The 288,358-nt window shown below is 43.4% G+C and overlaps 12 protein-coding genes across 24 annotated transcripts; 4 read left to right on the top strand and 8 right to left on the bottom strand.

Moving 5' to 3' along the window:
• Nucleotides 1–5,060: 5,060 nt before the first annotated feature.
• Nucleotides 5,061–15,714, bottom strand: tap2t (transporter associated with antigen processing, subunit type t, teleost specific). The gene is made up of 12 exons (XM_055924990.1): nucleotides 15,382–15,714; nucleotides 14,024–14,577; nucleotides 13,723–13,837; nucleotides 13,427–13,557; nucleotides 12,967–13,172; nucleotides 11,586–11,783; nucleotides 11,254–11,382; nucleotides 10,961–11,149; nucleotides 7,607–7,780; nucleotides 7,171–7,330; nucleotides 6,755–6,891; nucleotides 5,061–6,482 (listed from the first exon to the last, which is right to left on the bottom strand). The coding sequence occupies exons 2-12, from the start codon at nucleotides 14,532–14,534 to the stop codon at nucleotides 6,291–6,293; spliced, it is 2,142 nt and encodes a 713-aa protein (XP_055780965.1). The 5' UTR covers nucleotides 14,535–14,577; nucleotides 15,382–15,714; the 3' UTR covers nucleotides 5,061–6,290.
• A 2,822-nt stretch (nucleotides 15,715–18,536) lies between these two features.
• Nucleotides 18,537–23,062, bottom strand: LOC129858401 (monocarboxylate transporter 6-like). Its single transcript, XM_055927632.1, has 3 exons — nucleotides 23,030–23,062; nucleotides 20,510–20,720; nucleotides 18,537–19,234 (listed from the first exon to the last, which is right to left on the bottom strand). Exons 1-3 carry the CDS (start codon nucleotides 23,060–23,062, stop codon nucleotides 18,978–18,980), a joined length of 501 nt encoding a protein of 166 aa, XP_055783607.1. The 3' UTR covers nucleotides 18,537–18,977.
• Nucleotides 21,295–27,918, bottom strand: LOC129858323 (monocarboxylate transporter 6-like). Its single transcript, XM_055927514.1, has 3 exons — nucleotides 27,886–27,918; nucleotides 25,362–25,572; nucleotides 21,295–24,086 (listed from the first exon to the last, which is right to left on the bottom strand). Exons 1-3 carry the CDS (start codon nucleotides 27,916–27,918, stop codon nucleotides 23,830–23,832), a joined length of 501 nt encoding a protein of 166 aa, XP_055783489.1. The 3' UTR covers nucleotides 21,295–23,829.
• Nucleotides 27,919–28,202: 284 nt separating this feature from the next.
• Nucleotides 28,203–42,829, bottom strand: LOC129857060 (monocarboxylate transporter 6-like). 2 transcript variants are annotated; one of them, XM_055924977.1, is made up of 5 exons: nucleotides 42,282–42,829; nucleotides 39,465–39,936; nucleotides 30,964–31,107; nucleotides 29,945–30,745; nucleotides 28,203–28,942 (listed from the first exon to the last, which is right to left on the bottom strand). In XM_055924977.1, the coding sequence occupies exons 2-5, from the start codon at nucleotides 39,823–39,825 to the stop codon at nucleotides 28,686–28,688; spliced, it is 1,563 nt and encodes a 520-aa protein (XP_055780952.1). In that variant the 5' UTR covers nucleotides 39,826–39,936; nucleotides 42,282–42,829; the 3' UTR covers nucleotides 28,203–28,685. The 2 variants fall into 2 exon arrangements, with proteins under 2 accessions (XP_055780952.1, XP_055780943.1); XM_055924968.1 differs by having other exon boundaries at nucleotides 39,465–40,705; nucleotides 42,282–42,822.
• Nucleotides 42,830–48,473: 5,644 nt separating this feature from the next.
• Nucleotides 48,474–61,965, bottom strand: kctd2 (potassium channel tetramerization domain containing 2). The gene is made up of 6 exons (XM_055924957.1): nucleotides 61,304–61,965; nucleotides 60,908–61,016; nucleotides 60,661–60,752; nucleotides 60,282–60,377; nucleotides 59,960–60,085; nucleotides 48,474–52,642 (listed from the first exon to the last, which is right to left on the bottom strand). The coding sequence occupies exons 1-6, from the start codon at nucleotides 61,652–61,654 to the stop codon at nucleotides 52,613–52,615; spliced, it is 804 nt and encodes a 267-aa protein (XP_055780932.1). The 5' UTR covers nucleotides 61,655–61,965; the 3' UTR covers nucleotides 48,474–52,612.
• A 36-nt stretch (nucleotides 61,966–62,001) lies between these two features.
• On the top strand, nucleotides 62,002–78,419 carry LOC129857043 (gamma-tubulin complex component 2-like). 2 transcript variants are annotated; one of them, XM_055924944.1, is made up of 18 exons: nucleotides 62,002–62,206; nucleotides 62,789–62,946; nucleotides 63,035–63,163; nucleotides 63,272–63,448; nucleotides 63,671–63,833; nucleotides 65,398–65,605; nucleotides 66,211–66,410; nucleotides 67,534–67,723; nucleotides 67,885–68,030; nucleotides 68,208–68,388; nucleotides 69,292–69,472; nucleotides 71,191–71,363; nucleotides 71,600–71,728; nucleotides 71,836–71,956; nucleotides 72,282–72,425; nucleotides 72,647–72,775; nucleotides 77,546–77,678; nucleotides 78,007–78,419. In XM_055924944.1, exons 2-18 carry the CDS (start codon nucleotides 62,797–62,799, stop codon nucleotides 78,054–78,056), a joined length of 2,604 nt encoding a protein of 867 aa, XP_055780919.1. In that variant the 5' UTR covers nucleotides 62,002–62,206; nucleotides 62,789–62,796; the 3' UTR covers nucleotides 78,057–78,419. The 2 variants fall into 2 exon arrangements, with proteins under 2 accessions (XP_055780919.1, XP_055780915.1); XM_055924940.1 differs by having other exon boundaries at nucleotides 62,005–62,206; nucleotides 77,546–77,709.
• A 1,847-nt stretch (nucleotides 78,420–80,266) lies between these two features.
• LOC129857030 (zinc metalloproteinase-disintegrin-like 4a) lies at nucleotides 80,267–89,165 on the top strand. 4 transcript variants are annotated; one of them, XM_055924912.1, is made up of 23 exons: nucleotides 80,267–80,394; nucleotides 80,708–80,814; nucleotides 80,962–81,035; nucleotides 81,134–81,212; nucleotides 81,349–81,425; nucleotides 81,794–81,992; nucleotides 82,132–82,197; nucleotides 82,297–82,359; nucleotides 82,604–82,773; nucleotides 83,017–83,241; nucleotides 83,361–83,538; nucleotides 83,802–83,891; nucleotides 85,546–85,741; nucleotides 85,995–86,097; nucleotides 86,301–86,472; nucleotides 86,592–86,672; nucleotides 86,767–86,851; nucleotides 86,936–87,056; nucleotides 87,170–87,344; nucleotides 87,623–87,670; nucleotides 87,782–87,832; nucleotides 87,964–88,215; nucleotides 88,441–89,165. In XM_055924912.1, the coding sequence occupies exons 1-23, from the start codon at nucleotides 80,349–80,351 to the stop codon at nucleotides 88,498–88,500; spliced, it is 2,718 nt and encodes a 905-aa protein (XP_055780887.1). In that variant the 5' UTR covers nucleotides 80,267–80,348; the 3' UTR covers nucleotides 88,501–89,165. The 4 variants fall into 4 exon arrangements, with proteins under 4 accessions (XP_055780887.1, XP_055780877.1, XP_055780906.1 ...); XM_055924902.1 differs by having other exon boundaries at nucleotides 88,438–89,165; XM_055924931.1 differs by having other exon boundaries at nucleotides 80,268–80,394; nucleotides 87,964–88,194.
• A 4,243-nt stretch (nucleotides 89,166–93,408) lies between these two features.
• On the bottom strand, nucleotides 93,409–124,870 carry LOC129857014 (inhibitor of nuclear factor kappa-B kinase subunit alpha-like). 3 transcript variants are annotated; one of them, XM_055924873.1, is made up of 23 exons: nucleotides 124,781–124,870; nucleotides 107,913–108,455; nucleotides 105,657–105,763; nucleotides 105,105–105,199; nucleotides 104,834–104,951; nucleotides 104,478–104,547; nucleotides 104,312–104,400; nucleotides 104,043–104,132; nucleotides 103,792–103,916; nucleotides 103,530–103,637; nucleotides 101,431–101,566; nucleotides 100,968–101,162; nucleotides 100,306–100,408; nucleotides 99,973–100,096; nucleotides 99,163–99,314; nucleotides 98,864–98,925; nucleotides 98,169–98,278; nucleotides 97,517–97,566; nucleotides 97,253–97,358; nucleotides 96,844–96,991; nucleotides 96,536–96,672; nucleotides 96,319–96,418; nucleotides 93,409–94,830 (listed from the first exon to the last, which is right to left on the bottom strand). In XM_055924873.1, the coding sequence occupies exons 2-23, from the start codon at nucleotides 108,433–108,435 to the stop codon at nucleotides 94,765–94,767; spliced, it is 2,814 nt and encodes a 937-aa protein (XP_055780848.1). In that variant the 5' UTR covers nucleotides 108,436–108,455; nucleotides 124,781–124,870; the 3' UTR covers nucleotides 93,409–94,764. The 3 variants fall into 3 exon arrangements, with proteins under 3 accessions (XP_055780848.1, XP_055780862.1, XP_055780854.1); XM_055924887.1 differs by lacking the exons at nucleotides 107,913–108,455; nucleotides 124,781–124,870 and adding an exon at nucleotides 106,825–106,843 and having other exon boundaries at nucleotides 96,829–96,991; XM_055924879.1 differs by lacking the exons at nucleotides 107,913–108,455; nucleotides 124,781–124,870 and adding an exon at nucleotides 105,966–106,680 and having other exon boundaries at nucleotides 96,829–96,991.
• LOC129856999 (uncharacterized) lies at nucleotides 108,366–185,224 on the bottom strand. Of its 3 annotated transcripts, XM_055924854.1 has the most exons (18): nucleotides 184,881–185,223; nucleotides 175,839–178,362; nucleotides 175,340–175,457; nucleotides 174,561–175,068; nucleotides 171,660–172,184; nucleotides 165,520–165,708; nucleotides 164,580–164,660; nucleotides 164,138–164,250; nucleotides 163,989–164,047; nucleotides 162,101–162,190; nucleotides 141,904–141,947; nucleotides 129,481–129,674; nucleotides 128,887–128,957; nucleotides 127,343–127,500; nucleotides 125,702–125,846; nucleotides 125,274–125,417; nucleotides 124,781–125,043; nucleotides 108,366–108,455 (listed from the first exon to the last, which is right to left on the bottom strand). In XM_055924854.1, the coding sequence occupies exons 2-18, from the start codon at nucleotides 178,140–178,142 to the stop codon at nucleotides 108,452–108,454; spliced, it is 5,010 nt and encodes a 1,669-aa protein (XP_055780829.1). In that variant the 5' UTR covers nucleotides 178,143–178,362; nucleotides 184,881–185,223; the 3' UTR covers nucleotides 108,366–108,451. The 3 variants fall into 3 exon arrangements, with proteins under 3 accessions (XP_055780829.1, XP_055780820.1, XP_055780837.1); XM_055924845.1 differs by lacking the exon at nucleotides 108,366–108,455 and having other exon boundaries at nucleotides 119,166–125,043; XM_055924862.1 differs by lacking the exons at nucleotides 108,366–108,455; nucleotides 124,781–125,043; nucleotides 125,274–125,417; nucleotides 125,702–125,846 and having other exon boundaries at nucleotides 127,365–127,500; nucleotides 128,879–128,957; nucleotides 184,881–185,224.
• Nucleotides 185,225–210,818: 25,594 nt separating this feature from the next.
• LOC129856991 (elongation of very long chain fatty acids protein 6-like) lies at nucleotides 210,819–234,100 on the top strand. The gene is made up of 4 exons (XM_055924832.1): nucleotides 210,819–211,192; nucleotides 216,946–217,077; nucleotides 229,941–230,092; nucleotides 230,997–234,100. The coding sequence occupies exons 1-4, from the start codon at nucleotides 211,101–211,103 to the stop codon at nucleotides 231,431–231,433; spliced, it is 813 nt and encodes a 270-aa protein (XP_055780807.1). The 5' UTR covers nucleotides 210,819–211,100; the 3' UTR covers nucleotides 231,434–234,100.
• Nucleotides 234,101–239,047: 4,947 nt separating this feature from the next.
• On the top strand, nucleotides 239,048–268,000 carry LOC129856974 (transmembrane protein 150A-like). 4 transcript variants are annotated; one of them, XM_055924798.1, is made up of 8 exons: nucleotides 239,048–239,318; nucleotides 239,439–239,667; nucleotides 244,090–244,137; nucleotides 252,181–252,267; nucleotides 256,200–256,267; nucleotides 258,222–258,349; nucleotides 265,879–266,056; nucleotides 266,362–268,000. In XM_055924798.1, the coding sequence occupies exons 2-8, from the start codon at nucleotides 239,603–239,605 to the stop codon at nucleotides 266,607–266,609; spliced, it is 822 nt and encodes a 273-aa protein (XP_055780773.1). In that variant the 5' UTR covers nucleotides 239,048–239,318; nucleotides 239,439–239,602; the 3' UTR covers nucleotides 266,610–268,000. The 4 variants fall into 4 exon arrangements, with proteins under 4 accessions (XP_055780773.1, XP_055780779.1, XP_055780796.1 ...); XM_055924804.1 differs by having other exon boundaries at nucleotides 239,048–239,326; XM_055924821.1 differs by lacking the exons at nucleotides 239,048–239,318; nucleotides 239,439–239,667 and adding an exon at nucleotides 243,512–243,814.
• A 22-nt stretch (nucleotides 268,001–268,022) lies between these two features.
• LOC129856968 (S-adenosylmethionine synthase-like) lies at nucleotides 268,023–288,146 on the bottom strand. Its single transcript, XM_055924784.1, has 9 exons — nucleotides 287,842–288,146; nucleotides 276,613–276,690; nucleotides 275,268–275,390; nucleotides 274,950–275,062; nucleotides 274,726–274,869; nucleotides 270,833–271,051; nucleotides 270,095–270,277; nucleotides 269,839–269,972; nucleotides 268,023–269,578 (listed from the first exon to the last, which is right to left on the bottom strand). The coding sequence occupies exons 1-9, from the start codon at nucleotides 287,927–287,929 to the stop codon at nucleotides 269,476–269,478; spliced, it is 1,185 nt and encodes a 394-aa protein (XP_055780759.1). The 5' UTR covers nucleotides 287,930–288,146; the 3' UTR covers nucleotides 268,023–269,475.
• Nucleotides 288,147–288,358: the final 212 nt, after the last annotated feature.

Genomic DNA, 288,358 nt, shown 5'->3' with positions numbered 1-288,358 from the left:
TTTTAACATGTCAATCTTGGTTGGGCAAAAAAAAAAAAAAGTGGAATGCATGCTAGCAAAGCTACTACACAACACAACACTAAACAATACATTAATTGCACTATACCACTGCTCCACCTGGCTATCAGCGGAGCCTTGTCTGGCAGCGAAACAGTTCGTTCAGCCTCATTTACTGCCTTTAAAAAAACATAGCTTATATGGCCGACTTGCTTAAACAAATGTGGTTTCTAATGACAATTGAGATGTACAAACTATGCTATAAGGGGACAACAATTCAGAACATGTGCTGTTCTTACAGTGTTCTCCTGTGGTGGCTTATTTCTGCTTTACCAAATGAGGAGAGTTACAAACTTCACACACCAGTCAAGAGTTTTACTTAAACTACATCTTTAATAATAAGAGCTTTGCAATAGCATTTGACTTTCAATGATGCGCCATCTCTAATGAACCATTGAAAGTGACAACAGAAAAGTACAAAGATCTTTTATAGCCACGATACACCCCTCTCAACTTACATGACGAACCACAGATCTTAGGAACAGTTCACAAAGGGACTTTATAATTGAGAAAGGAGTATCCCTTAGCCAGATATCATTCCCTGTTAATTATCCTTCAGTTTGGTCCCTAAGACGACGTTCTAATCCCGTTCCTGGTACTTCATAGCACAAAAACACCATCTCATCCAATGGAATAAATCAATTGTCAACTCGATACTCCCATCTCAAGTAAACCCCTTCTTGCCCCCTCTCCTGGACAAATTCACTGAGGGGAGTGAGCCTCTAGGTCACATATGTCAGAGTCAAGGCCCGCGGGCCACATCCGGCCCGCGAGAAGGTTTTTTACGGCCCCTGGGATGATCTTGATTTATTATTAGAACCGGCCCGCAGACCGCAGCAAGCCGGCAGCCCGCAGATCTTTTACACGCACCAATACTACATTTCCCACAATGCAACGGTGACGCACCGAGCAGTAGGCTGCTTCATTTCAATATTTATTGGCACAGCAGTCGTCAGCATCACAGTAAAATTAACTTTCAGATACCCATCAAAAATGGCAAAACGGAAGGTGGACACTGAGAACCGGGGGTTTCAAACAAGGTGGGAGTCGGAGTATATGTTCACGGAGGTAGCTGGAAAACCTGTGTGTCTTCTGTGTGGAGAAAGTGTGGCGGTACTGAAAGAGTATAATCTGAGACGACATTATGAAACGAAACACGCGGACAAAAACAAGAATATGGACATGGAACAAAGGCTACAAAAGGCAGAGGAATTAAAACGAGGCCTCAAATCTCGACAGGCTCTGTTCAAAAAAGCCAAATCACAAGGCCAGGCTGCTGTCAAGGCCAGTTTTATTTTGGCAGAAGAGATCGCTAAATCAGCCCGGCCATTTACGGAGGGGGATTTCATCAAAAACTGCATGATTAAAGTTTGTGACGAAGTTTGCCCAGAAAAAAGGCAACTCTTTTTAAATGTGAGTCTGAGCAGAAACACCATTGCCGAGAGAGTAGACCAGTTGTCCATCAATCTAAAAGAGCAGCTTGTGAAAAAGGGAAAAGATTTCATTGCATATTCCTTGGCTGTGGATGAGAGCACCGACATTTCTGACATTGCCCAGTTGTCAATTTTCATCCGCGGAGTGGACTCCAGCCTAAGCGTGACAGAGGAGTTTTTGGCTTTACGTCCTATGCATGGCACAACTACGGGGCATGATTTGTATGAAGAGGTGTCAAGATGTGTAAATGAGATGGAGCTGCCTTGGGAAAAACTCGTGGGTTTGACAACCGACGGAGCACCTGCGATGTGTGGACACAGGAGCGGACTGGTGGCGAAGATACGGGAAAAGATGCAAGAGGAAAACGCGACAGGTGAGCTGACAGCTTATCATTGTATCATACACCAGGAAGCGTTGTGCGGTAAAGCCTTGAAAATGGAGCATGTAATGAGCATCATCACGCGCACAGTTAACTTTATCAGAGCCAAAGGTTTGAATCACCGCCAGTTCAAGGCATTTCTGACGGAGTTAGAAACGGAGCATGGTGATTTGCCTTATCACACAGAGGTGCGATGGCTAAGCCAGGGAAAGGTGCTTCAAAGATGTTTCGAGCTTCGTGAGGAGATTTGTCTGTTCTTGGACAGCAAAGGGAAAGACACAACACAACTCCGAGACGAAATGTTTCTGTGTGAAATGGCTTTTCTGTGTGACATTACGAGTCATCTGAATGCAATGAACTTGCAGCTGCAGGGTCGGGATCATGTCATCTCTGATATGTACAGTACAGTGAAGGCATTTAAAACCAAACTGACTCTGTGGGAGACGCAGATGCGGAAAGAAAATTTGAGCCACTTTCCCAGCTGCCAGACCATGAAAGAGAAGCTCTCTACCAGTGCGTTCCCGAGCGCACAGTTGGCTGATAAAATAGGTATGCTTGCCGCTGACTTTCGACGCCGATTTGCTGACTTTGAAGCACAAAAAAGCAGGTTGGAACTGCTCGGTAACCCATTTGCTGTTGACGTGGAAAGCTCACCACCAAACCTCCAAATGGAGTTGATTGACCTCCAATGCAATGATGCACTGAGGGCAAAATATGCGGCAGTGGGTGCTGCGGAGTTCGCCCGTTTCCTCCCCGACACAATGCCCCAGCTGCGCATCCAGGCTGCTCAAACGTTGTCTATGTTTGGCAGCACATACCTGTGTGAACAACTGTTTTCTTTGATGAACCTGAACAAAACATCACACAGAAGTCGACTTACTGCTGAACACCTCCACTCAATTCTGAGGATTTCCTCAGCTCAGAGCCTTACCCCGAACATTGATGAACTTGTGGAAAAGATGGGACACCACCAAGTATCACCCTCAACCTCAAACAAGTGAACATTACTGTGCAATCACATATTTAGAGTTTTTACTCAGTTCAAGTTTAAAAGTTAAAGTTTAATATTTGTTTTCACTGCATGTTACTTCTCCTTAAACAAAGTGTTGTTTTTGATTAATAGATTTTTGCACTTTATTTTATTGTATTTCAATCCAATTATATTTTAAAAATATTTCAGTTGAGTGGATGATAGAAAATTGCTATTATTGTTTTTTTCTTTGAAGTAAATTTAGCCCACTTTTGCTAAAATAGAAAATATAGGCTACTTACTGATGGTGCCTTGAATACCGGTTTCTTTCATTTAATGTTCATGTTATGGGGATTTTTATATAAAGGAAATTTGTCTTTTGTGTCTGTTGAAAATTAAAGATTACTGACAGAGCCATAAGAAAATATTGCTTTATTTATCTGATCATATTGGAATATATTTGTTAGGTTTTCAGTAGGTTCAATTAGGTTCACTAGACTATATGCGTCATTTAAAAATTTTTCAATGAACATTCGAACAGTCCGGCCCTCGGCTTGTAGCTACATTTTTTATTTGGCCCTCCGTCCATTTGACTTTGACACCCCTGCTCTAGGTCATACACTATCCCAGCATAAGTGCAACATCAGAGAGGGCATACAATGGTTCCAGACACTGCCCTACACCTCCCCCCAATGCGAAAGGAGGGAGTGACTTGCGCACAGACATTGTGGAGACAAGTAATTGGTTCCCCCTTAATCACGCCATCCCTTCACATGGTTTAACAGATACATTCACATATGAAGACAATGTTCCATCCTGTCCTCTTCCCTTTCTGATATTCTGCATAGCACCAGAGACATGTAAAAGACAAGCCTGACCTCTCCCCTCTCTGGGCCCTAAGTGACTGAGCCCCAGCTGAGGGAAGAAATGCAACTGCCAACACTAGAGTCTATTAGAAATACATTCTAATAAAAAGTATATCACATAATAATATTATACAGATATGACATCTTAATTACTTATGTTACCCAACTAATTCTGATTCATCCATCACACTCCCTGTACACCAAGTCAGAACCATAGAATAAATAAAGGGAGCATTTAAGCAGACAATGAAAGCTCTTACAATATTTGATGATATTAGGGTGAGGCACATGGGCTACTAACAGCTTACTACACATACACGTAGTAATACTTTCTTAGCTACAGTATACATATCTCCCTGGCATATTACATAATTTATGCAGCAGCATACAATACATGTTTGGACTCACCTTGTTGCCCTTTGTGGGCAAATGTTGTCGTCAAACTTTATCAAAGTCTGGCATTCTCTGGATTTATGGTGCTTTCAAGACAACTGGGAAACTCAAAAAAAAAAAACGATGACGTCATTGATCTTCAGGTCATAGCTCTAGAAAGGGGGCCGAGTTCGAGATTTACAATTCCAAGTTGGATGAAAGTTCAAAACATATTTTCCCAGTCGTAGCTCGTTTTTCCCGAGTTCCCAGTTGTCTTGAACGCACTCTGTCAGATTCTGCAGTTCCAAGTTAACAGTTGCTTTGAGAGCGGCACAAATCATGCTTAATTGACAGCATGGCCAATGTTGAATGTTTATCATTTTCAAATAGGAAAAGAGACCCTTAATCTTAGACTTGGGACCCCACAGCCACTCCACTGAATAGCAGGCTAATGATTGTTTTGCAATGCTTGCAGTTAGCCACTGATTCCTTCCAAACCACTCATTGTTGAATTTGCGATTTCCAACTTGGTGTAATGTCCAATGGCCGATGAGAACAGATACGTTTTATCTATAATTTCTCTTCATATTTCTCTTCCTATGACAAGGATTAAAAAGGATTTGCCAGTAGATTGTCGACTTGATTCATGATGATGACTGCTAGCTAAGATTTTTCAGTCCAATCAAAGCTACTGTTGATGTAATGTGATTTGATGTCATTTTATATGTGGCCAATAACCTTGAGCCTTCTTGGATGGGCACTTCTAATGTAACTCTATGGCAGCACCCAGGGGGCTAGAATTTTAGAGCTCTACCCTTGGACTTGGCGGTGACGTAGTGTCCCCATGAGTGACAGAACACTGAATAATCACGGCGCAGCACTCTATATTTTCTGCTGGCTTGCCCCACCACAGAAAGCATTGAGCTAGGCTGAAACACCTGCATTTTGGAGCTGCCTTTACTCAAGAAAACAAAAAAGCGACCATGTTTGTATGCAGCTTTATTAACTCAATGATATATATATATTTTTTTTTTACATTGTTTGCAAACTGATATGTGACACGTATTAATGCCAAAATAACATGCAAAACAGGCAGGCCCCAGAAAATTCTAAATAATCTATATATGTGAATGATGGGTGAATGATGGGTCGCCACTGTTGCTAGCTAGATTTAGCCTTTTAATATAAGCTCCTTCTCTTGTCTGCCAGTAAAGCTAACAAGCATTGAAGGCACCTAACTTACATTACTTGCCAGTGGCCCTTATTTATAACTAACTTGGCAAAAGCTAGCTAGCTGGAGCGATGGCCAGGTAACATCAGATAGTCACATACTGTACCTTTACTCTGAAAACAGCTAGCACACATATCCAGTTGCAGTTCCTCTATCGCTGTGCATTATTTCAATATTATGGATGACATAAGAAAAATTAATTTATGCAATCGAAATGGTTATCCTTGTTAGTTGTTTATGTTCAGATATTGATTGAATGAACCGAACACGGACCACCTTTGCACTCATTTTCAAAGATGTTTGTTACATATATACTTTTTTTTTTTAAACAAATTTTGAGTGTTCACAAACTTGTTCTTTAATTTTAACATTTCAGTGCCACTGTAAAAAACATCACATTTCTATTTGATTGTGAATCAAATCAAGGAAAAATAGATTTATGCAGATTTCTCGCAGTAAAAACTATTAACATGCGTCATATTCAGGTCTGATCATTGAGTATCATTAGCTATGTTCCTATTAACTTGCCCAGTGATTTTTTTTGTCGACATTTAGAAAGTATGAATAGAGAATAGATGTGACAATTGCCTGCTTAGGGCACGTTTCCATTTAGCTATAGATACGCACGGCGAGGCGTGGCTTAACGTGCCCACGCCCCCGAGTAGGGTACCGATTTAGGGTAATCCCTTTACTCAGAACCCGACGACAACTGTATTCTTTTTTTAAAAATCGATAAACATTTTGGATATACTTAGTTGGTCGTTTTTGAACAAACATGTAGTTGTGTCGATTAAAAAAAGCTGGACGTAATGACGTCACACCAACAAAGATTTTTTTCTTTGCGGCATTGCTTTTGTCGAATAAACCTGGATCAATGGAAACATGCCTCATGATAGAGTGTGCAGTTCAATCAACATTTTCACTTTTCATAAATGGAAGTATTCTGCGTGGGTCTCTCTCTGACAGCTGTGTGATTCCTAATCAGTCCTCAAAGAGTTCCTCTTTGAGTCGACGGTAGCGACCCTTGCTAGCCATGAGCTCCTGGTGTGTGCCCTGCTCAACCACCTCCCCGCCCTCCATGAAGATGATCTGGTCAGCCTTCTCCACAGTCCGCAGCCGGTGGGCCACCACCAACACTGTCTGGCCCACTGAGCCTGCCAGGACGCCCTGCACCTGGGAGAGAGCATTAAGAACCCTATTGACAACATGTTACTGAAGCTATTAGATTTAGTTTCTATGACAATATTGGGTCCTGGTTATAGGCTATACCTAAGACCCAGAGTTGTTCCTGCATAAGTCCAATTCTGACTCCTAAAAAAGATTTAGAGTCTGTAGTCTGTTGTAGTTAGTCATGTTCATTCTGCAGTTGGTTTAGTTCTATATTTTACGTTAGACATGAAAATCATGTAATAGTGTTGTGCTATAGAGAGGTCTTGAATGTGTACCACATGCTGTGTGTTGATGTCCATGCCGCTGGTTGCCTCGTCCAGAATTAGGACCTGTGGCTCTCGAACCAGAGCTCTGGCGATGGCGATGCACTGCTTCTGTCCAGAAGACAGCTGCCCTCCACACTCACCTACATCTGAGAGATACACAGGACATTAGTGCTAGGCCAGCTGGTAGCTACACAGACAGATAGGCCTGTAACTCACAATACGACCCACAGCAGATACCTCCCTCAAGCATTGTACAACCGGTTGTTCCAGTCTTACACCTTACATGCTAACTGTGTTAGAGTCTTTTTGGCAGGCTTTTATGAAGGCAGAACAGCCACTCTACAGAAAATACCATGCTTGGCAATGAATAAATGTGATGAATATGTGTCAATACAATGGCCACAAGATGACCCATCACTACCTACCTGTGTCGTAGCCCTGTTCCAGCGTACAAATAAAGTCGTGGACATTAGCGCTCTTCGCGGCCTCTTTCACCTTCTCCAGGGTGCATCCCACGAGGCCGTACTCTATGTTGTGTCTGATAGATCCAGAGAAGAGCACTGGCTCCTGGGACACCAGGGCCATCTTACCTCAGAGAGATAATCATTGGGGATGTTTGGTTTAAAAACATATTAAAAACAATTGAACAAGTCATATGGTATGCCTGTATGACACAGAAGGTCTGCAGGCTAATGTGCAGCTCTTTGACAGTAACATTGCTAAGAGATGGAGTGAGCTGAACGGTCCTAGTTTGCATAACAGTTGTTAACACACGTATAAAGGATTATGGAAAGCAGAGCCCTATGAACGAGCTAAAGTATTACAGCACATTATTGGACATGGCGGGTTTCCTGACTGTACCTTCTGATGTAGGTACTGGTGCTGGTAGCAGTGCAGGGGCTGTCCATCCAGCAGCACCTGTCCCTCCTTGGGCTCATACAACCTCGCCAGCAGGCTGACGCAGGAGCTCTTCCCGCCACCAGAGGGCCCCACCAGCGCTGTCATCTTCCCCGGATGCAGTTCCAAACTCACAGCCTGGCAGATAGATGGTTAGAGACATTTAACCAACGATATACTGGAAATTATTGCAGGTACAGGCAAGCATGGCAGGGAGATAATAGAGTGCCTTCAGAACGTAATGACAACCCTTGACGTTTTCCACATTTTGTTGTGTTACAGTGTGATTAAAATGTATTTAATTGTGTCATTTTTTGCTAACGTTCTACACAAAATACTAAAAGGTGGAAGAAAAATCCAAACATTTGTAAAAAAAGAAAAAAAAGAAAACATTAATATATCTTGATTATATAAGTATTCAACCCCCTGAGTCAATACATGTTAGAATCACCTTTGGCAGCGATTAAAGCTTTCTGGGTAAGTCTCTAAGAGCTTTGCACATTTGGATTGTGCAATATTTGCACATTATTCTTTTTTTGAATTATTCAAACAAAAGTTGATTGTTGATCACTGATAGACAGCCATTTTCAAGCCTTGCCATAGATTTACAAGCCGATTTAAGTCAGAAGTGTAACTAGGCCACGCAGGAATGTTAAATGTTGTCTTGGAAAGCAACTCCAGTGTATATTTGGCCTTGTGTTTTAGGTTTTTGTCCTGCTAAAAGGTGAATTTGTCTCACAGTGTCTGTTGGAAAGCAGACTGAACCAGTTTTTCCTCTAGGATTTTGACTGTGCTCAGCTCTATTCCGTTTATTTTTAACATAAAAAACTCCCTTCTCTTAGCCGATGACAAGAATACCCATAGCATGATGCAGCCACCACCATGCTAGAAAATATGAAGAGTAGTGATGTTTTGTTTTGGACATAAAGTTAATTTCTTTGTTACATTTTATGCAGTTTTACTTTAGTGTCTTTTTGAAAAGAGAATGCATGTTTTGGAATATTTGTACTCTATACAGGCTTCCTTCTTTTCACTCTGTTAATTAGGTTAGTATTGTGGAGTAACAACAATGTTGTTGACCCATTCTCAGTTTTCTCCTATCACAGCCATTAAACTCTGTAACTGTTCTAAAGTAACCATTGGCCTCATGGTATCTCTGAGCGGTTTTCTACCTCCTTCCTTACCCATCTACCAATAGGTGCCCTTCTTTGCGAGGCATTGGAAAACTCCCTTATCTTTGTGGTTGAATCTGTGTTTGAAATTCACTGCTCGACTGAGGGCCCTTACAGATGATTGTATGGGTGGGGTACAGAGACGAGGTAGTCATTCAAAAATCAAAAAACACTATTATTGCACACACAGTGAGTCCATGCAACTTGTTATGTTCCTTATTAAGCCCACGTTTTAGGCTTGCCATAACAAAGGGTTTGAATACTTAGTCAAGACATTAAAGCTTTTCAAAAATGTCTAAAAACATAATTACACTTTCACATTATGGGGTATTGTGTGTAGGCCAGTGATAGACAATCTCAATTTAATCCATTATAAATGCAGGCTGTAACACAACAAAATGTGGAAAAGTTCAAGGGGTCTGAATACTTTCTGACGGCACTGTAACTGCTTGGCCGACAGACATAAGGTACAGTGCATTCGGAAAGTATTCAGACCCCTTCACCTTTTCAACATTTTGTTACTTTACAGCTGTATTCTAAAATTGATTAAATCAAGCTACAAACAATACCTCATAATGAGAAATAAAAAGCAGGTAATAACTTTTTGCAAATGTATAAAAAGTAAAAAACAGAAATACCTTATTCATATAAGTATTCAGACCCTTTGCTATGAGACTCGAAATTGAGCTCAGGTACATCCTGTTCCCATTGATCATCCTTGAGACGTTTCTACAACTTCATTGGAGTCCACCAGTGGTAAATTCAATTGATTGGACATGATTTGGAAAGGCACACACCTGTTTATATAAGCAGTTGACAGTGCATGTCAGAGCAAAAACCAAGCCATGAGGTCAAAGGAATTGTCCGTAGAGCTCAGAGACAGGATTGTGCCGAGGTAATGATCTGGGGAAGGGTACCAAAACATTTCTGCAGCATTGAAGGTCCCTAAGGAACACAGTGGCCACCATCATTCTTAAATGGAAGAAGTTTGGAACCACCAAGACTCTTCCTAGAGCTGGACACCCGGCCAAACTGAGCATTTGGGGGAGAAGGGCTTTGATCAGGGAGGTGACCAAGAACCCGATAACCATCTCTGCTGGCACTCCACCAATCAGGACTTTATGGTACAGTGGCCATAAGCCACTCCTCAGTAAAAGGTACATGACAGCCTGCTTGGAGTTTGCCAAAAGACACCTAAAGGACTCTCAGACCATGAGAAACAAGATTCTCTAGTCTGGTGAAACCAAGATTGAGCTATTTGGCCTGAATGCCAAGCATCACATCTGGAGGAAACCTGGCACCATCCCTACGGTAAAGCATGGTTGTGGCAGCATCATACTGTGGGGATGTTTTTCAGCGGCAGGGACTGGGAGACTAGTCAGGATAGAGGAAAAGATGAACAGAGCAAAGGACAGAGAGATCCTTGATGAAAACCTGCTCCAAGGCGCTCAGGACCTCAGACTGGGGCGAAGGTTCATCTTCCAACAGGACAAGGCAGGAGTGGCTTCGGGACAAGTCTCAATGTCCTTGAATGGCCCAGCCAGAGCCCGGACCTGAACCCATTCGAACATCCCTGGAGAGACCTGAAAATAGCTGTGCAGTGACTCTTCCCATTCAACCTGACAGAGCTTGAGAGGATCGGCAGAGAAGAATGGGAGAAACTCCCAAAATACAGGCGTACCAAGCTTGTAACGTCATACCCAAGAGGACTCGAGGCTGTAATCGCTGCCAAAGGTGCTTCAACAAAGTACTGAGTAAATGATCTGAATACTTATGTAAATGTAATATATTTTTTTGTGGGGGGGGGGGGGGGGGGGTTATATACATTTGCAAACATTTCTAAAAACCTGTTTTTGCTTTGTCATTATGTGATATTGTGTGTAGATTGATGAGGGGATAAAAATATTTAATCCATTTTAGAATAAGGCTGTAACGTAACAAAATGTGGGAAAAGTCTGAATATTTTCAGAATGCACTGTATATTTCAATAGTTAGATTTAAAAAAAGGTGCTGGTTCAAAGACAAGTCTCCCTATTAAAAGATGTGATGGTATCGATAAATCCATGAAAATAGCAGGGCTATTACGCTTTTTTGAATATTGATACAATCTTTCATAACAGCTCATATCCTATGAATGGATGCTTACCTTCAGTGCGGGTGTATTTGGGCGTGAGGGATAGTAGAAGCTGACATGGTGGAAAGCAAGTTTCCCCTGAAGCATTGCAGGAGCCAGCTCTCCTGCTTCTTTCTGAACTGGCTTTCTGTCCAGAAACGTGAACACCTTGGCTGCCGCCCCGACAGTGCTCAGCATGTCTCCAAAGACATACACAAGGTGCTGACAACAACAAAGAAAACATTTCAGTCAGTTTCACATCAGGTATTCCCGAAAAATGACCTGAGAATTCAAAACGCCTGCTGGTGGTTCATTTGCTTACTTACCTTCATATTGGTCACCATGTCTTTCTGGAAGAGGACGAAAGCCAGCACACTGCCAATGCTCAGCTGGCCAGCCAAGATGAGCCTCCGACACAGGAACAGCATGGCCACCTTTAGGCCCACTGTCACCATCTGGCCAAACAGAGAAAAGACAGAGGGCTGTTGGATACAGGAGCACGTCACGTATATAGAGTACTGTATACGAGTTAAAGGTGTTCAGTGAGTAGGGATGTAGGCAAGGACAGACACATCATGTGGGATAGACTACATCTCCATGTTATTTACAGCACCCAGGGGTCTCAAACATCCTAGAGTTATCATTAGTTTAATTTTACCCTTCTCAGTAAAAGGTAGATGGCACTGATGATGCCTTTGTGCTCCTGGACCTTGTACATCCTCTCCAGTGCTTGGTTGTACCTATCTAGCTCCTTCTCCTCAGCTCTGAAGCTGCGAACCGTTCTCACCGCCCCAATGGCCTGGGATGCCAGCTCCTTGATCTGGGCCTGGCAGTCCTGCAGCTGCTTAATGAACTCCTGTTGGGTGGTAGCAGTCAGTCAATTAATCAATCAATCATAATTATACAAGCATCTATCACTAACTAGTCAATAATCCCATTACTTTTCTATACTTGGTCTTTATTTTGTCTACATTGCTGTCAGAGTTATAGCTGCATGGGTGTTTGGGTGTTGTTCTAGCTGTAGGTAGGGTAGAGTGGGGTAAGTTGAGCCAGTATCACTCCGTCAAGGGAAATATTGTATTCTTTCTAAAAGGATATCTACATATATTTCAGGGTGTTGTGTGTCCCTGGAAATAATCAGAACTCATGTAAACATTACAGGTTTGAAAACATAGTGGTCTCTTGGCACAACTTACGCCGGGTTTGGGGTAAGTTGAGTCGCGGGACAGGGTAAGTTAAGCCACCTACAAATTTCTGTACTGATTGAAATATTACCTCTACCTTCTTAAAACCATGTCTATCTTTATTTCCCCAAACACAATCGCTTTTTTGTCTTTTAATAATTTTAAGCGCCTTTTAACACTGGCTTAACACCTAACAAACACTTTGTACTTTTTAAAAACTATTAACATAGGCCAGGCCCTGTTGTTACCTCATATCCCAACAACAATGCCTTGCATTATGCCATGGAAGAAAACGCTTCAATTTGCTTAACTTGCCCTTGGCTCAACCATTGTCTCAATTTCCCCATGGCCATTGGCTCAACATACCACAAGGCAAACTATATTTTGACTATATTGGCCCACACAGATACAAGAATGCACTTTCATGCTAGATTTAGGACTTCATATTGAAGCTTATGAAGACCCCAACTGATGTATAGTACAATCTTAAAATGATCTACTTTGGTTTAGATACAAGTGTCATATAACCTTTAACACAATAAATTAATGTGGTGAAAATCCTTTTTTTTTTGGGACCTAACTTGCTTACCACTTGTTCCATCTGGTTTCTTCTTCACAGACTCCATGAAATGATGACCTCTTCCTAAATATTTGGTCAAATTATTACAGTTGTGTATGGTTTCCAAGAAACAAGGGTGGCTCAACTTACCTCTTCGGCTCAACTTACCCCCACACTCCCCTATTCAATTTGAGGTGTTTGGGTGTTGTTGTGTCTATCTGGCAGCAGGTGTTTGGATGTTGTTGTGTCTATCTGGATGTATAATGGTGTAGGTGTTTGGGTGTTGTTGCGTCTACCTGGTTGTATGTGTTATATTTGGTCTGCAGCAGGGTGAGGAGGGGCATCTCCACCATGGTGAGCAGGGTGAGCTGCCAGGACAGGCCCAGCATCAGGACCAGCATACCAGCCGTCTTCACCAGGCTGCGCACCAGCACGTTACTGTTCATAGCCACAGAGCGTCCCATCTTGTCCACATCATAGCCGAGGCGTGAGACAAGGCTTCCTGTGGGAGGAAGGACATCATTCATAAATCAATTGGATTATAATGGTGGATGAGCTGTAATAGTTATACCAGAATCATCTGTGACTAAGGATAGAGATCACATCACATGCCACCAAAACAAGTGAATAGGACATGGCATAACAATATGTGCTATTATCCTATTACCTCTATGATATAATACCCATCCCACTGGGCACAGACATCAATTCCACGTTGGTTCAACCAGTGGGATGTTCCTGTGTACATCATCTCACCTGGTTTGTTCTCCTCAAAGAAGGGTATGTCCTGTTGTACCAGGTTGTGGAACAGCATGTGTCTCATCCTCTTGTTGAGTCTGGACAGGCTACACATGAACAAGCCCCCTCGCAGGCCTGAGCACAGAGCACTGAGCGGAAAAACCACAGAACGGTCACAGACAGGTCAATCAACAATCACAGAAGGGTCTATCATTTTTCTCTCTGTCTATTCACAGATAAACCAAAACACAAAGGAGAGAAAACAACCAAAGGAAAAACTAGAGAATGTAAAAGAGGAAGTGAAACCTGTGTACCTTCCTAGTGAGACGAGTCCCATGCCTCCAATGGCGTACATGAAGCTGTTGTGCTGGTACTGACCACTCAGCATATCAATGACCTTCCCCTGGTAGTAAGGGATAAATGTCTCACCTGCAACAACAAGATTGGCTCGATCAAAAACGGTTCACTGGAACAGTTCACTGTAAGTAAGAATAATTATAGCTCAAAAATAACTAGTTCAACAAATTCCTTGAAAACAATTGATAACAGAATACAAACGAACGCATGTGCTTGGTATGCACATTTGAAATTACTTTTACACAACGCTATACTCACAGATGACAGCCAGGCTGAGGAAGAGGAAGGCTGCAGCCAGGTAGAGGGCGTCTGGTTTGCAGTATCGCACCACCCTCATCAACTGTGCCATGGCCTCCTGTTTCTTCTTCTTTTCCTTCCCTTGGTTCCCTCCATCATCAGGGAAGCCTAGCTCACATGCCAGGCAGGCCACAGTGGAGGATACCAGGGCCAAGACCACCATGCTTGGGACAGGCACCAGACCCAGGTCGTCGGCGGTCGATGCCGGCACCATGACCATACGTCCACTTTCAAACACAGGAGGCAAGAGGCAGAGCACTGCCACCCATCTCCTCAGCACTGGCTGTGGCTTTCTATCAGAAAGCACCAGGGTGATTGAGTGGTGCAATGCCCACCTTAGGGCTCCAAAGGCCCATAACCCCACCAGTCCTCCACTACTGGAGAACTCAAGTAGAACTAACCCAGTCCACAGTGCCCCCCACAGCACTAGGTCATAGAGAAGGACCAGCCCATATGTTTCTAAACAAGCCATGGCCAATAGATAGAGTTACAGCAGTATCTCAATTGTGCTTATCCTGGAAAGAAAAAAAAGAAACAGGTAAGTCGATATGGTGCCCATTATTACCGTAAACAATAGTAATGCCTTTACATGCTGTCACGCCCTGACCTTAGAGAGCCTTTTTATTTCTCTATTTGGTTAGGTCATGGTGTGATTTGGGTGGGCATTCTAGTTTTCTATTTCTTTGTTGGCCGGGTATGGTTCCCAATCAGAGGCAGCTGTCTATCGTTATCTCTGATTGGGAATCATACTTAGGCAGCCTGTTTTTCCACCCTAGTTTGTGGGATGTTGTTTTGGCACAGTAGCTGTATAGCCCTTCAGAACTTTACGTTCGTTTTATCTTTTGGTGTTCATTCTAATAAAGTACGATGAACACTTTCCACGCTGCGCTTTGGTCTCATTCCGACGACGGACGTAACACATGCATGATATGAATATCCATAATGAGCGCACAAGACACATGGGCGGTATATATTTCTGAATGTATCGTATACAATTAGTATAGTAATACACTTAAGCAATAAGGCTCGAGGGAGTGTGGCCAATATAACACGGCTAAGGGCTGTTCTTAAGCACAACGCAATGTAAACCTCTAACCACCCAGTTTATAATATAGTATAATGCATAAATGGAAGACCGGGAGTTTCAGAAAAAGATAGGGCCCATGGCATGCCCATCATAACATCGATGGAGACTGTAGTGCAATAGACAGCTAGCTTAATCATATGAAGTCAGAAAACTTCATTTGGTAGTCTATCATCCACACTGACAATCGACATGCATAACTCTACTTTCTTAGAAAAGCTAACAATATTCTTACCATCGTCTTTGCTGGCTGATGTAAAAGGGGCTTTATAAATACATTTCATTGATTGTTTTCGTGCAGCAGGTTAACGTTACACCCTTACAGTAATACATGGATACTTTTGCTTTCACTTTCTACTGACCACTGGAACAACAAGGTCTCTGTGAGCGAGCGTTTGAAGTGTCTAGCCTACTCCAGTCCTAGCCTATATGTCAACAACATTTTACTATAGCTTTGTAAATGACAACTTGACAACTACATTTAAAATAATGTAAATATAAATATTTTGTTTTGGGAAAATATCATTCGCTTTTCCTTGGAACGAATCTCAAATCATCTCCTCGCGTCCTCTCTCGACTCCTTCTCAAAATCCATTGGAAGACAATGTCAGGGGGGCGGGTCCTCTGACTTTCTCATCCAATGGGTTTTGAGAAGAAGCGAGGAAAAGACGCGAGGAATCAAGGAATCCAATTGAGATTCTCCCCTTGAGTACAGCTGAAAAACTATTCCACCTTATTTTCAGCTTGAACTGGCAGGCAACACTACACTGTCGCCACATCATGTCATACTTTGCCCTCATTTATCAAATTGGAACACTCCGTTCTCAGAATATTAAGGGATAGCCTACCTTTCCGACCTCGAACGACAGCTTATTTGCTCTTTTTTTTTTAAGTATGTTTTTTAAGGTGACATTTATCATTTCCACAATTATTTTATATAAATAATGATTTGTATAAAATGAAATAAATAATAATTTGGCCCCAGCGCAAGACACAATAGCCGTTTCTATAAAATGACCTATGAATCGTTCCATGACAAGGGAGCTATAGCCAGGGGCGGACTGGCCATCTGGTATTTCTGGAAAATAGCATATGGGTTGGTCCAATTTTTGCCTAGTGGGCCATCTAAGTTGTATTTTTTTACGCAAAATTATTATTATTTGGCCAATAATGGGGGCCTCAAGTTAATAAATGGGCCAGTGTGTTAGAAATGCCATAGCCTAAAAAGTATGTTGCCACATACAGTACCAATCAATAGTTTGGACACACCTACTCATTCGAAGGTTTTTCTTTATTTTTACAATTTTCTACATTGTAGAATAATAGTGAAGACATCAAAACTATGAAATAACACCAAAAAAGTATTAAACAAATCAAAATCTATTTTATATTTGAGATTCTTCAAAGTAGCCACCCTTTGCCTTGATGACAGCTTTGCACAAACTTGGCATTCTCTCAACCAGCTTCACCTGGAATGCTTTTCCAACAGTCTTGAAGGAGTTCCCACATATGCTGAGCACTGAACTCATCCCAAACCATCTCAATTGGGTTGAGGTCAGGTGATTGTGAAAGCCAGGTCATCTGATACAGCACTCCATCACGCTCCTTCTTGGTCAAATAGCCCTTAAACAGCCTGGAGGTGTGTTGGGTCATTGTCCTGTTGAAAAACAAATGATGGTCCCACTAAGCGCAAAACAGATGGGATGGCGTATCGCTGCAGAATGCTGTGGTAACCATGCTGGTTAAGTGTGCCTTGAATTCTAAATAAATCACTGGCAGTATCATCAGCAAAGCACCATCACACCTCCTCCTCCGTGCTTCACGGTGGGAACCACACATGCAGAGATCATCTGTTCCCCTACTCTGCATCTCACAAAGACACAGCGGTTGGAACCAAAAATTTTATATTTGGACTCATCACACCAAAGGACAAATTTCCACTGGTCTAATGCCCATTGCTTGTGTTTCTTCGCCCAAGCAAGTCTCTTCTTATTGGTGTCCTTTAGTAGTGGTTTCGTTGCAGAAATTCGACCATGAAGCCCTGATTCACGCAGTCTCCTCTGAACAGTTGATGTTGAGATGTGTCTGTTAATTGTAAATAACAATTTGTTCTTAAACTGACTTGCCTACTGTAGTTAAATAAAGGTTAAATAAAAAATGTAAAATTGAACTCAGTGAAGCATTTACTTGGGCTGCAATTTCTGAGGCTGGTAACTCTAATGAATTTATCCTCTGCAGCAGAGGTAATTCTGGGTCTTCCTTTCCTGTGACGGTACTCAGGAGAGACAGTTTCATCATAGCGCTTGATGGTTTTTGCGACTGCGCTTGAAGAAACTTTAAAAGTTCTTGAAATGTTTCGTACTGACTAACCTTCATGTCTTAAAGTAACGATGGACTGTCATTTGTTTTTGCTTATTTGAGGTGTTCTTGTCATAATATGGACTTGGTCTTTGACCAAATAGGGCTATGTTCTCTATACCACCCCTACCTTGTCACAACACAACTGATTGGCTCAAACACATTAAGAAGGTAAGACATTCCACAAATTACCTTTTAACAAGGCACACCTGTTAATTGAAATGCATTCCAGGTGACTACCTCATGAAGCTGGTTGAGAGAATGCCAAGCTGTCATTATTCTCAAATATATTTTGATTTGTTTAACACTTTTTTGGTTACTTTAAACCTTTATTTAACTAGGCAGTTAATTACAAATTCTTATTTACAATGACGACCTACCGGGGAACAGTGGGTTAACTGCCTTGTTCAGGGGCAGAACAACAGATTTTTACCTTTTCAGCGCAGGGATTCGATCGAGCAACCTTTCAGTTACTGGCCCACCGCTCTAAACTCTAGGCTACCTGCCATCCCCCCAAAAATGGCACGTGTTATTTCATAGTTTTGATGTCTTCACCATTATTCTACAATGTATAAAATTGTTCAATTAAAGAAAACCCTGGAATGAGTAGGTGTGGCCAAACTTTTGACTGGTACTGTATGTGACTATGTTCCTTAGAGTAATCTTTTCTTGACGATACCTGAAAAACGAGTAGGTTGAGAAGTAACAAATCTCCAACACCTACAGTACTTGCTTCAGTCTTTGACAATGAACAGCACCCATGTCCTAGTAACTCCTGCACTTTTTCACAAGACATTCTCAGTCATACCAGTAAGCTACTGATCGTTCTGTAACTCTGTTACACAACAAACATAACAAGACATGAACAGTATCATAAACAAATGTTAAGGCCCCAAAAAATCGAAGACTTCTTAGGATAAAGAACTTGACGTTGATATGCTCAGTCAATAATATCCATCTTAATAAACTGGTACTCATAATACAGTTGAGGTTTCTTCTGGTGTAGTATATATATAGGACATTTAATAGGCCTACAGATATTAAATGTTTATTTTGATTGATTGCATGTACAAGGCACATTCCTAAGGTATGTCTTCATGAACAACATGACATGATGAATGTGTAACAGGGTATGAGGGGGAAAGGCACAGGTTTATGGAATGTGTGAAAAAGTACTGTGTTCGATCAACAATAACAGTATTAGTCTGCATAAATAGTGCCGACTGTAATAGCAATGAATAATCCACTCCTAGCATGAACCCATTGGATGAAATACTCAACCCATTTGCACTTACCAATACTCTTAACAGTCAAGAGGCAAGAGTGTGTATACTATGATTGGAGTGTCAGATCCTAACAGATTGGGATATCATATCAATTATCATACGCTTGTACTGTAAGATCAGCAGCACAGGGTATACAATCACAAAACCATAGGAAATATACATCTGTGAGTTTGGACAATGACGCTTTTCACAGGCAGTTGACATCCCCAGTCTCAGAGTCTGAGGCCTTGTCTTTGTCCCCCTTGGTGGGCACACTGCTGTACTGGCACTGGGGGACCACATTGTTAACACTGGCAGGCTTTGGTGGGGAGACCTGCTGCCCCTTTAGCACCTTTCTGTCCAGCCAGTAGAAAGACACCATGAGGAATACAGCTGATGAGGCAACAGTCCCACTGCAGGCGAAGAAGACGTAAAAATACTCCCCAGTTCTGTCCACCAGGATTCCTGTAACAACAACATAAACAACAATATCAGGAGCCAATCAGCATTAGTAAAGCCCCAGCTGTGCATGACAGACAGTTCATGATGACATAAGGGCATAACTACAACAATAACAGAGTATTACCACAGAACTTCCTAAACCCGGAAACGCTTGTAAAGCAGACCAGGCCGGGGTTTGAAAACTCATTGAGAGAAGTGAAACATTCTTCCTTAGTTGTTCATTTTCTTAAAATGTAAAAGGCACAACCTAGACTAGAGCCTATGTCTTAAGCAGTTGAACATGTTATTACTCCAACCTGATGAAAGTGACACGTTTCCATTTTCGTCATAAACAACCATATCGAAGGTGAGCCTTTGATTTTGACGGCCTGCATATGCACAGTTCGGCGCAAGATGACCGTTAGACCCAATGACGTGTTTCTGCGCATGAGCTTAGCTAGCCAACGTCGCCATGACATCGCTTGCAAGTGTGATCGGGAAATTCTATTGGAAAAGCAGTTCCATACTATGCGGTCTTTGATTCTACCATTGCACAGTGAAACTCAACCAACTACATAAGCAGTCATACAGAAGTAGGTTGCATACGTGACATTTGAGCTGGAATGCCCCCTCCCCAGGAAAGAGGGAGCTGAACATTTCATTCTTATTCAAGTTTGTCTTCAAGACCCCCGCAACATGCACAAACAGGCACGAGCACAAAGGGACACACATATTCATGTACACACACACACGGACACACACACACACACGGACACGCAAACACACACAGCCTGGTTTCCCTTGGACACACATGATTGGTTGGATGTCCGTGGAATCCAAGCAACAGGATATGCTCCTTGCCTCTGAAAACAGCCTGTGTTATGCCTAGCACTCCTTCAAGTTACACTACAACACTTACTTGATGAATGTGTTCATCATTGAATAGGACATCTCCTCGCCTGGTTTTCAGGGAGGGGAGGCACACACACACACAAACAGGCACGAGCACACAGGGACACACATATTCATGTACACACACACATATACAAGGACACGCAAACACACACAGCCTGGTTTCCCTTGGACACACATGATTGGTTGGATGTCTGTGGAATCCAAGCAGCAGGATATGCTCCTTGCCTCTGACCACAGCCTGTGTTATGCCTAGCACTCCTTCAAGTTACTCTACAACAGTTACTTAAAGAATGTGTTCATCATTGAATAGGACATCTCCTCGCCTGGTTTTCATGGAGGGGAGGCACACACACACACGCACACACGCCTCAGGGAGTTCGGTACCTGCGAGCGGGGGCCCGATCAGTAGCGTGACACTCTCCATGATGGCGAGCAGGCCCAGGGCAGCGGGGAAGTGACTCATATCCAACGTATCCATGAGGACGGTGAACATCAGCGAGCCCACCACGCTCATGGACAGGCCGTAGGTCACCACGTACACCAGCAGCACGGGGAAGCTGGCATCGATACAGCAGATACTATTACTCAGCCCGTTCTGTCGTCACATCATGTCATACTTTGACCTCATTTATCAAATTGGAACACTCCGTTCTCAGAACATTAAGGGATAGCCTACCTTTCCGACCTCGAACGACAGGTTATTTGCTCTTTTTTTTAAAGTATGTTTTTTAAGGTGACATTTATCATTTCCACAATTATTTTATATAAATAATGATTTGTATAAAATGAAATAATAAACGACACAATAGCCGTTTCTATAAAATTACCTATGAATCGTTCCATGACAAGGGAGCTATAGCCAGGGGCGGACTGGCCATCTGGTATTTCTGGAAAATAGCATATGGGTTGGTCCAATTTTTGCCTAGTGGGCCATCTAAGTTGTATTTTTTTGCGCAAAATTATTATTATTTGGACAATAATGGGGGCCTCAAGTTAATAAATGGGCCAGTGTGTTAGAAATGCCATAGCCTAAAAAGTATGTTGCCACATACAGTACCAATCAAAAGTTTGGACACACCTACTCATTCAAAGGTTTTTCTTTATTTTTACAATTTTCTACATTGTAGAATAATAGTGAAGACATCAAAACTATGAAATAACACCAAAAAAGTATTAAACAAATCAAAATCTATTTTATATTTGAGATTCTTCAAAGTAGCCACCCTTTGCCTTGATGACAGCTTTGCACAAACTTGGCATTCTCTCAACCAGCTTCACCTGGAATGCTTTTCCAACAGTCTTGAAGGAGTTCCCACATATGCTGAGCACTGAACTCATCCCAAACCATCTCAATTGGGTTGAGGTCAGGTGATTGTGAAAGCCAGGTCATCTGATACAGCACTCCATCACGCTCCTTCTTGGTCAAATAGCCCTTAAACAGCCTGGAAGTGTGTTGGGTCATTGTCCTGTTGAACAAATGATGGTCGCACTAAGCGCAAACCAGATGGGATGGCGTATCGCTGCAGAATGCTGTGGTAACCATGCTGGTTAAGTGTGCCTTGAATTCTAAATAAATCACTGGCAGTATCATCAGCAAAGCACCATCACACCTCCTCCTCCGTGCTTCACGGTGGGAACCACACATGCAGAGATCATCTGTTCCCCTACTCTGCATCTCACAAAGACACAGCGGTTGGAACCAAAAATCGTAAATTTGGACTCATCACACCAAAGGACAGATTTCCACTGGTCTAATGCTCATTGCTTGTGTTTCTTGGCCCAAGCAAGTCTCTTCTTATTGGTGTCCTTTAGTAGTGGTTTCGTTGCAGAAATTCGACCATGAAGCCCTGATTCACGCAGTCTCCTCTGAACAGTTGATGTTGAGATGTGTCTGTTAATAGGCCGTCATTGTAAATAACAATTTGTTCTTAAACTGACTTGCCTACTGTAGTTAAATAAAGGTTAAATAAAAAATGTAAAATTGAACTCAGTGAAGCATTTACTTGGGCTGCAATTTCTGAGGCTGGTAACTCTAATGAATTTATCCTCTGCAGCAGAGGTAATTCTGGGTCTTCCTTTCCTGTGACGGTACTCAGGAGAGCCAGTTTCATCATAGCGCTTGATGGTTTTTGCGACTGCGCTTGAAGAAACTTTAAAAGTTCTTGAAATGTTTCGTATTGACTAACCTTCATGTCTTAAAGTAACGATGGACTGTCATTTGTTTTTGCTTATTTGAGGTGTTCTTGTCATAATATGGACTTGGTCTTTGACCAAATAGGGCTATGTTCTGTATACCACCCCTACCTTGTCACAACACAACTGATTGGCTCAAACGCATTAAGAAGGTAAGACATTCCACAAATTACCTTTTAACAAGGCACACCTGTTAATTGAAATGCATTCCAGGTGACTACCTCATGAAGCTGGTTGAGAGAATGCCAAGCTGTCATTATTCTCAAATATATTTTGATTTGTTTAACACTTTTTTGGTTACTTTAAACCTTTATTTAACTAGGCAGTTAATTACAAATTCTTATTTACAATGACGGCCTACCGGGGAACAGTGGGTTAACTGCCTTGTTCAGGGGCAGAACAACAGATTTTTACCTTGTCAGCTCAGGGATTCGATCGAGCAACCTTTCAGTTACTGGCCCAACGCTCTAAACTCTAGGCTACCTGCCATCCCCCCAGGAATGGCACGTGTTATTTCATAGTTTTGATGTCTTCGCCATTATTCTACAATGTATAAAATTGTTCAAATAAAGAAAAACCCTGGAATGAGTAGGTGTGGCCAAACTTTTGACTGGTACTGTATGTGACTATGTTCCTTAGAGTAATCTTTTCTTGACGATACCTGAAAAACGAGTAGGTTGAGAAGTAACAAATCTCCAACACCTACAGTACTTGCTTCAGTCTTTGACAATGAATAGCACCCATGTCCTAGTAACTCCTGCACTTTTTCACAAGACATTCTCAGTCATACCAGTAAGCTACTGATCGTTCTGTAACTCTGTTACACAACGAACATAACAAGACATGAACAGTATCATAAACAAACGTTTAGGCCCCAAAAAATCAAAGACTTATTGGGATAAAGAACTTGACGTTGATATGCTCAGTCAATAATATCCATCTTAATAAACTGGTAGGCCTACAGTACTCATAATTCAGTTGAGGTTTCTTCTGGTGTAGAATATATATAGGACATTTAATAGGCCTACAGATATTAAATGTTTATTTTGATTGATTGCATGTACAAGGCACATCTGTTTTTTTGCACAATCTTGCTTGTTGAAGGGTGGCGAAGGATTCCTAAGGTATGTCTTCTTGAACAACATGACATTGATGAATGTGTAACAGGGTATGAGTGGGAAAGGCACAGGTTTATGGAATGTGTGAAAAAGTACTGTGTTCGATCAACAATAACAGTATTAGTCTGCATAAATAGTGCCGACTGTAATAGCAATGAATAATCCACTCCTAGCATGAACACATTGGATGAAATACTCAACCCATTTGCACTTACCAATACTCTTAACAGTCAAGAGGCAAGAGTGTGTATACTATGATTGGAGTGTCAGATCCTAACAGATTGGGATATCATATCAATTATCATACGCTTGTACTGTAAGATCAGCAGCACAGGGTGTACAATCACAAAACCATAGGAAATATACATCTGTGAGTTTGGACAATGACGCTTTTCACAGGCAGTTGACATCCCCAGTCTCAGAGTCTGAGGCCTTGTCTTTGTCCCCCTTGGTGGGCACACTGCTGTACTGGCACTGGGGGACCACATTGTTAACACTGGCAGGCTTTGGTGGGGAGACCTGCTGCCCCTTTAGCACCTTTCTGTCCAGCCAGTAGAAAGACACCATGAGGAATACAGCTGATGAGGCAACAGTCCCACTGCAGGCGAAGAAGACGTAAAAATACTCCCCAGTTCTGTCCACCAGGATTCCTGTAACAACAACATAAACAACAATATCAGGAGCCAATCAGCATTAGTAAAGCCCCAGCAGTGCATGACAGACAGTTCATGATGACATAAGGGCATAACTACAACAATAACAGAGTATTACCACAGAACTTCCTAAACCCGGAAACGCTTGTAAAGCAGACCAGGCCGGGGTTTGAAAACTCATTGAGAGAAGTGAAACATTCTTCCTTAGTTGTTCATTTTCTTAAAATGTAAAAGGCACAACCTAGACTAGAGCCTATGTCTTAAGCAGTTGAACATGTTATTACTCCAACCTGATGAAAGTGACACGTTTCCATTTTCGTCATAAACAACCATATCGAAGGTGAGCCTTTGATTTTGACGGCCTGCATATGCACAGTTCGGCGCAAGATGACCGTTAGACCCAATGACGTGTTTCTGCGCATGAGCTTAGCTAGCCAACGTCGCCATGACATCGCTTGCAAGTGTGATCGGGAAATTCTATTGGAAAAGCAGTTCCATACTATGCGGTCTTTGATTCTACCATTGCACAGTGAAACTCAACCAACTACATAAGCAGTCATACAGAAGTAGGTTGCATACCTGACATTTGAGCTGGAATGCCCCCTCCCCAGGAAAGAGGGAGCTGAACATTTCATTCTTATTCAAGTTTGTCTTCAAGACCCCCGCAACATGCACAAACAGGCACGAGCACAAAGGGACACACATATTCATGTACACACACACACGGACACACACACACACACGGACAAGCAAACACACACAGCCTGGTTTCCCTTGGACACACATGATTGGTTGGATGTCCGTGGAATCCAAGCAACAGGATATGCTCCTTGCCTCTGACCACAGCCTGTGTTATGCCTAGCACTCCTTCAAGTTACACTACAACACTTACTTGATGAATGTGTTCATCATTGAATAGGACATCTCCTCGCCTGGTTTTCAGGGAGGGGAGGCACACACACACACAAACAGGCACGAGCACACAGGGACACACATATTCATGTACACACACACATATACAAGGACACGCAAACACACACAGCCTGGTTTCCCTTGGACACACATGATTGGTTGGATGTCTGTGGAATCCAAGCAGCAGGATATGCTCCTTGCCTCTGACCACAGCCTGTGTTATGCCTAGCACTCCTTCAAGTTACTCTACAACAGTTACTTAAAGAATGTGTTCATCATTGAATAGGACATCTCCTCGCCAGGTTTTCATGGAGGGGAGGCACACACACACACGCACACACGCCTCAGGGAGTTCGGTACCTGCGAGCGGGGGCCCGATCAGTAGCGTGACACTCTCCATGATGGCGAGCAGGCCCAGGGCAGCGGGGAAGTGACTCATATCCAACGTATCCATGAGGACGGTGAACATCAGCGAGCCCACCACGCTCATGGACAGGCCGTAGGTCACCACGATCACCAGCAGCACGGGGAAGCTGGCATCGATACAGCAGATACTATTACTCAGCCCGTTCTGTCGTCACATCATGTCATACTTTGACCTCATTTATCAAATTGGAACACTCCGTTCTCAGAACATTAAGGGATAGCCTACCTTTCCGACCTCGAACGACAGGTTATTTGCTCTTTTTTTTAAAGTATGTTTTTTAAGGTGACATTTATCATTTCCACAATTATTTTATATAAATAATGATTTGTATAAAATGAAATAATAAACGACACAATAGCCGTTTCTATATAATTACCTATGAATCGTTCCATGACAAGGGAGCTATAGCCAGGGGCGGACTGGCCATCTGGTATTTCTGGAAAATAGCATATGGGTTGGTCCAATTTTTGCCTAGTGGGCCATCTAAGTTGTATTTTTTTGCGCAAAATTATTATTATTTGGACAATAATGGGGGCCTCAAGTTAATAAATGGGCCAGTGTGTTAGAAATGCCATAGCCTAAAAAGTATGTTGCCACATACAGTACCAATCAAAAGTTTGGACACACCTACTCATTCAAAGGTTTTTCTTTATTTTTACAATTTTCTACATTGTAGAATAATAGTGAAGACATCAAAACTATGAAATAACACCAAAAAAGTATTAAACAAATCAAAATCTATTTTATATTTGAGATTCTTCAAAGTAGCCACCCTTTGCCTTGATGACAGCTTTGCACAAACTTGGCATTCTCTCAACCAGCTTCACCTGGAATGCTTTTCCAACAGTCTTGAAGGAGTTCCCACATATGCTGAGCACTGAACTCATCCCAAACCATCTCAATTGGGTTGAGGTCAGGTGATTGTGAAAGCCAGGTCATCTGATACAGCACTCCATCACGCTCCTTCTTGGTCAAATAGCCCTTAAACAGCCTGGAAGTGTGTTGGGTCATTGTCCTGTTGAACAAATGATGGTCGCACTAAGCGCAAACCAGATGGGATGGCGTATCGCTGCAGAATGCTGTGGTAACCATGCTGGTTAAGTGTGCCTTGAATTCTAAATAAATCACTGGCAGTATCATCAGCAAAGCACCATCACACCTCCTCCTCCGTGCTTCACGGTGGGAACCACACATGCAGAGATCATCTGTTCCCCTACTCTGCATCTCACAAAGACACAGCGGTTGGAACCAAAAATCGTAAATTTGGACTCATCACACCAAAGGACAGATTTCCACTGGTCTAATGCACATTGCTTGTGTTTCTTTCTTGGCCCAAGCAAGTCTCTTCTTATTGGTGTCCTTTAGTAGTGGTTTCGTTGCAGAAATTCGACCATGAAGCCCTGATTCACGCAGTCTCCTCTGAACAGTTGATGTTGAGATGTGTCTGTTAATAGGCCGTCATTGTAAATAACAATTTGTTCTTAAACTGACTTGCCTACTGTAGTTAAATAAAGGTTAAATAAAAAATGTAAAATTGAACTCAGTGAAGCATTTACTTGGGCTGCAATTTCTGAGGCTGGTAACTCTAATGAATTTATCCTCTGCAGCAGAGGTAATTCTGGGTCTTCCTTTCCTGTGACGGTACTCAGGAGAGCCAGTTTCATCATAGCGCTTGATGGTTTTTGCGACTGCGCTTGAAGAAACTTTAAAAGTTCTTGAAATGTTTCGTATTGACTAACCTTCATGTCTTAAAGTAACGATGGACTGTCATTTGTTTTTGCTTATTTGAGGTGTTCTTGTCATAATATGGACTTGGTCTTTGACCAAATAGGGCTATGTTCTGTATACCACCCCTACCTTGTCACAACACAACTGATTGGCTCAAACGCATTAAGAAGGTAAGACATTCCACAAATTACCTTTTAACAAGGCACACCTGTTAATTGAAATGCATTCCAGGTGACTACCTCATGAAGCTGGTTGAGAGAATGCCAAGCTGTCATTATTCTCAAATATATTTTGATTTGTTTAACACTTTTTTGGTTACTTTAAACCTTTATTTAACTAGGCAGTTAATTACAAATTCTTATTTACAATGACGGCCTACCGGGGAACAGTGGGTTAACTGCCTTGTTCAGGGGCAGAACAACAGATTTTTACCTTGTCAGCTCAGGGATTCGATCGAGCAACCTTTCAGTTACTGGCCCAACGCTCTAAACTCTAGGCTACCTGCCATCCCCCCAGGAATGGCACGTGTTATTTCATAGTTTTGATGTCTTCGCCATTATTCTACAATGTATATAATTGTTCAAATAAAGAAAAACCCTGGAATGAGTAGGTGTGGCCAAACTTTTGACTGGTACTGTATGTGACTATGTTCCTTAGAGTAATCTTTTCTTGACGATACCTGAAAAACGAGTAGGTTGAGAAGTAACAAATCTCCAACACCTACAGTACTTGCTTCAGTCTTTGACAATGAATAGCACCCATGTCCTAGTAACTCCTGCACTTTTTCACAAGACATTCTCAGTCATACCAGTAAGCTACTGATCGTTCTGTAACTCTGTTACACAACGAACATAACAAGACATGAACAGTATCATAAACAAACGTTTAGGCCCCAAAAAATCAAAGACTTATTGGGATAAAGAACTTGACGTTGATATGCTCAGTCAATAATATCCATCTTAATAAACTGGTAGGCCTACAGTACTCATAATTCAGTTGAGGTTTCTTCTGGTGTAGAATATATATAGGACATTTAATAGGCCTACAGATATTAAATGTTTATTTTGATTGATTGCATGTACAAGGCACATCTGTTTTTTTGCACAATCTTGCTTGTTGAAGGGTGGCGAAGGATTCCTAAGGTATGTCTTCTTGAACAACATGACATTGATGAATGTGTAACAGGGTATGAGGGGGAAAGGCACAGGTTTATGGAATGTGTGAAAAAGTACTGTGTTCGATCAACAATAACAGTATTAGTCTGCATAAATAGTGCCGACTGTAATAGCAATGAATAATCCACTCCTAGCATGAACACATTGGATGAAATACTCAACCCATTTGCACTTACCAATACTCTTAACAGTCAAGAGGCAAGAGTGTGTATACTATGATTGGAGTGTCAGATCCTAACAGATTGGGATATCATATCAATTATCATACGCTTGTACTGTAAGATCAGCAGCACAGGGTGTACAATCACAAAACCATAGGAAATATACATCTGTGAGTTTGGACAATGACGCTTTTCACAGGCAGTTGACATCCCCAGTCTCAGAGTCTGAGGCCTTGTCTTTGTCCCCCTTGGTGGGCACACTGCTGTACTGGCACTGGGGGACCACATTGTTAACACTGGCAGGCTTTGGTGGGGAGACCTGCTGCCCCTTTAGCACCTTTCTGTCCAGCCAGTAGAAAGACACCATGAGGAATACAGCTGATGAGGCAACAGTCCCACTGCAGGCGAAGAAGACGTAAAAATACTCCCCAGTTCTGTCCACCAGGATTCCTGTAACAACAACATAAACAACAATATCAGGAGCCAATCAGCATTAGTAAAGCCCCAGCAGTGCATGACAGACAGTTCATGATGACATAAGGGCATAACTACAACAATAACAGAGTATTACCACAGAACTTCCTAAACCCGGAAACGCTTGTAAAGCAGACCAGGCCGGGGTTTGAAAACTCATTGAGAGAAGTGAAACATTCTTCCTTAGTTGTTCATTTTCTTAAAATGTAAAAGGCACAACCTAGACTAGAGCCTATGTCTTAAGCAGTTGAACATGTTATTACTCCAACCTGATGAAAGTGACACGTTTCCATTTTCGTCATAAACAACCATATCGAAGGTGAGCCTTTGATTTTGATGGCTTGCATATGCACAGTTCGGCGCAAGATGACCGTTAGACCCAATGACGTGTTTCTGCGCATGAGCTTAGCTAGCCAACGTCGCCATGACATCGCTTGCAAGTGTGATCGGGAAATTCTATTGGAAAAGCAGTTCCATACTATGCGGTCTTTGATTCTACCATTGCACAGTGAAACTCAACCAACTACATAAGCAGTCATACAGAAGTAGGTTGCATACCTGACATTTGAGCTGGAATGCCTCCTCCCCAGGAAAGAGGGAGCTGAACATTTCATTCTTATTCAAGTTTGTCTTCAAGACCCCCGCAACATGCACAAACAGGCACGAGCACAAAGGGACACACATATTCATGTACACACACACACGGACACACACACACACACGGACAAGCAAACACACACAGCCTGGTTTCCCTTGGACACACATGATTGGTTGGATGTCCGTGGAATCCAAGCAACAGGATATGCTCCTTGCCTCTGACCACAGCCTGTGTTATGCCTAGCACTCCTTCAAGTTACACTACAACACTTACTTGATGAATGTGTTCATCATTGAATAGGACATCTCCTCGCCTGGTTTTCATGGAGGGGAGGCACACACACACACGCACACGCACACACGCCTCAGGGAGTTCGGTACCTGCGAGCGGGGGCCCGATCAGTAGCGTGACACTCTCCATGATGGCGAGCAGGCCCAGGGCAGCGGGGAAGTGACTCATATCCAACGTATCCATGAGGACGGTGAACATCAGCGAGCCCACCACGCTCATGGACAGGCCGTAGGTCACCACGTACACCAGCAGCACGGGGAAGCTGGCATCGATACAGCAGATACTATTACTCAGCCCGTTCATCAGCAGAGCAGCAGAGAACACGTAGATGTGGCGCCCCTTGAACCAGGGCAGACTGAAGAGCAGGCCAATGGGCGGCCGCACCACGATGTTGACGATACCCAGGATGGAGAGGAGGAGGGCGGCCCGGCTCTGCTCCATGTCGTGGGCCGTGGCGTAGGGCACAAGGTAGATCAGAGGCACCATGAAGCCAAGCATCATCCAAGTTATGCCCACAGCGTACATGCGGTAACGCAGGTTGTTACATAAGAGGTCAAAGGCCATGTGATGGTGAAAGGCGGCCTTCAGAACGGCCCACAAGGCCCTCATCCTCCCCTTTGGCTTCTCCTCCTCCGGCTGAAGAGGCCCGTGGTTCATCAGGGGCCTCATCACAGCTCCACACACACAGCAGTTGAGCAGGACGGCCCCCAGAACCAGAAAGCTCCCCCGCCAGCCCAGCTCAGTGTGGAGGTAGTTTCCCAGGAGGGGCAGGGTGCACAGGCCCAGGGCAGTGCCCGTGGACGACATTGCGTTGGCAAAAGCCCGCCGCCGCACAAAATAGTGCCCGAGAATAGTCACTGCGGGCTGGAAGCTGAAGCAGAATCCAAGTCCTGTCAAAGGAGAAGACAATGAATAAGGCACATGGCTGAATGCATGGGAGAAGGTAGAGGTTGCCCCTAACCACTAATACAGGGTGTGATTTTTTTTTACCTTCCCTAAAAATAAAGATTTTAAAGATTGGGATGTAGCATTATCTGATTCTAGATCTGTTGTTAGGGGTTAACTGCTTTGTGGAGTGATACATTTTTTTTTTTAGGAGGTTAGTGACCTGTAATAACCCCAGCTGTGACGTAGAGCTCAGTGATGGTGTGGGTAAATGAGCTGGCCGCCATTCCAAGACCACTCAGGACCCCACCCACCATCACCGTCGTCCGGCAACCAAACCTCTCCACCATTACACTGCAGAATGGACCTAAAGGAGGAGACATGCTATTGGTTAAACACACAAAGACCTCAAAGAAAGTACAGTAAAACTTAGAGCCTTAGGTACAAGGGAATTTCCCTAATCCAACAATCTTAGCATAACTGCCCTCTATGGCTATATTTATCTTAAACAAAGTGGTGGTTTGTGCAGGGCCTTTTGCACCAGATGGGACCCCAAGCACAACCCTAAAGAGATACAATCTTATAGTAAACTGAACAACGTTTGGGTTGTGTTTCACTGCTAGGATCATATAACTGCGGTTGAGTGAAAACAGAAGGGTCAATGCTCTGCGAGAACCCGCCCCACACCCACACACACCCCCTTCTTATTTTAGCCTCTCCTATTGTCATGCTTACTAGAAGGACATCTGTGGAAGCAATCATTGCAGTGGGTGCACCAGACTCAACATTAAAGACAACCATGTCTCATTGGCTCCTTGTCTATATTCAGTTTTTTATTGCATTGGAGTCAATCAAGCTTTGGCACAAACATGGAGTTCCTGGTAAGATGCCAGTAAGCAGTGGTGTAGTGGTACATGGAAAAGTGTGTATACTCTAATTTGTTCCAAAATTTCCCAAATGGCCCACCCGGTGAAGGAAAAGCACCCTTGTGTGAAAAATGCTATGAGAAACAGTGACATACACACTGAATGACCTAAAATTATAAATCCCATATTGGTCTTTCACAGTCAGGCCAACCTGTACTGTGGAAGGTAGACTAATAGTAGGCTTACTATTGAAACATAAATGAGATAAATGAGACAGTCAACTGAGTCAGACATATTTTGTGTGAAGTTTTCGCTCTGTCACACTTTTTTAAATTAGAAGTTAAGTCCACAACCATGCTTAAACCACATCAGGAGACCACTTGAGGTCTGGGGACAATCTAATAAATTATGATTTGAGTGTAGTTACCTTTCAATTCAACTGTGCCGGCACATAGCACTGTTGTTTGGTTAGTGTGTGTCTTGAGCACACATGGAGGTTGGAAAACAAATGGCCACTGGATTGATGCAAATAATTATGATATCATTCTGCCAGGTAGGCATACACTCTTAGAAGAAAGGGTTCTGGATAGAACCAAAAGGGGTTCTATGCTTGCTTCATATATGGCACTCCTTAAGGTTCTATATACAGTAGAACATAAATTGGTTCCATATAGAACCTCAAAGAACCCTACAAAAGGTTTCTATATAGAAATTGTAGAAGTGCCAAATACAGTGCCTTCAGAAAGTATTCAGACCCCTTGACTTTTTCCACATTTTGTTACATTACAGCCTTATTCTAAAATTGATTAAATACATTTAAATCCTCAGCAAACTACACACCTCATGACAAAGCGAAAACATTTTTTTCTAGAATGTTTGCAAATAAACAGAAACACCTTATTTACATAAGTATTCAGATCCTTTGCTATGAGACTCGAAATTGAGCTCAGGTGCATCCTGTTTCCATTGATCATCCTTGAGATGTTTCTACAACCACAAGTCCACTTGTAGTAAATTAAATTGATTGGACATGATTTGGAAAGGCACACAGCTGTCTATATAAGGTCCCACAGTTGACAATGCATGTCAGTTCAAAAACCAAGTCATGAGGTCGAAGGAATTGTCCATAAAGCTCCAAGACAGGATTGTGTCGAGGCACAGATCTGGGGAAGGATACCAAAACATTTCCGCAGCATTGAAGGTTCCCAAGAAGACAGTGGCCTCCATCATTCTTAAATGGAAGAAGTTTGGAACCACCCAGACTCTTCCTTGAGCTGGCTGCCTGGCCAAACTGAGCAATAGAGGGAGAAGGGCCTTGGTCAGGGAGGTAACCAAGAACCCGATGGTCACCCTGACAGAGCTCCAGAGTTCATCTGTGGAGATGGGAGAACCTTCCCGAAGGACAACCATCTCTGCAGCACTCCACCTTTATGGTAGAGTGGCCTTTATGGTAGAGTGGCCAGACTGATGCCAATCCTCAGTAAAGGGCACATGACAGCCCGCTTGGAGTTTGCAAAAAGGCACCTAAAGACTCTCAGACCATGAGAAACAAGGTTGTCTGGTCTGATGAAACCAAGATTGAATTCTTTGGTCTGAATGCAAAGCATCATGTCTGGAGGAAACCTGGCACTATCCCTACGGTGAAGCATGGTGGTGGCAGCATCATGCTGTGGGGATGTTTTTCAGCGGCAGGGACTTGGAGACTAGTCAGGATAGAGGGAAAGATGAACGGAGCAAAGTACAGAGAGATCCTTTATGAAAACCTGCTCCAGAGCTCTCAGGAGCTCAGACTGGGAAGGTTCACCTTCCAACAGGACAATGACCCTTAGCACCCAGCCAAGACAACACAGGAGTGGCTTCCCGACAAGTCTCTGTATGTTCTTTATTGGTCAAGCCAGATCTCTGACTTAAACCTGATCGAACATCTTTGGAGAGACCTGAAAATAGCTGTGCAGCAACGCTCCCCATCCAACCTGACAGAGCTTGAGAGGATCTGCAGAGGAGAATAGGAGAAACCACCCAAATACAGGTGTGCCAAACTTGTAGCGTCATACCCAAGAAGGCTCGAGGCTGTAATTGCTGCCAAAGGCACTTCAACAAAGTACTGAGTAAAGGGTCTGAAGACTTATGTAAATGTAATGTGTAATGTGTTATATTTTTTATAAAATCTGCAAAAAATTTAAAAAACTTTTTGCTTTGTCATTATGTTTTTTTTATTTAACTAAACAAGTAAGTCAGTTAAGAACAAATTCTTATTTACAATGACGGCCTAGGAATAGTGAGTTAACTGCCTTATTCAGGAGCAGAACAACAGATTTTTACCTTGTCAGCTCGGGGATTCGATCTAGCAACCTTTCGGTGACTGGCCCAACGCTCTAACTACTAGCCTACCTGCCGCCCCGTGTGTAGATTGATGAGCTAGTTAACATTTAATTGAGTACGTTTTAGGGAAAGCGTTTCCATCTACCAGAAGACAGTTATATTTTTCCTGTTCCTTAATGGTTTGAAACCTGGACATTTTACTTCATTTATAAGGCATGTGTTACCTTGCTTTAAAAGTAGCCTATAGCCAAAATCCCACCATAGAAACGTGGAGGCAATTATTTTATAAAGACTTCCACATACAGTGGGGCAAAAAAGTATTTAGTCAGCCACTAATTGTGCAAGTTCTCCCACTTAAAAAGATGAGAGAGGCCTGTAATTTTCATCATAGGTATACTTCAACTATGACAGACAAAATGAGAAAAAAAAATCCAGAAAATGACATTGTAGGATTTTTTATGAATTTATTTGCAAATTATGGTGGAAAATAAGTATTTGGTCACCTACAAACAAGCAAGATTTCTGGCTCTCACAGACCTGTAACTTGTTCTTTAAGAGGCTCCTCTGTCCTCCACTCGTTACCTGTATTAATGGCACCTGTTTGAACTTGTTATCAGTATAAAAGACACCTGTCCACAACCTCAAACAGTCACACTCCAAACTCCACTATGGCCAAGACCAAAGAGCTGTCAAAGGACACCAGAAACAAAATTGTAGACCTGCACCAGGCTGGGAAGACTGAATCTGCAATAGGTAAGCAGCTTGGTTTGAAGAAATCAACTGTGGGAGCAATTATTAGGAAATGGAAGACATACAAGACCACTGATAATCTCCCTCGATCTGGGGATCCACGCAAGATTTCACCCCGTGGGGTCAAAATTATCACAAGAACGGTGAGCAAAAATCCCAGAACCACACGGGGGGACCAAGTGAATGACCTGCAGAGAGCTGGGGCCAAAGTAACAAAGCCTACCATCACTAACACACTACGCCGCCAGGGACTCAAATCCTGCAGTGCCAGACGTGTCCCCCTGCTTAAGCCAGTACATGTCCAGGCCCGTCTGAAGTTTGCTAGAGAGCATTTGGATGATCCAGAAGAAGATTGGGAGAATGTCATATGGTCAGATGAAACCAAAATATAACTTTTTGGTAAAAACTCAACTTGTCGTGTTTGGAGGACAAAGAATGCTGAGTTGCATCCAAAGAACACCATACCTACTGTGAAGCATGGGGGTGGAAACATCATGCTTTGGGGCTGTTTTTCTGCAAAGGGACCAGGACGACTGATCAGTGTAAAGGAAAGAATGAATGGGGCCATGTACCGTGAGATTTTGAGTGAAAACCTCCTTCCATCAGCAAGGGCATTGAAGATGAAACGTGGCTGGGTCTTTCAGCATGACAATGATCCCAAACACACCGCTCGGGCAACGAAGGAGTGGCTTCGTAAGAAGCATTTTCAAGGTCCTGGAGTGGCCTAGCCAGTCTCCAGATCTCAACCCCATAGAAAATCTTTGGAGGGAGTTGAAAGTCCGTGTTGCCCAGCAACAGCCCCAAAACATCACTGCTCTAGAGGAGATCTGCATGGAGGAATGGGCCAAAATACCAGCAACAGTGTGTGAAAACCTTGTGAAGACTTACAGAAAACGTTTGACCTCTGTCATTGCCAACAAAGGGTACATAACAAAGTATTGAGATAAACTTTTGTTATTGACCAAATACTTATTTTCCACCATAATTTGCAAATAAATTCATAAAAAATCCTACAATGTCATTTTCTGGATTTTTTTTCTTATTGTGTCTGTCATAGTTGAAGTGTACCTATGATGAAAATTACAGGCCTCTCTCATCTTTTTAAGTGGGAGAACTTGCACAATTGGTGGCTGACTAAACACTTTTTTGCCCCACTGTATGCGCTCTCCTGTGCTATTGGTTTTCAACTCAACTTTCTTTCATTGTTTAGCAGCCAAAGCCATCATCCTAGTCATATTAGCAACCCATGATAGTTATTGCATCTTTAGATCTCACCTTCAAAATGTCTAAGATATATTTTAATTTCTGTCCATGAAACCGCTTGCATGTGAGGTGATTATTTTAAAACTGTGTTTTCCCGCAAATTGCAATTTGGAACATTTGCGCGTATGCCTACCGCCATGTGCACATTGCTGCGCTTAAAAATGTGAAAAATTGTTTATAAACATTTTAAGATAAACATTCTAAAATATATATATTTTGATACACCATATACCTCAAAACTATTTTGATACGCATTGCGGGGATTAAGAAGTGAGTATACGCAATGCTCACCAAAAAAGTGGTTATACGGAAAAGTACAAAATTGTCATACTTGAGTAAAAAGCAAAAAGACACCTTAATAGAAAATGACTCAAGTAAAAGTGAAAGTCACCCAGTAAAATACTACTTGAATAAAAGTCTTAAATGTACTTAAGTACAGTGGTTGAAAATGCACTCAATATCATACTTAGTGGAGCCAAGTGCTGCACCAAAGGGAACTGAAGGCAACAAGTAGAAAAAACTGTAAGGTCGATGGAAAGTTCACCCTGACACTGCAAGGTCATTGAAATAAGTAATGTACCAGCTTACTGATTTGCTCCACACATTGCTCAGTTTATCTTTTGACTCATCTTAATTCAGTTCGGGTGATTTCTTTGTTGTTGTTGCGTTAAGGCAATGGACATGCACGCACACGACTTTCCCAGATGTTTAGGGCTTGAAGCCCAAACAGAAATAGAACCCCTGTGAGTGGCTGACCAAAGGCAGCTCATGTGGCACTACACAGCGTTAGTGTGTGTATAAGGGTGAGAGACCATCCCCTGAAATCTCACTATCAAATAAACAAACAGGGGATGTGTTGATTCTCATAATGGAGGCCTTTTCCATGGGTTTAGTGTCTGTCTGCCTGATCTGACCAGTCACTATTAGACTGCAAACCTCAGCACTGTAAATCAAATGTGTACACTAGAGGTCGACCGATCATACCGATACCGATTATTGGAGGACCAAAAAAAGCCGATACCGATTAATCGGCCGATTTGAATATTTATTTGTAATAATGACAATTACAACAATACTGAATGAACACTTATTTTAACTTAATATAATATATTAATAAAATCAATTTAGCCTCAAATAAATAATGAAACATGTTCAATTTGGTTTAAATAATGCAAAAACAAAGTGTTGGAGAAGAAAGTAAAAGTGCAATATGTGCCATGTAAGAAAGCTAACGTTTAAGTTCCTTGCTCAGAACATGAGAACATATGAAAGTTGGTGGTTCCTTTTAACATGAGTCTTCAATATTCCCAGGTAAGAATTTTTGGGTTGTAGTTATAGGAATTATAGGACTATTTCTCTCTATACGATTTGTATTTCATATACCTTTGACTATTGGATGTTCTTATAGGCACTTTAGTATTGCCAGTGTAACAGTATAGCTTCCATCCCTCTCCTCGCCGCTACCTGGGCTCGAACCAGGAACACATCGACAACAGCCACCCTCGAAGCTGCGTTACCCATGCAGAGCAAGGGGAACAACTACTCCAAGTGTCAGAGCGAGTGACGTTTGAAACGCTATTAGCGCGCACCCCGCTAACTAGCTAGCCATTTCACATCGGTTACACCAGCCTAATCTTGGGAGTTGATAGGCTTGAATTCATAAACAGCAGAGCTGCTGGCAAAACGCACGAAAGTGCTGTTTGAATGAATGCTTACGAGACTGCTGGTGGTGCCCACCATCGCTCAGTCAGACTGCTCTATCAAATCATAGACTTAATTATAACATAATAACACACAGAAATACGAGACTTAGGTCATTAATATGGTCGAATCCGGAAACTATCATCATCTCGAAAACAAAACATTTATTCTTTCAGTGAAATACAGAACGGTTACGTATTTTATTTAACGGGTGGCATCAATCAGTCTAAATATTCCTGTTACATTGCACAACCTTCAATGTTATGTCATAATTACGTAAAATTCTGGCAAATTAGTTCGCAATGAGCCAGGCGGCCCAAACTGTTGCATATACCCTGACTCTGCGTGCAATGAACGCAAGAGAAGTGACACAATTTCACCTGGTTAATATTGCCTGCTAACCTGGATTTCTTTTAGCTAAATATGCATTTTTAAAAATATATACTTCTGTGTATTGATTTTAAGAAAGGCATTGATGTTTATGGTTAGGTACACGTTGGAGCAACGACAGTCCTTTTTTGCGAATGCGCATTGTATAGATTATATGCAATTTAGGACACGCTAGATAAACTAGTAATATCATCAACCATGTGTAGTTATAACTAGTGATTATGATTGATTGATTGTTTTTTATAAGATAAGTTTAATGCTAGCTAGCAACTTATCTTGCCTTCTTACTGCATTCGCGTAACAGGCGGGCTCCTCGTGAGGCAGGTGGTTAGAGCGTTGGACTAGTTAACCGTAAGGTTGCAAGATTGAATCGCTGAGCTGACAAGGTAAAAATCTGTCGTTCTGCCCCTGAACAAGGCAGTTAACCCACCATTCCTAGGCCGTCATTGAAAATAAGAATGTGTTCTTAACTGACTTGCCTAGTCTTAAAGGAATTTAATTCCTATATGTTCATCAACCAATTCAATTAAAACACTCTGCCCATTCATAAGAATTTGTAAGATACTTATTTGCATAAAATGGACAGAAACCAGTCTCAAAATCAATCAATCAATAGCGTTTATTCTCGAGAGTACTGACCATAGTACAATTTACATCAGGTTATATAATAAAAATGACGTTATAGGTTTTAAAATGTCCTTCCTCCTCTCAGATACAATGGCAGTACAGTATACAAGCCTTCTTATATTGTCTGCCACCTGTTAAACAAAGTACAACCAGCCTAAGGTCTCTCCCCTCCCTGGATAGAGACAGAGTGTCCTGTAATGAACACATCATTCCAGCCAGTCTGATGATAACTCCATTCGTTTCTAACAAGGAACAGAAAGTCCTTGTTCTAATTCTTGACTAAAACTACACACATTATATTCAGTATTATGATTGTAATAATATTCATACATCCATACAGTAACATAGTAGTACTCTGTTTAGTTATAGTTCTAAGTTACATGTATACATAATTTAGTCATTATTCATAAAAATCCCATAACACCTAGTTAAATAAAGGTGTAAAAAAAATATATATATTTTTTTAAATCGGCGTCCAAAATTACCGACTTCCGATTGTTATGAAAACTTGAAATCGGCCCTAATTAATCAGCCACTCCGATTAATCGGTCGACCTCTAGTGTACACAGTGAATGATCACGACAGGCTGAGTGGGTTAGACAATCTGCTTTAAGAGTTTTAAAAAGTAAGGAATTCTTCAACTGTAATAGACTGTCAGTGATTACTGAGCTTACTTTGAGCACATTTCCCTGCAAGCATATATGAATGTGTCACTGCAAAAAGAACCCTGAAAAAACCCTACTTAAAATCAGAAGGTGAATCTATGGAAATCTATGCAAACTAGGATGTGACTCTACTACCATACCTCCAGCATGAAGCACTGATGTCATTATAGAAGGCACCCAGGAAGTCTCTTGGTTGCTGGCCTGGAACTCTGTCTGTAGGTCCGTGTAGAAAATGCCTATGCAGGAGGGGAAGGCCAGAGTCAGGGCTAGCACCAGGATGGTGGACACCAACACCACCCAGCCCCAACCCCCATCAGGTGCAGTGATGGGCCCATCCATGGCCACAGGGACTATGGGTTCAGGCTTGCCATTCTCCACCTCTTCAGATTCCATGATCTCTCCATTCTTCTGCCCCATGTTATGTGTCTGCTCAGGTGCCTTGCTCTCCATCTGGAGGCTGTCACAGTCCCCTGCCACCTTGCTGCCTTTCCTCAGGTTCATCCTCTGCTCAGCTGCTGAGGAAATGCCCTAGTAGTACAGTAGCTTGCCATGGTGAATGACACTCACTAATATATTCCATCTCACAGTGTATCTCCTCAGCAATGAACATGCCTGTTAATAGGTGGGGAAAAACATGAGCAACCCGATTTGTCCTCTGGCTACGTTGTGTAGTCTTGTTGTATCAAAGCATTAGACACACAATTTGCATAGCTTGTGGTAAAAACTATCCAGCTGTCACTTCATAAATAGGAAAATACTAACTTTTCCAAGGTCTAGTGTAATTCTGTATGCATGAAAATAAGGGCTGATTTCCACTATTGTTAAAGATTGATGATATTTACTAGAAGAGAGAGACCAAGTTGAGACGCTAGACCAGGTGGATAAGGTATGATATTTAAGGCAGTTTAATAAGTTGCAAAGATATCTGACAACACGTGCACGGGCTCGTCCATTTAGCTCAGAGGGAGCTAGCAGGAGGAGCCCCGACTCATATTGTGCAATACATTTTATACAGTGAAATGACGTAGGTAGATTCTAGTAGTTCTGCTCTCCTGACTGGTCGCTGTGAGTGGAGGGCGGTCCCCTTCAGGCTAATATCAATGTTCCATTGGTTCTCAGTAGTGTTCTTTGTCCTTGGAACTCCCGCCTGAAACAGGGGTTTGTGTGTGTGTGTGTGTATGCATGCGCATGCTCGTTGAGTGCCATGCCGGTCTGGGTTGTCTCTTGTATTGACAAGATGTTGAAGCAGACACCAGCAACTGGCGCCTGAGGTCAGAGCGCCCCCCTGAGGTCAGAGCTCATAAATGGTTTGTGTCAGCCATCTCTCTGTGTGTGTGTGTGGGAGTAAGGTTAGTATCTGGCACAGGCAGAACTGGTTCATCTGTGGGGTGCAGCAAAGTGTTACAACCACGTCTGCTTTAATAATGAAGGCATTATAACAATATTATAGCTAACACTATCGGTGTCTGTTAATGAAGGGGGTAGGGAATAGGATATAGATATATGGCACTGGCACATATCTGCATGTGCTTGAGGAAGTAAAAAAATTCAAATGAATGGCCTACTGTGAAAAACATTTTTCAGTTATGATTTATGTCTGTAATCTGTTAGTTTAGTGGTATTCCTTACCAAAAAAAGATTGCCGTTTTGAAACTGCAGTAAAAATGCATTAACTGCAGTCAACTGTGTTATTCTGGACGCAGTGACTGCTGGTATACTGCCCCCTGACTGCCGGTGTACTGCACTCTGACTGCCGGTGTACTGCACTCTGACTGCCGGTGTACTGCACTCTGACTGCCGGTGTACTGCACTCTGACTGCCGGTGTACTGCACTCTGACTGCCGGTGTACTGCACTCTGACTGCCGGTGTACTGCACTCTGACTGCCGGTGTACTGCACTCTGACTGCCGGTGTACTGCACTCTGACTGCCGGTGTACTGCACTCTGACTGCCGGTGTACTGCACTCTGACTGCCGGTGTACTGCACTCTGACTGCCGGTGTACTGCACTCAGACTGCCGGTGTACTGCACTCTGACTGCTATCTTTTTTCGTAGAATTATTTTATTTTACTTTTTTCGAATTATGAGTGCAACTGTGCGTAATTAGGCTTTAAGATGTCCAAACATAGCCTCTAATTCGCATTTAGGCACACATTGACGACATAATGAGATGCACGTAATTTAGCTGTCCTTTATCCAATTTGAACGCCTCAATGTGTGATCCCACTCTTCAAAGACGGTACACTACAGTGTATGCAATTTGGGCCAGAGCGGTGAAATCCAATTCAATGTTAAGTAACATTTAGTTATTGTCAGACGTTGTAGTCGCTTTGGCACTCTAGTAGCCTACCCACGTGGAATGTCAATTTATTTGATATTAGGAATCTTAACTGTTGGAGATATCCGGGCCAAGAAAGACAGGAGTTCGGATGGATCGACGTCTAATTACTAGAGCGACTACTTTGAATCTATGTACAGCAACAGCACAACAATAATAGGCTAGGATTGTGAGAAAACAGTTTGCCTGCCCTATAGTTTACTCTCTTATTATTGTTGAAGATTATCTTCATGGCTCAAATACTTGACGTCAAAATACATAGGTTACATTTAATTTAAGTCCAGTCTCAAAATAAAAACACTGACATAACAGGCAAGATCACTTGTTTTCAGTAGACTATCACATTGCTCACCAAATTGATGTCGGCTAAAAAACCTTGTTTACACTAACACGTTAGCGCAATTTTCTTACCCTTTGCGGCTACTCATTATACCTGACGACCATTAGCCTTCTCCGTTTCGATTATTTTTACCCTCTCTACCACATCATAAACAAGCCAGCTGTAAATCCTAGTCCCTGCCATTGAGCAACAATAACGTGTTATGGGTGGGAGGAGACAGGATGTACGAGCGTTGATGGATGTTTATGGATGTTCACAAATTAAATTACGGACACTCACATTTTTGGCCGTTGGTAGGCTACTGTTAATCCAGACCAATCTGTCGTGTAGCCTAATGTGGTCGAAGAAATTGCAATGCGAGGCGCTTCCTTATGTTTTCACAGGAGGTTGGTGGCACCTTAATTGGGGAGGACAGGCTCTTGGTAATGGCAGGAGCAGAATATGTGTAATGGTATCTCTGTGTTTTATGCCATTCATTTCATTCCAGGCATTATTATATGCTGTCCTCTCAGCAGCCTCCACTGGATGGTTTATTTTCTCTGCTGTGTAGGCTACAGTGTTGCCAACTCCTCAGTAAGGAAAGTAGCTATTGGCTGTCCTAAAAGTCGCTAAATGACGTCATCACCTAATTGGCCATGTGCATGTAATTGTGATGGACGCTGTAGGAGAGAAATAAAATCGCGGGAGAGACAAAAAGTGAGTTAACACCCTAAATATGTTTAGAACTACAAATGAACTTTCTTCTGTCAATTATTATTTATTTGTTTATGTCACAATTCCAACCCTCCTCCTTTATCCGGGCTTGGGACCGGCAAAAGTGACCCAAAAGAGACACACTGGCGGAGTTACTTAGTTTTTTATTTTTATTTATTTTAGTTTCGTTTTTTACATTTACATTCCGCTCTGAATGTAAGCCAGGGCGGGATCAGCCAGCGGCGGGTTCCCGCAAGCGCGATTCATTTGCAGTCTGGACGCAGAGGGGTGAACATCTCCTGCTCTGACTGCAGCTGGGAAGGACTGCTGTGCGAGGACTGGGCCGCCTGTGAGTGCTTTGGGACGGGGGTGGGGCCCACGGCAGCACCCGCTGCTCGTTGAGAAGATATGTGCTTTCACCCCATTCTACAAAAGTCTCCAATAACACCAGAAAAAGTTGCTAGATTTGTCGCTAGTCGCTTTTTTGAAAATTTGTCGCTAGAGGAGTCTGAATACTCGCTAAATATAGCGACAAAGTCGCAAGGTTGGCAACACTGGCGCTACTCTGAGCGCAGAAGGAGTCAAATTAACCAGTATGTATTTCATGCTCAGGAGTAAGGAATAGCCTTGTAGCCTGGTCTCATAGACTAGACGTAACATACATAGTACATGTAAATCCGTGACACTTAAATTAGTATGATATGTTATGGTTACGTAAGACAGATGGTTACGTAAAAGGGAATTTCACCCTGGCACTGCCACGGCATATAGTAATTACTATATTAACAACTTTACGTTTTTATCGTAAACATCACAATTATCCAAACCACAAGCTAGAACTAGCACATTTTAATTTCACTGGTAGAATTGGAAAGTTTTGACTCCCTGTGTAATCGTCTGCTCACAGTGAACCACAAAGCCTGGCATTCATAGCGAATGCTGATACCGCCCGCTATGTAGAGGGGGTGTGCACATAAACTTGAATAATGAAAAGGAATATCAGAATTTCTGTAGGCACATTTTTAAAAACGTTTCTTTTTCACTGTTTGTCATCATGCCCGTGTGGTGTTCTGTGCTAGGCTGTGCTAATTGAAAACAAGTGCGAAAATGAGTTCTCACCATTTTACCGACCAGAAATTCAGCCCGATTCTGTAAGCAAATGATGTGGTGACCAAAGGGTATGAGGGATTTTCAGGCTGAACTGATGGGGAATCCATTTCGACAAAAGCTGAAAAGTGATGCGATACCATCTATTTTCTCCCCCTTTCATAACAAAACAGAAGATTCTAAATTGGAGGTAACCTAACGTTAGTTAGCTTGCTAGCCTAGATGGGTATGTTAGCTAGCTAGAGATGGTCGCCTCGCTTCTAGTCCTTAAGAAACTATGCAGTATTTTTTTATGTATTATTTCTTACATTTTTACCCCAGAAAATCTTAAGTCTTATTACATACAGCCGGGAAGAACTATTGGATATAAGAGCGACGTCAACTTACCAACATTACGACCAGGAATACGACTTTCCCGAAGCAGATCTTCTGTTTGGACCACCACCCAGGACAATGGACCTAATCCCAGAAGCCGACCCAAAACAACGGCGCCGCAGAATGGGCAGACAGAGTTGCCTCCTGGTCAGGCTCCGTAGACGTGCACATCGCCCACCGCTCCCGAGTATACTACTTGCCAATGTCCAGTCTCTTGACAACAAGGTAGATTAAATTTGAGAAAGGGTTGCCTTCCAGAGAGACAGAGATTGTAACATCCTCTGTTTCAAGGAAACATGGCTCTCTCGGGATATGTTGTCGGAATCGGTTCAGGCACCGGGCTTCTCCATGCATCGTGCCGACAAAGAAACTCCTCTCTGGGAAGAGGAAGGGCGGGGGTGTATGCTTCATGATTAATGACTCATGGTGTAATCATAAGAACATACAGGAACTCAAGTCCTTCTGCTCACCCAACCTAGAACTCCTTACAATCAAATGCCGGCCATATTATCTCCCAAGAGAATTCTCGTAAGTTATCATCACAGCGGTGTACATTCCCCCTCAAGCAGACACCAAGACGGCCCTCAAGGGAATTCACTGGACTATGTAAACTGGAAACCATATATCCCGAGGCTGCATTTATTGTAACTAGGGATTTTAACAAAGCAAATTTGAGAACAAGGCTACCTAAATTCTATCAGCACCTAAATTCTATCAGCACTATGCGTGGGTGTAACACTCGATCACTGCTACTCTAACTACCCGTGATGCATACAAAGCCCTCCCCCGCCCTCCCTTCGCCAAATCCGACCACGACGCCATCTTTCTCCTACCATCTCATAGGCAGAAACTCAAACAGGATGTACCAGTGACTAGAACCATTCAACCCTTGTCTGACCGCTGGTCTGACCAATCGGAATTCACGCTTCAAGATTGTTTTGATCACGCGGACTGTGATATGTTCCGGTCAGCCTCCGATAACATCGATCTATTTATAAAGAAGTGCATTGGAGATGTTTTACCTTTAAAATCCATTGTCAGATGTTCCAAGCTAGCCCTCATGATGTCGTTTGACCACACATGGACTATGACGGCGCCAGCTCCCGGCATCTGGCGTAGAACAGTCGGAAGCAGCCTTGTGATGTCCTGTACTCGTGCTCCTGGGTAGCGCAGGGTTTTTGCATTGGGAACCGAGATGTTTCTCACCATAGAGCTGCTGATGATGACAGCTGGTGAATGGGCCGGTCTCTCGGGCAGCCTCACGGTCTGGTGGGAGTGCTGAGGATCTGAACCCGAGGTAGAAGTCACCGGAGGGAGACAGAACAGAGGACGAAGATGCAGGTATCTTTGGATCCAATCTCGAATGGGAAACCCCTAAGGAAGAGTGAGTGAAGACCTACAGGATGGTAGCTCTCCAGGAACAGGGTTGGAGAGCCCTAATATTTTCTATCAATCTTCAAAATTTGTCTGCACTTATGGATTCACAGAATATATTTATATAAGCTGTACGGGGCTCTGTAGCATCAATCATGCTAGACATTCAGATATGACAAGTATACAAACCCTCCCCTAACCCGGACGACACTGGGCCAATTGTGCGCCGCCCTATGGGACTCCTAAACCCGGTCGGTTTTGACACAGCCTGGAATCGACCCTGGGTCTGTGGTTATGCCTCAAGCACTGCAATACAGTGCCTTAGACTGCTGCGCCACTCGGGAGGCCCCAATACAACCTTATTCTAAAATGGATTAAATACATTTTTTCCCTCATCAATCTACAAAGTTTGCACATTTATAAAAAACATACCTTATTTACATAAGTATTCAGACCCTTTGCTATGAGACTCGAAATTGAGCTCAGGTGCATCCTGTTTTTACAACTTGATTGGAGTCCACCTGTGGTAAATCTAATTGATTGGACATGATTTGGAAAGGCACACACCTGTCTATACAAGGTCCCACAGTTGACAGTGCATGTCAGAGCAAAAACCAAGCCATGAGGTTGAAGGAATTGTCCATAGAGCTCCGAGACAGGATTGTGTTGAAGGAACAGCTCTGGGGAAGGGTACCAAAAAAGAGAATGCCAAGAGTGTGCAAAGCTGTCATCAAGGCAAGGGGTGGCTACTTTGAATAATCTCAAATATAAACTTTTTATTTAACACATTTTTGATTACGACATGATTCCATATGTGTTATTTCATAGTTTTGATGTCTTCACTATTATTCTACAATGTAGAAAATAGTACACTTTTTTTTTTAAACAATGTGTAGGTGTGTCCAAACTTTTGACTGGTACAGTACATGTAGGCCTAATAAAAAATTATATAGTAACTCTTATTTAAATGTAGCAATTATTTTACAGCATGTCATTGCTCAAGTGGTTTGCAAGTGATTTCCATTTTCCCAATTCCTTTGGGTCTCCTTTTTCACTTTGCTCATCTCTCTGTATGTCCTGCAACAATGTTATCATAACTGGCCAAAAGGGATCACACCAATGCACCTTCTTTTCTCAACTTTCCTCGACATGCATTTTCTATGCTGTAGGCCTGTTTTACAATCAGCAATTAGCAAGAACAAGCCTGCTTCTTTCCCTGAATAGGCTATTAGGCCTAGTATACAAAAATGATCAAAATGACTGTTCTATAGCCTATAGGAATGGTCTATTGCAGAGAGGCTTGTGTAGCCTATAGCCTGTCGTGCACAGGAACAGCTAGAATAGAAGTGATGTGTAGCTAAAAGTAAGAACTAATTATTAGCTAGATATTAGGCCATTCCTTAGCTAAATATTAGGGATTTAGGATAAATATTTACCTGTCAAAGTGCAGTGCAAAAAAATTATAATTAACAGATGATGTAATGGTAGATCTGTAGTGCATTCTGCTGCGCTCTGTGGTCCCCAGGCTCACAAAGCGCCACTATTGATTTGGCCTCTAGGCCTAAGTTTTTAGACAATTATTATACCTGGGCTAACAACATAGTGCAATTGTGAGTCCACAATTATTTGGCCATATGGCTGTAAACTGCAGTGATGTAGGTGAAGTTCTGTTTTGTTTCATGCTGAAGTAACTGCAGAGGCCTACAACCTAGGCCTGATTATGCAACCATTCGGATCAGTTTGGGTCTATTCTCGACTGTTTAGAATGTCCAGAAAGGTACATTAGCTGGCCACTTTGTCAGGATGTAGCCCGGTATTAAGATAGGACTGCTATAGGAAAATATGGGTTTCTCCTTTCCAACTCCCTGCCCGTTCCTATTGCTGTAGCCTATTTTACATTTAGCATGCATCTATCCTCCAATAGGCTATTAGTAGGCTAAAGAAAATGAATAATGTTTTCCAACCAGTTTTTGTAGTATGGCTTTTCTTGAGACTCTTGAGATTTAAGAGGAAAAGTCCTGGTTGCGGAGGCCAGGTGCACAATTGTGCAACAGAATAAAGTCAGACAGGCTCGAGATGTAGACTATAACCTAAATTAGAAGCGTATGCATATTAGCCCATAATTCATAAACTCAATGTTAGGCTTAATAATGTAGTGAATATATCCAGTCAATTTACACAGCGAAAGAAAAAAAAGTGACCAGATAATGAAATCGTAGCCTACACTATGTGCTCTCCTAAAGGCTGAGCGCGCTCCCTCCCAGTCCCTAGGTATGCTGCTCGAAAAGCTACCCTTTTGTTTCAGTTTTTTAGGGACAAGAAATGTATCCTACATAGGCTACAACAACACAATGTAATGAAACATTTTGTTTTCAAGTGAGTACACAACTCTAGTCTAATTTAGGATAACGCGCGAGCATAGAGTAAGTTGTACCCATAGTTTCCGCGTTTGGCTTCCATGTTTTAAATGTGTTCGAAAATGAGGTGGATTTGACAAATTTGTAACATATCTTACGAAATGGGTGATGGACATCCACAAATTAATACATACCATACGAAATGTGACATTATACTAAAAATGGAGTGTCTCTGATTTACGTACATAATAATACGAAATGCTCTGACACCAGGTTGCAGCAGCCTTAGGCTACTGTAAAGGTAATCTTGGTTTATGTGTGAAGTTTGATACTGAAACATGTAGTTATTTGGGACGGGGGCCCAATAATAGGCTAAATCAGAAAGTGTATGAATTTCTTGTGGATTTGTTCACTTTTCTAAAATTATTAAAAATAATATTTGAGGTGGTATAAGACCTTTAAATCCACTATTATTCTCTCTCTCTCTCTCACACACACACACACACACACACACACACACACACACACTAGTTAAACAGCTGTACAAAAACAAGTTACACACACATTTTGAAACACAGAGACACATTTTATAATTAAAAACCAGACTGGATTTTGTTAAAATTATTCAATTTAAAGAAACTGCATTGGTAGACAAAATTCCAAAATATAAAATAAATAAAAGGAAAATCAGATAAAATGTTGTTTCAACTTCAAAATAGTTCTCCACAGTCTCCATTGACAATAGTCACATGACATGAATATTGTTGATAAATTAATACACTTAAAATAATTTAAGTTTTCAGTACATCTAAATGGGTGTACAAGCATGTATGTGTATAAACACATGCAGATGTTACAGATTAATAACTATGGTAGAATGAGCCCGGATTAAAATGATCCTCTCTTCATTTTGCATGTGGACTTCTAGTTTGAGTCATTACTAAATCCAAGGTTGGGGTCTGCAGACTTGTTCAGTGTTCAATAGACAAAGAGTCTTAATTTAGCGAGGTTAACTTTAAAACTAGTTATTATTATTTTTTAGCAACTGTTAAATTGACATGACACAAAAACAACAGAAACAAAACATGATTAGAGAATACTTCTAGTTGCAGACTCACTGTTCAACACAAGAAATCTACACCTACTACAGCCATGCCTCCCTCTGCTCTCCAACCATGCACCATATACAGTTTGCACTAACACAGATGTCAGACAAATTCCAGTACACAACATCGTATTCTCTAGTACACTGCATGTGTTTTTGCAGATTTGTTAAAATTGCTCATATCTGAATAGTGCAGTGATAGGGGAAACACTTTATTTTTTTTGCAATGATCGTTTGTATCTAAGTACAAAGTTCAATTTCAAAATTGAATGAACCAATCTTCAAGTATAAAAGGAAACAAAGAAATGTCAAAAGGAGAAATTTGGGTTCACTGGAGTGAAAAATAAGTGCTTCAAAGTGAATGCATACATCAACAACAAAACAGTTCTGTCAGTGTAATTGTCATGGGATCAAAACAGACAACATAAGCTGCCTTAAACATGCAATTCAAGAAAGAAAGCCAAATAAACATGTCTTGCCATTTTCCCAAAAGAAAAGTACACTGCTGGCTTTTGGTTCGTTCCACGAAATGAGTGCCTTTTGAGTCCCTTTGATATTTTAAGTGAAATTGTGCACCAACCAACATTGAATTGTAAATGCCGGTTATAAAAATGAAAAAAAAATGAGGTGAAATCAAATGTTATTGTTTCACCAAGTTACACATCTCAAGAGGCACCGACTTGGTGGAAGGAACCTTTTACTGAGATAAAATCACAACTACAACCACGGTCTCCTGTTCTCTGCCTCTCAGCTGGTTGTGGGGTAAACTTACGAGGCCAACTGCACCTACAGTCCACACATTTATGACAGGAAAGAAAACAAAGGAATGCAGCGACAAACTAACAGGCAAAAGGTTCAAGAGCTAAGGTACAGGGATCAATAAGGGGGGGGGGGCTTGGTTAAAAAGTATTGGCACAAAAGAAAAGGAGTTAAGCCTGATAATCTGCACTGTACGTAAACAAACGGGACCTAGTCATGACGGCAGAATAGACTCGGTCATGGTCTATTCCAGGAGTTTTCCTCTCGCTGACTAATAACGGGAGATCGAACCAACAGAGGAACCACGCCACGCGGGTGCCTCGTAGCTTTTCATTTCCAATGCGAGAGGAGCAACAACTGTGCACGAAAGACGTCTAAGGCACAACACTGGACACAGACAGACAAAGGGAAAGAGATCAACCCCCAGGGGCTTTGAAAAAGGCCCAAAGAGGAGAAAAAGAGCCTCTATCAGACAGTCAGTCATTCTTCCAGCAGCACAGTCTGTGCGCTACTGCAGTTTTCTCCCAGTTTAGTAGTAGAATTGCACAACATACACTCCAAGAGTAAAAACAAAAAGTCACACAAGAAAAAAAGTCAGGGAGCATAACAACAGCACAGGTAATTATTTTGGGGTGTGGTTTTTAAGTTGAACGCATTCTTACACATGCCACTATAACATAATTGCACCAAATATTCATTATACACAGGAAAAGGTGTACAGATTATGTGACGCCCGTGAAATAAAAAGGATGTGATATTGGTCACCTATGGGGTACTTATTTTAAGTACACAGTCAAATTGACAGAATGTAGTACAAATGGGGTAATACCAGGATTTACTCCTGGGACAATGATATGCGTATAAGAGAAGTATACTCCAGACAAGCTTGTACCCATCACTGTTGGTTGGCACAGAGAGATGTAACACTTTTCCTTATTTTCCCCCAACATTACAACTCAAGAAGCTGAAATGTCCCATCCATGAGGCAATTTCAATACCCAATGTTCCTGTGGGTATACATACTCTATAACAATTCCAGAGTATGTATGTCAAATATTCATTTCAGCATACTCTAGAATTACTAAACAGTGCATACTGCAAAATGTAAAGCAAAGCTGTTACCTGAACATACGCCAAGGTGTGTAGCAGGCAAATGCACAGTGAGTGATAATTGGCATGAAAATGTAACAAGGCTAGGCAGATTACAGATGATCACAGGTCCAACAGGCACACTGTACTGGACACATGCCATCTCTTCATTTCAAATAAAAGCTTTTCAGTAACCCGTCTCTTATCTCTGATTACAATTTTAGGATATGCAAAGAGAACATAATAGAGCTGCGAGAAATAAGGATCGTTTGAAAGGGTTATAAGGAACAGAAAATCTACTTAGAATTTGTGTCATTGAAAAACTCTGGGTCGCTGATCATATCTTCAATCATTGACGTATAGCAGAGAGGCACTGCATACACAAACTTACACTTTTGTCATTGGGGGAAACACCAAGAGGAGTGATATGTCCTCCCCGAATGGAATAAAACTCACCATACTACACAAATATATGACAAAAATTAATAATTTGCATTCATTTTTTCCATATAATTTCATTATATATAGATTTATATTCCTCACATGCCTGACAATTGTGTACATGTGTGTGGTTTAGTCTTTTAAGTTGTGTGTTTTCCTTTGCACTGAAACATCCCTAGCGCGGCTGCAAAAAAAAGATGTGCCCTCCTGGTGACAAAGGACTTTGACCAAAAAGAAAATGGATGCTCAGGGTGATGGATGCTCAGCACTCAGCAGTGAAAGTCACTGATGAACCACAGTGGGGTGGACCCTCAGACAAGGGTCTGTTCCTCCCCATTATCCTCTAGTTTTGTTATGCAAGCGTTTCTGTGAGAGCAGGACTGACTGCACAAGATGACCAAAAGAGATACTGTAGAACAGGGGTATTCAAATCTTACACTACAAGGTCCATACTACTGCTGGTTTTCTGTCCTACCTGATAATTAAAAATCGCACCCACCTCGTGTCCCAAATTTAAATCTGTCCCTGATTAGAGGGGAAGAATGGGGGGGGGAGCAGAGGAACTGGCTTTGAGGTCCAGATTTGAATTTGAGGGCTATAGAAGATTCTGATGGCTTCACTGTCCTTAGCCCAACCTCTCCGCCTTCAGCCTCCCAAGCGACTATGAACTGTCTTGGAGCTCCAGCTGTGGAGATGGAAGGACTAGGATTGGAGGTCAGAGGGTGGGCCATGTTGCTAACAGTATCATCTCTCCCCATAGGTGGATATTCAGGGTTGTAGGTGGGGCAGGTCACAGTCAGTAGATTTTTAGTTTTCCTTTTTTTGTCCTTTGAAAGTCCTGAGGAGATTATCACAGATTTCCGCCAAGTCGACATAGCCGGACAGACAAGGAAAGGGCTCCCCACTAACTGTGTGATCACCTGAATGAGGAAGGTGACAATGATTTAGCTCTGTGTGGAGGTACTATGGACAAGATGGGGATTATGATCAGGGGCAAAACCTGAATCTTCAAAAGCCAACTTATGACAACAGGTATTGCATTTAATAATACTCTGTTGTCATCTCTTCAGAATCTCTCAAAATGTTCATGAATATAACTGAGAATAAGAAATGACAATGGGGTTATGTTGCAGCACTGTCCCCCCCCCCACCCACACTGTGGAAAGGCACACCCAGAGGAGGGGGAGGTGAAAGGGGCGTGGGGTTGGAGGTGGAACAGGTGAAGGTTTGGACCATAGCTGAGATGGTGCAGGAGACATCAGAAAATGTCACATGAGCTGAGCAGGGTGAGCTCAGGCTTGGGAGTCTCATCACATCCGTGAACCTCTCTCCTGGAGGATCTGTAAGGAGAGAAAATGTGTCTGTCTAGATCAGGGATCATCAACTAGATTCATCCGCGGGCTAATTCTTTCTTGAGAGGATGGTCAGGGGGCCAGGTCATGAATACAAATAAGTTGTTGACTGCAAATTGATCGCAAGAAGTCCAAACATATATAATATTTAAATAAAACAATAATTTCAAACCTTGCTTACATTTGTATATGATCATAAATCTCTCTCTTGTGCTTGGGAATACTTTGGAACAGCTTTCCCAAATGATAATCACTTGGAGCTGAGTTGCTGGTGTTTTTACAGTATTTTATGTTCAACCATTCAACAACAACGCATTTGATCTCTGAGAAATTAAGCTAATTGATTGCACCCAAATTGGCCATTTAAATTTTTAGGATTCATATATAATTAAAGATACTACTTAACATTCGATTTAAACCAACCTTTTTCCTACATTGAGATAGACATGAGGAATCCAAAGAAACGGTGTAAAGCCACCCACGGACCCCCCACACCTCACGCCAATCTGACCCCAACAATGAGTATACAGTATCAGTTTGACAAGTAGTATGGAGCTGCAGCCCTGAGTATTGTTTGTTCATCTTGTGTAATGTATTCTTAGTGAATATGTTGATATTTTTGTACCATGTTCTAAGAAATTAGTCATTGAAGTTGTTGGGTTTATGCCCAATCCTACATCCTGATATGACCAGGTTCTGACCACTAGATGGTGTTGTTCCTCCTATTAGGTGATTCAAAAAAGAATCCCTCCCTCCCCATTGTTAAAGAGAGAGTTCACCCAAATTACATATTGGTTTTTACCCTGTAACAGTCTATGAACCAGGTATGAAAGCAACTCATGTTTTGGTTTTGTTTACCTAGAAAAAAAAGTTAGCATTTCAAACAGGGTAAAGGTAAACAAAAATCTAAATCAAACCAAAATGTATTGGTTGAGTACACAGTTTAGCAGGTGTTGTAGTGGGTGAAGCGAAATGCTTATATTACTATCTACTAACAATGCAGTAAAATGTCAAACAAGTACAAATAATAATAATAAATATATATACAAGTTTGGACACACCTACTCATTCTTTATTTTTACTATTTTCTACATTGTAGAGTAAAACTATGAAATAACAGATATGGAATCATGTAGTAACCAAAAAAAGTATTAAACAAACCCAAAGATATTTGAGATTTGAGATTCTTCAAAGTAGCCACCCTTTGCCTTGATGACAGCTTTGCACACTCTTGTCATTCTCTCAACCAGCTTCATGAGGTAGTCACATGGAATGCTTTTCAATTAACAGGTGTGCCTTGGTAAAAGATAATTTGTGGAATATCTTTCCTTCTTAATGCGTTTGAGACAATCAGTTGTGTTGTGACAAGGTAGGTGTGGTATACAGAAGATACAGTGCCTTGCAAAAGTATTCATCCCCTTGGCGTTTTTCTTATTTTGTTGCATTACAACCTGTAATTTAAATAGATTTTTATTCAGACTTCATGTAATGGACATACACAAAATAGGCCAAATTGGTGAAGTGAAATGAAAAAAATTACTTGTTTTGAAACTGGCTCTCATGAGGACCGCCACAGCAAAGGAAGACCTAGAGTTACCTCTGCTGCAGAGGATAAGTTAATTCATCCTGTACTCCCTGTTCACCCACGACTGCGTGGCCATGCACCCCTCCAACTCAATCATCAAGTTTGCAGACGACACAACAGTAGTGGGCTTGATTACCAACAACGACGAGACAGCCTACAGGGAGAAGGTGAGGGCACTCGGAATGTGGTGTCAGGAAAACAACCTCTCACTCAACGTCATCAAAACAAAGGAGATGATCATGGACTTCAGGAAACAGCAGAGGGAGCACCCCCTATCCACTTCGAAGGGACAGCAGTGGAGAAGGTGGACAGCTTTAAGTTCCTCGGTGTACACATCACAGACAAAGTGAAATGGTCCACCCACACAGACAGCGTGGTGAAGAAGGCGCAACAGCGCCTCTTCAACCTCAGGAGGCTGAAGAAATTTGGCTTGTCACACAAAACCCTGACAAACTTTTACAGATGCACAATCGAGAGCATCCTGTCAGGCTGTATCACCGCCTGGTACGGCAACTGCACAGCCCACAACCGCAAGGCTCTCCAGAGGGTGGTGCGGTCTGCACAACGCACCTCCGGGGGAAAACTACCTGCCCTCCATGACACCCACAACACCCGATGTCACAGGAAGGCCAAAAAGATCATCAAGGACATCAACCACCTGAGCCACTGCCTGTTCACATCACTACCATCCAGAAGGCAAGGTCAGTACAGGTGCATCAAAGCTGGGACCGAGAGACTGAAAAACATCTTCTATCTCAAGGCCATCAGACTGCTAAACAGCATTCACTAACTCAGGGAGGCTGCAGCCTACATTGAAACCCAATCACTGGCCACTTTAATAAATGGGTCACTAGTCACTTTATACAATGCACTCTAAATAATGCCACTTTAATAATGTTTACATATGAGTAATGTAAGATATCACATGTATATACTGTATTTTATACCATCTATTGCACCATATACTTACATATACTTACATATTCTCATTCACCCCTTTAGATTTGTGTGTATTGGGTAGTTGTTGGGGAATTGTTAGATTACTTGTTAGATATTACTGTTAGCTATTATTGTTAGATATTACTGCACTGTCGGAACTAGAAGCACAAGCATTTCGCTACACTGGCATTAACGTCTGCATGTGACAAATACAATTTGATTTGATTTTCAGAGTTACCAGCCTCAGAAATTTCAGCCCAAATAAATGCTTCAAGTAACAGACACATCTCAGCATCAACTGTTCAGGGGAGACTGCGTGAATCAGGCCTTCATGGTCGAATTGCTGCAAAGAAACCACTACTAAAGGACACCAATAAGAAGAGACTTGCTTGGGCCAAGAAACACAAGCAATGGACATTAGACCAGTGGAAATCTGTCCTTTGGTCTGATGAGTCCAAATTTGAGATTTTTGGTTCCAACCAGTAGGTGAACGGATTATCTCCGCATGTGTTCCAACCGTGAAGCATGGATAAGGTGGTGTGATGGTGTGGGGGTGCTTTGCTGGTGACACTGTCAGTGATTTATTTAGAATTCAAGGCACACTTAACCAGCATGGCTACCACAACAGGACAATGACCCAACACACCTCCAGGCTGTTTAAGGGCTATTTGACCAAGAAGGAGAGTGATGGAGTGGTGCATCAAATGACCTAGCCTCCACAAATCACCTGACCTCAACACAATTGAGATAGTTTGGGATGAGTTGGACCACAGAGTGAAGGAAAAGCAGCCAACAAGTGCTCAACATATATGGGAACTCCTTCAAGACTCTTGGAAAAGCATTCCTTTTGAAGCTGGTGGAGAGACTGCCAAGAGTGTGCAAAGCTGTCATCAAGGCAAAAGGTGGCTACTTTGAAGAATCTCAAATATAAAATATATTTTGATTTGTTTAACACTTGTTTGGTTACTACAGGATTCCAAATGTGTTATTTCATAGTTGTGATGTCTTCACTATTATTCTACAATGTAGAAAATAGTAAAAATAAAGAAAAACCCTTGAATGACTAGGTGTGTCCAAATGTTTGACTGGTACTGTACATTGAAGTATTATCTGCAGTTGTGTCACTATGACCGTGAACACACCCTGAAAGAATCTGTGTGTTTAAATACCTCATGAATGCTCGTATTACCGAATGGAAACTACAAGTGTAATGGCTGTGCTCAATGCAATGGCACTTACAAATGTAGATCCTTCAAATAGCTTCAAACAGGGAAACAAATCCTAATCAAAAGATGTTATCAGGTGCTCCACTAGTGAAGACATAGTTTTGATGTCTTCATTATTATTCTACACTGTAGAAAAAAGTAAAAATTAAGAAAAGTCTTGAATGAGTAGGTGTGTTGAAACTTGACTGGTTCTGTATATATACACAAAGGTATGTGGACATCCCTTCAAATTAGTGGATTCGGCTATTTCATCCACACCCGTTGCTGACAGGTGTATAAAATCGAGCACACAACCATGCAATCTCGATAGACAAACATTGGCAGTAGAATGGCCTTACTGAAGAGCTCAGTGACGTTCAATGTGGCACCGTCATAGGATGCCACCTTTCCAATACATCAGTTCATGAAATTTCTGCCCGGCTAGAGTTGCCCCGGTCAATTGTAAGTGCTGTTATTGTGAAGTGGAAATGTCTAGGAGCAACAACGGCTCAGCCGTGAAGTGGTAGGCCAACAAGCTCACAGAATGGGACCGCCGAGTGCTGAAGCAAGTGGCGCGTAAAAATCATCTGTCCTCGATTGCAACACTCACTACCGAGTTCCAAACTGCAACGTCTGCACAATAACTGTTCGTCTGGAGCTTCATGAAATGGGTTTCCATGGCCGAGCAGCCGCACACAATCCTAAGATCACCATGCGCAATGCCAAGCGACAGCTGGAGTGGTGTAAAAACTCGGCGCCATTAGACTCTGGAGCAGTGGAAATTAATTATCTGGAGTGATGAATCACGCTTCACCATCTGGCAGTCTGACAGACGAATCTGGGTTTGGCGGATGCCAGGAGAACGCTACCTGCCTGAATGCATAGTGCCAACTGTAAAGTTTGGTGGAGGAGGAATAATGGTCTGGGGTTGTTTTTCATGGTTTGGGCTAGGCTTCTTGATTCCAGTGAAGGGAAATCTTAATTCTACACATACAATGACATTCTAGACGATTGTTTATTTAAAAAAAACTTTTACCCCCTTTTCTCCCCAATTTTGTGGTATCCAATTGGTAGTTACAGTCTTGTCTCGTCGCTGCAACTCCCGTACAGACTTGGGAGATGCGAAGGTCGAGAGCCGTGTGCCCTCTGAAACACAACCCAGCCAAGCCGCACTGCTTCTTGACACAATGCCCGCTTAACCCAGAAGCCAGCCGCACCAGTGTGTCAGAGGAAACACCATACACCTGGCGACTGTGTCAGCATGCACTGCGCTCGGCCCGCCACAGGAGTCTCTGGAGCGCGATGGGACAAGAACATCCCTGCTGGCCAAACCCTCCCCTAATCCGGACGACGCTGGGCCAATTGTGCAATTGTGCAGCCAGCTGCGACAGAGCCTGGACTTGAACCAGGATCTCTAGTGGCACAGCTAGCACTGCGATGCAGTGCCTTAGACCACTGCGTCACTCGGGAGCCCCATGCTAGACGATTCTGTGCTTCCAACTTTGTGGCAATAGTTTCCTGTTTCAGCATGACAATGCCCCCGTGCACAAAGCAAGGTCCATACAGAAATGGATTGTCGAGATCGGTGTGTTAGAACTTGACTGGGCTGCAGAGCCCTGACCTCAACCCCATCGAACACCTTTGGGATGAATTTGAACACAGACAGGCCTAGTGTAAATATAAAATAAATAACAAATCAAGAACGGCGGGACAAATTCAATTAACAACCCAAATAGCATTGTAATAGTAATCAAAATGCAATCTATACATATGTATACCGGGAGAATTTACACAAGATATACTAAGAATGATATGCATTGCAGTAGATATAATAGAGTGAGCTATCTCATGAATCCAGTATATAAACATGCGGGTGTATAAACAGTGTAAATAAAATACAATTTACAGTAGTAGAAATATTAGAATGAGCTATATTGGGGATACAGTATTTAAATACACAGTGTTGTTGGGTTCTGAGAATATGAAATATACTTATTCATGTCACTGAAGGAGAGAGGGTAATGTATAACATTTACATTATGTCAGGATATGTTATTGTTAGCCATCAGGCATCCTATGGGAAGGATCCTCTGAGAGGAGAAGAGATACAGTCTGGTACAAGTCACCATAACAGCCGTGAATTGGGGAGGAGTGAGCACTTTGGGGCAGAGGTCAGGTCAGATGAAGTGAGGAAGAACAGATATCACTAAGGTTCTGTCTAGCAACTAACTAAGGTTCTGTCTAGCTGATGCAGCTGTATTGATCCTCTGGGAAGAATAAACTTGGGTTGAGCTTTCATAGTGTCCGGTGAGTTTTTACTCTGTAAATTAGAACCTAACAGTGTGAAACAGGAAGAGTGCAGTGGTTCAATTTCTCTATAACATGTGACAGCAGCATTGGCTCTCTGTGTGTCTGTGTGTCTATGTGTGATAGCTTATGTGTGTCTATTGTGTGAGTGTGAATCACCTGCAAACCAAAGCATAGGTTGCTGTCATACCTGATCCATAGACTGCTTACAGGGTAAGAAAACCAATTAGTAATTTTGTCATTTGGGTGAACTATCCCTTTAACAATAACTTAATAGCAGGAACAGCACCATCTAGTGTTCAGAAACTCCTAATATCATGATGTAGGATGGGACATAAACAACTTAAATTACACATTGCTCTGAACAGGGGAAAGAAACACCAACAAATTCACTGAAAATACATTATATAGGATGAAGAAACAATACTCCGAGCCGCAGCTTCATACTACTTGTCAAACAGAGAACTGATACTGTAGTATATACTTGTTGGGGTGGGATTGGCGTGGGATGTGGGTGGTCTGTGGATGGCTTATGACAACTTGTTGGATTCCTCTAGTCTTACTCGTTGTTAGAAAAAGTTTGGTCCGAATTAGATATTAGGTACTATCATTAATTGAATATTATATCAATCTTATCAATTAAAAATTGACAATTTGGGTGCAATTCCTCCGATATCAAATTATATTTCAACAAAATAATGTTTCTGCAATGCTCATCTTATCTGTTTCTAATTACAGAAACGATTTCAGAACAATCTCTGAGATGATGGGTGTCGTGGCTTGCTGAAATTACATTGAACGACCCTACACAGATTTTTCCGTCACTGATCATTCGGAAAAATCCAGATTTCGTAGGTGTTTGCATTTTTCGAATTTTAGGAAGGGGAGGGGACATTTGGCCCATAGACTTGCCCACAACTTGCAGAGAGAGGGGGATGCAGCTACTGCTCTGCTCCTCTTTCTAGTATCTTTTTCAAACTCGATTGAGCATCTGATGTAATTACGCAATATTTTAGCTCTGGGTTTCCAAGATTAGGCACCGGCTGATTTCATGACCTTATTCAGTGCCTATCATTCCCATTCATTTAGGGTTGAATAAAACAGTGAAGCCTAATCTATACAACCGATGACGTGGGATGAGGCCTCATCTATACATTACACAATTTTTGAAGTCTGAAAATGCCTGACAAACTTTGATGTTACACGTGAGACTTTTCTGACTTTATGCCTAACACATGACTCACAGACACTCTCAGATGCTGATCTCACCTTGGCCTTCTCAGTGGGCTCGATGACAATGCCGTTAGTGGAGTTGTTGAGCTCCCGGGAAACGACACACAAGAATTCAGCCTGGTCCTCGTTGCCATAGTTATAGGACGAGCCGATGCTTATGAGCTGTGAGGGGAGATGGGAAAGGGTGAGCGAGATTGTAAATTACCTTAAAAGTCAACTTCACATGAAATTTTAGGCATATTTTGAAATTTCACAAGAACATTTTAAGGCACTGGAAAAAGGTATGGGCATGACCACATTTACCACCAATGACCTATGGATTTAAAGACAAGTGTGACATGAGGACTACTAGGCCCACCTGCTCAAACTTCCAGCCATCTGACATGGTGGACACCATCTGGGTGAGCTCCTCCTCCTGGCACTGCAGCACTCGGTACACATGTTTCACTGGGCCCTGAGAGAAAAACAGATACTACAATAAAAGCCCCATGTTTCCACACAGTGACATGTGTCTACCAGAGCACATTAGGGTTAATTGGCGGGTAGGTGTTTTGCTTTGGAACAGTGAGTGGTGTGTGTGCGTGTGCCAGTATACACACAAACACAGACTTGTAAACACATTCATCCTCTGAATGTTAGTGTTTGGTTTAGCATGTGTTATTTCACAGCCTCAATGCCATCATCCATCCCAGACTAAGGCCTTTTCCATTCATCCTCTCTGCGTTTCCCTGGCATACCTGAGATGTCCTGTTCTCGTTGTCCCGTATCCTCTCTTTTATCAGCCTCACCAATGACGCAATATTATAGAATTCCGCCTCTTCAAGGACACCTGAGACAGCCAACCAATAGTTTAGTCACATGACACTAATAAGGAAAGGGCCTGTATCACACATCTGCAGAATCCCATTGCTTCTAAATAAAAGCATGGTGTGTGATAGGGATTGTATTTGACAATTTGGGGAACTATTATTTGGACAGTCTTACCTTCTTCTGCTAGGTTCTTGTCCATGATCAGTTTCCCATGCCGCAGGTAATTCAGAATGGGGCCAAAGTATGTGGGATCTCTGTCAATCAGGTAAGCACCTGTCTCATCCTAAAATATTTATAAAAGTTAGAAAAAAAGCCCATTGCATGCCTGCCATTTTAGTGTCAGAAATGTTTTTCTGGTGCTTCTTCACATGCAGATCAAATCCTGCATTACTGTCAAATAGCTGAGCAGTAGACTTTGATGTGCGTTACAACTTTTGAATTTTTTTAGCTGAAGGTGTTTGGGTGTAATCTCATGCATGATCATCAGTGGCAATGCATTATGAATGCTACATTGATGCACCTTGATTAATGATAGAACGGTTTGCCACACATTATGGTTGATTATGTTACCTTATCAGAGTCCAAATCCGGATCTTCTTGACACAATCGGTACAGGAACGATTTGGGATCCCTGCACAATGTCTGTTTGGTTGTGACAAAGTAGGTTCCACCAACATTGAGGCGAACCCAGCGGGATCCGGGTTTCTCTGCTGGCTCTGACGGGGAACTGGGGTTGCTTTTCATTGAGAACCCAAACACTACTCTGCTAGTACTCGATACCCCGGGACTGGTGGGCAAGCTACTCCGCGGCGGAACCATGAGACTGGACGAAGCCAGCCGAACAGAGCCTCGGACATCACGGTGCTCGGTTTGACCTATAGTGCTAGTACCACTCTGCTCCACAACATGCAATTCAGCCATATTTCCTTCGACAAAACAATCACACTGCAGGGTAACAATAATTCCTACCGATTTGTAAACACAACGGGGCTCTTTTTCTCCAACAAGGTGGCTGACATTAGGGCGTTGCTACACACATTCGTTCATGTCCACGCCTTACAAGACCTCTAAACAAGACATCTATATTTCTTAGTTTAAATATACGATATTTTTAAGCAACATCGCTTGCAATGTTTTCCTAAAACAAATTGGCCATTCTTGTTTATTCAAACGTTAATCAGAAGAGGGCAATTCTTCCGGGTTGGAACGTCATTACTGTATACTTCCGCTGTGTCGTTTCCCCCTCCAAAATAAGAGTTAATTGATTAAATATAAGTGTTATTTTCAGTCATACTATAGTTAGTATTTAAAATAAAAAATGTGTTCTCTGTTGATGTTGTAAATCTCCTTATATTAAGCACTTTTAAATTTTATTTTAATCTAAAACATTTATTATGAAAATCTGAAACAGTACATGTTGTGTTGCCGGTTGACAGTTGGCGGTAACTGCTTGTTAGTCAACAGAAGCTTCAGGTAATGTGCTATCAATTTTTCATGTTTTTTAAAAATCATCCTTTACTTGCTAAGTGTTTCCAGATAATCAATTTCAAGATTCCGTTTATATAGGTAACCAGGTAGATACAATTTTCGCTAGCAAGCTCTATTTTCAGACCCTACTCTAGTAGTTTAGGTAGTGTGCTTGCTTGCTAAAAATGTAGCTCGACCAAATTGTGTCAATTTGAAGACCATCGAGCTAGCTTCATAACTAGCTAGTTAAGAAAATAACAGTTAGTTTAATAATGTTCTCGTAGAAAAGGCTAACTAGCTAGCAAGCTATGTGGTCTAGCCAACTCAATTCGTTATACAAAAGCCAGAAAGGGCAGCCACTAGAATCTAAAGCATCATCAGTTGTGTCCTTATGTGGCCAGAGAAGCTGCAACATCAATACGAGGGTGGAGGGCAGGGACATATTGATAGATAGCAATCAGCCACATTCAGTTATACATTTGCATGCTTTAACTTTTAACTGACATTATTAAACTAATAAGCTAACTGTTAGAGTTGAACTTGACAGAGGATTGATTATTTAGTTATTGCCCTTTCTTATTTCAACAGCCTTAGCCATGAGTGAGTTTCGAATACATCATGACGTCAACGAGCTGCTCAGTCTGCTTCATGTGCGAGGAGGTGATGGAGCAGAAGTGTATATTGATTTACTGCAGAAGAACAGGACACCATATGTCACCACAACAGTGTCTGCACACAGTGCAAAGGTGATTGATGGGGAAATTATTGGCAAATTTTGTAAAGGTTTATTCTCTTTCTACCTATATCCTTGACTAATTCAACTTTCATTCTCAGGTCAAAATAGTAGAGTATTCAAAGACGCCAGAGGACTTCCTACGGAAATATGATGAGCTCAAGTCAAAAAATGTCCGCAACCTGGACCCACTGGTCTACCTCCTATCAAAGCTTAGCGAGGACAAAGAGGTAATCATTTTGCATATGTTACTCAGATGCTGACAATTCCTACACTGTTTAATTTACAGTACAGTATTATGTCCCAATAACAATGTGTTGTGTGTTAATATTTTCCAGACGCTCCAATGTCTGCAACAGAATGCCAAAGAAAGGTCTGAAGCATCTGGTAATGTGACATCAAGTACAAGCACAACCTTTGCTATCCCTCCAACCAGCACCAAGATGTCAATGCAGGAACTGGAAGAGCTGCGCAAGAAGCTGGGAAACGTCACTGCCTGCTCCAACGTGCCCCAGGTGTGTACTCACATAATTTTAAAGGATACTTATAATTAGGGACAGGATATTTTCTGGCCCTTTTTATAGTCTGTTACATAGTTGTAAACTAAGGTCTGGAGTTTTTCCTGGTGAAGTCATGTAGTCAGAAAAGACTCCTCAAGTGGGCCGGACCAAATAGTTTTGAAAAGGCTAGAGTTGAATACATCTGTAAGTTCTACTACTTGTCCTCCATCTTTACAGTCGGCTGAAGTCACACGAAAGATGCTGAGGGACAGACACAACAAAAAGAACCCCACTCAGCCCAACCCAGTGTTTCCAAACTGGGTGTATGACCGGCCTGCTCTGATTGGGGACTTCATCACCGGTGCCACACCAGCAGGAGGAGACCCAGCAGTGGCCGTTGGTATGAATGTTCTTCATATGTCTCACTTTGACACATTTTGATAGATTTCATGAAGTTTGTGCATACAGTGTTTTCAGAAAGTATTCATACCCCTTGATCTATTCCACATTGTTTTTAGCATACAGTGTTTTCAGAAAGTATTCATACCCCTTGATCTATTCCACATTGTTTTTACAGCCTGAATTCTAAATTTATTATTTTTCTCACCTATCTACACACAATACCCCATAATGACAAAGTGAAACATGTTTTTAGAAATGTTTGCTAATTTATTGAAAATTAAATACAGAAATATAAAATTTACATAAGTATTCACACCCCTGAGTCAATACATGTTAGAATCACCTTTGGCAGCGATTAGTTGTGAGTTTTTCTGGGTAAGTCTCTAAGAGCTTTGCACACTTGGATTGTACAATATTTGCACATTTATTATTTTATAAATTACTCAAGCTCTGCCAAATTGGTTATTGATCATTGCTAGACAACCATTCATGTCTTGCCATATATTTTAAAGCAGATTTAAGTCAGGCCAATCAGGAACATTCACGGTCTTCTTGGTAAGCAAATCCAGTGTATAATTGGTCTGGTGTTTTTGGTCATTGTCCTGCTGAAAGGTGAATTCATCTCCCAGTGTCTGATGGAAAGCAGACTGAACCAGGCTTTCCTTAGCTCCATTACGTTTCTTTTTTATCCAGAAAAACTGACTCAGTCCTTAACAATTAGAAGCATACCCATAACATAAGCAACTACTCTGCTTGAAAATATGGAGAGTGGTACTCAGTAACGTGTTGGATTTTCTCCAAACATAACACTTATATTCAGGACATAAAGTGAATTGCTCTGCTACATTTTTTACAATGTTGTTGATCCATCCTCAGTAATCTCCTATCACAGCCATAAACTCTATCGGTTCTAAAGTCACCATTGGTCTCATGGTGAAATCCCTGAGCGGTTTCCTTCCTCAACGGCAGCTGAGTTAGGAAGGACGACGCCTGTATCTTTGTAGTGACTGGGTGTATTGATACACCATCCAAAGTGTAATTAATAACTTCACCATGCTCAAAGGGATTTTCAATGTCGTTTTTTTCCCCTCACTCGCCTGTGGAACTTACAGATAATTGTATGGTGTATTGTAGGGTACAGAGATGAGGTAGTCATTCAAAAATCATGTTAAACACTATTATTGCACACAGAGTGAGCCAATGCAACTTATTATAGGACTTGTTTTAAGTCATTTTTACTCCTAAACGTATTTAGGCTTGCCATAACAAAGGGGTTGAATACTTATTCACTCAAGACATTTCAGCTATTTGTTTTTAATACATTTGTAACAATTTCTAAAAACAACATTCCACTTTGACATTATGGGGAATTGTGTGTAGGCCAGTGACACAACATCTCTATTTAATCCATTTTAAATTCAGGCTGCAAGATGACAAAATGTGGAAAAAGTCAAGGGGTGTGAATTCTTTCTGAGGGCAGTGACTGCTCATTTTTATGTACAGTATGCAATAACAAAATGTGTGAAAATGTACCTCAAATCTCTTTGGTGTTTTATGATCAGGTACAATGTCCCTGCCAGCTCAGGAGCAGGCTTTGGTTGATGATCTGTTGTTTGTGCTGATCGGTGTGGATGGCAGAGACATCACAGCCCAGCCTGTCCTCGGGAGGCAGAACCGCTCCTTCATTGTTGACCCCAGCCTTGACATGTCCATCAAGGAGCTGGTCAATAGGATACTACCAGTCGCCTCATACTACTCTACTATAACACGGTGAGTGAACTTTAACAAGGAAATATACACGGAGTGTACAAAACATTAAGGCCTTTCCTAATATTGAATTACACCCCTCTTTTGCCCTCGGAACAGCCTCAATTAGTCAGGTCATGGGCTCTACAAGGTGTCGAAAGCATTCCACAAGGATACGGGCCCATGTTGACTAATGCTTCCCACGGTTGGGTGGTGAACCATTCTTGATACACACAGGAAACTGTTGAGTGTGAAAAACCCAGCAGTGTTGCAGTTCTTGACACAAACTGGTGCGCCTGGCACCTACTACCACCCTCTCATGGCTTAAAAATCCTTCTTTAACCTGTCTCCTCCCCTTCATCTACACTGATTTTGAAGTGGATTTAACAAGGGACATCAGTAAGGGATCATAGCTTTCACCTGGATTCACCTGGTCAGTCTGTCATGGAAAGAGCCGGTGTTCCTAATCATTTGTACACTCAGTCTAGATACTTAACTTTGTTTTGTTTCTGCGGGACTCAAGTTGTGATCCTTACACCATCTGGAGATGTATCATGTGGCTTGCGTTGTCAAACAATTTGTTTGTGTTTTGTCTGGTATAACAGTTTGGCTGTGTTTATGTCTGGCAGCTTCACTGAGGAGAAGTCGTCCTTTGAGTACGGCCAGGTGAACCACGCCCTGACGGCGGCCATGAGGACCCTGATGAAGGAGTACCTGATCCTGGTGACCCAGCTGGAGCACCTCCACAGGCAGGGCATGCTCTCCCTGCAGAAGCTCTGGTTCTACATCCAGCCTACCATGAGGACCATGGAGATCCTAGCCTCCATTGGTAAAGCTGTCATGATCATACAATACAATAAATCGTATATATAAACAGAGTATACCAAACATTAGGAACACCTTTCTAATATTGAGTTGCACATGCCCCCTTTGCCCTCAGAACAGACTCAATTTGTCAGGGCATGAAAAGCGTTCCACAGGGATGCTGGTCTGTGTTGACTCCAATGCTTCCTACAGTTGTGTCAAGTTGGCAGAATGTCCTTTGGGTGGTGGACCATTCTTGATACACAGGGGAAACTGTTGAGCATGAAAAAACCAGCAGCATTGCAGTTCTTGACAAACCGGTGCACCTGGCACATACAACCATACCCCATTCAAAGGCATTCTGAATGGCACACATACACAATCCATGTCTCAAGACTTAAAAATCCTTCTTTCAGTTGTCTCCTCACCTTCATCTACACTGATTTTGAAGTGGATTTAACAAGTGACATCAACACGGGATCATAGCTTTCACCTGGATTCACCTGATCAGTCTGTGTCATGGAAAGAGCAGGTGTTCTTAATGTTTTATACACCCAGTGTATGATCCTTATGCATCATATATATATACATTACCAGTCAAAAGTTTGGACACACCTACAAGGTTTTTTTTATTATTTTTTTTATTTTTAACATAATAGTGAAGACATCAAAACTGTGAAATAACACATGGAATCATGTAGTAACCAAAAAAGTGTTAAACAAATCAAAATATACTTTAGATTTTAGTTTCTTCAATGTAGCCACCCTTTGCCTTGACAGCTTTGCACACGCTTGGCATTCTCTCAACCAGCTTCATGAGGTAGTCACCTGGAATGCATTTCAATTAACAGGTGTGCCTTGTTAAAAGTTAATATGTGGAATTTGTTGATTCCATATACATACATACACACAATCATATATATATTCTGGTTGGTTAGTAGCTATATTTGCATTGCACTTTTGGACATTCAATTGTATTATTGCTTTTTAGATAGATCTGTCAGAGGTGTTATGCCGATTATTGTCTTGTCCTGTGGTCTATGAGGATGTGACGGTCATGTGTGGTATGTTGTTGCAGACTGCCCAAAGTAAAAAGTGCTCCTAGTAAAAAAGATAAATCAGTGGGTTGCATGTTCTGTTTCTCAAAGCCTCCTCGGTGGACAAAGGAGACTGCATGGGTGGGTCGACGTTGAGCCTCCTTCACGATCGTACCTTCAACTACACTGGAGACAGTCAAGCCCAGGAACTGTGCCTCTACCTCACGAAAGCAGCTAGTGTGCCTTACTTTGAGATACTGGAGAAATGGATCTATAGAGGCATCATCAAGGACCCTTACAGGTATTGTTTTTTTTTGTTGTCGCGCAACTAATTTCCCACATTTTAATCAAATAGGTACTTCTCTATTATGTCACAGACTTGGACATGAGTTATGGCAATTTAGATTTTCACACATTTAGTTAGTTTTGTTCATGTTTTGGTGATTTATTTTGTCTTCATAGTGAATTCATGGTTGAAGAGCACGAGCTACAGAAAGAGAAGATCCAGGAGGACTACAACGACAAGTATTGGGATCAGCGGTACACAATCGTGCAGCACAGAATTCCATCCTTTCTTCAGAAAATGGCAGACAAAATTTTAAGTACAGGTAAGACGCATCATACTGTTCACATCAGATTTGTTCAGATCACCCTTTTAGTGCATCCTGACCATGGCCAGTGCAATTCACAGTGTTTCTTATAGTGTAGAAAACAAGGAGTATCAAGGTCCTGATCATTTGTAGTGGAGTTTTTTTATTTTTTTATGTTCTTATCCTGTTCTATAGGGAAGTACCTCAACGTGGTGAGAGAGTGTGGCCGGGACGTGACTTGTCCCGATGCTAAGGAGATCCTCTACACTCTCAAGGAGAGAGCATACGTGGAGCAGATAGAAAAATCATACTACTATGCCAGTAAGGTCCTCCTAGACTTCCTGATGGAGGAGAAGGAGCTGGTCGCACGCCTTAGGTAAACAACAACAACAATAAATAGATCATTCAAGTTTGATAGGTTATTTCTGATTTGGTATGCTCAAATTAAATTGTTTTTGTCACATGCAACAATGCAGTTCAAGAAATAGAGTTAAGAAAATATTTACTAAATAAACTAAAGTAAAAAAAATTAAATCAAAAAGTAACACAAGTAGATTACATAACAATAACAAGGCTATATACAGGGGGTACCGGTACCGAGTCAATGTGCAGGGGTACAGGGTAGTCAAGGTCATTTGTAAAGTGACCATGCATAGCTAATAGACAGCGAGTAGCAGCAGTATAAAAACAAAGGGGAGCGTCAATGTAAATAGTCTGGGTGGCCATTTGAATAATTGTTCAGCAATCTTATGGCTTGGAGGTATAAGCTGTTAGGGAGCCTTTTGGTCCTAGACTTGGCGCTCCGGTACAGCTTCCCGTGCGGTAGCAGAGAGGACAGTCTATGAATGTCAGGTAGCTTGGCCCCAGTGAAGTACTGGGCCGTACGCACTACCCTCTGTAGTGCCTTACGGTCAGATCCCGAGCAGTCGCCATACCGGGCGGTGATGCAACTGGTCAGGATGCTCTTCGATGGTGCATCTGTATAACTTTTTGAGGATCTGGGGACCCATGCCAAATCTTTTCAGTCTCCTGAAGGGGAAAAGGTGTTGTCATACCCTCTTCATGACTGTCTTGGTGTGTTCGGACCATGATAGTTCGTTGGTGATGTGGACATCAAGGAACTTGAAACTCTCGACCCGCTCCACTTCAGCCCCGTCGATGTTAATGGGGGCCTGTTCAGCCCTCCTTTTCCTATAGTCCACGATCATCTCCTTTGTCTTGCTCACATTGAGGGAGAAGCTGTTGTTCAGTTGTATGCTAAAATATGTATTCTTCCTAGGTCAATCAAGCACTACTTCTTAATGGACAAGGGAGATTTCTTTGTCCATTTCATGGATCTGACAGAAGAGGAGCTGAAAAAGCCAGTGGATGACATTGTCCCTCCCAGACTGGAGGCCTTGCTAGAGCTGGCTCTGAGGATGAGTACTGCTAACACAGACCCATTTAAAGATGACCTGAAGGTAATTATAAACCGGGTTTTTATTTATTTTTAATGTAACTTTTATTTAACTAGGCAAGTCAGTTAAGAAGACGTTCTTATTTACAATGACGGCCTACACCGGCCAAACCCGGACGATGCTGGGCCAATTGTGTGCCGTCCTATGGGACTCCCAATCACGGCCGGTTGTGAAACAGCCTGGATTCAAACCAGGGTGTCTGTAATGGCGCCTCACTGAGATGCAGTGCCTTAGACTGCTGTATCCAGGCACTCCACATTGCGTCGTGACTAAGAACAGCTCTTAGCTGTGGTATGTTGGCCATATATCAAACCCCTCTGACCTTATTGATTAAATATCCTAGATGAGTACCAGTCTGGAATTTATGCTATCTTGATAACAGCAGCACCATCTAGTGGTTACCTTATTCATTCAGTTTCAGTTCTATAAATGGGTTTAGTTCAAGCATCATGACCTAAATACATACTACACGGTATGATTTTAAATATCCTTTCATGCATGCATTATGATGAATAGGCTCGCGTAACCTTCCCAAAATAAGTCTGAGAATATTAATGTTTGCTTACAGCAGCTGGGGGCACTATTGACTACTTTGAGGTGAATCTGAAGTCATTTATTATCTTGTTATTCAAATGGTGCGACCATTGCTGTTTACTGCATTAGACCATTTCTTATAGCTGCACTCTAGCACAGTAATAGAAAATTGCTGAGGGGCAGAATCACAATTGTATAGCAGGGATGGGCAACTTTGATGGAGGTGGGGGTCACCAAAGATCTGAACTCATCATGAGGGGCCGCCGTGGTTCACGGGTCTGCGTACCCACATCCATAACCACACATGCAGTCAGAGCCGGCCCTAGCCTTTTGGGTGCCGTAAGCAGCTTTAGAGTACATTTTCTGCAATTCTACACATTTTGCCATAGAGTGGAGAGAAATGTTTTTAATATGATATCTGAGCAAAGTGGGAGACAACTACACCTCCGCCACGTTGATCTTCAACAGGGGCCCCACAGGGGTGCGTGCTCATCCCCCTCCTGTACTCCCTGTTCACCCATGACTGCCCGGCCACGCACATCTCCAACTCAACCATCAAGTTCGCTGACGACAACAGTGGTAAGCCTGATTACCAACAACGATGAGACCGCCTACAGTGAGGAGGTGGGAGCCCTGGCAGAGTGGTGCCAGGATCCACATCGACGGGCCGCAGTGGAGAGGGTCATTCAAGTTCCTCAGCGTGCACAACCTTTCACATCACTGAAATTCGGCTTGGCCCCCGAAGACCCTCACAAACTTCTACAGATGCACCATTGAGAGCATCCTGTCAGGCTGTATCACTGCCTGGTACCGCAATTGGACTGTCCACAACCACAGGGCTCTCCGGAGGGTGGTGCCGTCAGCCCAACGCATCACCGGGGGCACACTGCCTGCCCTCCAGGACATCTACAGCCCCCAGTGTCACAGGAAGGCCAAGAAGATCATCAAGGACCTCAGCCACCCGAGCCACGGCCTGTTCACCTCGCAAATTGTTCACCCTGTTCACTGCCTTAATTTTGCTGGACTCCAGGATAGGGATCCATAATATATTTTTGGGAGAGGGGAAATTGTGATCTATAGGGTATACATATAAAAGACTTAAGTTAAACAACTGGTATGTAATGTGACTCTTTTGGGAGGGGTGTCACTCTGAACTCTTCCACTCACCCTCTGGTCCTGTTTCCCAGATTGACCTGATGCCACATGATGTGATCACCCAACTGCTGCGGGTACTGGCCATCGAGACCAAGCAGGAGAAGGCCATCATCAATGCCGACCCCACCGAGGTGGCCCTCAGCGGCCTGGAGGCCTTCTCCTTCGACTACATCGTCAAGTGGCCACTGTCACTTATCATCAACAGGTCGGTACACTGGGGCTATATTCAGGGCCAGGTCTTCTGACCTCGGTATGACTTCCTGGTTAAATGAAGGCTAAAAAAAGCTCACTTGAAGATGAGATTAAAATAAAAAATGTGTACTTTTCTACCCTAATGTAGCTTTTCTCAATCTATTGACAACCCCCCCGCCGGTGACCCAGGGCATGCAAAATGCCAATACTATAACCATGTGTTCTGATTCAGAGTTTGTATTTTTCTAGGAAAGCGCTTACGAGATACCAGATGCTATTCCGTCACATTTTTTACTGCAAACATGTCGAGAGGCTGTTGTGCAACGTGTGGATCAGCAACAAAACAGCCAAGCAGTACGCCTTGCACAGGGCCAAGTGGTGAGTTGACGAAACTTCTTCACTTGACTTCCTCGTTTGTTCCTCTTAGTGCCAACTTCCTAAGCTCATATTAGAACCTGCTATATCTGGTTTCCTCCTCCCTGAAGGTTTGCAGCAGCGTTTGCCCTGAGACAGCGCATGCTGAACTTTGTCCAGAACATCCAGTACTACATGATGTTTGAAGTCATGGAGCCCACCTGGCATATCATGGAGAACAACCTGAAATCTGTGAGTGGAAAGGAACCAAGGCTGCTCCTCACCTTGATAGCATTCAGTGCTATCATGTATCAGCCTATAGCTACTTGTGGCGTAATTGTTCTGTGCCTGGTGTCGTAGATTGGCATCCATTACAAATGTCAGCCACAAGCCTTTACTTTGCTTTGACCTAAGATTGTTGCGGTCAAACGTTTTTTCCAGTCCCCATTTTCAATATTACATTAATTTAAAATGCTCCTAATAACTGCATGCTGCAGTTTAGTGCACACTGTCATAACCATGCCACGCCCTGCATTGACCAGAAATGCCCTAATATAGTCCATCTTGTCTCTCTCAGGCCTCCAACATAGATGACGTGCTGTGTCATCACACCAGCTTCCTGGACAACTGCCTGAAGGACTGCATGCTGACCAACCCAGAGCTGCTCAAGATCTTCTCCAAGCTCATGTCCGTGTGTGTCATGTTCACCAACTGCATGCAGGTTAGTGGATGTGGAACGCAAACTACAAAAACTGGGAATGTCAAGGCAGCTTGTTGTAGCTTACACGTAATGGTATTGTATTTAAATTAAATACAAATACATGCAACTCATGCACATTAGAAGTATTGTGATATGTAGCCCAATACCCCCCCCCCCCCAGTGTGACTATACAGTGTCTCACTGCTGATCCTTATTAAATGTGTGTCTATTTCCTGGTGTAGCGCTTCACCCAGAGCATGAAGCTGGACCGGGAGATGAACCGCCTGTCTCTGGAGCACGGCACCATGGAGGGTCCTCCCACCCAGAGCGAACGCACCGTGGAGCAAGAGAAGAAGAGGCTCACCTCCAAGGTAACTACACATATACTCACTCAACTGCAGCAGATACTCACTACTATAAACAACTTGAAGCATGGCTTTCAAAGGTAAAACGTCAAAGTATGACATGGGTTTTGCCTGGGTATGTTACATAGAACAACAACCAAATACAATAGTATCGTAATGATGTCAATGGACATTTTGTATTCTGTCTCAAGTACGATCTATCAAATATAACATTACTGTATCCCAATCAGAAAAATGTCTTTACCTACAGTTGAAGTCGGAAGTTTACATACACTTAGGTTGGAGTCATTAAAACTAGTTTTTCAACCACTCCACAAATTTCTTGTTAACAAACTATAGTTTAGGCAAGTCAGTTAGGACATCTACTTTGTGCATGACACAAGTAATTTTTGCAACAATTGTTTACAGACATATTATTTCACTTATAATTCACTATCACAATTCCAGTAAGTCACTGAGTTGACTGTGCCTTTAAACAGCTGGGAAAATTCCAGAAAATGTCATGGCTTTAGAAGCTTCTGATAGGCTAATTGACATCATTTGAGTCAATTGGAGGTGTACCCTTGGATGTATTTCAAGGCCTACCTTCAAACTCAGTGCCTCTTTGCTTGACATCATGGGAAAATCAAATGAAATAAGCCAAGACCTCAGAAAAAAAACTTGTAGACCTCCACAAGTTTGGTTCATCTTTGGGAGCAATTTCCAAATGCCTGAAGGTACCACGTTCATCTGTACAAACAATAGTAACCAAGTATAAACACCATGGGACCACGCAGCCGTTATACCGCTCAGGAAGGAGACACGTTCTGTCTCCTAGAGCAAATCAATCCCAGAACAACAGCAAAGGACCTTGTGAAGATGCTGGAGGAAACGGGTACAAAAGTATCTATATCCACAGTAAAACGAGTCCTATATCGACATAACCTGAAAGGCCACTCAGCAAGGAAGTGCTGCTCCAAAAACCGCCATTAAAAAAGCCAGACTACGGTTTGCAACTGCACATGGGGACAAGGGTCGTACTTTTTGGAGAAGTGTCCTCTGGTCTGATGAAACAAAAATATAACTGTTTGGCCGTAATGACCATTGTTATGTTTGGAGGAAAAAGGGGGAGGCGAACAAATTTTGCAAATTTTATTGGTTATTACACATGGTTAGCAGATGTTAATTTAAGTGTAGCGAAATGCTTGTGCTTCTAGTTCCAACTGTGCAGTAATATTTTTATTTTTTATTTATTTAACCTTTATTTAACCAGGTAGGCAAATTGAGAACACGTTCTCATTTACAATTGCGACCTGGCCAAGATAAAGCAAAGCAGTTCGACACATACAACAACACATAGTTACACATGGAGTAAAAACAAACATATAGTCAATAATACAGTGAAAAAAATAAGTCTACAGTATATACAATGTGAGCAAGTGAGGTGAGATAAGGGGGGTGAAGGCAAACAGATATATGTATAAATAAATAAAAATATAAAAAGGCCATGGAGGCGAAGTGAGTACAACACAGCAAGTAAAATAAAAACTAAAAAAAACACTGGAATGGTTGGTTTGCATTGGAAGAAAGTGCAAAGTAGAGACAGAAATAATGGGGTGCGAAGGAGCAAAATAAATTAATAAATAAATACAGTAGGTAAAGAGGTAGTTGTTTGGGCTAAATTGTAGATGGGTTATGTACAGGTGCAGTAATCTATGAGCTGCTCTGACAGCTGGTGCTTAAAGCTAGTGAGGGAGATAGGTGTTTCCAGTTTCAGAGATTTTTGTAGTTCGTTCCAGTCATTGGCAGCAGAGAACTGGAAGGAGAGGCGTCCAAAGGAAGAATTGGTTTTGGGGGTGACTAGAGAGATATACCTGCTGGAGCGCGTGCTACGGGTAGGTGCTGCTATGGTGACCAGCGAGCTGAGATAAGGGGGGACTTTACCTAGCAGGGTCTTGTAGATGACCTGGAACCAATGGGTTTGGCGACGAGTATGAAGCGAGGGCCAGCCAACGAGAGTGTACAGGTCGCAGTGGTGGGTAGTATATGGGGCTTTGGTGACAAAACGGATGGCACTGTGATAGACTGCATCCAATTTATTGAGTAGGGTTTTGGAGGCTATTTTGTAAATGACATCACCGAAGTCGAGGATTGGTAGGATGGTCAGTTTTACAAGGGTATGTTTGGCAGCATGAGTAAAGGATGCTTTGTTGCGGAATAGGAAGCCAATTCTAGATTTGACTTTGGATTGGAGATGTTTGATGTGGGTCTGGAAGGAGAGTTTACAGTCTAACCAGACACCTAGGTATTTGTAGTTGTCCACATATTCTAAGTCAGAGCCGTCCAAAGTAGTGATGTTGGACAGGCGGGCCGGAGCAGGCAGCGATCGGTTGAAGAGCATGCATTTGGTTTTACTTGTATTTAAGAGCAGTTGGAGGCCACGGAAGGAGAGTTGTATGGCATTGAAGCTCGCCTGGAGGGTTGTTAACACAGTGTCAAAAGAAGGGCCAGAAGTATACAGAATAGTGTCGTCTGCGTAGAGGTGGATCAGAGAATCACCAGCAGCAAGAGCGACATCATTGATGTAAACAGAGAAGAGAGTCGGTCCAAGAATTGAACCCTGTGGCACCCCCATAGAGACTGCCAGAGGCCCGGACAACAGACCCTCCGATTTGACACACTGAACTCTATCAGAGAAGTAGTTGGTGAACCAGGCGAGGCAATCATTAGAGAAACCAAGGCTGTCGAGTCTGCCAATGAGGATGTGGTGATTGACAGAGTCAAAAGCCTTGGCCAGGTCAATGAATACGGCTGCACAGTATTGTTTCCTATCGATGGCGGTTACGATATCGTTTATGACCTTGAGCGTGGCTGAGGTGCACCCATGACCAGCTCTGAAACCAGATTGCATAGCGGAGAAGGTGTGGTGTGATTCGAAATGGTCGGTAATCTGTTTGTTGACTTGGCTTTCGAAGACCTTAGAAAGGCAGGGTAGGATAGATATAGGTCTGTAGCAGTTAGGGTCAAGGGTGTCCCCCCCTTTGAAGAGGGGGATAACCGCAGCTGCTTTCCAATCTTTGGGTATCTCAGACGACACGAAAGAGAGGTTGAAGAGGCTAGTAATAGGGGTGGCAACAATTTCAGCAGATAGTTTTAGAAAGAAAGGGTCCAGATTATCTAGCCCGGCTGATTTGTAAGGGTCCAGATTTTGCAGCTCATTAAGAACATCAGCTGACTGTATTTGGGAGAAAGAGAAATGGGGAAGGCTTGGGCGAGTAGCAGAGGGGAGGGCAGTGCTGTTGTCCCGGGTAGGGGTAGCCAGGTGGAAAGCATGGCCAGCCGTAGAAAAATGCTTATTGAAATTCTCAATTATAGTGGATTTGTCGGTGGTGACAGTGTTTCCTATCTTCAGGGCGGTTGGAAGCTGGGAGGAGGTGTTCTTATTCTCCATGGACTTTACGGTGTCCCAGAACTTTTTTGAATTTGTGTTGCAGGAAGCAAATTTCTGCTTGAAAAAGCTAGCCTTGGCTGTTCTAACTGCCTGTGTATATTGGTTTCTGGCTTCCCTGAAAAGTTGCATATCACGGGGGCTGTTCGATGCTAATGCAGAACGCCATAGGATGTTTTTCTGTTGTTTTTCTGTTGGTTAATATCTAACAAGTAACAATTTCACAACATGTACAATATGTACATATAAATATATGGATGAGCGGTGGCCGAACGGCATAGGCTAGATGGTATAGAGTACAGTATATACATATGAGATGAGTAATGTAGGGTATGTAAACATTATTTAAAGTGACTAGTGATACATTTATTACATCCAATTTTTAATTATTAAAGTGGCTAGAGATTTGAGTCAGTATGTTCGCAGCAGCCACTCTGCTGTTAGTGATGGCTGTTTAACATTCTGATGGTCTTGAGATAGAAGCTGTTTTTCAGTCTCTTGGTCCCAGCTTTGATGCACCTGTAATGACCTTGCCTTCTGAATGATAGCGGAGAGAACAGGCAGTGGCTCGGGTGGTTGTTGACCTTGATGATCTTTTTGGCCTTCCTGTGACATCGGGTGTTGTAGGTGTCCAACCGTGAAGCACGGGGGTGTCAGCATCATGTTGTGGGGTGCTTTGCTGCAGGAGGGACTGGTGCACTTCACAAAATAAATGGCATCATGAGGAGGAAAATTATGTGGATATATTGAAGCAACATCTCAAGACCTCGGTCAGGAAGTTAAGGCTTGGTCACAAATGGGTTTTCCAAATGGACAATGATCCCAAGCATAATTCCAAAGTTGTGGCAAAATGGCTTAAGGACAACGAAGGTATTGGAGTGGCCATCACAAAGCCCTGACCTCAATCCTATAGAAAATTTGTGCTGAACTGAAAAAGTGTGTGCGAGCAAGGAGGCCTACAAACCTGACTCAGTTACACCATCTCTGTCAGGAAGAATCGGTCAAAATTCACCCAACTTATTGTGGGAAGCTTGTGGAAGTCTACCCGAACCGTTTGACCCAAGTTAAGCAATTGAAAGGCAATGCTACCAAATACTAATTGAGTGTATGTAAACTTCTGTCCCACTGGGAATGCGATGAAAGAAATAAAAGCTGAAATAAATCATTCTCTCTACTATTATTGACATTTCACATTCTTAAAATACAGTGGTGATCCTAACTGACCTAAGACAGGGAATTTTTACTCTGATTAAATGTCAGGAATTGTGAAAAACTGAGTTTAAATGTATTTGGCAAAGGTGTATGTAAACTTCCGACTTTAACTGTATGTCGTTGTTCCCCGTCGTCAGTTCCTAGCGGAGCACATGGACGCCCTGCAGTCAGACTCGTGCTTTGAAGCCACCATCAGCAAGTTTGACAGCAACTTCAGCACACTGCTCCTGGACCTGCTGGACAAGCTCAGCGTCTACAGCACCAACGACTGTGAGCACAGCATGATTAACATCATCTACCGGTGGGTCTACTACTGCACAGGGCTATCTCTGGTACTGGAGAGATACTGGCTATGCACGCTTTTGTTTCTGGCCAGCACCCACACACCTGATTCAACTGATCATGGTCCAGACTGAACACTGTGAGAAGTTGGTTAAGGGAAATGGGTGTGTTAGTGCAGGGCTGGAACGAAAACCTGCATACCCCGCAGCTCTCCAGGACCGGAGTGGAAAACTCCTGGTCTATAGATAGTTGCTTGAATGGATATGCTAAGATGGTTACAATCCTAGTAAAAACTGCTTTGAATTTGATTCCATAGGTTGGATTTCAACGGGTTCTACACAGAGCGCCTTGAGAGGATGGCTATAGAGAGAAGACAGAAGGCTGCAGCATAGCATTGTCAAAGTGTGCTTGATGGTAACCCAAGCAATGCGTATTTATTTCTCCTACTCCTGCTCATATAAAACCTTCAAAGATGACATTTCTCCCCATATCAAACATAAAATGGTTTAGTGTTTGATTCAAGAAACTATCACCATAGATATTGATGTGTTTTGAAACCGTCTCTATGGTGTTTCCCCCTTTTTTAAGAGGGGCATAGGATTAAATAACCATGAACTGTATGCATTTCTCTCAGAAGTAAAAGAACCTGGACCTCTATAGGGGTAACTTATTTTTTACCTCATGTTTTTTTTTTTTTTTTTCTGTGTACAATAAAAAATATTAAATGTCCCCAAGCATTCTCTTTGTCATCTTTGCTTACATAATTAAAAAACACCTAGGACAGTAAACAGTAGGGGTGAATGGGTGCCAAAGGGTTAGTTGAGCCACCCCTTGTTTCTAGGAAACCATACACAAAATGAATAATGTGACCAAATTATTTAGGAAGAGGTCATAATTTCATGGAGTCTGAAGAAGAAACCACTTGGGAAAATTGGTAATGAAGTTAGGTCCCCCCCCCAAAAAATCACAAAGTTATATACATTTATTGTGGTTTAGGTTTCATGATGTTTGTATCTAAACCAAAGTAGATTGTTTTTAAGACTGTTTTATACAATAGTCGGGGTCTCTATAAGCTACAATATGAGGTCATATACCTAGCATGAGAGTGCATCCTTGTAGCTGTGTGGGCTAACATAGTCAAGGCAACAACTACTCTTCCTGGGGTCCAAACACATTAAGGCACTTACATTACAAATAAAACAAAATATAAAACGGTACATTTTTTACTGAAAGCCAGTGGCATGTCGTTAGTTGCCAGCAGCATACCACTCTGCATACCACTACTGGCTTGCTTCTGAAGCTAAGCAGGGTTGGTCCTGGTCAGTCCCTGGATGGGAGACCAGATGCTGCTGGAAGTGGTGTTGGAGGGCCAGTAGGAGGCACTCTTTCCTCTGGTCTAAAAAATATCCCAATGCCCCAGGGCAGTGATTGGGGACACTGCCCTGTGTAGGGTGCCGTCTTTCGGATGGGACGTTAAACGGGTGTCCTGACTCTCTGAGGTCATTAAAGATCCCATGGCACTTATCGTAAGAGTAGGGGTGTTAACCCCGGTGTCCTGGCTAAATTCCCAATCTGGCCCTCAAACCATCATGGTCACCTAATAATCCCCAGTTTACAATTGGCTCATTCATCCCCCTCCTCTCCCCTGTAACTATTCCCCAGGTCGTTGCTGCCAATGAGAACGTGTTCTCAGTCAACTTACCTGGTAAAATAACGGTAAAATAAATAAAAATAAAAAAGTAAAGATTGAAAAAAGTAACATCATCATGCCCCGTGTAAACAAACGGTAAACAAGCAGGGGTCTAGCCCCCTTTGAGGTTCTTGAAAGTGAAGGGAAGAAGTCCATTTGAGCAGCAGCAAGGGATGAAAAAAAAATAGACTGAATGATACTGAAGAGGTACATTGACAAAAAATCAATTAACATGTACCTGTGCGAAAGAGAGGATACGATAGAGTAGCAGAGAAGGTCTTGCCTGATGACATGGAGTCTGAGCTTGCTAAACATATCAAGAATCTCACTGACCAGTTTCATGGGTTTAGTTGCCTCAAATGCAGAGAACTTGCCCACGAATGTGAAGGAGGCTGAATTTACCCTGTCCTTATACTAATTTTGCCCCATACCTGGTAAATTGTGCCAAGAGGTCACTTTTATTTGGACATGCTATGTTTTCAGAACTGTTATGTTTACATTAATTTGGATTACTGACATGGATACTCCACATCCTGAAATATATGTTAGAAAGAATACTATATTTCCCTTGACCTAGTGATGCTGACTGTAAAAATGGCTAATTTTACCCCACTCACCCCTATTAATAAGGAAGAGGCTATAAGGACACAGCTGAAGCTTAAACCGACTAGCAAAAACGTAAAACTGATCCTTACCTTAACTCTAACCTTCAACTAATTTTAATAAATTGTGAAATATCGCTTTGGGCGTCAGGCGTGGCCTTATAGACTTCTTAATAATCTCGACCGGTTTTCCGGTAATATGTGAGTGATGTCATGATTGCTACGAGAAACGGCTGCCCCTTGGCGATAACGTACGTCACGGAGAGGCGGCACTGGAACAGAGCTGCTTAATTTCTATGTTCACTATCAAATTAGTATCGGTGCGTACAGCACATTTGAGAAACTCTGGGATATTACGCTCCAGCCATGCGATACACTATATATACTTTCCTGTTATGCATCACGTATTGGGGTAAATTGAAAATATATCATTATGGTTTAATATTTGCTATCTCAAGGTCTTTATGTCACATATAATCATATATAATTACAATGAACAACTACAAAAATAAGGTGTATTTTATTGTACAGTATTTTTAAGGACAGCGACCTAATTAGCGCAAATGTTAATAGCACATGTAGTACTTATTTATAACATTGCAAAGTTGATCACTTGTATGATGCTCGTAGTATAATCAATGTCTACAGTCTAGACTTTAAATCAATGACAATTACTATAAGAAAATGATGACTGTTAAAGTAGGTCTGGATGTCTGTTCTTTCAGTTGTACTGGTCAAGGGCGCAAGGAAATTGGATCATGTGGAGCGCTACGATGTCGTCCGACCTCAGAGACTGACTGGTCGGGTCAAAAGAAACATTTTCTCAAACCAGGTGCTTACATCCCCTTATATTTTCTCTATAATTAGGTAATAGTGGTTCCCTGCAAATTAGGGAAATATTTCAAATCCCAATGATGAGGGGTGTTATAAAGAACAGGATAGCTTTTCATTGTCGACAACTAAACAAGATCTTTGCTAGGTTTATCCTGACGAGTTACAATATGCATTAACCATTGATGGCGAGAACCACACTATTCATCTGGAGAAAAATAGGTAAATAATTTTTAACTGTCCACCAATTACTAGACGAGTTTTGGTAACATATTTGGTAGCAGTTAAATTAATTGTTCTACTACTTACTCTTTTCATAGGCAACTTATTGGGAGGAATTACGCCGAAACACACTATTCAGAAGATGGAAGGCGGGTGACAACATTTCCAAATTATGAGGTATTTAAGCCATTTAAATTAATAGCTTACATTTTGTGTCACATTTTTTGATTCATTGCATGTTATGCAGATTTAATGTGTACAGTATTTTAAGATATGCTCTCAACCAATACTTGTATTCATTTCAACATTTTAGGACCACTGCTATTATCATGGTCATATTCAAGGTATTGAGGATTCATCCATTAGTGTTGGAATCTGTTCTGGCATTAGGTAAGTGAGATATCTCCATATTTCCTGTTTTCTATCAGCAGTTTCTGAACTTTTTGAATGCCTTTGAATGACTTGACATTTCACTGGAAGTCAAAGTTCTCTTTTGAGAAATTCAACATTTCCACAGATGTGTAATAGGAATGACAAACATTTGGGGTTGAAATCATTTTGAAAGAGGTCTTACACATTTAGAAATGTCCCCTTCTTTTATGACGTTGCTGTTGACGTTCTTTTATGACGCTGATGTTGATTATTCATACTATATCATATCGTTTGAAGGAACAACGCTATGTTCATTGGGGAGAAACTGATTGTCCATGCTTTTCAATGCAACACTTAGAAAACCGCCCTCTGATGTGTCTTTCCAGTGGCTTTGTGAGGGCTGAGCAGAAAGTCTACCTGGTTGAACCTTTAGGAGACTCTGCCGATGGGGAGCATGCTCTGTACAGACAGGAGCACCTCAGAGCCAACAGGGCCAGCTGTGGTCACTCCAACGACAGCACGGTCTATGACCATGACCAGGGACCGGCCCCCAGACTCTCAGGCCTCTTCAAGTCCAAAGGCTGGGTATGCAGTTACTTACTAATGCTTCCTTCTGGTTACTTACACAATACACATCCAACGTGTTCAGAGGTTATGTATGTTGTATTTATCTTGTAAGATGAGTCCAATGTTTTCTTATCTCTCTCTCTCTCTCTTTTTTCAGAAAAGTAAACCCATCACTGGGCCTCAAAGATTTGTGGAGATGTATCTGGTGGCTGACTATACAGAGGTATGCTATGTTATGTATCAATATAGATGAATGTTTTCTTTCTTGTTTCCTGACAGCCTTTGTTGGTGGCTAACCTATGTGTGTTTGTTGTTTTTTCAGTACAAACGATTTGGAAGCAAAACCCAAGGTCGAATGCTGGAAATTGCCAATCATGTTGATAAGGTACCTTTTCAAGGAAGTCATTTTGTGTGTTTGTTTGTGAATGGCTGCATGAGCATAGTTAGGTCAATGAGTTTTTCTGAGCTGGTCCAGGTTCTAGTTATAGGTACTTAGGATGCTATATTGAATTAGCCTACTGTAATAACAAGGGCCTAGGGCCTGGAGTCCCCCACCCCACCTGTCTCTAGTACATATATCTTATATTAATGAAGGAGTTATTGAAAAGACCTCTGTCTTTACATCCTAGTTGTATCGGCCATTGAACATCCGGGTCATGCTGGTGGGGTTGGAGATATGGACTACTAGGGATCACATTGACGTCACGATCAGTCCTGAGAACACCCTGAATAGGTTTCTCCAGTGGCGCCAAGACGACCTTCTGAAGAGGGAACAGCATGACAATGCCCAGTTTGTCACGTGAGTAGTTAGCCTTATCTTCTTTGTGTGTGTGTTGTGTGGAAGGAAATGGATTGCAATTAATCACAATCCTTTTACCATTATTTAATTGTTTTGTATTATATGCTGTAAAAAATATCAATATAAAATGTTGTTTTTAATGCATAGCATTGAAACGATGGCCAAATGTCTTGTTTCGGGGTTTTGCAAAGCTAATGACAGTTCTAAAGCTTTCCTCCAACATTTGGGTGTTGTTTTCAACAGTGGTAAAGATTTCTTGGGCGATACTGTCGGACTGGCAAATAAACTTGCCATGTGCACTGGAAGTTCAGGTGCAGTCAACCAGGACCACAACATGAACCCTATTGGCGTTGCCTCAACCATCGCTCATGAGATGGGCCACAACCTGGGCATGTCCCATGATACCTCAGGCTGCACCTGTGGGACATCGCTGTCCAACGACAACTGTGTCATGGCAGATCGGGTCAGGTAAATACAAAAACACTCACACGTTACACATTCACTAACACATTGACACAGTGAGGACTGTCCTATGTTAGTTATTATGTTAGTCATTCTAAAGGGAGCCATCATTCCCACGCCTTTAGGTCAGAGTACCCAGGGCTGTTTAGTGGCTGCAGTCAGGAGCAGCTGAGTGACTTCCTGGAGAGAGCCAATCCCAGATGTCTGCTGGACACGCCTGGCTCTGATAGGCTGTATGTGGGGCCTGCCTGTGGCAATGCCTTCCTGGACCCGGGAGAAGAGTGTGACTGTGGAACTGTGGAGGTAAGTCAGGCTCACAAGGTGCACTGGTGCACAAGGTGCACTGGCATTGATTATATCGTCTTACACTATTCCACTGACTCAATCCAAGATGATAAAACTTTGTAAAAGCTTATAAAAGGGCGAGAAAAAAATACACACGCATGACTGCTTTGTTTGCACTGTAAATTAGACATTTTGGAAAACTGACTAAACGATACATTTGGTTAGATTAAATTGTTATTTTGTCTTTTGTAACTGATTGGTGTGATTTTTGTCCCTCCTAGGAGTGTAAGAATACCTGCTGTGACCCCACTACCTGTCGCCTCACTGAGGGATCCAGCTGTGCTCATGGAGCATGCTGTGAAAACTGCCAGGTAAGTGCATTTTCGGTCATATGTCAAGTCCTGGGAAATCTGGGTGCTTTATTAAACGTATGATTGAATGAGTCAGACCAGCTGGTTTCATCTTTCTTTAATCTCTCTTTGCTCATCACCGTATGATTGAATGAGTCAGACCAGCTGGTAACGTCCACCTCTGATCTCTCTCTGCTCATCACTTAATGATTGAATGAGTCAGACCAGCTGGTAACGTCCACCTCTGATCTCTCTCTGCTCATCACCGTATGATTGAATGAGTCAGTCCAGCTGGTAACGTCCACCTCTGATCACTCTCTGCTCATCACCGTATGATTGAATGAGTCAGACCAGCTGGTAACGTCCACCTCTGATCTCTCTCTGCTCATCACTTAATGATTGAATGAGTCAGACCAGCTGGTAACGTCCACCTCTGATCTCTCTCTGCTCATCACCGTATGATTGAATGAGTCAGTCCAGCTGGTAACGTCCACCTCTGATCACTCTCTGCTCATCACCGTATGATTGAATGAGTCAGACCAGCTGGTAACGTCCACCTCTGATCTCTCTCTGCTCATCACCGTATGATTGAATGAGTCAGACCAGCTGGTAACGTCCACCTCTGATCTCTCTCTGCTCATCACCGTATGATTGAATGAGTCAGTCCAGCTGGTAACGTCCACCTCTGATCTCTCTCTGCTCATCACCGTATGATTTTATTTAATAAAAAAATGTTACACCCCCTTTTCTCCCCAATTTCGTGGTATCCAATTGTTAGTAGTTACTATCTTGTCTCATCGCTACAACTCCCGTACGGGCTCGGGAGAGACACAGGTCGAAAGCCATGCGTCCTCCGAAACACAACTCAACCAAGCCGACACTGCTTCTTAACACAGCGCGCCTCCAACCCAGAAGCCAGCCGCACCAATGTGTCGGAGGAAACACTGTGCACCTGGCGACCTGGTTAGCGCGCACTGCGCCCGGCCCGCCACAGGAGTCGCTAGTGCGCAACGAGACAAGGATATCCCTACCGGCCAAACCCTCCCTAACCCGGACGACGCTAGGCCAATCGTGCATCGCCCCACAGACTTCCCGGTCGCGGCCGGCTGCGACAGAGCCTGGGCGTGAACACAGAGTCTCTGGTGGCACACAGTGCCCTAGACCACAGCGCCACCCGGGAGGCCTCATCACCGTATGATTGAATGAGTCAGACCAGCTGGTAACGTCCACCTCTGATCTCTCTCTGCTCATCACCACTCAGAGAGACACACCCAACCAACTGCAACTAATAACCACCAGCAAAAAAAAAGAACATAGCCACAAGAGAAGGAGTGTTCGGAGAAACCAGGGTTGAAATAGCAGCAATAATACCAGGAAACAGACTGATGCACTTGTGTTTCCCTGTACTGTACTACACATATCCTTCCTTAATATGACAGTCAGGGGACTGTAAGACAGACGTGTACACAGACATTTCAGCAGGCATAGTCAGTCATCAAAAACTATTTTTACTGTATGAACCAAACTTGGCGTCTAACCAAGAACCATACACTTTGCTGTAGTAGTAGAGTCCAATTTTCGTTTTTGAAGTTAGCGCTTTGAGCGTAATGTTTGAAAAGCACTGCACAAATCAAGTCATTCCTCAACCGCTAAACTATTTGTTCTCACTCTTCAGCTGAAACAAGCAGCCAGTTTGTGTAGAAGAGCTTCCAGTGACTGTGACTTGGCAGAGTACTGCACTGGAACTTCAGCGCATTGCCCAGAAGACACCTTTCAGATGAATGGGAAACCTTGTAGCTATGGTCAGGGCTACTGCTACAATGGGCAATGTCCGACCCTTCAGCAACACTGCAAGAGACTGTGGGGACCAGGTACTTCTGTCTTTATTGTTTGAAGTACATAGCCATTTACACTACACGAGTTGTGACACGGCGTAACCATCCAAAACCCTATGACGTTATTTCATTAGCACAAAGCAGAACCCTTCCAGAAAAAAAAACTAGGCCTAGATATAATCTCATTCGGTCAGTGCAGGTTGAACGTCATATTGTGAATTGTGCAACGATGATCATCTACAGTAAGGATTCATGTCGTAACTGTCGCACGTTTCCTCTTGTTCTCTAGCGGCACAAGTAGGCACGGACTCCTGCTTTAATCTAAACCTGGGTGGCAATGAAGGAGCCCACTGCGGAAGGACCAAAAATGGCTTTGTTCGCTGCACACCACAGTACGTTCCCGCCCATCTGACTTCCTGTGTTCTGACATTTCCTGTTTCCCATCGAATGTGACCACACAATGCCAATTGTAAAGAAGGCAATTTACAAATAGAAGAAAACAGATATTACAAGACTTCCATACGTTTGCGCTGTTAAGAAACATGTTGCCATATTTTGACGTCAAATACTAAGTCAATTTGTTTTCTTCTCCTAGGAATATGAAATGTGGAACACTATTTTGCTTTGGAGGAGATGAGTATCCCATCACTGGGCAGAAGGCCTTCTACAATATGCAGGGAGGGGGGACATGCAACATAGCAGTGGACCAGGATAAAATAAGATCTCTGGACATGGTCCCAACAGGAACTAAATGTGGCGTGAACGAGGTAAGACTGTTTATGAATTCCAAATCACCCCTCGGGAGGGCCTATATGAATTCATGGACATGAATCCATGGTGTTCATATGAGAGGGCAAATTAAGTGAACAATTCTTTGTTTCCACAGGTTTGCTATGATCACAAATGCCAAGATGTCAAAATCTATGGTCAAACGGCGGACTGTTCATCCAAATGTCACAACAATGGGGTGAGTGCATTGGCTGTCGATTTCGAGTCGTTAGTACAACTTAGCTAGAATTGTTATGGACCCAATCTTCACACTCTGTGCGCTCTTTTGTTAGGTGTGCAACAACAAGGGACAGTGCCACTGTGACCCAGACTGGGCTCCACCCTACTGTGACGTCAAGTATTCAGACTTGCCTCAAGGTACGCCTCATTCACTTTGTTGTGACATGCATTGTTGTTCATGAAAATGAACATCTTAATGATTGGTTATGTTTTGCTTTGCAGACCAGTTTGGGGTGGTAGCTGGCATCTCAGCAGCGATAGCTGTGTTGTTGCTGCTCACTTTCCTGGTTGCAGGACTGATGTGCTGCAAGAAAAACAAGAGAGAAAATTACACCTCCAAAAGGTGAGTTTTTTCACTAACATACACGTTTTAAAAAATGAATTGTTAATGCCACTTCGCAGTTGTCATTTCAAATGATTTGGTACGTAATCAACATATTGATGTGTGATGCGCAGGAAAGTCCACTCTACCTCCGGCCAGTTGAACCCAATGTTCCGGGAGAGGGGTGCGAAGAGCAAACCTCTGAGCAAGCCCCCCCAAATTAGCCAACCCACCTTCATGGAGTCATCTGCAACACAAGCCTGTACCGCTCTGTTTGTCACTGTGGTCCCTTCCAGGCCCCCTCCACAGGTGAGCTACATTACCACAAGTTAACTATCTCAAAATGACCACTCCTCCAGGCTGACTGATGAAGAGCTGTTATGTAGAGTTACTAGTATTATCATACATGTTGTATGTAGTTCCTATGTGAAATATATTGATAGCAACAAGAAGTGAAAGCTGCTGAACTCGTAAAGATAGCCTGCCCAAAGTTAAGGTTGGTATGTTTTGAATAGACTAGGGATATTTGGAAAGAAAAATGCCAATTAAATGGAGAGGAATATTTATGAGAAAATGTTGTCTTGCAGCCACCAAAGAGCTTGCCTGCAGTGCAGCCACAGTCTCGCATTGAAGCGGTGAGCTATGCCAATTGAAATACCGAAATGTATCATATTAATAAACACTGGAATCTTAGAAATGTATTCTGCAGTGCCAAACTCATACAAGCATTTTTATTTGATCATCAGACTAAACCTCTACCTCCGTCAAAGCCTTTGCCGACTCTGAGTAGCAAACCGGTGAGTTATTCCAGCCATTACGATGACTAACATGTTAACAACATGGTATAACTGTTAAAACAAGTAACTACATGGTCTCCACACAGTCTAATCATGAACTGATTATCAATTGTTTTATATTGTTCTATTAGAAAATCAAGCCTGTCGTCCCAGTGCCACCAGTGAAGTCCAGTCCTTACCCAGTGTGTCCAGTGAAGTCCAGTCCTTACCCAGTACCTCCAGTCAAGTCCAGTCCTTACCCAGTACCTCCAGTCAAGTCCAGTCCTTACCCAGTACCTCCAATCAAGTCCAGTCCTTACCCAGTACCTCCAGTCAAGTCCAGTCCTTACCCAGTGCCTCCAGTCAAGCCCTCAGCACCAAAGGTACCCAGCAAATACCCACAAGTAATTGTTTATCTAACACATTTTTCGTAGTCATGTCTTGCAAATTCTTCATAGCAGTTAGATAAAAAAAAAAAAAAAGTATCTTCTGAAACCATTGCATCGCAGGAAAGTAAAAGTTAAAAAAGTTAAAAAATAATACATTTTGTGTTCGTAATTCTTTGCGTAACCAGAATTGAAGGGCACGTTTCAAGATGGCCGTCTAATTGATCCCTGTGTGTTCAGCAGACCTCAGGAGGAGCAAGCCACAAGATTGCATTGAAGCCTCCCCCCATGCCACGTCGATGATGACTGCTGCATGGAGCAGTATGGTGACTCATAGGAAGACAAGGCTTTGAGGAGGAGCCTAGTCCTTGTTTCAGGCTCTAGGAGGTCCTGGAGGACCGAGGCTAAAGTCAACTGTGGAGAATATCTTTGAAGACTCAACATCAACATGGTGGTGTCTCAAAATGTTCTCCTCAACCACTGTGGAAAAGTGGTTTGGAAAATGCTGGAACAGAATTGCTGGTGCATTTCCCACGCAGTGTTTTTTTTATTCAATTTTTTTTTCTTTACAATAATTGTATATAATTTTTTTGTTGTTACAGTAGACCACTCCCTTTTAAATAAACCTAGCAGTTGTACTTGTTTTTATAGGCTGCTTCAAAAAAAAATATGAGGGGGAGAGCCTCATGGAATTGTACAAATGAATGTTCATTTTAAGCTTGTCATGTGCTCAAGCCATTGTCTTTTTTTTATAAACGAAAATGTATTTATTACATTGATATTAGTTATTTTTTCAAAGATATTACTAATATTACAAGTGAGAGATAGGCTTACTGAAATGAAATACTGTACGTATTATATCTGCTTATTGTGATATGTGCAATAATCCAGTCCAATGCATCCTTGGTCTTCAAATGGCCTAGGAAACTGTTGATTGTAATACAAATAAAAATGTGCCTAAACAAATACATAGTGGTTGTCTTAGTTTTATCAGACACTACTCATCTCAGCCCAGAAGTAGGACAGAGAAAAAGGGGAGAACACTGTTTATATTCAAGAAAAGCTAAAAGAAATGTTTACATATTCATTGCATTCCTTCCTCTGATAGTACAATCATTCATTTTTTATGATAAGCTAATGCTCGAGTGGAACTGAATAGTTTTACTCAGACAGAATTCACCAAGGAGTCATCTAGTTAATTACACGATAAGCCAAAAGCAGAAAAGTCTCACTAGCTAAGAGCATTAGTTCCACAGTACTTCATGGTTTCATAATATCTCTTGCCGTAAGGCACTTGTTTTTGTTAACATGCTGCAGCACCGCTCTGTGTCAAGCACGGCAGTCATGGGGTGCACGAGTCTGTGGGAAACAAGCTGAGGAGCACACAGGATTTCATACATGCTCAATGAATAGTGAATCCTTGTCAACCGCCAGTCAGTGGCCTGGAGGTTGACAATATAGTATGTATCTCACTAGAACAATACAGTATTCACTAACAGGTTGTGTTGGTTGCAAACAACAGAACAGGAAATGCCCTCAGTTGCTCCAGGAGGAAGCTAGACCCATCTATATATTGCGCAATTGCTACATCTAGGAGAACAAAAACAGCTCAGTGACAAATTCAGTTTGGATTCTGTCAATATCTAATTTGATGGCAAATGTGCCAAAGGGAAACGTTGCATTAAAGCCCCAATCAGTAAGATTTCTAGTCTTACAGTGTGTCTTAAGCTCCGTTTATACCTGGCGCTAACATGCATCCTTGGCCCTGATCTTGTCCACGTTCCGATTGTACCCACATTTTCAGATAGGCGTTTACACGTAGTATTCAAAGGTGTCTCTTATCTGTCCACTGTGTCTGCATTGGTCCCTTCCTTTATGCAACGGCAGTCTTCAATTACTCATTTTATCTCCCTTGATATCTCTGGTGTTAATAGCCTGAAACCATTCCTAAAATATCCCTCATTCATTCTGGTGGGGGGTGGGGTCATGATGGGAACACTCATCCAATGAAAGAACAATCATTGATGGACCATAATTTCAAGTGTAATATGTCATATGATATACTTTCCCAGACGCTTTCATCCAAAGCCAACCAAAGTTAGATCTGTGTAGCCTCTGGATTCAAACTCGCTGTGTTGTTGCTAGGACCATGCCCTAACCAGCTGAGCCATATACAGTAGACCATACTGTGTACTGTATATTAAGTGTTGACACAGACTGACTTTGAGAATAGTTCCCAGATTGATGGATTTCCTGTGCAGTCTCATGAGTGACTATCCAAAATGACCAAACGTTCTAGCAAGAAATGCTAGAAAGAGGAGCGGAACCGAAAGGAGGAGCTCCGCCCTCTCTCTTTGCAAGTTACGGGCCGAATGTACCCTCTCCTTCCGAAATTCAAAAGATGCTAACACCTGCGAAATCTTGATTTGTCCAAATAACCAGAGACGAAAAACCCAACCACAGGAACTACTGCAACTCTTATCCTAGGCATCCAATTCAGTTCTGACAGATTCTCTCAGTTCACACACAAAATCTTTCCACAAAAGAAGATGGTGTTGCCAGCCAGGAGCCACAGGCCTATTGGCCACATAGCCTATTGCTTACAAACTGACTCAGAACAGCTCCCAGATATACGGGCAGTCTCCTGGGCAGTCTCGTGAGTGACTAAGGAAATGGTTTGGGAAGCATGGAGTGACTCCCCCGTGAGGCCCTGATCTGGGTCAGCGCGGACGGAGGAGTAGAGCAGACAGGAATCCTGATCTAGGATCAGTTTGGCCTTTTAGACCCAAATGAACACGATAACGTGGACAGGGAGGACCTGGTCCTAGATCAGCACTCAGATGCTTTATGCTCAGGAATGTAGCATTAAGTAGGGGTTGGTCTCAGGCATGCTGAGGCCTCCGATGATTCAGTCTGATTCACTCAGTATCAACGTATTAAAACACTGCTGGTTGTTATTAGAATGGGGGATGGGATGTCTGTGTCTGTGCTTGTTTGAGTTGTTTAGTACTTGGTTCACTAACATTGAAACAAGGATGTCTTGTTTTCTATTTAGGAGTTAACAACGAAACAATGAATTTTGTGTTTCTGCGCTTGTTGTTCACTCAGATTTCAACAGTGGTTACTGGGTTGGAGGGATTACAAAGAATAAATTGTATTATTAGAAAAGAGTACATTAACAACACTTGGAACATGGAACAAAACGTACAGCAGTTATTGTGGTCTTGTATTAAGGAATGTTCGTATTGTAAAATGCTAAATGAAAAACACCAGACAAAACCACTTTGCCTCGTGAAACCTAGAGTCCTAGACTTGGCTTCAGGGCAGTCAGACCACACGTTTATTTTTATACACTTCTACAGTGGCAGTTGTTACTTACAAGCAGTTGCTATTTTAGTGCAGTTTGCCAGGCCACAGCAAACGCTGAATAGCTTAATTCTTTTTCCCTCATCCATCACGGCAAAATGAATGCAAAGCAGAAACTAACTCAGGTTCTTAAGACGTGATGACACCCACAGAGTAGGATTGACTAATAGCCTATATTTAAATGATGCCGGGTGAGCAAAGAAATATGAGAAGTTCCACAGAACCATGGATGATGAAGATATCTTCCTCTTTTCTTTGGAGAAAAAAAGAAGCACAAACAAGCAACTAAAGCTCAAATACTAGGCGGAGAGAACCAACTGCCTCTTGAAGAAGGGAATGCAAACATATTCATCTGACAAATGCTACGGTCACATGTCTGAAGAGAGGACAAAAAGACCCATTACATTTAATAAAATTATCCAAGAAGGGGAGTAGGTTTCATTTCCCTGCCGGACATGACCTGCCCAGCTCCACAGGCACTCACCCCCCGCTCTTAAATCATTTCCTGACATCTGCAGTAAAAACTAATATGTCACATGGCCAGCTGAGAGTGACTCTTTTCAACGGAAACAAAGAAACATTGGTGATAATGACAGGGTGGGGAAAGTGCAAGGCCAGTATATCCTGCACATCCTTCAGTGGTCAGTGACTCACGTATTGAATCACTGACTGACTCTTAGGCTGCGTTTACAAAGGCAGCCCAATTCGGAATATTTCTCCACTAATTGGTCTTTTGACCAATCACATCAGATCTTTTCACATCAGATCTTTTTCAGAGCTGATGTGATTGGTCAAGACCAATTAGTGAAAAAAAGACAAGAATTGGGCTGCCCGTGTAAACGCAGCTTTAGTGTGCAGGAACAGAACTTGGCCCATATCTACAAAGCATATTAGAAAAGGGCTTAGGAATCCTGTTAAAACCTGTTTTAAAGACAAAAAAACCCTTACAGCTCAGAGTAGGTTTTGGGATGATGTTAAGATAGTACCCAGACAAACTGCGAGCCAGGAGTCAAATTAACTCATACAAGTTTATCAGGACAGTTTGAGGTACCGCAAAGGAAAGATAGTGATGACTCTCATTGACGTTGTTGCAAATTGGGGAATAACCGAAGAACTCTACAGCACACGTTGCTTCAGACAACCACAGTGAATGTGACTGCATCAAATGTTGCAACGGTAAAACATTTGATATATATTTTCACCTGACATGATCACTTTGCCTACTCTTAATTATTGCCTAATTCTGATGGTTGTTAAAAAGTGGAATTTTGACAATAATTACAATTATATCAACACACTCCTCACTCCCGTTTAACAACTAAATCACTTTGGCACAGTAGTCAGTCAACGTTTGAAAGGTCTACCATTTTCATCGAACACAATCAAAGTTAACATAAGCCCTAGATTCCTTCAATTCAATCATTTATAGGCATGCCCAATTTAGACATCCTTTTTAACAACGTGATGTTGCGCTCCAAATGGATAACTTAAAATAACATGTAGGTAATGAAATAATGCAAAGAAAAACGTGTATATTTATAAGCCTGGTGGTTATAAGTATTTAGGCATAGCATGTAAAATAGGCCTCGTGTGAAATCATTGCCAAAAGCACAAGAGACAGCGTTGCCTGTAGCTCTAGATTATTCTACACGATCAATCCATTAAATCTTCAAAACATCCTTTAAACAACTTCTTCACACAGACACCTCCGTCTTCAGGAAGGCTCAGTTAAAAATCCACCATTGGAATTTGGTAGAACAGAAAATATAGACAGTGGCCACCACTCGCAGAAACAGGGAACACCACAAACATTAGCTTCTTAGAACTAATATAAAGCAATACAAATTCATGCCAAGTCCATTTTTATTGTAATACCAAGTCAATGTTTGATATCTATACAATACAATTACTAAAAAGTAAACATTCAGACATGGGTTTTAACATCAGATGGTGACAAACCTTGAAGAGGGAAACTGACATAGCATGTCACTTAAATACTACAAAATAAACATTATCCATTGCACTTAAAACTACATAAATACAACTTATAGATTTAATGTACATGTCTTTCTGGAGCAAAGTGTGCACTTTCTTTGTTACACCTCTCGGGTTGTACATTCAATCATTTATCATGGCCCGCCATATGTTTCTATTCATTGAGCATCCAGTGAAAAGAAAGTACACAAGAATGACAGTGCACCTGACAAACTGAATTTAACTTGTTGTATTCTATTTACAGGTTTAAACATTTTCAACATATGGGGAAAAAAACATACCAGCATTCTTGGTGACACAAACGTCACAAAGTAACTATAGGATTTCCATCTTCCCCCCCTTCCATGTAAAGTGTGTTTAGTCGTGATAGAATACTTTTAGTCAATCAAAAAACAATTTATATATGGTCAAAACCCTTTCCCCTTGATCGATGCATGACTTGATTTCAAATACAGTTGATACAATCATCCAACGAGACAGGAAATGTAACAAGAGGTGTGTCACAAGGGCCCAGACTGATAAATAGGGTTCTAGAGGGCATGTAGGACCCCGGATGTCTGACTACTACTTCCTCGGCACAAACAGGATGGAGGATGCTTGGGAATGTCAAAGTGCTGTTGGTTGATTGTAATTTCCTTCCCCCTCTCTTTTCCTTGTGCTGTGTCACATCACGAGACATGATGGGGCTCAACATTCATAGAAAGCTTTCTCATCAGTCCCATTTCCTTAGCCCAAACACTTTCTAGCTACACTCTGTCATTCCAAAACTTTGACTCACAATCAAATGCAGTTTACTCTGATACTTTGAGAAGATAATAGTAAAATACGGATTTTGATAAATAGTGGTACTTAGATTTGCACAATGATCTGTGAGGTAAAACAAAAAGGTGACATTTGCTTGAAGAGTAATGGACAACTGACATGTCGTGTTCATATAAAAACAAAATGATACATCATCCACCCTTCTCACCAAACAGATGAGAAAACGGAGAAGAAAAACCATTGAGCATTTGTATTTTTTGATCTGCCTTTTTAAGAAGCTCAGGTTAGCCGTTAAAGTGAGTTACCAAATCCACACATCAAAATGTACTATTACATAAACTGCCGTGACTCCATTTTGTTAACAGCATTCTGTCCTTAGTGTTACTTGGTTGGAGGGCAGGCAGGGGTGAGCTGGACAGTGCTTCGTTTGCTGTTGACATGTATTCACACATTTCGGTTGAGCAGTTTCGTAGACAACGTTTCGTATTTAGTCCAGCTCCAATCTTGCTCCTACAAAGAGATGACATAACACTTGACCTCAATGTAGCTTTAAGGTTGTCGCTGTAACAAACAAAGGGTTAACTGTGGAGTGGCCACAAGGTCAAAATTGTCTATATCGTGAAAAACCATGAACAAAAATGTGGTTTTTGGTTTTTAATTTAAGGCTAGGGTTAGGCATAAGGTTAGCAGTGTGATTGTGGTTAAGGTTTAAAATCACATTTTAAGAAGACAAATTGTAGAACTAGGTGGGGTTTGACTTCGTGGCTGCGGTAACTAGTGACGCCCCATGGTGTTTGGGTTGTGGTTTAGACACAGTATCAATCTCAGTGCCCTCCAGGAAAGGCAGCCAACCTCCCCAGACATGTTTTGAATGGATCAGATTAGCCAGTTAGCCTTAAGGACATGTCTGAGCCCACTTAATACAACAAAAGGCTGGATAAAAGACAGAGGGAACCTTATCACCCTCCTGACCTGGGACCCCTAATCCCACCCTGATAGGGAGTGGACATACAGAAGAGTGTGACTGGTAAATGACGCACACCAGTGGTGCCAACTTAACAAGTACCTACATGTTTCAATCCCACGTTATAAATAGACTGAACAAAAATATAAACGCAACATGTAAAGTGTTGGTCCCATGTTTCATCAGCTGAAATAAAAGATCCCAGAAATGTTCCAGAAGCACAAAAAGCTTATTGCTCTCAAATTTTGTTTGCATCCCTGTTAGTGAGCATTTCTCCTTTGCCAAGATAATCCATCCACCTGACAGGTGTGGCATATCAAGAAGCTGATTAAACAGCATAATCATTACACAGGTGCACCTTGTGAAAGGGACAATACAAAAATAACACTAACATGTGCAGTTTTGTCACAACACAATGCCACAGATGTCTCAAGTTTTAAAGGAGCGTGTAATTGGCATGCTGACTGCAGGAATGACCACCAGAGCTTTTGCCAGAGAACATAATGTTAATTTTTCTACCATAAGCTGCCTCCAACGTCATTTTAGAGAATTTGGCAGTACATCCAACCAGCCTCACAACCACAGACCACGTGTAACCACGCCAGCCTAGGACCTCCACATCCGGCTTCTTCACCTGCGGGATCGTCTGACACCAGCCAGACAGCTGATGAAACTGAGGGTATTTCTGTCTGTAATAAAGCCCTTAGGTGGGGAAAAGTCATTCTGATTGGCTGGGCCTGGCTCCCCAGTGGGTGGGCCTGTACCCTCCCAGGCTCCCTATGGCTGCACGCCGTAGGGGTGTCATGCGAAATCCATAGTTTAGGGCCTAATGAACTTATTTCAATTGTCTGATTTCCTTATATGAACTATAACTCAGTAAAATTATTTTTGTTCAGTACAGATGTGCGTGTGACTTAACACACTGCAGAAAACGTGGTGACGTGCAACACTGAAATATAAGACACTGCATTGACAGAATACCAGGCTTCCATTACGTTAAGTCTTGCCAGCTGAGAGAAAACGGCTCAACTCACCACTATGCTTTTGGACTGCTCGTCAGCAGCTTCCTGCATCAGGCTGGTCAGCTGACTGAGGTACTTCTGGTTCTCCTGAAGCAGACGCGGGGCAGCAGCACTGGAGGGAAGGAGAAAGAGAGAGAACTAGTCACCTACTGTCCTAAGGGCATTCCTTTTCATTCTGCTACATATAACACGTCAACCCCTTCCATCTGTCTACTGTATAGCCCCGTACCTATCGTTGGGTCCAGGTAAGGAGGTGAGGGGGTGAGGGTTGCTGATGGGCTGGGCAGACTGGGCCCACTGGGACACCTGCAGGGGGTTGGACAACTCTGGGCTGGCTGCTATCGAGTTCCTTGCAGAGTTCTGAGCCTGGGAGAAGACAAATTACTTACACTGAACACGTGTTCACTTATTATGACCTAGCTAGCTAAGTGAGTTCTATAGAAAATTGCACGATTTAAAATAACCCACTGCCATCTTACAGTAGATCTCATGACCTTATGACTAACTTAACTCTGGTTCTACCTCTCCGTCACTCACACAGGCAATCTTCAGTAGGTGCCAGAACTCTCTCTGTCTCTTGACCTGCATCTGCATCACAGTGTTGTCGGCATCCTTGATGTCCTCCAGCGTCTTCTCAATGCGTGGGAATAGGTCAATTATCTTCTGCTTGCTCAGTAAGATCTTACTGCATGGGGGGGGGGGGGGGTCAGACGGTAGAACCTCAGGAATAGCAAAGAGAGCAAAATCCAACTAGGCAGCCATATCACCACATTTCTGCGGAACGTTCAGAATTCCGAGAGAACTATATTGCATAGAACAGACACATGCCTCTGACATGTAGAGTATAGAATCATGTCAGCTCTATTCATGCTATTTCTATCTGCAACGCTCAGTTGGTGACCCGGGTGAGGTGACAGTCCACTGAACAGTGCCGGACCCTGTCTACCTGAGATGTGTGTAGAGGTCTCGGAGGACCTTGTCCTGGTTCTGAACAGTCTGGATGATGGCTTTAACCATCTCGGCGCTGTCGCTGCTCACATCAGGGTCAGGCGCTGAGGGAAGAACAGCACACTGGTGTCAGGTGGTGGTAGCGTTTAGAATTACAGTTGTACCATTACAGATTCTATTCAATATCCAAAAGTACTACTGTCTTATGGACATTTACGACAGCTGCAATGCACTGACTGTTTATTGGTCCAAAGTGGCTTACTTCTGCATTTCATCTTCAGTTGTTTGTAGAGTTCAATGGCCTTTTCCTCTCTGAAAACAACGAATACACAAGTCATTATTTTAGAATATTCATTTTATACAGAAGAGTTGACCTTTCCTTCTTAAAAAGTGTGCATTTGAGTACTCTAAAATCAGTGTTTCCAAACCCTGGTCCTCGAGTACCCCCAACAGCACACATTTTGATTGTAACCCTGGACAAGCACACCTGATTTAACTTGTCAACTACTCATCAAGCCCTCAACTAATCAAGCCCTTAAACGAGGTGCATTTGTCAAGGGCTACAATGAAACTGTGTACTGTTGGGGGTACTGGAGGACCAGGGTTGGGAAACAGTTCTCTAAAATGTATATGACTGGCAATGCAAATGAAAGAACATTAGGTTAGCTGTCAGGTCAGCTACTAGCTTTAGCTGGACACAGAAGTCAGGCATCTCAATAAGGTTCCATCCACTTCTACTTAAAAAGGAAAGATTCACCCGGTTTGAATGTTTGAACAACGTATAGTGCAGATACACAGGAAAACATGAAATGACCCCAGGAATCTATAGAACATCACTCAGACAGATAGACCCTTGATGCGTTTCTTGGAGGAGAGACAGAGCGTGTCATTCATGCCTAGTATAGAACACTCACAGCTGCTCCATGACGTCTCCTTGGCGACGGGCGTAGGGACTCCGCTGCAGCTCCACAATCTCCGAGTGTAACGACATGATTTCCTCATCCAGGTGGCTCACCTCTGCCACCTGGTGGACCAGACACATTACACCTGGTCTTTCAATGGTAATAGGTATAGTTGTCCCTAAGCACTGACAGAGGGTCATACTTTTATTAACCTGATGTTAACAGTTGGTGGGGTAATCTGATTCTAGACCTGTGGTTAAATGGGCAATCTGCAGTTGCCACATCCATTTTTTTTGGACATATAAATTAATTATATGTACCCATTGATTCCTGAAGAATATAATGTCTTACGTCATGAGTTTAGTTCAACTGTCGTACCCCATCAGAACCCCCAAAATATGCTTGTTTTAGTCCAATGTTTGTAAACAATGTCATTCTAAAACAGTTTATAACCTCAAAACTATACATTTTGATATCATGGATGGACAGTCCTTGCATCCAGAGCTCTGTCTGAATTTGAGTGGTTACATTTCTCCAGCCCCATCCCTCAGCCTTTTACCAAAACAAGGGCAGATGTGTTCTATACCAACAATCAATTTGGAATGAAGAAAATACATTGTACATGAGAATATATATTCCGGGTGTATTTTTTACACCCGGAATGCACACAGTAAGGTTCCTAAGTTTGTCCCCATCCCTGCTGGTACCTGTGCATAAGCAGCAGCTTTCCCCTCGTTCTCCTGCCACGCTTTCAGCATCTTCTCTGACGCTGAGGGGTAAAAAGAACCAAATCTCATGAAAACAACTCCATCTTTTCACAACACAAAACCATCGTTGCTTCTGAACTGGTACCCTATTCCCTAAGTTGGGAAATGGCACCCTATTCTCTACTATGGGCCCGAATGAAAAGCAGTGCACTATATAAGGAATAGGGCACCATTTCAGACACAGGGCCATGTGGTTGACTATTCTTGGCACTACCAATCATTAGCCGGCAGACACTCACAGATCCCATAATGCATCTGGTCGCTGTACTTCTCCAGGTCGTATTGAATGCTGCTCTTGAAGAAGTCCAGCTTGGCCTTCAGCTGCTGGGAGAAGGCAAACATGCCGTTCTTGCACCGGGTCAGGTTGGTGTTGTAGCGTAGGAGGCTCAGCCTGGACACACACACAGAATAGAATAACTGTCTGTTCAAAGACAGAGATGTACATCAAGATAACACGGGATCACACCAATTTCCCTCCAAAGAACATCAGCCTCGAGCTAATTTCAGCGCTCGTGAACGGAAAGGTGAACATCGTGAGCCTTCTGTGCGATTTCTGGAACGCTTTAACTGAACACTGAGGCTGTACCAGTTAAGAGCATCTACTCACACCCGCGGGTAATTGAAAGAGCACTCGTATCTGTCAAAATGCACTAATTCTACTGCAACCTTTTTCGCTTACAATAAAATCGCTGACTCAATCTTGCAAAGCTAGGTTTGCTGCATTTAAAGAGGGTGATATTATGTTAATTCCCACATCAGAAAAGTTGATCTGAAAGCTAGTGTAAACTAATGGGGCAACACTAGTGCAGTTCAATCTCATGCGTCTCAGCGCGGGCTGGCATTGCTTCTGCACGGCTGCGCGTGCAAAGCTCATTGGGGACATTGAATCACACGCCACAGATGAAAAAGCAACTGGCCGATTCTTCGAAAGCAAGTCTGGGAACTTCTTTTAGCAATTTCAGATTGGGAATATGGTAATGTCTCAACGTAAAGAACCTCACTTCCTTTCAGATTTGTTTCATTCCAGTACAGCAGGCTGGCTTACTCACATGGCAGCCCTCTGGCCCTGGAACAATCTGCTGTAGTCGTCCTTCAGTCCACAGATGTAACTAACCGCCTCGCCCCACACCTTCTTCAGCATCACCAAGGGAAGCTGGGACTTAGCTTCCCGTACTGGGGAAACAAGACGACAAGCTTCTACATAAGGCTTGGTACATATGAAGGAAGAACAAACTGAAGACATTTTTGAACCAAAACGATGGAAGGAGGACAATTTTGTTTTTGCCCAAAAAACTACCTCTAATTGCATGAGCTTGTAATCCGATCCAAATCGGCATAACATCTCAAAATATTTATCAGCGGGCAGAGAAGACGGTACTCACCAATAGCGTTGACTTTATCAGGCAGTTGTCTAGCACTGAAGGGACCAGAGTACTTGGTGAGGCTCTTGTCAAACAAATAGATGATGTAACTGTCCCAGCCTCGCTGCACAACACACAAAGCACACACAATCACTTTACATGGGGGTCAAATGCTAAACATGTTAATGCTGAAGAGGTAAGTAAGATGTACAATGTGTTGCATCGAAACCTGCCCGACGACTCAAAATGAATTCTTCCGCTGCTCTATCGTTTGCTACATACTTCAGTCCGAGACAGCCGTCATTTAAGTTGTTTGTGGTGACGTCAAAATGAGGGGTGTTGTACAAAACAAAGTTATAAGCGATTGGATCATCCCGAACCAAACAGTATCAATCCCAATGACACATTTTTCAAAACGTCGCTTTTACCCACGTGTGTTTTGGCTCTGGCCCAACATATCGGTTTCTGCGACCAATCAGACGGTCTAGAACGGATTTCCATTCTAGAAATTGTCAGGGAGGTACTCCGATCCAGACTCACTGCGGAGAACAAACTAACGTCCGTGGGCGTGGTGTAGCGTTTGGCCGGAGCAAGGAGTTTGGGAAGCCAGGCAATCAAAACTACATTCTAACAAATAACATTACACCAACGAAGTAGCAGAGTGGAACCAAAAGGAGTCTTACCACCCCGTCAAGGACACACTGGGCTGCAGCCTTCCTGGGGTCCAGCGACACCCCCGTCTCCTGCAAAAGCTCCTGGTTGACCAGCTCAATCTTGGTCTCCGTCTCGATGCGGCGCTGCAGGCTATGGAGGCTCTCCTCTGGGACCAGTTGGAAGGAGTGGACCTGGGCTGTGGTCATGTTTAGGATGTGGACAACCTGCAAATGAGAGAGAATATATGGGTAAAATAAAGGAAGCCGACTGGCTAGCAGATTGAGTCAATCCAAAATATCAAGCACTGACAGTCAAACTTAACATTTTGCTGAAAAAGTATATTAATTGCACATTCACTTACAGAGGAAAAATAAAGAGTTCATTGAATTTTGCCTATGAGACCAAACCAAATAAATGAGGCCAGCCTTGACAGAGAATCTCAAACACTATGGTCAGCTCAAGAAATACAGTATGATACATTACAGAACTAACCTTCATGCATAATATTTGTTCCAGCACTTCAAAGCACTGGGGTTTCTTGCTGTCAGCGTTGGTCTTGCCTCCTCTCTGGATAGGATCCCATTTCAGCATCAGCTGAAGCAGCATCTCCATGCGCTCCAGCAGTGTCCTGAATGAGCACAGCGCAAATTAACATTGCCCCCGGTGGAGGGGAAATAAATAGGTTCACTCTATACAGGTCATGGGTCGTTTCTCTCGAGTTAAGAGTCCCGGTTTTCAAATTTCAAGTTATGCTACTCAATGAGGTGAAACGTTTAGAATGTTGTCATAAATTGAGCTGACACGATTCACTGTTCTACATGACAGAAAATCAAAAGTTTGGACACACCGACTCATTCAAGGGTTTTTCTTTATTTTTTTACATTGTAGAATAATAGTGAAGACATCAAAACTATGAAATAACACATGGAATCATTTAGTAACCAAAACACTGTTATATGAAAATATATTTGAGATTTTTCAATGTAGCCACCCTTTGCCTTGATGACAGCTTTGCACACTCTTTGCATTCTCTCAACCGGCTTCATGAGGTAGTCACCTGGAATGCATTTCAATTAACAGGTGTGCCTTGTTAAAAGTTAATTTGTGGAATTTCTTTCCTTCCTAATGCGTTTGAGCCAATCAGATGTGTTGTGACAAGGTAGGGGTGACATACAGAAGATAGCCCTATTTGGTAAAAGACCAAGTCCATATTATGGCAAGAACAGCTCAAATATCCAAAGAGAAACAGTCTATCATCACTTTAAGACATGAAGCTCAGTCAATACGGAAGATTAAGAACTTTGAAACTTTCTTCAAGTTCAGTCGCAAAAACCATCAAGCGCTATGATGAAACTGGCTCTCAGAGGACCGCCACAGCAAAGACCAGAGTTACCTCTGCTGCAGTGGATAAGATCAATAGAGTTACCAGCCTCAGAAATCGGCAAATTAACTGCAACTCAGATTGCAGCCCAAATAAATGCTTCAAAGTTCAAGTAACAGACACATCTCAACATGATCTGTTCAGAGGAGACTGCGTGAATCAGGCCTTCATGGTCGAACTGCTGCAAAGAAACCACACCAATAAGAGACTCGCTTGGGCCAAAAAACATGAGCATTGGACATTAGACTGGTGGAAATCTGTCCTTTGGTCTGATGAGTCCAAATTTTAGATTTTTGGTTCCAACCGTCGTGTCTTTGTGAGGCGCAGAGTAGGCGAACGGATGATCTCCCCATGTGTGGTTCCCACCGCGAAGCATGGAGGAGGTGGTGTGATGCTACTTTGCTGGTGACACTGTCAGTGCTTTATTTAGAATTCAAGGCACACTTAACCAGCATGGCTACCACAGCATTCTGCAGCGATATGCAATCCCATCTGGTTTGCGCTTAGTGGGACTATCATTTGTTTTTCAACAGGACAATGACTCAAAACACCCCTTCAGGCTGTTTAAGGGCTATTTGACCAAGAATGAGAGTGATGCAGTACTGCATCAGATGGCCTGGCCTCCACAATCATCTGACCTCAACCGAATTGAGATGGTTTGGGATGAGTTGGACGCAGAGTGAAGGAAAAGCAGCCAACAAGTGCTCAGCATATGTGGGAACTGCTTCAAGACTGTTGGAAAAGCATTCGAGGTGACTTCATGAAGCTGGTTCAGAGAATGCCAAGAGTGTGCAAAGCTGTCATCAACACAATGGGTGGCTACTTTAAAGAATCTCAAATATAAAATATATTTTGATTTGTTCAACACTTCTTTTAGTTACTACATGATTCCATATGTGTTATTTCATAGTTTGTGTCTTCCTTATTATTCTACAATGTAGAAAAAAGTACAAATAACGAAAAACCCTTAAATGAGTAGGTGTGTCCAAACTTTTGACTGGTACTGTGTGTGTGTCTATATATCTCAATGCTCTGTTACATGACACCCTACTGAACAGGCCCCTGGTTTCCCAGGTAGAAATATGTCTGTGGCTAAAGGTTATGATGAAAACCAGCATACACATCCTTCGAGGACCCTGCTATACATAAAGATGTTAGGCGACAAGTAGTTAATAACGCCATCAGAATGAAGTGTGTGATGGCGTCGGACCTGCTTAGATTGTTGGGGTATGGTAGATGTGTGGAGAATCTGACTTCCCCATTCAATTCCTCCACAGCCATGATGTCTTTGGGACCTTTGCTCCGCACTTTGCTGGCCCTGAGGAATAACAACATTGAAATGGCTATTTAGGATGGTTACCTAGTGCCCCTTGGAGGATCATTTAGAATTAAAACTAGCACTTGAAAACTGTGTTAATGTATTAATTTCCTTCGGGGTTGGGGGACACAATCAAATACAGAGGGACAACTACCATTGGACCGGCTGAAGATTGTGCAGAAACGGCCGGAATCCACAGCTGCATTCAAATATCATTGTGCCAAAACTCCAGTAGTCCACTGTGACAGTGTAAGGCTTATTCTCAAATAGCTCAGGTGCCTGGGGAAAGGATATGCAACGTATCAATATGTATGTCCGGTTTTAACAAACAAACAAAGACAGTGGTGTAGCGTTGAATCAATAGGAATCCAGGAGTGCTTGCGGGGGGATGGATATGATGCTCACCAAGTACTGCAGTGTTCCCACAAAAGAGGTGCACAGACTCCCCTGGTCCAAGTCTTTGGCATAGCCCAAGTCTATGATTTTGTGAACCAACTGAACAAGGAAAAACATGAGAAATAGTAACATTGAAAGATGAACAGTAATCTTTCAAAATAACAATGTCACCATAGTCGATTTCACACTTTACAACACCAATAGCACAAAAATGTAGACTGTTTTAAAACGGAGCATGGCGATACATTCTGTGTGCTGGTCCATAAATATTGGGTTACCTTTCCGTTGACATCCTGCAGCACTACATTTTCTGGTTTAAGGTCTCTGTGTATGATCTTGTTTTCATGTAAATACTGGATGCCTGAACCTGTTAAGACCATTCAGAAAATCAGCTCTATGCAGAGCAACGATTGACACAATACAACGGTGTGGTACAGTACATACCGACGTCATTAAGCAGGGAAAGCACTTCACTTTCTTTCAGTCCACAGCAATTTTCTGGCTTGCTCAGCATCTGTCAAATTCAACCATTAACACATTGTTAGACAAATGCCTGCTAATATGAAGAAAAAAATGTATACTTCAGACCTCATGACAGAGCAAGCCCCCAATTTTGTTGTCGTGCCCTTCCGCGAGGCATTTAGCACTTAACTACTCCAGGGGCACTGCGACGTGGCTAACCGTGTGTTTCTAACCCCCCAGGAGAGTATGTAGGTGCCACGGGGTTTCAAATCAGAATTACATATTTACGTGGACTTTAAGGAAAATTGACAAGTAAGTATTAATCCTCTACAGTCCACCTTTCTGAGGTCTCCCTTGGAGCAGTACTCCATGGCCAGCAGTGGAAGGTCGTTTAAGGCAATGTGCTTCATCTCCTCTGGCACGTCTCGCGCTGTCACTACGTTGAGATTATTCAACCTGAATATGAAAGAGATAAGAAAAACATTGTACTTGATACTAACAAGAAGCAAATGCCGATATGTCAATGTATCAGTGAAAAGGTAGAAGTCACACTGTTCAAATGTGTGTGGCGTTCAATGGTGTACAAAGGATAATACGATGAAGACAAACTTTTTCATGATCTGGATCTCTCTGCTCCATCTGTCTTTGTTTCTTGGTATTAACTCCAGACGACACATTTTCACTGCTATTTTTTCCGATGTGTCCTTGGAAACAAGGGGGGGGGAAAGTATCATCTATTATCTTGATTGAACCTGTAACAGCTGGTTAATTCAACAGATGTGTACTTATGAATTCACAGAGGGAAAAATACAAAACAGTACAGTATTCCAAAAGTTATTTTTAGGCTACGAAGTGTTTCTCTCAACTGGTGGCCATTGGACCTATGATACATTATCTTATTATTATTTATTTTTTCAAATACAGATCAACAATTTACATTCTTACATCATACTAAACAGAACGTTATGATACATTATCTGCCACCCAGTCAGGCCTACTGTTTACATCTAGGAAGTGGTTGACAACCTTTCACCTACTTGTAAACATATCTCCAGATCTGATTTGGCAGCAGGATGTGTAGCTACCTTTATTCTAATCCAGAATAACTAGGGTTAACTATAGAAATGTTGCTAACATTCGCTAGCTAGTTGGAATACTTACATGATTTTGATACAGGTAGACATGGGCAAAACTGCCCATGCCCAATCTCTCTTTGAATTCCCAGTCTCCACAGTTTTGGTTTTGTCTGAAAGGAGGCTTATCCATTGCTGTAACGTTAATAACATGAACGATTAATGTTACATTTGGCTATGCAAATTGGCAACATGTATAGTTAGCCAGCTATGCTGTAAATCAAGCATTTACTAGCTAACTGTTAGCTTGATAGCTAAGCTACTTATAACAGCTAACGTTAGTGGTGGTAGCTAACGTTAGCTAGCTAAACAACTTTCAAGTTTGCCTTACTAGTACCTTCAACTTAGCTCCACCGTCAGATGATGTCCGTAAAGAAAACGTATTAATAGCCAATATAGACGTTTAAACTTTACAATCGCCCATATTTTCCTCGCAGGGTTGCACCCATGACTGTTCAACGAAGCTCGTAGACGAAGTAAACATAGCTACCGTTAGCTAGCTAGCTCGTTGGACAGACAGCTAGCTGACGCTGCTGGCTATCAAAACTGGGGAACTATTGGAGTAATACTATAATCTAAGATAAGTATTACGTTACTTTGCTATTTCATACGAGAGTCATTGGCTGTTTTTTCCAGAAAAATAAAGATAATCTTATTGTGTCTGACCAATGCACCTAGACATGAATGTGCGCTTTCCCAGATGTGACGTCACCAACAAACCCGGCAGCTTTTCTGAATTTAAAAAATGAAACGGGGGCCAGGGGCCTCATTTATTTACGCTGACTGTGATGGTTTAATATTCGCGAAATAGTTAGGATAGTCTACCATTCACTCCATCTCTTATTTAATTGGAACCACTTCACAGTAGCAAATAGATTAAGCCATGTCAAGTATTTTGCTCTATTTGACCCGAACTGAAGCGCAGTTTACAGTTTCTCAGTCGCTTTGGTGCATTTCTTAGATCAAAAGTGCAATTCTTGATACTACTTGCACAAATTCCAAATCATCTAGTCACTTGTGCACATCATTAAAGCAATTTCTTATTCCTTTGAACAAATTGCAATTGATAATGTACAAGTGTCAGCTTTTTTCCACATTATCAATTGCTCATGTCATGTTGATCAAAATTTACATTTACATTTAAGTCATTTAGCAGACGCTCTTATCCAGAGCGACTTACAAATTGGTGCATTCACCTTATGACATCCAGTGGAACAGCCACTTTACAATAGTGCATCAAGATCTTTTAAGGGGGGGGGGGTCAGAAGGATTGCTTTATCCTATCCTAGGTATTCCTTAAAGAGGTGGGGTTTCAGGTGTCTCCGGAAGGTGGTGATTGACTCCGCTGTCCTGGCGTCGTGAGGGAGTTTGTTCCACCATTGGGGGGCCAGAGCAGCGAACAGTTTTGACTGGGCTGAGCGGGAACTGTACTTCCTCAGTGGTAGGGAGGCGAGCAGGCCAGAGGTGGATGAACGCAGTGCCCTTGTTTGGGTGTAGGGCCTGATCAGAGCCTGGAGGTACTGAGGTGCCGTTCTCCTCACAGCTCCGTAGGCAAGCACCATGGTCTTGTAGCGGATGCGAGCTTCGAATGGAAGCCAGTGGAGAGAGCGGAGGAGCGGGGTGACGTGAGAGAACTTGGGAAGGTTGAACACCAGACGGGCTGCGGCGTTCTGGATGAGTTGTAGGGGTTTAATGGCACAGGCAGGGAGCCCAGCCAACAGCGAGTTGCAGTAATCCAGACGGGAGATGACAAGTGCCTGGATTAGGACCTGCGCCGCTTCCTGTGTGAGGCAGGGTCGTACTCTGCGGATGTTGTAGAGCATGAACCTACAGGAACGGGCCACCGCCTTGATGTTAGTTGAGAACGACAGGGTGTTGTCCAGGATCACGCCAAGGTTCTTAGCGCTCTGGGAGGAGGACACAATGGAGTTGTCAACCGTGATGGCGAGATCATGGAACGGGCAGTCCTTCCCCGGGAGGAAGAGCAGCTCCGTCTTGCCGAGGTTCAGCTTGAGGTGGTGATCCGTCATCCACACTGATATGTCTGCCAGACATGCAGAGATGCGATTCGCCACCTGGTCATCAGAAGGGGGAAAGGAGAAGATTAATTGTGTGTCGTCTGCATAGCAATGATAGGAGAGACCACGTGAGGTTATGACAGAGCCAAGTGACTTGGTGTATAGCGAGAATAGGAGAGGGCCTAGAACAGAGCCCTGGGGGACACCAGTGGTGAGAGCGCGTGGTGAGGAGACAGATTCTCGCCACGCTACCTGGTAGGACCGACCTGTCAGGTAGGACGCAATCCAAGCGTGGGCCGCGCCGGAGATGCCCAACTCGGAGAGGGTGGAGAGGAGGATCTGATGGTTCACAGTGTCGAAGGCAGCCGATAGGTCTAGAAGGATGAGAGCAGAGGAGAGAGAGTTAGCTTTAGCAGTGCGGAGCGCCTCCGTGAAACAGAGAAGAGCAGTCTCAGTTGAATGACTAGTCTTGAAACCTGACTGATTTGGATCAAGAAGGTCATTCTGAGAGAGATAGCAGGAGAGCTGGCCAAGGACGGCACGTTCAAGAGTTTTGGAGAGAAAAGAAAGAAGGGATACTGGTCTGTAGTTGTTGACATCGGAGGGATCGAGTGTAGGTTTTTTCAGAAGGGGTGCAACTCTCGCTCTCTTGAAGACGGAAGGGACGTAGCCAGCGGTCAGGGATGAGTTGATGAGCGAGGTGAGGTAAGGGAGAAGGTCTCCGGAAATGGTCTGGAGAAGAGAGGAGGGGATAGGGTCAAGCGGGCAGGTTGTTGGGCGGCCGGCCATCACAAGACGCGAGATTTCATCTGGAGAGAGAGGGGAGAAAGAGGTCAGAGCACAGGGTAGGGCAGTGTGAGCAGAACCAGCGATGTCGTTTGACTTAGCAAACGAGGATCGGATGTCGTCGACCTTCTTTTCAAAATGGTTGACGAAGTCATCTGCAGAGAGGGAGGAGGGGGGGGGAGGGGGAGGAGGATTCAGGAGGGAGGAGAAGGTGGCAAAGAGCTTCCTAGGGTTAGAGGCAGATGCTTGGAATTTAGAGTGGTAGAAAGTGGCTTTAGCAGCAGAGACAGAAGAGGAAAATGTAGAGAGGAGGGAGTGAAAGGATGCCAGGTCCGCAGGGAGGCGAGTTTTCCTCCATTTCCGCTCGGCTGCCCGGAGCCCTGTTCTGTGAGCTCGCAATGAGTCGTCGAGCCACGGAGCGGGAGGGGAGGACCGAGCCGGCCTGGAGGATAGGGGACATAGAGAGTCAAAGGATGCAGAAAGGGAGGAGAGGAGGGTTGAGGAGGCAGAATCAGGAGATAGGTTGGAGAAGGTTTGAGCAGAGGGGAGAGATGATAGGATGGAAGAGGAGAGAGTAGCGGGGGAGAGAGAGCGAAGGTTGGGACGGCGCGATACCATCCGAGTAGGGGCAGTGTGGGAAGTGTTGGATGAGAGCGAGAGGGAAAAGGATACAAGGTAGTGGTCGGAGACTTGGAGGGGAGTTGCAATGTGGTTAGTGGAAGAACAGCATCTAGTAAAGATGAGGTCAAGCGTATTGCCTGCCTTGTGAGTAGGGGGGGAAGGTGAGAGGGTGAGGTCAAAAGAGGAGAGGAGTGGAAAGAAGGAGGCAGAGAGGAATGAGTCAAAGGTAGACGTGGGGAGGTTAAAGTCGCCCAGAACTGTGAGAGGTGAGCCGTCCTCAGGAAAGGAGCTTATCAAGGCATCAAGCTCATTGATGAACTCTCCGAGGGAACCTGGAGGGCGATAAATGAAAAAAATAGTAGATGGTTCTCTGTTGAATAGTCTTACCCCTCAAAACATCTAGGCATTAGTTCCTTGCATAAGCCATTACATGCAAAATTGCTGAACTATTTGTCATAAACTGTCAAGCATAGTTTTACACATTTCTATTAGACCTTTTGTACAAAAACGTGAATTGATGAATCGTGCAGGTGAAATTGACCCTCACTCATGAAGGAATGTAAAGTGTTAGTTCAACCAACAATCAACCAGTTGTCTAAATTGCTCAAAGGTGCATCTCATGAAGAATCAATTGGCAAGCATGTATAGACAGACCACAACACAGAGTTGCAATTTTCCAATAATGGATGGACCAGGAAACGAACAGGGTCAACAGCCAAGAGGAGGAAGAAGAGGAGCAAGGATGCGTGGTGGAAGGCAAAACAGAGGAAGAGGCAGAAGAGGACATAGGCGCATATCTGATGACATAAGGGCCACTATTGTAGACCATGTTGTCAATCATGGCCTGACACTGACTGAGGCGGGTCGAAGGGTACAGCCGAATATTGGGAGATCAACCGTGTCCTCAATAGTTCAAAAGTTTCGAAGAGAGAACAGGTATGTCCACCAATGTACAGTGCACTGTTACTGTATATAAGCAGTATACTGTATACTTCCTACAATGCTTCATATTACAGTAGTCCACTTGTATTTCACAGCATACAGAAATATACTCTATACATACTGCACCTTACATGCACCCACCTGTATGTTTTACAGTAAAATGTGTGTTCGCATAGTTTTTGTCTATGTGAAAGTGTGCGATGCTTCACTGCATTTTTCCCCACATAGGACTGCAAGATTACCTCAAACCGGTGGCAGAGGACGCCTTTTCACACCTCAGGAGGAGGCTATTTGCACCATGGTCCGAGCAAACAATGCCATGAAACTCAGGGAAATACAAAGGACCTGTCACGCCCTGGCCTTAGTATTCTTTGTTTTCGTTATGTTTTTTAGTTAGGTCAGGGTGTGACATGGGGAATATATGTGTTTTGTATTGTATAGGGGTGTTGTATGTGTATGGGGCAGAGTAGAGTGTAGTTGTCTAGTTATGTCTATGGCTGCCTAGATTGGTTCTCAGAGACAGCTGTCATTCATTGTCTCTGATTGGGAAACATATTTAAGGCAGCCATAGGCAGTAGGCTTTTGTGTGTAGTTGTCTATGTTGAACGTTTGTTGCTTGTCTGTGCACTTAAGTTATTTAGCTTCACGGTTGTTTTGTTTAGTTTGTATTCAGTGTTCGTTTCGTGGTTTTCCTTTCTCAATAAAGGAGAAATGTATTTTGCACACGCTGCGCCTTGGTCCTCTCTCTCACACATAGACGATCGTGACAGGACCATTATAGAAGACAACGATGTCTTTGAAAACATCCATACGGTTAGCATCTCAACCATCGACAGGGTGCTGCATAGAAACCAGATGAGTATGAAACAGCTGTAACGTGTACCATTCCAAAGGAATGAGGACAGAGTTAAGGAGCTACGGTACCAGTATGTACAGGTAAAACATATATCTATGTAACTACTTTACAGCAACATTTTATAGTGATACATAGTACAGTAAGCATAAACTGCACACATTTCCATTGCTGTGGAAGGAACATGCAATATATGTACATTTTATGTCACTCTTCCTTACCAAAACAAATTCAACTGTGTGTTCTGGGATATAGCGTATAATGGAGTTGGAATCAAGTGAACCCTCTCACAACTTTGTATATGTGGATGAGGCTGGCTTCAACCTGACCAAATGCAGAAGGCGGGGTCGGAATATCATCGGTCACAGAGCTACTGTGGATTTGCCAGGCCAACAGGGAGGAAATATCAGCATGTGTGCTGCTATTTCAGAGCATGGTGTCCTAACCCATATCCCCCTTATAGGGCCATACAACACCCAGCATCTACTCAACTTTTTAGAGACTCTCTACAGGTGTCACGCCCTGGCCTTAGTATTCTTTGTTTTCTTTATTATTTTAGTTAGGTCAGGGTGTGACATGGGGAATGTTTGTGTTTTGTTGGTTTTGGGTGATTCTATGGTAAAGGGGTTGTTGGGTGTAGGATATGGGTTTGTGTTGAGTTCATGTGTCTAGCGTTGTCTATGTATGTTTAGTTATCTAGGAGAGTCTATGGTTACCTGAATGAGTTCCCAATTAGAGACAGCTGATTTCGGTTGTCTCTGATTGGGAGCCTTATTTAGGGTAGCCATAGGCTTTCATTTGTTGTGAGTAGTTGTCTATGTGATACGTTTGTAGCCAGTGTGTGCACATCGTTGTTTAGCTTCACGATCGTTTTCTTGTTTTGTTTAGTGTGTAAGTGTTTTTGTTTCGTTTTGCCTTCTTCGTCAATAAAAGGAGATGGCTTATTTTCCTAAAGCTGCGTTTTGGTCCGTCAATCCTCCACACGATCGTGACAGAACTACTCACCAATACAGGACCAAGCGGCATGGAAAGCGGAAACAGGACCCACCTACACAGGATTCGTGGACATGGGAGGAGATACTGGATGGTAAGGGGCCGTGGGCACAACCGGGAGAATATCGCCTTCCTCGTGAAGAGCTGGAGGCAGCTAAAGCCGAGAGGAGGCGATATGAGGAGGCAGCACGGAGACAAGGCTGGAAGCCCGTGAGTACAACCCAAAAATTTCTTGGGGGGGGCCTTAAAGGGAGTGTGGCGAAGTCAGGTAGGAAACCTGCGCCTACTCCCTGTACTTACCGTGGAGAGCGAGAGTACGGGCAGACACCGTGTTACGCAGTAGAGCGCACGGTGTCTCCTGTACGCGTGCATAGCCCGGTTCGGTACATTCCAGCTCCACGTATCGGCCGGGCTAGACTGAGCGTTGAGCCATATGTCATGAAGCCGGCCCAACGCATCTGGTCACCAGTGCGTCTCCTCGGGCCGGCGTACATGGCACCAGCCTTACGCATGGTGTCCCCGGTTCGCCTACATAGGCCGGTGCGGGTTATTCCACCTCCCCGCACTGGTCAGGCGACGGGGAGCATACAACCAGGTAAGGTTGGGCAGGCTCGGCGTTCAAGGGAGCCAGTACGCCTGCACGGTCCGGTATTTCCGGCGCCACCTCCCCGCCCCAACCCAGTACCACCAGTGCCTCCTCCACGCACTAGCCATATGGTGCGTGTCTCCAGCCCTTTACCACCAGTGCCTAAACCACGCACCAAGCCTCCTGTGTGTCCCCAGAGTCCTGTGCGTCCTGTTGCTGCTCCCCGCACTAGCCCTGAGATGCGTGTCCCCAGCCCGGTGCCACCAGTCCCGGCACCACGCACCAGGCCTACAGTGCGCCTCAGCCGGCAGGAGTCTGCCATCTGCACAGCGATGCCTGAACTGCCCGTCTGCCAAGCGCCATCTGAGCCATCCGTCTCCCCAGCGCCATCTGAGCCATCCGTCTCCCCAGCGCCATCTGAGCCATCCGTCTCCCCAGCGCCGTCTGAGCCATCCGTCTGCCATGAGCCTGCAAAGCCGCCCGTCTGCCATGAGCCTGCAAAGCCGCCCGTCTGCCATGAGCCTACAGAGCCGTCCGCCAGACAGGAGCCGCTAGAGCCGCCCGCCAGACAGGAGCCGCTAGAGCCGCCCGCCAGACAGGAGCCGCTAGAGCCGCCCGCCAGACAGGAGCCGCTAGAGCCGCCCGCCAGACAGGAGCCGCTAGAGCCGCCCGCCAGACAGGAGCCGCTAGAGCCGCCCGCCAGACAGGAGCCGCTAGAGCCGCCCGCCAGACAGGAGCCGCTAGAGCCGCCCGCCAGACAGGAGCCGCTAGAGCCGCCCGCCAGACAGGAGCCGCTAGAGCCGCCCGCCAGACAGGAGCCGCTAGAGCCGCCCGCCAGACAGGAGCCGCCAGAGCCGCCCGCCAGACAGGAGCCGCCAGAGCCGCCCGCCAGACAGGATCTGCCAGAGCCGCCCGCCAGACAGGATCTGCCAGAGCCGCCAACCAGACAGGATCTGCCAGAGCCGCCAACCAGACAGGATCTGCCAGAGCCGCCAACCAGACAGGATCTGCCAGAGCCGCCAACCAGACAGGATCTGCCAGAGCCGCCAACCAGACAGGATCTGCCAGAGCCGCCAACCAGACAGGATCTGCCAGAGCCGCCAACCAGACAGGATCTGCCAGAGCAGTCAGCCAGCCATGAGCAGCCAGATCCGTCAGCTAGCCATGAGCAGCCAGATCCGTCAGCTAGCCATGAGCAGCCAGATCCGTCAGCCAGCCATGAGCAGCCAGATCCGTCAGCCAGCCATGAGCAGCCAGATCCGTCAGCCAGCCATGAGCAGCCAGATCCGTCAGCCAGCCATGAGCAGCCAGATCCGTCAGCCAGCCATGAGCAGCCAGATCCGTCAGCCAGCCATGAGCAGCCAGATCCGTCAGCTAGCCATGAGCAGCCAGATCCGTCAGCTAGCCATGAGCAGCCAGATCAGTCAGCCATGAGCAGCCAGATCAGTCAGCCATGAGCAGCCAGATCCGTCAGTCAGCCATGAGCAGCCAGATCCGTCAGTCAGCCATGAGCAGCCAGATCCGTCAGCTAGCCATGAGCAGCCAGATCCGTCAGCTAGCCATGAGCAGCCAGATCCGTCAGCTAGCCATGAGCAGCCAGATCCGTCAGCTAGCCATGAGCAGCCAGATCCGTCAGCTAGCCATGAGCAGCCAGATCCGTCAGCTAGCCATGAGCAGCCAGATCCGTCAGCTAGCCATGAGCAGCCAGATCCGTCAGCCAGCCATGAGCAGCCAGATCCGTCAGCCAGCCATGGGCCGTCCCTCAGTCCGGAGCTGCAGTCCCTCAGTCCGGAGCTGCCGTTCCTCAGTCCGGAGCTGCCGTTCCTCAGTCCGGAGCTGCCCCTTATCCTGGTGCTGCCCCTTATCCTGGTGCTGTCCCTTACCCTGGTACTGCCCCTTAGTTCGGAGCTGCCCCTGACCCTGGTACTGCCCCTTACCCTGGTACTGCCCCTTACCCTGGTACTGCCCCTTAGTCCGGAGCTGCCCCTTAGTCCGGAACTGCCCCTTAATGCAGTGGGGTTAATGTGGAGGGGGGTCATTTGGAGGAAGCTAAGGAGGCGGTTAGGGACTGTGGTGACGTGGGGACCACGACCAGAGCCGGAGCCGCCACCGTGGATGGAAGCCCACCCAGACCCTCCCCTAGACTGGTTAATGGTGCGCCCGGAGTTCGCACCTTAAGGGGGGGGTTATGTCACGCCCTGGCCTTAGTATTCTTTGTTTTCTTTATTATTTTAGTTAGGTCAGGGTGTGACATGGGGAATGTTTGTGTTTTGTTGGTTTTGGGTGATTCTATGGTAAAGGGGTTGTTGGGTGTAGGATATGGGTTTGTGTTGAGTTCATGTGTCTAGCGTTGTCTATGTATGTTTAGTTATCTAGGAGAGTCTATGGTTACCTGAATGAGTTCCCAATTAGAGACAGCTGATTTCGGTTGTCTCTGATTGGGAGCCTTATTTAGGGTAGCCATAGGCTTTCATTTGTTGTGAGTAGTTGTCTATGTGATACGTTTGTAGCCAGTGTGTGCACATCGTTGTTTAGCTTCACGATCGTTTTCTTGTTTTGTTTAGTGTGTAAGTGTTTTTGTTTCGTTTTGCCTTCTTCGTCAATAAAAGGAGATGGCTTATTTTCCTAAAGCTGCGTTTTGGTCCGTCAATCCTCCACACGATCGTGACAACAGGGCTCTCATCCCCGATGATGAGGGGTCTGTTTAGAGAGGATTTGCCAAAGTATGTGGTCATTTGTGATAATGTGAGGTTCCATCGATCAAACATCATAAGGCAATGGTTTGTGACCCACCCGAGGATGCTCATAGAATTCCTCCCACCTTATTCACCATTCCTTAACCCAATTGAGGAGTTATTTTCAGCATGGAAGGGGAAGGTGTACGATCGTCAGCCACACACACATGACCCTACTGGCTGCAATGGATGCAGCATGTGAGGGCATCACAGTAGACGCCTGCAGAGGATGAGAAGAAGGCAGAAGGCATTCCAAAAGATTCTTTCCACGTTGCATTGGAAGGGAAAATATCCGGTGTGATGTGGATGAGAATGTGGGCCGACAGACAGGAACGTCTGGATGTGTAGAGACAGCACAACAGTGCTGCGGGCAAAGTTGTGCCTTAGGGGTGGTTTCCTGTGTTTCTTTCTAATTTAGTTTTTTTTCGTTTGTTCCCCTTGGGTTGTCCAGTCTTTCAATCAATAACCCACATACAGTAATATGTAAATAGTACTGTTGAAATTGATATATGCCATAGAAGTGCAGCCTTGTGCATTTTCAATACAGTAACTGTCATCCAAACTGTAGCCTAAGTTTACATCAGGTAATACTGTCAAAGTACACAGTTACATTGACAACATGCCTAAACATTTTGACGACCTTGTTCGTGAACAATGACTCAATGACTTATCATTCTGATGACACTGACATGATCATTGGCATGAATATTTACTTTTGAGAGATGTACTAAGGATTTTTAGTGATAGACTAGCTTTAGAAACATATCTATTGTATATTGCAGTTTGTACAAATTATTCTGAGAAATGCACTTATTATTTTGCACATGTTAGGAATGGTGAAAAATGCACCAAAGCGACTGAAAAACTGTAGAACAGACGGTTCACCTTTTACATTGACATTTGACATTTGTAGGCTACTGCATCTGAATACTGTAATGTTACATTTCTTCAGTAGACAATATTTAATTTATTAACATTGTACATATACAGTATCATAACCATTGTAGAATACATTCCTCACCTTTGCTGGCCATGATGAGTTCATATTCCCGAAGTAGCCATACAGCGAATTACCATGCACATCTCTCATTGGGCCTATTAGATATTGTAATTTCAAGTTTTTGCGTCAAAGGGAGCGCGGTTCATAAATTACAGTTGAATAGACAGTTGATATTTTGCATTGAAGTGTATAGACTACCACTAAGTAGACCTGTAGCCTGCTTGTGCAGTCTTCTCAGAAATGGCACACGCAGATATTTATTAAATATACGCAGCGGTTATAATTGAGCTCCTGGTGAGGACTAGATGGTATAAAGCTAAGGACATTTACTTTTCGTAGAAGGTTAGGAGAACTTACGCAGCAGGTTAAGATAATTAACCTAGCAGGTTAGGATAATTAGGTTAAGGTTAGGACAATAGTTCGTTTTAGGGTTCGTTAACGTTCTCCCAGAAAATACCCAAAAAGTTTTTGGACGATTTATGCATCACTTCCGTCCGTAGCTGTATACATCTAGCCACAACTGTTGTGTCCGACAAAAGTTGCTGCTCAGTATGACGTCATGCCAAAGACCTTGAACACCATGAGTGTGAAAGTACGTGACTGACACACAGTTTTACTTTCTTCTTGTTCCATACTCAATGCGTATTCACCTTTTGAAAAGACAGGTGCAAACGCTATGGCCTATGACAGTTCAGAGAGGATATATAAATACATCAAAATATGCCCTCGTTTTGTCGAGATCAGAAGATATTTGTGGACTTATTGATGATAGATTGACTATGGCTGAGGTAGAGCCCTCAGCCATGATCAGTGATTAACACATGCAAAAACGTCATTATGTCGGTCAGTTATAGATGTCTTCCAGTTTTGGCTCCATTACAATCACGTTTTGAAGGCATGCAAAAGTGTGGTTGCACTTCTATTTTAAATGGATTGAATGTGCAATGTTCAGTGCAAGAAACGTTAACATCGAGGTCTGTGGTTTCAGACTACCAATGAAAGATTGTCAGACTATCAATAAAAATGTATTTTAATCTCTTAAATAGTTTTAACAGAGGTCAGCCTCTCAATAGAAGAAAAAACACAGTCATAAATAACAATGAACAGGTAGTACAGAACATTTTTAACAGCAAAACAGGCGAAGTGAATCACATGTTGAGGTTTCTAAATACTCCAACATTTAATGTAGGATACAGTCTAATGGTCATTTCAGCCCCAAATGGTGGGCAAAATGTTGTGGTGCTGAAGGACAGCTCCTCCGGTCATAAAAATCATTTCACTGACTAGACACATTCTGTACTGTAACACCTGCAGTTTGTTTTGAATTCCTCAGTTTGCCATTAGTGGCCTTTTATTGCTGGAGCTTTGATAAGAAGACCCAGGCCTATACAGTAGCACATGGCTACTTACAACAGATAATGCTCTACTCGAAGGTCTTAGATCTTTGTAGAGTCTTACTGCCTTTGGTGCACTATGACACTGCTGTCCATCTATCATCACTATGTCCACTCCTATCTTGAGTTTACCTTGTGATCTTAACAAAACAACTTTTGTTATGTTGTGATCATGAAATAAATACACTTCATGGCCCAAAGCATGTGGACGCCTGCTCGTCAAACATCTCATTCCTAAATCATGGGTATTAATATGGAGTAGGTACGCCCTTTGCTGCAATAACAGCCTCCACTCTTCTGGGAAGGTGTTTCACTAGATGTTGGAACATTGCTGCAGGGACCTGCTTCCATTCAGCCACAAGAGCATTAGTGAGGTCGGGCACTGATGTTGTGCGATTAGGCCCGCAATCGGTGTTCCAATTCATCCCGAAGGTGTTCGATGGGGTTGAGGTCAGGGCTCTGTGCAGGCCAGTCAAGTTCTTCAACACCAATCTCGACAAACCATTTCTGTATGGACCTCGCTTTTTGCACAGGGTCATTGCCATGCTGAAACAGGAAAGGGTCTTCCCCAAACTGTTGCCACAAAGTTGGAAGCACAGAATCGTCTAGAATGTCACATTGTATGCTATAGCGTTAAGATTTTCCTTCACTGGAACTAAGGGGCCTAACCCGAACCATGAAAAACAGCCCCAGACCATTATTCCTCCTTCACCAAACTTTACAGTTGGCACTATGCATTGGGGCAGGTAGCGTTCTCCTGGTATCCGCCAAACCCAGATTAGTCTGTCGGACTGCCAGATGGTGAAGCGTGATTCATCACTCCAGAGAACGCGTTTCCACTGCTCCAGAGTCCAATGGCGGCGAGCTTTACACCACTCCACACTTGGCTTTGCGCATGGTGATCTTACACTTGTGTGCGGCTGCTCTGCCATGGAAACCCATTTCATGAAGCTCCCGACGAACAGTTCTTGTGCCGACGTTGCTTCCACAAACCTATACACTATACAACACCCCCTAAACAATACACACACCCTAAACTAGACAAAACACACAAACTTCCCATGTCACACCCTGACCTAACTAAAATAATAAAGAAAACAAAGAATACTTAGGCCAGGGCGTGACAGGCGGTCCCGTTCTGTGTGGCTTACCACTTCGCGGCTGAGCCGTTGTTGCGCTTAGACGTTTCCACTTCACAATAACAGCACTTGCAGTTGGCTGGGGCAACTCTAGCAGGGCAGAAATTTGACGAACTGACTTGTTGGAATGGTGCCATCCTATGACGGTGCCACGTTGAAAGTCCCTGAGCTCTTCAGTACGGGCCATTTTACTGCCAATGTTTGTCTATGGAGATATCATGGCGTTGTGCTTGATTTTATACACCTGTCAGCAACAGTTGTGGCTGAAATAATTGAATCCACTAATTTGAAGGGGTGTCCACTTTTGGCCATGTAAGTCGTGTAAGTCGTGATTTCGACATAATGAGGGAAATAGTTTTATTTATTTATATGTCCTCTCTGGAGTTCCAGTACTGGCCCCATTTGTGGTGGTATCTTATTTTATGTAGTTTGACTTTGACATTTGACAAAATACAATAATGCACAAACAATCACTTTTTGAAACACTTTTATTTTTCCCCGCTACGCCTCCCCAGAAGAGCTCATATACAAACAATGTTTCCTTAAAGAAGTGAGGTTTTAACAGGCAGTCGACACGTGTACAGCTAAAATGAGTAAAACAATCCAAGTAAAAAGATTTCAAATGTCTCTCATTGGCAGCAGTCTAAGAAAACTGCAATCAGTCAGAACCCCACCGTAGTACACTATATCACAGTTTTGAATGCATTGGTGGCTTGGTGTGGTGTCTACAACACATTAGCAGAAAGCAGCAGAAATACAACAACTTTTCCTTCATTCAGCTTTATAATTTAAAAATAATCATGACAATGAACTGAAGGACAAAAATGTTGTTCTATATATTAACCTTTCATTAAATACTCTAAACATAATACAAAGGAAAGCAGACCATTATATTATTATCTCATGCTGTATATATATACAGTATATACACACATGTCACATTCAGAAGTGCTGGCTGGGAAAGGGTCAAACATACAGTAACACCTAGGCTTTCATTTCAGTATCAAGGAGCCAACATTTAGATTTTATTTCCCGAAAATGTCACAATCAAATAGGCACATTTGACATATTTGGAGGGAACTAGCGGTTTCCATGCAAACCAGTGCCATGGAGACCCTGCAGCTGCTCTGTGATAACGTCAGAGGGGGCGGGGTGGCAGGGTGGGCATAGAGAGCTCGCTGAGCTTGAAGCGGAGTCCTGACTATCATACTGCTGTACAACAGACAGCGTACCGTATCAAACTGTCTGTGCCTCTCTCCCTCGTGGTTAGTGCCTGGGCCACAGGGAACAGGGCACGTACTGCATAGACCCCAAGATATGAAGAAATAGTGTGTTGAAGATGACATTTTCAGTGTTGTTCACCTGTTGATTGAACTACACAACGTCCATTTGTATGTAAAGGGCCCTCATACCTTGTACCCTCCAATGTCCCGAGGTGACATAGCATTCTGTGATAGGCTAACCTGATCACATATGCCACAAGTGTGAAACACCATCAATAAATACAAGTACCAAGCAGTAATATCACAGCAGTAACATCAAGTTACAATACAATTCAAGGTATATGTCATCAGTAATAGTAACAATATACACAAGCAGTTAAAGTGAAGGCAGCTTCCCAAAAGATTGTGTAGGAGAGTGATAGCAGTGAGATGATGACTGAGACAGAGGGCAAAGCAAACTGACAAGGGGGAAATGAAGTGACGCGAGAGAGGAGGAGGAGTGAAGGGGAAAATAGAGAGGGTATGAGATTGGAGTGGAAAGAGATCATGGAAAAGGAAGGTGACAAATGCAAAAATAACTGAAGTGAGATAGGAAAAGACGAGAGGCAAAATACACCAAGTGAAACTTCGATTTAACATTCAATTGTCTGTACTAAAATTGTACAGATATTTTTTTTCAGCAAGGTAACTACATGCGATGGACACAGCTGGATAAACCATTTCTGCTTCAAAATATTACATGAATCTGCCGGCTAGAATATTCTCCTCAGCCACATTCCTTAAATAGGCTCCTTAGTAGAACAGCAGGTCAGCCAGGTCGCAGCATACTGCATTCAATGACATTCACAAGCCTACAGCAGAACAAAAACACATCTCCTCAGATGTACGCATTCGCACGTGAGCACACACACACACACACACACACACACACACACACACACACACACACACACACACACACACACACACACACACACACACACACACACACACACAGAACTATCTATCAACGATCACAGATAGCTCCGCAGTACTCCCTAGCCAGAGACTGCGAACGGGCCACCCTAACAAGCTTGTGCAGTGCGGGGGCAGCAATGTTATGGCTGAAAGGTAACTGAATGTCCTGCTAAACAGCTCTCTCTGCTGGTAGGATGCTGGCAACACAGCTGTTCAAGGAGACGTTTGAAAGCCTGAGTAGAAAATGTCTATCCTTCAAACATATTACGCAACAATATGACATTCTCCAGTGAATGTTTGAAACTGAATGTATGTCATGAAATGGCTATGTTGATTATTTTTAATTTACATTGATTGAGGATATGGTATGGATATGCTTCCATACATATTTCGTCAGTAAATGCATTGCCGCTCCCCCCCGTCTATACAGCCTGCAAGGCAATCCTCTCACATTCCACGTTTCACATTCACCTGTTACATTATTCCATGTCTGTTTTTCATGTAGCAACAACAGCAAAACATTACTCTCTGACAAGATCAACAAATACCTTCAAAGTAAATCATGCAAACAATTTAAAGAAGAATGCCTCTCTCACTCTCTTCCAAATAATTCAGACCAGAGAGTTGAAATAATGATGGGAATTAATTGTGGCACTGTCCCACTTTGCTAGGTCTTCTTTCTCAGTCTCATCATTGTTTGATAGATACATAGTCTTTTAGATAATACTCAGATTGTGCTGGTGCCTTTGTTGCCCCTTTACATACAGAAGAATTCTACGTAAAAACGCATGATTATCACAGAACACTTTCAGAACATTTAAATACAGGGAATGTATAATATCAACTCTGTATGTTTATTTTATGCATATTCACCAGGATATATTGTAAAAGTACATATACTGTATAATGTATCATACAATATAAGCATAATATAGTAGCTGACAGGTTATTATAAAACGTCTGCCATAGGTTTACTATGAATATGAATAAAATACTTCTTATATTCTTGATATTTCATCGTACAATGACGCTTACAACAGTACACAAGAGGAAGAGGAGCATGTCCGACAGACTATTGTAAAATACTGTAAAAATATATATAAAAAAACAAGAACATTCAGGGTCTGCCTGGTGAGTGTTAAATAGGTCTTATAAACAAGTTCCCTATACATATACACATAGATTAAGGGAGTAACAGGGAGGACAGGTCAGAGGGTAACAGGGAGGACAAGTCAGGGAGTAACACGGAGGACAGGTCAGGGGGTAACAGGGAGGACAGGTCAGGGGGTAACAGGGAGGACAGGTCAGGGAGTAACAGGGAGTACAGGTCAGGGAGTAATATGGAGGTCAGGTCAGGGAGTAACAGGGAGGACAGGTCAGGGAGTAACAGGGAGGACATGTCAGGGAGTAACAGGGAGGACAGGTCAGGGAGTAACAGGGAGGACAGGTCAGGGAGTAACAGGAAGGACAGGTCAGGGAGTAACACGGAGGACATGTCAGGGGGTAACAGGGAGGACAGGTCAGGGGGTAACAGGGAGGACAGGTCAGGGAGTAACAGGGAGGACAGGTCAGGGAGTAACAGGGAGGACAGGTCAGGGGGTAACAGGGAGTACAGGTCAGGGAGTAATATGGAGGTCAGGTCAGGGAGTAACAGGGAGGACAGGTCAGGGAGTAACAGGGAGGACAGGTCAGGGAGTAACAGGGAGGACAGGTCAGGGAGTAACACGGAGGACAGGTCAGGGGGTAACAGGGAGGACAGGTCAGGGGGTAACAGGGAGGACAGGTCAGGGAGTAACATGGAGTACAGGTCAGGGAGTAACAGGGAGGACAGGTCAGGGAGTAACAGGGAGGACAGGTCAGGGAGTAACAGGGAGGACAGGTCAGGGAGTAACAGGGAGGACAGGTCAGGGAGTAACAGGGATGACAGGTCAGGGAGTAATATGGAGGTCAGGTCAGGGAGTAACAGGGATGACATGTCAAGGAGTAACAGGGAGGACATGTCAGGGAGTAACAGGGAGGACATGTCAAGGAGTAACAGGGAGGACATGTCAGGGAGTAACAGGGAGGACATGTCAATATAACAGCGTGAATAAAAACACAACCCAAACTGTTGCTGCTCTCCTTTTTTCACTGGAAGAAGAAAAAGGCATTAAAGAAAAAGCTGAGCTCAATGCAGGCATGCTGAGAAAAAAACAAAGTTCAGCCCAGAGAAGTAAGAAAGAAGAACAGAAGCCCACCACAAGACAAAGCTAAAGCAACTGGCTAGGTAGGAGTAGTATCAACTGCTATTAAATGGGCACTCTGCGATTCAACAATACAAAGCATCCACCCTGCCACTGATTTTGTGAACAGCTGAGGGATGGGGATGGAGAAATGTAACCCCTCTCAAATCCATGGACAGAGCTATGGATACAAGGACTAACCATCAATTATATCAGAAACGTAGTTTTAACCATGTTTTGTGGAGATTCTGTTTTTGTTTACAATTACACTGTTTACAAACAAAGGAGAAAAACAAGTTTATATTTGGGGTTCTGATGGGGTACAACAGTTGAACTAAACTCATGAGGCATATATACATTATATTCTTAAAAAATCAATGGGTATATATCAATCGCAGATTGCCCCTTTAAGGAAAAGGAAAGAAACCATGGGTCTCTTGCTGAGAGGATGATGCAGTACAATTAAGCAATAAGGCACAAGGGGGTGTGGTATATGGCCAATATACCTCGGCTAAAGGCTGTTCTTAGGCACGACGCATCCCCCGAGCTGCCTTATTGCTATTATAAACAGGTTACCAACGTAATTAGAGCAGTAAAAATAAATGTTTTGTCATACTCGTGGTATACGGTCTGATATACCACAGCTGTCGGCCAATCAGCATTCAGGGCTCGAACCACCCAGTTTATAATGACATGCCTCAAATGACATCCGCCACACTGACAACCCATTTGGGAGATAGGATAGAGATGGGAGCCACAGTTACCCCCTCTCTGAGAGGGGAGAAGAGTGAGAGTCTGTAGAGAGTGGAGTGTCTGAAGTCATGAGAGCTCAGTCTCTCCTCTGCCCTCGCCCTGATTCGGGCCAGGAGGAAGAGCTGCAACTGAACCTCCATTGCGGATCCTGATGCATAGTGCACTGCCATTACGGATCCACTAGAGCCACCTTGTTGCCGCCATATTTGCCCCAAAGAAAAGTTCAGGAACTGCAAGTACCCGAGTGTTTAGGCTCCCTTATGGAATGTGGACACACCCTGATGTTGTGGAAAAAAATGGAACTGCAATGAGTCTAGGGTCTAGCTCCTCTTACTGCAGTATTACAGTACTGTAACACATGTTGAAATCAACAGAACAGTCATTGGAGACTTAAGGTGTCAAACGTGTAAACATGTTTGGTCCCAAATAAGAAAAAATAACATCAAGGAAAAAGGTTGGTGGAGGGGTTTGTGAGAGAGGTGACCTCAAAGAATTAGAAGGAAAGGATGCTGAAAGGGAGTCCCTGTACGGCGGAGCTACCGCTTACAGGAGGACCCTCTGTCTTACCGTATGGTATAGTACAGTCTATTACTGTATCCAGAAAGCCTTCTCTCAAATACCTCCTGTCCAAGCTCCATGACATCTCCAATGCTCCTCCCTCCCTCATGTCCCAACACACCGCTGGCATTGGCCAGTGAACGCGCCAGTCATAGGACCTGCACCTCTACACCTCCACTACTGGCTGAGGAGATCGGGGGTGCTGGATGGGTGCGCCATGGGGGGCGGGGGGGGGGTAGGGTGTATACAGTAAACTCTCACGCCGCTCCTTTTCATGCTCCTATAACCCCCCCCTCACCCAGATCTCAAATAACCTGCGCAGGGATACAAGCCTGCCACGTCATCACCACCCAGCACCCCGCCCTGACTCACTTCTTGACGGCCTGGCGGTAGCTGTATCTCTGGCCCTCTGTGCGCTTGGAGCCTTTTCCTATACCGCTGCAGCCCACCGGCTCCTTGGTGCTGCTGCCCTGGGAGGCCTGGCTGGCCTGGCTGCTGTCCTGCAGCGTGGGGCTGGAGTGGGCGCGCTGCAGGCCATTGTCCTCCAGGATCTGGGCCTCGAATACGGACAAGTCATCCTCGCCGCAGCGGATCTTGGCCCGCAGTAGCATGGCGTAGGTACCATAGCGCGTTTTCTACATTACAGAAGAGGGCGGGGAGGGAGGCAGAGGGGGACAGAGGGAGAGGAAGAGGAAGAGGGGGAAGGGAAGGGAAGGGAAAGAGAGAGAGAGAGAGAGGACTGAGAAAGTGAGCGAGGCAGAAATGCCGTGCTGCATAATTGCTTAACGCTTGACTTGATTCCAATTTCTTTCTTTTCTTTTCCTGTAGCCTTTGAAAAGTTCACACACTGTCGTCTCGGGCTCACCTCAAACTCCAGGTACTCGTCCCGCTGGCGGTACTCCTCCAGCTCACGGCCTTTGACCTTTCGGTCTGGAGGATACGAGCGCAGCTCAGCCAGTTCAGTGGAGATGGCCCGGAACCGAGCCTCATGGGACTGGACCTGCTCCTCCTGTAAACACAGATACTTAGGGTCAGAGTTCACCACCCAGGTCACCAGAGGGCCATGTATTCTCTCCCAGCACATGATCATCACTAGTTTGACCTCTGTAGGCCTATACTTTATTTCTGAGATCATCGTGAGTTTTGTCCTTTAATCATCCTTGTGGAAATTGAAAATAATAGCATTTATTCATTCATTTTGAAGAGTGCCTTCAGGGATGTTTTCAATTATGGTAGTGATGTGGTATGGTAAATGTGATTGGTGATATGAGGACATGGTACGGAGGCGGGTACCTGTGACAGTTTGGAGGTGGAGCCTGGCAGCAGCGGTCGGGCAAATTTCTTCTGTGAACCAATGGCTGCAGGGAAGGGTGGTGCTGAGAACATGGCTGATACCGTGTTGATGCGCGTGATCCACGACTGCATTTGCTCCGCGTTTCTATGGAGGACAAAACACACACATGTGTTTTGAGATCTTGTTGTACAAACACACGCACGCACGCACACACCACACACATCAATCCCTACTGCACAGAGCTAAACTAAGCCATCATAGTGATTATCATCACAGCTGCTGTATTGAAAAACGCTGATTTGCTGTTGAGAAATAAATAATTGAGGGGCCAATTAATAGATGTTATCTACTAACGGGCCATTAGAGACCCCGGAGAGTAATCAGATGGAATCAGACGGTTTTGTCACAACTACCTGGACACTGGCTGAGAAGTGAGAGAGAGAAAGAGAGGGTGGGAGGGAGGGAGAGAGAGAGGAAGAGAGAGAGATAGGGATGGAGCAAGGGAGCGAGATAGAAAGGGGGAGAAACAGAGGAAGAGAGAGAGGGTGAAAATAAGCGGGTGAGAGGCAGGAAAGGAGAGAGGGGGGCGGGAGAGACAGAGAGTGACAGAAAGAGAGGGAGAGTGAGAGAGAGCGAGGGAGAGAAAGGAAGGAAAGTGAGATGGAGAGAGAGAGAGACAGATCGAGAGAGAGAGGAAGGTATCTGGGACAGGCTGCAACTGGAGCAGAGCTGGTCCTCCTGGGTGACTGGAACATGTGGCCACATCATGTGCCTCTGCATTCTTGATTTACACCCCCCTCACCCTCCTCCTCCTCCCAAACACACACACACACACACACACACACACACACACACACACACACACACACACACACACACACACACACACACACACACACACACACACACACACACACACACACACACACACACACACACACACACACAGCAGGAGGTAGCAACAGCCATGATTCGCTCGTGAGAAGGGGAGAGACTGGCCCAAGACAGCTAGTGGTCAAACAAGGAGACAAGAGGAGAGTGCCCTTGCAAAGTCAAGATCAGGTTTATTGACCAAGGCTGATGTTAACTGAGTGGCACAGCGGTCTAAGGCAATGCATCTCAGTGCCAGAAGCGTCACTACAGACCCTGGTTCGATTCCAGGCTGTATCACAACCGGCCGTGATTGGGAGTCCCATAGGGCGGCGCACAATTGGCCCAGCGTCGTCCAGGTTTGGCCGGGGTAGGCCGTCATTGTAAATAAGAATTTGTTCTTAACTGACTTGCCTGGTTAAATAAAAGTTCAATAAAATAAACAAATAATAAAAAGAAAAACCAGGGCAGATGTTAACCGAGGGCAGATGTTAACCGAGGGCAGATGTTAACCGAGGGCAGATGTTAACCGAGGGCAGATGTTAACCGAGGGCAGATGTTAACCGAGGGCAGATGTTAACCGAGGGCAGATGTTAACCAACGGCAGATGTGTGCTGTGCAGGGAGCAGTTGCAGGTTATGGCTCCAAGCCAAATAATGAACCATCTCGCATTCAACTTATAGTGTGTAACCTGAACTCATGAAAACAAGGGATGGCTCAATCTTACAGAGGAATGAGAGAAGAAGAGTGAAGCGAGGGATGGGACTCACGGTGCCTGGAAGAGGTAGACTCTCCAGTCGGCGGTGCGGAGGTAGAACACATTGGGTCTCTTGCTGTAGTCAGCAGCCCTCATCGCCAGAGAGTGGTGGATAGACACGGCGTTCTTCAGATCCTCGTCCGACAGCTGTTTATCTGGCCGGTACTCTCCCTGCATGGTCAAACAATGACAATCATCATAAAGTGTGATTACATCATGATATCTTCATTTACCATCGCAGTAGTTCTGACCACAGGGGAGTGTATTCAACCCCCAGATGGTTCTTTGAGTACCGGTAATCTAATTGAGTTGTAATGTGAGAATGTCAAGCATCAGTGAGTTGGTAATGGGTGTTATGGTGTGAAATTCCAGAAATCAAAAAACACAGCAATTGATTGTAGCCCTTTCCTGCAATCAAATGACCAAATCTCCCTCTAGTGGCCTCATGGGTGGAATGTTATTACTATTTTTTATAAATTCATAATTAATAAACATTCTTTTTAAAAACCTGCAGAAAATCCAGTGTTTCTATGTCAAACGGTTTTGTTATATTTCAGTCTTCTGTGATTTAAATAAAGTGTAATATTGGGATGCAAACTCAAAATGTAATACATTTGAAGTCTATATCTGACATGGTACAGGTGTCTTCTTTTGTTTAAGCCCATAACCATGTTTGTCAGGTGTATACTTTTTATCAAAGTAGATTTGTTTAAGACTATCAAGAAACACTCTGTGTGACCCTGATTTATCCCACTGCAGTAAAAGGTTAACTGAACCGTTGGTGATTGAATCAGGAAAATCTAGAAGAGAACTGTTTCCAGACCTCTCTTTTAGCAGGATGACTTGTTGATGGGATGTTACAGAACAAACCACACTAAGGAAATGGGTATTTTTGACACCCGAGTAGGTGCCTTGCCTCTGCCCAACTCAGACGCGACCGTTGGACCAGAGAGCACTGCCAATAGACATACAGTACATAACATACATCATTGGCACAGCTGCGTCGCCATGGGACCGCCTCTGGTTGGGACCCTTGCTTCTGTTCAAAGTGGCCGAGTCACACACAAGTCCAAGAAGCTGGCAGGGCTGCCCGTAGCAAAGGCCAGGACCACTGGTCCAAATGGGTATAGACGGCAATGCCAGGTCTGCGGACTGCAGTCTGAAGGCACTGAACCAAGGACTCAACCTTTATGCATTACCTCATACTGATAATATCAACACCCAACAGGGTATGGAAAGCCATCCGGATGGCTGGAGAGGGAGATCTGTATTTCAGTGTGTTGTCAGTCAAAGATGGGTATACTTCTATGTGTATCACAAATGTTATTGTGTATGAGTATGTAACAAAGTAGGATCATCTTAGCAGTCTTTCTAGACTTACATTTTCAGGACATTTGGGGATTTTCTTTGGTGCAAAAACATATATAATGTCACTGAATATGAGTATGTAAAAAGTGAGTTGACTGAGCAGGCATTTATAGACTTTTCAGAATTTCGGGACAGTGAATGTGTTGCGAGGTCATAAAGTGAGACAGAAGTGTAGTCACACCTGCTCACCTTCTGCAGGTAGAGAATCAGCCCCTTCAGAATGCCATAGAACGTCTTCCATCCTCTCTTCCCACGCGGTGCTGAGATCAGGAGAATAGTTTGGTCAAAACATAGGTCACCTTCAAATGTCCATACTACCTTCACACTTATACATACTCAACACATTGCTTCATACTAAGTGGTAGGCAAGTATGGATGTTGGAACAGAGCCACAAAACTCTCATTGTTCCAAAGAAAGTTATACAATTTACTGTATGGTGGACGACAATAAGTATGCTGTAGCTGTTGCTAAAATAACAGCATAGGCTAAATGAGTAATAATGATGATAATAATAATAATAGTTTAAAAAAATGGGACTTCTATAGCGCGTTTCAAGTACTCAAATTCAATTTACAAATGTAGAAATGAAAAGAAAACAAAAAAATAGCAGTCAAAACAAAACAAATATGAATATAAAGAGGGGTAGGCTTAACAAATAAACAGCGATGAGGATAAGGAGGGAATACGACACATAATATAAGGATTTATAGGGGGGGGGGGTCAATGGGGATTCAGACCAATAAGCTATAAATGTACAATATATCTATGGCTTTGACCCGTACTTCTCTTGCCGTCTGAGTCGGCGTGCACCTTGCGCACCAGGAAGCCGTTCTTGTACAGCAGGGCTCCCGAGGGCTGGGCCATGACCACGAGGGGTTTCCCACCGCTGGCCATGCTCTTCATGTGTTTAGAGGTGGAGTCCGCCTGGTTGGTGTCCCCCAGCTCCGAGAAAGACTTCCGCATCTCCTCCTCATCGCTACGGCGACAACAAACAGAAGGATGAGCAACCTGGTTGCTGTTTTACCACACCTCATTAGCAACAGGTCAACCAATCACGTTCCACCAATCCCTTTCCAGCTGTCTCCCTCTGTGACTGTCCATTAGAAGACGGAGATGAGAAAGAGTAGTTTCAATGGCCAAACACATACAGTTGAAGTCGGAAGTTTACATACACTTAGGTTGGAATCATTAAAACTTGTTTTTCAACCACTCCGCAAATTTCTTGTTAACAAACTATAGTTTTGGTAAGTCAGTTAGGACATCTACTTTGTGTATGACACAGGTCATTTTTCCAACAATTGTTTACAGACAGATTATTTCACTGTATCACAATTCCAGTGGGTCAGAAGTTTACATACACTAAGTTGACTGTGCCTTTAAACAGCTTGGGAAATTCCAGAAAATTCTGTCATGGCTTTAGAAGCTTCTGATAGGATAATTGACATAATTTGAGTCAATTGGAGGTGTACCTGTGGATGTATGTAACGGGTGACGCTCTCCTCATCCTCGGACGAGGTGAGGAGAGAAGGATCCTCAGACCAAAACGCAGCTTCAGGGAAATAAGCCATCTTTATTAAACAACGATAAAGATGGAAACACGAAACGAAACAAACACTTGCAAAACTACAAAATAACAAAACGACGTTGACGAGACCTGAACATAAACTTACATAACTAAACATAAACTTACGTACAGGTAACAGACGACATCGAAACGAAAACGAAACAAACAAACGCTACAGTCCTATGTGGTACGAACATAACATACGGACACAGGAGACAATCACCCACAAACAAACAGTGAGAATGCCCTACCTAAATATGACTCTTAATTAGAGGCAAACGCAAACCACCTGCCTCTAATCAAGAGCCATACCAGGCAAACCAAAACCAACATAGAAACAGATAACATAGAATGCCCACCCAACCTCACGTCCTGACCAACTAACACACAAAAACTAACATAAATAGGTCAGGAACGTGACAGTACCCCCCCCACAAGGTGCGAACTCCGGACGCACCAGCACAAAGTCTAGGGGAGGGTCTGGGTGGGCATCTAACCACGGTGGTGGCTCAGGCTCCGGGCGCGGTTCCCACCCCACCATAATCCATCCTAACTTCCTCCCTCCAAGAATGTCCACCCTCTTTTTTCCCCCACACAATTCTCTTAATAATATATTTAATAAGGATAACACCGGGACAGAGAGATAAATCAAGATAGAGGGATAGATAAGAATATAGAGGTAGAAAAAGATAGAGAGGGAGATCAGGATTGAGGGGAAACTCCGGACTGAAAGGCAGCTCCGGACAGAGAGACAGCTCTGGACTGATGGGCAGTTCTGGGTATCTAGCCTTTTCAGGCTGAAGGTCAGCTCATGGCTGACTGACGAATCTCGACGCTCATGGCTGGCTGACGGCTCTCGACGCTCATGGCAGGCTGACGGCTCTCGACGCTCATGGCAGGCTGACGGCTCTCGACGCTCATGGCAGGCTGACGGCTCTCGACGCTCATGGCAGGCTGACGGCTCTCGACGCTCATGGCAGGCTGACGGCTCTCGACGCTCATGGCAGGCTGACGGCTCTCGACGCTCATGGCGCTCTGACGGCTCTGGCTGCTCATGGCGCTCTGACGGCTCTGGCTGCTCATGGCGCTCTGACGGCTCTGGCTGCTCATGGCTCGCTGGCGGCTCTGGCAGATCCTGTCTGGTTGGCGGCTCTGGCAGATCCTGTCTGGTTGGCGGCTCTGGCAGATCCTGTCTGGTTGGCGGCTCTGGCAGATCCTGTCTGGTTGGCGGCTCTGGCAGATCCTGTCTGGTTGGCGGCTCTGGCAGATCCTGTCTGGCTGACGGCTCTAGCGGCTCCTGTCTGGCTGACGGCTCTAGCGGCTCCTGTCTGGCTGACGGCTCTGTAGGCTCATGGCAGACGGGCGGCTTTGCAGGCTCATGGCAGACGGGCGGCTTTGCAGGCTCCTGGCAGACGGATGGCTCAGACGGCGCTGGGGAGACGGATGGCTCAGATGGCGCTGGGGAGACGGATGGCTCAGATGGCGCTGGGGAGACGGATGGCTCAGATGGCGCTGGGGAGACGGATGGCTCAGATGGCGCTGGGGAGACGGATGGCTCTGGCCGGATATGGCGCACTGTAGACCTGGTGTGTGGTGCCAGAACTGGAGGCACCGTGCTAATGACAAACACCTTCCTACTAGTGCGGGGAGCAGGGACAGGGCACACTGTATTCTCAAAGCCTACTCTATCCCTGATGCGTGGTACCGGCACTGGTGACGCCGGGCTGAGGACAAGCACATCAGGATTAGTAGGGGGACAATATACAGTGTGTACAGGGCTCTGGAGACGCACTGGTAGCTTAGTGCGTGGGGCCGGAACTGGAGGCACCGGGCTAGATACACGCACTACAGGGAGAGTGCGTGGAGGAGGAACAGGGCTCAGGATACGCACTGGTAGCCTAGTGCGTAGTGTATACACTGTAGGTACTAGGCTGGGGCGGGGAGGTGGTGCCGGAAATACCGGACCGTGGAGGCGTACTGGCACTCTTGAGCATTGAACCTGCCCAACCTTACCTGGTTGAATGCTCCCGGTTGCCCGACCAGTGCGGGGAGGTGGAATAACCCGCACCGGCCTATGTAGGCGAACCGGGGAAACCATGCGTAAGGCAGGTGCCATGTATGCCGGCCCGAGGAGACGCACTGGAGACCAGACGCGTTGAGCCGGCCTCATGACACCTGGCTCAATACCCAATCTAGCCCTCCCAGTGCGGGGAAGTGGAATAACCCGCACTGGGCTATGCACTCGTACAGGAGACACCGTGCGCTCTACTGCGTAACACGGCGCCTGCCCGTACTCCCGCTCTCCACGGTAAGCCTGGGAAGTGGGCGCAGGTCTCCTACCTGCCCTTGGCCCACTATCTCCTAGCCCCCCCCCAAGAAATTTTTGGGAATTACTTACGGGCTTTTTCGGCTTCCGTGCCAGACGCGTTCCCTCATAGCTCCGGTTCCTCTCCCAGGTAGCCTCTACTCTCCTCAATGCCTCCACCTGTTCCCATGGGAGGCGATCCCTCCCAGCCAGGATCTCCTCCCAAGTGTAGCAACCCTTTCCATCCAAAACATCGTCCCATGTCCATTGCTCCTTTCTCTCCTGTCCCTTACTCCGTTTCGTTTTCCCTTGCCGCTTGGTCTTAGCGTGTTGGTGGGTGATTCTGTAACGGGTGACTCTCTCCTCATCCTCGGACGAGGTGAGGAGAGAAGGATCCTCAGACCAAAACGCAGCTTCAGGGAAATAAGCCATCTTTATTAAACAACGATAAAGATGGAAACACGAAACGAAACAAACACTTGCAAAACTACAAAATAACAAAACGACGTTGACGAGACCTGAACATAAACTTACATAACTAAACATAAACTTACGTACAGGTAACAGACGACATCGAAACGAAAACGAAACAAACAAACGCTACAGTCCTATGTGGTACGAACATAACATACGGACACAGGAGACAATCACCCACAAACAAACAGTGAGAATGCCCTACCTAAATATGACTCTTAATTAGAGGCAAACGCAAACCACCTGCCTCTAATCAAGAGCCATACCAGGCAAACCAAAACCAACATAGAAACAGATAACATAGAATGCCCACCCAACCTCACGTCCTGACCAACTAACACACAAAAACTAACATAAATAGGTCAGGAACGTGACAATGTATTTCAAGGCCTACCTTCAAACTCAGTGCCTCTTTGCTTGACATCATGGGAAATTCAAAAGAAATCAGCCAAGACCTCAGGAAAAAAATTGTAGACCTCCACAAGTCTGGTTCATCCTTGGGAACTTTTTCCAAACATTTGAAGGTACCACGTTCATCTGTACAAACAATAGTACGCAAGTATAAACACCATGGGACCATGCAGCCTTCATTCCGCTCAGGAAGGAGACGCGTTCTGTCTCCTAGAGATGAACGTACTTTGGTGCGAAAATTGCAAATCAATCCCAGAAGAACAGCAAAATACCTTGTGAAGATGCTGGAGGAAACCGGTACAAAAGTATCTATATCCACAGTAAAACGAGTCCTAAATTGACATAACCTAAAAGGCCACTCAGCAAGGAAGATGCCACTGCTCCAAAGCCGCCATAAAAAAGCCAGACTATGGTTTGCAACTGCACATGGGGACAAAGATGGTACTTTTTGGAGAAATGTCCTCTGGTCTGATGAAACAAAAATAGAACTGTTTGGCCATAATGACCATCATTATGTTTGGGACTGGTGCACTTCACAAAATAGATGGCATCATGAGGGAGGAAAATTATGTGGATATATTGAAGCAACATCTCAAGACATCAGTCAGGAAGTTAAAGCTTGGTCGCAAATGGGTCTTCCAAATGGACAATGATCCCAAGTATACTTTCAAAGTTGTGGCAAAATGGCTTAAGGACAACAAAGTCAAGGTATTGGAGTGGCCATCACAAAGCCCTGACCTCAATCCTATAGAAAATGTGTGGGCAGAACTGAAAAAGCGTGTGCGAGCAAGGAGGCCTACAAACCTGACTCAGTTACACCAGCTCTGTCAGGGGGAATGGGCCAAAATTCACCCAACTTACTGTGGGAAGCTTGTGGAAGGCTACCCGAAACGTTTGACCCAAGTTAAACAATTTAAAGGCAATGCTACCAAATACTAATTGAGTGTATGTAAACTTCTGACCCACTGGGAATGTGATGAAAGAAATACAAGCTGAAATAAATCATTCTCTCTCCTATTATTCTGACATTTCACATTCTTAAAATAAAGTGGTCATCCTAACTGACCTAATACAGGGAATTTTTACTCTGATTAAATGTCAGGAGTTGTGAAAAACAGAGTTTAAATGTATGTAAACTTCCAACTTCAACTGTAGGTCATACAAACTCCTTCTTCACTTGTTCTATTGTGCTTTTTGTCATCTACCAAAAACACTGAAGTGAATTTTGTGGGCATAGCCTTGGTTATATAACATTTATACAAAGCACAATTCTACCTAGGGGGAACCTGAGTGAATGAAAGTGTTTCTTCTTCTTCAAAGCCTTAATTCAGTTAATTCCCTCGCCCCTTCCCTCCTCGACCATGTCGTTGTGATTCCCTCCTGGTCTCCAGAGAACCAGTCCACTCTCCTAGATCAAAACACACTGCAGTAGAAGAGCGACACGATCAATCACGTGGCGGCCTTGAGGTGAAAAACGAGGGCATTCCGTTTCACTAGGGACTTCCTATTTTTGAGACTAATTTCAGACTTGTCACTGGCTTTTTCAGTTTTGTTTTTCACCATTGATCAAGAGAGGAACTGCTCCAGAACTGTGAAAAGTCATACTTTTCCTACCTCAAAACAAAACAAATAAATGGGCTACAATTGATGTGTTATTACAGAACTAGAAAATGTCTGTGTGTATTAGTGCATGATGAAAATATAACTGTATCTTAGTATACAGTTGAGTGTAATTCTTATACCAATGGAGGCTGGTGGATGGAGGGTGGCTTATTGTAATGGCTAAAATGAAATGATTGGAAAATGATCAAACACATCAAACACATGGTTTCCATTCCATTTGGTTTTCATGTGTTTGATGCCATTCCATGTGTTCCCTAACCATAATCCCTACCCTTACCCTAACTTTAACTATAACCCTTTACCTAACTAACCCTACCCTTAACCATTTAAAATGTCAACTTCAATGGGATAGGGACGTCCCAAGGAATCCCGGGTTTGCACGCTTTTTTGATGAAAAAAAAAAAGTTCAAATGATGATCACCCTAGTCCCACTCAAAATGAAGATACTGTACTTAGTAAAAGCCATGTACACCACATGTCCCCTTACTAATATGATAATCCTACAACCATGGTTGGGGTGTTGTTAACATATTTTTACATGTGGGATGATCTGGACCTGAGGCAGCAGTTAAGAGGATGACTCATGTTAAAAGCGAAACCTTTCCTATAACGTTTCCCAATACTAGTCAGTCAATCCACCCAAAATCAGTCGAACCCAGTTGAAACGAGGACTACACTCGTTACCTCACCATGTGTAAAAGTTCACATTCAAAATAGACATGCAAACCACCATCAAAATGGCTTCCCTTGTAACCCTTTCAGAGTATGATATGAGTAACCAGCCGTATATAACAACAGTTAGCTCTACACGAGAGAGAGCATGATGGAGAGCTAGTGAGAGCTGATGAGCATGTGTCTCAGAGTTCTAGCCTGTTGCCTGGTAACTGCTGGTCTGTGTGAATCCCACTCTACACTGAGTCAAAATAAAAGGGAGAGAAAGAGAGGGAGAGAGAGAGAGAGAGAGCGAGAGAGAGAGAGAGAGAGCGAGGGGATGGATGGAAATGAGGGAGCGAGGGAGCTAAAAAGAGGAGAGAAAACAAAAGCCTAGAAAGACAAAGCTAAGATGAGCCATGTCCAATCAATTGAATTTACCACAGGTGGACTCCAATCAAGTTGTAGAAACATCAAGGATGATCAATGGAAACAGGATGCACCTGAGCTCAATTTCAAGTCTCATAGCAAAGGGTCTGAATACTTATGTAAAAAAGGTATTTCTGTTTTGTATTTGTAATACATTTGCAAAAATGTCAAAAAAACTGTTTTCACTTTGTCTTTATGGGGTATTGTATGTAAATTGATGAGGAAAACATTTTATTTCATACATTTTAGAATAAGGCTGTAACGTAACAAAATGTTTAAAAAGGGAAGGGGTCTGAATACGTTCCAAATGCAATATATATTGAACAAAAAAATTAACACAACATACAACAATTTCAATGATTTTACTGAATTACAGCTCATATAAGGAAATCAGTCAATAGAAGGAGCCATATTAAAGAGGGGAGGAGAGGGGGATGGGGTTGTGGTGCGGAGGAGGAAGAGAGTGAACAGGTTGACTAGGTGTAGGTTTATTTGAACACCTTGCTGAAACATACGTACATTAAATATGATGTCATAACATAAAACACAAGTTCCCAAAGAATACAGTGGCCATGCTTCTTCAATGGAAGAAGTTTGGAACCACCAAGACTCTTCCTAGAGCTGGTCACCTGGCCAAATTGAGCAATCGAGGGAGAAGGGCCTTGATCAGGGAAGTGACCAAGAACCGGATGATCACTCTGACAGAGCTCCAGAGTTCCTCTATGGAGATGGGAGAACCTTCCAGAAGGACAACCATCTCTGCAGCACTCCACCAATCAGGCCTTTATGGTGGAATGGCCAGACGGAAGACACTCCTCAGTAAAGGGCACATGACAGCCCATTTGGATTTTTCCAAAAGGAACCTGAAGAACTCAGACCATGAGAAACAAGATTCTCTGATCTGATGAAACCAAGATTGAACTGTTCGGCCTGAATACCAAGTGTCACGTCTGCAAAAAACCTGGCACAATCCCTACGGTGAAGCATGGTGGTGGCAGCATCATGCTGTAGGGAGGTATTTCAGCGGCAGGGACAGGGAGACTAGTCAGGAAAGAGGGAAAGATGAACGGAGCAAAGTACAGAGAGATCCTTGATGAAAACCTGCTTCACACTAACAAAATGTGGAAAAAGTCAAGGGGTATCAATACTTTTTAGTTTTTGCTATGACATGCACTGTCAACTGTTGGACCTTATATAGGCAGGTGTTTGCCTTTCCAAATCACGTCCAATCAATTGAGTTTACCACAGGTGGACTCCAATCAAGTTGTAGAAACATCAAGGATGATCAATGGAAACAGGATGCACATGAGCTCAATTTCGAGTCTCATAGCAAAGGGTTGGAATACTTATGTAAAAAATATATTTCTGTTTTGTATATGTAATACATTTGCAAAAATGTCAAAAAACCTGTTTTTACTTTGTCATAATGGGGTATTGTATGTAAACTGGTGAGGAAAACATTTTATTTCATACATTTTAGAATAATGTCATATCAAGTGGCATATCAAGAAGCTGATTAAACAGCACGATCATTACATAGGTGCACCTTGTGCTGGGGACAATAAAAGGCCACTATAAAATGTGCAGTTTTGTCACACAACACAATGCCATAGATGTCTCAAGTTTTGAGGGAGCGTGCAATTGGTATGCTGACTGTAGGAATGTCCACCAGAGCTGTTGCCAGATAATTAACTGTTAAAGGTTGTCAGTACGTCCAACCGGTCTCAAAACCACGCCAGACCAGGACCTCTACAGACGGCTTTACCTGCAGGATCGTCTGAGACCAGCCACCCAGACAGCTGATTAAACTGAGGAGTTTTTCTATTTGTAACAGAGGCCTTTTGTGGGGGGGAAAATCATTCTGATTGGCTGGGCCTGGCTCCCCAGTGGGTGGGCTGTGCCCCTGCCCAGTCATGTGCAGTCCATAGATTAGGGGCTAATGAGTTAATTAATTGACTGTCTTCTTATATGAACTGTAATTCAGTAAAATTGTTGAAATTGTTGCATGTTGCATTTATATTTTTGTTCAGTATACAGTATTTATAATAACGTATAAAAAAAACATTTGTTTATGTTGTTGGACATAAGACTGTAAAATAACCAGGAAATCAGCTCAAAGTTATTTTAATTTCTGAAAGTATTCCCACGCATAGATAGAGAGGCATATGTGATCATGTCCCAATATAATCAAGGTTTGAAATTATTCTGTTTTTGTCAAATACTATACTGTGTTTCGGATTCTTGCGGTCAATTTGCAGTGTACCAAATATATATATATATATCTGGCCCCCCGACCGTCCGCCAAGGGAAAATTGTCCCACGAAATGTAATTGGGGACCTCTACGATAGAGTATTGCCTTAAACTCCTTAGATTATGCGGTCTCTGTGTAGGGTAGAAACTAGTGCAGAGGATTTGTGTGGCTATGCAGGAGCCCTTTGAAGGTCTTGACTGTAGGTTCATCATGCCTGCTCTCCAGAGATGGGAGTGAGTTGCAGGGAGTGCCAATGACGCAGCAGATTCGTCTCTGAATGCCTTCTAAGTCTTCAGAGAGGCACTTTGGAAGGCCAGGCCACACTGGCGAGGCATACTCCATGATTGGGACGGATGAAGGTCAAGTATATCTGCAGTAGGACTTCAGTTGGGAGGCCAGCTTGTCTTGCTTCACTTAGGTAGTAGATCCTTGGTTGAAGCTTTTTTAGGATATACCGGACATGCTCGTCCCAGTACAGGTCAGCTGACATCATCACACCTATCCGTCGGAAAAACTCCAAACACTCAACTGGGAGGCAGTTTACAGGTAGAAAAGCCTTGTCAGCCAGCAGCCTTTCTGAAGCTGATGAGCATATCCGTAGTTTTCTTTTCGTTCACATACAGGCAGTTGGTTTTTCCACACTCAGCCACTGCATTGACGGCTGCTTGTGTTATGCCAGGTAGATTGCCAGGAAACAACTCTATGAGTGTGAGGTCATCAGCACACTTGACAGGATGGATGCTGATTGGAAGGCTGGAGTCTAGGGTGTTCATGCATAGCACAAACAGTAGGGGAGAGAGCACACCACCCTGGGGAACTCCAGCTGGGACTGGCTGTGAGTTAGAATGGTATGTTCTCCACCTCACCATCTGCTTGCAGTTATCCAGGTAGCTCTTGAGGTCTTAGGCTGGGAATGTGTGAGGACATTGCTGCACAGCAAGCTAACGGTAACATACACTTTTTATACAAAAGTATGTGGACACCCCTTCAAATGAGTGGATTCGGCTATTTCAGCCACACCCGTTGCTGGGGGGTGTATAAAATCGAGCACACAGCCATGCAATCTCCATAGACAAACATTTGCAGTAGAATGGCCCATACCGAAGAGCTCAGTGACTTTCAACGCATAGGATCCCACCTTTCCAACAAGTCAGTTCATCAAACGTCTGCCCTGGCAGAGTTTCCCCGGTCAACTGTAAGTGCTGTTAATGTTAAGTGGAAATATCTAGGAGCAACAACGGCTCAGCTGCCACACAACGAACAGGACCGCTGAGTCTGTCCTCGGTTGCAACACTCACTACCGAGTTCCAAACTGCCTCTGGAAGAAATGCAGCACAAGAACTGTTCGTCGGGAGCTTCAGGAAATGGGTTTTCATGGCCGAGCAGCCGCACACAAGCCTAAGATCACCATGTGAAATGCCAAGCGTCGGCTGGTGTGGTATAAAGTTCATCACCAATGGACTCTGGAGTAGTGGAAACGCATTCTCTGGAGTGATGAATCACGCTTCACCATCTGGCAGTCCGACGGACAAATATGGGTATTACGGATGCCAGGAGAATGCTACCTGCTTCAACGCATAGTGCTAATTGTAAAGTTTGGTGGAGGAGTAATAATGGTCTGGGGCTGTTTTTCATGGTTCGGGCTAGGCCCCTTAGTTCCAGTGAATGGGAATCTTAACGCTACAGCATACAATTACATTCTAGATGATTCTGTGCTTCTAACAGTTTGGGGAAGGCCCTTTCCTGTTTCAGCATGACAATGCCCCCGTGCACAAAGCGAGGTCCATACCGAGTTGTTTGTCGAGATCGGTGTGGAAGAACTTGACTGGCCTGCACAGAGCCCTGAACTGAACCCCATCAAACACCTTTGGGATGAATTGGAACAACGACTGCGAGCCAGGCCTAATCGTCCAACATCAGTGCGTGACCTCACTAACGCTCTTGTGGCTGAATAGAAGCAAGTCCCCGCAGTAATGTTCCAACATATAGTGGAAAACCTTCCCAGAAGAGATGGAGGCTGTTATAGCAGCAAAAGGGGGACCAACTCCATATTAATACGCATGATTTTGGAATGAGATGTTCGACAAGCAGGTGTCCACATACTTTTGGTCATGTAGTGTAACACAATAGTCTTGTCATACCTGTGACACTTCCCATTAGAACAGACATGACACCTGTCACTGACTGTATACAGTTGTGGTCATGTGAAATATGTGTACTATGAATAGGGTACCTGATGCAGAGCAGAAGTAATCACAACGCCTGGCGTAGATTACCGTGAAGATAGAAAGCATTTCAGTCATGATATCCGAATAATCCTTATCGTAACCAAAATCTGTGAAAATCATCATCATGCAAATGAGGTGTGTAGCTTTAGGTACTATTTGCATGGTCCCTTATAAACAAATGAATAAAAACATCATTGAAACGGGACTGGTATATTGGTATTATTATGATAACGTTGTGTGAGGTGGTGTCTATTTTGTAATGCCAGTGAAATAGGTTCTTCTTATCTCTTTTTTCTAACGGGCGATAAAAGCTAGCAGGATAGGAAACAATGGAAGACATGATGATTAGAGCCAATAATGGAGGAGAGCAAGATTAGCAGAATAGAAGGAATAATAGAGCAGATGGGTCTGGGTCTCTCTCTCTCTCTCTCTCTCTCTCGTATCTGTATAGATGTGTCTAAAAATGACTAGTCTATCCTCAGCCTCTTGTCCCCAGCATCATGGCCATGTATTTTAATTGGGTGTCTGTTTCTGTGGAGATGTTTGAACTGGATTGCCTCTCTCTCTGTGGATCTGTTCCCAGACCTGTTCCTCTGACCACTTTTCAGTCAGCTGCTCTGGGAGTGCTGCTATTTTTGTGAAGGTAGTGGGAGGCTGTGGTCACACCTTTGTACAGGATGCAATGAGGACCCTTTTATTGGAATGATAGGTGTGTGTGTGTGTGTGTGTGTGTGTGTGTGTGTGTGTATGTGTGTGTGTGTGTGTGTGTGTGTGTGTGTGTGTGTGTGTGTGTGTGTGTGTGTGTGTGTGTGTGTGTGTGTGTGTGTGTGTGTGTGTCGTCAGAAGTGTGTGATTGTGCTTGCACCGGAACACAGAGGCAAGAGCAGAACGGTCGCTATGTAGCTGTAGCCATGGTGCTGTAACTATGGCAACAAAGCTTGGAAAGCCAGAGACTTAATTGGCATCTCTGAAGCACAGTGAGCTGAGATCCAGAATAGCAACCCTTGACACACAAATGTTTCCATCACAACCTGACAACATGCACGTCATTAATAAGGATGCTATCGAATCAACCAATACTCTTCACTATCCAAATACTATGCGTGTGTATGGACTCTAGGTGAACTGTGTGTGTGTGTGGACTCTGAGTGAAGTATGTTTCTGTGTGTTTCTCTCTCTCTGTGTGTGTGTGTGTGTGTCAGAACATACACTTAAATGCACAAATACTGTATATACTGTTGATAACAAGGCATTAAAGTGGAACTCACATTGTCCATTGAAGCTTCTCATTCTTGATTGAGTTGTACAGGGCCTGTGGAAGAAAAATCCATTAGATAATAATGACGAAATAGTACACAGATTCACCCGGGAGAAACAAATGGTTGAATCCATCAATCAATAAACTACTCAGTCAGAAAGCCAGTTAACCAATCAATCACTTGTCTCCTCCTTCCTTTCAAGAATCCTCTTTAGGGCAAACACGACCGTTGACCTAAACTCATGCACTATTTCTGTTATATTCTTCAAGAATCAATGGGTAGACATCATTAATTTACAAGTCCAAAAATGTATGTAGCAACTGCTGATTGCCCCTTTAAGGGGAGTCTATGGAATAACACAGCAGGCAAAATGGGATTGAAAGAAAAAGGCTGCAGTTTCTGTGTGCACCCTCTTTGATAAATACAACAGGCTTTTGGAGTCCCCGCGTTTCGCTTTCCTATTAATCTCCTGTGACAGCCAAGCCATTTAGACATTCCTATTCCAATCCAGCCCCTGTTAGTGACAATGGGATATGCTAGCGGAATATGATCTACCGTTTAGCACTGAGGTTCTGTGAAAGGAGTTTAGAGGAAGAGGAGTAAGAGCTATCAGCCCCTGATGGTGAATTCAGATCAAGGCCTAGAAGGGACTGACGGACAACTGTGACAGCTGACGCGATGGAGAGGACTCTAGCAGGAAGTACATCATCCCCACGTACCTCCCAGATCCTCTGAAGTCTGGGAAAATATACAATGCTGTTTTCATAAGGAGATGGGACAAATGGCTGTACAAGGTAGTTAAGTCTTATCTGCCATTGAAATCAGTCTGAGGTTATTTATTTTCACATTTTGTATGATTTAAGAAACTGATTCTGATGATATTCAATTCGATCGAGTTGATTAAAAGTTAGTGTTGGGTTTCACTGACTGTTCTAGACATAATATTGAGCTGTGGTTTCTCAGGCAAACCCATTGAAATGAACAATGTGTTTGATGCAGTGTATCCATTCAAACTAATGTCCTACGTTTCCTATTAAACAGGCACTAATTGAAATACGTCTGAATATTCATGAGCAGCCAGACCTTTTTGGATTTTAGGTTCTGGGCTCAAATGTCCCCTTGCTATGGAGACGTGCTGTATAAAAATCGAGACTCAAACTGTGTTACAAGCTTCATGAATATGAATATTCAGCGCAGATAAGGGCCGTCTTCGTGGAAAGCCGGCGTTGGCCCATTTCAAAGTCTAATTTCGATGCACTCTCTTTTGTAGCACAAAAGTCTTCAGCATCAAATCCGGGGGTGAATTTGTGAACCCGAAAAACAGATGGATTGATCTACTGTTGCTAGTAGCAACAGCAATTATAGCCATAGTGGCTCATTGAGAAATGTCATTAAATTGAGATTCATGGTCAGATTTGAGTCAATTATTGGTTTCTACATAGAGACGCTCAAATGTAATTACAAATCCTGTTAATATTTGACTCCGATTGGAAAACCAGGCAAACTGACCCGAAAGCACAACATTAAACATGAGAGTAAGTCGTATAGCTGAGACATATAGGGGGTCCATAATTATTGGCATTACAGTAGTAGTACATTGGAAAGAAATCAAGCTGAGAGAGACAGATGTTAATATGCACATTACACTGGTCCTGACTGCCAAGGAGTCGGTGGAGGGGAGTATAAAGTAATGGAGGTGTGGGGGTGAGGGGGGGGGGTTCATGTGGGAATAAGTGAGATGTATGGGGAGGCCCTGTCAGAACCATAAGAGGGGGAGAGAGAGGGGGAGGACAGGGTGTAGAGGCGTAATCAGTGTCACTGGGAGCAGTCGGCCTCATTCAGATCAGGATGAATCTTCGTCACCTTCACCTACGCGCTCCGTCAGCGTCCCACAGCACCCGGACAGCGAATGAGAGTCAGCCTTGAGGGCTGGTGTTACCACCGGTTACTACACACAACATGCGGTAGCCTAGATTACGGAAGGGCCTGTCAGCCTGGTAATCACCCAATCTGCAATCTACTCAACTCACAAATTATTCACAACCCTATAAAAGTCATATATAAATGTATGAATCTGTGGATGTACATGGTTGCATTGTCTTTGGTTGACAGACAAAAATGGCCCTAAATTACAAACATCGACAGTGCTAGGCATGGCATTTTACAGTGCGTTGACATGACAGCGATAAACAATGTCATCAGAAATAAGAAAGTGCTTGAAACACAACCCCACCTTAACACATGCAATGAATTAAGTGTCAAACAGTGAAACGCAGCAGGTCGTGCTATGTTAGTCGGTGTCTTACCCGGGTGGCACATTGTACCTTCTTCCTCTTGCGGGCCTGCGGGTGGTTCTGTCCGTCTTGGGCCTTGCCCAGCAGGTCTGGGAACATAAGGGGCTTGAGGGAGCGCGAGCGGGGCGTACGGGGGTAGCGGAAAGGGTCAATCATCCGGAAGTCTCGGCCATAGCGGACCGAGCATAGGGAGCGCGAGCGCAGGCGCCCCGCCGAGTGCAAGCTGTTCACGCCGATCATGGCCCCCCTGAGGGTAATGTTACACAGCAGGACTAGATAGGCTAATCAGAGAAAGGTACACACTGCACACAGCCAAGCGATGGTTCCAGATACACCCAGATTTCGTCTTTCTGTTCAGAGAGCTGTACAGTAGGGCATGGCCAAGAACATGAGGGAAAAGGTGTCTGTCTGTCTGTCTGTCTGTCTGTCAGTCTGTCTTGGCAGCTCTTAAGTACAGTGACGAGACTGAGGGCCAAGCAGTTGAGTGACAGTTCATAGAGGGCCGTCTGTCGCAGGAAACAGCGGGTTGCTGCTGTCACTCTCACGGCGTCCCCGAGAGCATCAAACTGTGGTACACACTCTCTCTCACACACACACACTCATTCATTAGGTAATCTGGAATCTGATCAAATAATGGATGATCGGACAGTTCATCTATAAAACATAGTATGGCAATTCCTTCATTGCCACTCAATGTCACACTGACATTTTGGATTGAATGTATTCCCAAGCGACACCGTCCACAGGTGGGCGTATCAGGTGATCAGTTAACACTGTTCTTGGATCAGATCCTCATTGAATTGATCCTCCAGGAGGTTTAATAATAGTCCTACCGGTCCTATTGGGAAAAGACAGTAGAATCTCTCAAACTGTTCCCTTGACAGCTGTTGGCTATGCAGGCCCTCTGTCCCCCTTCTGCCCAGCTTAAACAGTATGCCGGGCTGTGCCTCCAAAAATGGTAATTGGCCAACTTTTGACCAGTGGCGTAACTGTGGGTGACAGATACTTACATTCACTCCCAATGACACACCCTCACGTTGACAGACTCACTCACTCACGATGACACACACACAGATGGTGCGCAACACTTGCAGAGGTGTGAAAGGACAGCCAGCATGAAACAGATGGGTGCCAAGGGCAGAAATAAGGAGGTAAAAAGCACAGAGGCTCGCATACATAGAAACACAAACACACACATAGAAACGCACACACACACACACACAACGTAAAGAGTCCACATAGGACTCCTCCCACTTCTCGAGCAGGGATCCCAAATAGCACTCTCGATTGCGTCACTTGCCCCCAAAACACAAACAAAAAGTAATGAAGAAACAGGAGACGAATTGAAGGAACTGTCTAACTAGACCAACGTCCAGTTAAAAAGAGAAGAGAGGAACAAGATACCGTAGGACTGCCTGGTACAGTGTACCCAGTAGAGTTAAAGGGGGCTATGTTATATCCTGTTGCTCCCAGTGTAAGATGGAAGATGAACACCCTTTTGTCCGTCACCCAGAATGATGGAGGGATGGCTACCCCTCTATTTTAGGAGATCAGCGTCTGTCCATCTGTCCGGGTCCCTTGTCGGCATCTACTCCTTCTTTGATCCCTCACTTCTTTGATCCCTCACTTCTTTGATCCCTCACTTCTTTCATCCCTCAATTCTTTTATCACCTTCTCCTTGTTCTTCAACGTGCCATCTCTCAATGCTTCTTTTCAAGGTTCCAAATCTCTTCCCATTGTGCCCTCTGGAGGGGTGGGGTGGGGGGTTAGAGAAAAGCTTGTCCTCCTGCTGTTGTCTTTCCCTCCTTGTTTCTCTCTGTCTTTCAGTCGTCTATCTTTTTGGTTCTGTGTCGGAGAGCTGCCGGAATCGTACTGAGGAGAGAGACCTGACGGCAACTGTGTATGTGCTCTCTTCTCTATATGAGCCCCTCCCTCTATCCATCCCCTCCCTCTCTCTCGCTCGCTCTCTCTGTCTGTCGGCAGCGAATCACAGACTTCCAACTCCCTCCTCCAGTCACACACACATACTCACGCGCGCAGCACACACACACACTCACGCGCGCAGCACACACGCACTCCTCAATATTCTTTGAATGGTGATTAGCATTCGGTGCTTGTCTCCTCAGTGAGGTGGTGGAGAGAGCGGTGGGAATCAGCAGGAACAAGTGTTTATGCACGTGTGTGTGTGTTATTTTGTGTGTGTGTGTGTGATATCTTGTGTGTGCTTTTTTTTCTTCTCTCAAATCAAATTTTATTCGTCACATGCTTCGTAAACAACAGGTGGGGACTAACAGTGAAATGCTTACCTACGGGCCCTTACCAACAATGCAGAGAGCAACAACTAAACAAAAATCCAGAACTTCAACCCGTACTGAACAAGCTCAAACCAGCCCACACGTGAGCAACAAGCGCGTTTAACATTTGAGACAACCGCTATTGAACGACGGACAAAACATCCCAAAACAAAATGCAGTAGCACCATTTCTAAAAGCATATTTGCTGTGCTCCTGTTCTTTCAGTCAAGGCCTTCGCCTGCATGAATGATTAGGTTGGAGTTCGAACCCTTCCCCAAGTGCAACTCAGCTACAATCGCACACCTGAAACCCTATCACCAATGCTAGAAAACAGGATTTTCATGTAAGCCATGGTCAGGGAAGAAACATGATAGAGGAGATAGAGGAGAAAAATTTGCCCTGGTCAGCAACCTGGGATGAGAAGAGCCATGAAGGAAGAGGACTAGCCTCCGGAAAAACTTGTTAGATAGAATCGTTGACTTAAAGGGGCAATCTGCTACATACATTTTTGGACTTAGAAATGAATGATATATACCCATTGATTTGTGTAGAATATAACTTAGAAATACCTCATGAGCTTAGTTCAACTGTCGTACCCCATCAGAAGCCCAAATATAAGCGCGGCTTGTAAACACAGTAAACGTAAACAAACACTATGTAGCCTCAAAACACGGTTAAAACTATCATTTTGATATCATGGGATGGTCAGCCCTTGTATCCATAGCTGTGTCTATCAATTTGAGTGTGGTTACAGTTCTCAAGCGCCATCCCTTTTTACCCGAAACAGGGGGCGGATTTGTTATTGTTTCAACTGCTGATTGCCACGTTACGAATCAATAAGAGGGACGAGAGAACAGGATTAATCACACAATCTACAGCCATCGGGCTGACAAGAGATATAATGAGGGTGTCACTCACGCAGCTCGTGATTCATCGATATGACCGCAAGACTGAAACCACTCAGGTTTCCACGTCGAGAGGCTAGACAATGGAGCTAGATCTATTCTCCGTATGCGAATGAGCAGCAGTCCAAAAAACCACCACCGACAAGATAGACTACAGGGAAGTCGGAGGGGCAGAATGGACAGAGAGAACAGGGCAACAACTTAGATCCAATGAGATAATGCTTTGTCCAACATATATGCATTACACCTGCCAGTGCCTTGTGTGACCTTATCAAAGTCTGCGGTCGGAGCTGCGAGGTCCAGTTCAAATGCAGGTTGACGTTTATTGTCATGAGTCTTGTCCTTGAGGCTGAACTGAGCGATTTCCGCTAGACAGGCCAACTGTAAAGTCAAAATTGGCTAAAATGTAACAATTCATGAACATGTAAGGTTAGGGTTAGGCATTCGGGTTAACAGTGGGGTTAAGGTTAGGTTTAAGGTTATCAGATGTTATGACGTTGTGGCTGTGCCAGCTAATGACCACACTGCAGAGCTGCCTCCAGAACAAGATTCATGACGAAAAACGCTAACCTGCCACATGTACACTCTCTCCCCCTCTCTCTCTCTCTCTCCCTCTCTCTCTCCCTCTCTCTCTCCCACTCTCTCTCCCACTCTCTCTCCCACTCTCTCTCCCACTCTCTCTCCCACTCTCTCCCTCTCTCTCATATATTCACTTGTGAGACAGCTTGGGGAGCGGGTGGGGTGCACTCTACACCCCACGTCTCTGCTAATTTAAGCAGCCAGCTAGCACCAGACATGACCTCTTTCCCTCAGCCCAGACTGGAAGGCTGGCACCCAGCAGCATGGCATACGATATGCTGGCCTGTGTGAATGGCTCCCAGAGCTTTTGGGTACACACACACAGCCAAATGTAGACGCAAAAGCACAGCCCACCCTAAAAATTCCACAGAGGTGAAAAGACAGTAAAGTATTCAGACCCCTTGACTTTTTTCTAATTTTGTTAGGTTACAGCCTTGTTCTAAAATTGATTAAATCCTTTCCCCCCCTCATCAATCTACACAAAATACCCCATAATGACAAAGCAAAAACATGTTTTTATACATTTTTGCAAATGTATTAAACATTTAAAACCAAAATATCACATTTACATAAGTACTCAGCCCCTTAACTCTGTTGAAGCACCTTTGGCAGCGTTTACAACCTTGAGTCTTCTTGGGTATGACGCTACAAGCTTGGCACACCTGTATTTGCAGAGTTTTTTCCATTCCTCTCTGCAGATCCTCTCAAGCTCGGTCAGGTTGGATGGGGAGCGTCGCTGCACAGCTATTTTCAGGTCTCTCCAGAGATGTTCAATCAGGTTCAAATCCGGACTCTGGCTGGGCCACTCAAGGACATTAAGAGACTTGTCTGTGTGCTTAGCTGTGTCATTGTCCTGTTGGAAGGTGAACCTTCGCCCCAGTCTGAGGTCCTGAGCACTCTGGAGCAGGTTTTCATCTAGGATCTCTCTGTACTTTACTCTGTTCATCTTTGCCTCGATCCTGACTAGTCTCCCAGTCCATGCCACTGAAAAACATTCCACAACACGATGTTGCCACCACCCACAGCATGATGCTGCCACCACCATGGTTCACCGTAGGGAAGGGTACCAAAACATTTCTGCAGCATTGAAGGTCCCCAAGAGGGCAAGCTTACAGTAGATACCTGGCCCTGCTGGCCTTTGACCTCTGCACAGTGACACACTGGCTTGGGCTAACAGCCAACAAATTAAAAAGAGGGGTTTTAAGGGGTTTGGGCTCAAGGTGAAAATCTCAACTATATACAAGGGCCCCAAATCCTAATTCTTTCCAATAATTGGTGATGGGAAAGTTCTGGCTGTCTAGTTACGTAATTGAACACTGAAGCCTTTGGGTGGTTGACTATGACTAGTGTACAAACATATCTCTGTGTGACATACACTACCGGTCAAAAGTTTTAGAACCCCGACTCATTCAAGGGTTTTTCTTTATTTTTACTATTTTCTACATTGTAGAATAATAGTGAAGACATCAAAACTATGAAATAACACATATGGACTCATGTAGTAACCAGAAAAGTGTTAAACAAATCAAAATCTATTTTATATTTGAGATTCTTCAAAGTAGCCACCCTTTGCCTTGATGACAGATTTGCCACCTCTTGGCATTCTCTCAACCAGCTTCACCTGGAATGCTTTCCCAACAGTCTTGAGGGAGTTCCCACATATGCTGAGCACTTGTTGGCTGCTTTTCCTTCACTCTGCGGTCCAACTCATCCCAAACCATTTCAATTTGGTTGAGGTCAGGGGACCTTGGAGGCCAGGTCATCCGATGCAACACTCCATCACTCTCCTTCTTGGTAAAATAGCCCTTACACAGCCTGGAGGTGTGTTGGGTCATTGTCCTGATGAAAAACAAATCATAGTCCCACTAAGACCAAACCAGATGGGATTGCGTATCAGAATGCCCTGGTAGCCAGGCTGGTTAAGTGTGCCTTGAATTCAAAATAAATCACAGACAGTGTCACCAGCAAAGCACCCCCACACCATAACACCTCCTCCATGCTTTATGGTGGGAAATACACATGCAGAGATCATCCGTTCACCCACACCGCATCTCACAAAGAAACGGTGGTTGGAACCAGAAATCTCCAATTTGGACTCCAGACCAAAATACACATTTCCACCGGTCTAATGTCCATTGCTCGTGTTTCTTGACCTGAGCAAGTCTCATCTGCTTATTGTTGTCCTTTAGTAGTGGTTTCTTTGCAGCAATTCGACCATGAAGGCCTGATTCACACAGTCTCCTCTGATCAGTTGATGTTGAGATGTGTCTGGTACTTGAACTCTGTAAAGCATTTTTTTGTGCTGCAATTTCTGAGGCTGGTAACTCTAATGAACTTATCCTCTGCAGCAGAGGTAACTCTGGGTCTTCCATTCCTGTGGCGGTTCTCATGAGAGCCAGTTTCATCATAGAGCTTGATGGTTTTTGCGACTGCACTTGAAGAAACGTTCAAAGTTCTTGAAATGTTCCGTATTGACTGACCTTCATATCTTAAAGTAAAGATGGACTCTTGTTTCTCTTTGCATATTTGAGCTGTTCTTGCCATAATATGGACTTGGTATTTTACCAACTAGGGCTATCTTCTGTATACCCCCCCCTACCTTGTCACAACACAACTGATTGGCTCAAACGCATCAAGAAGGAAATAAATTCCATAAATGAACTTTTAATAAGGCACACACCTGTTAATTTAAATGCATTCCAGGTGACTACCACATGAAGCTGGGTGAGAGAATGCAAAGAGTGTGCAAAGCTGCCATCAAGGTGGCTATTTGAAGATTTATTTAACCCTTTTTTTGGTTACTACATGATTCCATATGTGTTATTTCATAGTTTTGAGGTCTTCACTTGTATTCTACAATGTAGAAAATAGTAAAAATAAAGAAAAGCCCTTGAATGAGTAGGTGTTCTAAACCTTTTGACCAGTGTATAGTGTAGTGTATTTCTGCTGAGCGATAGCATGTGGGACTAGGGGACAGGACAGTGGCCCCTAGTGCACATCTGGATAGTTTATAGTGTCCTTGGTATCAATTGGGTACACACAGGCACAGACTAATAGATGTATAAATAGCTTGATAGAGTGTGCGTGCTACCGGAAAGCACACGTACACATGTTACAGTAATGTGATCTACTAGAACCAGCTAATGATGCACTGAACGAGGTTAGACTTAGAGAGGCAATGCAGAAAAGGGGACATGAAACACGTGGGCTACATATGTTAAGGAACTCTTAAAGCAGTAATCATTTATACCATTGGTTATCTACTAGCAGACTTGACCATATTTTCACCTCTGTGGAATTTTGACGGTGGACCTGTACTTATTACAGTCATTATCATCACATCATTCTTCCAATGCATTCATCCACTTATGAAACCTAAACAAAAATATCCCTCCAAAACCTACAACAGTATTGTTGAACAAAGTAATTGAAAATGAATGCCCTCTAACCCTCTATCATAATTAGTTGAATAATTATTATATTATTAAGAAGGAATAGCCTGGAACCAAGAAAATATGCTAAACTCCTGCTATGTAGGCCTAATATTGTGTTGAGAAGGCTGAGAGATAAGTGTGACGCCATAGCCAGCTATCTGCACAGTACAGGAGATTGCTCCATTCTGTCTCTCTATTGTAGTGTTAATGGGAAACATATCACTGGGTTTAATCTGAAAAAGCTGCAGAGGCGAGAGAGAGAGAGAGAGAGAGAGAGAGAGGGGGGGAGGGATGGAGAGAGGAAGAGAGGAGAGGGAAAGTTAGTGAGAAAGAGAGTTAGCGAGAGCAAGAAGTACAGAGGGGGAGAATGAGAGACGGTGAAACGGGTACCGTGGGGGTGCTTAGCCTACTCATTATTTTACACACCGCCTGGTTCCTGATTTCAGCTGTAGCTGGAGGGTTCAGTTTAGTACCCCTCTGTGTAGCCTGTCCCTCCCAGCCATCCCTCAACATATGGCACAGGTTGAAATCCCCCATAATATCACCTCAGACATGTCTATAATCTGTATAACTGAAAATGCTCCCATTGTGTTTTTCTACAATATTCTACATACTAAACAACGTCTCTATGATGTATTTGAACATGAATATATAAACATGTACATAAACAAACAAACAACTGTACAACATGCCTTGTAACTTCATGGTAAATAAAATATGCATAAAAGACGGGGGTGTGCACAAAAATAATAAGGAAAGGTGGGAAAGTAAAAAAACAAAGGAGTGGAAGTGTTGTAGCGAGAGAGAGTGAGAAAGAGAGAGGTACTGTGAGAAAGAGAGAGATACTGTGAGAGAGGTAGTGTGAGAAAGAGAGAGATACTGTGAGAAAGAGAGAGATACTGTGAGAGAGAGGTAGTGTGAGAAAGAGAGAGATACTGTGAGAAAGAGAGAGATACTGTGAGAGAGAGGTAGTGTGAGAAAGAGAGAGATAATGTGAGAAAGAGAGAGAGTGTGAGAAAGAGAGAGATACTGTGAGAGAGGTTGTGTGAGAAAGAGAGAGATAATGTGAGAAAGAGAGAGAGAGTGTGAGAAAGAGAGAGATACTGTGAGAGAGAGGTAGTGTGAGAAAGAGAGAGATACTGTGAGAAAGAGAGAGAGAGTGTGAGAAAGAGAGATATAGTGTGAGAAAGAGAGAGAGAGTGTGAGAAAGAGAGAGAGAGTGTGAGAAAGAGAGAGAGAGTGGGAGAAAGAGAGAGAGAGTGTGAGAAAGAGAGAGAGAGTGTGAGAAAGAGAGAGATAGTGTGATGTTAGAGGTAGAGATTGAAGAGAAGAGCAGCACACAGGTTTGCCTCCTCCGGGGGCACTGCTATTTCATACCGCTGAAAATAAAACACTTTGAACCTCAAGAAAAAGGGAGGGAGGGAGGAGAGGAGAGGGAGGAGGTGAATGAGAGCAGGCAAAGAGTGAGAGGGTGGCATGGTGGGGGTGCTGTGGTGCTACACTGAAAACAGAATCAACAGAGAGAGAGAGATCAAGAGAGAGAGAGAGGCCGAGAGAGCCCGAGAGAGAGAGCCCGAGAGAGAGCGACCGAGAGAGAGAGACCGAGAGATTTAGACTGAGAGACCATAATAGAGAAATTAGGAGGAATGGAGTCTGTCTGTCTGTCTGTCTGTCTGTCTGTCTGTCTGTCTGTCTGTCTGTCTGTCTGTGGACATGTTTTCCTACCTTATCAAGACCACAATGTCCTGACAAGTCACTAGAATGTCCTGACAAGTCACCACAATGTCCTGACAAGTCACCACAATGTCCTGACACGGTAGGAAAACAAGAAATAAGGACTTTTTTCCATGTCCTGAATTTGTTAAAATGCTATTTCAGGCTTAAAGTGGAACTGACAGTGTTTTACCTACTTTGCAGATATGAAACAAACAATCATAGGATCAGTCAAAAATATCAAACTCCCAGTTTATGCTACAAAACCAACTTTATAATAGCTTTTAAAAATAGGTTATATTTGACTCAAAATCCCATGACGTTTGCTGGCATTGCTGGCAAAATAGATGGATACAGTTCAATGCATGATTAATATAATTCACCGATACATTTCTTGGTAGTCCAAAACATATTGCTGTCAGGTTGTAAATAAAAGCTGTCCTGATACATTGTTTGCTTCCTCCATCCATTCGGGGTGCACTGTTTCAGCTTCGATGACTCAATATTTTGAACAAAAACGACTAATTAAGGCTGGGAATGTCAATACAATCAAACTAGCAAGGGCAATGATCACAAGCCAGTCATAACGTGAGTAATAGACTAGTGCACGTGTCACATGTCAAACACGAGGCGTTACACATTTCTATCCGGCCACGCAATGATTTGGGTTGTCAATCCATACCGGCCGCGTTGCGCTGCCAACGTGCTGCACGACTAGGAAAGGCGCGATTTGGGTGATGTTGATCGTGGAGAAAATGGCAGAAACTGAGGTCTTGTTTTAGTGAGTCGAGTGAAGCTAATAGCACAGACAGTGAGAATGAGTGGGTTACAGTGGTGAAGAAAGAGGGAAACAGGAGAAGTAACGCTGTGGTGGAGGAAACCACTGGACTCGTTTGTAGTCGGAGTGAGGGTTTTTTGATCAAAGTGTGGAGTTGGTGAGAGTCACAAATAGTGGTCTTATTTCGATTTTTTGGCATGTCTGCAGAGCAGAAGAAGTGTGTTTTAAGACTCAAAAAGATATCGGAGTGGAATGTTTCCTGTATGGATTTTCGCAGCAGGTCGCCTATCAAGGGGGTTATTTCTGGGGAGGCGCAAGAAATAAAGGCAGAGGATATTACTGAAAACATCGATGGAGTGGTTTGGCTGCACGTCGACTGACCTGTATGGTGGACGGAGAAAATAAATGACTTCATCCATGCTACTGTTCTTTGATGAAGAGTCTCTCCCTTCTCAAATAAAGTTAGGATTCATGAGATACCCTGTAAGAGCTTTTGTGCACGAGCCCCTTCAGTGTCATTAATGTAAAATAGTTGGTAATGTGTCAAGTGTGTGCAGGAGGGAAGAGCATCGTACGCCAGATGAAGTGAAATGCTGCAACTGTGGAGGTGAAAATGCGCCTGAATTCCTGGAGTGCCCTGGTAGAGTGAAGGAGAATGAGGTGGCAAGGGGAAGGAGTGTCCAGCATGTCTCCTATCTGGAGGTGGTGAGAAGATTGGAAGGAACGAGTGGCAGGGCAGAAACAATGGTAGTAGAGCCACCAGTGAACTGTTCTCATCAATCGAGGGATAATGAAATGCTACCTCTTGAAAAGGTGGACTTTGTATTATTTATTGAAATGGTCATAAACTACAAGCGGAGAAGAAGTCTAAGAAAATTGGAATCATTGTGAATGCCGCTGAACGTTTTTTGGGGTCTTTGTGATTTCATAGTCGAGCCTATACATTATTTACATATACATAACTTAAGTCTTTAGTTTTAACGCTTACGGACAGAATGGAACCATTTGACAAAGAAAATAAATACAAACAAGATGGTAGATTATATTTTGTAAGGGGTACCGCCATCACAGGCCCCTGAGCGTGTGTAGGGATGTATTTTGGAGTGGACTGGGATTTAAGAAGTGGGATGGGCTTTCTTAGTTGACGTGTTTTATTTTGTATGATGTCGTTTTCCCCCTTTCTCGCAATGTTGTTTTTGTTTTATCCAGCTGGGGGCGGTAATGCACCATTAACATTGGATGCCAACCGCCATTAAACCCCATCGAAGAAGAGCGTGCTGCACACCAAACGGCAGTGCATTGCCACTCACACAACACTCCTCCCTGACCAACAGGAGCCAGCCCATCATCACTAATGGCACTGAACAAATCTTCTACCCGACCGAAAGTTTAAACATGTATCAAATCAAATTGTATTGGTCACATACACATGGTTACCAGATGTTAATGCGAGCGTAGCAGAATGCTTGTGCTTCTAGTTCCGACAGTGCAGTAATATCTAACAAGTAATCTAACAAATTCACAACGACTACCTTATACGCACAAATGTAAAGGGATGAATAAGAATATGTACATATAAATATATGGATGAGTGATGGCCGTGCGGCATAGGCAAGATGCAGCAGTTGATATATAATACAGTATATACATATGAGATGAGTAATGTAGGATATGTAGATATTATTAAAGTGGCGTTATTTAAAGTGACTAGTGATACCTTTATAAAATCAATTTATTACATTTATTAAATTGGCAAGAGATTTGAGTCTGTATGTTGGCAGCAGCCACTCAATGTTAGTGATGGCTGTTTAACAGTCTGATGGTCTTGAGACAGAAGCTGTTTTTCAGTCTCTCGGTCCCAGCTTTGATGCACCTGTACTGACCTCGCCTTCTGGATGATAGAGAGGTGAACAGGCAGTGGCTCGGGTGGTTGATGTCCTTGATGATCTTTGTGGCCTTCCTGTGACATCGGGTGCTGTAGGTGTCCTGGAGGGCAGGTAGTTTGCCCCCGGTGATGCATTGTGCAGACCTCACTACCCTCTGGAGAGCCTTACGGTTGTGGGCGGATCAGTTGCCGTACCAGGCGGTGATACAGCCCGACAGGATGCTCTCAATTGTGCATCTGTAAAAGTTTGTGAGTGTTTTAGGTGACACGCCAAATTTCTTCAGCCTCCTGGGGTTGAAGAGGCGCTGTTGTGCCTTCTTCACCACGCTGTCTGTGTGGGTGGACCATTTCCGTTTGTCCGTGACGTGTACACCGAGGAACTTCTCCACTACTGTCCTGTCAATGTGGATGGGGGGTGCTCCCTCTGCTGTTTCCTGAAGTCCATGATCATCTCCTGTGTTTTGTTGATGTTGAGTGAGAGGTTATTTTCCTGACACCACACTCTGAGGGCCCTCACCTCCTCCCTGTAGAAATTTCAGGACCCAGTTGCACAGGGCAGGGTCAAGACCCAGGGTCTCAAGCTTAATGACGAGTTTGGAGGGTACTATGGTGTTAAATGCTGAGTTGTAGTCAATGAACAGCATTCTTACATAGGTGTTCCTCTTGTCCAGATGGGATAGGGCAGGTGCAGTGTGATGGCGATTGCGTGGTCTGTGGACCTATTGGGGCGGTATGCAAATTGGAGTGGGTTTAGGGTAACAGGTAGGGTGGAGGTGATATGATCCTTGACTAGTCTCTCAAAGCACTTCATGATGACAGAAGTGAGTGCTACGGGCGAATATGTCCGTAAACACACCAGTTAGCGGGTCTGCGCATGCTCTGAGGACGCGGCTAAGGATGCTGTCTGGGCCGGCAGCCTTGCGAGGGTTAACACATTTAAATGTTTTACTCACGTTGGCCACGGTGAAGGAGAGCCCACAGGCTTTGGTAGCAGGCCGTGTCAGTGGCACCGTATTGTCCTCAAAGCGATCAAAGAAGTTGTTTAATTTGTCTGGGAGCAAGACGTCAATGTCAGCGACGGGGCTGGTTTTCTTTTTGTAATCCGGGATTGACTGTAGACCCATACGTCTCATGTTTGAGCCGTTGAATTGTGACTCTACTTTGTCTCTATACTGCCGCTTTGCTTGTTTAATTGCCTTGTGGAGGGAATAGCTACACTGTTTGTATTCGGTCATGTTTCCAGTCGCCTTGCCATGATTAAAAGCAGTGGTTCGTGCTTTCAGTTTTGCACGAATGCTGCCATCAATCCACTGTTTCTGGTTAGGGAAGGTTTTAATAGTCACAGTGGGTACAACATCACTGATGCACTTGCTAATAAACTCACTCACAGAGTCAGCGTATACGTCAATGTTATTGTCTGAGGCTACCCGGAACATATCCCAGTCCACGTGATCGAAGCAATCTTGAAGCGTGGGATCCGATTGGTCAGACCAGTGTTGGATAGACCTGAGCACGGGCTGGGAGCTACAAAATGGAGTCATGTTCAGATTTACCGAAGAGAGGGCGTGGGAGGGCTTTGCATGCATCGCGGAAGTTAGAGTAGCAATGGTCCAGAATGCTAACAGCCCGTGTCGCGCATTTGATATGCTGATAGAATTTAGGAAGCCTTGTTCTCAGATTAGCTTTGTTACAATACAGTTTACAGTTTACATAGAGTTCAATTAAGTTATTTCAGGGCCGTCGAGGTATTTGCTTGGGGGGGGAATATACACGGCTGTGAGTATAATCAAAGTGAATTCTCTTGGTAGATAATGCGGTCGGCATTTGATTGTAAGGAATTCTAGGTCAGGTGAACAAAAGGACTTGAGTTCCTGTATGTTGTTTTGATCACACCATGAATCGTTAATCATAAGGCATACACCCCTGCCCTTCTTCTTAGCAGAGAGTTGTTTGTTTCTGTAGGTGCGATGCATGAAGAAACCGGGTGGCTGTACCGACTCTGATAACGTATCCCAAGTGAGCCATGTTTCCGTGAAACAGAGAATATTACAATGTCTCTCTGGAAGGCAACTCGTGCCCTAACTTCGTCCACCTTGTTGTCTAGAGATTGGACATTGGCGAGTAATATGCTCAGAAGCGTTGGATGGTGTGCTCACCTTCTAAGTCTGACCAGTAGGCCGCTTGGTCTGCCTCTCCTGCGACGACCACGTTGTATTGGGTCGGCCTCTGGGATAAAATCCCATGTCCAGGGTGGAGGTCCAAACAAAGGATCTGCTTCGGGAAAGTCGTATTCCTGGCCGTAATGTTGGTAAGTTGACGTCGCTTTTATATCCAATAGTTCCCCCCGGCTGTATGTAATAACACTTGAGATTTTCTGGGCTAACAATGTAAGAAATAATACATAAAAAAACAAATTACTGCATAGTTTCCTAAGGACCTGATGCGAGGCGACCATCTCTGTCGGCTAAATGTCTATGCCAAGTTTAGGTTCCAACAGGTCATTGCTGTAGCCTGCAGAAAATTACATCATGATTGTCAAAAAGTTATAAGATAAAAGATTCACACCCGGCGAAAAATCACTACTAAAGGACAATAGACACACAAGCGAGGGTAAATTAGTCAACAGTGAGCTGGCATCATGAATTCAACTTCTTTCGTGTGTCCCGTTTACAGTGCGCAGTGGAGGGAAAGACATGCCACAGTCCTAGCTAGGCTACTAAAATGTTGCAGTCTGGCTTCGGTTTTTAAAGTTTGACCATGAATTACCAAAAAACTAAACCTGCAACAAAACACCATGCAAATGAGAAACATGTAGGCCTATTACAGCAACATTTGATCAGTAGCCTAGGCTGGCTACTCAACTACAAGACATTTTGAGTCCATCATGCAATATTGCTGTATGGTGGAGCCTAACGTTAGCTAGCTAGCTTTTAGGAGGATGTCATGCCATGTCATTGAAGGAGTGGGTGAGTGATAGACTTTCCTCCCTACAGCTAGAGATGCAGGTGTCATTTGGTTAGCTAGCAACAAATATGAATCGCTTTGCTAGCTAGCTATGCTGAACTTGAACAACTGTTATCCAAAGTTAGCATATCTCTTAGTTGTCAATCAAATGTATTTGTCATTGATCGAATGGGAGGGCAGGCAAGTTCCCATTCAGTTGTAAAAACGTGCATGCACTGGCAGGCATGCTGCAGAACGATGAGCAGGCTACTATTACTATCATTTATCAGTGCAATTTCAACTAGCTGAAAAAGTTTGACAGGGTTAATCTCATGTTCCCTTGTTAGATTTTAGCTCATCTCGTTCTGACTAGCATGAGCTAGTTGTTGATCGTGTTGTTGTTGATGTGCATAGGCAACTGAAGGAGAGATAGCCTGCCTTTTCATGATTGTTTGATCAATAGTACTGCAAAGTTCCCAAATGTAAGAGGACTCCCACGGTATTTACCAATTTGCAGAAATCCATTCAGGTGTATTTTGGAGCTTTTGGCGAATGTGTTCTAATGATCTAAAGTTGTGCTGTTGCTACTGCCTGTAAACACACAGTCCAGTTCAAAGTGATGGATGGCAGGTCCATGTGGCAAATGGATTATTTGCATATAGGCCTACTGTAGCTCTCATTGGCTATGGCGCACCGGTCTGCGTAGACTCCATTCCTGGACAATAATTTTTTTTATTCGGTTTTATGTATTGCAGTGTCTACTAATTGTCCAAACGCACAGCCGCTTTCCCATTCTATATTGCTATAGAATTTTCACAAATGTCTTACTATATGTCATTCCCAAACCTATGAATTTATGAAAATGTGAAAATGACCATATCTAAGTGATCGCTTAAAAATATATAGATATTATTCCTGGGTGTGTTTATGATCAGAGATAAAAGATTCCATGTTACTAAACTGCTGTCATTTCCACTTTAAGAGTTAGGTTAGGGTTAGGAGTTAGGTTAGGGTTAGGAGTTAGGTTAGGGTTAGGAGTTAGGTTAGGAGTCAGGTTAGGGTTAGGAGTTAGGTTAGGGTTAGGGTTAGGGGTAGGAGTTAGGGTTAGGGTTAGGAGTTAGGTTAGGAGTTAGGTTAGGGCTAGGAGTTAGGTTAGGGTTAGGAGTAATAGGATTTAAAGGGAAATAAAATGTTTACTCCCCAAAAAATCCAGAAAGTGTGTGTGTGTGTGTGTGTGTGTGTGTGTGTGTGTGTGTGTGTGTGTGTGTGTGTGTGTGTGAGTGAGTGAGTGAGTGAGTGAGTGAGTGAGTGAGTGAGTGAGTGAGTGAGTGAGTGAGTGAGTGAGTGAGTGAGAGAGAGAGAGAGAGACCCTTTACTTTGAGTACTTTAGTGGGGATGCCAGGCTCAGGTTGGCCCAAGTATGAGACAGAGATCAGTTTGTGTTTGAGTGTACGTGCGTGTGCATACATGTGCGCCCACTTGTGTGTGTGTGTGTGTATGTATTGTAACATTATAATGATAATGGGTGACCAGGGAATAATCACCAGAGATAGAAGGGAAATGGGAAAGCAGGAAAAGGAGGGAAGGAAATGAAGGATATGAAGCAGATTATCGGGAACAACATGACAGTCATTTAGTCAGAATGAAATGATGTTGGGATAAGCTAGGAGGGGATTGGGGCAGCGAGGAGAACAAGGAGTGGGAGAGAACAAGAGAAAACGAGAGATAGAAAGTGGTGTCATGACGTTGGCCTCTTTGGGTATAGCAAGCCCCATCCCCCCCATCCCCCTCTCCCTGCCTCTCCCTGCCTCCCCCTTGCCTCCTACCGGCCAAACCCTCCCTAACCCGGACGACGCTAGGCCAATTGTGCATCGCCCGGGAGGCCCATAAGAACAAGTCTTTGATATTAATTACTAGTCTGCAGCTAGGAATTCGGTATCATTGAACGCGAAGAACGACAACCGCCGAAACATCCATTCTACAACAACACGAATGAATGTCACTCTGAACTATCCACTCTAACCACGACAGAGAGAGAGAGAGAGAGAGAGAGAGAGAGGACGGAAACTCTCCAACAGAAACTAACTTTTCAACAGCGATCAAGACGACACACTGAGCGTAAATATATATATTGATTGCAATTGTTCCCGAATTAGTGAGCGTTCATGTGCAAAGGATTAGTATTTCAATTGTTATAATTATCAACTTTGTAGTGTCTCATCTCCGTTGACCCCCACTTCCCCTTTTGTCCACCAAGCCGCGATACCGGTTTAGCCCACTAGGGCACATTCTCCTATCATTTCTTGTAACCATATTTACTTTGTTTGTTTGTTTATGCATTTCTGTGAATTACTTAGTTAGTAATAAATAAATGATTTAAGACAATTGATGTATGGATGACTCATAGTGAAGACTGGGTTCGTGCAGATAACCAACAATTTACGACGTTTGGAATGAGACTAACGTGAGGTAAAATAAATATTTAATTAATCAGAAGACTATTGATCAGATATGAAAATATCTGAAGGGTTATATTGGGAAATTATAACTTTGTAATCTGAATATTTTCCTTGGTGCCCCGACTTCCTAGTTAATTACAGTTACATGATTATTCAGTTTAATCGCGTAATACTAATTACAGAGAATCTTTGATAAAACTAAGTATTCAATTTAATGATAGTAAAGACACGACAGTGGGCAGGGAAAACATTTGGAGAGTTAGAGAAAGAGGGAGAGAGAGGGAGTGGGAGGAGAGCATGATTTAAAACACACTTCCTAGATATATACAGTGCATTAATAAAACAGCTACCACCCCCCCCCCCCCCCCCCCTCTCTCTCTCTCTCTCTCAATCTTTCTCTCTCAATCTCTCTCTCTCTCTCTCTCTCTCACCTTAAAAGCTGTACCATGGCAGGGGAGCTGATGCTATCCTGACTAAATAACAGCAAAGCCTGTCATTTTTAGAATTCATATTCCTTCATTTCTGGGTGATAAATATTGCCCGGTTCCCTCTACCTCACATGTATTATAGATACACCATTACAACTTGTTGACTTACGCGGTGAGGGAACGTTTTGCAGACAACACGAATCAAACGCATCATCATTAGCCACGTCAACGGCAGGCAACCCCACTGATTTAGCTCATCTGGCATCCGCTGGTGTGCCTGTGGGCTTCCAATGAATGGCCCCAGATGGGCCTAACCCCATTATGCTGCCCACAACAGGGAGAAAGAAGCTAATAGCATAATCTAATACTGTCCGATCTCGAGCACAGATTCACCAGAGGGAAGGTACAGTACGTCTTCTCCTGGTCTGCGAGACAACACAACAATTAGTGTGTGTATGTGTGTTTTTATAGCAATGTACAGTACAGTGACTCACCTTCAGCAAGTCTTTGGGAAAGTCGTGACCCTCATTCAGACCCTCCAGGTTGTCAATGAACTGTGTGCAGGACATCCTTTTGCCAATGTTCTGAAAAACATGACACACAGTACTTACTCTATGCTATTAGTCTCTCTAGACCATGGACTTTTGAACTCGTAATAAGGGGCCTCAGTGACTCGCTGGTCTGCATACCCACATCCATACCCAAACATGGTAGAGACCTAGCCTTTTAGGGGCCCTAAGTAAAATTTTACAGCTAATTTCCTGCCATTTTAAACTACGTTTCGATAACTGGCTAAACTAACTACCAATCTAAAGAATTCTCCCACAATTTCTCCCACAATGTACAATGTACCAACGACTGAGCTGTGTCTGTCCTCAAACCAATGTCAGTTTGGCAGAGAGGAAAGGGCGGAGTTGGATGCCGGAAAATCCGTCCAGAGCCCTGCGTTAACATCTCTGGTAGCTAGCTAGATATTTTCAATGAGTGTGTTTCGCAAGTGAGTAGTTTGCATGCGCCATATTTTAGCTTTACCAGCTTAAAACCACTGACTGGCTGGGGCTAAAATTTGCCTAGCTATCCGCGTCTATATTGTGTGTCCGCCTCTGGCATGTTTCCGCGGGGAGCCCCGCCTAGCCAAACTTGTGATTTGTTAGACCTAGCGCTATTGCCCTATCTCTGAGATTTCCGAGACTACTATGCTATAAATGAATATAATCTCTAAAAAGCATCACCAACATCAGTCATCTAAAATATTCGAGGCACAGATTGTCTAATTCGTCTGTCCTTCTGCAGCTCTTTGACAAACTATTATATTAGAATTCATCTCTGAAGGATGTTACAGGGAGAAATGACTTTCAGGGTCCTCATCCAATTGATTTAATCTAGCTGATGAGCTGAGAGTTTTCAGAAGGAGATTGTTTAAAGGACGTCACGCTGCTTGCTTAGCGAGTACCGCTTTCTCCTGATTGGGCTCACACTGAGGCTCAAACACATGACCTCTGCCTCGCAAACAAACGTGGCCGCCCTCCTGAAGCGTCTTACTCAGTCACACCGCGGAAAAGCTCGTTTTTCGGCAGCGCAAGGGGAGACACTTCATGCTGAGGAGTGAGTTCACACAGAGCCCCATCTGCTACTATTGCATTCTGGGAATATTGCTGAAAAGAGATAGTGAGTGAAGATAAAGACGAAGAAGATGCGGGGGACTATGATGATGATGATGATCAGGATGACGCCATTGATGACGATGATGATTTTGAAGAAGAAGATAATGACATTGGTGACGATGATGAATGAGGATGATGGTGATGAAGCACAGAACTATACCAGCCAGGCATCTCTCAATCACCCCTTCCCCTGAGAGAGTGGGTTTCTCATCAAGCCAGCTCTAGCCCCTTCAACCAGACCTGAATATTTCCATATAATATAAACGGTTTCGACTAAACTACCTGTAGTCATCTGTAGAGGCTGCACATCACACCATGCAGCAATAGATGGCCTAGATTTAGAGTTATACTGGAATCCGTCTACAGTTTGATATGGACTGGATTTTATGATAGTGTAGAGCACATTGTAATCAGGAGGCTGGTCCCAGATCAGCTTTCGATAAGTCGGGGGCTTATTTCCCAAAGCTACCACTATACTGAGTCAGTGGAGCTTGGGGGGGAATGGATCTCTGAAAAATGTCGCTACACTGAACTCTACCGTGAACTTAATGACATTTGTATCCCTAACACACACACACACACACACACACACACACACACACACACACACACACACACACACACACACACACACACACACACACACACACACACACACACACACACACACACACACACACACACACACACACACACACACACACAGAACTCGACTTACATGGCCATGCAGGTCTGTGTTTAGCAGCATCAGGGCACAGGTCAAGGTATGAACACCATCTGGATAAGGAGGAAACATGTCAATCTATTACCATGACGACTGAGCTGTGCTATTTCTATAGTAGAAATGAGACAGTGGCGTCCTCTTACCCTCAGAGGGTATGAGTTTTGGGTTACAGTGCAGGTATCTCCTGGAGAAGTGAGACAGCACCCGCTCCCTCTCCTGAGTCTCTCCCATCAGGGAAAACTGTTTGAGTAAGGCTCTGGAACACACAGACACACACATTGAGCAGAAGCACAGTGCTTCTCAACCCCAATCCAGTATCCAGTTTCTCTAGTATCCTAAAGGGTGGCAAATGTTGGTTCCAGCCCAGCGGTAACGCACCTCATTACGCACCTGTCCACCTCATTCAACGACTTAATTAATCACCAAGCCCTTGATTAATTGAATCAGGAGCGTTTTTTTCTGGGCTAGAAACACTAGTCTGGCATATTAGGCTACATTCCCTCAGCCTGCCACCAGAGAGCAGTATTACCATCTACTAACCATTGGCTGGCTAGTTGAACAAGTCAGTCAGTTTGAACCTCTCACCTCAGAGCCTGGTCCACATTAAGACCTGTGAAGTTAAAGAAGTGTAGATACTCCTCTGCAACCTTATGACTGAAGTCATTGCTGGGGAGAGAGAGAGAAACATATAGAAATAAATAGAGAGAGACAGGAAAAGAGAGAGAAAGAGAAAGAGAGGGAGAAAGAGGGAGAGAGAAAGAGGGAGAGAGAGAGAGAACAACGTGTTAATCAGATGCTGGCTTTCCCAGCTCAAACACACAAGGCCATTCAGCCTCTCAGTCACTGCCAGTCACACAGCACAGTTGGTTTGTGTCCTTGAGACGAAGACTTGGGGCCAAAAACTGTGATTCCCAGAGTGCATCTGTCAGAGAGGAGGAATCTCTTTTCATCCTAAACTCCTTTTCATCAGACAGATGGACGGACGGATGGATGTGCAGAAAAGACGGATGTGCAGAAAGATGGACGGACAGACAGACATACAGACAGACAGCTTTTCATTGGGTATGATCATTGTAAGAGTTTAAGATGCGCCCCCCCCAACGTGACATCTTTGGACTAACTCCCCTTATAATAACACTCAGTTTGAAACTTTGATTCCCAGGGTGAATCTGTCAGACAGAAGGAATATCTTTTCATCCCAAATTCCTTTTCACCAAACAGACGGACGAAGGTACAGACAGACAGACAGACAGACAGACAGACAGACAGACAGACAGGACAGACAGGACAGACTTATCCAAGAACACAGCCGCGGAGGAAAACCAAGGGGTCAGACAAGGTCCAGACCAGGTTTAGTATAGCAGAGAGCAAGAGAGAGAGAGAGAGATCTTGGAAATGTTAGCCACATCCATACTAGGCGTTGTCATCGGCAGTATACGCGCTATACATAGCATAGACAAAATATAGCAGCACATCGTAAAGAGAGGGATCGATAACACGAGAAGGCTGGGTGCCAGGTGCTCACTTCTTGCTGAGGTGACGGGCCACGTCGGACTTCCTGAAGCCGTCCAGGGTGAAGAGGCGCTTGGCCAGGCGCTTAGCGGCCTCCCCGTCAGCACGGTTACCGTTGGTGAGGGTGTCGCTGCTCCCCAGTCCCAGCCGCTCACTGAGGTCCTGATCCAGCTCCGAGTCTGTCGCCAGACGAGCCTTCTCCCTGGGGGGAGAGAAAAAGTAAGAGGGGGATAGAGAGGGAGAGACGAGTTAAGAGGGAGAGGGAGGGGGATAGAGGGAGAAAGGGAAGGAGCGGGAGGACAAAGACAAAGAGTGAAGGGAGGTGTGGATAAATTATGATGTAACCCATTTTGTTGTAATTTCTTCACGGCAACACTGTAAAGCTTGCAGCAAAACTGTAAGTCGCTGGTCAGGTCTACTGAAAAGAATAGTCCTGGAACCTTTCCTATTGTAGGCCAATGCTTTCTTCTGGTGTGACACAATGATAATTCAGTACATTAATAAACCCAAATGTGGACCATGTTAAGCATAAACAGGGCACTATAAGCAGAATGACACATTGTATAACCTCCTTCTGTAAATCTATAATTTCCTGCAAATCTCTCTATATCACCCAGTCATTTAGCCCCCTTTCAAGCAGTAGAGGGTTCAGGAGGACACGCCGTACTATATCTCAATTATACTGTGGTAATAGCTTTAAGCATGTTATGTCACCTTGGAACAAGCACAGAGCTTTTCACTTCGAAAAAAAAGTGGAAAATTAAGACCTGTGAGTTCTATCGGTTGATAATACATGGTTTTCGAATGGTAGAAGAGGACTTGAACTACAAGTCTGGACTTCAGCCATAATATGTCATAATAAACTCAGCAAAAAAAGAAACGTCCTCTCACTGTCTACTGCGTTTATTTTCAGCAAACTTAACGTGTGTAAATATTTGTATGAACATAAGATTCAACAACTGAGACATAAACTGAACAAGTTCCACAGACATGTGACGAACAGAAATGGAATAATGTGTCCCTGAACAAAGGGGGGGTCAAAATCAAAAGTAACAGTCAGTATCTGGTGTGGCCACCAGCTGCATTAAGTACTGCAGTGCATCTCCTCCTCATGGACGGCACCAGATTTGCCAGTTCTTGCTGTGAGATGTTACCCCACTCTTCCACCAAGGCACCTGCATGTTCCCGGACATTTCTGGGGAGAATGGCCCTAGCTCTCACCCTCCGATCCAACAGGTCTCAGACGTGCTCAATGGGATTGAGATCCGGGCTCTTCGCTGGCCATGGCAGAACACTGACATTCCTGTCTTGCAGAAAATCACTCACAGAACGAGCAGTATGGCTGGTGGTATTGTCATGCTGGGGGGTCATGTCAGGATGAACCTGCAGGAAGGATACCACATGAGGGAGGAGGATGTCTTCCCTGTAACACACAGCGCTGAGATTGCCTGCAATGACAAGAAGCTCAGTCCGATGATGCTGTGACATACCACCCCAGACCATGATGGACCCTCCACCCCCAAATCGATCCCGCTCCAGAGTACAGGCCTCGGTGTAACGCTCATTCCTTCGATGATAAACGCAAATCCGACCATCACCCCTGTTGAGACAAAACCGCGACAATAAAGAGTACTTTTGCCAGTCCTGTCTGGTCCAGCGACGGTGGGTTTGTGCCCATAGGCGACGTTGTTGCCGGGTGATGTCTGGTGAGGAGCTGCCTACAACAGGCCTACAAGCCCTAAGTCCATCCTCTCTCAGCCTATTGTGGACAGTCTGAGCACTGATGGAGGGATTGTGCATTCCTGGTGTAACTTGGGCAGTTGTTGTTGCCATCTTGTACCTGTCCTGCAGGTGTGATGTTCGGATGTACCGATCCTGTGCAGGTGTTGTTACACATGGTCTGCCACTGCGAGGACGATCAGTTGTCTGTCCTGTCTCCCTGTAGCGCTGTCTTAGGCATCTCACAGTGGGGACATTGCAATTTATTGCCCTGGCCCCATCTGCAGTCCTCATGCTTTCTTGCAGCATGCCTAAGGCACGTTCACACAGATGAGCAGGGAGCCTGGGCATCTTTCTTTTTGTGTTTTTCAGTCAGTAGAAAGGCCTCTTTAGTGTCCTACGTTTCCATAACTGTGACCTTAATTGCCTACCTTCTGTAAGCTGTTAGTGTCTTAACGACCGTTCCACAGGTGCATGTTCATTAATTGTTTATGGTTCATTGAACAAGCATGGGAAACAGTGTTAAACCCTTTACAATGAAGATCTATTTGGATTTTTACGAATTATCTTTGAAAGACAGGGTCCTGAAAAAGGGATGTACATTTTTTTGATGAGTTTGTATCCATCCAAGAATACAAGCTTGGGAACAGTATTTAAAGTATTTAAAGTATGACAGAAACACACTTTACCCAGACTACCAGGACTACAGCACAGCACATTCAGACTTCCTTATTATCACTGAGTCATACACACCTCCACAGAGCAAACAGGCCATTCTATTAGCTGAATGAATGGCTTTGTTACTGAGCAATGACTGATCACCAGACACCCTTGTTTCCTTGTCTCATATGCAGCCTACAGAGGCAGTGGGAGGATTAGAAGGCAGATATTTCCACACTACCTACAGTAGTCTGAGAGGAGAGGAGAGAAGAGGAGAGGAGAGGAGAGGAGAGGAGAGGAGAGGAGAGGGAGTAGAGCTCTTACCTCCGCCTTGAGCTCGAGTGGCGAGTAGGAAGGTACCTATCCTCTCCGAGTGAGCCATGCCAACAGAACACAGAGCTGGCCTTCCTTGTTGTACCTGTCCCCTCCCTGTACGAGTGTCTCAAACTGGTCACCCTATTGACCCCCCCTCTCCCTGTCCTGGCACCCCGGCCTGATCGCATCCCCCTCCCGCTAACCCCTCTACCGCTCCCCTCTACCTCTCTGTTTTTCTCAGTGCCTGCTGGTCTGCTAGCTAGTCCTAGTGCAGTACATCACCTGGATTCTAACCCCATAAGGACTAAGACTCAGCTAGCAAGTCACTCCCTTTAGCTTTAGCTAACACACACAGCTGTATGACGGCACTTTATTTTTCTATTCGCTTTCTTTTCCTTCTCTCCTTTCAGCAAGTTTCCCAAGCTAGATACATTTTGTCCAGCAGTGCCTCTTTCGCTTCTCTTCTCTCTCTGTTTGTTTCTGTTCTATTCACTCCGCTCTCTCTCTCTCTCTCTCTACCTCTCTATGTAAACTTTTGCAACGTCCCCTGCCGACCTTGGGCACTAAGCATGGCACGGAACTTGGCCGCCTTTCACTCAAAATCTCTCCCTCCCTCTCTCGCTCTCACACTCTCTCCCACCCTCCCTCCTGCCTCCTCTCTCACAAGCTCCAATTACTCATAGTCAGTAGGTACATCCTTTGGATGAGGTATACATGCTGTTCACCTCGACTCTTAATGGAGCTATAAGCACACAAAGGAAAACATAGCGGCTTAGTGCCAGGGACAACTCCCATTGATAAACCCTATAGGTGTGTGCTATAATAGAAATATGATTATATTATTAACAAATTACAGTAGAACAAACATTTTTGTTCTCTCTCTCCACAACAACGACTTGGTATCCAGGGAAAGGAATCAGGTTTATTCCTCAACTCCAGACAGAAGGGGGAAAACTTTTTTGTTCCATCCCTGTACACACATACTTGACTCAACTGGTAAACATACTGTATCATCAAGCCTTTGATTACAGTATTTCCATCAGGTGTGCTAGTGCTGGGATTGAACCCCGGTTTAGAAACATACATGGAATAGAGAGGCCTATTGTGAGCACCAGTCATTAATGAGGTGCCTGTTTACTGTAAGCAACTCGCAGGCGATAACCACCATAGCACGCTACAGTAGTGAGCACTAATTGAACAGCCATCACATAAGGCCATAAGAGAATTCCCACTATCGTCAGCCTCCACTTCAACGGTCCATCGCCACACAATTGGCCCCCCTCCGTCTGTCTAGATGGATAGTTCTACACAATGGGCCTCTGTCTAATGGCTCAAACCATCTCAAAAGGGAGATGTGAGGCAAGGAGGGGGGCATGAGGGCTGAAATTCCAACTGTTATCAAAGTATGGAGTGGATAAGACCTCTGAAATATTTTCCCTGGTGTCCTCTTCATGGATTCCTTTCTTGCAGGACTGTGATAGGTGGATCAGTTTGTACAGTAACGGTGGTAAAAATACCAGCACAATGTCAATATTTACCAGACAAATAGAATAGAATAACTTTGTTCTTCACAGAGGGAACTTGGTCAACTACGACAGAGTTGAACTTTTTAAGCCACTATATCCGATTTTGGTTTGGTTTTGTACTGGTCATTGGATGTGCTCCCAGGAAACACTTTGGACTTAAGAGTGAATTATCACTGTCAGTGGGCTTCCAGGGCTTTTCTGGCCCCACACAATCCAGCCACTGTTCTGTTCTGTTCCTCTGGTGTCGTGGCAGGCTGCAGCTGAACAGACTACTGGAAATGGACTGATGTCACCACATTTTGCTGTCACCAGCCCTACGGCCCTACAGACCAGGACTAACAGTGGTGGCCCAGTGCCAATGGTAAACATACATTATGAAGGCTATAAACGCACGCGTACAGTACGCACTCAAGTCTGCAAGCACGCATGCATACACGGACGTACATACACGCACACGCACACGCACACGCAACTACCTTATCTTGAACAATAAACATATGTCTGTCGTGTTAACAGTATGATCACTGAAGAACGCTACTTTAATGCTGTTCTTGCCAACAAATATCACTTACAGTAGACACCACAAGTGGTCCACACATTGAGCTCTAAAAACCCATTGGCATTCTTATCCATATGTTCAGACAGTATCAATCCACAACCTACAACATGGTCCTTTAGCAGCATCTAGTGGTCTGTACCGCAAGGCGACAGTGTCCCACTGCCACTGCAGTGCTGCCAAACACAATTATCTTCCTCTCTCCCTCATCAGCACTGCAGTTCCTCTCTACACTAACAACAAAACCCACCAGATGGTGCTGGGTTGTCAAACCTCTAGCAGATCATTCTCTGTTATTGGTGTTGACGAAAATGATCAACCCTGATTAAGCAGAAGTGTATATTGACCACATGAGAAATAAGAATATTCTCTGCCTAAAATGACAATATTTGCATATATCATAATATATGATGATACATCATCTTAATATTTATATAACAGATCGATCTGGCCACGCAATCTGATTGGTTAAGAGTTCCAGCTATCCTGTTAGTGACAGTAATAGCAAAGCTAGTTGAATCACTTGAATGTACTACCACAGCCACCTGCCCCAGTCAGTACCAGTCACCTGCTCCAGCCATCACACACAACGGCAAAGACACAGACACAGACACAGACACAGACACAGACACAGACACAGACACACACACACACACACACACACACACACACACACGTATAGTCACACATACCAACACACACACTCACACCGCATGCCGTCATGGAAACCAGCGGTACGGTGAGGCAGACAGCCTCCTAGCGACCTTCACTAACAGCTCTGCTCCAAAATCGCACTGCAGCAGGTGCTGTGTCCCAGCAGACAAGCCTAGGACTGGTGCTTTTGGTACTGATATTGTTAGGGGAAGACTCTTAAAAAAGTATATTTTCAATGTACAAATACAGTACATAACATATGCACATTATGATCCTCAGTTATTACGTTGTCCTCTAATACTGTACATGGACAATTTAGCATAATTTAGTGATTGTTGTTTTTTATTTCATCTTAGATTATACCATACTGTATGTTCTGAATAGAAGCCTACCTTTGCTTTACTTCATCAATGAGAGTAACCTCAGACCCACTGGGCAACAACTGGTTGAATCAACGTTGTTTCCACGTCATTTCAACCAAAAATGTGGCAAACTGATTGCATTTGTCTTTTATCACCCAACTTTGAACCTAAATTCAATGACAGGGTGATATGTTTGGTGATTTCATGTTGAATTCACGTTAGTTGACAATTCAACCAAATGTAATTCTAAACTAGACGTTAATATGACGTCTGTGCCCAGTGGGTACTTTATGTCAGCAGCCTATCGGGTCTGGCCTTTCATAAAGTACTACATCAGAGCAGTAGTGATGACATCACTGACCTGTGGAAGGAGAGGGAGGGGTTGCTGCTGTATGACATCACTGACCTAGGGAAGGAGAATGTGGGGTTGCTGTACCAGCTGCTCCCCAACATCCGTGCCCCGCCCCCTCGCGGGAGTGTGTCCTCCGAGCCACTGCTCAGCCTTTCGCTGGAGGGGGCGCGCGTGGCGTCCGAGTCGCCTGTCACCGTGACGATGGAATCTGATAGGCTTGTTCCCCTCTCGCAGTGGGCCAGTGGGGCGAAACTCAACTTGACAATGTGCCGGGCGCTCTGACAGATCATCTGACCTCCCTGGATCTCTGGGGTCAGTGTGGGAAGGTCAAAGCTCAGGACCGTCTGGGTGCTGGAGGTCAGCAGCTCCTCGCTGTCCAGGCTGCAGTAGGATGTGCCCTTGGCGCGATGTGACTCCATTATGCTCTCAAAATGGCGGCTGAAGGTGTCCTCAGTCGGGCCTGCCAGACGAGGCCCCGAAACCAGGATGGGCGACTTGAGGACCGGGAGGTTGTCGAAGAAACTGTCCAATGGCCTAGATGGAAAGAGAGAAATAGGGAAAGAGAATAACAACCAAGAGTGAGGCACAGGAAGGCTCTACTTCAGGGATGTCAAACTAATTTTATTCATTTATTATATCTGGGTCCATATTGTCCATGAGTTTCTAGTAGTAGATAGACCATATGCTTCAAGAGAAAAGTTGAAGTCGGAAGTTTACATACACTTAGGTTGGAGTCATTAAATCTTGTTTTTCAACCACTCCACAAATTTCTTGATAACAAACTATAGTTTTGGCAAGTTAGTTAGGATAACTACTTTGTGCATGACACAAGTATTTTTTCCAACAATTGTTTACAGACAGATTATTTCACTTATAATTCACTGTATCATAATTCCAGTGGGTCAGAAGTTTGCATACACTAAGATGACTGACTTTAAACAGCTTGGGAAATTACAGAAAATGATGTCATGGCTTTAGAAGCTTTTGATATGCTAATTGTCATAATTTGAGTCAATTGGAGGTGTACCTGTGGATGTATTTCAAGGCCTACCTTCACACTCAGTGCCTCTTTGCTTGACGTCATGAGAAAATCAACAAGTTTCCACAAGTCTGGTTCATCCTTGGGAGCAATTTCCAAATGCCTGAAGTTGCCACGTTCATCTGTACAAACAATAGTACGCAAGTATAAACACCATGGGACCATGCAGCCGTCATACCGCTCAGGAAGGAGACGCATTCTGTCTCCTAGAGATGGATGTACTTGGTGCGAAAAGTGCAAATCAATCCCAGAAGAACAGAAAAGGACCTTGTGAAGATGCTGGAGTAATCATGTACAAAAGTATCTATATCCACAGTAAAACGAGTCCTATATCGACATAACATGAAAGGCTGCTCAGCAAGGAAGAAGCCACTGCTCCAAAACCACCATAAAAAAGCCAGACAACGGTTTGCAACTGCACATGGGGACAAAGATCGTACTTTTTGTAGAAATGTCCTCTGGTCTGATGAAATAAAAATAGAACTGATTGGCCATAATGACCATCGTTATATTTGGAGGAAAAAGGGGGAGGCTTGAAATCCGAAGAACACCATCCCAACCGTGAAGCACGGGGGTGGCAGCATCATGTTGTGGGGGTGCCTTGCTGCAGGAGGGACTGGTGCACTTCACAAAATAGATGGCATCATGAGGGAGGAAAATGATGTGGATATATTGAAGCAACATCTCAAGACATCAGTCAGGAAGTTAAAGCTTGGTCGCAAAGGGGTCTTCCAAATGGACAATGACCCCAAGCATACTTCCAAAGTTGTGGCAAAATGGCTTCAGGACAACAAAGTCAAGGTATTGGAGTGGCCATCACAAAGCCCTGACCTCAATCCTATAGAAAATTTGTGGGGATAACTGAAAAAGCGTGTGCGAGCAAGGAGGCCTACAAACCTGACTCAGTTACACCAGCTCTGTCAGGAGGAGGAATGGGACAAAATTCACCCAAGTTATTATGGGAAGCTTGTGGAAGGCTACCCGAAACGTTTTACCCAAGCGAAACAATTTAAAGGCAATGCTACCAAATACTAATTGAGTGTATGTAAACTTCTGACCCACTGGGAATGTGATGAAAGAAATCAAAGCTGAAATAAATCATTCTCTCTACTATTATTCTGACATTGCACATTCTTAACATAAAGTGGTGATCCTAACTGACCTAAGACAGGGAATTTTTACTCTGATTAAATGTCAGGAATTGTGAAAAACTGAGTTTAAATGTATTTGGCTAAGGTGTAGGTAAACTTCCGACTTCAACTGTATATATATATACCACATACCTGTGAAAATTGCACCGAAGCGATAAAATAAACTGTAGTCAAGTGACTGACTACGGTACACTGTAAATGTTTGACCATAGAAAACTACGAGTGGTAAAGAAAAACAATGTCATCAAACTGGTTTGAGAGGTCTACTGATAAGCAGGTTGCTAGGAAGATCTCAACAGGCGGTAGCAGAAAGAGACACACATTCATACTTTTGTACGGGAGTTCTTGCTAGATCCTGCTCCACCAGTGTTCTTGTGGGAGCAAAAAAATGATGACACCAACTAAAAACATTAGCATCTTTGTTCTATTCACAAGGACAGAAGCTAGAAATAGACAGCACTCATAGTGGTCTGTAATGAACATGTGAGGATGCATAAATTGGTCAAAATCCTGTCAAACTTGAAATGTGTGTTTCTGTGTATCTGCGTTACATGAGTGTGTATGTATGTGTGTGTGTGTGTGTGTGTGTGTGTATGAATCTGTATGTGTAAGCATATTTGTGTGTGTGTGTGTTTGTGTATGCATTTGAGTGTGTGTGTGTTTGTGTATGCATTTGAGTGTGTGTGTGTTTCCACGTGTCTATGCGTGTGTCCATCTCACCTCTTCAGCAGCTGACTGATCACCTGCTGCTGCTGCTGCCTCTTAATGTCCCCCTGCATCCTCACTGAGACCCAGCTCACCACCTCCTCCTCGTCCTCCTCGTCATCCTCCTCCTCTTCCTCCTCTCCTTCCACCTCCTCCTCCTCCCCACTCGTTCTCTCATAGGGACAGACACCCAGGGGGCTGCTGCCTGTACCCGACGTGCTTTTCACACTACGGTTACTCCCAAACGCTGAGTCGGCGTCTTCCTGCTCAGCCAATAGCACCTCATCGATGTCGGTCTCGTGGTAGCAGCGCAGGGGCACGGCGTCCAGGTCCGTCTCCGAGTACTTGAGGGTCCTCCGGATGATGCCCGTCTTTGGCGACTCCCCCGCCACCGCTGGAGTCACCAGCTCCACCTCCACGTGCTGCACCTCGTGATTGGCTGAGATGAGGGGGAGGGAGGTGGGGGAGGTGGGGGATTCACTGGACTGGCCACTGGGAGGAGCTGTGGAGGGTTCGATGGTACCTGCCATGATGGAACAGAGGAAGCAGTTGATATCACCGAAAAAGTACAGAAAACTCCTGCGCTACCATGCTAATGTTAATGTTGTTGTTATTGGTTGCTGAACACCGACCTATGTGCGTGTTTTGAACACGTGCTATGATACGTTTCATGCATCACTTGAATCACATCTACAGTAAAGTGTCTATCCTGTGGGAACAGTTAAAGGGTCATAGACAGAGATAAATACTATATATAGCTCTATGCGTGGTATGGGTGGTAAATATGCTCTCACTTTTCTCCCCCCTGCTGGCAGCCTCCTCAGCGGGTGTCCCAAATAGGAACTCCCACTTGGCACGAGCTATCCTCTGGGAGTGGAGGGAGGGGCCTGGGACTGCAGTGCCACTGTCCGTCTGGAACACACACGCAGACATGTACACATGGCAAATTTAACAAAATACAAGATACATTTAGTTAACATTAATATCTTTAAATTAATATTTGAATGCATATACACTCCCCTACATATTTATTTTGATAGTGAAGCTAAAACTTTTAATTAGGCTCAATACTCCATATGAGGCAACAGTACATAATGTCACCTTTTAGTTGAGGGTATTTTCATACATATCTGCTTTACCATTAAGACATTTTGACAAATTCACTTATATGTGTTTTAAAGTAGTCATCCAAAATGACAAATCCAAAATGCTGGAGAATATAGACAAATTAAAAGTTTTAACTTCACTGTACAAATAAATATGTAGGGCAGTGTAAGAAGAGAAATGTCTCACCTGTATCCCTGAAGTGGCAGCCCCTGTCTCGTTGCTCTGGTGGCTGGACTGACTGGACTCTGGGGACACACATTCCCTTTCACCTAGGCTGCCCGTCACCCCGCTGGAGCTGTGCGACGAGGACCCTGCTATGCCAATTTGCTCCCCCCCCCGAGGCTCCTCCACCCTCAACAGGCTTGGCTGCTGCCCTTGTCCTGAAACCTCCTCCCCTTCCCCATCCCCATCCAGGCCCTCGTCCTCCTCTGGGGAGTCCAGCACCACAGGGCCCAGCAGCAGAACCTCCCTCCTCCTCTGCTCAGCCCTCTTCTGCTGGGCCGTGCTCAAGGGCTGCTGACCGGGTCCAGGTCCATGTCTGGGGCTGGACCTGGAGCTGCTGCTCTCCTCCCCTACCAGGTGGCTCCAGGGCTGCCTGGAAGTCCAGCTGACAGGGGCTTCTTCCACACTCTGGCGTATGTAGAGCCTACGGGCCAGCTCGGCACTGTCCCCCCTGTCGAAGCAGGACAAGTCGGCTCTCCTGTCCGGCTCAAAGGACCAGAAATCTCCAGTGTATTGAGGGGGCTGACAGCGGTGCAGCGTGGGGCTGTCGGTGACTCTGAGCTGGGCTCTCAGCAGCCTGGGGTCCCTCAGAGGGGAGCTGGTCTCGGCTGGTGGAAGAAATGGACGGAGGAAGCGTGAAGGCAGGGCTGGGGACACTCCTCCATCCACTACTGCGTCTGATAGGATAGAGCTCTGACCCAGAGCCTGCCCTCCTCCGCGCCGTGTCCCATGATTGGTTAGTGTTGGAGAGTTTGTGTCCTGTGTGCGTGACGATGGTAAAGAGTTTCCAGTCTGGTGAGAGTCAGTGTCGTTCGATGCTGGTGTGTGTAGGCCGTGTAAAGGGATGTTCATCTTAACTTTCTGATGCTGCAAATGTTGCAGATGTGCTTTTGGGACAGAACTGTTGGCTTCTCTGGACATACATCCACAGTTGGGGCTCTCTACTTCGTCTAAAGTGCTGTGCAATGTCAATGAGTTCCTCCTTACCTCTGCTAAAATAGAGGACACTTTAGTAGCCTCCTCAGCTAGCCTCCGGGCCACTTCAGGGCTGTTGGATGGGGAGGAGGGTTTGCTACCACTTAGCTGGTTCAGTACAGTTCCCACCCCTAGTTTATTGCTAAGTTGGAGAATGGTCCCTTGAGGGGAGGAACTGCTGTTACAGGGCTTGTGTACTTGTCTCTGGGTGGCTGGACTCCCTATGATAGCTTTGTCCTGACGTTCCCATTGGTGTGGGCTCTGGGCCTTGGGCCCCATACACAACCTGGGTCTCGAGTTAGGAGACATACCCAGAGCGGCCTGGCTGGCATGAGACGAAAGCTGGTCGGAGGCTGGGCTCCTGGGTAATGGCCCGCAAATGGCCCGGTTTCTATCTGTGTCCATGTCGTGATTATTGGGGAGATTATTGCAGGCGCTGTGGCGTTGGACAGGAGAGCCGCCTGCCCAGGACAGGCAACGGGCCTGCTGGTTGTGGCGGGAGCACCTGGGACTCTGCTCGAGCCCATGGAGGATCTTACTCCTGTGCAGGGGGGAACCAAACCCAAACTCTTCCAGGGCAAGCTGGGTGGCTGCCCTGCCAACGGAATCCAAGACGGGGTGGCGGTGGCTGGGGGAGACTGACGGTTGCTGTTGTTGCTGGATACACCCTGGGGGACAAAACGCTAGTTTGGGACTGGAGCTGCAGGAGGAGCCAGGACTACCTAACCAGATGGGGTCGCTGAGTCTCTTCCGGGGGTAGGAAGGTGGGGACGACCTCTCCTCCCTAGACCTCCTCTGACAGGCAGAGTTCTGTGGGCTCTCCACTGTCTTGACGTTAGCCTTCTCGATGTAGCTGAAGGTGACCACCGAGCGTTTGGCATTTCCCCCCACCCCCTGCCCTTTGGAGGAGGGTTTGTGGGGGGTGGTGGTCCTCCCATTTCTGGAAAAGGCTGGGGAGTGGTTCAGTGCTGCTGGTAAACTCTGCCGCTTGGAGATGCTAGGCGACTGGTTGCCACTGCCTTGGTGGAGCTGGAAGCTCACTGTGTGTCTGGAGGGAGACTGGGTGTGAGTGAAGTTATGGGCTAGGTGGTGCGTTGGAGCTTTGGTAGGAGTCTGACATTTTGTCTGGCAGGTTAGCTTGGACAAAAGCCCAGCTGGCCCATCCTGTGCTGATGCGGAGTTACTCCCAGTCCCAGGACCCTCCACTCCTCCCCCCAAGCCCCCCTTCCCCTCCTGCTCCGGGGCTGACCTTACCTCCACGTACAGATGAAGGACTTTTCCAGACTGGGACATGACCTCACACTCGAGGCCAGGAAGAGAGCGCGAGTGATACAGAAGACAGAGACTGGCCTCCTCTCCTTTTACTAGGGTTTTGTTTGTTTATCTGTTGATGGGGGTGTCACTGTATTTTTAGGACATATTCCTTCCTACTCAGTAAGACTAAGGACATTATGGGCAAACAGAGGACAAACAGGCCCTTAGGACGCCTCCAGCAGATCTTTAGTCACCATACCTGTGAGAGAGGGGGGAGAGGGAGGGAGGGAGAGAGAGAGAAGCTGTAGTGAGAAGTCAAACAGCTTTTCCTCAGATAACCTAGAAAGGTAATCCATAATCCGTATAGAATGCTGTACACTTCAACAGACATAGAGGTGTACTACACACTATCACTTCCAATCATCCAATCTAGACTTTACAGCTTTGAGATAATTGTCTTAATCAACAACAAAGGAAAGCTGCTTTCCCTGATGACTAAATGCCAACCTTCTGGCTCTCTATCGGTTTAACACAGTGTGTAAGATGGCCTAGTGATTGAGAATTACATTTTATCCTGATTGGCTGTTAGAATGACCATCACAGTGTCTATTCTGACAAGACACTTCAAGGAGTCTCAGTTTAGGAAGCTTTAAGCTGTAGGAAATGAAGACTTGGCTTTCTTTAGAGGAATCCATTAGACAATGATGCAGTGGGAGGGAGACTGAGGACTTTTGGCATTGCTTCCCGATATGGCATATCTTTAGTCAAATAAGCGGTGTATTCGAACCTGCCATCACCCTCTTCAATCTCACATAGCTCATATCTGTCAAACGTCTGGAATTCCCTCACAAGTCACATATGGAAATATTTTCTTCTTCAAACATGTCATAACAAAGATCTGTCAGTGTGTCAGCATGTCACACACCAAGCTGTCCCTCTTTCATCACAAAAGTCTGAACACATTAAAAAAATGTTTTGAAACCAAGACTAGCCATATTTAACCATATTTAACTACAAAATGCTTCCAGTTAAGAAATACCTGCTGTCCAACCATCAAAAGTGTTTCCCCGTGTTGCTATGAGAAGCTGCACAGAAACAAGGAGGAACTCAAGTGGAAGAGGGGGACAGATTGGAGCTAAGGCTAGCCTTACGGTAACAGTAGGAGAAAGCGTGTGCATCGGTGGGGGTCAAATAGGACTTAACAGAACAAAGAGAATGTGTTTAAGACTTGGCATCACACACACACACACACACACACACACACACACACACACACACACACACACACACACACACACACACACACACACACACACACACACACACACACACACACACACACACACACACACACACACACACACACACACACAGCATTTTACAAAGACTACTCCTCTATGCCTGCTTACCCCCCCTCTCTGACCCCTACCTCCCTCCACATCAGTTTCATTCCATGCTTAGAGTGCCTTTTGGGTAGTGTAATTTTGTCATAAAAAAAACAATTTATACTTTTAACATTATGTCATAAAGAGCACATGTTCAACTTCATAACAAACACGTTTTCCTAACTCAAGAGGTTAAATGAAGAAATATGACATTAAACTGAAAATTCAAAAGTGACAGGGTTGATCATAACACGGTTGACAATTTCAGCTTAAATCAGCCATAACTCCCCTTGTGACAGGAGGAATGGAAGCGTGTTGGGCGCAACAAGGAGGGACAATGAAATACAAGCCTAGCAAAACATTTGAATTTGTCAAAACACTTCTAGCCTATCTATCTATGGGTAACAGCGTTGGCGCGCTATCCTCGACTCACTCAGTTTTCAACCTCAACACACCAGGAAATGACCATAAAGACTAGAACCAGCTGACCTGCTTTTACAATATGATTTGACAAGCCTATTAGATGTACAATATTTCTTTTGAAAAAAATTACTTTAAAAAAGAATAGTTTCACCATATTAAAACGAGAGTTCAGTTCACGTAACGGGGTCGTCAGAAATTGGGGTTTAGTGGGTCGGACAGACATGAGACATGCTAAAACTTGGATTTTCTGAGAAAACAACACATTTATTGGAATATTGGAATTTTAGCTTAGATAGTTTAGTTAGACTGTAGATGTATGTGATCCTATTGTTAAATTGCGTGTTTAATATCATAATAAAATGCACTCACATTTTTTTAAACCCTTATTTAACTAGGCAAGTCAGTTAAGAACAAATTCTTATTTACAATGACGGCCTAGGAACAGTGGGTTAACTGCCTTGTTCAGGCACAGAAGAACAGATTTTTACCTTGTCAGCTCGGAGATTCGATCTAGCAACCTTTACTGTTACTGGCCCAACGCTCTAACCACCAGGCTACCTGCCACCCCACAAAATGTCTCAAGAACATAAAATGCCCTCTATTCGTGGAACGACCCATCGCACCTTCATTCAGCGGAGCTATCGCCAACTCACAGGCAATGTAGACGCCTTAATGAGGCTTTTATAAAATTTGTTACAGGGGTTTTACAGCAGTGGGCCCCATGAGGTCTCATTGTCTAAATGGTGTCAACAGGAAGATAATCTCCTTAACCAGTGTCATAAACGTGACAGCCACTCCTGTTCCTGGTAGCAATGATCTCACCTCAGAGAGCTACTGGCTGATGAACCACAACTATCAGTTATGTTTGTAGCTGTCAGGCCGTCAGCTGAAAGACGACATCGGGCCGTATTCATTTGGGAGGCTGATGAGCCTCAACCTCATTGACGCCCTACTATCCATTACCACGTCGGCCCAGACAGGACTGTGAGGGAGAAAAAGACAGAAAGAGATAGAGGAAGAGAGGACGAAAAATCTGTGTAAACGACAGGGAGAGAGGAAGTGGCAGGAAGACAAAGTGATCAGAGTGGAGATTTACAGGAAGTAGCCTGCGGTAATGGAATTACATAGGGCTTAGGTAAGCAACAGTTCCCGACTAGCACCCAGATGCCATGGAACAGAGTTAAGGGACATATTGTCCTCCTCCTCGTCTATCCTTAGTACCGGTGGTATACATGCTGCAGTGCCACCCTTGAATGCCCTGCTCACTGAGAGTTGGCCAAGTTGGCATGCAGGCTGGCGGGATATGGGCGCTCTCCAGTCACAAACACACACACACCGGTCTGCCGCGCCAAGAGTCCCAATGGAGCGAGATCATTACCACTAGCCAGCTGCCATGTGGTTACTGATTTACTGTTGACTTGGACTTAAAGGAAAAGTTGTATTAACATTTCTTTCCTTCTTAATGCGTTTCAGCCAATCAGTTGTGTTGTGACAAGGTAGGGTTGGTATACAGAAGATAGCCCTATTTGGTAAAAGACCAAGTCCATATTATGGCAAGAACAGCTCAAATAAGGAAAGAGAAACGACAGTCCATCGTTACTTTAAGACATGAACGCCAGTCAATACGGGAACATTTCAAGAACTTTGAACGTTTCTTCAAGTGCAGTTGCAAAAACCATCAAGGGCTATGATGAAACTGGCTCTCAAGAGGAATGCCACAGGAAAGGAAGACCATAAGTTACCTCTGCTGCAGAGGGTAAGTTCATTAGAGTTACCAGCCTCAGAAATTGCAGCCCAAATAAATGCTTCATGGAGTTCAAGTAACAGACACATCTCAACATCAACTGTTCAGAGGAGACTGCGTGAATCAGGCCTTCGTGGACGAATTGCTGCAAAGAAACAACTATTAAAGGACACCAATAAGAAGAAGAGACTTGGACATTAGACCGGTGGAAATCTGTCCTTTGGTCTGATGAGTCCAAATTTGAGATTTCTGTGTCTTTGTGTGTCTTTGTGAGAAGCAGAGTAGGTGAATGGATGATCGCATGTGTGGTTCCCAACATGAAGCATGGAGGAGGAGGTGTGATGGTGTGGGGGTGCTTTGCTGGTGACACTGTCAGTGATTTATTTGGAATTCAAGGCACACTTAACCAGCATGGCTGTTGGAAAAGCATTCCAGGTGAAGCTGGTTGAGAGAATGCCAAGTGTGCAAAGCTGTCATCAAGGCAAAAGGTGGCTCCTTTGAAGAATCTCAAATATAAAATATATTTTGATTTGTTTAACACTTTTTTGGTTGCTACATGATCCCATATGTGTTATTTCATAGTGTTGATGTCTTCACTATTATTCTACAATGTAGAAAATAGTAAAAATAAAGAAAAACCCTTGAATGAGTAGGTGTGTCCAAACTTTTGACAGGTACTGTAATTACTGTGACTTATATAATAGAATCAGATATAGGATGAGAATGCCATGGTCAAATCAGACGTAAGTCAGAAACTCCTGAATCTTATCAGAGATACTGATAGTCTGATGTCCTTGGGTTGTATGGATTTCTCCTCCATTTCTGCTCTCCATGACAACCCAAGGAGCTTCTCCATTCGTGACTCTATGAGGCTTGTTACAGAAGGACAGACACAGAGCACAGAGGAAGGACACACACCAAGCGAATTTGACACCCCTCCAGCAATCAGTGCAAGGGGGCTCAGGCTATGTGTGTGCGTATGTGTGTGTTTGAGTCAAATCACACAGATAATTAAACCCCAGTGAGCACAGAGAGCTAATATTAGGCTGCAGGGAAACGACGGTGTGAGCGTGCTAATATTAGCCACAAGCTTGCTGACCGTCTTAAGCAGTCAGCTATGATTTCAGCAGCATGACAGCAAGCTTCGCAGTGTTGTGACGCCTCAAAGCCAGGAGAGAAGAAAAGTTTTGTAGTCCCTTCATGTGTGAGGAATACGGTCATAGCAAAGACATGACTCTGGCAATTCTATCTATACTCTCCTACTCCCATTGATTGAATGTTGACAGCATGGATTCCTTGGTATGGTCCTTAGTATGACCGCCGGTCATTGTTCACTGTATGTCTCACACATATCTGAAGCAGACGCTTAGTAAGGAGCTGTCGCTCCTACAATACACTACAAACTCAATGAACCTCCAATATGCTGTACTGAATTAACAGTGCCAAGAAGCTTACTAACAAGGCTGATGTAATATGAGAGTTGTACCGTACTGTACGTAGCTGCCCTTAACATTTAAAATATGACTCTGGTTGGAACAGAGACAAAGCCATCTCTCTCTCTCTCGTCTCTCTCTCTCGTCTCTCTCTCTCTCGTCTCTCTCTCTCTCTCGTCTCTCTCTCAACTTTCTTCCAAGAGGGACTGAGACAGAGACAAAGATGAAGGTGCGCTGACTCATACAGACGGCACAAAGGGAAAGAGAGAGAGAGTGTCTGTCTGTCTGTCTGTCTGTCTGTCTGTCTGTCTGTCTGTCTATGCATGTCAGAGTGAGAGAGGGAGAGAGAGAGAGAGAGAGAGAGAGAGAGAGAGAGAGAGAGAGAGAGAGAGAGAGAGAGAGAGAGAGAGAGAGAGAGAGAGAGAGAGAGAGAGAGAGAGAGAGAGAAGAAAAGACGTGTTTTCCATCAGTACTCACTAGTGGAATGGTATGAAGTGGTACATGACCTTGTGGCAGGTAAAGATCTATTCCTCACTACTTTTGTGACTTTTTAAAGAAACAATGACGAATGACATAGCAAAAGCATTTCAGGAGAAAAACAGCATGTGACCAAGACACACCCCAATATTTTGTTTTCTCCCTTTATCTCAAGCTCTTTCTGGGCCAGCAGCACATTGTTCAGTTTAAGACAAGGAGGCTTATGTGTCCATCCATTTATTGACTAATGGAGCATCAGTGTTATTAACAGGAGGGTCACATGTATTTTATTAGTGGCTGTAGGGTGGAGGTAGGAGTGAAAACGCCTATTTGAATCTACTTCACAACTCTGATCAAATGCGCTCAATTGTTCTTCCTCTCTTTGAACCACAGAGACAGTCTCTAAGCCGGCTCATGTTTGAGAAAGAAAACCCAGTCCTTGGAGACATTACCAACACAGGAGAAAAAACATCTCAGTGCTAAGTCCTAAACTGTCCTAAACTGAACCAGTTGTCAGGACTCGATGAGAACTAATTAAGACAAGGGCTATTTTGTTTTCAATTAGCACTGTTTTCCAGTGAAGTATCTGGTTGGCCCCACTATCTGAGAGAAGAGAGTTAACATGCGCTACATTGATGAAGGGACTGAAGCTACTGGCTCTGATAAAGGGAAGGAGACTGTCAGCATCTGAGCATTATTTTCCTACTGAGAGCCAAAGCAAAGATTCCCAGAAGCCTCATTTAGATAAACCACATAGGCCTACAGTAAGTTCTCCAATACTGACCTGTATATTTTTAACCATCACCCACAGGCACAGGCACAGGCACAGGCACAGGCACAGGCACAGGCACAGGCACAGGCACAGGCACAGGCACAGGCACAGGCACAGGCACAGGCACAGGCACAGGCACAGGCACAGGCACAGGCACAGGCACAGGCACACACAACTATAGTAGTACTGGGTTTTGAATTACGATACACTGAAAAAATAAATACCAAGTGTTTGATGCATTGCACTTATGCAAAATACTGCTCAGTTCTTCTGTAAAGTACATATATGTGGGACAGAAAAACTACTTGAAAGTGCTTACATTGACATGCCCTCATATTCTAAGTATACACTAACATTGACACACCCCCATGCATACATATTTACTCACAAATGCTCTCTCTCACGCATGCACGAACGCGCACACACACACCCCTCGCAGGCAAACCACACACTCAAACAGGCTTACTTTCCCATGCTCTGACTAATCCTCATCTCTTCAGTTAGTCATTATAATTACACCCAAATATTAGATACAGTACACACCTTCATCCTCTGTCAAAGCCTTCTGTTATCTTGGTGAAGCTTTATCGTGATCGACCACACAGTGCAGAAACAGCAGAGGGAGAAGCAGCAACTGCAGCCTCACACATATAGCCAGCCGAATCTCCTCTCCTGCCTCCCTGCCTCTCTTCTCTTCCCTCCTTCTCTATCACCTCTTCTTCTCCCCTCAGCATGCTCATCCACAGTGGATTTACACCTCCCACACTGACTTCTTAGTCCGTCTTTTCTTCCTTCTTGCCCTCTTTCCTTCCTTCCTTACCCGGCTGCAGCATGCAGTAGATGCATAGACCTGCCCAACTACTCCAGGCTGCTGCTATACTGGCCAGCCTCCCCCTGCAGGCAACGCTGCCTCAGACCACACCCACTAACCACCCCACTAACCAATCAGCACACTCAAACCGGCTGGCCCTCCCACTCTGCCTCACACACCGTGTGTGGAGTAGTTTGTGGTGGTGTAAACGGTCGAAGTGAGTGTGGTGGTGGGTACAGGAGTTTTAGGGTTGATTTCTAGGCACAAAGGGCACTAGGACAGAAGGGAAGTGTGACATGATAGAGTTTAGGAGGGAGTTGGCAGATGGGAGAGGAACAACAATATATAGCCAAACCCTGACCAATGCTGCTACTGTAGTACAGTGCATTCGGAAAGTATTTAAACCCCTTGACTTTTCCACATTTTGTTATGTTACAGCCTTATTCTAAAATTGATTAAAAAAAATCCTCATCAATCTACACACAATGCCCCATAATCATAAAGCAAAAACAGGTTTTTAGATTTTGTAGCAAAATTAAATATTACATTTACGTAAATATTCAGACCCTTTACTCAGTACTTTGTTGAAGAACCTTTGGCAGCGATTACAGCCTCGAGTCTTCTTGGGTATGATGCTACAAGCTTGGCACACCTGTATTTGGGGAGTTTCTCCCATTCTTCTCTGCAGATCCTCTCAAGCTCTGTCAGGTTGGATGGGGAGCGTTGCTGCACAGCTATTTTCATGTCTTTCCAGAGATGTTTGATCGGGTTCAAGTGCGGGCTCTGGCTGGGTCACTCAAGGATATTCAGAGACTTGTCCCGAAGCCACTTCTGCTTTGTCTTGGCTGTGTGCTTAGGGTTGTTATCCTGTTGGAAGATGAACCTTCACCCCAGTCTGAGGTCCTGAGTGCTCTGGAGTAGGTTTCATCATGGATCTCCATGTACTTTGCTCCATTCATCTTTCCCTCTCCCTGTCCCTGCCGCAGAAAAACATCCCTACATCATGATGCTGCCACCACCATGCATCACCGTAGGGATAGCCAAAGAGTTCCATCTTGATTTCATCAGACCAGAGAATCTTGTTTCTCATGGTCTGAGAGTCTTTAGATGCCTTTTGGAAAACTCCAAGCGGGCTGTCATGTGCCTTTTACTGAGGAGTGGCTTCTGTCTGGCTGATTGGTGGAGTGCTGCAGAGATGGTTGTCCTTTTGGAAGATTCTCCCATCTCCACAGAGGAACTCTGGAGCTCTGTCAGAGTGACCATCGGGTTCTTGGTCACCTCCCTGACCAAGGTCCTTGTCCCCCGATTGCTTAGTTTGGCCGGGCTGCCAGCTCTAGGAAGAGTCTTGGTGGTTCCAAATTTCTTCCATTGAAGAAGGATGGAGGCCACTGTGTTCTTGGAGACCTTCAATGCAAAAAACTGTTGGCATCCTTTCCCAGATCGGTGCCTCGACACAATCATGTCTTGGAGCTCTACGGACAATTCCTTTGACCTCATGGCTTGGTTTTTGCTCTGACATGCATTGTCAAATGTGGGAGCTTATATAAACAGGTGTGTGCCTTTCCAAATCATGCCTAATCAATTGAATTTACCACAGGTGAACTCCAATCAAGTTGTAGAAACATCTCAAGGATGATCAATGGAAACAGGATGCACCTGAGCTCAATTTCGAGTCTCATAGCAAAGGGTCTGAACACTTATGTAAATAAGGTATTTGTGTTTTTTTAATTATAAATTTGCCCAGATTTTGAAAAACCTGTTTTAACTTTGTCATTATGGGGTATTGTGTGTAGATTGATGAGGAAAAACATTAATTTAATCAATTTTAGAACAAGGCTGTAACGTAACAAAATGTGGAAAAGTCTAGGGGTCTGAATAATTTCCGAAAGCACTGTATATAATACTCACCACACACACACACGCACACACACACATCTGAACATGTACTTGAATAAACAAATCATAACTAACCTTCAGCATGAGCTGTAGGTTTAGGGTTAATATAGCCATATGTACAATGCATAGGCAACATGAATAATGTAAACGTATCACGCAATGAATATATGGGTGGCTTAATAATTCAAGGAAATATTAAATCTTGTTCCTCTTATAACCAGCAATAAAATGTGTTATGAAACCTTCTGTATTTGGCAATGTGGTATTGATAAACCTCTATGGACCACACGTGCTTATCAAACTATGACCTATTAGATAACCAGAGATATTCTCATCCATGAGTTTCAAGATGAAACTGTAGGAAGATCTGAGTACTATGAAGGAACTGACAGAGATCAGCCTGAGAGGACCTACAAAAGCTAACCAAAAAGATAAGCTTTGCTTCGAGCACCTTTGTGACTCAAAGTTCCATCGAAACTGACATAATTTGAAGTCCTAAAGATTTTTTAATTATATCCCTATAATTGTGATATTGAGAGAGATATCCCAAAGACGACAAAATCAGGATTTGAGATATCGGACTGCGCAGTCATGTCTTGTTACATCCGGAGTGACAGTTGCGAGATCCTGCTGCGAGATCCTGCTGCGAGATCCTGCTGTGAAGTCTTAAAGCATTCTCAGATGCTCAGAACAGCACAGAGAAAAAGATTACAGCACACTTTTCAGTCTTATGAAATATTAAAGAGCATCGCTGGTAGCTTTAAATAAAAGAGCAAACCTATATTTTTCAGTGCCTTTCCATCCTGTGCGAAGTGTGCCTCTACATTTCCTGTCATGTGGTGTGACAATCTCTAATGTATGCCACATGACACAACAGAACAGTGACGATCAATGAAAATCCCATATTTTTGCTCTTATTCTATAAAAGACTGATGCTCAGTGGTGTAGTGGTGCTGGAGACGTGGGTATACTCTAATTTAGCCAAATATTTCCCATACGGCACAAAGGAAAGGCGCCCTGTGTAAAAAAAAAAAATGATATGACAAACAGTGACAGATTCGGAATGACGTAAAATTACAAATCCCATATTGGTCTTTCACAGTCAGGCCAACCCAACCTTAATTCAAGTGCACAGGCGCCTAGCACTGTTGTTTGGTTATCAGTGTTTCTGTAGCACATGAGAGGGAGTTTGCAAAACAAATGGCCACTGGATTGATACAAACAATCATGATATCATTACGCCAGGTAGGCATATGCTACTTTGTAGCTAGTTAACATTTAATTGAGAAGACGGTTAGGCCTACCAGAAGGTTATTCTCATCTCTCTCTTTTTCCTGTTCTTTCCTTGTTTGAAACCTGGAAGTTTCACTTCATATTATGAGGCATGCACTCTAAAAATTAGGGGTTCAACAAGGGTTCTTCTAAGATCCTCAAAGTTCTTTGAAGAACCTTAGGGATCTTGGCACTGAAAATTGCCCCCAAAAGGTTCTTCCAAGAACCCCACAGAAGGTGGGGTTAATCGAGGAACCTCCTTATTTGGTGGGGGTTCTTGCAGGAACCTAACTGCCCAACTGAAACATTTGGACTTTCATTTGAAAGGACAGCAGGTGCAGTCCTACTTAACTGACAAATGTAAAGATCTCAATTTAAGATAAGGTTTGTCTCTTGTATGATCTAAATGTATATTGTTTTATGATGAGACCATCTCTCTTTTCGTATTTGTGCAAATCTTTCTAAAACAGAAAAATGACACAATTCAATGGATATCAATCAACAGAGGTAATAATATGTAGGCTATAAGACTATGTTGAAGGCTTACTGTATTGGGTGCAGATGACTGAACTGCTCACTTTTGTGTCTGTGTCTGCAGGTATACAGACGAGGAGGCATGTCAATTGGTATTGGTATGTTATGCAGATCACATGTACCATCCTCCTCCCTTGCCTCTTCCATAGGCCTCTATATTATGGACAAGGTATGTGTATGAAAACCATTATCCAAACAGTTTTTTCTATCTACACTTACCACAAAAAAACAAGGTATGAATACAGCCGTGTGCATGTTTTGTTAATCTTCTGTATAATAAATGTTTTGGGGATTCACAGACTTCACCTCTGATGAATATAGCAGGAAACCTGTTCGATCACCATGCACTGCAAAATCATTCTGGCTATGGATACGGAGAACATCAACACATTAACATCAACACGCCAGAGGATAAACCCATTAGACTTGGGGCTCTGCTGGGAGTTTACCTCATATTTTGATTTTTTTATTCTGCTTTGCCAATAAAATCAGAATAAACACTGACAACTAAAATATTGTGTTATTGATTTAATTGTTATGAGTATTAATAATAATAGTAGGGGGGGGTAGTTAAAAAATGTACCCCTAAAGGTTCTTCAAAAGGTTATTCGAGGATCCATTAAAAGGGGTTCCCCCACAGTTGAAATTTGAAGAACCCCTACAGGATACTCCAGGAACCTTTTCTTTTTAGAGGGTGTCTTACCTTGTTTTAAAGTAGCCTATAGCCAAAATCCCACCATAGAAATGTGGATGCAATTATTTTATAAAGACTTCCTCATATGTGTTCTCCTGTTCTATTGGTTTTCTTTCAACTTTATTTTATTGTTTAGCAACCAAAGGCATCATCCTAGTCATATTAGCAACCCATGATAGTTGTTGCATCTTTAGATCTACCCTCTTTCAAACGTTTTAATGGATATTTGCATCTCTGTCCATGCAACCACTCACATGTGCAGTGCACAGTTTAGAATTGTGTTTTCCCGCAAATGACATTTTGGAACATTCACACGTAGGCCTGCCGCCGTGTGCACATTGTTGTGACAAAAATTGTAAGAAATAATCGCTTATCAACATTTTTTAACTAAACATTCTGATCTGTTCCATCAGCCTTATTAATTGATACGACGTATACCAGCGTATACCATCCACTACACCACTGCTGATGCTCCTGTCTGCTTGTATGCTGGAGTTCACAGGGTGGTCTGGTTAGAGATAAACAGATGGATGGACGGATGGATGGATGGGCAGGTAGACAGGCAGTAGGCAGACAGGACTGGACAAACAGACATAACAGACAGACAGACGTAACAACAACAGACAGACAGACGTAACAACAACAGACAGACAGACGTAACAACAGACAGACAGACAGACAGACAGACAGACAGACAGACAGACACAAAGGACTGTCTAGGCAGGTTGTCTGTCTGACAGGACGAGCCACCAGTAGCAGACGCTGCCGAGCTTGATAACACGAGACAGCCCTGATAAACAATAGACGGGTTAAGAGGAGAAGCCGTAACTTGCCTCTCCTCTAACAGCCTTGGACAATCCAAAAACATGTCCTTTCCTTCTGTCAACACAGCCACCCCGCCAGAACACACCTTTAGTGTGATGACATCGGGACTGCCAGGGAAAGCCTTTGCCCGCAGTCAAGTGAAAATGATTACCAGTCACAATAGGGGAGTGCTGCAGGGCAGCTGGCCACCTCTCTACCTATGACCTCCAATGGAACCTTGGAGCTGCCAGCTCATTTATTCCAATGTACCCTGGCCTATCATCACATTTGTAGCTCTACTCCTGTGTCACTGTCTGCAGCCATGTGTTCCCCTGGACACTGTTGGATATGGGGGCTATTTGGCGGAAAAAGTATCTTGTCCTCTCAGAAGACAGGAAATGGAACTTGGAAACATAAACCTAAGCTTTCTATTCATGAATAAGTAGCTTTCAGGATTTGAAGACATGTACCTCTGCCTGATTCATGACACTCTAAATGTCAGATGTTTTGCGTCCAGGATTCTCGTCTTGCAACAGATTGGTGTCGCCTGTCTTGGCAACAGACAACCGTAAAAGGATAAACATGATGACATTAGTTGCACAATCACACGGCGTCACTCAAAGCAGGGTATCCTCGTAACAGACATCAGAATTCATAGGGTCCTGTCAACTATCACAACAACAGCCCGAGCTATCTCTGCAGACTGCACCAAAACACACCACTGAAGCCAGCTTTTACCTTTGAGCAGTGTCAGCACTCGCACTCCAGAAGACAAATGCATGCGGAGGGGGTTTAAATACATTGAAGCTTAAACTGCCTTGCTATAGCCCACTGTAAAAAGAAAGAGTTTCAAACAAATAAATGTTAAGGCCAATCAAACTTTAGGATTATCTTGATTGCTTCCACAGCTGTGGCAATTTGGCTCGTCTTCCTCAGTCTCCTGTACAAAGACCAAAAATGTCACTGTTTTTGTGGGGGTACTGAAATAAATGTTGGTGAATGTCATAATGGAACAAGTAGGGTTGCAAAGGAAGGGTATATTACTGGAAACTTTTGAAATTTACCAGTCAACTTCCAGAATTTTGGTATCTTTCAAGGATTTTATGTAATCTATCACGAGACATCTAGTGGCCCTTTTCAAGTTTCAAGATTCAAGATCACGGTCACATGCACGAGTATAGTGAAATGCCTTTCTTGGGTCCTTCCGATTATCATAGGTGTCTGTAATTATCTCTGGCCCTCTGTGTGGCCTTATCACATGTAACATATGAAATAATTACAAAAGATGATTTTAAAACAAAAAATAGAATGACAAAGCTGTAAAACGTTATCCTAAATATAAACCATCAACGTAGTGAATACCATTGGTGTTGAATATGAGGGTTTCAGCATGAAATATCCTTTATATATTGTTTTTTACAACCGCTTATTTTCTTTACTATGTCAATATGTATTTGTTGTCAATGTTTTGGTGTCAAACTGGTGGTAGTTGGGAAAAAAGTCAATAGTTGGAAGAGTTGCAGAGTTAATTGAAAATAATGCCATTGTTGATTAGATGCTTTTTTCATTAATTAGGCTATTTTCTCTTGAACCATATGGTCTATCTACTATAAACTCATGAACAATATGGACGCAGATATAATACATTTATACTATATATGATTTTTTTTTTAAATGAAGTTATTCAAGTGTAAATTACCAAAATTACTGAAGATTCCGGTAATTTAAATTACCGGTAGCTTTGCAACCCTAAGTGACTAGTTAGTAACGCCCGAACACTTTCATGTGAATGGAGTTAGTTCCTCTCTATCAATCTTTCAAACATGTTTTGGAGAAGTATACTATTTGGCTTATCTTGCGAAAGATCAAGAATCGATTGTATTGATGATGATCATAGCCGGACAGACTGTGGCTAAAAAGGGATGCTTAAGGGGTAAAATACTTTTGGACATCAATGCCTCAATTGGCATTAGAAGTATGAGCCAACTAGGTGAAGAATCTGTTGATGTGCCCTTGAGCAAGGCACTTAACCTTAATTGCTCCTGTAAGTCGCTCTTGATAAGAGTGTCTTCTAAATGACTAAAATGTAATGTACGCCGACATGTAGAGTGACATAAATTTGGCTATCACACAAAGGACAGTCCTGCGTGACTATCAAAGAACAGACTACAAAATCAATTCCTGGCAATGAAATAGCTCTAAACAAATATCTCACACATGCCAATACACAGCTCTAAACAAAGCAGCAGAGGAGGCATTTCAGTTCTAACAACAACAGAGTGGCTCTTTAACAGGTTTTAGTTTCATTAATCGCACAGGGAATACAGGTTACTGCAAAGCCCTCCATCTGCAGCAAAGCCAAGATAGCTCCACAGATTGTGCTAATTCTGTCCCTCATGATAGGGAAAGCAGCAGGAATGTGAAATGCTAATGCGTGCCATAATCGCAGTCTCCAAATGGTAACCGCCCTCTTTAGTGCCAGCAGCACCACCCCCATAAAATGTGCTATAGCTTGTTCGGTTTAACCGTATTGTCCATGGTTTTGATTGTATTTTTATTGTATTTATATGCATTTTGTATGTATTCTGTAAATGTAAAGACTATCTGAAGATTAGCCGGATGATAGGCTAAAAGCAATCCAAATAAACAGCTACAACAATATTGACCTGTTCAATAACTCTTACATCCACCTGTTTAAAAGTAGCAGCACGGTCTGGAACCTCTTTGTGGGATGAATATGACTCCACAATTTATGAGCTCCTTAGCCATCCAATGATTTCAAATGGAAAACACAATAACACAACGTGATGGAAAAGACAAAGGGATAAAGGTTAGTGAGAATGAGTGTGAAACAGTGGGTGTTTCTCAATATGCATACTACCGTCCTGCACACTCTCATGCTCCAAGTACATTATCCGAGGATGTTCTCTTGAGTACGTTCTTGTGAGGACGAGAGTGTGGAGAACGCATAAAACATTACATTTGAGAAGCACTCGCACTCCTCCTACTGTATTACCTCACGCTGTATCTCCCCATTCACTGAACCTTCTTCCAGCCAGGACAATGGCAACAATAGAGACGAAACAAGAAATAGACAAAGCAAACGTTTTACTTCATAATTATCAGCTAGTTATGTGAATCGTTGTAATCTAGCTAGCCAGCTAGCAGGTGGACAGGCAAAAACTATTTAAGCAAGGTACAGTTGATGTCAATTCTTCATGGGTAGCTAGCTAACAATCATTTGTGGCTATCAGGCTAGCTAACAGTAGTAGCTAGCCAGTTAGCTCTATTGAAAATTCAAATAATTTTTTGTATGTGCTTGCATCATATTTCTTTGCATACTTTCCGTTGAAGCTTGCATCTATGCATGCTTCAAAATATGTACAAACGGAGTGCGCATTCGAGAAGTGCCCTCCGGGCTCCGTTTCGCATACTTTGATTCCGACCCTCCCGTGCTCCAAATTGTGTGCTCAGAGCACAGTAGTATGCATTTGTGTGTGGGAAGAAAACAAATTGAAAATGTGTGAGGAAGACGAAATAATCTCTCAAGCTTGATCAGTCACCAATGGTCTGTTTTCTCAGCCTGTCTAACAGCATTTACATTTACATTTAAGTCATTTAGCAGACGCTCTTATCCAGAGCGACTTACAAATTGGAAAGTTCATACATATTCATCCTGGTCCCCCCGTGGGAATTGAACCCTGGTCCCCCCGTGGGAATTGAACCCACAACTCTGGCGTTGCAAGCGCCATGCTCTACCAACTGAGCCACACGGGACCAGCGTGAGATAGAGGTCAGCAGACAATCACATCCTCTGTTACACCGAGAATCGATTGGGTTCCTGGAGACGGTTAGTGCTGCCATCCATTTCATCCCAGCTCTAGAACATATGTTATCAGGGCATGATGTTGGATGCAATCTGTGGTGGATCATTTTTCACAGCTATTATGTTCCTGCATTGTTTGCAAATCAAACCCCCAGTACGCAATAGACAAATCATTTTAAGATATACAGTGCAACTGCCCAATTTAGTTTTTAACCTGGGCCTTACCCTATATAGGATGTTGTTCAATTTGTGTTCAATATGTGATCAATAAACCACCAGATTGAGATTGATTTTATCCTGTCAGATACTAGTTTGTCTACATTTATCCTGTCAGATACTAGTTTTTCTACATAAGAGTGTTAATGCATTTACCGCATTTAACCCCCAAATAGTGTAGTTATTCCCTCCGCAAGCAATCAAACAAGCGAAATGTCACTATAGAGTTGCAATTCAACAGCTCAGACACGAGTCGTATGTGGCAGGGTCTACAGACAATCATGTACTACAAAAAGAAAACCAGCCACGTCACGGACACCGACGTCTTGCTTCCAGACAAGCTAAACACCTTCTTTGCCCGCTTTAAGGATAATACAGTGCCACCGATGCGGCCCGCTACCAAGGACTGTGGGATCTCCTTCTCCATGGCCGACGTGAGTAAGACATTTAAACGCGTTAACTCTCGCAAGGCTGCCGGCTAAGACGGCATCCCTAGCCGTGTCCTCAGAGCATGCGCAAACCAGCTGGCTGGTGTGTTTACGGACATATTCAATCTCTCCCTATCCCAGTCTGCTGTCCCCACATGCTTCAAGATGGCCACCATTGTTCCTGTACCCAAGAAGGCAAAGGTAACAGAACTAAATAACTATCGCCCCGTAGCACTCACTTCTGTCATCATGAAGTGCTTTGAGAGACTAGTCAAGGATCATATCACCTCCACCTTACCTGTCACCCTAGACCCACTTCAATTTGCGTACCGCCCCAATAGATCTACATACGATGCAATCGCCATCACACTGCACTCTGCCCTATCCCACCTGGACAAGAGGAATACCTATGTAAGAATGCTGTTCATTGACTACAGCTCAGCATTCAACACCATAGTACCTTCCAAGCTCATTAAGCTTGAAGCCCTGTGTCTCAACCTCGCCCTGTGCTATTGGGTGCTGGACTTCCTGATGGGCCGCCCCAGGTGGTGATGGTAGGAAACAACATCTCCACTTCACTGATCCTCAACACTGGGGCCCCACAAAGGTGCGTGCTCAGCCCCCTCCTGTACTCCCTGTTCACCCATGACTGCTCGCCTCCAACTCAATCATCAAGTTTTCAGACGACACAACAGTAGTGGGCTTGATTACCAACAATGACGAGACATTCTATAGGTAGGAGGTGAGGGCCCTTGGAGTGTGGTGTCAGGAAAACAACCTCTCACTCAACGTCAATAAAACAAAGGAGATGATCGTGGACTTCAGGAAACAGCAGAGGGAGCAGCCCCCTATCCACATCGACGGGACAGCAGTGGAGAAGATGGAAAGTTTTAAGTTCCTCGGTGTACACATCACGGACAAACTGAAATGGTCCACCCGAACAGACAGTGTGGTAAAGAAGGTGCAACAGCGCCTCTTCAACCTCAGGAGGCTGAAGAAATTTGGCTTATCACCTAAAGCCCTCACAGATGCACAATTGAGAGCATCCTGTCGGGCTGCATCACCGCCTGGTACGGCAACTGCACCGCCCATAACCGCAGGGCTCTCCAGAGAGTGGTGTGGTCTGCACAACGGATCACTGGGGGCAAACTACCTGCCCTCCAGGACACCTACAGCACCCGATGTCACAGGAAGGCCAAAAAGATCATCAAGGACAACAACCATCCGAGCCACTGCCTGTTCACCCCGCTATCATCCAGAAGGCGAGGTCAGTACAGGTGCATCAAAGCTGGGACCGAGAGACTGAAAAATAGCTTCTATCTCAAGGCCATCAGACTTTTAAACAGCCATCACTAACACAGGGAGGCTGCTGCCTACATAAATGGATTACTAGTCACTTTAATAATGTTTACATATCTTGCATTACTGATCGCATATGTACAGTGGGGAGAACAAGTATTTGACACACTGCCGATTTTGTAGATTTTCCTACTTACAAAGCATGTAGAGGTCTGTAATTTTTATCATAGGTACACTTCAACTGTGAGAGACGGAATCTAAAACAAAAATCCAGAAAATCACATTGTATGATTTTAAAGTAATTAATTTGCATTTTATTGCATGACATAAGTATTTGATCACCTACCAACCAGTAAGAATTCCGGCTCTCACAGACCTGTTAGTTTTTCTTTAAGAAGACCTCCTGTTCTCCACTCATTACCTGTATTAACTGCACCTGTTTGAACTTGTTACCTGTATAAAAGACACCTGTCCACACACTCAATCAAACAGACTCCAACCTCTCCACAATGGCCAAGACCAGAGATCTGTGTAAGGACATCAGGGATAAAATTGTAGACCTGCACAAGGCTGGGATGGGCTACAGGACAATAGGCAAGCAGCTTGGTGAGAAGGCAACAACTGTTGGCGCAGTTATTAGAAAATGGAAGGAGTTCAAGATGATGGTCAATCCCCCTCGGTCTGGGGCTCCATGCAAGATCTCACCTCGTGGGGCATCAATGATCATGAGGAAGGTGAGGGATCAGCCCAGAACTACACGGCAGGACCTGGTCAATGACCTGAAGAGAGCTGGGACCACAGTCTCAAAGAAAACCATTAGTACCACACTACGCCGTCATGGATTAAAATCCTGCAGCGCACGCAAGGTCCCCCTGCTCAAGCCAGCGCATGTCCAGGCCCGTCTGAAGTTTGTCAATGACCATCTGGATGATCCAGAGGAGGAATGGGAGAAGGTCATGTGGTCTGATGAGACAAAAATAGAGCTTTTTAGTCTAAACTCCACTCGCCGTGTTTGGAGGAAGAAGAAGGATGAGTACAACCCCAAGAACACCATCCCAACCGTGAAGCATGGAGGTGGAAACATCATTCTTTGGGGATGCTTTTCTGCAAAGGGGATAGGACGACTGCACCGTATTGAGGGGGCCATGTATCGCAAGATCTTGGCCAACAACCTCCTTCCCTCAGTAAGAGCATTGAAGATGGGTCGTGGCTGGGTCTTCCAGCATGACAACGCCCCGAAACACACAGCCAGGGCAACTAAGGAGTGGCTCCGTAAGAAGCATCTCAAGGTCCTGGAGTGGCCTAGCCAGTCTCCAGACCTGAACCCAATAGAACATCTTTGGAGGGAGCTGAAAGTCTGTATTGCCCAGCGACAGCCCCGAAACCTGAAGGATCTGGAGAAGGTCTGTATGGAGGAGTGGGCCAAAATCCCTGCTGCAGTGTGTGCAAACCTGGTCAAGAACTACAGGAAACGTATGATCTCTGTAATTTCAAGCAAAGGTTTCTGTACCAAATATTAAGTTCTGCTTTTCTGATGTATCAAATACTTATGTCATGCAATAAAATGCAAATTAATTACTTAAAAATCATACAATGTGATTTTCTGGATTTTTGTTTTAGATTCCGTTTCTCACAGTTGAAGTGTACCCATGATAAAAAATTACAGACCTCTACTTGCTTTGTAAGTAGGAAAACCTGCAAAATCGGCAGTGTATCAAATACTTGTTCTCCCCACTGTATATACTGTATTTTATACCATCTATTGCATCTTGCCTATGCTGCTCGGTCATTGCTCATCCATATATTTATATGTATATATTCTTATTCCCTTCCTTTACTTAGATTTGTGTGTATTAGGTAGTTGTTGTGAAATTATTAGATTACTTGTTAGATATTGCTACACTGTCGGAACTAGAAGCACAAGCATTTCGCTACACTCACAATAACATCTGCTAACCATGTGTATGTGACCAATACAATTGGATTTGATTTGATTTGATTCAATGAGGTATAACCATTCAACTGAAGTTTTTGCCGCAGGTTTGCAGGGATAATATGGCCTCTTGTACATCTGAAATCTATGGATACTGGTTAACTGCTGAGCAATTTATTTTGTAGGGAAATGCAATGGCAAGCAGAACTGCAAAGATAATGAAGAAGATGTGTGTGTGTGTGTGTGTGTGTGTGTGTGTGTGTGTGTGTGTGTGTGTGTGTGTGTGTGTGTGTGTGTGTGTGTGTGTGTGTGTGTGTGTGTGTGTGTGTGTGTGTGTGTGTGTGTGCGCGTGTGCGTGTGTGTGCGCGTGTGCGTGTGTGTACACGGTACTGTGTCTATAGGTGGGCCGTTCCACGAAATAAGTGCCTTTTTTCGTTGCTGTTTTTTAAGTAGAATTTGTGAACAAATATTGGATTTTAAAAGCCTGTATTATTAAATGAAGTACCCTTTAATATAGACCATATGGACATTTCAATAAATCTGATTTGTAATATGAATAAAGACTTGCTCAAGTGCCAGAAATCAGCATTTTGACATGTCCTTCTGTGCATCCTCTGTGAATTCTAGGAATATTTAAACCCACTTAACCTCGCATTTCTCCAAGTTTTCACCATCATTGTAAAGACATGGTTATTTTTTGTTGTTGTTGACGAAGCCATTTCTGAAGATTATTATTTATTTCATGTTATTAGTGCTTCATTTTATCGTCAAAAACCCCTGTACCTAATTTTTAGGTCAACCCTGTTACGTGAACTGAACTCTTGTTTTAATATGGTGAAACTATTCCTTTAAAACAAATGTAAAGAGACATTGAACAACTTATTGTCAAATCATAGTGTAAAAGCAGGTGAGCTGGTTCTACTCTTTTTGGCCATTTTATGGTGGAAAACTGAGCTGGTAGAACATAACATGTCAACCCGGTTAACCATAGATAGACAGGCTAGAAATGTTTTAACAATTTCAATGTTTTAACAATTTCAATGTTTTAACAATTTCAATGTTTTAGTGAAGCTTGCATTCAATTGCCCCTCCCTGCTGACACAACAAGCGTCCATTCCCCCTGTCACAAGGGGATTTATAGCTGATGAAGTCGTCAACCCTGTTATGGTCACCCCTGTTATGGTCACCCCTGTTACTTTATTAGGCACTTAATAGGCACTTACTTTAGTAACCTCCTAAAATGGGAAAATTTGTTTTTTAGTTGATTATGACCAAATGTCAAAATTAGCTGAAAGAAAATACATTTTTCTAACAAGTTACACTACTCAAAAGGCACCTAATTGTTGGAACAACCCATGTATGTAGGAGGTGAGGAGGACAATAGCATTGTGAATACAGTGATACAGTTGTCATGTGACAGAGCAAGAGCAAGAGAGAGGAGCCTGGCGGAAGAACCCAGGGAAAGCTGCAACCTGGTCTCAGAGCATTTCGTATCATTCTGTATGTAAATCCAAGACACTCCACTCTGTAAGTTTCTCTAGATAAGTTGCATTTGCAAAATATTTAAAGAAACTGAAAAACATATATCAAGCAAATATTTGTATATTCCACAAGTATTATCAGATTAACTATTTTGTACAGGTAATTATCAGACTCAAGTTACAAATGCTGGTAAACACTCAAATACATTTAGTTTTTAAAAAATCACATAAGTAGTGCACTGGGCCTTTACTAGTCCTGTATTAGCGACCAATATAGATGCCTTCAGCGTGGGCAATTTTTTATTCTGCAAAATCGCAGCACCCCCACCCCGAAACTACTTCCTAGTGCTATAGCTACGTGGTTAGGTGGCTAACGTTAGCTAGGCTAGGGGTTAGGTTAGGGGTTGGGGTTAAGGTTAGAGTTAAGGTTACAAGTTAGGTTTAAAGGGTTAAGGTTAGTTGAAGGGTTAGCTAAAATGGTTAAGGTTAAGGTTAGGGTTAGGGAAAGGGTTAGCTAACATGCTAAGTAGTTGCAATGTTACTAAAGTTTTCTGTGACGTTCGCATTATACACCCACCCATCCACTCCTTATGTTTTTGCCTAAAGTAACCTTCTGTCTTATGTAACCATACCAAACATAACATATCATACGAATTTAAGTGTCCTGGATTTACATTTACTATGTTATGTCTAGTCTATGAGATCAGGCTGTGCGAAAGCACTTCATAAAGTGCAACAAATTAAGACAGATACTTTCAGCTGGCTGTAGTAGTAGGGGAGAGAGCTCCTCCTAGGAGGCATTTGACAGTGGTCCTGGAATGGTCATGTAGCCTTCTCCCCTAAGGCAGCTGCAGTAGTGAGCAGTCTCTGCAGTATAATTCATCATCAGCATACATCAACATACATTACGGGAAATATTGTGTCTCTACTAGGCCTCTCTACATGCTAAGTTATAGCAAGACATTTACATTACATTTAAGTCATTTAGCAGACGCTCTTATCCAGAGCGACTTAAGACCTCATCTGATGTAGAACTCATTCAATATTCAATGTAGACTAGTAATGTTATATATGTTGACAATAGCAACTTGACAATCTCAGAAACTCACGGCCACTCACTGTGGCAATTTCTGAAAATGCAGTTATGTGAGGTATTTCTCACTAAAATAAACAATTATGTGTATTTACACAGATTTAACACAAAATATTTTATGTCAATATTTTCTGCTTCAAAATACTCTATTATATTGAGTAGATATTATAAACTCTCAATTAGCCTGGCCTGACTGATACAGACATCCTGATGGTTAAAGTATTCATTTACATTCTCCTCACGTAGCTCACAATCAATAGGCCACAGTCGTCAATCACACATAACTTTTCCACTTAAGACCAAAACTTAATACCAATGTGTATGACTAAAATATGCAATGCGATAAAAAAAAAGAATGGTGAAAGATGGATACAGTTAAATTACAGCAACGTCGACGACACTTCACGACCTTTTTAGAGGTTGCACATTTTACAGGTACACCACGAAAACATGGTGCAATGAATGTCCCGAGCGTCAAGTTATTCTTAATTGACATTAGTCATTGATATGTTTGAGTAGAAGGCTACTTTTCCCATTTGATATTTCACCTATTATCTATAACAATGACCTGCACAGGAACGTGACGTCCTGTTGATTAATTACATGCGAAGGTGTAAAACGTGACACTTGCTGGACACTTACCGGGACATTTGGAAGGCTAAACGTTGCAGAAGGACAGCACGGTATCGGTGAGTCGGTCTGACGGCATGTTACTATAGCATAGCCCACGGATGGGCGATGGGTAGCCTATTACAACGGCGTACTGCAGGCAACACGCTGTTATTGGCACTGCAGTCCGCATACAGACGAGCTTATCTTCGAGATGATCGTCGAGCTTCCCAAGTCGGCTTCGAGTCCCATCAGGTATGGGATCGTCAGGTTGAAATAGACATTACCTGAAATAGATACGCAAAGGCGATGATATGTGGTTCTGAAATGGACAGCTCCTTTTTTTTTTTTTATGGGAAGGAAAGATGCTGGTAGAGCAGGGTTCCCCAACTGGTGGCCCGCATGCCGAATTTGGACTGTGGGTAAAAAAAAAATTTGGGGGACATAACCCAGCTAGCACATTTGGTTCCTTATACATTTTTGTTGTCCCATTGGTTCTGGGAATGAAGCCATGAGTTTCCTGACAGGTAAAATCCAATGTTTTTTAAACGTTCTGTGAATGAAAGTGAAAATTCCAGCCTCTTCTGGGAAAATAATTTTTTAGGTTGCAGGGAGGTTCAGATTATGTTTTACAATTTTTTTTCCAGGGAGGTTTTATTAAAAATGCACTATGCAGAAAACGCTTTTCTATTTCCTGGTTGCAAAAATGCTCATTGTTTGCCTAATTTCACTTTGTGATAAAACAAGAAAGTATAGTGTGGCTCAGTTGGTAGAGCATGGCGCTTGCAACGCCAGGGTTGTGAGTTCGATTCCCACGGGGGGCCAGTACAAAAAAAGTATGAATGTATGTACTTGTAAGTCGCTCTGGATAAGAGCGTCTGCTAAATGACTTAAATGTTAAATGTAGTGTAGAGAATCATTGTACCATCTAAACCACTATGAAATATATTTTCCATAACCAAACACACCACCAGGATAGAGCTACCATGCCATGTTTTTTTAACTGATACAAAGCTGCTCATTTTAGTCTATTCCAACAGATTCCATTTCAAAGGAAACAAACACTCATTAAGATCAGGTGTGGCCAATTAGTACACACTTGAAAACACTTAACAAGATAGAGGATAGAGAAAGTTTTGTTGATGCTAAGAATGGAATGTACAGTTGAAGTCGGAAGTTTACATACCCCTTTGCATACACCTATAATGTTATTTTGTCAAGTTCCTTAAATGTGGTAAGAATGTTCCAAAGCCAAGCAACTATCCCGCATCATTCCCAGAACGTTGTGGGAAGGTTGTGTGCAAAATAACCAACAAGGCTCTCCCCAACCTCTAAGAAACATATGATTCTCAGAACATTATGTACTGGCTGAGAAACAACTGTAATAACACCAGCAAATCAGCTCCAAGGGATTTTAATTTTGGAAATCTATACCAAGGTAATATATATCTATATACAGTATATATATATGTGTGTGATCGTATACAAATGTAAACAAGGTTTGAAATTGTGATGTTTTAGTCAAATATTATATCTGTTTGGGCTTCTTGCGGTCAATTTGCAGTCTATAATAAAGTTCCGGCCCCCTGACCATCCGCTCAAGAAAAAATGGTCCTGCTGTTGAATCTGGTTGATGATCCCAGCAGTAGAGCGTCTACTGCAACATTCAGTAGGATCATCTATCCTTCCAGACATCACAACACACTAGATCACGCTCGCACCATATCACACCCTCCCTACCAACTCGAGCCTATGCTCAGTCACTGCAGTCCAGACTGTTATTAGTTTACAGGTATGACAAGTTATTCAGGTGTTGTGCGGAGGGGATCAGTGAACAGTAGGCTCACTAAACTACAGAATGATGTCATTTGATGGCAATGCTGTTGGCAAAGACTTGTCTGACACTGAGAGACTGGGGATATTCTCTGTACGATGTACAGATGTAGGATCTTAATTTGATTACTCTTTTATTGCTGAGAATTGTTTTCCTGCACAGGAAATGCAAAATTGTAGTGTATTCGAGGTTTAACAAGGCTTCTAAAGTTTGTAATTTCCACTTAAAAATGTCAGACTTGATTTTCCCTAACTAAAAATGTATAAACCCCTACAAAAAAATTACATTAATTAGAATCCACACAATAATTCACATTTCCTGTTGCTGCATGATTATTTCCCTGCTGTAGCAAACTGGTTCATATTAAGATCCTACATATGTATGACATGATTTTGCTTATAGGTACATTAGGTGTCACTCATATTTGTATTGATTTACACAACATACTCCTGGATGAAAACCTGAGATAAGCTAAATATGTTTATGTATTTCATATTGACTTCCTATGGAAAGTTCCTGATGAGAGTGTGGAACCCCCTCATAGATATAGCTAGTAGTACAGGCAAGCGGCTATGATTTAAGTCAGGTGCAGTAAGGGTTTCATATGAAAACTCAACAGAAAGGCAAGATACATAATTATTTTGTTTTAAATACTTAATTTGAACCCACAAATCACATTACAGTCGAGAAGGACTCCAACATTTCAAAGGAAACAGATATCTGGACACTTCTGGATATAGAAAGCACCTTCTTCATAAAGCTAGGCTGCCATTGACTGCTGACACAGAGCAGTTCATTGCTAGCTGTTTTGCCTTTGTCCTATGCAGGCCAGCAATCTGAAGGCCACCTACTGTCAGCCTGTGTACATGGCCGAGACTCCCAAATATCAGCACCACATGTTTGCACTGATAGCCAAGGCTGTTCAGGTGTGACACAAGTGGATGGCACTTTTTATTTATTGATTTATTTTTGTACTTTTACCCCAATTGGTAGTTACAGTCTTGTCCCATCACTGCAACTCCCGTACAGACTCTGGAGAGGCGAAGGCTGAGAGCCATACGTCCTCTGAAACACAATCCTGCCAAGTCGCACTGCTCGCTTAACCCAGAAGCCAGCCGTGTGTCGGAGGAAACACTGTACAACTGACGACCGGAATCAGCTTGCAAGCACCCGGCACGCCACAATCAGTCGCTAGAGCCCGATGGGACAACAATATCTGGTATATTTGGTATACAAGAAAACAAATCATCATCAACATCAAATCAGCCTCCTCGGACAACTAAATGTTGGTGAATATGCACTGATGGTGGTACTGCCTGTCTCACCCCTCACACACACACACACACACACACACACACACACACACACACACACACACACACACACACACACACACACACACACACACACACACACACACACACACACACACACACACACACACACACACACACACACACACACACACACAAACCTCGATATAGGCCTTTTTTGAAATTATGGACGTGACAGGCAACTGCAAAGAATGGAATGCTGCTTCACTGGTTTCCCTGGTAATGAGTGACCGACCCATCTTTGCAAGGCGATGCACTGAACAATGGACTATTTTTTACCGCATATATTAGGCCTAAAATAAAAAACCTCTAAGTTATTTCAGGGGAGTTTGAAGGTAAGGCATTGGTAAAAAAAAAAAAAACGTTGTACTTACAGTAATACATTCCACTGAAAAACATAATAATTGACACCAAGTTGAAACTGGTTTGTTAGTGCTGGGATAGAAGAAAATGTGCACTGCCTGGGGGTCTGAGAAACACTGCGCTGGTGGATCATCATGTCTCCAGGTAACTGAGCAGTAACTCCCACTGTCTCGGTCAGTGTGTGGCACTGCTATCGAGATTCTTCTGCTCTTTACCACCACCCGTTGGCTTCAGGGGATGATGTAATAAGTAAACCAAAGGGCAGGGAGGTTGGTTGAGAGCAGAGAGACTCATGCCAGCAGCCCTGGCGCCATGCCTGGTAAAAAGCACACCATGAGGCCTTGTTCTAACTTTCACAGCCTGTTCTTCACTTTGTCCTCAAACAAACAATATTCGTTCTATTCCATGAGAACTCCTCTATGGAATGTTCATCTAGGTTACTTCTAGAATGTTTTTAATTAATTTGGGATGACATCTGTCTGCTGTTGTTGTTGCACTGTAGGTGTAAATGATTTACCAAGGCTTATCCCAAGTGCATTTATTATGTATTGTTTTATGTGTTTAAGTCTTGAGTTATAACATACTGTATCTGCAGACACATTATCCCACACTATGACACCCTAACACAGTGGTTCCCAACCAGGGGTACTAGGACCTGGGGGTACTTGGCTTATCCACAGGGGGTACTTGAGAAGAATCATGAGACCATAGTCCTACTGATAAAATGCTCATAAGGGTACCCCCTTCAGTGGTACTCCGGGCAGAGATAAATTCAGTTGGTGGTACAATAACCAAAAAAGGTTGGGAACCACTGCCCTAGCACATCTTAGTTTTGTCCAGAAGATGGCATCATTCTCCTACCAGTAGGTTATTAGCCAGTCTTCTAAACATGGGTTGGTGAATGTGACCAAACTCGAATTCCCACAGTATTATTGGATAAACTGTTGGCCACATCTTCTGGCTACATCATTCTGGTTGAACATGTATTATGCCAAATGTGTGGGAATACTTTAAAGCTTTTACAATTACAATTTTTGTGATTTAGCAGAAGCTCTCATCCAGAGAAACTTACAGTTAGTGCATTCATCTTAAGATAGCTAGGTGGGACACCCACATATCACAGTCCTAGTAAGTGCATGTTTCTTCAATAAAAAGGGGGGGGGGGGGGGTGCTGTGGGATTATTTAAGATACTCTTTGAAGAGGTAGGGTTTCAGATGTTTTTGGGAGATGGGCTAGGACTCTGCTGTCCTAGCTTCAGTGGGAAGCTCGTTCCACAATTGGGGTGACAAGACAGAGAAGAGCTTGGACTTGGCTGATTGGGAGCTGCCCTCCCGTAGGGGTTGGGGTGTTGGGTTTGAGCATAGCCTGAAGGTAGGGCGGGGTAGTTCCTCTTGCTGTTCTGTTGTAGTGGAAGCAAGCTTAGACTGTAAATAATTATTCAGTAATCCCTATCAGTGGTGGACTGGGACTGGGACGCAAGGCCCAGCCAATCAGAATGAGTTTTCCCCCACAAAAGGCTTAATTCGAAACAAAAATACTCCTCAGTTTCATCATCTGTCTGGGTGGCTGGTCTCAGACGATCCCGCAGGTGAAGAAGCCGGATGTGGAGGTCCTGGGCTGGTGTGGTTACATGTGGTCTGCGGTTGTGAGGCTGGTTAGACATACTGCCAAATTCTCAAAAATTATGTTGGAGGCAGTTTATTGTAGAGAAATTAACATTAAATTATCTGGCAACAGAGACATGGTCTACCTCATCTTTTTTAACCAGCTGGAGATACAACTCACAACTCACCACTATAACTGGGCCTCTGCTCTAGCCATTTTGTTTCCCTCCCTGTTGTGCTGTCTGTCTGTCTCAGCATCTTCTCTGCTGTCACTCTGTGCTTCTTGTTGTCTGTCTGTCTGCCTGCCTGCCTGTCTGTCTGTCTGTCTGTCTGTCTGTCTGTCTGTCTGTCTGTCTGTCTGCTTAAGCCTTATAAGTTATAAAAGCCAAGCTAACGACTTAAGGCCGGTTTATATTTGGTCTAAAGACATGTCTGTAGACAATTAGAATGTGATTAATGTCGCTAGTCAAAACAACATTTAAATTATTCTCTGGTGGAATGTTTTTAGACCGTCGTTGCGACTGTCTGTTACCTTGTCGCACAGACATGAAAAAAGTTACAAGTCTCTGTGACTGTTGCAATGTTTGTTGTCATGGTTATCGAACTGCCACAGCAACCAGACCAAATCCTTCTGTGACAAGATGATGTAGGAGTTCTAAAATTCTCTGATAGAATGATCTACTTTTATTTTGCCGCACTGTGGCGCTAAGCTATTTTCTGTAAGCTTGCATTAACTTGTAAATAATTATGTTGTTGTGGATTTATTTTCATGTAATAATTCATAAAAAGTAACTAAAGTTAAGACGTTGTCAGCAGTACTCATTATTTGAACTGGCTAGCCAGCTAGCTAACTAGCTAACAAGGTAGCAACAAACCAAAACATTGTTTAGAAATTTGCTTTTAGTTGCCTGGCTTGCTATGTTGACATTTGCTAAATTAATTTTTAAACGGATGGGTTTATTGGTGTTAAAATAGAAAAGTATGCTATTTGGAGCTGATGTCATGCAGAGGCTGTCGTTTTGTGTACTTTTTCCTAACGACAACGACAAGTTTGATGTCAGACGACAATAGAATGTTCATGATGTCTCTACGACAATCGTCTACAGACATGTCAATAGATGGACTGTAAAACCAGCCTTTATGCTATACTGCAAATGAGTGCGTCATGTGTGTTTCCCTGAATCAACACCTACTCTAAGTGTTAATTACTACAGGATTCCAGACTAACATTTTCCCCTGGTGTCACTGGTGCCTCTAACTTTTACTGTTGGTGGCACTAGTCCATGATTTGGTGATTTGGTTGGACTCAATTCATGAGTAATCATCTTATAAAGTCATTCATAGTGATTTATTAAGAAGTGTAATAAATACTCTACTGAGGTATTAAAGAAATAAGTTATTTCATCTAACACGTCCAAGCAGGAATGCATGACGCAAGATATTTTGGATGTTCAACCTAATCCAGTGCTTGACATGAATTTTGGGTTGACAATTAAACTATAGTTGCTATATTTTACAGTCTAAATAGGACTCCAGAATTTTCAATAGAGATGAATTGCATACATCTTTATATGCACTAACTAATATCATAACCTAATTAATTTGGCGTTCAACACCGAAAGAAATGGAAACTCAAAACCCATTAATGAGATCGCTAACCCTAAATATAATACCCACTGCTAGTAGCTATGTATTGAACCTACAATAAATGTAATGTCCTAAAAACAACTTTGCAGTTGTAGACTACTACCTATGAGACCTATACCCTATGCCCTCGCAATGGCCGCTTCGCATTTCTCTCATGTGTCGCTCCATATCCTTATCAAATAGTTGGTTGTAAAATTATTGCTATTAAGCTGAATATTGAAAGTTGAGAAATAAACATTTTACCAACAGAAAGCTGAGACCCTCCTCTCTTCAACAGGGACAACGGGACGAAGCTTCCAAAACTGTCTTTTTCTTCCAAAGCTATGCAATTGCATTTTGAAATGTTATATGTTCAGAATGCATTTCTGCTCTCTCATCACAGTAGCAGCCCCCTCAAAATAAGATGTTTTGAGTGAAGTGACAATGTAGAATGTGCTCTTTCTACTTGTATAGGCAACCTTTCAGTTTTTTACGATCTATGATCGTGGCTGTCTAACTGATGATGGCAGGAAAGGCTGCTCAGAGGAGGACGGCTCATAATAATGGCTGGAACGGCGCGGATGGAATGGCATCAAACACATAGAAACCATGTGTTTGATGTACTTGATACCATTCCACTTATTCTCTCCAGCTATTACCACGAGCCCGTTCTCCCCAATTAACTTCGGGCTAGGCCCCTTTTTTCTCAATTTCCGCCTGAATGACGTGCCCAAAGTAAACTGCCTGTTGCTCAGGCCCTGAAGCCAGAATATGCATATAATTGGTACCATTGGAAAGAAAACACGTAGAATTTAGTAGAAATTTTAAAATAATGTAGGAGAATATAACACAATAGATATGGTAGGAGAAAATCCAAAGAAAAACCAACCGGAATATTTTTATTTTGAGAGACCATCCTCTTAGAATGGCAAGTATAAGGTCATACTGAAAATTAGCTCCCTGGATACAATTCCTATGGCTTCCACAGGGTGTCAGCAGTCAATGTTTCAGGCTTGAAACTTCAAAAATGAATAAGAAATATCAGTTTTAATACAGGGACACAGTCTTGGAAATTCGTGTTTGCGTTCGCCATGAAGACAGGATGCACCTGCTAAAATCAGTTTCCTATTGAACATAGTTCTTTTCATAATAAATATTATAGTTTGATTACATTTTAGGGTATCTGAGGAGTAAATAGAAACGTATTTTGACTTGTTGAAACAAAGTTTAGGGGTAGATTTTCAGATTCCTTTCTCTGCATGTTGAAAGAGTGGATTACTCAAATCGATAGCGCAAACTAAACTGACCTTTTGGGATATAGAGAAGGATTTTATCTAACAAAACGACACTACATGTTATATCTGGGACCCTTTGGATGACAAATCAGAGGAAGATTTTCAAAAAGTAAGTGAATATTTAATCGCTATTTGTGAATTTATGAAACCTGTGCCGGTGGAAAAATATTTTGATGTGGGGGCGCCGTCCTCAAACAATCGCATGGCATGTTTTCGCTGTAATAGATACTGTAAATCGGACAGTGCAGTTAGATTAACACGAATTTAAGCTTTCAACCGAAATGACACCTATATGTACCTAAATGTCTAATATCCATAATTCTTATGATTATTTATTTGAATTGCACGCCCTCCAGTTTCACCGGAAGTTGTCCCGCTAGCGGGATGCCTAGCCCTAAAAGTTTTAAGGTGCCACAAACCTCCTGTGGATGACGGAGTCGGAGCAGGTCTCTTTGCTAATGCCGCGTTTGACTTTGAATGTGAGTTTGAAAACCGGGACGGTCCATCTTTGTAGCGGGGCCAGTCGTTGCCCACTGATCAGCCAAAGGCTCTTTATACGTAGATTAGTATAACACAGGATTTTTAAAAAAATAAAAAATTACCAGGCCAAAATATTTTGGGGTGTGTCAATTTCGACCAGCCCACTACCCCCAAAAATTATTTCCAGCCCATCTGGCATTTGCCAAAATTGCCAGATGGCCAATCTGCCCCTGATCCCTATGCCTTTTTTTTCTTTCTTACTCATATTTAAAAATGACTCAGCACCCTTTTACTCAAATCAGGGAGTACTTACAGATTGGGATATGTGGGACATAGTTTGACTACACAAACCTTGCAGGTGCTGCTGATAACACACCATTGTATTCAATGGTTTATTTGTCTGTGATTAGGCGTTAACAGAATTGTACATGCACTTTTGAAATGCAACAGAATTTCAATTTGGTGCATAGGTGCAAATTATCAACAGATGGCATGGCAAACGTCCCCACATTTGAATGTGTATTTCTGTTATATTACGCAGTGATAAAATGACAGGCCTGGGCATATTGATTTTGTAATAATTATTCAGTAATCCCTATCCACCATTTTACTCAAATCAAGGACTAAATACAAATTGGGATATGTGGGACATAGTTTGATTACACAAACCCTGCAGGTGCTGCTGATAAGTCACCATTGTAATTAATGCATTGGTTTCTGTGGGCAATTAGTAGGCAGTGTAATTTCTATAGGACTACCTTTGACAATAGTTGCCAAGTGTATGCAGTTCTTGACAATTCATTCAATGTTTATTAATAGTGCATAACTGATAATATAACTATTCCCTGTCTGACTGGCCAACGCATCCCTAGATGGGACTCAATATGTTTGGCATGGAATCAACTGAATGAAACATGTGAACAATTTGGCCTATGTTTCAATTATGAGGCAAATCCTAGTCATTGATTGACCATCCAGTCGAGAGCACCATGAGAGCACGACTAAACGTCTGATTCAAGCTCCGCCTTCTCTCCTTCCATCACTTTCCCTTTCAGTCCGTGAGACAGAGGGGACGTGCCATACACATAGACATTATAACCAGGCCATACAGTCACTGGGACGTGCTCGCGCTCGGCCACCGTGCGTGAGTGACAGTCGGGAAGTGCATCTCTACTGCATCCTTCCATCTGCTCCGAAACTGAGAGAATTCAGTTGGTATCTGTTGGTTTGTTAAATTAATCGTGGGCTTTTTAAGCAGTTTGATAAATGTTAATAGGGTGAAAACATAGACCAGGAGTTTGAACGGGAAGAAACTGACATTGTTACGAAAATGAACGAGACAGAGAACATCCCACTTGCAGAATACGATTTCGAAAGAAAATTCGATGAAAAGGGGGCTCTCGAATGGATGCAAGAAAACTGGTAAGTAGACTACCAATTCACCCAAACACATCTGGATAAAAGAGTAGCCTAGCCTACGTGGTCTAAAGCCGGGGAATTCTCCCCCCGTCGCCGCCAATGTTGGCTGAGCTCTCATCCACACACAATGTCATTATTTAGCCTACACGCCATGCAGGCACATTTCTTTTATTGTCCACATTCGTCAATTTGATTCCTAACTGTCGCATACTTTTTCCATTCATAGGCTACCGAAGAGTGCATACAATGTGTTGTGTGGGTTTTGATTATGCTACAAAGTAACGTTTAGTCAATAATTTATACATACGACTACTACAGATACAATTATCTTTGAGAATACTGTACAGGGGCAGACTGGGACAAGAATTCGACCCTGGCATTTTACTAGACCACGTCACTGGGTGTGCCACCAACTCACCACCAACCATGCACACACAACCCATCACCACAAATACACTCTACTACACTCTGACCCTACAAACCCTACTTAGACACAGGCAATAATGCTAACACATAACATTGGCAGTGCAGTACAGCGTTTCTCAGCTATTTCTGTTCCAGTGACTGGTGGGACATGGTCCTCCTCTTTTTTAACCAGCTTATGTTTACAACAAATACAATATGTAAAAACACCACTGGAGATACAACTCTCCACTATAACTGGGCCTCTGCTCTAGCCATTTTGTTTCCCTCCCTGTTGTGCTGTCTGTCTGTCTCAGCATCTTCTCTGCTGCCACTCTGTGCTTCTTCTTGTTCTCTGTCTGTCTGTCTCAGCATCTTCTCTGCTGTCACTCTGTGCTTCTTCTTGTTCTCTGTCTGTCTGTCTCCATGTCTGCTTAACACGTATATGTTATAAAAGCCAAGCTAATGACTTAGGCTATAGTTGCTATATTATACTCTCAAAATATGACTAATTTCCCGATTTTTTTGTGTCAATAGAGATGAATTACATACATCTTTATGTGCACTAACTAATATCATTGGCTAATTCATTTGGGGTTCAACACCTGAGGAAGTGGAAACTCAAAGCACACGAACTAGATTAATATGATACCCACTGCTAATAGCCATGTATTCATCCATTAGAAATAACAATGATACCTACAGAAAGCCTCCTCTCGTTGACAGGGACAAGGGGACGAAGCATCCGAAGCTGTGTTTTTCCCACAATTGCGTTTTGAAATGTTATACGATCAGAACACATTTTCCTCTCTAGCGCACAGGAAAGAGGATAGTGGCTCGCTCATTACAGCAGCAGGCCCCAGTGAAACAGGCACAGGGGCAGGGCAGACACTTTTATTACAGGAATCATGAGGATAACTGTTTGATCAAATCATGGGTTTAGCCGCCCCAAAAAAGGAAGCTGAAATTGTAGAATGTGCTCTTTCTACTTTATAGGCACCGTTTCCATTTTGTTTTTTACAATCCATGAGCTTGGCTATCTAACTGATGAGTTGGAGCAGTTCTCTTTGCTGATGCCACGTTTGACTTTGAATGTGAGTTTGAGTGACCTCAGCTCAGCCTGTCAGAAAAACGGGCTGGCCCATCTGGGTATGGGTGCAGGTGTAACGGATGTGAAATGGCTAGCTAGTTAGCGGGTACGCGCTAGTAGCATTTCAATCAGTTACGTCACTTGCTCTGAGACTTAAGTAGGGTTTCCCCTTGTTCTGCAAGGGCCGTGGCCTTTGTGGAGCGATGGGTAACGATGCTTCGTGGGCGACCGTTGTTGATGTGTGCAGAAGGTCCCTGGTTCGCGCCCGTGTCGGGGCGAGGGGATGGTTTAAAGTTATACTGTTACATTGATGCTGTTGACCCGGATCACTGGTTGCTGCGGAAAAGGAGGAGGTTGAAAGGGGGGTGAGTGTAACGGATGTGAAATGGCTAGCTAGTTAGCGGGTACGCGCTAGTAGCATTTCAATCAGTTACGTCACTTGCTCTGAGACTTAAGTAGGGTTTCCCCTTGCTCTGCAAGGGCCGCGGCTTTTGTGGAGCGATGGGTAACGACGCTCCGTGGGTGTCAGTTGTTGATGTGTGCAGAGGGTCCCTGGTTCGCGCCTGTGTCGGGGCGAGGGGACGACGTAAAGTTATACTGTTACACAGGCCGTTGCCCACTGATCAGCCAAAGGCTCATTATAGATTAATATAATAGAGAAATTGCTCAATCTTTTTAAAAATAACAGGCCCATGGGCTGCAGTCCATGCCCCAAAAAAGAATAATATATGTACACTACCGTTCAAAAGTTTGGGGTCACTTCAGAAGAAAGTTATTTGTTACCACAATATGACGGGAACCTCAATGTATAGCCTGTCATACTGCTGTTCACTTCAGGTTGTGTAACATGCACATGCAGTCACATGCAATGAATGATTACTAAATATCAAATGTGATGATTACTATTCAATACATAGGCGTAGATACATTATAGGATATCAATAGGCCTACATTTTGTAACTGTTTTAATATCAACCCAAAGGCATGTCACCTCTCCCCATCAAATTAGTGTAGGTCTCAAGTGTTTCTCTTTGTGTCCAGTGGAAAAAGGGAGTCATTTTTGTCCGCAGTTAACATATCACTAAGGAAACGTTGAGACCTAGTAAGACTGCATTCTTGCACAGACTTACTTTGGCTCCTTGTTTGCATTTTCTGACTGAGAGACAGTGTTGTGTTTCACTTTCCGTGGCAAGCAAGCTGTCAAATGTGGATCGTAAAAGTCCAGGGGTATATTCAAGAAACGTTTTGCTATTGCAAAACTCTAAAACAGAACGAAACGGGGAAGGACCTATCTGAATTTGTCCAATAGAAACTCTCTGTTTGCTTCCGTTTCATTCTTAAACGGTAAACAGTTTCCGTAATGAATACGCTCCTGTAAATGTGCAGTGCTGGCCAAGTAAATTCACCCTGTTTCACCCTGCCCATGCATTCCTCAGATCGAGCTGATGTGTGTAGGCTACAGCAACGCATCAAAAGGGGAGGAGCCGGAGAAGCTTGAAACCACATCTAGTGCAGCACAGGGAAACCAATGCTTTGCTTGCATGTGACATCCAAGCCTACGACTGTAATTAATGGGCTAGACTTCTGCTTTCTGGGAACATTTGCTCCCACAGGACCCTCCCTTTCTCTCTTTCGAGGAGTAAAAGATGGTGGCCCACACATTGTATTTGTCCTGACTCCTTCACCTCAAAAGAATACAATGACTGCTTCTTGTCGCTTCATTATCTCTCTCTCCCTCTGTATTGGCCATCACACATTCCCTCTCTGTAATGCATAGACACAGTGGTGTTATTGCTCCTAATGCTTCCCTATAGAATCCTTCATCAGTCTAATGACAGTTTCATCCTCCCTTTGGGACAGACAGAGAATGACCACCGAAGCCCTACTGTATTTAGCAATGCATATAGCCCTACTAAACTGGGTCAAACAACAACATCTTCTCGGCCTAATATGCTCTGTCAATCTGGATTAGTCCTCTGGTCTGTCCTCAAAGTAAACCCCCTCTGCAATACACACATCATCGCTTTTTAGTATTCAGCCCTTTTTGCTTCAATTTCACTTTTTGGTTAAAAAAAATGTGTCCAGTCAGTGATCTGTCTAGTATTCTTACTGCAACCCGCTCCCAGCTGTTTTCACATAGCCTCACAGTTGATTTTAGACCGGAGTGATGTTTACTCAGTCTAATTGCCTCATTACCCACGGGCTGCAGTAGTAGAAGTTCTTGTCAGTATGTCAACATCTAAACTCGGTTAGTCCTTGGCTCCATGACTACGAATGGGGATGGGGACTGTAAAATAGAGCCTTGGCATGGATGGACAGAAGTGGGAGTGGTCTACAGGCCATGTCACTGCCATGTGCCCAGTGAACCAGCCCAATCCTGATCTCTGTTGATCTCTGTAATCTTTTTTAATAGTATGAATTTATATACAGTTGAAGTCGGAAGTTTACATACACTTAGGTTGGAGTCATTAAAACTTGATTTTCAACCACTCCACAAATTTCTTGTTAACAAACTATAGTTTTGGCAAGTCGGTAAGGACATCTACTTTGTGCACGACACAAGTAATTTTTCCAACCATTGTTTGCAGACAGATTATTTCACTTATAATTCACTGTATCACAATCAAAAGAAATCAGCCAAGACCTCAGAAAAAGAATTGTAGACTTCCACTAGTCTGGTTCATCAGTGGGAGCAATTTCCATACGCCTGAAGGTACCACGTTCATCTGTACAAACAAAAGTATGAAAGTATAAACACCATGGGACCACGTAAATCAATCCCAGAATGACAGCAAAGGACCTTGTAACGGCAGTCCTCCTCCTCTTCATCTGAATACCCAATAAACCAACACAGAAACAGAAAACATAGAATGCCCACCCAAACTCACGTCCTGACCAACTAACACATATAACAAACTAACAGAAATAGGTCAGGAACGTGACAGACCTTGTGAAGATGCTGGAGGAAAAAGTATCTATATCTACAAAAGTATCTACAAAAGTATCTATATCCACAGTAAAACGAGTCCTATATTGACATAACCTGAAAGACACTCAGCAAGGAAGAAGCCACTGCTCCAAAACCGCCATAAAAAAGCCAGACAACGGTTTGCAACTGTACATGGGGACAAAGATTGTACTTTTTGGAGAAATGTCCTCTGGTCTGATGAAACAGAAATAGAACTGTTTGGCCATAATGACCATCGTTATGTTTGGAGGAAAAAGGGGTAGGCCTGCAAGCCGAAGAACAACATCCCAACTGAAGCACAGAGGTGGCAGCATCATGTTGTGGGGGTGCTTTGCTGCAGGAGGGACTGGTGCACTTCACAAAATAGATGGCATCATGAGGGAGGAAAATTATGTGGATATATTGAAGCAACATCTCAAGACATCAGTCAGGAAGTTAAAGCTTGGTCGCAAATGGGTCTTCCAAATGGACAATGACCCTAAGCATACTTCCAAAGTTGTGGCAAAATGGCTAAAGGACAACAAACAAAGTCAAGGTATTGGAGTGGCCATCACAAAGCCCTGACCTCAATCCTATAGAAAATTTGTGGGCAGAACTGAAAAAGCGTGTGCGAGCTAGGAGGCCTACAAACCTGACTCAGTTACACCAGCTCTGTCAGGAGGAATGGGCCAAAATTCACCCAACTTATTGTGGGAAGCTTGTGGAAGGCTACCCAAACGTTTGACACAAGTTAAACAATTTACAGGCAATGCTACCAAATACTAATTGAGTGTATGTAAACTTCTGACCCACTGGGAATGTGATGAAAGAAATAAAAGCTGAAATAAATCATTCTCTCTACTATTATTCTGACATTTCACGCTCTTATAATAAAGTGGTGATCCTAACTGACCTAAAACAGGGAATTTTTACTCTGATTAAATGTCAGGAATTGTGAAAACTGAGTTTAAATGTATTTGGCTAAGGTGTATGTAAACTTCTGACTTCAAATGTAGATGATTGAGTTTAGCTTAGCTTGCCTCGTGGCTTGCTGTGTACATTCAGCGTACTGCCACCAAGCAAAAAGAACTAGAAATGTCAACTGCAGTGCCAATCCCAAAAGTCTGCTAAAGACTGACTCATCCATTCACAATGATCATTGATCACGTACATGCATTGTTGGAGTTTAAACTAGATTAAAGCTTGTTTGCATTTCCACCCTGCTCTCATCTAAATCATGACCTAGGACACTGGTAGTTACAGTAATCACCTGTGAACTGGGTTGGTGACATGTTTTACTTTTTTTTTCCTTAATAGGAGCAAGTCCTTTATGTTCTGTGGGCTATATGCTGCGATCATATTCGGGGGCCAACACTTCATGAGAGAGAGGCCCAAGCTAAACCTGCGTCGACCCCTCGTCCTCTGGTCACTCAGTCTGGCCATCTTCAGGTGAGTGACACACTGACCACTGTGTTTCACTATATGGCTTTATGTGTTTTTCTAGGCATCATCAAACCAATCAATCAATCAACCAATCAGTGTGATTGAAGCTCTTACTGAACGTTGGTGGTGGTTAGCCTCGTTATCCTCCCTCATCCTTGCTAACCTCAGCAAGGGAAATGTTGTCCACAAAAAGGTTTGTATATAAACTCAGCAAAAAAAGAAATGTCCCTTTTTCAGGACCCTGTCTTTCAAAGATAATTCTTAAAAATCCAAATATCTTCACAGATCTTCATTGTAAAGGGTTTAAACACTGTTTCCCATATTTGTTCAATGAACCATAAACAATTAATGAACATACACCTGTGGACACATTAAGACACTAACAGCTTACAGACAGTAGGCAATTAAGATCACAGTTATGAAAACGTAGGACACTAAAGAGGCCTTTCTACTGATTCTGAAAAACACCAAAAGAAAGATGCCCAGGGTCCCTGCTCATCTGCGTGAACGTGCCTTAGGCATGCTGCAAGGAGGCATAAGGACTGCAGATGTGGCCAGGGCAATAAATTGCAATGTCCCCACTGTGAGATGCCTAAGACAGCGCTACAGGAAGACAGGACAGACAGCTGATCGTCCTCGCAGTGGCAGACCACGTGTAACAACACCTGCACAGGATCGGTACATCCAAACATCACACCTGCGGGACAGGTACAGGATGGCAACAACAACTGCCCGAGTTACACCAGGAATGCACAATCCCTCCATCAGTGCTCAGACTGTCCGCAATAGACTGAGAGAGGCTGGACGGAGGGCTTCTCGGCCTGTTGTAAGGCAGGTCCTCACCAGACATCACCGGCAACAATGTCTCCTATGGGCACAAACCCACCGTCGCTGGACCAGACAGGACTGGCAAAAAGTGCTCTTCACTGACGAGTCCCAGTTTTGTCTCACGAAGGGTGATGGTCAGATTCACGTTTATTGTCGAAGGAATGAGCGTTACACCGAGGCCTGTACCCTGGAGCGGTATCGATTTGGAGGTGGAGGGTCCATCATGGTCTGTGGTGGTGTGTCACAGCATCATCGGACTGAGCTTGTTGTCATTGCCAGCAATCTCAACGCTGTGTTTTACAGGGAAGACATCCTCCTCCCTCATGTGGTACCCTTCCCGCAGGCTCATCCTGACATGACCCTCCAGCGTGACAATGCCACCAGCCATACTGCTTGTTCTGTGCGTGATTTCCTGCAAGACAGGAATGTCAGTGTTCTGCCATGGCCAGCAAAGACCCCGGATCTCAATCCCATTGAGCACGTCTGAGACCTGTTGGATCGGAGGGTGAGGGCTAGGGCCATTCCCCCCAGAAATGTCTGGGAACTTGCAGGTGCCTTGGTGGAAGAGTGAGGTAACATCTCACAGCAAGAACGGGCAAATCTGGTGCAGTCTATGAGGAGGAGATGCACTGCAGTACTTAATGCAGCTGATGGCCACACTAGATACTGATTGTTACTTTTGATTTTGACCCCCCTTTGTTCAGGGACACATTATTCCATTTCTGTTAGTCACATGTCTGTGGAACTTGTTCAGTTTATGTCTCAGTTGTTGAATCTTGTTATGTTCCTACAAGTATTTACACATGTTAAGTTTGCTGAAAATAAACGCAGTTGACAGTGAGACGTTTATTTTTTAGCTGTGTTTATAACTAGTTCTCTCTGAGAATTAACCGAAACATTGTTTAAACTAAACACACATGAACTATGTAAAAATAGTGATTTCTAGAGCGATATCTCAAAACTTCTCCTTTATAACACCTCTTCTTTAAGGATCCACGAGAATGAGATTCTTTGTGCAGATTTAAAGTAAACATCTACATTTAAGTTCAGAAGATTAGAAACACTTGTAGGACAATTTGTGAGTAATGGAAGGGTAACAATGTACTGTAGAAATGTGTCTACTTGAGAGAATGTTCAGGTCAATTCAAGGCCTGTCAACTGTCAACACATTCTTTTGTGGATTTGTTGGCTATGCTATCTGTACACACTTACTACATAAAGAGAAATTAGTGTCTGATAATGCAGTTTTAGGATCATTACAGGTACACTCTTAGAAAAAAGGGTACCAAAAGGGTTCTGTGGCTGTCAAATCAAATTGTATTTATCACATGTGCCGAATACAACAGTAGACCTTACAGTTAAATGCTTAATTACAAGTAGTGATGCACCGATATGAAATTTTTGGCCGATGCCGATATCCGATATTTTCCTTGCCAAAAAAACGATACTGATAACCGATATTAAACATTTTTGCGGCCTTTTAAGCATTCTAGTACAGTTAAATAGTTAACACACACGCATGGACGCAGCGGTGTAAGGCACTGCATCTCAGTGCAAGAGGAGTCACTCCAGTCCCTAGTTCGAATCCAGTATCACATCCGGCCGTGATTGGGAGTCCCATAGGGCGACGCAAAATTGTCCCAGTGTCGTCCGGGCCGTCATTGTAAGTAAGAATTTGTTCTTAACTGACTTGCCTAGTTAAGTAAAGGTTACACACACACACCACACTGACCAAAAAGTTATTTTGTTGGCATTTACGTATCTCCCCATTACCAGTAAAACATCATCAAAACCTATTTCTTTCACTTACTTGCTGTGCTGTTTCGTTGTTCATTTATTCAGTCGTTTCATTCTCAACCAGGATTTCTATGAAACGCCGTTTGGGTCTTTGCGTCTCAAAAAATATAGTGTTATTAACACTATTTGACGTGTCAAATAAGATTGTTGACCAATCAGGACCTGAATATGACTGCACGTCACATAGTAATTTAACGTGTTCATATATTTTTTACATAGTGATTACACATTGATTACACTATCACTCGTATTTCATACGTCACAACGATTCATCGATACATTTACATTACATTTACATTACATTTAAGTCATTTAGCAGACGCTCTTATCCAGAGCGACTTACAAATTGGTGCATTCACCTTATGACATCCAGTGGAACAGCCACTTTACAACAGTGCATCTAAATCTTTTAAGGGGGGGGGGGGGGGTCAGAAGGTACGTATGCTATGATGCTGGTAAAGTTGTCTCGCATACCTACAGTTGTCACATTTCTGACCTTATTTCCTTTGTTTAGTCTTTATTTAGTTGGTCATATTTAAGGTAGCCATAGGCATTGGGTTTTGTGGGTAATTGTCTATGTAGAACGTGTGTAGCCTTTGTATTGCACTTACGTTTGTAGCTTCACGGTCGTTTGTGTAACATTCGTCTGGTGGTGTATTAACGGACCAAGGCGCAGCGGGTGATGAATACATACTGACTTTATTACAAACAGACGAAACACTGACAAAACACTAGAACAAACTACAAAACAATAAAGGAAGGCAACAGACCTGAAACAAATGAACTACATATAGACGAAGGACGCAATAACAGGAACAGACTACCTTAAACGAACGGACAAACGAAACAGTCCCATGTGGAATACACTGACACAGGAACAATCACCCACAAACAAACAGTGAGAACAACCTACCTTAATATGACTCTCAATCAGAGGAAACGCCAAACACCTGCCTCTAATTGAGAGCCATACCAGGCAACCCATTAACCCAACGTAGAAAACACATAACATAGACTACCCACCCAAACTCACGCCCTGACCAATTAAACACATACCAAACAACAGAAAACAGGTCATGAACGTGACAGAACCCCCCCCCCCCCCCCCTCAAGGTGCGAACTCCGGGCGCACCCCTAAAACTCAAGGGGAGGGTCTGGGTGGGCATCTGTCCGCGGTGGCGGCTCCGGCGGTGAACGAGGACACCACTCCACCACTGTCTTTGTCCCCCTCCTTAGCGTCCTTTGAGTGGCGACCCTCGCCCCCGACCATGGTCCAGGAACCTTCACTAAGGCCCCTCCACAATAGAGGAGACAACTCAGGACAGAGAGGTAGCTCAGGACAAAGAGGTAGCTCAGGACAAAGAGGTAGCTAAGGAGAAAGAGGTAGCTAAGGACAGAGAGGTAGCTAAGGACAAAGAGGTAACTCTGGACTAGTGGCAGCTCCGGACTGAGTGGCAGCTCCGGACTGAGTGGCAGCTCCGGACTGAATGGCAGCTCCGGACTGAGTGGCAGCTCCGGACTGGAGGGCAGCTCCGGACTGGAGGGCAGCTCATGACTGGAGGGCAGCTCATGACTGGAGGGCAGCTCATGACTGGAGGGCAGCTCATGACTGGAAGGCAGCTCATGACTGGAAGGCAGCTCATGACTGGAAGGCAGCTCATGACTGTAGGGCAGCTCATGACTGTAGGGCAGCTCATGACTGGAAGGCAGCTCATGACTGGAAGGCAGCTCATGACTGGAGGGCAGCTCATGACTGGAGGGCAGCTCATGACTGTAGGGCAGCTCATGACTGTAGGGCAGCTCATGACTGTAGGGCAGCTCATGACTGTAGGGCAGCTCATGACTGTAGGGCAGCTCTGGCAGCTCCTGACTGGCTGGCGGCTCTGGCAGCTCCTGACTGGTTGGCGGCTCTGGCAGCTCCTGACTGGTTGGCGGCTCTGACAGCTCCTGACTGGTTGGCGTCTCTGGCAGCTCCTGACTGGCTGGCGTCTCTGGCAGCTCCTGACTGGCTGGCGGCTCTGGCAGCTCCTGACTGGCTGGCGGCTCTGGCAGCTCCTGACTGGCTGGCGGCTCTGGCAGCTCCTGACTGGCTGGCGGCTCTGGCAGCTCCTGACTGGCTGGCGGCTCTGACAGCTCCTGACTGACGGACGGCTCTAGCGGCTCGGGACAGACGGGCGGCTCAGAAGGCGCTGGGCAGACGGATGGCTCAGAAGGCGCTGGGCAGACGGATGACTCAGAAGGCGCTGGGCAGACGGATGGCTCAGAAGGCGCTGGACAGACGGATGGCTCAGACGGCGCTGGACAGACGGATGGCTCAGACTGCGCTGGGCAGACGGATGGCTCAGACGGCGCTGGGCAGACAGATGGCTCAGACGGCGCTCGGCAGACAGATGGCTCAGACGGTGCTGGGCAGACAGATGGCTCAGACGGCGCTGGGCAGACAGATGGCTCAGACGGCGCTGTGCAGACAGATGGCTCAGACGGTGCTGGGCAGACGAGCAGTGCAGGCGGCGTTGGGCAGGCAGCCGACTCTGACCTGCTGAGGCGCACAGTAGGCCTGGTGCGTGGTGCCGGAACTGGTGGTACCAGACTGGAGACACGCACCTCAAGGCTAGTGCGGGGAGCAGGAACAGGGCACACTGGACTCTCGATGCGCACTATAGGCCTGGTGCGTGGTACCGGAACTGGAGGTATCGGGCTGAGGGCACGCACCTCAGGGCGAGTGCGAGGAGAAGGAACAGTGCGTACAGGGCTCTGGAGACGCACAGGAGGCTTGATGCGTGGTGCCGAAACTGGAGGCACTGAGCTTGAGACACGCACCACAGGGAGAGTGCGTGGAGGAGGAACAGGGCTCTGGAGACGCACTGGAAGCCTGGTGCGTGGTGTAGGCACTGGTGGTACTGAGCTGGGGCGGGAAGGTGGCGCCGGATATACCGGACCGTGTAGGCGTACTGGCTCCCTTGAGCACTGAACCTGCCCAACCTTACCTGGTTGTATGCTCCCCGTCGCCTGACCAGTGCGGGGAGGTGGAATAACCCGCACCGGGCTATGTAGGCGAACCGGGGACACCATGCGTAAGGCTGGTGCCATGTAAGCCGGCCCAAGGAGACGTACTGGTGGCCAGATATGTAGAGCCCGCTTCATGGCACTTGGCTCAATGCTCAATCTAGCCCTACCAGTGCGGGGAGGTGGAATAACCCGCACCGGGCTATGCACACGTACAGGAGACACCGTGCGCTCTACTGCGTAACACGGTGTCTGCCCGTACTCCCGCTCTCCACGGTTAGCCTGGGAAGTGGGCGCAGGTCTCCTACCTGCCCTAGACCCACTACCTCTTAGCCACCCCCCAAGAAATGTTTGGGTTGTACTTGCGGGCTTTTCGGGCTTCCGTGCTAGACGCGTCCCCTCATAACGCCGGTTCCTCTCTCCGGTTTCCTCCGCTCTCCGAGCTGCCTCCAGCTGTTCCCATGGGCGGCGATTCACTTCAACTTTAGCCCATGGTCCTTTTCCTTCCATGATTTCCTCCCAAGACCAGAAATCCTGCTTCGTGCGCTGTCCGTTAACCCGCTGCTTGATCCGGGTTTGGTGGGTGATTCTGTAACGTTCGTCTGGTGGTGTATTAACGGACCAAGGCGCAGCGGGTGATGAATACATACTGACTTTATTACAAACAGACAAAACACTGACAAAACACTAGAACAAACTACAAAACAATAAACGAAGGCAACAGACCTGAAACAAACGAACTACATATAGACGAAGGACGCAAGAACAGGAACAGACTACCTTAAACGAACGGACAAACGAAACAGTCCCATGTGGAATACACTGACACAGGAACAATCACCCACAAACAAACAGTGAGAACAACCTACCTTAATATGACTCTCAATCAGAGGAAACGCCAAACACCTGCCTCTAATTGAGAGCCATACCAGGCAACCCATTAACCCAACATAGAAAACACATAACATAGACTACCCACCCAAACTCACGCCCTGACCAATTAAACACATACCAAACAACAGAAAACAGGTCAGGAACGTGACAGTTTGTTGTTTTGTTTCGTTTTGTTATAAGTGTTCGTTTCGTGTTTCACTCGTCTCAAATAAAAGAGATGTATTTTTCACACGCTGCGCCTTGGTCCACTCATTATCCTCAAGACGATCGTGACAATAATCCATATTTTAATAGGCTACTTAAACAACGAACAAAAACAACAAACTGACAGAAAGAACCGAAGACGCTACAGTCCCGAACCAGTGAACACAGACCAGATGAACACACGAACAGGAACAATCACCCACAAAACACACTACAAAAACAGGCTACCTAAATATGGTTCCCAATCAGAGACAATGACTAACACCTGCCTCTGATTGAGAACCATATCAGGCCAAACAAGAAACCCCACATAGAAACAGACAGCATAGATAATACCCACCCAGCTCATGTCCTGACCAACTAAATAAAACTAAACAAAGGAAATAAGGTCAGAAACGTGACAACAGTGCTGGTCATAAAAAAAGCTAGCTAGCATCATGGATGCAAACAATGTTCTTCTCCAAAACATAGCAAAACGACATTTGTTTCAGTAGCAATAGCTAGTTAGCTAACTATATAACTAGGTGTCATCATCTAAAATAACCCTAATTTATAAGACAGTTCTTATTTGATTAATGGTGGTCAGACCCATCTATGTGAAGCTAGCCACAGTAAGGATTAGCCACAATAGTGGACTTTGCAGTTAGCTTTCAAAATAAAAGTATGGCATACTTCTACTATTTGTATTAATTTGCATCACTGTCAATGACATACTTTTATTTTGAAGGCAAACCGCATATTCCACTATTGTGCCTAATCCTTATTGTGGCTTGCTTCACAACACATAAACCGTTCCGGTCGAGCGTCACTAGCCAGATGAAGCTAGCTGGCTGCTTGTAACATTAGCTTTGAGCAACAGGGTTAAGTACCTGGCTAGCTATTTATTTTCATGAACGGAAGTTTAATTTCAATAGGCAAACAACAAGTGGCAACCTAGCTAATACTTACTCACAAGAATTCCTAAATCATTGCTAAGAATAATGAAAATTACTGCAGTTTCTACTGGTCATTGTTTTCAGCCTGAAAAGAATGGGTTTAAAACTAAAGAGACATTTTACCATTTTACCGGAGAAAAAAATCCTAAACTAATTTTGCAGGACACTCTTAAAGGGGTGCATACAAATTAATCATCATGAGTAAGGAACTATGAAAATAGTTCCAATAAACCCTATTTAATCTATAAAAATATTTGTCATAGAAAATATGATTTTCAGTATGGATTAGATGATAAGGAGCTCATTGCCAAAAAACAAAAGTACAAATGATCTCATTAAGGTGTGCCACAGAGAAAAAGGTTGTGAACCACAGTTCTAGAGCAAAATGGCTCTTTCCCAGGTGGGTGCTACACATTGATAGTGGATGAGGTGAGTTTTAGTCGAACAATGTACTGTATAATGCTGTAAAAGGGCTATATAAATACAATCTGTTTTCCTTATCATTAAAGTGGCAATCAGCTGTTGAAACAATAACAAAGTGGATCCCCACCCCTGTTTTGGTAAAAGGCTGAGGGATGGGGCTGGAGAAATGTAACCACTCAAGTTCATAGACAGTGCTATAGATGCAAGGACTGACCATCCATGATAGAAACATGATAGTTTTAACCATTTTTGAGGCTATATAGTGTTTGTTTACATTTACTTTGTTTACAAACATTGGAGTAAAACAATATTATATTTGTGGTTCTGATGAGGTATGACAGTCGAACTAAGCTCATGAGGCATTTATAAATTATATTCTTCAAGAATCAATTGGTACATATCATTAATTTCTAAGTAAAAAAAATGCTGTAGCAGTTGTAGATTGCCCCTTTAAGGAGGAGTCAGGGCTGTTTTGGTGTGCCACAGAGGTGCATCATCATCATCCGTGCCCATGCCCTCTGCTGAGCCAGCTGTTAATCCTAATCACAGAGCCGTGGGTTTAACCTGCCCACTCAATCCCACTGCTGCTAGCTGGACAGGATTGCGTGCCCTCTGTATATGAAGCACTTCATATATTCATTACTGCACCACCACTGCAACGTTCTACCACATGGGGTTTTTAAAAGCAGGCTACTGGCCTGTAATAGATAGGTAGTTACCAATGATGATGTTGGTGTTAGGTAGTTACCATAGCTAATGTATTGATAGGTAGTTACCAATGATGATGTTGGTGTTAGGTAGTTACCATAGATAATGTATTGATAGGTAGTTACCAATGATGATGTTGATGTTAGGTAGTTACCATAGATAATGTATAGGTAGGTAGTTACCAATGATAAGATAGTTATAGGTAATAGGTAAGGTAATTAATTACCACATCTGACACCAACTGACACCGACAGGTACCAACACACTCTTGAACAGCTTCTATCCCCAAGCAATACGACTGATAAATACCTAACAAAATAGCTACGCGGATCGAGTTTACCTTGTATCTTTATTGACCTTTTATTTCAGTATTTGCACCGTCTCCATGCACACTCACAGGGCCCTACACACTCACACACACAAACACTGTCCACAAACGCCATCATTTTCTCACTCACACATAATATGCACATACATTTATACTGACTCTACACATCCGCACACACCCACTCACATGCAAGCTGCTGCTACTCTGTTTATTTTATATCCTGTTGCCTAGTCACCTTACCCCTATACAAAATTACCTCCATCACTCCGGTATCCCTGCACATGTACTGTAAATATGGTATTGGAACTGACTTTTTTAATATTTCCTGTATATTGTCTGCTTACCTACTTACTTTATTGTGTATTTCTTATTCTTATTTCTCGTGTTTGTTTGTGTTTTTCTATTTTTCTCTAGTTGCTGGGTTTTGCGTTTGCAAGAAAGGCATTTCACTGTACTTGTGCATGTGACATTAAAACTTGTCGTGAATGGAATGGTATCAAAACACACATGGTTTTTATACGTTGGATACCATTCCATTCACTCCATTCCAGCCATTATTATGAGCCGTCCTCCCCTCAGCAGCCTCCACTGTTCCGCACCCTCAAAATGTCAACTGTGTCACTTGGTTCTCTCGCTTTGTGTGTTGTTCCCATTGTTTGACTGAGGTGTTCAGTTACATGGGTTTGAAGATGGCTTCCTGGAGTATTACTGGACCATTACAGGCCTTGAGATTTACAATTGATCTGTAAAGACAGGTGATGTGTTTTCATAGGGCCGTCCCAACTGAGACGACGTCACGCTGTACGTAGGAGCCGCAGTGTGTTTCAGATGAGAAGGAAAGCTATAAATCGCTAGTGTTTACTAAGCAGACACATCCTGTTGACAAAGTAAGAGCATGTGTGACTAAGTCTTTGTTGGACTTAACGGAGTTCTAAAACAGTTGGAGACGGAGGGGGGGGGGGAGGACAGCCAGCTGGAGATGTGACCCACTGATATGTCTTATCTCGTTTGTCTTGGTTTCAGATTTTGAGCGCCATGGCAACCGCAACAGTGACCGTTCATATAGTTGAGAGCTATATCACTTTGCATCATGGCACCGCAAAGCTGACAGTATAAAATATAGTTGAGCGGCGTATTTTGCGTTACGTTATGACAACCACAAAGCTTACAGTTCAGGGTTATCGTATAGCAGCAAGATAGAAATATGAGCTGAATTCGTGAACAAAAATACTTACTTATGGTCAACTCTGATCGACCCATGGGCATTATACTTGTGTTGACGTTTTTTCCTATACCAATTACTTGTATGTAACTGTGAATTCCCTATAGTTAGACTGAGCAAATCTAATACACTTTTATTTTATCCCATGCGCCGAATACAACAGGTATACAACGAATACAACCTTACCGTGAAATTCTTACTTACTAGCCCTTAACCAACAATGCAGTTCAAGAAATAGTGTTAAGAAAATATTGACTAAATATACTTAAGTAAAAAATCAAATAAAAAGTAACACAATAAAATAACAATACCGAGGCTATATACAGGGTGTATCGGTACCGAGTCAATGTGTGGGGGGTACATGTTAGTTGAAGTAGTTTGTACATGTATGTATAGGGGTGAAGTGACTATGCACAGATAATAAATAGCGAGTAGCAGCAGTGTTAAATCTAAGGGGGGGAAGGGTGGGAGTCAATGTATATAGTCTGGGTAGCCATTTGATTAATTGTTCAGCAGTCTTATAGCTTGGGGGTAGAAGCTGTTAAGGAGCCTTTTGGACCTAGACTTGGCGCTCCGGTACCGCTTGCCATGCGGTAGCAGAGAGAACAGTCTATGATTTGGGTCACTGGAGTCTTTGACAATTTTTCAGGCCTTCGTCTGACACCGCCTAGTATATACAGTTGAAGTCGGAAGTTTACATACACTTAGGTTGGAGTCATTAAAACTCGTTTTTCAACCACTCCACAAATTTCTTGTTAACAAACTATAGTTTTGGCAAGTCGGTTAGGACATCTACTTTGTGCAAGTAATTTTTCCAACAATTGTTTACAGACAGATTATTTCACTTATAATTCACTGTATCACAATTCCAGTGGGTCAGAAGTTTACATACACTAAATTGACTGTGCCTTTAAACAGCTTGGACAATTCCAGAAAATTATGTCATGGCTTTAGAAGCTTCTGATAAGATAATTGACATCATTTGAGTCAATTGGAGGTGTACCTGTGTATGTATTTCAAGGCCTACCTTCAAACTCAGTGTTTCTTTGCATGACATCATGGGAAAATCAAAAGAAATCAGCCAAGACCTCAGAAAAAGAATTGTAGACCTCCACAAGTCTCTCCAAGAGATGAACGTACTATGGTGCAAAAAGTGCAAATCAATCCCAGAACAACAGCAAAGGACCTTGTGAAGATCCTGGAGGAAACAGGTACAAAAGTATCTATATCCACAGTAAAATGAGTCCTATATCGACATAACCTGAAAGGCCGCTCAGCAAGGTATAAGCCACTGCTCCAAAACCGCCATAAAAAAGCCAGACTACGGTTTGCAACTGCACATGGGGACAAGGATTGTACTTTTTGGAGAAATGTCCTCTGGTCTGATGAAACAAAAATAGAACTGTTTGGCCATAATGACCATCGTTATGTTTGGAGGGAAAAGGGGGAGGCTTGCAAGCTGAAGAACAACATCCCAACCGTGAAGCACGGGGGTGGCAGCATCATGTTGTGGGGGTGCTTTGCTGCAGGAGGGACTGGTGCACTTCACAAAATAGATAGCATCATGAGGTAGGAAAATTATGTGGATATATTGAAGCAACATCTCAAGACATCAGTCAGAAAGTTAAAGCTTGGTCGCAAATGGGTCTTTCAAATGGACAATGACCCCAAGCATACTTCCAAAGTTGTGGCAAAATGGCTTTAAGGACAACAAAGTCAAGGTATTGGAGTAGCCATCACAAAGCCCTGACCTCAATCCCATAGAAAATGTGTGGGCAAAACTAAAAAAGTGTGTGCGAGCAAGGAGGCCTACAAACCTGACTCAGTTACACCAGCTTTGTCAGGAGCAATGGGCCAAAATTCACCCAACTTATTGTGGGACACTTGTGGAAGGCTACCCGAAACGTTTGACCCAAGTTAAGCAATTTAAAGACAATGCTACCAAATACTAATTGAGTGTATGTAAACTTCTGACACCCTAGGAATGTGTTGAAAGAAATCAAAGCTGAAATAAATCATTCTCTCTACTATTATTCTGACATTTCACATTCTTAAAATAAAGTGGTGATCCTAACTGACCTAAGACAGGGAATTGTTACTCGGATTAAATGTCAGGAATTGTGAAAAACTGAGTTTAAATGTATTTGGCTAAGGTGTATGTAAACTTCCGACTTCAACTGTAGGTCCTGGATGGCAGGAAGCTTGGCCCCAGTGATGTACTGGGCCTTACGCACTACCCTCTGTAGTGGCATATGGTCGGATGCCAAGCAGTTGCCATACCAGGCGGTGATGCAACCGGCCAGGATGCTCTCGATGGTGCAGCTGTAGAACTTTTTGAGTATCTGTGTACCCATGCCAAATCTTTTCAGTCTCCTGAGGGGGAAAAGGTATTTTCGTGCCCAATTCATGACTGTCTTGGTGTGTTTGGACCATGATAGTTTGTTGGTGATGTGGACACCAAGGAACTTGAAACAGATGCACTTGACACTATCTCTTTAGTAAATCTATGTGTTTCATTCCACAGTATCATCGGAGCGGTCAGAACCGGTTGGTACATGTTCCATGTCCTCAACAAAAGCGGTTTTAAGCAGTCGGTGTGTGACACCAGCTTCTACAGCGCCCCTGTCAGCAAGTTCTGGGCCTACGCCTTCGTCCTGAGCAAGGCCCCAGAGCTGGGTAAGGAATGTCCCAAATAGGGTCCCGTTCTGAATGCTTCAGATAGATATATGTCATGTGGAACAGACATACTTCTTTGTCATACAGTGTAGAATAGTCAGCTCGACTCGAGCTGATCTATACAAGACAATTCTATATACTTAATGTGACCCTGGCCCACGAATGGGAGAGATGGAGGGGGTTGTAATTGGTCAATTATGTCAGAGGGCAATTTAGAGAGAAGGAGGCTGGCGCAGGACAAAAAAACAAACTTGAAACAATTTGTCTATTTATGTGATTCCGGAAGCACTTGGAAGTTTGTAGTGCACTTACATTGATCAGCGGAGGCCTATTACCTCAAGAGCTATGTGGCTGCAAGGTCATGCCATTTCCTCTCCCAGAGCAGTAATCTAGTCACTTATGCCTATCTGTCAGTCAGACAGGGGATGCAAAAGCGCTGGTAAATGGACAGAGATGCTGACTGACTGCGCTATGTCTCTTCCTGAGCAAGAGACAGGAAGGGCATGCTCGCGTTCTAGAATGGGACAGATGTTCAATATATTAAGCCTGTTTAGTTTGTACTGTACAGGGTGTGCAGTTTGAGTTTATTGGAGTGTGTTAGGATGTTGTTGTATGCTTCCTAATATGGTGTGTGTGTGTGTGTGTGTGTGTGTAGCGCTTTACTGTACTTTTTGAGGACCACAAACAGACATCCCATCTTTCCAGGTCATTTTTGGAAGTGAGGTCGAAATATCCAGTCCTCACAATGTTTTTCTTCTACTGTGTGTTGTCACTAGTGCTTGAGTGCTTGAGAGAGAGTGAAAGTGATCAAACATCAGAGTATAACTAAGTGATTTCTCCCTCCCTCCCTCCCTCCCTCCCTCCCTCCCTCCCTCCCTCCCTCCCTCCCTCCCTCTCTCCTCAGGTGACACGGTATTCATCGTGCTCCGTAAGCAGCGCCTCATCTTCCTCCATTGGTACCACCACATCACAGTGCTGGTCTACTCCTGGTACTCCTACAAGGACCAGGTGGCAGGTGGCGGCTGGTTCATGACCATGAACTACCTGGTCCACTCCTTCATGTACACCTACTACGCTGCCCGGGCTGCGGGCTACCGGGTGCCGCGACCCTGCGCCATGGTCATCACGGCCACCCAGATCATGCAGATGATGATGGGGCTTGCTGTCTTAGGCTTGGTTTACCACTGGATGCACGAAGTGCGCTGTCCCTCCTACATGCCTAACATCGCCTGGGGCTCGCTCATGTACCTCAGCTACCTGGTCCTGTTCGCCTCATTCTTCTACAAGTCCTACCTCAAGGGCGCCGCTTACAAGGTTGGCAAGGGATCCAAGGCCGAGTAGGGGCTGGATTCGTCAGAGGCAAGTTGCACACTGGGCAAGTCATATTAGAGTGTGTGCCTAATTGAGAAGAATATTGCGTTGTGCCATGATGTGAGTCACAACTGGTTTTAATGGTTGCTGGGTACACGGCAATTGTGACAAGCCATTTTTCCCCCACCCCGACTTTATATAGCTGTAGCTTATCTAACGAACTAGAACCATGGATTACATGATATTAGAACGGTCGTTGAGAGTGGACCGGGGAACCAGTGCATGGTCAACACAGTGTAATATACTATGATCGATGGATGAAAGAAAGGGAGGAGACAGATAGAGAGAGAGGCCAGTTTGTGTTTGACTAATGTACTACTCGCTTCATTTTGATTTCTTGGCTTCGTTAATCAATCTCTTTGACCAGCTGCTTCAGTCAGAGTCCAGTGAAAAACAGCCATATGTGGCCTGAGGCGTCTCCAAGGGCAGTTTACAACCGCGTTTGCAGTCTGCACGTTCATTGAATTTGACAGTCACAGGTGTTCATTCATACAGAAAGAAAGACTCCTTTTGAAATCTGGTGCTTTTTAGACCAGCGCTGAGAATTCTCTCACTAACTTATAGGAAGTATATTGAAGTGATGATAAAAAGTCATTAACGAAGGATAATTCTTCTGTTTTAGTTGTAGGGAATTTTCTGGGAATGGGTGGGAGGAGATGAGCACACTGAAGGGATTGACACTCAGAACAATGTGTCCATTGTAAATAATATATCTTAAGAATGTATTTATTTTCTTAAAATCTCAAGTCTCTGGTGGTACTTAACGTGTACCAGGAAATAGTGTGACTCACTAAGGTTCTGCCTGTCTTAAATTGTGCAGTTTGAGTTTTGCACTTTTGTATTTGAAACAGTTTTCTTTACATCACAACAATGCACTATATTGTTTCGTTTTTTTTAAAGTCTTTCTACATCTGTTCATTAAAGAAAGGGAAGTCCCCTGGCACCACATTGCTTCTTAAAGGGAAAAGTCATGAAGGTTATCTTTGCTTCTTAAAGGGAAGGTCATGGAGGTTACCTTTGCTTCTTAAAGGGAAGGTCATGAAAGTTATCATAATGTCTGTGTGGTAAGAGTTGCATTGTCATGTAAGAACTATTTGAGTCTAGGAGGTAAACTTTTTTGGATTTTCACATTTGATAGATATTCCTTTTCTACGTGGTAGAAGAAAATATCCATATTCGTATATACCAGTATGAAAACCAAGGATAGGAGGATAGGTTATAACGTTACACAAAGACACACATTCCTTTTTCTTTCCTCCTACTTTAAATATGACCACCAGTGTAGATTGGATAGGGGCTCAGGTCAAGACAGCGAAAAAGCTTTTGTTGTTGTCTAGAATCTAGTAGATGCAGAAAGTAGTGTCTTGTAAGCACACCTAACCACTAGTGAGTTTTAACCCTTGGCAGCTTGTGTGTGTCTTCCTTTATGTTTATTATAGAGCTGTACTGTATTATCTCCCTCCTACCCATAATCCTAGAGCCATACTGGTGTGAGCACATGTTCTTTAATGTATGTTTGTATCACACTGAGAGTAGTTACCATGGCTTAAAGTACAGGGACTCTTTTGAAGGGTAATGGTAACTACTAACAATTGCCTAACACTTGCCTTCATAAGCACTACTTATAACCCCCATAACGCAAGCTGTGACTTCAAGTGTCATAGATCTCATACTCTATCTGTGGGTTTATTAGCTTCCAACACAAAGTGAGACAGTCTAGCCTTTACACAACTGGTAGTCGCCAAATGTCTTAAAGGGAAATTTCAAAATTGTTCAACCTCATATCCATCATTTCCAGCACTACTCCAACGTCATGCATCATCTGGTGTGCATCGTGTGATTTTAACTAAGTAGTAGGCAATGCCTAGTCATCATTGGTTGAAATCACACCAGATGATGCCATTGGAAAAACGTACCTTCCTTCATCTTTTTGACTACAAAACATAGAAACGTGCCATTTTCACGTATGTTGATGTTGAGGTAGTGCTGAATATGAAGTTGACATTTTTTCAATAATTTCCTTGAAATAGTGCTTCTAATCCTATTATAATGTTGTGTTTATGAAGGAGTTACACTGCCCTTATGTAATACCCTTCATATGACTCAGCTGTAACACCTGATGCTGGAGCAGGCACATACTGTACTACCATTATTATAGACTAGTCCAATGAGCTTAGCAGTGTTTAGAAGTGTGAATATTTTTTTAAGGCCATACTAAATCTGCAAAGTACATTTCTTTCACTTGGCTGTTGTTGTGTCAATAATGCTGATATTATGATCATGATGTGACATTATAAATGTTGTCCACCCTCCACCTTGAAGCCGACGGTTGCATTTTAGTTGTAAAATATCATAGCGATAATACGCAGGGTATAAACTCAGTTTCTAATACATTGATTCGTGTGCCAAATGATGCTTCTGCAGATTTCTACACTGTTAGGTAAATGTGAGCAGAGTTATTGTTTGTGTATTGTCTTTGCTGATGTAGAGTGTAAGAAAACATGCTTATGCATCCCTGTGAGTATGCTGTCTAGTACGTAACTGATATGAAAGGGCAAAAAAACTGTCTTAAGGGCTTTAATGTTTAAATGTGCAGATTTTAAATGTCGAAACAATAAATTAATGTCTGTTTTGAAAGACTTATTAATTGTTTCATTCTTGCTGAAATCTGAAATACAGCTGTGCATCTTTGTTGGATGCATATGCACATGTACAGTCAGATCCAAAATGATTGGCACCTTTGAGAAAGATGAGCAAAAAAGACTGTATAAAATTAATTCTACAAATACTGAGCTACAGGTAAAAGGAAACACTTGAGTAAATGAGGGATATAAAGTATTTTGAAAGCAGGTGCTTAAACACAGGTGTGGTTCCTGAGTTAATTAAACAACATCCCATCATGCTTAGGGTCATGTATAAAAATTCAGTTGCCCATTATTTTGGCTACCTTGGCTAGAAGAATAGATCTCAGTGACTTTGAAAGAGGGGTCTCAAAGGAGGATAGGGGGTTTAAAGTGTGTGTGTGTGTGTGTGTTTGTGTCTCAGTCATCAGATCTCAACCCAATTGAACACTTACGGGGAGAGTCTGTAATGGCGACAGACAGCGTTTTCCACCACCATTAAACAAAACACCAAATGATGGAATTTCTTGTGGAAGAATGGTGTCGCATCCATCCAATAGAGTTCCAGACACTTCTATGCCAAGGTGTATTGAAGTAGTTCTTGCTCATGGTGACCTAACGTCCTATTAAGACACTCTACAGTATGTTGGATGTTTCCTTTATTTGACAGTTACCTGTATATTGTATGCTCAAAAACATTATTTTACACAAAAAAATTGATTTTCTTAAACAAGTAATATTTTTTTCTCTCAAAAAGAAGCTAAATTGGCTGCACCCCTGTTTTCAATATTTAACGGCACTGAGCCTTTTTCTATAATGTTTTATGAGATTGGAGAACACATTGGGAGGGATCTGAGACCATTCCTCCATACAGAATCTTTCCAGATCCTTCAGTCTGCTCGTATGGACTGCCCTCTTCAATTCAAATCACAGGTTTTCAAGTCCGGAGACAGATGGCCATTGCAAAACGTTGATTTTGTGGTCAATTAACCATTTCTCTGTGGATTTTAATGGGGTTATTGTCTTGTTGGAAGATCCACTTGCGGCCAAGTTTCAAACACCTGGCAGAGGCAACCAGGTTTTGGGCTAACATTTCTAGGTACTGGGTAAAGTTCATGATGCAGTTGACCTTAACAAGGGCCCCAGGACCAGTGGAAGCAAAATAGCCCCATAACATCAAAGATCCACCAGCATATTTTACACTAGGTATGGGGTTCTTTTCTCAAAGGCTCATGATAGCCTATTGGGAGTGAACAAGATAGTAGCCAATCTGGCAGATGCTGATATCTGCTGCTACCAAAACAGAAAATGCAAATTAAGTTGGTCCAAATCCCTGACACAGGGAACGTCACTCAGATACAATTCCTGAGCGAGACAGGTCCAGTGGTTTCTTACTGAGGAATTCTCACAATGGTTTACCTAACAACATTTCGTATGACACCCCAAAACGCTACACAAAGCACAAAACTGCAAGGGCTGCTCCTCTCAAAAACTTCAGGGAAGCTTACTACTACCAGATCCTCTGTGTGTGTGTGTGTGTGTGTGTGTGTGTGTGTGTGTGTGTGTGTGTGTGTGTGTGTGTGTGTGTGTGTGTGTGTGTGTGTGTGTGTGTGTGTGTGTGTGTGTGTGTGTGTGTGTGTGTGTGTGTGTGCGTGCGTGTGTTTACTGTGACATTTCCTACCTTCCGGCTTCTTCCATGTAATCCGAACCGTCGAATTCCTCATCACCCTTGGATTTGAGTTTCTTTACAGGAAGATGGGATTCATGATGTCATTCAAGTCCAGCTGAGTAGTTACTGCCCTCCTGTGGAAACAATGGGATTAGTCTTCCATTATAATAGTCTGGTCTATGCCATGGAGGGGGTCAAAATGGGACTTTGGAATGTGTGGGATGAATCGGATGATACTATATGAAAGGGAGAAGATACATTACGTGGATACATCATACGATTATGAGATTCTGTATATGACTTTCAGTACAAACAATAGCAGTTTTCCATTCTAGTCATTACATTTCAGTCCACAGAAGCTTCTGGAGGTCTGAAACTGTAGAATCCTTACCGGATACAATAAGTTTAGCAAGTAGGGTAGTAGGCCTATAGCTGCACAGAGTCAGAGTGACATACTCTATTGTAGGCCTACACTCTATATCACAGGTGTCAAACTCATTCCACGGGGGGCCGAGTGTCTGCGGGTTTTCGCTCCTCCCTTGTACTTGATTGATGAATTAACATCACTAATTAGTTAGGAATTCCCACACCTGGTTGTTTAGGGCTTTATTGAAAGGAAAAAACAAAAATCTGCAGACACTAGGCTCTCCGTGGAATGAGTTTGACACCCCTGCTATATCAACATTCATCATGTATTTATTGAATTAATTAAGTTCATTTTAATAATCATTTAGGCCTACATTACCAAGCATTGCACAAAAAAGTATTAAATCAAAATTAATCAAAATTAATTTAATTGGCATTGCGGCGCACGCTCCTTTGACTTCCTGTCTGTGGCAGTGCTGCGCATACACCCTTTTTGTGGGTCTCCTAAGATAACAAAAGACAGGTTTCAACCACAGACAGGTGTGCGCGCAAAGTGAGAATGCAACATTGGTATCCCAATAAAAATGTATATAATTATTTTATTTACAGTTTTTTACTATACTGAACAAAAATTTTAACACAACATGTAGAGTGGTCCCATGTTTCATGAGCTGAAATAAAAGATCCCAGAAATGTTCCATTCGCACAAAAAATGAATTTCTCCAGTTTTGTGCACAAATTTGTTTACATCCCTGTTAGTGAGCATTTCTCCTTTGCCAAGATAATCCATCTGCCTTACAGGTGTGGCATATCAAGAAGGTGATTAAACAGCATGGTCATTACACAGGTGCACCTTGTGCTGGGGACAATAAAAGGCCACTCTAAAATGTGCAGTTTTGTCACATAACACAATGCCACAGATGTCTCGAGTTTTGAGGGAGCGTGCAGTTGGCATGCTGACTGCAGGAATGTCCACCTGAGCTGTTGCCAGAGAATTTAATGTTAATTTCTCTACCAAAAGCTGCCTCCAAAGTTGTTTTTGAGAATTTGGCAGCATGTCCAACCAGCCTCACAACCGCAGACCACGTGTAACCACGTTAGCCCAGGGACCTCCACATCCGGCTTCTTCACCTGAGGGATCTTCTGAGACCAGCCACCCAGACAGCTGATGAAACTGAGGAGTATTTTTGTCTGTAATAAAGCCCTTTTGTGGGGAAAAACGAATTCTGATTTGCTGGGCCAGTCTCCCCAGTGGGTGGGCCTATGCCCACCCATGGCTGCACCCCTGCACAGTCATTTGAAATTCTTAGATTAGGGCCTAATGAATTTATTTCAATTGATTGATTTCCTTATATGAACTGTACGTTAGTAAAAGTTTATATTGTTACATGTTGAGTTTATATTTTTGTTCAGTATGCATTGGCATCCATGTTTAATTTAGGTAGAGGGTAGCATCTAAAAACTGGATTTAGGCCTAATACAATTTTTCTTGTGCACTGCTTGGAACTGTCCACCAATTATAGATAGCCCCCTAGGGCTAGGGCCTTGGCTACCTTCTGACATGGGAAAGTCTGCTAAACATGTAGGCCTAGCCAGTCATTTTAGCGTAATACGGCAACGAGATCTAACGTTTTGGGCAAGGGATAGCTTCAGGATGGCAACTAAGGGATTTTGTTGGGACATTAAGTTGGCCTGGTACAAATCATTCCAATGTCCCAACAGAATCCGTAGTTGTGGTGGTCCTGAAGTTAGGCAACAGGCACATACATGGACTAAAAATCACATTAAACATGTCTTAGGCCTACACACTTAGAAAAGAGGGTTCCAAAGGGGTTCTTCAGTTGTCCCCATAGGAGAACCCTTTTTGGTTTCAGGTAGAACCCTTTTGGGGTCCATGTAGAGCCCTCTGTAGAACGTTTTCTAATTGGGCTCCACCTGCAACAAAAAAGGGTTAATCAAAGTGTTCTCCTATGGGGACAGCCGAATAAACCATTAAGCTTCTATATACACCTTTCCCCCCCCTAAGAGTGTATACACAAACCGGTCTGTAAGATGTCTAACCTTCTTCAGACTCTTCAGTCATCTCGCTTTCATGGCTAGACTACTCTGAATGTTGTGTTCTGTTGTCTTCTGTTCTTTCATTTCTTTAAAAAGTTTTTAAAAGCAGCGCGTGGGCCCACGCGGCCACATTCAATCAAGCGTGTTAGTTAACCACCGTGCACGTGAGTTACCGCCGCTGTCGCGTGAGCCCCCACAGTCCCACTGTATTTTATTTACCCGAGAAACACCACTGCACCAAACTCATTCAAGAAAAATGAATAGAAAAGAAAACAACATTAACCGCTATTCTCGGGTGTCAGGTCTGTTGTAGTGCTCTGCGGACTAAGTAAATGCCTTGAATGCAGTTGTGACAAGGATTCTCAGAACCAGAGGCGATCCAAGAACTTCACCTCATCTCACAACAGCAACGAGTCATCTGTAGAAGTGCTTATAAACAATGCCACATATCAGTGACTTATGAAGAGCATGTACAGAGCTTTTAATGACGAACAGACATTTTGCATCTTTACGACAAGCAAGTAGGTAGGGTACTCTCTGACGTCCGAGAATGATGATTGTCTCACACATCACACGCACGTATACTCTTGTTTATTTATCTTATCACACTTTTTTGATAAGTTTGAATAACTGCATCTGTTTGAACAATGGCATATGTGAAGATTGCATGGGAGAGAGACACTTTATTGTAGTGATGTAGTATTGAAGTGAGGTAGTATTTGGAAAAACAAGCAGAGTACAGCACATTTAGAAATAGAGAAGAATAAGAAAAAACATGTCGCAGATCACTGATAAGCTACTGGGATGTATTGTCTTGTCATTTTATTCTTTTTTAAATTTTTTACAAAAAGCTCTCCTTGGTGGGAGGAGTTAGGCGCAACAGCTGGCTCTCTTTACATACTTTTTCGCAGCGGAGACAGACACATCTCCCGAAGCAACAAAAAAAAAAGTCGGACGAATGAACAGCAGCAACAAATCTGATCTCGCCTCTCTTTAACACGGGACTTGTATATGATTTGCTTCAAAATACGTTAAGCAAACGACCAGAGAAGAAATCTACACATCTGGAAAATGTTCTGGGACATAACTTTTTCCGAATTTGGGAAAACTAGCTACAGATCTTGAACGATTTCCCAGAAAGGTGCAAAAGTATGATGGAAACTCCGTCTGCCCTTGCTCTCCTACTGTACGCTACCTTTATCCATACTTCTATGTTATTACGTTATAATGCAATAACCATAATACACGTGTTTCATTACAGATTCTTAATCAGTCCTGATGTTTGCTATGGAAGGCATGCCTGTTATGGACTGCCTGAAGGACTTCAATCACTGAAGTTGAAGAGGGAGAGAGAAGTGGATTTATCCCTTTTTTTCCTCTGGAGGCACAAGTACCTAGTGGACCACATAGACCAAAGTGATCAACATGTCTATTTGGGTGATCATACCCATCAGCCTACCTGTCTTCACCATCACTGGAATATGGGTTGTGTAAGTATAACCTAACTAATAAGTACAAGTGTTCTGTTTTTTTTTCTTCGGATCTCAACAACACAAGTATTTTATTGTGTGTTCTTGAAGAACCCCAGTCAGATTTCCCTATTGTGTTGTGAGTATATATAGAGGGTATGGTATGCTCTCCCAAGGTCTTCTAAAATGTGCATTGTACCAATTGTACCAAATTGTCACTTTTGATACAGTTACATTTCTGTAAGACTGAAACCTTAGTGATCTTCGGTCAAGTTGTCTGTAAAGTCAAAGGAAAAACATGTAACTACACGTGAGACTGTTTGAAAGACTGTGTTGAAAAAGCATGAACTTCATTGAGTTCAAGAAGCCTTAAGTTAAATTAAGTTAAGGTAAGCTTAAAAATAAGGTGATGGAAAGCCAAAATTTCTCTCTATGGCCATGGATTACTTGCTGATTGATATGCATCAAACATCTACATTCAAGCAAATCCTGTTGGGCCTCCCCATCCCTCTATTCAGCTAGTGTCTTAATTGCACTCCTGCCACAAAAGTGTTAATTACCCTTTACATTGAAACAACTGGCAATCAAGGCAGCCTGTATGGATGAAATGAGCTAGAAGAGCTGTTATTATGGGTTGATGTACCCTTTGGCATCTGTTTGTGGGTTGGATTGAGGTGGTCAGATGGTATCAGGTTCCTTTGGCTGTAATTTTAGAGATGGTTATTGCGAAATATTCATTGTGGATTTAGCAGGCCTCTTAAGAATCTATTTCCCTGTATATTACAAATGTAGTTTGTGAGAAAAGCCAATGGAAAAGCCAAGAAGATGGACAAAAAAGTGTGAGAGGAACAGTTGAGTTGGAGATTGAGTGGAATAGTAAGTAAGTAAAGGGGTAATAGGTTAAAGAAAGGGAGGTAAATAAATAAAAAGGTTGTGTACCGTCCCACGTGTTAGCGCCGGCTGTGTGTGACTGGTGTTCAGACGGAGGGGATGCCTGGGCTTGCTGTGATCACTGCTACAGTGGAATGCACTGCCTGAGGGCCAGAGCAGTAGAGACCCATACCTCATTTAACCTTTATTTTACCAGGTTAGTCTCATTGAGACTAGAAATCTCTTTTACAAGAGAGACCTCCTGAACATAATATTAGTTCCAGGGTAGTCTCAGAACAGTCATGAGTCAAGCACACCAAGGGCGGACTTGCCATCTGGCATTTTGGGCAAATGCCAGATGGGCTGGTCCATTTTTATCCCAGTGGGCCAGTGTAACTTGGATTTTGTGTGTGCAAAATGATCATTGTTTGGCTAATAATGGGGGCCTCAAGGGGGAAAAAATTGCCTGTGTGGGGGACTCAACAAAAAAAAATGGGCCAGTGTGTTAGAAATGCCATGGCTGATTTCTGGTCCCAATCCGCTCCCGAAGCAAGCTCTGGTAGAGAGACTAACCTAGTTCTAATCTAGAGGCTCTTTCTTGAATGTTCTCTTTTAATTGTACTGTACAGTAGTAACCCCAAATCTCACTTTATCTATCGCATTATTGCTTGATGTTATACAATAGTTTGGTATCACAAAGATAGTAGAACTCTACCTGTAAGATACTTCACCAGACCCGCTCTTCAACTAAACTGGAACTGATCCACTGCAGGACTGAGCTTTTCCTCTGCAGCAGCATCCCAGCTATGGTTGGCCTGCTGAACATTTGACGATGAACATGTATTTATATTTTGTATTGCCATTTTTTTATTGAAATGTAAGTTGAACTCACAATTCAGCACGTTGCTGACATTTGTGCAATGTTCTGTTGAAAAACACAGTAAAAAAAAAAAAAAAACATTCTCTCAGAAGAGATTTGTGCTGTGTAGCCTCACACACAGGAGTTGTCACACCTTAGTTGTCTACATAGAGAGCTTCTGAGATAGATAGGATATATTATGTTTGTCTGCTACCTTATCTTGCAAAGCCACCATGCTTGGGAAGATAATGTGTTTGGACATCTCCTCTCACCTGTCCGTCTTTCTTAAGATAAGAACTTGTTACCCTCGAAAAGTGCTGAGTGACTGGTTACACTTGATGGAATCCCCCCCAAAACATACAGACACAAACATCTACACCGCAGGCCATAGATACAATAGTTTTGAACAAATAAATATAAAATCTTGACAGAATGTCTTAGTTATTTTTCCCAGGGACCCAGTGGAGTATCAGGTTATACTTGTGAGGTGTGTGGCTTGGCCAGCGCTCTCTAGTGCTCCTTGAAATGAAAGAGTGTTTTTGTTGAGGTCATTAAACTCTGGGAATTTCACAGAAGCGCTAGATAACACAACTCTCTAGTTAACTGTTGACTTCAGGTCATTGCAAATGAGAGAGAGACTCTACAGTAAACCCCTGGATGAGGCCAAGGTCCACAGGCACACTAAATATAATGGACATTGCAACCCAGCCAAGTCAAGAATGTCACTTCTCAGATTTAGGATCAGATAACCCAAGCCCAAATCCTAACTGTAAGCATTGGAGGACAAATAATATCTGACCCTGTACCAGCAGTTAGGTGCAACTTCTATCAACTCAGAATTGGGGACTGTGTGTTGCACACTCTTAGAAAAAAAAGGTTCCGGTTATTCGGCTGTCACCATTAGATAACCCTTTTTGGTTCCAGGTAGTAACGTTTTTTTGGTTTCAGATTGAGTCCTTTTGGGTTCCATGGAAAACCCTCCGTGGAAAGGGTTCCTCATGGAACCCAAAAGGGTTCTTTCTACCTGGAACTTTTTAGTTTCTAGAGACTGTAGGACCTTTTTTTCTAAAAGTTCCAGCATAAAGGCTTCCTTGTATTCCAAAGAGTGCAGAGAGATCTCAGGTATGCAGGCTGCAATGAGTTTCCATGAGAAATGAGGCACACCCCTTTTTTCATACGCACTTTAGGTCGGTTACTGTTTATGACCACCCTCAACTCTCTCTCTCTCTCTCTCTCTCTCTCTCTCTCTCTCTCTCTCTCTCTCTCTCTCTCTCTCTCTCTCTCTATGTCCAGTGTGACAAGACATAGTACATTCTACTGTACCTTATGGAACCCCTGTATCGTGTGCGCTCGATTTTTCTTCACAACCATTTTCAAAAGCTTCCCTGTCTCCTGTCTGAGACTGCGATAGTAACCCTGCTTGGCAACCCCTGGCCAGGCTGTTTCCAGACCTGCTGTTTCATAGACACCTAACGCCTGCCTGTGGGTTTATGGGTCTACTACTGCCTTACGTAACCCAGAGACATACACTATAGTATGTTTAGCTTGGGCACAGCATGAGGCCTTTGTCAAAAAGGGTTGTGTATTTACTGTAGGAGAGATGTCTTCAGAGAAGGTCTTATAAAGATTTCATCTGAGTAGCTAAGTTAAGCACAACAGTCCCAAGTTTTCCTAACCAATTAAATAGGGAGCTATTACTGGTTAGGCCACATGGTCTCAGCCAATGAGTTGCATTCATTTTAGGTGTATAGAAAGAAGATGGTGCCCCCTCAGGTCTGACAGGATTTCTGTCAGAATTTCTGCTTTTCCTCAGAATGTCAAACCCCCCCCCTATATTTGTTTGCTCACCTAAGCAAAGGGGGATCGATAGGCATGACCTAAGCGTTACCACATTATCATCCCCTGCAATCAATAGATATTGAATAGAGGTTCTCAAACGGTATGGTGAAACTTTTAAACGTCTCTTCATGTTGTCGTGTCAGCATGTTTTTTGGGGGTGATCCTCTATGTGATCTCATCAGAACCCAGTGCTCCGTCAGTGTCAGTCTATTACGCAACTCTGTTTTGCGTACATGATATCTAGTGAGTGTGCATGAGAACACCGCGTGATCTGATCCTGATGTGTAGTGGTTGAAACCCAATGTTCTCTCTTCAGTAGCCTATTTTCAACCGTCAGATAAGAGACTGCTGCCCTGAGGGCTGAACTCTCTGGAGTCGTGGTCGTGTTGTGTTTGGAGCCGGTTAGCGGGTTGACAGATAACCTTCAGAGAAAGAGGAATGCATAGGGCAGACCCAGTTTGCTACAGTCAAAGGATGTCCACATGACATGTACAATTAGACCACTGGCCATGGAGGTGGCTGTGCACTAACTCGTGTGGACATCTTTTGACTGCAGCAAACAGGGTCTGGAAACTTGAAACTATGACCCTTATTAATATGGTAAGTGACAAAGGCATCGGAACCACCAGCTGATGAGTCGGCAGAACTGTTGTGGGGTTCATAGCGTTGGGATGTAGCTATTGCATGAAACAAAGATGAACATCTAGTTATGTAGTAAGGGTGGTGCAATACACTCCTAGAATTTTTCCCAGCTAGTGGGAAGCCAGGCTGCGACTCTTTGCTATTTTACTCGTTCTGAGCACTCTAACTTGTATCTTGTTGTTCTATTGACTATGTAACACTTTGATAAAACCGTGTCTCTATTTTATTTTCAGATATGCCATGGCCCTCTACAACCAGCATGTCTGCCCCGTGGATAACTGGTACTGCACTTTATAATCAACCTTCTGATGTTAATGTTGACTCACCCATAATCAGTGTCGTTATCTATAGCAGAAAGGGGAAAGGGGGATACCTAGTCAGTTATACAACTGAATGCATTCAACTGAAATGTATGAACTCACCACATGTCATAATCCATAACAAAGAGAACTGATACTCTTTCAGTTTATGTCATTTTTTGGGGATCAGAGATAGCGAAGGATCCCAGTGGGCACACCACGTCATTTCAACATGGATAATTGGGTAATATTTGGTTGAGACGTTGATCAATGAGATTAAAACCTATTCACCCACTCAAAGGAAAAAGTCTGTGGAATTTCCATCCAATGTGTTATCACCATCCAATGTGTTATCGCTTTCAACCATCTAAAAGCACAACCAAATTTCAATAAATATATAAAAATGTGATTTTTGGTTGTCACCCGAATGTCTAATCAACCATTTAAAAGCACAGCAAAGTTCAAATGGGAATACATGGTCAGATATTTTGTTTATTTGGTTGAATTGGAGACGTGAATCCAACATATAATTTGTGAACACGTTAATAGGCTATTTATTGTATGATAAAAGTGATATTGAAGTGTTTGGTTGTCAACGCAACCAAATATCAACATTTGAAGGAGATGTGTCTTCTGATTGGATAGTTCCATCTGCCACTGACTTTAATTCCATTTTGTCTACAAATGTATAATTGATATGCTGGATTCACGTCTCCATTTCAACCAAACATCTAAGTTAAAGAATAGGACTATATCAAACTTTTAAATGCACTTTCAATCAAGTTTGATTTGATTTAGTCCTATTCTTGAACTTTTATTATTTTTGGTTGAGATGGAGATGTGAATCTAACATATAAATGATTAATTTGTAGACAAACTGGAATTAAAACCAGACTCAGTGGCACAGATGGAACTGCAGAAGCAAGCAGAAGATCCTGCTTCAAATTGTTGATATTTGGTTGCGTTGACAACCAAAAAGAATTCAATATCACTAAATGTCATTACATTTAAAATCAACTAGAGCTTTAAACTCTAGGCCTACGTATTGTCTATTTCCTGGGTCGAATTGAAACAATAGTTGTTGATGACTTTGTAAATGCTATATAGGCGTAAATAGCATAATTTATGATATGAGTGATAAAGTATGGTCACATTTCATTTGTTCTGTTAAACCTACCCTTTGAAATCAACAGTGAATCTATTTACTTTTTAAGTGGAGACCTCTCAACAATCATTCTCACGATAGCACAATGTTAATAGTATGTGACAAATATCATACAGTAGCTAAGCAGGGCTGGGCTTGGTTTAAACCTGGGATGGGAGACCATAAGGAGGTGCCTATTTGTATTTTTTCTGATAGTGTAAATGACGTTGAAGATCAGACGTTGTTTTAGGTTTGTCTATGTTGAAATTTGGTTACCATTATGACATAATCCTGTGGTTGAAATGTCACCCTCAAAACACTCACATAACAACAGTTGATGACTTTTTTTCAAATGCAATGTATTTTCGATATAGATTCCACGTCGCAATACGTTGACAATTTACGTTGAAACAATGTTGATTCAATCAGTTTGTGCCTAGTGGGATAACGGTTCCCCTAACCTTAACTGTTGTGTAGTCACTGATTTGGTTTGTTATTGACAATGTATTTATTTGTAAAGGTGATAACCCCAGAAAAGGTATTGTTGTTATCCTCGTAGGCTTGTTGGGTATGATGTTACGGCATAGTTTGTATCTACATGGATAAACATCACACGAGGTACATGGTGTGTTTAGCAGGTCCTAAACACACAATGAATCAAATCAACATCAAATTGTATTTGTCACATGCGCCGAATAAAACGGGTGTAGACTTCACCATGAAATGCTAGCTTACGACCCCTTCCCGACGATGCAGAGTTAAAAATGAATAATTAAATAAAACTAAAAATAGTAACATTAGAGGAATAAAATACACAAGAATGGCGTTATATACCGGAAGTACCAGTACAAGATCAATGTGCAGGGGGACGAGATATTTGTGGTAGATACAGTTGAATTCGGAAGTTTACATACAACTTAGACAAATACATTTAAACTCAGTTTTTCACAATTCCTGACATTTAATCCCAGTAAATATTCCCTGTCTTAGGTCAGTTAGGATCACCACTTTATTTTAAGAATGTGAAATGTCAGAATAATAGTTGAGAGAATGATTTATTTCAGCTTTGATTTCTTTCATCACATTCCCAGTGGGTCAGACGTTTACATACACATAATTAGTATTTGGTAGCATTGCCTTTAAATTGTTTAACTTGAGTCAAACGTTTCAGGTAGCCTTCCACAAGCTTCCCACAGTAAGTTGGGTGAATTTTGGCCCATTCCTCCTGACAGAGCTGGGGGTAACTGAGTCAGGTTTGTAGGCCTCCTTGCTCGTACACACTTTTTCAGTTCTGACCACACATTTTCTATAGGATTGAGGTCAGGGCTTTGTGATGGCCACTCTAATACCTTGACTTTGTTGTTCTTAAGCCATTTTGCCACAACTTTGGAAGTATGCTTGGGGTCATTGTCCATTTGGAAGACTCATTTGCGACCAAGTTTTAACTTCCTGACTGATGTCTTGAGATGTTGCTTCAATATATCCACATCATTTTCCTACCTCATGATGTCATCTATTTTGTGAAGTGCACCAGTCCCTCCTGCAGCAAAGCACCCCCACAACAATGTGCTGCCACCCCTGTGCTTCACGGTTGGGATGGTGTTCTACGGCTTGCAAGCCTCCCCCTTTTTCCTCCGCCGTGTTTTATGTGTGCATATGTAGTGAATGTGTGTGGGTTTGTGTGGGAGTGTCAGTGTAGTGTGTGTGAGTGAGTGAGTGAGTGTGTATATAGTGTGTATATAATCTTGTGAGTGTGCATAGAGTCAGTGCAAGATAAGGTCAGTGCAGATAGTCTGGTTAACCATTTAATTAACTATTTAGCAGTCTTATGGCTTGGGGGTAGAAGCTGTCTCGGAGAGAGAGCCGTCTTGGTCTGAGAGCCGATGCGCCGGTATTGTTTTTCTGGACGGTAGCAGAGTGAACAGTTTATGACTGGGGTGGCAGGAGTCTTTCGCAATTTTTCTGGCTTTCCTCTGACACTGCTTGATCTAGAGTTCCTGGATTGCAGGGAGTGCTTTGTGGTCGAGGACAGTGCAATACCAAACGGTGATGCAGTACTGTAAGTCAAGATGCTCTTGATGTTGCAGCTGTAGAACTTTTGAGGATCTGAGGGCCCATGACAAATCTTTTCAGCCTCTTAGGGAGGAAGAAGCGCTGTTGTGTCCGCTTCACGACTGTGCATGTGTGTGGACAAGATATAATTGCACTGGAGTTCGATGGCTGCCATTTTACGAGCTCCTGACCAATTGTGCTATTTTGTGTGTTTTTTAGTGCTGTTTTTAACTTTTTTTGTAGATAATGTTTCCGCCATCTTTTCCTATGAGCGAAAAGAGCGTCTGGACATCAGAACAGTGATAACTCACGTCGAACTGGACAAGGATTTTTTCTTTAATGAGTTGGACATGAAGGATATACTGCTCTTCCCGGACCAGGCCCAAATCCCCATAATTCGTATGAAGAGGAGACGCCATTACAGAGGTCGAAGAGCTGGATGCCTGGCGAGACTGCGTAGGCGAGTGGTTAATCTGCCTTTACCCTCTGTTCTACAGGCGAAGGTGCAATCACTGGAGAATAAACTGGATGAGCTCCGTTCAAGATTATCCTATCAAAGGGACATTCAAAACTGTAATATCATATGTTTCACCAAGTCATGGCTGAACAAGGACATGAATAATATACAGTTAGCTGGGTTTTCCGTGCCTTCGGCAAGACAGAACAGCAGCCTCTGGTAAGATCGTAGGCGGTGGTGTGCGATCTTTGTTAACAATAACTGGCACACAATCTTTAATATTAAGGCTTTGCTTGCCTGAGTTAGTGTACCTCCTGATAAGCTGTAGACCATACTATTTACCAAGAGAGTTTTCATCTATATTCTTCGTAGAGGTCTATTTATCACCACAACCAGATGCTGGCACTAAGACCGCACTCAACGAGCTGTATAAGACCATAAGCAAACAAGAAGATGCTCATCTAGAAATGTCGCTCTTAGTAGCCGGAGACTTTAATGCAGGAAAACTGAAATCCGTTTTACCTCATTTCAACAACAAAAAAATCTAGATCACCTTTACTCCCCACAGAGACACGTACAAAGCTCTCTCTCGCCCTCCATTTGGCAAATCTCACAACAACTCTATCCTCTTGATTCCTGCTTACAAGCGAAAACTCAAACAGGAAGTACCAATGACGGGCTCAATACGGAAGTGGTCCGTTGAAGCAGATGCTAAGCTACTGTTTCGCTAGCACAGACTGGAATATGTTCCGGGATTCCTCCAATGGCATTGAGGAGTATACCCCATCAGTCACCGGCTTCATAAATATGTGCATCGACGACAACGTCCTGTGTGTTCTCGCTCTCGGGACAATGGTGGTGAACTTGAAACATGTTGGGATTACAGACTGGGCAAGGATATACATTTTAGTCTAGACACATGCCAGTTGATCTGTGCCTGCTTTGAGAATGCGCCCTGGTATTCCATCTTACCCGGCGGCCTTGCGAGTGTGAACCTGTTTGAACGTTTTACTCACATCGGCCATGGAGAGCGAGAACACACAGTCATCTGGACCAACAGGGGCTTTCACGCAAGAGTCAGTGTTGTATTCCTCGAAGCGAGCTTAAAAGGCATTTGGCTCATTGAGGGGTTCTTCATCACTGGGAATCTCATGTCTGGGTTTCCCTTTGTAATCTGTTGACGTCTGCAAGCCCCGCCCCATACGTGAGCGTTGAAGCAGGTTTAATAGGATTCCACCTTCTTCCTATATTGTCCTTTTGCTTGTTTGATGTCTCGTTGGAGGTCATAGCGGGCTTTCTTGTATGCATCCATATCCGTGTCTCGTTCCAAGCATGGATATTGCCTGTAATCCATGGTTTTTGGTTGGTATATGTTCGATGAAGCCTGTGACTGATGTGGTAAACTCCTCAATGTTATTGGATGAATCCCGGAACACATTCCAGTCTGTACTAGCAAAACAGTCTTGTAGCCTTGCGTCTGCTTCATCGGAAGCAGGAGTATAGAGTCGTGGTCATATTAGCCGAAGGGAGAACGAGGAAGGGCCTGTGTTTCTGTGTGTAGAATTAAGTAAACTAGAGTTTTAGCGCCCCTAGTGACGCAGGAGATGTGATGATAAAGTGAGGTAGAATGTTTTTAAGTCTCCCCATGGGGACACAGGGGACAATTATGTTATTTAGGCCTCACATGGATTTTACCTAGAAAGTGCCAAACACAGTTGTAGACTTGCACTCAAGAAAATCAGAAGCAATTTCAGTAATTCTATAATCTTTATCAAAACCCCAACATTCCCGCTGATGTCCGTGCTTTAAATGTCAAACCAGCAAACTGATTTTGAACGGTTATGAACCAGCTCTTCAGACTGTGAGCTAGAGTGATAATATGAACTGCAAAAGGGAGAGAGAAACTGTACCTTCTCAACAAGTCTGCTTATTCAACATTAATTCGGGAGAAATTTTATAATTTATGGCTGGCTCGTTTCATAGTCCATATTTTCTCAGCCTACATCAACAAGGCCCCCTCTAGACTTCCTGAGCCTGACTGCCTTATTCAAACATAGGGAGGCATGAGAGAAACGGGGTGAGGGAGAAATGGAGAGAGGAGGGAGATGGAGACAAATTTGGAGAACGTAGAGAGCAATAATATGGGAGAGGGGAGAAACGGGAGCACGTGGAGAGAGAGAGAGAGGAGTAATGGGTTAATTATGGGAAAGCAGGGATGGGAAGCAACCTTTTGGGGAAAGGCAACAGCATGCAAATTCTTTTAGGAGTGGGAGAATTGCTTCTGTGGTATGTGTGAAGTAAACAGGGATTAAACATGCCTGGGTGCTACATTCATTCCAAGCTTTTCCCACAAGCAGCAGACCTGGCCAAGCAAAAACAAACAACTATTTCAAACCCGTACCTGCACTATACCTGCACATTTGACTGTAAGGAGCATTCTACTGACACTCCTTCAACAGGGAATTCAAATCAAAGTTCATTGGTCGGTACACAGTTTAGTGGATGTTATAGCGGGTGCGGTGAAATGCTTAAGTTGCTAGTTCTTAACAATCCAGGAAAATGCCAAACAAGTACACAAATAATCACTTTAAAATGTGTTTGATGCATAAATATTCTAGAAATCATACAAGATAAAGTGTACTCTCTGATCAGTAGACAGACACATGCAATACAACAGTACTTGCGTCAGTACCTGCGTCAATGTTCTTCAAAGCACCCACCAACAAATACAGTCAACCATCAAGTGGGAAATTTAACCTATAGGCTTAACTATTTTGAGTTAAATTTGTACCATCATTTGGGCATAATGATAGCCCTTATGTGTGGATCGGTTGTGTGGTTCGATGCTGAGACATTAACATAGTTGTCACGCCTGCTCCCGCTCCCGCTGCCCATTATTACGCACACCTGTCATCATCGTTACGTGCACCAATGCGTCTTTGGACTCACCTGGGCTCCATTACTTTGTTGATTTCCCTTCCTATATCTGTCTGTTCCTTGGTTTGATCCCCGTGTCAGCATTATTGTCGTTATGTTTCCCCTGTCCAGACGCTGTCCTTGTTTGTTTCTTGTCGGTTATTTATTAAATGTTCACTCCCTGTACTTGCTTCTCGTCTTCCAGCGTCTGTCCTCACAGAATGCTGACACCAATATTGAAGCATCAGGGAGTTTTTTGTTTTTGTTGGTGACGTCGGGTCCGGGTGCCTCTGCCGAAGGAACTGGAGGTGCCTCAGCTGGCTCGTCGGGCTTCCACGCCTTAGCTGGCTCGAGAGGTTTCCTTGCCTCGATTGGCTCGGCAGGCTCCCATCCCACACCATGCCTCAGCTGGCTCGTCGGGCTCCCACGCCTCAGCCGGCTCGGCAGGCTCCCATCCCACACCATGCCTCAGCTGGCTCGTCGGGCTCCCACGCCTCAGCCGGCTCGGCAGGCTCCCATCCCACGTCATGCCTCAGCCGGCTTGTCAGGCTTCCATGTCTCAGCCGGCTCGTCAGGCTCCCACGCCTCAGCCAGCCCGTCAGGCTCGATCAGGTGGGACGCCGGGTGGCGGGGATCCTGTCACGGGTGCTCACGCAAGACTGCCCATCATTACGCGCACCAGCGCATCTTTGGACTCACCTGGACTCCATGACTTTATTGATTGCCCTTACTATATCTGTCTGTTCCTCGGTTTGATCCTTGTGTCAGCATTATTGTCATTATGTTTCCCCTGTCCAGACGCTGTCCTTATTTGTTTCTTGTCAGTTATTTATTAAATGTTTACTCCCTGTACTTGCTTCTTGTCTCCCAGTGTCTATCCTCACAATAGTGTTATGCGAGATGTGTTTGCTTTAGTAGTGGTGGATGTTCGGTGGGGACGCATTCTGATCAAGACTTTGCGTGTGTCGAAGCATAACTAATAGGTGACTTTATGAACTCATCTCACCTCACAAAGGTCACAGTTCATTCAGGATATCCACCTGTCTTAGGTGGATTATGCAATAATTCCATCTGCAAATATGCCTTAATAAGGAATACAATTCCCTCAGAAAAGTTATCCACTGGGCACAGACGTCAGTTCAACGTCTAGTTTTGATTTACATTTGGTTGAGTTGTCAACTAACATGAATTCAATGTGAAATCTCCCCAAAAATGACCCTGTCATTGGATTCAGGTAAACATTTGGGTGAAAAAAGACCAAATTCCCTTACGTTGATTACTTTTTGCAAATCCAATCAGTTTTCCATGTTGATGCAACTTCATCAAATGTTATTATTTTGTTGAAATGACATGGAAACAACGTTGATTCACCTAGTTTTTGCCCAGTGGGTAAAGTATGTTCCATTTGACAGCAAAAGTGTAAAGTAAAGGTCAATGTTATTTTGTTTTCATCCAGGCTGTATAATCAGTCGTGTGAGGAGAAGCTGTCTCTACAGAGGGGTCCTGAGCTGTGCTGTACCCTGGACAATGTCCCACTCATCAGGTCAGTACCATATTACATTGTCTGTACCATGCTGTACTTTACTGTTTCATTCATATTTACCTCCGCACACTAACAGAAGCCTACACTGCATATGTACACAGTACCAGTAAACAACTATGCAACAACAACTAACAACTATATATATATATATATACAATTTGCCCTGTGAGCTGCATGTTGTTTGGTTGAGGTTGAGGTCATCCAATGTGTTAAACGAATTATCAATGCATCTGCCATTTACCATTACAGAAAGCAAGCGCACGGTGTACATGAAGTGAATGTACATAACAGGCAGCAAGGAGAGCAAGGTCTTCATGGCCCGTGGTTGCTGTCATTAAAGATCTCCTGTTGTCTTTTTTCATCTTTCATTTCTTTCACCTTTCTGATTTCCTTCTTAAGTAGCCTGGGTTTCACTAGTCTGGCTAACACCTTACTCTCAAAGTCCTCCTGACTTCAGAGTCTGGGATGGCTATTTGATGTTGTCGGCACAAAGCGTCAATGATGAAGGGGGCTGTGCTTTTACTAGTTTGCTCTCTGCGTCTTCCTCACTCAAACACGCACAGCGAAACACAGCCCTCGAGCACCGCCCCCCTTCCGTTACAACTGTTCGATTTTTAAATTCAAACAACGAGAGGTCGAAAATATTTGAGAGAGCCAATCAAACCTGTCTCACAATTTCTGAGTGAATATTGAATTAACAAACGGCCTCCTTTCCAGACCAGTGTGTTCACAGCTCTCCCTACGCCGTGAATCACGTGGGTCGCGTCTGCCAGGCTAAGTTTTCACCCCCTTCATCTACAGAATAACAGGAATATGTCTACACAACACACAGCTTGTCCTTGGCTGTGTGTGTGTGTGTGTGTGTGTGTGTGTGTGTGTGTGTGTGTGTGTGTGTGTGTGTGTGTGTGTGTGTGTGTGTGTGTGTGTGTGTGTGTGTGTGTGTGTGTGTGTGTGTGTGTGTGAGAGAGAGAGAGAGAGAGAACGAGATATGCACAAACTGACTGGCCTGGCACTGGCAGGAAGTGAAACATTTTGTTTTGTTTAGTGGAACGTCACAATGGTGACAAGACAAATGTCCACAAGAAGTGTTATGCTTGATGTCGACTAGTCACTTTGTATGTGTGATCTTTTATGAAGGCTTTAGTCTGTGGGTGGGTGACTGGGTTTCTGTGCACTGGCCACTGTTCTGTACTGTGAAATATTTTTACCTGTGTGTGGGAAAGTGAAATATTGTTTTTCCCATGTTCAGATTCTCTCAATGATCTACACATGCTCCTTGATCCATGTATGTTTTCCTCAGTAACCTCTCATAGTCTCCTTCCCCTCATCTGCACGGATCTGAAAACACAGGATAGGGGAATGCAACGCGGGGGACACCTACGGGGACTTTTACATATACAGTTAAAGTCGGAAGTTTACATACACTTAGGTTGTAGTCATTAAAACTCGTTTTTCAACCACTCCACAAATTTCTTGTTAACAAACTATAGTTTTGGCAAGTCGGTTAGGACATCTACTTTGTGCATGACACAAGTAATTTTTCCAACAATTGTTCACTTATAATTCACTGTATCACAATTCCAGTGGGTCAGAAGTTTACATACACTAAGTTGACTGTGCCTTTAAACAGCTTAGAAAATTCCAGAAAATGATGTCATGGCTTTAGAAGCTTCTGATAGGCTAACTGACATAATGTGAGTCAATTGGAGGTGTACTTGTGGATGTATTTCAAGGCCTACCTTCAAACTCAGTGCCTCTTTGCTTGACATCATGAGAAAATCTAAAGAAATCAGCCAAGACCTCAGAAAAATTATTGTAGACCTCCACAAGTCTGGTTCATCCTTGGGAGCAATTTCCAAATGCCTGAAGGTACCACGTTCATTTGTACAAACAATAGTACACAAGTTTAAACACCCTCTGACCACGCAGCCGTCACACCGCTCAGGAAGGAGACGCGTTCTGTCTCCTAGAGATGAACGTACTTTGGTGTGAAAAGTGCAAATCAATCCCAGAACAACAGCAAAGGACGTTGTGAAGATACTGGAGGAAACAGGTACAAAAGTATCTATATCCACAGTAAAAGGAGTCCTATATCGACATAACCTGAAAGGCCGCTCATCAAGGAAGAAGCCACTGCTCCAAAACCGCCATAAAAAAGCCAGACTACGGTTTGCAACTGCACATGGGGACAAAGATGGTACTTTCTGGAGAAATGTCCTCTGGTCTGATGAAACGAAAATAGAACTGATTGGCCATAATGACCATTGTTATATTTGGAGGAAAAAGGGGGAGTGTCACGACTTCCGCCGAAGTCGGTCTCTCTCCTTGTTCGGGCGGCGTTCGGCGGTCGACGTCACCGGCCTTCTAGCCATTGCCGATCCACTTTTTATTTTCCATTTGTTTTGTTTTTGTCTTACACACCTGGTTTCAATTCCCCAATAACTTGTTCATTATTTTACCCTCTGTTGCCCCATGTTTGTTTGTGAGTAATTGTTTATTGTATTGCGGTCCGTATTGTGTGTCCTTGTATTTAAATTACGTGTATTGTGTTTATATTGAGTAAATTTCTTTCTTTACTCATATCTGCTGTCCTGCGCCTGACTCATCTCACCAGCTACACACAGAAGCATTACAGGGAGGCTTGCAAGCCGAAGAACACCATCCCAACCGTGAAGCACAGGGGTGGCAGCATCATCTTGTGGGGGTGCTTTGCTGCAGGAGGGACTGGTGCACTTCACAAAATAGATGGCATCATGAGGTAGGAAAATGATGTGGATATAATGAAGCAACATCTCAAGACATCAGTCAGGAAGTTAAATCTTGGTCGCAAATGGGTCTTCCAAATGAACAATGACCCCAAGCATACTTCCAAAGTTGTGGCAAAATGGCAACAGGCAAAAAGGACAACAAAGTCAAGGTATTGGAGTGGCCATCACAAAGCCCTGACCTCAATCCTATAGAAAATTTGCGGGCAGAACTGAAATAGTGTGTGCGCGCAAGGAGGCCTACAAATCTGACTCAGTTACACCAGCTTTGTCAGGAGGAATGGGCCAAAATTCACCCAACTTATTGTGGGAAGCTTGTGGAAGGCTACCCAAAACGTTTGACCCAGTTAAACAATTTAAAGGCAATGCTACCAAATACTAATTGAGTGTATGTAAACTTCTGACCCACTGGGAATGTGATGAAAGAAATAAAAGCATTCTCTCTACTATTATTCTGACATTTCACATTCTTAAAATAAAGTAGTGATCTTAACTGACCTAAGACAGGGAATTTTTACTCTGATGAAATGTCAGGAATTGTGAAAAACTGAGTTTAAATGTATTTTTGCTAAGGTGTATGTAAACTTCCGACTTCAACTGTAAGTCCAGACTACGGAAAGAAGAGAAGGAACGAGTTTGAGAGTTTGATTTGATTCATTAGGATCCTCATTAGCCGAAGCCAATGGCGACAGCTAGTCTTACAGGGGTCCGACACATAACGAAAAAGACATTACAGACTAAAGACTTTAAAATGTACAAAAACATTAACGTGTGTGTGTGTGTGTGTGTGTGTGTGTGTGTGTGTGTGTGTGTGTGTGTGTGTGTGTGTGTGTGTGTGTGTATCTATCAGTTACACATACGTGTCAGTACATACACACCACAAGTAGGTCACATGGGGGAGAGGCGTTGTGTTCACCTGCGGCTTTGTTGCATGGAAGGGTGCCACAGAAGGAGCGAGGAATCAGTTGTCGTACTGAGAGTACTGAAATGCAGCCAATATTTCCAGCTGTGTGGTCGAGCTTGGCTTCCAAAGAATCTGCTCACCATGTTACCCATCTACATGAGGTCGGTCTGTTGCCTCTGCCAAGGGAAACATGGCCGGGTCTATTTCAGTACCACAGAGTTCAGACACTAACTGATCCCTCCCTCCCTTTGTTTTCATTGCAGTAAGTGTGGCACCCTTCCCCCTGAGAGTTGCTTCTTCAGCCTCATCTGCAGTACCGGATCCTTCATGGGTATGTACCGATGAAACTCATGTTTCTTTTGAATAGGAAGAGTGATGCATAGGTCTATTATCAGCTTGCGGTGTCATCATTGTTAATGCACTGACGGCGCTGAGGCCAGAAAAAATGATTTGTATGGCAGCAAATGGTTAGAGTTTGGATTACGATGCAGATCGATGACAACTCTGTTAGCTATCCACACACTCATAGTCATACACAGTACACTGTACTTAACTGTCAGGGATGTCTGTAGTTCTGTAATCCTCTTTCACTGTAAAAGTAAAATAGTTTGTCTCGTTGGGCATCCCTAAATGTAGGTTGTTAAAGCTAGATAGTTTGTGTTTATGTATCGATATGTAGGCTACATGTGCCTTTTGAAAACAAATTGATGTCGTTCTGTCCTTGAGATGTTCTTGTCTATTTATCTTCTGTGTTACGTCATGTTTCATGTTTTGTGTGGACTCCAGGAAGAGTAGCTGCTGCTTTTGCAACAGCTAATGGGGATCCTAATAAAATATCAAAAATAGCAAAAGCTACTGGTTGATGTTTTTCCAGCTGTGGCTGGGAATCTAACAAGGTCTCTGTTCCACAAACAGAAGTCTATGCCCCCCCATGTCCCCCCCCCACCCCTTTTACTCCACCCCCTGAAAGGAGATCCTTCTGTGTGTGTCCCCCACTCCGACGCCACATGAACTAACCGCAGCAGCCCGATCATGGGCAATTACAGCAGTGCTGTTTCTCTGCCAAAACCTCTTGAAACCAGCTATTTTGGTTGTTTTGTTTGTGCTTCAAAGCCAATCATGGACGCAGAGTGTCTTGGCTTTTTGGAATATTCAACCTCAGAAACCTTAACTGTCAAGGAATTTTCCCTATAAAGACTGCATTGGGGACCTAAAAAACCTATGATTAGCATATACCCTGTTCAAATGGTCTCTTTTCAGATTGATTTATGTGCCAAAATGTTTACCAAAGGGCATACAGTATGAACATGGATATATCATATATCTGGATCCATTACAGTGTATGTACAGTATCATGTATCATTTGTACTGTCGATCCATACAAAAAGAGTTTCTCCCCTTACCAGTTTGAAGTTAGAACAAAGTTAGAATGGACAGGTTTTGAAGTGATTATTACATAACAGTCTTATCAAACAGTGAATTTAATACCCCCCGCGGTTCAGTTTGTTTGAACGGGGCTCTCATGTCGGGGAGCGGTTAGAGGCACTGCTTGGGGGTTGAATGCAGCACAAAGTGCTAGCGATCACGTACTCAAACACGTGAACAAAGCACACCACCAAAAGCCACAAAGGGATGGTTCGTTTTTGTTTGAGCACACACACTGTGAGAGTGTTTACTTAAACTCTGACGCGTGGTGTGGAGTTGCGATGAGAAGAATGGTAACGTTTGAAACCCCGGCCACAAACCAGATCCCTCACTGTGTCCTAACAAGTGAATTTGCCAAAGAATCACTAGCAAACAGGGATTTTTATCGCATTATCTGCTGTATTATCACTGTATTGACGACACGCACGTCTAAACACTCGCTTGGTGGTGAGATGGACACCAGATGTGAACTCTACCTATTTCCATCCAATGGATTTTTGCGAGAACAGTTTGCTGCTCTTGGAAGTGCTGTACAGCTGCAGCGAAGCCTTCACCGGCCAGTTTGGTACAGAGCCATTAGGAATCTGCACACAACGCGGTTTCCAGTTCTTAACAACTCGGCAGAGACGGCACATCTTGGCATAGTGTTATGCACATTCTATCTGCTTTTCCATCTTGCAACTCAATATCCAAGAGTGTACTACTCCCTACTCTGCAAGAGGTACATGTAGAGTGTTGTTTGTTGTTGCTTCCATGCTCTAGCAGATTTGATAGTGAGCCGTCACCAGGTGAGTGGTTCTGTCTGCTTGATAGATAGGTGAAAATGAAAATGTTTGTTTTGTTTCTTCTCCCTCCCTCAGTGATTTTGATAGGGCTGCTGCGGTATGCCCACGTCATAGAGAAGCACCAGAACTGTGTCCTTAACACGGCCGGCCTCTCCACTTGCTGGATCTGTGCTGCAGGACTCATTATGGTGGGCAACTTCCAGGTAAGAACAGAACTGACGTCATTCCCACAGTGGAGCGTCTCTGTCACTGAGTGGCTCTTGTGAAGTGTTGGATGAAGGTGGAATGTTAGAGGCCTGTTTTCAGGTTTGACCACTGTATAGGCTGTGTAGGCTACTGGTGTGGTCGATAGTAACGAGATGCAACTCCACATTTCTTAACTAAGGCAGCAAGTCCATTGTTTGTATGATTGCATAAGATTTCACTACAGTATTACATAAATTTAAAATAACTGATCACTATCTTAGCCTGTGGGATTTTCACTACATCCGGGCATTGTAAATCACAATGACTTTATTGAAGCCGTGCTAGTTGTTTGATGTTCCCAGTAAGTCCCCCAAAACAGGGAAATTGTCCTCTCTGGGTGCTCTGTAGTCTGTAGAAAACATTCCACTTTGACAGCTAGCTAATCCAAGTGCAGGTTGCAAGGCCCATCTTTCTGGTGCGAAGCGCACCACTAAATTATTCCCCTTCAAGTTGTGATTTACTGATTGTAGAATGACAGAGCGGAGGGGAAAATAAATGTTCCTCCTACCAAGTATCTTCCAAATATTTAAAGACAGTGCCTTCAGAAAGTATTCAGACCCCTTGACTTTTTCCACATTTTTTTTGCCCACTTAAACCAGATGACAAAGCGAAAACAGGTTTTTAGAATTTTTTGCAAATTATTATAAATAAAAAACAGAAATACCTTATTTACTTAAGTATTCAGAACCTTTGCTATGAGACTCGAAATTGAGCCAGAGATGTTTCTACAACTTAATTGGAATCCACCTGTGGTAAATTAAATTGATTGGAATTGATTTTGAAAGGCACACACCTGTCTATCAAAGGTCCCACAATTGACAGTGCATGTCAGAGCAAAAACCAAGCCATGAGGTTGAAGGAATTGTCCTTAGAGCTCAGGATTGTGTCGAGGCACAGATCTGGGAAAGGGTTTCAAAAAATGTCTGCAGCATTGAAGGTTCCCAAGAACGCAGTGGCCTCCATCATTCCTAAATGGAAGAAGTTTGGAACCACCAAGACTTTCTAGAGCTGGCTGCCCAGCCAAACTGAGCAATCGGGGGAGAAGGGCCTTGGTCATGGAGGTGACCAAGAACCCGATGGTCACTCCGACAGAGCTCCAGAGTTCCTCTGTGGAGATGGAAGAACCTTCCAGAAGGACAGCCATCTCTGCAGCACTCCATCAATAAGGCTTTTATGGTAGAGTGGCCAGACGGAAGCCACTCCTCAGTAAAGGGCACATGACAGCCCACTTGGAGTTTGCCAAAAGGCACCCAAAGGACTCTCAGACCATGAGAAACAAGATTCTCTGGTCTGTTGAAACCAAGATTGGCCAGATGCCAAGGTTCAAGTCTGGAGGAAACCTGGCACCATCCCTACGTTGAAGCATGGTGGTGGCAGCATCATGCTCTGGGGATGTTTTTCAGCGGCAGGGACTGGGAGACTAGTCAGGATCGAGGCAAAGATGAATGGAGCGAAGTACAGAGAGATCCTTGATGAAAACCTGCTCCAGAGCGCTCAAGACCTGGAAGGTTACCCTTCCAACAGGACAACGACCCTAAGCACACAGCCAAGACAACGCAGGAGTTGTTTCGGGACAAGTCTCTGAATGTCCTTGAGTGGCCCAGCCAGAGCCTGGTCTTGAACCCGATCAAACATCTCTAGAGAGACCTGAAAATAGATGTGCAGCGACACGCCCCATACAACCTGACAGAGCTTGAGAGGATCTGCAGAGAAGAATGGGAGAAACTCCCCAAATACAGGTGTGCCAAGCTTGTAGTGTCATACCCAAAAAGACTCAATGCTATTATCGCTGCCTAAGGTGCTTCAACAAAGTACTGAGGAAAGGGTCTGAATACTTAAGTAAATGTCATATTTCAGTTTTTTTATATATATATATATAAATTAGCAAACTTTTCTAAAATTCTGGTTTTGCTATGTTATTATGTGTTATTGTGTGTAGATTGATGAGGGATTATTTTATTTTTTTAAATCAATTTTAGAATAAGGCTGTAACGTAACAATTTGTGGGAAAAGTCAAGGGGTCTCAATACTTTCCGAAGACACTGTATACGCTAGATGACTGAGAGGGGCACTGTTTTGAAGCCACTGTACCTCAATCTTGGCACTCCTCCACTAATGTAAAAAATATAATATTCTATTACAGACACCTTAATGCATACTTTTAATTTATATTATGTGAGCTAAGTTCTAATGTTACTGTCCCCACTAAAACAAAAAAATACTTAAACTTATAATTTTGTCCTAAAGCATTTCATTGAAATAATGTGGAATTCCATTCATTCCTATTCATGGTTTGCACCTCCATCACTCTGCCACTTCATTGCCCTTATAAAGACGCTGCTGCCATATTGATGCTTTACTTTACTATTTATATTTTTGACAACTTTTACTTTTACTTCACTACATTCCTAAAGAAAATGATGTACTTTTTACTCCATACATTTTCCCTGACACCCAAAAATACTCGTTACATTTTCGTATGCTTAGCAGGACAGAAAGTGGTCAAATTCGCACAAGAGAACATCCCTACTGCCTCTGATCTGGCGGCCTCCTTAAACACAAATGCTTTGTTTTTAAACGATGTCTGAGTGTTGGATTGTGACCCTGGCTATCCATAAATAAATATAACAAGAACATTGTGCCGTCTGGTTTGCTTAATACTGTATAAGGAATTTTTCATTGTTCACACTTTTACTTTTACTTTTGATAGTTAAGTATATTTAAAACCAAATACGTTTAGACTTTTATTCAAGTAGTATTTTACTGGGTGACTTACTTTTACTTGAGTCATTTTCTACTAAGGTATTTACTTTTACTCAAGTATGAGAATGTAGTACTTTTCCACCACTGATCCCTAATACCTGCAGCTCTGTGAACTCTGGGTAGTCCACAGCCTGGCTGTGGGTGCGGTCTCGTTCAGTAACACATTGTCCTGATGTGTTCTTTCAACGCATCTGATCTCAATCTCCCCCACAGGCAATCATCTCTTTGTAGGCCTTCCAAAGACATCCCTCCTGATCATTTTTAGGCAGGCCTCTAGAAAGGCCTTTGGTAAGGTCTTGCAAACAGGAGGTTTTGGCAAGCTGCTGCGTTCCTACACTCAGTAGGCTTCTGAAGGTCAATCTCAGGACTTGGGCTCTTGTGATGGGAGGGAGCTGTCCTTATTCTGCCCAGAGGAAGAGGACCATCCCTTGGAAAAATAGGTCCATTCCACGTGGCTAGGGCAACCAAACACGGGAGCATATATTGCAGTGAATATAGTCTTCTGGAGTTTTCTTGCTCCTCAAACTACTGGCCAATAGCCAGACAGTGTACACTACTGTACCTTATTTTAAGCCACAATGTCTGCCTTTTGTGGCCATGAAGTAATACAGACATTCTGAATGCAGATTTAGATAGGAGAGTTTATTTTGATCACAATCACACTCTGTTCCCAGGGTTCTGAGGTTTTGTACATGTGCCGAATGCGATGGATAGAAGAGTGACTGGTCGACAGTGTTCGGGATTTCCTTATTTGAGCTGTTCTTGCCATAATATCGACTTGGTCTTTTACCAAATAGGGCTATTTTCTGTATACCAACCCTGGCTCAAACACATTAAGAAGGAAAGAAATTCCACAAAATAACTTTTAACAAGGTACACCTATTAGTTTAAATGTATTCCAGGTGACCTCATGAAGATGGTTGAGAGAATGCCAAGAGTGTGCAAAGCTGTCATCAAGGCAAAGGGTGGCTACTTGGAAGACACTAAATTATAAAATATATTTTGATTTGTTTAACTTTTTTGGGGTTACTACATGATTCTGTATGTGTTATTTCATAGTTTTGATGTCTTCACTATTATTCTACAATGTAGAAAATAGTAAAAATAAATAATTATTTGATATTAAGATAAAAACAGCTACATTGGACCTTTAAGTGACAGTATTTTTGTGTGGGCATGTGCAGACAGGTCAGCAATGACAGCTCTCAAAAAAACTTGTTTGTGAAATCAACACCTTTTCACCACACTTGGGGTGTATTCAGCTGGTCAGTCTTTGTCATGAAAGGAGCGGGTGTTCTTAATATTTTGTATATTCAGTGTCATTTATATGCCCCTACGACTCCAGTTTGGACAATTGCTGTTCCAATTGTTGCGCAATTACTACAGAGTTATACATGTGTCTGTATGTGTGTGTATCGGGTGTGTTGATGGCGTAACAGGGAAATCCACGTGTGCTTACAAGCCGTGGGGGCCAGGTAGGGACGAGGGGTCAGAGGCCAGCCTTCCGGCAGTGCCTAAAATGTGCTGTGTCTGTATGGAGCGTGTTTATATTTGTCTTCACACTTCTGTGTCCCACCAGCCCCGGTTGTGTGTGTATCCCTCCTCTTCTTGCTGGGTCCTGATTGGCCTGCAGACTCTCCTCCCTGGCCTTGATGGAGGAGCCCTTCGCTTATATAATGAACAGTGTGTGTGTGTGTGAGGGTGTGTAAATTACAGTCCTCACCATATGCATTTGGACAGTAAAGCTAACATTTTTATTTTATCTCTCTACTTCAGCATTTTGGATTTTAGATAAAATGATTAATAGGAGTCGAAAATAAAAATGTCATCTTTTATTTGAGGGTTTTTCATTACATATCTGTTTAACCATTTAGACATGAAAGCACTTTATGTATCTAGTCCCCCCATTTGAAGAAATCATAAGTATTTTGACAAATTCACTTAAAGCTTATTGAAGTAGTCAAACATTTAGTATTTGGTCTAGTATTTGGTGTCTTGCGATTCTTCAAACTTGTTTGCCTTTGGTTTTGGCTGTGTTTTGGGTATTGCTCAATAGTAACTGTATGGTGAAAGTTGTTGGGTGTCATTTTGGAGTCACTTTGTAAGTGAGGATAGGCATTCAGTTGGATGCTGCCATGATTCTGAAAAATCATGAATGAATCATGAATAATGACGAGTGAGCAAGTTACAGAGGCACAAAGATGATACCCCCCCCCCCCCAATGAGAGGATAATCTGTTGTTGTAGCCTCTGTCATTTTCATACTCATCATTATTCATGATCCGTTCAGGAATTTTCTTTATCTTGGCAGCATCACAATGAATTTAGAAGTGTCCAGAAACATCTTCTCTGCTCATTTAAAAAGAAAATCACTCCAGACACCATTCATTTACGTTTCAGGAAGACATACAGACAACAGATATGTGTGAAAATACCCTAAAATAAAATATGACATTCTGTACTATCATTTGATCTCAAATCCAAAATGCTAGAGTATAGAGACAACATTTATATTTTAGCTCCACTGTCCCAATAAATATGGTGAGGACTGTATGTACATGTGTACTATTTGGTGACAGTGCGTACCCATGAGGGTAAACATTTTTGAACACCACTGTTTGTCACAGTGCCAACAAGGCTAAAGCCATAGTGGATGTGAGGAACTACTTCAGCACTTTTGACATATCACCCAGTGTTTGTGGATGGGATACACAGTTTATGTATAGCAGGAATCTCTTTACAAGAGTGACTGTTATCCGGTTGAGAAACAACTCCAAGCTCCTTCTGCCATAGGCACATTTGAGAGGATTAGATACTCTTAATGCCATATAGTAGAAGCTAGGAGTCTGTTTGGTACTGGGCATAGGTTACTGTAGAATCTGTAAAGTATCTCACATGTCACAAAAATTTGGACAACCCTACTGTAGATCTTTTTCCAGGTGGTTAGTGAAGGCAGACTGTCCCCCAGCTAAAGAAAACTCTAGAAGGTCATGAACTCTAGACCTGGTGCAGGTTCCCCACCCTATGGTTTTGGAGTGTGAACATCTCTACCACCTCAGCCTATCATACAGTTGACCTTATTGTATTTGTGTAATCAATATACTAAAGAGGATTCTCATAGGTCAATACAGGGGTGGTCACTTTTTTCTAATTTAGCACATAGAAACTAGAGGCCATGAGTAACTTGGTCAAAAATAATGGCACAGAGTGGCCTATAGATGGTGCTGTTATAAGTAATCTTACTTAAACCCTCATATTCGTTACCCTGTTTGACCAAGAGACTTGAACTTTGCATGTAGGTGCTTTTGCTCATGCTGAACAAATTTGCCTCAAGGACTCATAAGGTCCGTCAGGATAGATTTTCCTCCATCTTGTAGCCCATGGTACATCTCTTAACTTAGTTTGAGAAAAGCTAAGGGATTGATTAAGAGATGGCTGAGTTATTGATAAATCAGGAATTCAGATTTTACGTGTTCATTTAAATCTTTCGTAAATCTACTCCACAAGGCCTAACAACATCAAACCTTTTAGGGTCATCAAAGTCATTGCCATGATGGACCATGTAAAGTTTGACATTGATATCTTAAAAATGAAGGAAACTATTAACAATTCACTTTTTTGACTATGTAACGCTAATACTTAAAATAATCATAAAATATCTTCTCATGGTCTTTGGACTAATCACAATAGTCGCTAAATAGTTTGAGAAAATAACAATGATGCATTCAAAGATGGCCACACAATATATCAGCAGATGCATATTAGCACACGGCTGAGTTATTGACAAATCAAAAAACAGATTTTATGTGTCCATTTAAACCACTGTAAATCCGCTCCATATTGGCCTATCAACTTGACACTTGTCATCGCTATCATGGACGTCACTAAGATAAACCACACTGAATTTGGTATTGATATCTAAAAAACTGTTAACAACTCATCCTTTGTAAATGTAACGCTAACGCTCAAAATCATCTGCAATCATCTTCTCCTCATGAACCATATGTCAGATTCACTCCATATGTTCTATTTAGACACATTGCATCAGACTTGAATGGTTTTGAGATTGTTTATGCATTCAATATATAGAAGCTCAATAGATTAAGTAATGACTCTAAGAATGATTACCTGCTGCATTCAAAGATAACCAACCTACAGCATTTGTGTCATCCTTGTGGTATTGAGAGAGAAACATGGTAATGCTTTCACTAATGGCACATAAAGGAAGATAGTTCGGACATGATAGAGTGCTCGCTTTCTTGTCCAACTGATCTGGTGTCCTTTCTGTCATCCTGTGAACCCCGTTTATTGCTGCTCGCAGCTGTCTTTTTGCATGGTTATACTGAAGCTCCTCTGGTTTAGAGTGTTATTCTGATCCTCCGTTGCTCTCTTTTCCTGGAAACGAGTCCTTTTGTGTCAGATAGAGTAACACCCTGTTAACAGTGACTATACTCTCCACAATTTCTCTTTGAATAACCCTTTTTGGTTCCAGGTAGAACCCGTTCCACAGCCAAAACGATTCTTCCTGGAACCAAAAGGGGTTCTCCAATGGGGACAGTCGAAAGAACTGTTTTGGAACCCTCTTTTCTAAGAGTGTGGTGTTGTTGGGTCATGCTCACCCATGCGTGTGTGCGCGCATGCGCTTCTGTGTCCGTATGTGCGTTTGAAGTACGCGTGCGTCCATCTATGTGTCATAAATAAACATTGAATTATTTGTGTTCCAGGTGGATTATGCCAAAGTGCTTCACTACGTGGGTGCAGGGGTGGCTTTTCCCACCAGTATACTGTTTGTGTGTCTGCAGTCAGCCCTGACCTACCGGTTGGCGAAGACCCAGAGAGAATATATCGTGGGCCACCTTCGAATGGGGATGAGCTTGCTAGCCTTCATCACCCTGGTCTTCAGTATCCTTTACACTGGTCGTCACTGTAAGAGAGAGAGAGTCAGAGAGACATAAAGGAAGTACGTATGTGTTACATGGCCCCCTGCTATGGCATAAAGGCATATTTTGAATACATGCTGTTGATATATGTATGTATGTGTGTGTGTGTGTGTGTGTGTGTGTGTGTGTGTGTGTGTGTGTGTGTGTGTGTGTGTGTGTGTGTGTGTGTGTGTGTGTGCGCGCATGTGTGTTTCCACATGCAATCTCTCAGTAGTCCCTCTGTCTAGATAGGTGCTGTTGTTTTCCTTAACCCTCTGTCCCTCCCAGGCGGTGTCTTCTTTGTCCAGGAGAGCTTTGCCCTGCAACACGCCTCCGCCATCTTTGAGTGGCTCTTCTGCATCATCATCATGCTCTTCTTTGGGACCTTTGCCTTTGAATTTGGGGACATGTCCGGGGACACCCTTATGGTGCTGGCCAGAGGGGGTGTCCAGGGATTTTCCAGCAGTGACCACAAGGCTGAGGAGGCAGGAGGGCCCAACCACCACTACCAACCAGATGGCATAGCAATGCTGTAGGCCTATCAAAGGGAGGCTTCTGTGCCCACTGACCAATCACAAACAGGGTTGGAGTGGGAAGAGTGGATGCCTGACCAATCATAGACCACCAAAGGGCATGAGGACGACAGACCCTCTAAATGGACCTGCTCGGTATTGCACATAGCTAAAGCACCCAAAGCTTTTCTAACCATTGACCAAAGACTAATATCGTGTTATTGCCATATTTGCACTGCGTTGCAGTAGACAGTACAGGGTGGATTGCAAAACATATGTTACAAGTGCCTTTTGGAAGGAACACAGGCAGGCGCGCACACACACATACACCTTCCCTGTCCTTTCCTTTCATCATTACGTAATCACTCTTGATTACGAGAACTTGTTCGCTTGCCGCGAATCAGATCCAATGTCTTGAGTGAGTGCCTGAAAAATCTTTAATGACTAAGCCGAATATGGCTGGGTCAGTACCTGTGTTGTTATGTTTGGCCATTCAGACACTGAACTCTGCATCGCATTGTTTCTACTCAGGAAAATCTGTTACATCACCAGCTGTTGTTCAGTGCCTTTTGACAGGACCTTAAAGGGAAGTTAAAGTCAAACAAAAGAGCTATTGTTGTTTTCTGTGCTCAGAGATATTTGTTTTATATCAGAGGTTTGATTGTTGTATTGTGTGAAATAAAAGCAAATGGGGTAAAGGGAGGTTCTGTTCAGGTGCAGTGGCCCTTGTTGTTTCGTTTTGTGAGGGACTATGCGAAAGGTGTCTGAAAACCTTTTTGGTGTTGTGTGTTACGCATTGAAACCAGTAGAGGGCCCCCTGATCAATGGTTTTGTTGCAGTGTCATCTAATGCAGAGAAAGTGTTACAGTGGGAAAGAAAGCAAACCAGAGAAATGAATCACTTTGAAAGTGTATCCTTGTACCAAATTGATGACAAGAATAAGAAATGTTAATACAAACATGTTATTTTATGTATGCTGTTCAATTTTTCAGGTATTAATGCAAATATGGACACATCCGTCTATTTATCGTCTAGAACCTGTTTTTGTCATTCATAATTTTCCAAAGTGCTTTTGTATCTTAAAAAGAAAGATTCGCACATTTTGAATGTTATATTGTTCTTTTTGTTTATCTCTGAGCTGTGTTCTATTGATTCAATGTCTCATGCCAATCTGATCAATTGCTATTCAAGCAGGCAGAGATACGAAATGTATCACACCGGCTATGACAATTAGCGTTTTGAAAGTTCCATATCTTGAAAACTTGATTTCTGACATGCAAGACAATTTGGGACTGTATCAACAGTGGACTAATGAAACAAATACCAAAGGATAGTTTGAGTGGATTATTACTTTAAGGTGAACATTATCGATGCACCAGCAAAGAATAAAACTCTTTTCTGAGAATGAACTCTTATAGAGACTGATGAAAAGACATATACATTTCATATTTTATTGTTCAAAACCCTATTTACATTTTCCTGTTATCTATTGACAAACTGTATATGAAGGATCTGAGTTGATCTGGTTTCAGAACAGTTACAGTAATGCAAGAGAGATGGTTATGTAGATGACGAGGCAAGCGGGACAAGGTAACAGCACTGACACATTCTCAGTAGTTTTTTCTACATTGAACCAAAATGTGGCTACATACCATTTTACTCTAAACCCTTCACGCTCAGAAAAAGCTAGCCCTGCCTCTGGTAATATCTCTACAATAAAAGCTTTCTAACATAAAAGCATGTAGAAGTTGTGTATCTTTCAAAGAGATGTTGTGTATTTGTGCCTTGATTTGAATGAAGTTTCACAAAGCACTCAACTATACTAGTGAACCTCTAATTGATCAACGTTACTTGAAAACCCTTCCCTGAATTTTGTTAGAAAAAGTTTGGATAAAGGGAATTAAGAATGAACACCACTTCACATGTCAATCACAGCATGTCAAATACAGTGCAGTTAACAGATGTTCTTTGATGGTATAAATTAGTATTAAAAGACCCAGTCCAGTCAAAATAGTTTTTCCTGTGTTTTGTATCATATTGGACATATTGCTGAATACACAGTTTACACAGGACCGTGTAATGAGCAGGTTTTGTATGGGTGGAGTTTTGGCTTGCCTGGTGACATCACCAGGCGGAATAAGTTAATAGACCAATAACAAAGTGAGTTCCAAACCTCTCTGCCAATAACAGTTATTTTTCAGGATACATATTAGGCCGATTAGGCCCCTCCAATTAGGTCCCTCACTCAGACCACAGTTTTTGGTTAAAAAAAAGCTATTTGACCATTTTAATTTTAACTACTATAGTAAGGTGTTTAATTGTTTCCCACATTTTTGTTGATATTGAGGTTTAAAAAATGGCTGCATTTGGGCCTGAAAGAATATGTAACTACTACAGAAAAGTATGGCTAATCTACCTTTAGATTTGGTCATTTGCTTAATAACGACAGGCGGTTTTAGCGGTTACAACAGGCCTAAAGTGGAGTAAACCCAATTTCTTTTTTATCCAGCTTAATGTTTTAGGCATTACTGAAAACAAACAAAAATGAAAACTGCACCAAAAAGGAAGTTGTGTTTGTGAGACAAGCCACATGTATGGGGGTGTGTAGTATATGTTAAAAATACTTTGAAAATACCATACAGCCATCTCACATATCTGATGACCATCGAGGTCATAGCCATCACCCCTTCCCCACCCCTCATCATATGACCGAGATGTTTGGCTTTTCAGTTTTCAGCCAAAGAGAGAGCGAGAGAGAGTACACTCCCCCCTACTCCAACCTTTCCCACCCTCCCCTGTACCCCTAACAGCTGCCAGCATGGCTGTCGCGTACTGGTCAACATAGACAGCTCCCCATGTCACCGCTGCCCGTTGCCTGCCGCGCCACACACTAGAAGTTGAGGTTCTTGGCCACCTCCCAGGGAAACTCCTTCCTGCCAAAGTGGCCGTAGCAGGCCGTCTTCTGATAGATGGGCCTTTTCAGGTCCAGGTCTCTGTGGACAAATAGCCAGCAAGGTATTCCAGTCAAATCTCATTGCTGCCACTTAGTGTTGACGACAGGGAATATTTACATACACACAAGCACACAAGACTAGGGCAATAAGATTTTCTTTAGCATGTGACCTGATCAGGAAAAACTCTGGATCCTATTTGCTGCTTATAACTAAGGCCCAGAATTTCTTATGGCCTGGTTGCGTGATCAGGAAAAACTCTATGTATGACTGAGGGGAAATTGACAATAATATTGTCCCACCTGACAATGACCCCAGGCCGGAGGTCAAAGTTCTTGTTGACGATATGCAGCAGCTCCTTCTCACTCTTCTGGGAGGACCCATAGGTGAACAAGGAAATAGACAATGGTGCTGCCACTCCAATGGCATAGGACACCTGGATCACAAACACGCACAGGATATCAACTCCTCAGTTCCAATAGAAATGACTGTCATTGTTTACTTCGGTTCGGTTGACAGTGTCCAAAGGTTAGAGAAGTATACGGTTGAATCTCTCACCTGCACCAGCACCCTCCTGCACAGATTGGACTTGACCAGGGACTTGGCGACCCAGCGTGCGGCGTAGGCGGCAGACCGGTCCACCTTGGTGTAGTCCTTACCAGAGAAGGCCCCGCCACCGTGGGCACCCCAGCCACCATATGTGTCCACAATGATCTTCCTACCAGTTACCCCAGCATCACCCTTTCATAAACAGAGATGGGTGAATGTATGAAAGCGGACAAAGACTACAGGTTGTAATCCTTCACGCATATGAAATTATGAACTTGTCATCAATAAAATAAAACGATTCAAGCAGATACTTTGTGTGTTGACAGGCTGTGGATTCTACACGAATCACCACCCAGACACTACAAAGACCCAACCGTCCTTTGTAACTGAGCTACTGGAGAGGAAGGAACTCTTACTGATAACTTGAAGTGAACTGGAAGTAGCATAAAGTAAGGTCAGGAAGTTCTCCTCAGTGGAGGGAGGAACAGCCACCTTGGCTTAAAGAGGTGAGGGGGCGGCAGGTAGCCTAGTGGTTGAGAGCGTTGGGCCAGTAACCGGAAGGTCGCTGGCTCGAATCCCTGAGCCGACTAGGTGAAAAATCTGCCGATGTGCCCTTGAGCAAGGCACTTCACCCTAAATTGGATAAGACCATCTGCTAAATGACTAAAATGTAAAAAACCTATGTGGTCTCTAATAGCTCAACCGGGGTTGTTAGAACCTAACAAATGGGACAATGATAATGGTTACCTGGGGCCCGCCAATCACAAAGCGTCCGCTGGGCTGCAGATGATAGACGGTGTTGTCGTCCAGGTATCTGGCCGGCACAACGGCCTTGATGACCTTCTCCTTCAGTATCTCCTTCTGCTCTTCCAGGCTCACGTAGTCGTCGTGCTGCACTGAGATGACCACTGTGTGAACTCTACGAGGGATCACTGCCCCGTTCTCCTGGGTGTAGTGAACTGTCACCTGGAGAGAAGGGGTGTGAGGGGAGAGTTTTCCAGCCCGGCACTAACACACCTTTAAAATAATATCTAATCAAATGACTAATCTTCATTCTGAGCCATACTTATATATATATCAGGTGTTACTGTTGGGCTGGAACAAAAGCCTGAGAACTGCAATAAAATCATTGTGTTGAGGGATTTTAGTATTCATGTTGACAAAGAAACTGACTACAAGGCCATTGAATTTATTATTATTTTGAGCTCTATGGACTTTATCCAACATGCTTATGGTTATTACCAAGGGGCTTTCTACTGACATATCCTCTATTGTTGATGTTGCTTTATCTGATAACCACTGTATTTTTTACTACCTTGTTGCCCATAGCATAGGGTAATACTGAACACATTATTAAGAAACACTATTTTACCTCTGAAGTTGCCACAGATTTTATTGAGTGTATGAACAATACTCCACCACCTATTCTGCCTTCCTCTTGTGATAACTTTAATAGTGTAATGGCGTTCCTCTCTCTCTTCATAAGAAGAGGAGGTGTAGTGATCGAGCCAAGGCGCAGCGGGTTGTGAAAACATGATGAGTTTTATTTAATAGACAAAACGAAACAAACTATACTTGAAAAAACTAACAAAATAACAAAACGAAAGTAGACAGACTTAGCACGACGAACTGAACTAACACACGCAGAACGAACGAACAAGTACTTACTACAAACACGCACGAACAAACCGAAACAATCCCGTATGGTGTAACATAGACACAGAAGACAGGAGACAATCACCCACAAACAAACAGTGAGAACACCCTACCTAAATATGACTCTTAATTAGAGGAGAACGCAAAACACCTGCCTCTAATTAAGAGCCATACCAGGCAACCAAAACCAACATAGAAACAGATAACATAGACTGCCCACCCAAAACACATGCCCTGACCTAAACAATATACAAAAACAACATAAAACAGGTCAGGACCGTTACAAATAGCAAATTAAGGGCAACCATTGATGCCATAGTTCCAGTTAAGTTGAAAAGGGACACATCCAAATGAAGCCCCTCGGATGAGTGAGGAAACTAATCAATTAAATAAAAATTACAGGTAGGCAGAGCGCAAGTGGAGAAATTCAAAGTTCAAAGTTGCATGTCCATTATGATACTCTGAGAGAGCAACTTGGCACATACAGTACCAGTCAAAAGTTTGGACACACCTACTCATTCAAGGGTTTTTCTTTATTTTTACTATTTTCTACATCGTAGAATAATAGTGAAGACATCAAAACAATGAAATAACACATATGGAATCATTTAGCAACCAGAAAAGTGTTAAACAAATCAAAATATATTTTATTTTTGAGATTCTTCAAAGTAGCCACCCTTTGCCTTGATGACAGCATTGCACACTCTTGGCATTCTCTCAATCAGCTTCATGAGGTAGTCACCTGGAATGCATTTCAATTAACAGGTGTGCCTTGTTAAAAGTTAATTTGTAGAATTTCTTTCCTTCTTTATGTATTTGAGCCAATCAGTTGTATTGTGATAAGGTAGGGGTGGTATACTGAAGATAGCCTTATTTGGTAAAAGACCAAGTCCGTATTATGGCAAGACCAGCTCAAATAAGCAAAGAGAAACGACAGACCATCATTACTTTAAGACATGAAGGTCAGTCAATACTGAAAATTTTAAGAACTTTGAAAACGCTTTGATGAAACTGGCTCTCACAAAGACCGCTACAGGAAAGGAAGACCCAGAGTTACCTCTGCTGCACAGGATAAGTTCATTAGAGTTACCAGCCTCAGAAAATGCAACCCAAATAAATGCTTCACAGAGTTCAAGTAATAGACACATCTCAACATCAACTGTTCAGAGGAGACTGCGTGAATCAGGCCTTCATGGTCAAATTTACCAAGAAGGAGAGTGATGGAGCTGACCTGGCCTCCACAATCACCCGACCTCAACCCAATTGAGATGGTTTGGGATGAGTTGGACCACAGAGTGAAGGAAAAGCAGCCAACAAGTGCTCAGCATATGTGGGAACTCCTTCAAGACTGTTGGAAAAGCATTCCAGCTGAAGCTGGTTGAGAAAATGCCAAGAGTGTGCACCTGTTGTTTTACGAAGCAAGTGACAAATAAAATTAGATTTGATTGATCTCCTGCGCCAAGATGAAATGTGGCACACTTCACTTTCGTCGCTACTGAACCCCTGGAACTCCAAATAGCACCTTGAGAGAGTTCTCAGATTCCCCAAAAAACAATCACTTTAGCGCTGGAGCTTTTCCCAAGGGCCCCTGTCCCTGTGGGACAGATGGACAACGGTCTCCCCTAAAGACCAATGAGAGTTGTCCATGGGAAGATGGGGGAGGAGAGTAAAACAGACCACGGAAGAGTCCAGGCCTTGGAATCCATGTTCTCTATGTCATCATGGTCACGGTGTAAACCAATATCTATGACTGGGTTCAGTGTAAACACAAGAATAACTTCCAGTCCATTTGACTTTAAAGGCAATCACCTTGACTTGTGAGGATGTGCACATGATGAACTTGTGTGTGTGTGTATATGTGTGTGTGTGTGCGTGTGCGTGTGCGTGTGCGTGTGCGTGTGCGTGTGCGTGTGTGTGTGTGTGCGTGTGCGTGTGTGTGTGTGTGGAAGTTATTATATAAGACCGGATATTGGAAAGCAAGGGACAGTGGGTCTCCAAAAAAGGTGAGCTCCTGTTGCTTTGAGAGGGTTCATGTTCAATGGCCATTTATGAAAACACCTGACTGATATAATGGAATGATAACAAGGATCGACTCCAGGCTCTTCAGTCAGAACATAACCAGGGATGGTCAAAAATGACAAAATACCGGAAAGATCAATGTATCATAATAAACTACAAAATACTTGTATTTTGAAATGTATTTAACTAAAATACATGTATTTGTATGTTAAAATGCACAAATACATTTGCAATCAACCGGCCAGAACAGCAACAACATTCTCAGTAACGTCTACTTGAAACCTTTGACTTGCTATGACTGTGATATGTTGTTGTTTATCTGCCTTGGTTGAATGCACTGACTGTAAGTCACTCTGGATAAGAGTGTCTGCTAAATAACCGAAATGTATATGTGAAAATGAACATATCAAAATGAACTGCAAAGCACACTGGGTACTATTATTGGCCTTATAATGTCTTATCTAGATGGGATACAGTTTAACTTAATTCTCCTAGACTGCTACATTAATTATCCTAACCTGCTGCGTAAGTTCCCCTTAAACCTGGTACGAAAAGTCAGTTTTGCTGTATCCCTTCTAGATTGTTTTGGGGGGTGGGGGGTGGGTCAGAGCTCATTCAAGTAATACACAGCATGCTTTGCAATTGTCCATTTTTACACACACATTTATATTTAGTTAATTTAGCAGATGGTCTTATCACACCATAGTGCTATCAAACATCTGATGGGTGGAAAAGGGGTCACAAAATTGTGAACCTCTACAAAAAACTGTATAGAAAAGTATTTTGTAAATACAAATTACAGCTCTCGAAAGTATCTTGTTACAAAATACATTGGAGTGTAGTTCAGCCCAGCGTAATACAATTGACAACATACTCAAAAGTTATTGAAATGCATATTTCAAATACATGGATCCGAAATACTGCCCATCTTTGAGCTTAACCATATTTATCTTCCATCATCATACCTGTGTCTTGGAGTCAGGGCGGAGCCAGGGGACAGTGCCGTTCCGCCTCAATTCAGCCATCTTGGCATTGAGTTTGTGGGCGAGGACGATGGTGAGAGGCATGCACTCCTCGGTCTCATCAGTGGCATAGCCAAACATCAGACCCTGCAAACCAAGCACAGGCAGTTTAGAATGACATCACCTCACACACCAGAACCCAGGTGTTGAAGGATCTGTTTAATCACCTGGTCTCCTGCTCCAATGTCACTCTCCATCCGGTCAATGTGAACTCCCTGGGCGATGTCAGGGGACTGCTGCTCCAGAGCCACCAGCACGTTACAGGTCTTATAGTCAAAACCTGAGGGGAGTGAAACATGACATGCAATAACTGCCATGTGGGCCAGATTTAACTAACTTAATCTGGTCTGGGTGGGGGGGGGGGGGGGGGGGTATTTTGTGCACACCTGGGCTATGACAACTCATGCTGAAAAGAAAAGGGTAGTGGAAGAACAATGTCATATATACTAGGGTAGAGGAAATGATTTATTCAAGTTAAATATTACCTTTATCTGAGTTGTCATAGCCGATTTGCCTGATGGTATCCCTCACAATTGTCTGGTAGTCCACGTTGGCCCGAGATGTAATCTCCCCGCAGAGTAGCACCATGCCAGTCTTACACACAGTCTCTGTTCACAACACACAATGGTTAGAATGCTGTACAACGAGTGTACAAAACATTAGGAACACCGTTTTGCACCCCTTTTTGCCCTCAGAACAGCCTCAGCATGGACTCTACAAGGTGTCGAAAACGTTCCACAGGGATGCTGGCCCACGTGCTTCCCGCAGTTGTGTTAAGTTGGCTGGATGTCCTTTGGGTGGTGGACCATTCTTGATACCACAGGAGTACGGGCTCATGGTAATGGCTGGAGCAGAATGAGTGGAATGGTTTAAATACATCAAGCACATGGTTTACATGTGTTTGATGCCGTTCCATTCGCTCTGTTCCAGCCATTATTATGTGCCGTCCTCCCCTCAGCAGCTGCCACTGCTTGATACACACAAGAAACCGTTGAGCCTGGAAAAACCCATCAGCGTTGCAATTCTTGACAGAAACCGGTACGCCTGACACCTACTACCATACCCCGTTCAAAGGCACTTAAACCTTGTCTTGCCCATTCACCCTCTAAATGGCACACATACACAATCCATGTCTCAACTGTCTCAAGGCTTAAAAATCCTTCTTTAACCCGTCTCCTCCCCTTCATCTACACTGATTAAAGTGGATTTAACAGGTGACATCAATAAGGGATTATAGCTTTCACTTGGATTCACCTGGTCAGTCCTTGTCATGTTCATAATGTTTTGTACACTCAGTGTACATTTTACTGAAAAGAGTATAACATTTTGAGAAAGACGGTCCATGGTTTCAGTAAATAATCCATGCTAAGGCCAAAGACTGAAGAACGGCAACAGCATCTGGGTCTGTATGTATCAAGCGTCTCAAAATAGGAGCGATCATATTCATTGTGAACTATAAGCCAGAAGTGATCCTAGATCAGCACTCCTCCTACCCTGAGACGCTCAATACAGGTGTAGGATTTTAATTTGAGCAGGTTTGCTACAACAGGAAAATAATCCTGCACCAACAGGAAATGTGAATTATTGTGTGGATTATAATGAAAGTTTTTGTAGAGGGTTGATACATTTTTCAATTCTGAAAAGTGGGAATTACAAACTTCAGGAGCCTTTTTAAACCTCAAATACACTACAAGTGTTAAATGTTCTGCATTGCAGGAAAGGTTTTCCTGCAAAAAGGTGATCAAGTTCTACATCGGTACATCCCTGATCAAAGGCTGAGAAGTTTGTCCTCTGCTGCTATATAGTGGTGAGATGTTCTTCTCCACTCACCACAGGCCACCTTGGCATCTGGATCCTGCTTCAGGTGAGCATCCAACACAGCGTCACTGATCTGGTCACATATCTTATCTGGAAAAATAATGTTGTAACGTCATTAATTTGTCAATGTCAACAATGTAGCCGTGACTCAGTTTGCATAATTGTTTGGTAATGCAACGGGATGTAGATTATTAATAAATCCGGGAGTGTATTTGGGGGATTAGCCTGACAGGAAGTCAAACCTGGGTAACTGTGGCTGTCAGTCCAACACCTTAACCGCTACACCAAGAGGTCCAATACTCTTGATCAGGTTGCTACTGTGGGTGTTGTACAGAAAGTATTCATACCCCTTGACTTACAGTGCATTCGGAAAGTATTCAGACCCCTTCCCTTTTTCCACATTTTGTTACATACAAACTTATTCTAAATTTGATTTTTTTAAAGAATAGTCATCAATCTACACACAATACCGCATAATGACAAAGCAAGAAAAAAATATGTTTTTTTGTTGCTAATTTATTAAAAATAAAAAACAGAAATACCTTATTTACATAAGAACTCAGACTCTTTGCTATGAGAGTCTAAATTGAGCTCATGTGCATCCTGTTTCCGTTGATCATCCTTGATGTTTCTACAACTTGATTGGAGTCCACCTGTGGTAAACTCAATTGATTGGACGTGATTTGGAAAGGCACACACCTGCCTATATAAGGTCCCACAGTTGACAGTGCATGTCAGAGCAAAAACCAATCCATGAGGCCGAAGGAATTATCCATCTCTGTTGCACTCCAATCAGGCCTTTGTGGTAGAGTGGCCAGACGGAAGCCACTCCTCAGTAAAAGGCACATGACAGCCCGCTTGGAGTTTGCCAAAAGGCACCTAAAGGACTCTCAGACCATGAGAAGCAAGATTCTCTGGTCTGATGAAACCAAGATTGAAGTCTTTGGCCTGAATGCCAAGCATCACGTCTGGAGGAAACCTGGCACCATCCCTACGGTGAAGAATTGTGGTGGCAGCATCATGAGGTGGGGATGTTTTTCAGCGGCAGGGACTGGGAGACTAGTCAGAATCGAGGGAAAGATGAACAGGACTCCATTAACATGGATGGGGATGCGGGTCGAGAGTTTCAAGTTCCTTAGTTTCCACATCGCCAACAAACTATTATAGTCCAAACACACCAAGACAGTCGTGAAGAGGGCACAACAAAACCTATTCCCCCTCAGGAGACTGAAAAGATTTGGCATGGGCACCCAGATCCTCAAATAGTCTACAGCTGCACCATCGAGAGCATCCTGACCAGTTGCATCACAGCCTGGTATGGCAACTGCTCAGCAGCTGACCATAAGGCGCTACAGAGGGTAGTGCGTACGGCCCTAAGACTGCTGAACAATTAATCAAATGGCCACCGGACTATTTACATTGACTCCCTTCCCCCCCATTTGTTTTGTACACTACTGCTTCTCGCTGTTTATTATCTATGCATAGTCACCTCACCCCGACCTACATGTACAAATTACCTCAACTAACCTTCACACCCGCACAATGACTTGGTACCGGTGCCCCCTGTATACTGTATAGCCTCGTTATTGTTATGTTATTGTGTTACTTTTTATTATTTAAACTTTTTTACTTTAGTTTATTTGGTAAATATTTTCTTATCTCTTCTCTGCACTTCTCTGCACTGGTTAAGGGCTTGTAAGTAAGCATTTCACAGTAAGGTCTGCGCATGTGACAAATAAAGTTTGATTTGATTTGATCTCAAGGATGATCAAAAGACATTGGATGCAACTGAGCTCAATTTGGAGTGTCATAACAAAGGGGTGTGGATACTTTTATTTTTATTTTTTATTTCACCTTTATTTAACCAGGTAGGCTAGTTGCGAACAAGTTCTCATTTACAACTGCGACCTGGCCAAGATAAAGCAAAGCAGTGCGACACAAACAACAACACAGAGTTACACATGGAATAAACAAGTGCACAGTCAATAACACAATAGAAAAAAAAGAAAGTCTATATACAGTGTGTGCAAATGGCGTGAGGAGGTAAGGCAATAAATAGGCCATAGTAGCGAAGTAATTATAATTTAGCAAATTAACACTGGAGTGATAGATGAGCAGATGGTGATGTGCAAGTAGAAATACTGGTGTGCAAAAGAGCAGAAAAGTAAATAAAAACAATATGGGGATGAGGTAGGTAGATTGGGTGGGCTATTTACAGATGGGCTATGTACAGCTGCAGCGATCCGTTAGCTGCTCAGATAGCTGATGTTTAAAGTTAGTGAGGGAAATATAAGTCTCCAGCTTCAGCGATTTTTGCAATTCGTTCCAGTCATTGGCAGCAGAGAACTGGAAGGAAAGGCAGCCAAAGTAGGTGTTGGCTTTGGGGATGACCAGTGAGATATACCTGCTGGAGAACGTGCTACGGGTGGGTGTTGTTATCGTGACCAGTGAGCTGAGATAAGGCGGAGCTTTACCTAGCATAGACTTATAGATGACCTGGAGCCAATGGGTCTGGCAACGAATATGTAGCGAGGGCCAGCCGTTTAGAGCACATATGTCAGAGTCAAGGCCCGCGGGCCACATCCGGCCCGCGAGAAGGTTTTTTACGGCCCCTGGGATGATCTTGATTTATTATTAGAACCGGCCCGCAGACCGCAGCAAGCCGGCAGCCCGCAGATCTTTTACACGCACCAATACTACATTTCCCACAATGCAACGGTGACGCACCGAGCAGTAGGCTGCTTCATTTCAATATTTATTGGCACAGCAGTCGTCAGCATCACAGTAAAATTAACTTTCAGATACCCATCAAAAATGGCAAAACGGAAGGTGGACACTGAGAACCGGGGGTTTCAAACAAGGTGGGAGTCGGAGTATATGTTCACGGAGGTAGCTGGAAAACCTGTGTGTCTTCTGTGTGGAGAAAGTGTGGCGGTACTGAAAGAGTATAATCTGAGACGACATTATGAAACGAAACACGCGGACAAAAACAAGAATATGGACATGGAACAAAGGCTACAAAAGGCAGAGGAATTAAAACGAGGCCTCAAATCTCGACAGGCTCTGTTCAAAAAAGCCAAATCACAAGGCCAGGCTGCTGTCAAGGCCAGTTTTATTTTGGCAGAAGAGATCGCTAAATCAGCCCGGCCATTTACGGAGGGGGATTTCATCAAAAACTGCATGATTAAAGTTTGTGACGAAGTTTGCCCAGAAAAAAGGCAACTCTTTTTAAATGTGAGTCTGAGCAGAAACACCATTGCCGAGAGAGTAGACCAGTTGTCCATCAATCTAAAAGAGCAGCTTGTGAAAAAGGGAAAAGATTTCATTGCATATTCCTTGGCTGTGGATGAGAGCACCGACATTTCTGACATTGCCCAGTTGTCAATTTTCATCCGCGGAGTGGACTCCAGCCTAAGCGTGACAGAGGAGTTTTTGGCTTTACGTCCTATGCATGGCACAACTACGGGGCATGATTTGTATGAAGAGGTGTCAAGATGTGTAAATGAGATGGAGCTGCCTTGGGAAAAACTCGTGGGTTTGACAACCGACGGAGCACCTGCGATGTGTGGACACAGGAGCGGACTGGTGGCGAAGATACGGGAAAAGATGCAAGAGGAAAACGCGACAGGTGAGCTGACAGCTTATCATTGTATCATACACCAGGAAGCGTTGTGCGGTAAAGCCTTGAAAATGGAGCATGTAATGAGCATCATCACAAAAAAGCAGGTTGGAACTGCTCGGTAACCCATTTGCTGTTGACGTGGAAAGCTCACCACCAAACCTCCAAATGGAGTTGATTGACCTCCAATGCAATGATGCACTGAGGGCAAAATATGCGGCAGTGGGTGCTGCGGAGTTCGCCCGTTTCCTCCCCGACACAATGCCCCAGCTGCGCATCCAGGCTGCTCAAACGTTGTCTATGTTTGGCAGCACATACCTGTGTGAACAACTGTTTTCTTTGATGAACCTGAACAAAACATCACACAGAAGTCGACTTACTGCTGAACACCTCCACTCAATTCTGAGGATTTCCTCAGCTCAGAGCCTTACCCCGAACATTGATGAACTTGTGGAAAAGATGGGACACCACCAAGTATCACCCTCAACCTCAAACAAGTGAACATTACTGTGCAATCACATATTTAGAGTTTTTACTCAGTTCAAGTTTAAAAGTTAAAGTTTAATATTTGTTTTCACTGCATGTTACTTCTCCTTAAACAAAGTGTTGTTTTTGATTAATAGATTTTTGCACTTTATTTTATTGTATTTCAATCCAATTATATTTTAAAAATATTTCAGTTGAGTGGATGATAGAAAATTGCTATTATTGTTTTTTTCTTTGAAGTAAATTTAGCCCACTTTTGCTAAAATAGAAAATATAGGCTACTGATGGTGCCTTGAATACCGGTTTCTTTCATTTAATGTTCATGTTATGGGGATTTTTATATAAAGGAAATTTGTCTTTTGTGTCTGTTGAAAATTAAAGATTACTGACAGAGCCATAAGAAAATATTGCTTTATTTATCTGATCATATTGGAATATATTTGTTAGGTTTTCAGTAGGTTCAATTAGGTTCACTAGACTATATGCGTCATTTAAAAATTTTTCAATGAACATTCGAACAGTCCGGCCCTCGGCTTGTAGCTACATTTTTTATTTGGCCCTCAGTCCATTTGACTTTGACACCCCTGGTTTAGAGCATACAGGTCGCAGTGGTGGGTGGTATAAGAGGCTTTGGTGACAAAACAGATGGCACTGTGTTAGACTGCACCCAGTTTGCTGAGTGGAGTGTTGGAAGCTATTTTGTAAAAGACATCGCTGAAGTCGAGGATCGGTAGGAGAGTCAGATTTACGAAGGTATGTTTGGCGTAGTGAGTGAAGGAGGCTTTGTTGCGAAATAGGAAGCCGATTTTAGATTTAATTTTGGATTGGAGATGTTTATTATGAGTCTGGAAGGAGAGTTTACAGTCTAGCCAGACACCTAGGTATTTGTGGTTGTCCACATATTCTAAGTCAGTACCGTACAGAGTAGTGATGCTAGTCGGGCAGGCGTGTGCGGGCAGCGAACGGTTGAAAAGCATGCATTTGGTTTTATTAGCGTTTAAGAGCAGTTGGAGGCCACGGAAGGAGTGTTGTATGGCATTGCAGCGTGTTTGGAAGTTAGTTAACAGTGTCCAAAGAAGGGCCAGATGTATACAGAATGGTGTCATCAGAATGGTGGATCAGGGAATCACCCACAGCAAGCGCGACATCGTTGATATATACAGAGAAAAGAGTCGGCCCGAGAATTGAACCCTGTGGTACCCCCATAGAGACTGCCAGAGGTCCGGACAACAGGCCCTCCGATTTGACACACTGAACTCTGTCTGATAAGTAGTTGGTGAACCAGGCGAGGCAGTCATTTGAGAAACCAAGGCTGCTGAGTCTGCCGATAAGAATACTGTGATTGTCAGAGTCTAAAGCCTTGGCCAGGTCAATGAAGACGGCTGCACAGTACTGTCTTTTATCGATGGCGGTTATGATATCGTTTAGTACCTTGAGCGTGGCTGAGGTGCACCCGTGACCAGCTTGAAAACCGGATTGCACAGCGGAGAAGGTATGGTGGGATTCGAAATGGTCAGTGATCTGTTTATTAACTTTGCTTTCGAAGACTTTAGAAAGGCAGGGCAGGATGGATATAGGTCTATAACTGTTTGGGTCTAGAGTGTCACCCCCTTTGAAGATGGGGATGACCGCGGCAGCTTTCCAATCTTTGGGGATCTCGGACGATACGAAAGAGAGGTTGAACAGACTGGTAATAGGGGTTGCAACAATGGCGGCGGATAATTTTAAAAAGAGAGGGTCCAGATTGTCTAGCTGATTTGTACGGCTCCAGGTTTTGCAGCTCTTTCAGAACATCTGCTATCTGGATTTGGGTGAAGGAGAAGCTGGGGAGGCTTGGTCAAGTAGCTGTGGGGGGTGCGGAGCTGTTGGCCGGGGTTGGGGTAGCCAGGAGGAAAGCATGGCCAGCTGTAAAGAAATGCTTATTGAAATTCTCGATTATCGTGGATTTATCAGTGGTGACAGTGTTACCTAGCCTCAGGGCAGTGGGCAGCTGGGAGGAGGTGCTCTTATTCTCCATGGACTTTACAGTGTCCCAAAACGTTTTGGAGTTAGAGCTGCAGGATGCAAATTTCTGTTTGAAAAAGCTAGCCTTTGCTTTCCTGACTGACTGCGTGTATTGGTTCCTGACTTCCCTGAAAAGTTGCATATCGCGGGGGCTATTCGATGCTTGTGCAGTCCGCCACAGGATGTTTTTGTGCTGGTCAAGGGCAGTCAGGTCTGGAGTGAACCAAGGGCTATATCTGTTCTTAGTTCTACATTTTTTGAAAGGGGCATGCTGATTTAAGAAGGTGAGGAAATTACTTTTAAAGAACGACCAGGCATCCTCTACTGACGGGATGAGGTCAATATCCTTCCAAGATACCCGGGCCAGGTCGATTAGAAAAGCCTGCTCCCATAAGTGTTTTAGGGAGCGTTTGACAGTGAAGAGGGGTGGTTGTTTGACAGCGGACCCATAGCGGACGCTGAGATCCTGATTGAAAACAGCAGAGGTGTATTTGAAGGGCAAGTTGGTCAGGATAATATCTATGAGGGTGCCCATGTTTACAGATTTAGGGTTGTACCTGGTGGGTTCCTTGATAATTTGTGTGAGATTGAGGGCATCTAGCTTAGATTGTAGGACTGCCGGGGTGTTAAGCATATCACAGTTTAGGTCACCTAACAGAACGAACTCTGAAGATAGATGGGGGAAATCAATTCACATATGGTGTCCAGGGCACAGCTGGGAGCTGAGGGGGTCTATAACAGGTGGCAACAGTGAAAGACTTATTTCTGGAGAGAATAATTTTTAAAATTAGAAGCTCGAACTGTTTGGGCATAGACCTGGAAAGTATGATAGAACTTTGCAGGCTATCTCTGGAGTAGATTGCAACTCCTCCGTGTTTGGCAGTTCTATCTTGACGGAAAATGTTGTAGTTCGGTATGGAAATCTCCAAATTTTTGGTGGCCTTCCTAAGCCAGGATTCAGACACGGCAAGGACATCAGGGTTGGCGGAGTGTGCTAAAGCAGTGAATAAAACAAACTTAGGGAGGAGGCTTCTGATGTTAACATGCATGAAACCAAGGCTTTTTTTGGTTACAGAGCTCAAGAAATGAGAGTGCCTGGGGACACGCAGGGCCTGGGTTAACCTCCACATCACCCGAGGAACAGAGGAGGAGTAGGATGGTACGGCTAAAGGCTATCAAAACTGGTCGTCTAGTGCGTTGGGGACAGAGAATAAAAGGAGCAGATTTCTGGGCATGGTAGAACAGATTCAGGGCATAATGTACAGACAGGGGTATGGTGGGGTGCGGGTACAGTGGAGGTAAACCTAGGCACCAAATGATAATAAGAGAGGTTGCATCTCTGGACGGGCTAGTTATGCTGGGTGAGGTCACCACATGTGTTGGAGGTGGGACAAAGGAGGTATCTGAGGGATGTTGAGTGGGACTAGGGGCTCCGCAGTAAACTAAAATAATGATAACTATCCTAAACAACAGTGTACAAGGAATACTGACATTTCAGAGAGATATAAAGCAAGGCATAAAGCAATCACAGGTGTTGATTGGGAGAACTAGCTAAGACAACAACGGGTAAGACAACAACAGCTAATCAGCTAAGACAACAACAGGTAAAATGGCGATGAATGGGCAGAGAGGGTCGGTTAACTATAAACAGGGCCTGGTTCGAGGCTGGGGCCGACAGATAAACAAAAATAAACAAAATGGAGTACCTTGATTAATGAACAGTCCAGCAGGTATCAGCTATGTAGCCAAGTGATCATGGGGTCCAGTGAACAGCAGTAGATGGAACAGGGAAGCCGCGGGGTAGTCGTTACTACGCTAGCACGCCGGAGACACAGTGTTTAAAGTTAGCAGGCCGGGGTAAGTAGAAGCGTCTGCTCCGACGTCCGGCAAAGGCCAGTTGAGTTACGTTGGCGGACCAGTCGTGGTGGTACGGGGGTGCCGTGTTGACAAAGGGTCCGGGCCAGATGGCGAAAGAGGTATTGTAGTTGTAGTTTTATTGTTTTGTTGTAGTTGTACTTAATGTAAAGTAGATATTTCTGAATTTCATTTTCAACATATTTGCAAAAATGTTGAAAAACATGAAAGACTTGAAGATTGCTGTTAACCGTCACTCAAAATCTAACTTAACAGAGCTTGAAAAAATCTGCTCGGAAGAATGGGAGAAAATCCCCAAATCCAGATGTGCAAAGCTGATACAGACATACCCAAGATTATTCAAAGCTGTAATCGCCGCCAAAGGTGCATCTACAAAGTATTGACTCAGGGGTGTGAATACTTATGCTACCCGACCAAGCAAAAAGGCAGTACCTGCTCATAGCGTGGAACTGAGAAAAATGGCTTTTATTTACCTTGGTTTCACAGTAACTTTATGCAGTTACTTCTAACATGTCCCCCATTTTCTCCAAAACACAATACAATAGAGGCAGGATACTTGTCTACACGATTAAGAATGTATTTAATGTAGCAAAAATGACATTAACTCATTTTCGAACAAATGAGCAGTTACTGCCTTTTTGCTTGGTTGGGAGTATGTAAATTCAATATTTCTCTATTCGATTTTCAATACATTTGCAAAAAAATCTAAAAACATATTTTCACTTTGTCATTATGGGGTATTGTGTGTAGATGGGTAAGAAAAAAATCTTTAATAAATTTTGAATTCAGGCTGTAACACAACAAAATGTGGAATAAGGCAATGGGCATGAATACTTTCTGCAGGCACTGTAACTGACCATAATGGGCCTCCTGAAGTTGATGAGGTGGTTTCCTGGCTTGACCTTTTGCTGCACATGGCAGAAGCCAAGTCAAGACCTAGATTATATTTCACCTTTCCGTCAGAGTACTACTCTTGGTTGGCTCATATTAGGTGCTCCAACCCTCGGAATAGCTTTAGTTCTGTTAATGCATACCTCTGTAGCGTGCTTTACTCCACACTGGCGGTCAATATACACCACCATATATGTGCATATATCAACTCATTGTGTAAACTTCACAAGGAGGTTGAGTTGTTAAACTATTTCATATTCATAATCAGGACTGTGATAGTTTCACATTTTTGTTATAATCTTTGATTGATGTTGATATGCCTTCATTTAAAGAGATATGAGATATTCAGTCTTCACCCATCAATCTAAATAAATACAAATTTTACTTAATTGTTATGTTTGTAACATTTATGTTTCTGGTTTTCTCCCATTTACACTGAACAAAAAATATAAACGCAACATGTAGTGTTGGCCCCATGATTCATGAGCTGAAATAAAAAAAATCCCAGAAATCTTCCATACGCACAAAAAGCTTATTTCTCTCAAATTTTGTGTACTAATTTGTTTACATCCCTGTTAGTGAGCATTTCTCCTTCGCCAAGATAATCCATCACCTGATAGGTGTGGCATATCAAGAAGCTGATTAAACTGCATGACAATTACACAGGTGCACCTTGTCCTGGGGACAATAAAAGGCCACTCTAAAATGTGCAGTTTTGTCACACAACACAATGCCACAGATGTCTCAAATTTTGAGGGAGCGTGCAATTGGCATGCTGACTGCAGGAATGTCTCTACCAAAAGCTGCTTCCAACATCGTTTTAGAGAATCTGTTAGTACGTCCAACCGGCCTCACAACCGCAGGCCACATGTATAGCATCGTGTGAGTGAGCAGTTTGCTGACATTGTGAACAGAGTGTCCCATGGCGGCGGTGAGGTTATGGTATGGGCAGGCATAAACTAGGGACAACGAACACAATTGCATTTTATCGATGGCAATTTGAATGCACAGAGGTACTGTGACTAAATCCTGAGGGCCATTGTGGTGCCAATGCTCTGCCGCCATCACCTCATGTTTCAACATGATAATGCACGGCCCCATGTCGAAAGGATCTGTACACAATGGCTGGAAGCTGAAAATATCCCAGTGCTTCCATGGCCTGCACACTCACGACACATCTGTTGTGAGGTTGTGAGGCCGGTTGTTTGGGATGCTCTGGATTGACGTGAATGGCAGCGTGTTCCAGTTCCCACCAATATCCAGCAACTTCGCACAGCCATTGAAAAGGAGTGGGATAACATTCCACAGGCCACATTCAACAGCCTGTTCAACTCAATTTGAATGTAATGTCACGCTGCATGAGGCAAATGGTGGTCACAGCAGATAGTGACTTGTTCTATGATCCACGCTCCTAACTTTTTTTTAAGGTATCTGTGACCAACAGATGCATATCAAAACATGTATTAACCATGTAACGAGTGGAGTGTTTTTAACGTGAGACAACATGAGAGCATACCATAATTAGTGAGGGAAAGTGTGGTACAGTAATTGATATGTGAGCAGATCAAGTTGTCTCTGAACACATAGTGACATTAAATGCAGAGAAGGTACTTGGCCATCATGAAGCAGGTGTTAGGGCATATGTTGCCCAAGTTGCATGGCACTGCTCCAGGTGTATGTGTAATCATGTGTGGAGCACAGGAGGTTGGTTGGTGGTTTCTATGTGTTTGATGCCATTCCATTCCCTCCGTTCTAGCCATTAAAGGGAGCGAGAAAGAAAGAGAGGATGCTTTGGTAAGTATGTATCGATATTTATATTCATAATTACACATTCACAGTAGCAGTTAGTACTGTACTGTAAGTACTGTCAGGAGTATAGGAGGCCTGCTGTATGTCAACAGAGGTGAAAGTAAATTATACCACCTTCCCCTTCCATTTGCTTAACCTGTCCTACTGGAGTAACTGGGGAGTAACAGCAACACATGCATCAATACATTGTTAATGGTATGTCTCTACAGCACCTCTGTAGCATGATCCCCCTTCGATTGAATTGTGCAGGCATCCAATTCTACTACCAACTTCTGTACTCTCTCAATCTGTTTTCTCTCAGTTTACATGGTGCAAACTCTTAGGGAATCAGCTCCTTTGTGTCTCCTCCTTCTGCTTCTTCCTGCACGGCATAAGCAACCATTCAAATACAGCACAACTAGTTCATAAAACCCATTGGTGTCAGCGGTGGGATCTTGGGAAGAAGAAACACTTTCTACTGATGCAGTGCATGACATTCTATGGTTCTGTTCTGTTGCATGGCGACCATGCAAAGGCATAGGGGTGTTATGGTATCCAGACTAGAGCTGTCTACTCACCTGGGTGTCCTTCTCCCACAGACTCAGAGGTAAACATGAATGACCCATAGTGCTCAGCATCATACAATCCGTTCACTGGCCCGTTCATTGTGGTCTGAGCAGCTCAACGATGCAGAGGAAGTTAGAGTAGGCTAAAAAGCCTAAATAGAGAGATAACTATAGTAAATGACGAGTAGAGCAGAGGCTGCTGTACCAGCTACTGCGTCCTTCTACGCAAGAGGCTAAGAGAGAAAGAGGGAGGAGAGAGGGAATGTGAGAGACTTTACTGGAGCCACAACTTTCCTCTATATAAGGCAAGGACAACATACACACTCATGCACACACACTCATACACTCTCCGTGAAAGGGGGTGGGGGTCATGTGAACCGGTGGGTTAGACCATTCAGAAGAGGGAAAGAGGGAGAGAGGGATTACAATTTAACTGGATGAACTTGTTTTTAACTCCTCGTGTGCTGAGCAGCGGACCCTTCCATTCAACCACTGTCTTACTTGAGGTTTACTCAATGAATGCCCTGTT

The sequence above is a fragment of the Salvelinus fontinalis genome, chromosome 1 (assembly GCF_029448725.1).
Source record: "Salvelinus fontinalis isolate EN_2023a chromosome 1, ASM2944872v1, whole genome shotgun sequence".
Taxonomy (NCBI): Eukaryota; Metazoa; Chordata; class Actinopteri; order Salmoniformes; family Salmonidae; genus Salvelinus; species Salvelinus fontinalis.
This window is presented reverse-complemented; position numbering and strand designations above follow the sequence as displayed.

Coding starts and splice junctions, on each gene's coding strand:
- tap2t (XM_055924990.1), bottom strand. CDS start 14,534: ATGGCTTGTTTAGAAACATATGGGCTGGTCCTTCTCTATGACCTAGTG. Junction 13,838..14,023: donor CCTCAGCCTGGCTGTCATCT/GTGAGTATAGCG, acceptor TTGTTGTTGCAG/GTGAGACATTTATCCCTTAC. Junction 13,558..13,722: donor GGACTCGTCTCACTAGGAAG/GTACACAGGTTT, acceptor TTTTCCGCTCAG/TGCTCTGTGCTCAGGCCTGC.
- LOC129858401 (XM_055927632.1), bottom strand. CDS start 23,062: ATGGGTGCTATTCATTGTCAAAGACTGAAGCAA. Junction 20,721..23,029: donor ATTGTCAAAGACTGAAGCAA/GTACTGTAGGTG, acceptor ATGTGACGACAG/AACGGGCTGAGTAATAGTAT. Junction 19,235..20,509: donor GATCGGGCCCCCGCTCGCAG/GTACCGAACTCC, acceptor TTGTTGTTACAG/GAATCCTGGTGGACAGAACT.
- LOC129858323 (XM_055927514.1), bottom strand. CDS start 27,918: ATGGGTGCTATTCATTGTCAAAGACTGAAGCAA. Junction 25,573..27,885: donor ATTGTCAAAGACTGAAGCAA/GTACTGTAGGTG, acceptor ATGTGACGACAG/AACGGGCTGAGTAATAGTAT. Junction 24,087..25,361: donor GATCGGGCCCCCGCTCGCAG/GTACCGAACTCC, acceptor TTGTTGTTACAG/GAATCCTGGTGGACAGAACT.
- LOC129857060 (XM_055924977.1), bottom strand. CDS start 39,825: ATGAACCTGAGGAAAGGCAGCAAGGTGGCAGGGGACTGTGACAGCCTC. Junction 31,108..39,464: donor ATCAGTGCTTCATGCTGGAG/GTATGGTAGTAG, acceptor CTCCTCCTTTAG/GTCCATTCTGCAGTGTAATG. Junction 28,943..29,944: donor GATCGGGCCCCCGCTCGCAG/GTACCGAACTCC, acceptor TTGTTGTTACAG/GAATCCTGGTGGACAGAACT.
- kctd2 (XM_055924957.1), bottom strand. CDS start 61,654: ATGGCTGAATTGCATGTTGTGGAGCAGAGTGGTACTAGCACTATAGGT. Junction 61,017..61,303: donor CGGATTTGGACTCTGATAAG/GTAACATAATCA, acceptor TAAATATTTTAG/GATGAGACAGGTGCTTACCT. Junction 60,753..60,907: donor CAAGAACCTAGCAGAAGAAG/GTAAGACTGTCC, acceptor TGGCTGTCTCAG/GTGTCCTTGAAGAGGCGGAA.
- LOC129857043 (XM_055924940.1), top strand. CDS start 62,797: ATGAGTGAGTTTCGAATACATCATGACGTCAACGAGCTGCTCAGTCTG. Junction 69,473..71,190: donor CATTTAAAGATGACCTGAAG/GTAATTATAAAC, acceptor CCTGTTTCCCAG/ATTGACCTGATGCCACATGA. Junction 71,729..71,835: donor GCCTTGCACAGGGCCAAGTG/GTGAGTTGACGA, acceptor TCCTCCCTGAAG/GTTTGCAGCAGCGTTTGCCC.
- LOC129857030 (XM_055924902.1), top strand. CDS start 80,349: ATGCGATACACTATATATACTTTCCTGTTATGCATCACGTATTGGG. Junction 83,892..85,545: donor CATGCTGTGAAAACTGCCAG/GTAAGTGCATTT, acceptor CTCACTCTTCAG/CTGAAACAAGCAGCCAGTTT. Junction 87,345..87,622: donor CTTCCAGGCCCCCTCCACAG/GTGAGCTACATT, acceptor GTTGTCTTGCAG/CCACCAAAGAGCTTGCCTGC.
- LOC129857014 (XM_055924873.1), bottom strand. CDS start 108,435: ATGGCCGGCCGCCCAACAACCTGCCCGCTTGACCCTATCCCCTCCTCT. Junction 105,200..105,656: donor TCTACCTGTATCAAAATCAT/GTAAGTATTCCA, acceptor CTTGTTTCCAAG/GACACATCGGAAAAAATAGC. Junction 94,831..96,318: donor AGCAGTCCAAAAGCATAGTG/GTGAGTTGAGCC, acceptor ATCTCTTTGTAG/GAGCAAGATTGGAGCTGGAC.
- LOC129856999 (XM_055924854.1), bottom strand. CDS start 178,142: ATGTCCCAGTCTGGAAAAGTCCTTCATCTGTACGTGGAGGTAAGGTCA. Junction 162,191..163,988: donor ACACAGACCTGCATGGCCAT/GTAAGTCGAGTT, acceptor CATGTTTTTCAG/AACATTGGCAAAAGGATGTC. Junction 129,675..141,903: donor GAGAAGCTTCAATGGACAAT/GTGAGTTCCACT, acceptor TTGTCGCCGTAG/CGATGAGGAGGAGATGCGGA.
- LOC129856991 (XM_055924832.1), top strand. CDS start 211,101: ATGAACGAGACAGAGAACATCCCACTTGCAGAATACGATTTCGAAAGA. Junction 211,193..216,945: donor GAATGGATGCAAGAAAACTG/GTAAGTAGACTA, acceptor TTTCCTTAATAG/GAGCAAGTCCTTTATGTTCT. Junction 230,093..230,996: donor GAGCAAGGCCCCAGAGCTGG/GTAAGGAATGTC, acceptor CTCTCTCCTCAG/GTGACACGGTATTCATCGTG.
- LOC129856974 (XM_055924798.1), top strand. CDS start 239,603: ATGTCTATTTGGGTGATCATACCCATCAGCCTACCTGTCTTCACCATC. Junction 244,138..252,180: donor GTCTGCCCCGTGGATAACTG/GTACTGCACTTT, acceptor GTTTTCATCCAG/GCTGTATAATCAGTCGTGTG. Junction 256,268..258,221: donor CAGTACCGGATCCTTCATGG/GTATGTACCGAT, acceptor TCCCTCCCTCAG/TGATTTTGATAGGGCTGCTG.
- LOC129856968 (XM_055924784.1), bottom strand. CDS start 287,929: ATGAACGGGCCAGTGAACGGATTGTATGATGCTGAGCACTATGGGTCA. Junction 275,063..275,267: donor CTATGACAACTCAGATAAAG/GTAATATTTAAC, acceptor CACTCCCCTCAG/GTTTTGACTATAAGACCTGT. Junction 271,052..274,725: donor GCCCTGACTCCAAGACACAG/GTATGATGATGG, acceptor CCTTCTCTCCAG/GTGACAGTTCACTACACCCA.